This window comes from Oncorhynchus kisutch, linkage group LG11 (genome assembly GCF_002021735.2).
Source record: "Oncorhynchus kisutch isolate 150728-3 linkage group LG11, Okis_V2, whole genome shotgun sequence".
Classification (NCBI taxonomy): domain Eukaryota; kingdom Metazoa; phylum Chordata; class Actinopteri; order Salmoniformes; family Salmonidae; genus Oncorhynchus; species Oncorhynchus kisutch.
In genome coordinates this window covers 35,814,419-36,094,335 of record NC_034184.2, presented here as the reverse complement: position 1 = coordinate 36,094,335, position 279,917 = coordinate 35,814,419, and the positions used below count along the sequence as shown (strand labels likewise).

General features: G+C 41.2%; 2 protein-coding genes across 4 annotated transcripts; one reads left to right on the top strand and one right to left on the bottom strand.

Annotated features, from left to right (window-relative positions):
- The first annotated feature begins 62,803 nt into the window (after window positions 1-62,803).
- Window positions 62,804-127,708, top strand: LOC109899727 (VPS10 domain-containing receptor SorCS3). Of its 3 annotated transcripts, none has more exons than XM_020495196.2 (27): window positions 62,804-63,668; window positions 83,901-83,968; window positions 95,741-95,834; window positions 96,735-96,893; window positions 97,117-97,190; window positions 100,056-100,120; window positions 100,682-100,800; window positions 104,841-104,930; window positions 105,829-106,008; window positions 106,269-106,415; window positions 110,425-110,527; window positions 110,817-110,893; window positions 111,016-111,110; window positions 118,321-118,422; window positions 118,756-118,873; window positions 119,185-119,318; window positions 119,854-119,967; window positions 120,165-120,336; window positions 120,742-120,925; window positions 121,187-121,320; window positions 121,531-121,654; window positions 121,946-122,058; window positions 122,253-122,378; window positions 122,595-122,694; window positions 123,610-123,715; window positions 123,893-124,053; window positions 126,772-127,708. In XM_020495196.2, the coding sequence occupies exons 1-27, from the start codon at window positions 62,964-62,966 to the stop codon at window positions 126,834-126,836; spliced, it is 3,729 nt and encodes a 1,242-aa protein (XP_020350785.1). In that variant the 5' UTR covers window positions 62,804-62,963; the 3' UTR covers window positions 126,837-127,708. The 3 variants fall into 3 exon arrangements, with proteins under 3 accessions (XP_020350785.1, XP_020350786.1, XP_020350784.1); XM_020495197.2 differs by having other exon boundaries at window positions 122,253-122,384; window positions 123,893-123,996; XM_020495195.2 differs by having other exon boundaries at window positions 122,253-122,384.
- A 10,501-nt stretch (window positions 127,709-138,209) lies between these two features.
- LOC109898856 (VPS10 domain-containing receptor SorCS1-like) lies at window positions 138,210-254,625 on the bottom strand. Its single transcript, XM_031835001.1, has 28 exons — window positions 254,398-254,625; window positions 226,275-226,904; window positions 207,779-207,846; window positions 202,260-202,359; window positions 200,723-200,881; window positions 198,760-198,833; window positions 192,650-192,714; window positions 190,245-190,363; window positions 189,937-190,026; window positions 189,117-189,296; window positions 185,098-185,244; window positions 184,898-185,000; window positions 182,927-183,003; window positions 182,480-182,571; window positions 182,207-182,314; window positions 181,775-181,892; window positions 180,869-181,002; window positions 168,011-168,124; window positions 167,650-167,821; window positions 165,771-165,957; window positions 165,471-165,604; window positions 165,130-165,253; window positions 164,781-164,893; window positions 163,471-163,605; window positions 141,449-141,548; window positions 140,780-140,888; window positions 140,391-140,542; window positions 138,210-138,289 (listed from the first exon to the last, which is right to left on the bottom strand). The coding sequence occupies exons 1-28, from the start codon at window positions 254,623-254,625 to the stop codon at window positions 138,210-138,212; spliced, it is 3,912 nt and encodes a 1,303-aa protein (XP_031690861.1).
- Between the last annotated feature and the right edge of the window lie 25,292 nt (window positions 254,626-279,917).

The following is a 279,917-nucleotide window of genomic DNA, read 5'->3' as shown; positions in this document are numbered from 1 at the left end:
CTTTCAATAACCACAGCATGAAAGGGAGAAAAAAAGTCATAAATTAAGCCTGACTGACTACTTCTTATCCCCTGGGCAAATAGTATACAGCTGTCTGCCCGGAGCTCACTGGTGTGGGAAACTCCGGAGGGCCCAGAATATTATACAATGTTGCAAGATTGCTGGCATGATCGGGTTGGACCAAGTTAATAGTGCTTAGCCAATGTGATTTATAGGATATTTATTATCAGTATATGTTCTACCTGCAGGCTGCAGTCTTTTTATTTGTTGGTTTATGTAGGCTATCTTTTCATATTGGCAATGGCAATATAAGTTACTTTTAGATTTGTATCACTTTCATTTAGATATTTTGATGAACCACATGGCATTGATTTTGAGATATGTAGACTCTATTATAAATTAAACTGTTCCACTAAAATGTACTAATGAAAATCATAACTGGCACGCAGATCAGTAGAAATGGTATGATACCTTGGCACTTTAAATGGAAAAGGTTGCCGATCGCTGGTGTAGACTATTACCGGCAACTTCAGGAGCATAGTAGCAGAATCTGCGAAGACCAGCGGGCAGTTGGAGGTTCGGGAACTTTTTTATTTTTCTTGTTAGGCTATACTGATCTCTGGCTCCCTCTAATAATTAGTGTGGGTTAATTTTTAATCCCAGTGCTGAAAGCATCAAACAAACTCAATAGCCTACATATAGTTTATTTTATTCAATCATAGTATGTATGTATGTGTGTATGTATGTATGTATGTGTGTGTGTGTGTGTGTGTATAGATAGATAGAAAAAGGCCTTCCGAACAAGCTCTGATTCGGGTTGCACTTTCACTGTGTCAGGTATATACCAGGCTAAGCTATATGTAGCCTAGTAGAAATGATCCAGACTGAACAAATGTTGTTACTAAAAATGGTGCACAACTTTGGGATTTATTATGCTCGTGAGCCCATTTTTAACACTGCATTTTGACAGGTTTGACTGTATAGCAACTACGATGCCCATAGACCGCTAGCTGCGGGCTGGAGCTGAAGAAAATGATTGTGTTTTGTTGTGAACACCAGTAATAAAGTCAGGTAGGCTGCACACGCATGCTTTTGTAGACTTGAATCATTAAATGTAGGAGTGATGAGCACTGGTTACCATTTTTCCCAAAGAAAATGGGATTGATTTGTTGGTTATTTGACAAAGAAAGTCAGCCACTTATTACAGTGTAGGTCTGCTCTGCAGTGTCTGGGTCCAACCATGCCAAGTTGACATCATCACAGCCCCGGCTCTCAATGGGCACATCTCTGACTTTTCTTTGTCACCTCAGCCATTACATAATGCATGTAACAAGCCAGCCTTCAGATACTGTACATAGCTTGGCTAGCACCAGCGGTGGTATTAATGCACTGGTTGAAGACCTACTGGTTAATTAGACATGTGTTTGACTGACAGGCGAGTTTGTCAGAAACAGCATATCTTTAGCCATTTCTGCCGACCCAGTTGTTGTCAACTGTTGTTGTCAGTAGTCATCCAAAGCACAATGACAGAATGGAAATCAAGAGAAATGTATCCAGTCTTTACTTGACAATATGTTTGCTTGAGCTCTGATGGATTGTGCAGTTTATTTATTAGAACATAAAAAAAAAACACTCTTGGTTCAGGAATTGAAATAAAAAGAGAATCACAGTGCACTTGGAGGATGTTTTCATGTGGGATGGAGACCCCTGTGGCGATGACATTTATTGTTAACACAGTGTGATAGCTGACAGGCCACCTGATCACTTGACTTTGAAAATATGATTGGGCATTTTCTGATCATAGGATGAGCATTGTAAACATGTAGGACAACATGGCCTGGAGTGGAATAAATGTATCTGCACTGCATGCAGTTTAGGCACGCTTTCGAAATGCACTGAATCAGTCAACAAAACGTATGGATTTCAAAAACAACCTCGAAGATAATTGAATAGATACCCTTAAAACTAGCCTGGAATAATACTTATGACATTACCAGTGGGGTGTAGTGGTGCCTGAAGAAGTGGGTATACTCTTGTGCCGTACATGTCCAATTTTATGACAAACAGCAGTGTGTAGGAAGGAGATTCCTGTATGTGAGAAGTGTGCAGGAGGACATGAGACAAAGGAATGTGTAGTATCGCTGGAAAAAGATTTGTTAATTCATGGTGCGGGAGATCAGAAATGTCCAGTGAGGAAAAAGGCAGGTTGAGGTTGGCCAGGATAACTTGCGTTATTTGCATTCATAGCCATAGAAATCAACTGTACCGCAGAAATGGAATGTAAAATCACAGAAAATAGATGTTATAGTGGCAGCTGCAAAGAAATACTTGGCTGTATGAAATTTTACTGCAGAAGAGTTACAATGTGTGTTGAGCGATAGTGTCCTGTCCTCCCAGGCTGCCGGGCTGACCTAGGATCAGATGGGGCCAAAGTAGTTGAACAGTGGTGAGCTTTTAATGGGTGTAGGGTTAGTTGTTAGGGCATTCATCTCTTTTCACAGTCCTTTTTCCCCTCCCCTTTTTGTTACAAAGTGTAATAAATTCACACTCCAGAACCGTAGGCTGACACACAGTAGGTGGTGGCATGCACCTCTAACGTATGTTTGGGCACTGCCATAATACCATAGCAGAAGAAGCATTTCATCTACCAGAAGAGGGTTTGGCATATCATTAGCATCCCTATATTTTTTTCTGTTCCTTAATTGTTTGAAACCTGGACTTCATATTATGAGGCTTGTTTTTACCTTGCTTCAAAGTAGCCAATAACCAAAATCCCACCATAGAAACGTGGAGGCAGTTATTTTATAATGACTTTTTCATATGCGCTTTCCTGTTCTATTTGTTTTCAAGTAAACATTCATTTTCTAGCAGCCAAATGCATTATCCTAGTCATACTAGCAACCCATGATAGTTATTGCTTCTATAGAAATCCCCTATTTCTAAATTTCTAATGGATATTTCCATCTCTGTCCATGTGCAGTGTGCATTTTATGTGTTTTCCTGCAAATTAGATTTGAAATCACTGGCCACTTTAATAAATGGAACTCTAATCACTTTAATTTTTACATATCTTGCATTACTCATCTCATACAGTGGTTCTTCCTTTAAAATGTGTCCTACTGCCCACCATGTGGGCTGCTGCAAAAATGTATGGCACGTTATTTGTCAGCCATTGTTGCCATTAATGCTAGTTAGTGCTAGTTTGACCACCAAAGGGCAGTTCGAGAATCATTTGACAGTCTTCAATATTGGCTATACTAGAGAATTCTTTTTTTGTGAGAACATAGTATGAGTATTGATTTTAAAATGTAGCTTAATTAATTTGATTAATATTATGGTGTTTCAATTCCATGAAAAAGGAAACCCTTAGCATTTCCATTAGGAAAATATGGCGTTGTACAATGTGACCATTTCCACACCCTAATTGTAGGCTAACCAATACTCAAACAGCGATTCAGTGGAAGAAAAATCGAATTGATTTATCAGGACCAGTTCCCATGCTTGTCTCAGAGCAGAGCGAAACGGTGATGAAATAGTTGACACCAGGTAGGCTATTGCTTCAAATCTTATTATAACAATTGGATGATGGCCGGCCAGAACATAATAAGTATATAATATTAGCACAATGAATTGGCCTACACTACAAATGTAACATGTTTAACACACATGATTAGTACCTAATAAATTCAGTGACAATAAGATAATTTTGATCTGATTACGCACATAAAATCACTGTCTCTATTCAATTGTTATTTTAGTCTATTTCTCTGTGCGTTGATTGGTGAGAAAAACAGGTCTTCGTAGCCTGCTGTAGGCTACACTACTTTTTAACGTCAACATTTGTTCAGAACAATTCGCTTGATAAAATGTCGCTCTCATTAAATATCAAGAATAAAGGTGGATAATGAAAATCTAAGTTTCAGGGAATGTTCATCTCCATCTTTTCCCAATGCCAAGCCAGTGTCTTATTTGCAATGAAAATATCGCTGTTTGAATTATTTGCAATCTGACTAATTCTGAATCTAAGCATAGAACTTCTGTGGCCTTCCCGTCCCATATAGAGGCCCTACAAAGAAACATTGAATCGTCAACTGCAAGCTGCACTTTTTTTTTTTTTTTTTTTTTGCATACATATTCTGTAACTTGAAAGGATTAAATCTGCAGGTACAAGGAAGAGGGAAACAGTTGTGGACATGGTGGAGAAATTTGAAGCCTTTACTAGGAGCTTAAGCTGTTTGATTTGGACTTGTTATCTGGAAGGCTACTGCACTTCAGCACACTGAAGAAACGACAGTCAGAGGGACCAGGCCGGAGCATTGTCAGAGAGGTGATGGAAGATTTCATTATGCAGCTGAGGGACAATTTATCCACCAGATTTGAAGACTACAGCATGCCCAAGGATATCATTGCGTTTTGTACGTGATCCTCTCACAGTCCGCCCTGGTGGAGAATTCTCCTCCCTTGCTAACACAACAATACCCTCGCTGGATGAGGTTTTTCAAATGTAAATATAACCTTTTATTTAACCATGCAAGTCAGTTCAAAAGAAATACAGCCTACCCCAGCTAAACCTAGTTGACGCTGGGACAATTGTTTGCCGCCCTATGGGACTCCCAATAATGGTCGGATATGATACAGCCTGGATTCGAACCGGGGACTGTAGTGATGCCTCTTGCACTGAGATGTGCAAGAGGCATCACTGTAGGCTACACAATGAGAAAATATGGAAATATGTGTAATTATATAAAGCAGCCCGTGAAGGCCCGAGCCCAGTCATCATCAAGAGGTGTGCTGGACCCTATGTCAGAGGGGTTTTTGTGACCACATGTCTATTGTCCTGCTAATAGCCCTTGTGAAAACATGTTTTCAAATGGCCTCCAGGGCCGACAGAGAAGTTCCTTACTTTCCACCACCTTCCACTTGCCTCTTCCATTTATTCCCATAGTAATTCGTTATGGTTTGCATTGTAAATGAGGGCGTAAACTGGGTGAAAATGTCAGCTGAGTAAGTAAACTGTTATGTAGTAAAATAAAGGTTATATAAAAATACATGTATATACTGTATTCTTTACTATGCTACTGTATCTTAGTCTATGCTGCTCTGACATACGTCTATATATTATTAAATCCATTCCTTTACATAGATTTGTGTCTATTGGGTATGTGTTGTGAAGTTGTTAGATATTACTGCTGTAACGGAGATGCAGTGAGTCGAGAAGCGGGTGACAAATTTAATAAAACAACGAGACAACATAACAGTGGCATTTACGCATGAACACAGGAACAGTACTGACTGAGGAGGAGACCCAAGGGAGTGACCGATATATAGGGGAGATCATCAGGACGGTAATGGAGTCCAGGGGAGTATCATGATGACCTGCAGGTGCACGTAATGATGGATGCCAGGACCGGTGGTTAGTATGTCGTCAAACGGGAGTAAACATGACAAATGCACTGTCGGAGCTAGAAACACAAGCAATTCGCCACACCCGCAATAACATCTGCTAAACACATGTATGTGCCAAATAAAATGTGATTTGATTTGGACCATTTGCGTGTAGGCCTATCGTCGTGTGTACATTGCTGTGCCTAAAATGTGAAGAAATAAAAATGTATCAACATTTGAAGCTAAATGTTCTGTTTTGTCACACCCTGATCTGTTTCACCTGTCATTGTGCTTGTCTCCACCCCCCTCCAGGTGTCACCCATCTTCCTCATTATCCCCAGTGTATTTATACCTGTGTTCTGTCTGTTGCCAGTTTATCTTGTCAGTGTGTTTTTCTGTCTCCCTGCTTTCTCAAGTTCTCTTTCCTAGTTTTCCTGGTTCTGACCATTCTGCCTGTTCTGTACCTTATTGACTCTGCCCAGGATTACAGACCTCTGCCTGCCTTTGACCTGTCTTTTGCCTGCCCCCTGTTTGGGTCAATAAACATATGTGACTCTAGCTGTCTGGGTCTTATCAGACACTTAGTTGTGATTGTTCTTCCCATCAAGGAAAAACCTGAGTGCCAATATTCATCAGCCACGTTCCAGTAAAATGAGGTCCAAATATGCCCCTAGATGTTTGGGTTCATGTCTTTTTTTTCTCAGGGTTAGGACTGTAAATACAGCACTGACTAACACTTCCCTCTCCTGTAAATTATTTGTTGGCAGCAGCTGCGAAGTAGGGTGTGCTGGCATGGGGCCTCCCTTGGACTTCTTGACAGTGTTGTCTGAGAAAGCCGTGCGCCTGTTTTGCAGGGACCAGGATGAACAAACACACCATTCAGCCAAGGGTTTGAAACCCTGGCTCTGTGGCGATGTGTGAAAAAATACAAAGCAACACGAGCATCATATGATCCTCAACAGGGAGACAGTGAATTTTCACCCCAGCCCTCCAGCCAAATTATGAGGTGAAATAGAGGGCATAAAATGTGTTGACAGTCACAAATAAAAAGCCAAATGCTCACAAGTTTGCAAGAACCGTTTGTTTGTGGTATTATGCTGAGGCACATTCAAGTTGAAATAGGGCTGTGTCAGTGCTTTCCAAAGATTATATTTTGCTCAACATTAGCTTAATTGTGATGTGACTAACTGCCCTTTTCACAAGTCGTGTTGATCTTTGTTTCGTTGTGTCAATTCCACTGAACATCTGAACTTGCTTACATTAAATTCTCACTCACTGAGCGCTCATCCATCTAGTTTTTTCACCTTAGTTCAGTTGTAATGTTTTTAATATTTTGGCACTATGGACTGTCTATAACCCAAGACTAATCACTTTAGGCTTCATCTAGTCTGGCCTCTGATTGCTTGCAGTGAGCCAGGTAATGTAGGAAAAATGAATCATCAATGGAATGGGGATGTGGGTAACTGAGGGACTGTGGCGTGACTCATGCACTAGGGGAGGCCCATCTCTTTCCACCCTATCAAATATAAAAGAGAGGAGGCAGGCAAGATTGACACTAGATATTTCCTAAATTTATCCTAGGTGTCTTGTATTGTTTGAAAGCCAAACTAGAAATGCAGGGCTGGAAAAGGAACTAAGGTTAGGTTACATTCAAGAACATTGAACAGTTTAATTTGCAACCAGTGTGATTGGTGGGAAGGTGCTGTATTGCTTTAATGTGCCTAATCACTAACATCACTGCCTAGAATCTCTCCTGTAGCCACTGTAAGCAGCCATGAGACTTATTACAGTTGACATATGACAAAGGTCAGTAAATGTGGCTTACAAACGCTCCCTTCTGGGCCAGGATTGAGGCATTCCTTGTAAGGTAACTGGAACCCAGGGCCAGACAGTTGATCTATGTTGCAAAGTCAAAATATTTAGACAGAAGACAAGCAACCGAGTATTTGATAGGGGCACTGTAACAGAGTAACGCTGAGACTCAGATTTTTCACTTTAAAATGTATGTCAAACAAAAATGTTAAACAAGCCATACAACTCTAAGAACAAAGACCACTTTGAACAATTCCCACAGAAAATTTTACAAAACACATTTACTTGAACGGTGCAGATTCAGATTTTGGTACCAGCATGACTGCACAAACAGCACAAACCTTCATTCTGTTACCAAACTGGCACGGGCAACCTTTTCCTAATACAGTTTACCATTTTGCCATTTAGCAATTACTTGTTGTCAGGTCATTGTCAGTATTGTACCGTAAGGACACGGCTTTTCATTTTTGCCAATGTTTTTCAATGCTATTACTCGTAAGAGCATGTTGGGACGCCATATCAAAATATCCCATCCCTGGAGCCGGAATGGGACACTTATTAGACACACAATCCATGGTGACTTAATTTCTCACTAGGCCTTTTGCAGACTGCCCTCCTGTTCTATCATGTCTTTGTTGTTGACGTCCAGCACGGCTCTCATTATAAGCTATGAGGTGCTATACAGTACACACCACACAAGCAGCATATGGTTTAGGTTTCGCTGTGGCTCTGTTTTTCAGAGCAATAATGTGACTTTCAGGAGAGGTTCTTAAGTGAGGAATTTGGTGCTCATTTGTTATGGCAGCTATGTTCAGCTACATGAAATGTTTTCAGAAATTTGTTGTCAGCACCTGAAGGGCTATGTACTTGGAATGATTTAGGTACACTAACTTATTATTAGGCCGACATCATATGTCATCTCGTCACAAGCTTCTGTTGCCTAGATGGATGAATCGCCCCCCCCCCCAAAAAAAATATTCAGAAATTCTTGATATGGTTTTAAAATGCATGGTGTTTCGGGAACTAATTTGTTTTAGAATCTGCCCAAATCCACTCTTCAAGGACCACATTGTCTCCAATAGTTTTCTTTCTTGACCAGCATGACTGGAACTAGAACTAGAGTCTAGATTTCGCATCTTTGAGATAGCATAGTGTCAAAGTGATAACTAGGAAGTTAACTATATAGTTAACTATATGCCCTGTACAATGCAGTGCTGACCCTGTGGCAACTATCTTATTTGTATTCAGTTCATTAATGTCAGAGCAATTTTGGAATGGCTGCATATTCTTCCCCAAAAGTGATTTGCTTGCACTTAAATAGCTGTCTGTGTACCATATGTCTTTAACCCAACAGATTGTCCCCTGAAAAACAGTCCTTGAACTTTTGTCCATGATTTAAATAGGTGTCACAAGGTGTAATTTATTTCACATCATATTCATTTGAATGCGGATAATTTTTGACATTCTTAGGTTTTGAACCAGTTCTGAATGACAAAAAGTAAGACAAACTATTGACTTACTCCTGGTCCAAATTATGATTTAAAAAAAAAACTTAAGAACAAAATACATTATGTTCAGCACTCCTTTGGTCTCTTCTGTTTTGAGAATGTGTTCAAGTGTGAGGCTGTCAGAAAGTGAACTCCTGAGAGATACGATGGTTCAGTGCAATTTAGCTAGTATGCCATCCACTCTGCAGATGTTTCCATTCACTCAAAGTAGGACAACAAGCCAGATGGTAACAGCACAACCTCCGCTTCCCCCATACAGTAAATAGCTAGATCCACTCAGCCAAAGGAGAAGTGAATGAGAGAGAATAGGAAATAAAGCCCACCATGGACAGTCTCCTGCCAACAAAAAGCACATTCCAGTTTACCCAAAACTTGATGGTAATCTCCCAATCCTGGTGCTGAAGGATCACTGTGTAAAATAGTTTTCATATTAGCTGGCCTATAGCCTATATAGGCCATTTATCCTGTTTAAAAAGGACTCAAGACAGAAACGGATCATTTGGTTCCATTTCAAAATTATTTATTAGTGAAACCAAAGTGCTGTAACATGTATACATTAAATCAATTTGCCTAGTTCACACACCAAAACTTTTAAAATCAAAAGGTTATTGCACAGAAAAACGTGGGCAGTTGGGTGCATCCAAATTTAGAACCGTTGGACAGCAACATAATAACCAAAGCACTGATCATTGGGAACAATATCAGAATGACTGCTAAGGCTTGAGTCATAAAGGAAATAATTCAATAGGTAGCCTAGCTTACAAAACTAAAACAATCCATATGCTAAAAATGTGTCACGCCCTGGTCTTAGTATTTTGTGTTTTCTTTATTATTTTGGTCAGACCAGGGTGTGACATGGGTTATTTATGTGGTGTGTTTTGTCTAGGTTTTTTTTTGTAGGTTATGGGATTGTGGTTATTGGGGTTGTCTAGAAAAGTCTATGGTTGCCTGGAGTGGTTCTCAATCAGAGGCAGGTGTTTATCGTTGTCTCTGATTGGGAACCATATTTAGGCAGCCATATTCTTTGAGTGTTTCGTGGGTGATTGTTCCTGTCTTTGTTTGCACCAGATAGGGCTGTTTTGGTTTTTCACGTTATGTTTTTGTATTGTTCGGTATTAGCTTTATTAAAGATGTATCAAGATAACCACCCTGCAGTTTGGTCCTCCTCTCTTTCAACAGAAGAAAGCCATAACAAAATGTACATACTATAAAACATATTTTGGCATTCTGAGAATGCGTCATTGGCGTTGTTTCCCGCTATTTGTTGATTTCGAAACAAATGTCTCCAAGCTCGTCTCCACAGCTAAAGTATAAGGGTAAGGAATTAGGTGGAGCATAAGGCTCTCGTTTCAAGTTCATAATGAAATATGACGTTTACAATCAATAAATACGTAAACCAGGCTAGATAGAACCACGTTATTGCAGAATTAAAGTACTATAGGTAATCTCATATTGTAAATGTAATAGCTATATGGGGTTGTATGCACACATGACTATAAGTCACAACCAGAACTGTTTCTTTCTAATAGGCTGCTTTAGACAGGCAGCCCAATTCTGATCGTTTCTTCAGTAATTGGCTTTTTGGTCAATCGAATAGCTCTGAAAAAATATCTGACGGGGAAAAAATCTAATTGGTCAAAAGAACAATTAGTGGAAGAAATATAATAATTGAGCTGCCTGTATAAAAGCAGCCTTAGTATCTCAGGCAAGTCGATGGAGGCTTGAGGTAATCAATTTACTAATGAATCCTACTCCGACTGTACATGTTAACTGCTTGATTGAAGTGGACACATTAGTTATTACATAGTAATTAACTCAATGTAATAAAGACTAATTACTGTCACTGACTGCCTGGGAGCCATTGCGGAACAGGAAGAGTTCCAGAACATGTTCATTGAGGCTACACAGCTTGGTTTACGGGTCACCAGGAAGTGTCAACAGTGCTGGCAGTGTCGACTAGAGGTCAACCGATCGTGATTTTTCAACGCCGAAACCGATTATTGGAGGACTAAAAAAAGCTGATGCCGATTTTTATTTATTTGTAATAATGACAATCACAACAATACTGAATGAACACGTATTTTAACTTAATATAATACATCAATAAAAATCTATTTAGCCTCAAATAAATAATGAAGCATGTTCAATTTGGTATAAATAATGCAAAAACAAAGTGTTGGAGAAGTAAAAGTGCAATATGTGCCATGTAAAAAAGCAAACGTTTGAGTTCCTTGCTCAGAACATGAGAACATATGAAAGTTAGTGGTTCCTTTTAACATGAGACTTCAATATTCCAAGGTAAGAGGTTTTAGGTTGTAGTTAATATAGTATTTATAGAATGTTTTTTTCTTTATAAAATGTGTATTTCGTATACCTTTGACTATTGGATGTTCTTATAGGCACTTTAGTATTGTCAGTGTAACAGTATAGCTTCCGTCCCTCTCCTCACCCCTACCTGGGCTCGAACCAGGAACACATCGACAACAGCCACACTCGAAGCAGCGTTACCCATCGCTCCACAAAAGCCGCGGCCCTTGCAGAGCAAGGGGAACAACTACTCCAAGTCTCAGAGCGAGTGACGTTTGAAACACTATTAGCACACACCCCGCTAACTAGCTAGTCATTTCACATTGGTTACACCAGCCATTAGTCTGATAGGCTTGAAGTCATAAACAGAGCTGCTGGCAAAACGCATGAATGAATGCTTACGAGCCTGCTGCTGCCTACCATCGCTCAGTCAGACTGCTCTATCAAATCATAGACTTAATTATAACACGCAGAAATACGAGCCTTTGGTCATTAATATGGTCGAATCCGGAAACTATCATTTCGAAAACAAAAAGTTTATTTCAGTGAAATACGGAACCGTTCGGTATTTCATCTAACGGGTGGCATTCCATAGTCTAAATATTCTTGTTACATTGCACAACCTTCAATGTTATGTCATAATTACGTAAAATTCTGGTAAATTAGTTCGCAATGAGCCAGGCTGCCCAAACTGTTGCATATACCATGACTCTGCGTGCAATGAACACGAGAAGTGACACAATTTCACCTGGTTAATATTGCCAGCTAACCTGGATATCTTTTAGCTAAAATTGCAGGTTTAAAAATGATATATTTCTGTTTATTGATTTTAAGAAAGGCATTGGTGTTTATGGTTAGGTACAGTCGTCCAACGATTTCTTTTTTCGCAAATGCGCTTTTGTTAAATCATCCCCCAGCATTGCATCGATTATATGCAGTGCAAAACACGCTAGATAAACTAGTAATATCATCAACCATGTGTAATTATAACTAGTGATTGTTTTTTTATAAGAAGTTTAATGCTAGCTAGCAACTTACCTTGGCTTGTACTGCATTCGCGTTCCTTGTGGAGTGCAACGAGAGGCAGGTGGATATAGCGTTGGACTAGTTAACTGTAAGAGCTGACAAGGTGAAAATCTGTCGTTCTGCCCCTGAACAAGGCAGTTAACCCACCGTCATTGAAAATAAGAATGTTTTCTTTAACTGACTTGCCTAGTTAAATAAAGGTGTATATAAAAAAAAAAATCTGCGCCCAAAAATACCAATTTCCGATTGTTATGAAAACGGCCATTCCGATTAATCGGTCGATCTCTAGTGTCAACAGCTGCTCTTCAGGTAATATAGTAATGGTTATGTAATATCACCATGTGCCAAGACCAAAGTCACTACAATGTCATATTTTGGCACTCTCACACAAAGTATACTGAGGAGTAGACCTTTAAAGTCAGGAGAGTGGGGTGTGTGTCTTTGTTTAAAATATCCCACATATTAAGAAAAACAAAAAGGAATACCATATTTTTATTCTAGTGATCATTTTCAATTGTAGGCTACTGTTCCAGTGATTAAGTGGTACAGTAGCCTGTTTGACAGGTCATTCATTTAAATCCTAACAAAAAATATAATCTTTGTTATGATAACAATTAAAAATCAAGACTTAGTGTCTACTTTTACTGCCAGCGTGGATGTATGCTAGTGCTCGGGTGACATCTACAGAGAACACAATTACAACATTGCAATCTTTCCACTCCATCATAAATCGGAGAGGGAAAGATGGAGAGACTTATGAAGGACATGCAGGCTTATTTATTACAACTGTAGGCTGTGTTGAACTTAATTACGTCCAGCGTGTGTGTAAAATATTGCTCTCAGATTTTAAATGTGTATTAATATGGGTTTTGTTGCAAAATGTATACTATGCACCTCTGTGTTTGTAACAAGGCTAGTATAATAAGGAGGATGTGATCCAACCAAATCATTTGGGTTCCTGGGTTCTTTCATAGCATTATAATGCTTTGTTGAGACAATGACTTATCAATGACCCAAGCACAGCTCATTTAATCCATACCATTGTGTCGCTGAGTTGTCATAATGCTTCAGCAAATGTACATTATCCCAGGGGCGTTGGAAGACACAATGTAAGTAACCTAATTTATGTCACTCTTACTGCCCTGAATGCCTCTGCTGATACCACAGCTATTGTATACAGTAATCATGTGCCTATGAACCAGTGATACTGTTAGCACTGAGACGTAGCGCCCTGATAGGAAGTCCACTGTGTGTAGCTCACCTTGCACTAACATAGGCATGCTTATGTTTTTTTTCTCTTGTGGTATCCCGGGAGGTCTACCCCGGAGGTTGGTGATAGAGGTGAGGTACGTGCCGTGACGTTGGCTCCCTCTTCTGGGAGTACACTTGCTGGGCACCCTGACACTGATGGCTCCAAGTCGAAGTATTTAGGGGAGAGTGCCAACCAGCTGTGCAGCCACATAAAGCGAGCACCATGGCACACTGTCAGAGGGAACAGTGAGACAGACACGGATCAGAACCTGAGAAGAAGGACCTAGCCAAATCTACAGTACATTATTTTATGTTTATTTTGTTGCCTAGTAAAGTTGTGTTTTCTGACTAGAACCTCCCTGTCTCGGGGTTAATCTTTGCACGCTCAAACCAACACCCCACAGTTTACGACATATGGTGGAGAATGCGGGCATCTCAGTAGCTTTGGGTGCCGTGGGGTTGAACGTGCAGAGATTACCATGGATGATCTGGTGGCTTAGTTTATCATCAGCCAGCAGAAGCAACAGGCTCTCCAGGAGCAAGCACTTGTGGAGCAGCGCCAACAAAACCTTAGACTGGTAGCGCAGGTAGCCCAGTTGGAGGCTGGGATGGCTCAGGAGTCTAGCCCAAATCAGTTCCTGGTTAAGTTAATAGAGGAAGATGACGTGGAGACCTAGTTGTGCACCTTCGAGAGGAAAACGCAGAGTGAAGGATGGGATGGCCCAAGCCCAAGGGTGCCAAAAGGCTGGCCCACTATCTTTCTGGGAAGGCCCAGAAGGCCTACTTCGACTTGAACGTTTCCACCAGAACACCCAAGACCTGCTGAAAAGGGCCCAGGTGGAGAGAATGGATGTTGGGAGGGGGAAGAAAAGTACAGAGAGGCGAGGGGCTAAAAGGTGGCCCGGACGGAACCAGCTGAGGCGATGAAGTGGGAGGGCAACCCGAACCGACAACATCCGCTGTTGGACCTAGATCAGAGGCGCTGCTATGAGTGCGGCAAGCTGGGACACCTTTTCAATGGTACAGTATTTTTCTCTGACTACGTCCATATTCATGACAGATTGTCTTCAACACATCTGTATCTACTCACACTGACATCATCCTCACAGCAGAGCTAGGGCCCCTTCAGGCAGCCCTTCTACAGGGGATTTTGAATAAATCAATCAACAGGCAACTGTTTGAAAAGCCTGACAGAAGCCAGGAAGCTGTCCTAAAGCGCTCATACGAGGAAGGTTAAGAGAGAAAATGGAAAACACATAGCTGATTTCTCGTTTGCTTTTTGAGTGAGAGCAAATTACACTCATTTTCATCCTCATACCTTCCGTTATTATCATTAAATGTAGGCTACTAATATCGGAGAGAGGCACTCACCAAGGAGACAGACGGTTGAGGAGTCCGTTGATGTGTCATGCATGGTTGTCAAGGAAACACGGCAGAATGGGGCCTGGAGGCCTTGGATAGAGTGTTTACTATGCACCTCAGACCATATACCATCTGTTGCATTCAATACTCAGAGTGAGGGAAACTGAAAAAGTTTTAATTCAAATGATTTTGTGTCGAGTATTTTGCTTTTGCCTGCAGATTGAAATGTCACTCATTTCAATGGTGCATGGAGCGTTGTATAGTATATTTGTAGCTGCAGCAAATCATTAAGAGTTTCTAAAATAAAGTATTTAGTTTCGAATGTATGGATATTGGTTTCTATTGGTCGGCCTCTTGAATGGGGTGTTTGATGAGCTCGGTGTGTGACCTCCGGACGAGGAGCTGTCCTTAAGCACCATAACCACCAACCACAACAGAACCCAATAGTGGCTCATAGCTGATTCTTGTTGGATCATAGCTAAAAACATATATATAGGTTTGTGTAACGGTTTGCATTTTTGCTTAGGTCTCAAACCTGTCACAAAGTTCTAAATCTTTCCCAGTGGCTGGATTTGTGTCGCTCAATTGGATTTGAATTCTAATCAATTCAGGACATGAATAGCATTTCAAGCCAAGAGTTGTCCAATTATCTTAAATTAAGGATTATTTTCTTCAGTTTTTCATAAAAGAGAATTGCATGCCGTTCTAGAAACGTAATCCTACCTTTTCAAAGAAACTAAACAGTGGATGCTAATGCTCCTCCTGCACCTGGCAATATTTTCATTGTGTCCCCTATCAACACAGTCATCTAATGGCAATTAGTTTGTCTTTTAAAAAATTGTGGCAGCAGATGAACTTGCTGCCAAGCGAACCCTCATTCCACCCTATTGAAGTATGGATCTCATCCCTCTGTTCTCTTATTTTTGTTGTTTCACCATCCATCACGTCTGTCAGCTTTGCAGTGTAAGACCATGGAGAGGGCTTACTCTGACATGATGAAGTAATATCCAACCTTGTCTTAGCTGTTGTGCTGTCACCATTCAAATTCCAGGAATTTACAAAGGGCAGGTCTGCTTCTGCCAAATGTTTACGGCGTAATACACTACAGAAACATAGGCATCAGGTAATTTACTATTACAGCAATAACACAAACCAATTTGCTATTGAGTTATTAATCTATAACATGTCTTACCAAATATCATACCCAATGTCGTACCAATAACTTCATGTGAAACCCCGAGATATTCATAACGCATTTACATGCAGGATATTAGTGTTATAAACAGCTCAAGTTAGCCATGCCTGTTATTTTGCTCATTGCTGCTTGTGATAGTGGGGAGATAAAATGCCGATCTCTCGACAAGGCACAGCTTGTTGCCAATGGTATATCTCCACCTAGTGTTTCATAAACACACCACAGCCTTCTATTCTTTACCCCCCCCCCCCCCCCCACACTTGTTGGAGTTGCAGTTCACGTATTCTACCATGCATCTGGGAAGCATGCTAGTATTCAGTAAGTGAACACATCATGCAACATCCATTTGCCCATCAGTGCTGCTGATACATATATATATATATATTTAAACCATAGGGAGTCATGTTGGAACATTGAATAAACCATCGCACAAAATTAGTTACAGGTGTCTGTTTAGGCATATATATGGCAGTTCCTGAATTTCTAAGAAAAATGACTGACAACATCCCCTAGTATTTTATTCCAACAGTTCATCAATAAAGAATTCACAGTAATACCACCAGGGGACACTGTAAAGCCACACTGTTGCAGGCATTAGGTATTGTTGCTCTATGTAATTTTAACATCTGTCATTTTCACAACAATCTTTGTATCTCATATACATCTTGTTATTTTTCAGAAACAAAAATAATCCAAACAAAGTGAATGATAAACAGGTCTGGTAGATATGTTGGTATCTTGTTATTTTCAGAAATCAAAAGGTTATCTTGTCTAGAATATGCAAATATGTCATGCACTGGCAAGTCCCTGGGTGTGGAACACAATAATAGTTGGGAAGGTTAATGCAAATGAAGCCAAATCAAAGCAAGCATTCCCTTGACTGGTTCCATTGCACAAGACAGGAATTTGTGACTGATATGGTACCTGTTATTATAATGTGTGGTAAAGCTACTACACTACTACTGTAAATAATCAGAGATCACCTGTGCTAGTATTAAATGGGGAATTCATGTTCTTCTGCTTCCTGTTTTTGCCAGGGTGTTCCAGACAAACAGTTACTGTAGCTTGTCGGCAAAATGAGAAGTTTCATTTCCCATTGGGTGGATTGACAGATTTGTTGGAGGGAAAGATGGATAATATCCGTTGTGGCCGAAGGCTGCTGGGAAGTAGTCTGACACAGACACTGATTAAGCCTCTTGAGATCTAAAGGGATTGTGGGTCTTAGGGTAGAGGAAAAAGAACAAAGGATTGAACAGGCAGCACGAATGGGGCTGGGCTACACATTGGATTGCATGAGATGCCTGTGTGCCATGGGTGTACGGTACTGTTATCGAGGTTCCAAACCACTGATCTAGAGTCAGTTTTGCTTTCCTAACTTGTCTGTAGAATGGTCATTTATTCTAAATGTGGAGTGTCCATGAGTTACAGTATAGCTTTGTTTTAAAGTCTGAAATGGAGGTCTAAATTGGGCCTCTTGAACTTGGGTTTGTGTTTGTCACATGCCCTGATGCTAATGTGAACACGTCTGACATATAAAATCACTCCTGCCATCCATCACCTATTCCATGCCAATTTGGAGCGCAAAGGTGAGGCCTCGGGTTCAATATTAATAGTTTGACAGCAAATTAAGTGAAAAGAGCATAGATCAATGTTTTTTTCACACACAAATATGCAGTTTTATAGGTTAAATGTCACCAGCTAATCAAGGCCCCCGCCATACATTCTCTTATATTGGAAACAGCGATGAAAATAGCATCAACATTTTCCTAATATCAGTTGTTCTTGATTCAATATTGTTGGTATGTAAAAGTAGGGTCCAGAGAGTGTGACAGATGTGCGCAGAGGGCAGCTTTGCTGTTGATCAATTTGTTTCACATTAAGTGCAATTACTGGAAATTAGAATGGAATATATTTCCATCATTGCCACTAAAAGCATTTTCAATCAAGAGATATTCACGTAGACATTATGTTTCTACAATATCCATGTCTCTCTCTGTCTGTATTATGTCAACAAGGTTCAAGCTTTAATAATTAAGAAAATCACTCAAACTAATTTCAGCATTTAACCCAAGCAGAAACCACATTAGAACAATAGAGACACACAAAGCAGAGTCTGTAATCTGAATGGATATAAGGACAGATTGACTTCCTACTGCAATACTGCCTAATGTGAAAGCAGGGGCGCTAATACTGCCTAATGTGAAACTAAGGGCCTTCCAAATTAGAAAGTCTGATTGAATTGTTAATGAATTAAAAGTGTATTTTTATGCATGCATAGAATAACATGTCTAAGGGCTGCATGTGTCCTGATTCAATAGTATGCAAATACTGTAGCAAGCTTATTGTTCGGCTATTAATAACATAATACTTATTGCCTGACTTGCCTGACTCCTAGTTACTCTGCCAAGGTTACATTATGGGTTCATGTATATTGAGGTAGCATACTGTATAAATCTACGAAACTGTTGATGTAAGGTCTATGACGTAAGCATACTGTCCTTTTTTAGAAGATATAAAATTAGGAGAAAAACAATTTCCTGGTGCAATCAAATGGGTAAAAACTGTAAGGCCATGGAGACTTGGTATAAGGTGCAATTTTTCTGAAAGAGTGCCCTAATAGGAAAAGTAAGCCCCTCCGGTTAATTTTTGAACATTTTTCGGTTAGTAAGTAGTGGTGGCCATTATCCCCTTTGTTTTTCTGTCAGGTTATTACATATATTGTTAGAAATCATGTTTTGAATGTCACTACATTTCTCAGACCAGAGATCATAGATCTCAGATCATCAATGACTTAAAGTTATACGAGATCGGGAAATACTGAGTACAGCTCAATAATGCCCTGGCCTGGTTGAATGCACGCCCTTATAAAACCATCAGAGGGCAATCAATGTGCTTTCATCCCAAGGTTGGAAATTGCATTCAAACTGCTCAAAGTCCGTCCTAGTAGGTCCCCTTTTCCTAGAAAGCCAAATCATTAACATCACATTCGCAGAAAGAAATCTAAATGCCAGTCTGCCGTGGACAGAGTAGTATTGGGGCCTTGCACTATTTCATTTTGCATTGAAATTAAACCATGAATCTAAACAGAATCATTGTATGTTTTGAGTTATGACATTTGAAGTATATTTAAATGGAATTTGGATCATTCTTGAAAGGAGGAGAGATTTGCATGCCTCTGCATTGGAACCATTAAACAACACTTTAAAATAACAGTTACACATCACACATTTTTGTTTGTTGTTATAAAATATAACGCAAGTCCGTCATACAGCAAAACTTTACTTTAATGCATTGTATAAAGTACTAAGGGCAAGCAAATTGGCTTGTCCCAGTAGTGCTGAGTAGAGTTGTAGTGACATGCTTTGGGGATTTAGAGATATCTATCTATTATTTCAACCTAGTCTCAGAGCATTTCGTGTTATATTGTATGTAAATCCAAGACACTCCATTTAGTATAATATGTTACGTTACGTTTCATATGGTATCTATTAATTTGTGGATGTCCATCACACATTTTAGTATGATATGTTACAAATTACAATTTGTATTACATTACAATTACAATTTGTTTTGCCTTCAGTAACCATCTCTTATGTAACCATACCAAACAGAAATATATCATACTAATTTGAATGTCCAGGATTTACTATGTTGTCTAGTCTGAGACCAAGCTGACTATTTTGAATGCTACATTTTTTTTTAAACCAAAAGTATTACATACAGTGCCTTCAGAAAGTATTGATACCCCTTGACTTATTCCACATTTTGTTACAAAATTAATGAATTGAAAATGGATTAAATAGATTTTCCCCCATACCATCTACACACAATACCCCATAATGACAGTGAAAACCTGTTTTTAGACATTTTTACAAATGTATTGATAATGACAGAAATATCTATTTTACGTATGTATTCACACCCCTGAGTCAATACTTTACAGAAGCACCTTTGGCAGCGATTACAGCTTTGAGTCATCTTGGGTATGTCTGTCAGCTTTGCACATCTGGATTTGGGGATTTTCTCCCATTCTTCCTTGCAGATTTTCTCAAGCTCTGTTAGATGGGGAGTGGTGGTGAACAACAATCTTCAAGTCTTTCCACAGATTTTCAATTGGATTCAAGTCTGGGGTTTGGCTGGGCCAATCGAGGATTTTCACACTCTTGTTCTGAAGCCATTCCATTGTTGCTTTAGCTGTATGCTTGGGGTCATTGTCCTGGTGGAACGTAAATCTTCTCCCCAGTCTAAGGTCGTTTGCACTCTGAAGGTTCTCAAGGATTTGCCTGTATTTTGCTTCCTCTATCATTACCAGTCTCCCAGTTCTCGATGCTGAAGAGCATCCAAATAGCATGCTACCACCATGCTTCACGATAGAGAAGGTGTTGGTTTTCTCCAGACATAGTGCTTTGCATTCAGGCAAATGGTGAATTTTTGGCCTCATCAGACCACAGAATATTTAGCCTTATGCTCTCTGATTCTTTCATGTGCCTTTTTTTTGCAAACTCCAGGCGTGCTTTCATGTGCCTTTCTCAGGAGTGGCTTCCATCTGGCCACTGTCCCATAAAGCCCAGATTTGTAAAGTGCTATAGAGACTGTTCTCCCTCTGGCAAGTTATCCTATCTCAGCCAAGGAACTCTGTGTTTCTGTCAGTGGTCATTTGGATTATTGGTCACCTCCCTGACCAAGGCCCTTGCCCGGTTGTTCAGTTTGATCGTACGGCGTACTCTAGGCAAAGTCTGGGGAATATCATATTTTTTCAATTTCCCAAAGGATGGAGAACACACACTCTAGAAATTGTTTTATACCCTTCCCCAGATATATCCCTCATCACAATTCTCTCTCTGAGATCCGTGGACTGTTCCTTGACTTCATGTTATAGTTTCTGCACTGACTGCACAGTCAACTGTGGGACCTTTTTATAGACAGGTGTGTTTATTTCTAAATCATGTCTGAACAATTTCATTGACCACAGGTAGACTCCAATCAAGTTGTAGTGACATCTCAATGATGATCAAAGAAAATTAGATGCACCTGAGCTCAATTTGAAGCGTCATAGCAAATCGGTGTGAATACTTATGTAAATTTAGATATTTCTGTTTTCATTGTCAGTACGTTTGCAAAAAAAATTAAAAACACATTTAAAAAAGATTATACATTTGGAATTCAGGCTGTAACACAACAAAATGTGGAATAAGTCAAGGGGTATGAATACTTTCTGAAGGCACTGCATATTGTATTGATCCACAAAAACAAATAACACTATTAAAATACCTTACAAATATAATATGTTTCCTTTGGTTTTATGTAATTGGTGTTAATTAACACCTTGAAATTCACTCATTACAAAGCTATACACAGACCTTGAACATTTCCTCCAGTGGCAAACTGTAATCGGGGAGGTGTCTAATAAATGCAATTATTAGCTAGTCACACCCTTTGGTGTTATTTGGTTTCTAAATTAAAACTGTCAATGTTACTCAATTACATTATGTGCAAAATTATGAACCATATCACCTAAGTAAATGATCTTTAAAGGGTTAATAACCTTACATTTGAGTATCTGTGGTCTCCATTAACGCTCACACCAGTAGAAATCATCTTTCAGCTCAAAAAAGTGGGTGGCAAAAGCTGCACAACGATTTAAGTCAGTAAGTCATCGTTTTAGTCAAAGTATGATATCTATCTATCAATATTGAACAAAAATATTAATGTAACTTGTAAAGTGTTTGTCCCATGTTTCATGAGCTGAAACATGGTACACAAATTTGTTTCCATATTTCTCCTTTGTAAAGATAATCCATCCACCTGACAGGTGTGGCATACCAAGAAGCTGATTAAACAGCATGACCAGTACATAGGTGCACCTTGTTCTGGGGATAATAAAAGGCCACTTTAAAATTTGCAGTTTTGTCACACAACGCCATGCCACAGATTCCTCAAGTTTTGAGGAGAATTTAATGTTCATTTTGCTACCGTAAGCCGCCTCCAACTTCATTTTAGAGAATTTTGCCTATGGCTGCGCCCCTGGCCACCATATGAAATCCATAGATTTGGGCCTAATGAATTTATTTCAATTGACTGATTTCCTTCTATGAACTGTAACTCAGTAAAATCGTTAAATGTTGCATTTATATTATTGTTAAGTATATCTGTCTGAATTAGTTTGTCTAATTAGTGTTTATCTGTTTCACTTCTGGATCTGTCTGCTTGTAGCTTTATACTTTTGTATGATCATTTGTGCATAGGGTTGCCGGTTGCGCATAGGGTTGCCGGTTGCAACATCAAAGACCAGGGTTTTCATGAGTTGCCCTCCCAATGTCTCCATCCACATATTTACCTCCAGTGGATTACTTTCATCAGCTTGGAAGTCAGAAAAAACTGCGCATGGCTCAGTCTGCAAGCACATTTCACCCGGGAGTCCTTTTCAAATTACTTGCGGTGGAGAATGACTCAATGAAGACACCATTCCCTACCATCAACCCGGACTGCAAGACTGTAAGTAAAGAGAGCTTGTCAGCTAACTAGCTAGCTGATCAAATGTCAATTCTGAACTTGCTTCTTCTAGTTAGCTTCATCGTTACATGAAATGCTTATGCAAGTAGCTAACCAAATAGTTTGGTGGCTGACTAGCTAGTTGACTGAGATGACTATCTAGTTGTGATAAATGTATCAAAACATCCAAATGAAGTGAGTTCAGTTCAGTTCAAGTTAGCTAGCTTCTATTTAGTTGAGGGCAAAACTTATCCAGAACTCTCTAGGTTACAATGCAGGCTTGTAATTTATCTGAGCATGGGTGAGTTTCTGATGCTCAAGTAAGAACTACAGTGGTGCTTGTTAAAACACATCAACCAGAATAATTAGCTCGTTGGCTTGGCTATTCCCTTTGCCTCTCCCCACCTACTCAGATATAATGGTGTTACAGTTGCTACCCACTGGGCACAGACGACAATTCAACGTACAGTGTGTTCAGAAAGTCTTGAGACCCCTTCACCTTTTCCACATTTTGTTACATACAGCCTTATTCTAAAATTGATTACATTTTTTTTCTCATCAATCGACACAATACCCAATAATGAAAAGCTTAAACAGGCTATTACATTTTTTTTGCAAATGTATAAAAAAGAATTAAAAACTCACATTTACATAAGTACAGTTCCTTGCAAAAGTATTCACCCCTCTTGGTGTTTTTTCATATTTTGTTTCATTACAACCTGTAATTTTAAATAGATTTTTATTTTTATTTAATGTGATGGACACAATAGTCACACTTTTTTTTAAAGTGAAATGGAAAAAAGGGTACATGCATATGTATTCACCTCTTTGCTATGAAGCCCCTAAATAAGATCTGGCTCAACCAAATACCTTCAGAAGTCACATAGAGGGCCACCCACCAAAACTCACGGACAAGGCAAGGATGGCATTAATCAGAGGGGCAACAAAGAGACCAAAGATAACCCTGAAGGCACTGCAAAGCTCCACAGTGGAGATTGGAGTATCTGTCCATAGGACCACTTTAAGCCGTACACTCCACAGGGCTGTGCGTTACGGAAGAGTGCCCAGAAAAAAAGCCATTGCTTAAAGAAAAAAATAAGCAAATACATTTGGTGTTTGCCAAAAGGCATGTGGACTCTCCAAACATATGGAAGAAGGTATTCTGGTCAAATGAGACACAAATTGAGCTTTTCAGCCATCAAGGAAAACGCTATGTCTGGCGCAAACCCACCATTTCTCATCACCCCGAGAACCTCATCCCCACAGTGAAGCATGGTGTCAGCATCATGCTGTGGGTATGTTTCTCATCGGCAAGGACTGGGAAACTGGTAAGAATTGAAGGAATGATGGATGGCACTAAATACACGGAAATTCTTGAGGAAAACCTGTTTGTCTTCCAGAGATTTGAGACTGGGATTAGGGTTCACCTTCCAGCTGGACAATGACACTAAGCATACTGCTAAAGCAACACTCATTTAAATGTCTTGGTCTAGTCAAAGCCCAGACCTCAATCCAATTGACTCTGTGCTATGACTTAAAGATTGCTGTACACAAGTGGAACCCATCCATCTTGAAGGAGCTGGAGTAGTTTTGCCTTGAAGAATGGGCAAAGATCCCAGTGGGTAGATGTGCCAAGCTAATAGAGACATATCCCAAGAGGCTTTAATTGCTGCAAAGGTTGGGTCTACAAAGTATTGACTTTGGGGGGGGGAGGGTGAATAGTTATGCACGCTTATTTGTTTCACAAATAAAAATGTTTTGCATCTTCTAAGTAGTAGGCATGTTGTGTAAATCAAATGATACAAACCCCCCCAAAATCTATTTTAATTCCAGGTTGTAAGGCAACAAAATAGGACAAATGCCAAGGGGGATGAATACTTTCGCAAGCCACTGTATTCAGACCCTTTACTCAGTACTTTGTTGAAGTACCTTTGGCCGCAGTTACAGCCTTGAGTCTTATTGGGTATTATGCTACAAGCTTGACACACCTGTATTTGGGGAGTTTCTCCCATTCTTCTCTGCAGATCCTCTCAAGCCCTGTCTGGTTGGATGGGCAGTCGCTGCACAGCTATTTTCAGGTCTCTCCAGAGATTCTTGATTGGGTTCAAGTCCTGGCTCGGGCTGAGCCACTCAAGGACATTCAGAAACTTGTCCCGAAGCCACTCTTGCTTTGTCTTGGCTGTGTGCTTAGGGTCGTTGTCCTGTTGGAAGGTGAACCTTTGCACCAGTCTGGGGTCCTGAGCGCTCTGGAGCAGGTTTCCATCAAGGATCTCTCTCTACTTTGCTCCGTTCATCTTTCCCTCTATCCTGACTAGAGGTCAACAGATTATGATTTTTCAACGCCGATACCGATTTATTGGAGGACCCCAAAAAAAGCTGATGCCGATTAATCGTCCACATTTTTTTTTTTTTACATTTTATTTATTTGTAATAATGACAATTACAACAATACTGAATGAACACTTATTTTAACTTAATATAATATATCAAAATCCATTTAGCCTCAAATAAATAATGAAACATGTTAAATTTGGTTTAAATAATGCAAAAACAAAGTGTTGGAGAAGAAAGTAAAAATGCAATATGTGCTTTGTAAGAAAGCTAACGTTTCAGTTCCTTGCTCAGAACATGAGAACATACGAAAGCTGGTGGTTCCTTTTAACATGAGTCTTCAATATTCCCAGGTAAGAAGTTTTAGGTTGTAGTAATAGGAATTATAAGACAATTTCCCTCTATCATTTGTAATTCATTAACCTTTGACTATTGGATGTTCTTATAGGCACTTTAGTATTTCCAGTGTAACAGTATAGCTTCCGTCCCTCTCCTCGCTCCTCCCTGGGCTCAAACCAGCAACATAACGACAACAGCCACCATCGAAGCAGCGGTACCCATGCAGAGCAAGGGGAACAAACACTAGAAGTCTCAGAGCGAGTGACGTTTGAAACTCTAACACGCGCTAACTAGCTAGACATTTCACTTCGGTTACACCAGCCTCATCTCGGGAGTTGATAGGCTTGAAGTCATAAACAGCGCAATGCTTGATGCACAACGAAGAGCTGCTGGCAAAACGCAAGAAAGGGCTGTTTGAATGAATGTTTACGCGCCTGCTTCTGCCTACCACCGCTCAGTCAGATACTTAGATACGTGTATGCTTGTATATTCAGTCCGATTATATGCAACGCAGGACACGCTAGATAATATCTAGTAATATCATCAACCATGTGTAGTTAACTAGTGATTTATAATTGATTGTTTTTTATAAGATAAGTTTAATGCTAGCTAGCAACTTACCTTGGCTTACTGCATTCGCGTAAGCATGTGCGTTTTACTGAGGCGGGGCTTCCGTCTGGCCACTCTACCATAAAGGCTTGATTGGTGGATTGCTGCAGAGATGGTTGTTCTTCTGGAAGGTTCTCCCATCTCCAGAGAGGAACTCCGGAGCTCTGTCAGAGTGATCATCAGGTTTTTGGTCACTTCCCTGACCGAGGCCCTTCTCTCCCGATTGCTCAGTTTGGCCAGGTGGCCAGGACAAGAACGAGTCTTGGTGGTTCCAAACATCTTCCATTTAAGATTGATGGAGGACACTGTGTTTTTGTGCCCCTTCAATGCTGCAGAAAAGGTTTTGATACCCTACCCCAGATCTGTGCTTCGACACAATCCTGTCTCTGAGCTCTACGGCCAATTCCTTCAAACTAATAGCTTGGTTTTTGCTCTGACATGCACTGTCAACTGTGGGACCTTATATATACAGATATGTGCCTTTCCAAATAATGTCCAATCAATTGAATTTACCACAGGTGGACTCCAAGTTGCAGAAACATCTTCAAGATGATCAATCGAAACAGGATGGGGTCTGAATACTTATGTAAATAAGTTATTTCTGTTTTATATTTTTCATGAATTTGCAAAAATGTCTAAACCTGTTCTCTTTGTCGTGATGGGGTATTGTGAGTAGATTGAGGGAACATTATAATTTAATCCATTTTAGAAAGAGGCTGTAATGTAACAAAATGTGGAAAAAGTCAAGGAGTCTGAATACTTTCCGAATGCACTGTATATTCCACATTGGTTCAACGTAATTTCATTGAAAGGAAGTGGATCCATCGTTGATTCAACTAGTGTGTGTCCAGTCGGTTACGACATACTTGACATTCAGATCACCTCAAATACAGGAATACGGTTTAAATTCACAGCTCAATTGTCTAGGCAACAATGTTTTTCAATCTCAACACAAATATCTATCTGAGGTAGGGTTCAGTGAAGCTGCGGCTGACTTAGGAGGGTATGAGAGGGACAGGCTGCACTCGGGTATAGAAGGTATTTTATGGCAGACAGCTTGACTGGGATTGCCAATGGGAATGAGATCATTAACTCTATCACTTCTGTAGCCTGCAGTTCTCCAGATTATCAAACCTGTAATTTCGCCTGTTTATCATCCCAAAGAGTTGCATGTGGATCGCAAGCCGTGGATGGAGTTTCACTGAGACAATAAAACATCTGTCTTTCTGCATAATTTACAGCCAGCCTGTTCCAGCCAAAACGCCAGTGTGTTTTGCAATAGAGCAACACTGGTATGCATATCTGAAACATCTCCTTTCATTCCAGTAAAAAGCCAAGAGTTGACTATTCCAGCGACGACTCCAGTTTCACCATGATGATGACACAGACACCATCTGCAATGGTGAACTGTAAAATGACACTAGTGAGCTTGTAATGATAATTTGAGGAAATGTGTTGTTCTGACCATTTTTGATTAGTGAACTGTATTGCTGTACCAACATACTACATGTCGACTAATGTAGACCATGAAAAAACTTTCATAACTATTAAAGAATACCTAACACACCGGTTCACCTAACACACCGGTTCACAGGGCAAGGAAGTACGTTGTATACGAAGACACATTTTCCACTCTTGTCCTCTTTGCACCAGAATATGCAACATCACAAAGCGGTTCAAAGGCACCTTGATCTCCATTGTCGAGATATGCCCTCACTGCGACCATACTAAGACGTGGAAGAGTCAGCCGTACGCGTCTGACAATCCTGCAGGCAACTTCCAACTGACTCCAGCTTTTGCTTTCGCCAGGCAAAGTACAAACAAAGTAAAGCAAAATATGTTGGAGTGTAAAATCTTCTAAGTGCTTAATTTCTGCTTCAGCTCCTGAATGCACTAAAAGTACAGGCCATTTATGGATCGACTTTCTATAGCCATAAAAAAATGGTCCTGCTTCCAACCATATACTGGCAGTGGAAGTCAGAGCAGAGAGTTGTCCTCCAACAGTCTTTCAGGGACAATGTGGATCTTGGAGGGGATGTGAGAGCAGACTCATCTGGCCACTCTGCAAAATTTGGTTTGTAAAATGTATCTGAGCGTCCACTTTTGAATTCCATGTGGAGAAAGGCACACATGCCTGCATGTCCAAAGCATATTTGACCATACGCACACATATACAAATGTCCACAATTATCTTGATTTGGACTGACATTGATCTCAAACTCTGACATCGAACAGGGTCCTACAACATGGTCAACTTCAACATGAACAGAGTGCTTGACATACATCTTGTACAGGTGAGCTTTTCATCCATGGAGTACCTTTCTCTGTTTATATAGATTATGCTGTGTCATGTTGGTAATTGCAAACTTGAATCCTGATTTGGGAGCCTCCTTACCCAGCCATACAAAGATTGAGGGAAAAATTGCCAATGTTAATCTTCCACAGAGCAACAAGGTTGGCAATAGTTTGAGAATGCAAAAGGAGGGACTGCTGAGGATCATCGCTGCCCTAGAGGAGGCAGCTGTCAGCATTGACTCCATTGTCACAGATCGACACCCTTCGATCCAGAAGTACCTGAGGGAGGAGAGGCCTGACATCAAGTAAACTTAAGATGGGTGGCATGTGGCTAAATGTGTGTGTGTGTGTGTGTGTGTGGGGGGGGGGGGGGGGGTGGCATTCCATGTGAAGCTGGTTGAGAAAATGCCAAGATCATCAAGGCAAAGGGTGGCTACATTGAAGAATCTAAAATTAAGAATATATTTTGAGTTGTTTAAACGTGAACGTGCTGCAAAGAGGCATGAGGACTGCAGATGTGGTCAGGGCAATAAATTGCAATGTCCATACTGTGAGACGCCTAAGACGGCGCTACAGGGAGACAGAATGGACAGCTGATTGTACTCAGTGGCAGACCACGTGTAACAACACCTGCAAAGGATCGGTACATCCGAACATCAAACCTGTGGGACAGGTACAGGATGGCAACAACAACTGCCAGAGTTACACCAGGAATGCACAATCCCTCCATCAGTGCTGACTGTCCACAATAGGGCAATAGGCTGAGAGAGACTGGACTGAGGGTTTGTAGGCCTGTTTTAAGACGGGTCCTCACCAGACATCACCAGCAACAACGTTGCCTATGGGCACAAACCCACCGTAGCTGGACCAGACAGGACTGGCAAAAAGTGCTCTTCACTGTCGAGTCACGGTTTTGTCTCAGATTTGCGTTTATCGTCGAAGGAATGAGCGTTACACCGAGGCCTGTACTCTGGAGTGGGATCGATTTGGAGGTGGAGGGTCCATGGACTGGAGCGGTGTGTCACAGCATCATCGGACTGAGCTTGTCATTGCAGGCAATCTCAACGCTGTGCGTTATAGGGAAGATATCCTCCTCCCTCGTGGTACCCTTCCTGCAGGCTCATTCTGACATGACCCTCCAGCATGACAATGCCACCAGCCATACTGCTCGTTCTGTGTGTGATTTCCTGCAAGAGACGAATGTCAGTGTTCTGCCATGGCCAGCGAAGAGCCCGGATCTCAATTCCATTGAGCACATCTGGAACCTGTTGGATCGGAGGATGAGGGCTAGGGGCATTACCCCCAGAAATGTCCGGGAACTTGCAGGTGCCTTGGTGGAAGACTGGGGTAACATTTCACAGCAAGAACTGGCAAACCTGGTGGAGTCCATACTTAATGCAGTTGGTGGCCACACCAGATACTGACTGTTACTTTTGATTTTGACCCCCCCCCCCCTTTGTTCAGGGGCAAATTATTAAATGTGTTCGTCACATGTCTGTGGAAGTTGTTCAGTTTGTCTCAGTTGTTGAATCTTATGTTCATACAAATATTTACACATGTTAAGTTTGCTGAAAATAAACGCAGCTGACAGTGAGAGGACGTTTCTTTTTATGCTGAGTTTATGTATATATGCAAATAAGAAGACAGTTTTGAACTCACTGCACTGCAAATTGAAATCTAATGGCAAAATTCTCTGTTTGAACAGCAACCAGGCTTGCTTGATGAAGACTGTATTGAGGGAAGTGCTGTACCCACTACTACTGATAGCCGTCAATGCTCTGGATCTATCATCTGATAATGCAGCGTTTCCTTAACTTGGTCCTCGGGACCTCAAGGGGTACATGTTTTGGTTTTTGCTCTAACACTGCACAGCTGATTTATATGATCAAAGCTTGATGATTAGTGTGTTTATTGACTGGTGGCAGAATACCTATCATTCAACTGGAGAGAAGTGCAGGAGAGCCCTGGCATGAATCAAGCTCAGGTCTATTCACTTACAGCCATTTTGCATTCCATCCACTATGCTGCTATACATGGAGCTAGTTCTAGGTACCCAAGCAGTGGTGTAAAGTACTTAAGTAAAAATACTTTAAAGTACTACTTAAGTCGTTTTTTTTGTGGTATCTGAGCCCGTACGGGAGTTGTAGCAATGAGACGATAGTAATTACTAACAATTGGGTACCACGAAATTGAGGAGAAAAAGGGGGTAAAAAAGAAGAAAAAATAATGACCATTACACAACTCAATAGCCCAGATGTTTCAAGTATTGAGGGAGTGTGCAATAGGCATGCTGACTGCAGGAATGTCCACTAGAGCTGTTGCCAGAGGATGTAATGTTGGAGAATATTACAGTACGTCGAACTGGCCTCACAACCGCAGACCATGTGTAACAACGCCAGCCCAGGACCTTCACATCCGTTTGAGACAAGCTACCTGGACTACTGATGAAACTGTGGATTTGCACAACCAAATAATTTCTGCTCAAACTGTCAGAAACCGTCTCAGGGAAGCTCATCTGCGTGCTCGTCGTCCTCACCAGGGTCTTTAACTGACTACATTTCGGCATTGTAACCGACCTTCGATGGCCACTGCCACACTGGAGAAGTGTGCCCTTCATGGATCTCTATTTCCTGAATGTTTTGATCACTTCTACCATGGGCAAACATACATGGAAGATTTCATATGAATCAAAAGGGGTGCACTCAAAAAATGATTAAAATCATATGGGACGACTCTTGACTCATGTACAGGGATGAGGGCCTCTTCCCCCAGTCAGATAACTCAGAAATCAAATCAATCAAAGAAAATGTTGTTCGTGACATGCTTTGTAAACAACAGGGTGTGGACTAACAGTAAAATGCTTACTTACAGGCCCTTTCCAACAATGCGAGAAAAAAGAAAACACCAGAAATAAATAAGATAACAACGTAAATAAATATAAAATGAGTAGCGATAACTTTGCTATATACACGGGGTACCAATACCGAGTCGATGTGCAGGGGTACGAGGTCATTAAGATACAGTGGCGAAAGTATTCACCCCCTTGGCATTTTTCCTATTTTGTTGCCTTTACAACCTGGAATTAAAATTGATTTTTGGGGGGTTTGTATCATTGCAGCAATTACAGCTGAAAGTCTATTGAGATATGTCTTCCCACTGGGGTTTTTGCCCATTCTTCAAGGCAAAACCGCTTCCGCTCCTTCACGTTGGATGGGTTACGCTGGTGTACAGCAATCTTTAAATCATACCACAGATTCTCAATTGGATTGAGGTCTGGGCTTTGACTAGGCCAGTCCAATACATTTAAATGTTTCCCCTTTAACCATTCGAGTGTTATTTTTAGCTGTATGCTTAGGGTCATTGTCCAGCTGGAACCTCCAAGTCTCAAATCTCTGGAAGACTGAAACAGGTTTCCCCTCAAGGATTTCCCTGTATTTATCACCATCCATCATTCCTTCAATTCTGACCAGTTTCCCAGGACCTGCCGATGAGAAACATCCCCACAGCATGATGGTGTTCTCAGGGTGATGAGGTGTTGGGTTTGCGCCAGATATAGCATTTTCCTTGATGGCCAAAAATATGAATTTTAGTCTCATCTGACCAGAGTACCTTCTTCCATATGTTTGGGGAGTCTCCCACATGCCTTTTGGCAAACAGCAAATGTGTTTGCTTATTTTTTTTCTTAAAGCAGTGTTTTTTTGGCTACTCTTCCGTAAGGCCCAGCTCTGTGGAGTGTACGGCTTAAAGTGGTCCTATGGACAGATACTCAAATCTCTGGTGTGGAGCTTTGACACTCCTTCAGGATCTCTTTGTTGACTCTCTGATTAATGCCCTCCTTGCCTGGTCTGTGAGTTTTGGTGGGTGGCCCTCTCTTGGCAGGTTTGTTGTGGTGCCATATTGTTTCCCTTTTTTAATAATGGATTTTATGGTGCTCTGTGGGATGTTCAAAGTTTCTAATATTTTTTTATAACCCAACCCTGTTCTGTACTTATCCACAACTTTGCCACTGACTTGTTTGGAGAGCTCCTTGGTCTTCATGGTGTCGCTTGCTTGGTGGTGCCCCTTGCTTAGTGGTGTTGCAGACTCTGGGGCCTTTCAAAACAGGTGTGTATATATACTGATATCATGTGACACTTAGATTGCACACAGGTGGACTTTATTTAACTAATTATGTGACTTCTGAAGGTAATTGGTTGCACCAGATCTTTTTTAGGGGATTCATAGCAATGGGGTGAATACATAGGCACACACCACTTTTCCGTTTAGTTAAAAAAAATAAAAATAAAATTGAAACAAGACATTTTTTCCATTTCACTTCACCAATTTAAACTCTTTTGTATGTCCATTACATTAAATAAAAATACAAATCCAGTTTAATTACAGGCAACAAAATAGGGAGAACGCCAGGGGGGAAGAATACTTTTTGCAAGGCATTGTACATGCATAATGTCATCATCCAGCCACGTTTCAGTAAAACATATAATATTGCAGATTTTCAAGTCTCTCTGATTGGAGACACTCGAACAAAGCTCTTCGATCTTATTCTCAAGTTACTGAGACATTTACCTATAGAACAGAGCATTGTTCAGTTTTCTCTTCACCTCAATTTCCCCAGGACTCCACCTCATCTCCCATGTCTACGTGGAGTTGAAGTCGTATTTGAAGTCAAAATTGAGGTCAGGAACTGTCAATCTGATGTCCAGAAGTGCTTGGCTGTCATATTTGTTAAAAAAATTAAAGATAAGCACGATAAACGTTAGGAGGTCCAGGATCCAGTTGGAGGGAGGTGTTCAGTCCCAGCGTCCTGAGCTTAGTGGTGAGCTTGGAGGGCACTATGGTGTTCAGCTCATCGTGGGCAAGTGATGGACAGATATTGGGCCGATACCACATTCATTAAATCCAGGTACTGTTATGTTCTGCTGGCAGCCTGGTAGAGATTATGTGCACTGTACTGATAACATAGGAGGGGGGACTCACCTTTGGCCTGTTGCACTCCTATCTTGTGGATGGTGATAGTGATGCTATTATGGAACATCGGATAGCTTTCCATTCTCATTTATCTCCCGGCTAATGATTAAATACCCCAACACTATTTATTTCAGAATGTGCCACTGCTAGATCTACTGTTCACACAGTGGATAATTTGCTTTCCACACAGAAGGATGTAGTTTACATGACATTACTGTAAAAAAAAAACTCTGTGGGACCTGTCTCATTAACAATTCTTCTATCCTTTGACAACAGGGTGAGGTTTCAAGCCTGATTAAATTCCCAATGCAACGACTTCATAATCTGTGATCTTTATTGAAGGGTTGAGCACCAATGATGTGAAATATTTGATCATGTGTAGCCGAAGATTAGAATTCATTTGTTTACATGTGTAGTCCCAAATTGTCAATCACGAGGTTTGAAATGAATAGTGAAGCTAGCCGCAGCCCAGAATCTTAAACACACAACAAAGTGTTTCTAATGCTGTGATAGATGGTGAATAAAGGCCCTTATGTGGTCTGGTACACATCATCTGAATAGAACTCGCCAAAAGGAACATAATCTCCTCTCCCGATGACAGCCAATATATGGCAATGTCTTGGTTTGTTTGTGTTGTGTTTGGGGGGACTGCTTTGAAAGGGAAATAATAGTGATATTTTCCTGTCAGGCGTGATGACTTCCCATTAAACCATCTCCAAAGTATATAATAGAGAGCCACTGTGCATGTAGATTAACATCCAAGCCGGACAGAAACATACCCATTACTTATACACTGATTCTTGTAATGACACCTGGCCAGATCTACGTCAATATTTTTGTTTAAACGTGTATGGGTCAAATCAAAATCAAATCTAATCAAATTTATTTATATAGCCCTTCGTACATCAGCTGATATCTCAAAGTGCTGTACAGAAACTCAGCCTAAAACCCCAAACAGCAAGCAATGCAGGTGTAGAAGCACGGTGGCTAGGAAAAACTCCCTAGAACGGCCAAAACCTAGGAAGAAACCAAGAGAGGAACCAGGCTATGTGATATTGAAATCAGTGTATATACTGTAAAAATATTAAGACACACAATGTTGACACTTCTGATTTCAATGAAAAACAAAAAACAGAACCTAAACTCAACCATAGATTTAAATAACCACTTGTTACAGATAGCTTTGGAAGAAGTTAAAGTTGAACTAAAAACACACTTTTTTAAGTCGAGGGATGTCAATCATGACACAGCCTTTTGCAATTTCCTATATCAAATGTGTAAACTTTTTTTTAACCTTTTATTTAACTAGACAAGTCAGTTAAGAACAAATTCTTATTTTCAATGACGGCCTGTTCAGGGGCAGAACGACAGATTTGTACCTTGTCAGCTCAGGGATTTGAACTTGCAAACTTTCAGTTACTAGTCCAACGCTCTAACCACTAGGCTACCCTGCCATAAGATCATAAGATCCAGAACACTGATAACTTTCACTACTTGCATTCCCTTTCACATTGTATGCTTACAAGCCAACATTTGATCTTGCACAATGTTGAGACAACGAATGAAGTCTTTGATCTCACCATTACCCTTCATTACTGTGAGTCGGACATCAGTGAAAAACCACTAAGAACCTCACCTCTTTGGATTCATGAAAAGGATCAGTTCCCCCTTGTTTGTGTAACCATATTGTACTGTAGATGTCATTGAGATGACAGTGTAGTGACCTTGGGTTAAAGCAAATAATTAATTGGGAAAAGGAATTATAGAAATGGATGTGGTACAAATGACACATTTTAGTGTCAAGTCTTCTCTCTTTTTCTAAATCACCAGTACTGGCAGCCACAGAGGGTTTATGGAATTGTTCAGAAAATGTTTAGCTCTTCAGCTTTAGATGCAAGCACACACACTCACACTATAAAGAGTCATTGAGTAGTCTGACAGAGCTGGCCTTGTGTGGGGGCTCAGTGGCAAATTGATTAAACTTTAAGGCAGAGAAACTATTATTTCACGAATGTGACTCTTTGTGCTTCTGTTTCATCATTGCTACTGAATTTGAATACTTTGTGCCGTGACAGGATAGAAGGAATATAGGAAAGGAATGATAATGAAATATGGACACATGAGAACTTGCCAAGTGATATTTGTCATTAGATCGAGAAGTAGTGTATTGGGTGTAACCAATTTCCCTGTTCTTTGTCTGTGGGGTTAACACTCATCCCAGAGTTGTACTTCGATGACTTTTACCCTGTGTCTTACAAGAGCCTCTAATGCAGTGGAAAACCAAGGCTTGCGTTGTCTGGTAAGTCTCTCTCTGTGGCATATAGCTACAGTGATTACTCCATATGTAAAAGTCCCATAGACGGTGTGGATGCCATATTGGTCAGACACAGCAGTATAGTGGGTCACTGATTCCTGTTGTTTTTTAAAGTAATATTGCATCATTGTATTCACACCACATTTGGTAAATAAAGTCTGCTGCTTACTTACATTCAAAGATGTGTCGTCTCTAACTGATTCAATTATATGACAGGCTATTTTAGCAAATCGATTACCTAATGTTCGACTGATTATGTGATTGAAGGTTAAAACCTCTTAGAGCTACCCCCTACTTTTTTCAATTTCCGCCTGAAGACATACCCAAATCTAACTGCCTGTAGCTCAGGCACAGAACCAAGGATATGCATATTCTTGGTACCATTTGAAGAAAAAAAAACTGAACTTTGTGTTAATGTGAATTGAATGAAGGAGAATATAACACAATAGATCTGGTTTAGATAATACAATGAAAAAAACATTCGTTTATTTTTTATTGTTATACCATCTTTAAAATGAACAAGATAAAACAAACATTCAGATAGGATGATGGGGACAATTTCAGTGAAAAACATGAGGGCAACAGCACCTGTGCAAAGTTTCAGAATGATAACTTCCAAAATGAGTGTGCTACATGACATTTATCATGATGTCACCCAGGTGTCCCACACAAGTAGCCCAAATGTACCCAAGTGGCCAAATTAGTGAAGTTATACATTTTGAATGGAATAACTACACTGCTCAAAAAAATAAAGGGAACACTTAAATGTAACTCCAAGTCAATCACACTTCTGTGAAATCAAACTGTCCACTTAGGAAGCAACACTGATTGACAGTAAATTGCACATGCTGTTGTGCAAATGGAATAGACAACAGGTGGAAATTATAGGCAATTAGCAAGACTCTCCCAATAAAGGAGTGGTTCTGCAGGTGGTGACAACAGACCACTTCTCAGTTCCTATGCTTCCTGGCTGATGTTTTGGTCACTTTTGAATGCTGGCAGTGCTTTCACTCTAGTAGTAGCATGAGACGGAGTCTACAACCCACACAAGTGGCTCAGGTAGTGCAGCTCATCCAGGATGGCACATCAATGCGAGCTGTGGCAAGAAGGTTTGCTGTGTCTGTCAGCGTAGTGTCCAGAGCATGGAGGCGCTACCAGGAGACAGGCCAGTACATCAGGAGATGTGGAGGAGGCCGTAGGAGGGCAACAACCCAGCAGCAGGACCGCTACCTCTGCCTTTGTGCAAGGAGGAGCACTGCCAGAGCCCTGCAAAATGACCTCCAGCAGGCCACAAGTGTGCATGTGTCTGCTCAAACAGTCAGAAACAGACTCCATGAGGGTGGTATGAGGGCCCGACGTCCACAGGTGAGGGTTGTGCTTACAGCCCAACACCGTGCAGGACGTTTGGCATTTGCCAGAGAACACCAAGATTGGAAAATTCGCCACTGGCGCCCTGTGCTCTTCACAGATGAAAGCAGGTTCACATTGAGCACATGTGACAGACGTGACAGAGTCTGGAGACGTCGTGGAGAACATTCTGCTTCCTGCAACATCGTCCAGCATGACCGGTTTGGCGGTGGGTCAGTCATGGTGTGGGGGGGCCGCACAGCCAGAGGTAGCCTGACTGCCATTAGGTACCGAGATGAGATCCTCAGACCCCTTGTGAGACCATATGCTGGTGCGGTTGGCCCTGGGTTCCTCCTAATGCAAGACCATGCTAGACCTCATGTGGCTGGAGTGTGTCAGCAGTTCCTGCAAGAGGAAGGCATTGATGCTATGGACTGGCCCGCCTGTTCCCCAGAACTGAATCCAATTGAGCACATCTGGGACATCATGTCTCGCTCCATCCACCAATGCCACATTGCACCACAGACTGTCCAGGAGTTGGCGGATGCTTTAGTCCAGGTCTGGGAGGAGATCCCTCAGGAGACCATCCGCCACCTCATCAGGAGCATGCACAGGCGTTGTAGGGAGGTCATACAGGCACGTGGAGGCCACACACACTACTGAGCCTCATTTTGACTTGTTTTAAGGACATTACATCAAAGTTGGATCAGCCTGTAGTGTGGTTTTCCACTTTAATTTTGAGTGTGACTCCAAATCCAGACCTCCATGGGTTGATAAATTTGATTTCCATTGATAATTTTTGTGTGATTTTGTTGTCAGCACATTCAACTATGTAAATAAAAAAGTATTTAATACGAATATTTCATTCATTCAGATCTAGGATGTGTTATTTTAGTGTTCCCCTTTATTTTTTTGAGCAGTGTATATACAAAATACCAAAATGGTATTCTTACACCGCCCCCCAAAACAAATGGAGAAAAAACATGAAAAAAAAATATATACATTTACAAAATAACACGTTCAATATTTGGAAGACCCTCAGTCCTCTACACAATATTGTGCTGCTGATGCCAGGTGCCATAGTAGTCTCTTTCTGCTGTAGAGGGTCACCAAGCATGTGGTGCAGGTGATGGGGGACAAAGAACACAGCGATGCCTCCATGCTGTGCCCTTTTGGCCCTGAGGCACATCCATGCCTGCAGAAATAAATTTGGGCAGATGAACACCACTTGTGGCAGGAGCTGGATGAACCAGCTTCAGTAGGGGATGGACACCTTGGCACTGGGGGCTCCCATTCGGAGTCAGTGTCACTGTGAAAGAAAATGTTCAGTTAGAATAGTTTCACATATGAGCCCTGTATAACAGGGTATAACAGGTATAATAAACAGATATATATAGAGTACAGGGAACATAAGGTTGAATATATTATGACAGACCAGCTAGATCTACTGTATTTTATATTATGACATTTCAGCTAGATCTACTGTCTCTATTATATTATGACAGACCAGATAGATCTACTGTCTTTATTATATTACAACAGACCAGCTGTATCTACTGTCTCCATTTTACTTTGGCCATTGCCTGCCCTCCCCTCAACAGCCTCAAATAGGATATTTCATTTCACAAATAATATTTTATATCATTAATTTCAAGCAACGGCATTAGCATGAGAAGAACTTACCAGTCCAAAACGATGTCCTCTCCGTTCAAAAATATTCCTTCATTTGAGCTAAATGAGTCGTCCTCGATCAATTTCTTCTAAAATTGTGTGGACATCTGTATATCTAGACTTAGATTTAGCTTTTCCTGACTTGGTCGCCATACCGATTGATATATAAACAGCTGAATATGCTCTTACCAAAACAATGCTGTGCGCAACATGCATGGCTCCTTTCAGTATGAATCGTCAATGGCGAATGAACCTCTTTACGGCGGAGTTTACTACATGGGTTGGTCTTCCAACACATAAACATTACATATTGCCATTTACCTCAGCTCATTGGCTATCTACCCAGTTAGATTTCAAGACGATCAGTGGTCATTGGGCTAAAATACCGTCAATCAACGAAACAGCGGTCATATCATTGGTGCAGAAGGATGTCATTACTTGTCTTCAAATCGGTTTCTTTCAGTCAATACGTCCCGTGAAATGACCCATCAGGTTTGGTTGTGTTACAAACAAACCAGTTGATTGCAATGAATCCAAACATGACTGGAAAAATCACGTTTTGTGTGTGTATTTACCTGAAATGTGTTGTCGAAAATGGAATGAGACGGAATTCACGACACAAGCGGTTCACAAAATGTTTTGTGTTAGGCTATAAAAATTGATTTTATCAAACAAAAGAACATTCATTGTGTAACAATGAGCATTGGGATTGCAAACAGAGGACGTTAGTCAAAGGTAAACGATTTATTTTATTGCAGTTTGTGATTTTGTTAAGCCTGTGCTGGTTGAAATAGTTGTATTTTATGGGGCTCTATCCTCAGATAATCGCATCTTATTATTTTGCAGTAAATCCTTTTTTAAAATCTGACAACGCAGTTGGATTAGCAAGATTCTAGGCTTTCGAAACATGTGAGACACTTGTATTTTCATGAATGTTTAATATGACTATTTATTTAGCGATCACCGTATGTTGTTGAATTTCATCCCGCTACCGGGTTCGGTGTGCAGAGAGGTTAAACCATGCAACAATTAACTCGTTAATAAACCGGGGCACCACAGAAGTGTTTATACAGCTGCTGTCTTACGAATAAACTCTTGAAGATCTGAATATCTTTTATATCAATAGCAGTCAATTATTAATCGTCACCTTATTCAGTCTCATCTGAATGTCTTAAAATTCTGGGTTATCTTCATGAACCCTGGCTAACAAGTTGAATCAGTAATACAGCATTTGGCATATTTATTTATTTATTAAATACCTAAATAATCACACAGAATTACATATACATATACTAATCATGTCGTAAAATAAAAAGTCCCTAACGGACGAAACCGATATGGGCGGTTATTAGAATGCATAAGATTCGAAGATGGAAGACTGATTTGCCCAACAGAGATCGCCATTGTCCATTGCAGAATCTTTCTGGTTGTAGTGTTGTAGAGCAGATATGTTGAAGTACCCCGTCGTTCTCAGGAGATTGTCTGTCTTTTCCTAGGTCACGTACAGTACGATTACAGCTGCAGCTGATAACTAGACTTCTAGGATGTATCACTTCTTCTTTAGTGAATAAGAGTTCAAAGATCATACCATTTTGCCATAATCAGCTCGCGCTGAATTCTGGCTGGTCTAGTCAAAATTCATCCTTCCAGCTTGGTGATCGCCACCTCCACGTTGAAATTAGCACTTTAAAATGTATGGACACCAGTCCTCACGTTGTTGGGAACTAAGGTTGACTTCCGTCAGCAGGCTTTTGTTTTGGGGGAGAGAAGGGCGTGTTTCATAGTTCTCAACCAATGTCTGTTCACTTGGGCGTGGCCACTGAGCATTGTTTACTTATGAAAACAATTCTCTCATTTAGAAGCTAAAAATAACTTTAATATTTTCCCAAATTGTTTCATATTTAAACATTTAAATAGCACAACAATTCCATGTGAATCTGATAACTAGAATGTGAAAACCAAGATTCAATTTGTCGTCCTATCATCAGATATAATGTCCTAGACACCAACTGATCTGACATCATATTCTTTAAATCAACTGGTTGGATTACAGAAATATTGTACCTTTCCCCAATCTTTTGATGTTACCATAATCTCTCTATGTTAACAAAGGGCTTTCCAAGAGTCCATTATGTAGGGTGGAGAGAAAAGAGGTCATATACCTCATACATCAGGGCAACATCAATGCAGGTATTGATGTCAATAATGCATAGAGACTATATTTGAGATCTACATGAACAATTGTGAAATTGCAATCTAGCATGCTGATATATTCATAGCTTTATTTACACATAGGTTACAGAGATATACTTTTCACCATTACTGTTTAGTTATATGCAATTTTCTCCTCAGGGCTTGAATATCCCTTCTATCATGTCATCTTAAGGCCCTTCAGCATTATGAACCTTGAGCCAAGTCAACTGCATTGTTGGTTAAGGGCTTGTAAGTAAGCATTTCACGGTAAAGTCTACATCTGTTGTATTCGATGCGTGTGACAAATACGATTTGATTTGAAATTAGAAGGATCTAATGTCACTTACACTCATCTTAATTCTACTGAGTTCTGAACAACATAGGAACAAACCTCCATTAAGCAGATGACATGGGCTTACCAGGGTTTATCATAATCTTTGAGAGTATTACTTACATTTCCACAAAACCAAGACAGAAATTCAAGCAGCATATGTCATTTCCACATTTACTATAAATAAAAGATTTGGTGGATCATCAATCAGTCAACCAATCAAGATGTGATTACTTTGCTTTACATTAGACATACCGTAGATACAGTATGTTGTTGCTATTAGATAGAAAGTTAGATGCATTATACATGAAAGAATGGTGCTTGTCCCACTGGCAATCAGGTTTAAACTTAATATATAGGCCACAAACAATCTGACTGCTAGCGTTCAGGCTAGTTCAGGCTTCTTCACTGCTTGCAAGATGTAATCATATGTATACCCCAGGCATGGCTAGACCAGGTTTACTTGGTGTTTACGAAAACACCTAAGTGATTCAATTAACATTAACTAAACAGAGAAGGTTGAGAAACAGAGTAGTTTGAAAATTGGAACAGCAGAAAATGCATGATTTATTGTCTCATCATTTTACGGTGAATAAATATTTCCTTTTATTCACGTGTACTTATCCTGTTGTAGTATAAGGTGATGACGGTGTGTAGGCTTTGTATGATGATTACCACCCTGAATGCACTGTGGGTTTCTGACATCATTAAATCCATAATTAATTCGTTAGAAAACATTTAATATAAAAGTAAACAGTTTGCCCCTTTGTAACCTTGGGTGTAATTATTCATATAAGAATAAAACTGCAGTGCATGACAATTCTGCATGCACAGTTGGTTTAATTTAGTGTTGCAAAGGGAGGTCCTCCTGAGCATGCCTCTGTTTGATGAAGGTGCTATCACCCTCAATGAGAGGAATAATTATCATAACAGCACATTCATAAGCTTTCTATTAGATTAAGGCCCATTTTTATAGACTCCCAGCAAGTGGGGGAATGGTAGCTTAATGTAATTGGTTACAGGGTGACATGCAGGGAGGCGTCAAGAAAAAAACTAACATTTATTGAGCTTTGTTTTGCTTGCTTTATTTTTCCATGCAGCAAGAAGCTTTATTTCAACATGTTAATCTCTCTGTGATCCTGCAGTGTTTCATATAAATGGTTTGTGCCTTCCGTTTATTTTTCCCATCCATAATACATGGGACTATCTAAATCCTGCTGGTGCGTGCAGGGGAGAGAGAGCCTGGTTTGCTAGTGCTGTGAGGCATGGAGGCACAGAACAAAGTGGTGGAAATATATAAGCGAGAAAATAAAAAAGAGAGGAAGCCACTCAGGGCCGACTGTTATTTTGATGGTTGACTGTTTCGTTTTTTTGTTTCTCACTCATCTGCAATCATATATATGCAACAGCATATGAATATTCTACTGAGTTACCCAGAGCTAGACAGTGTCAGTGCAAGATGAAAGTATTTTGTTTCAAAGAGATAAAAAAGAATGCATTTCATCTTCAATATGTATTTTTTATTTCACCTTTATTTAACCAGGTAGGCCAGTTGAGAACGAGTTCTCATTTACATCTGTGAAGATGAGGGATGGCAATGCGACACAAACAACAACAGACTTACACAAGGAATACACAAACGTACAGTCAATAACACAATAGAAAAGTCTATATACAGTGTGTGCAAATGGCGTAAGGATGCAAGGCAATTAATATTCAATAGTAGCGAAGTAATTACAATTTAGCAAATTAACACTGGAGTGATAGGTGTGCAGATGATGATGTACTTGTCGAAATACTGGTGTGCAAAAGAGCAAAAAAAGTAAATAAAAACAATATGGGGATGAGGTAGATAGTTGGAGGGGCTATTTACAGATGGGCTGTGTACAGCTGCAGTGATTGGTAAGCTGCTCAGATAGCTGATGCTTAAAGTTAGTGAGGGAGATGTAAGTCTCCAACTTCAGTGATTTTTGCAAATCGTTCCAGTCATTGGCAGCAGAGAACTGGAAGGAAAGGCGGCCAAAGAAGTGTTGGCTTTGGGGATGACCAGTGAGATATACCTGATGGAGCACATGCTATGGGTGGGTGTTGTTATAGTGAGAAGGCGGAGCTTTACCTAGCAAAGACTTATAGACCTGGAGCCAGTGGGACTGGCGACGAAAAAGTGGGCCAGCGACCAGAGCATACAGGTCACAGTGGTGGGTGGTATATTTGGTGACAAAATGGATGTCACTGTGATATACTGCTTCCAGTTTGCTGAGTAGAGTGTTGGAGGCTATTTGGTAAATGACATCGCCGAAGTCGAGGATCGGTAGGATAGTCAGTTTTACGAGGGTATGTTTGGCAGCGTGAGTGAAGGAGGCTTTGTTTTGAAATAGGAAGCCGATTCTAGATTTAATTTTGGATTGGAGATGTTTAGTATGAGTATGGAAGGAGAGTTTACAGTCTAACCAGACACCTAGGTATTTGTATTTGTCCACATACTCTAAGTCAGAGCCGTCCAGAGTAGTGATGCTGGGCGGGTGCGGGCAGCGATCGGTTGCGTTTAAGAGCAGTTGGGGGACACGGAAGGAGTGTTGTATGGCATTGAAGCACAGTGTCCAAAGACCAAAGGGTCTTTGGCCAAAGGGCCAGATGTATACAGAATGGTGTCGTCTGCGTAGAGGTGGATCAAGGAATCACCAGCAGCAAGAACGACATCGTTGATATATACAGAGAAAAGAGTCGGCCCGAGAATTGAACCCGGTGGTAGCCCCGTAGAGACTGCCAGAGGTCCAGACAATAGGCCTTCCGATTTGACACACTGAACTCTAGCTGAGAAGTAGTTGGTGAACCAGGCAAGGTAGTCATTTGAGAAACCAAAGCTGTTGAGTCTGCCGATAAGAATACGATGATTGACAGAGTCAAAAGCCTTGGCCAGGTCGATGAAGACGGCTGCACAGTACTGTCTTTTATCGATGGCGGTTATGATATCATTTAGTACCTTGAGCATGGCTGAGGTGCACCCGTGACCAGCTCGGAAACCGTATTGCACAGCGGAGAAGGTACGGTGAGATTCGAAATGGTCAGTGATCTGTTTGTTACCTTGGCTTTCGAAGACTTTAGAAAGGCGGGGCAGGATGGATATAGGTCTGTAACAGTTTGGGTCTAGAGTGTCTCCCCCTTTGAAGAGGGGGATGACAGCGGCAGCTTTCCAATCTTTAGGAATCTCGGACGATACGAACGAGAGGTTGAACAGACTGGTAATAGGGGTTTCAAAAATGGCTGCGGATTATTTTAGAAAGAGAGGGTCCATATTGTCTAGCCCAGCTGATTTGTACGCGTCCAGTTCTTCAGCTCTTATTCTCCATGGACTTTACAGTATCCCAAAACTTTTTGGAATTAGAGCAACAGGATGCAAATTTCTGTTTGAAAAAGCTAGGCTTTGCTTTACTAACTGACTGCGTGTATTGGTTTCTGACTTCCCTGAAAAGTAGCATATCGCAGGGACTATTCAATGCTAGTGCAGTCTGCCACAGGATGTTTTTGTGCTGGTCAAGGGCAGTCAGGTCTGGAGTGAACCAAGGGCTATATCTGTTCTTAATTCTACCTTTTTTGAAAGGGGCATGCTTGTTTAAGATGGCGAGGAAATTACTTTTAAAGAACGACCAGGCATCCTCTACTGACAGGATGAGGTCAATATCCTTCCAGGATACCCAGGCCAGGTCAATTAGAAACGCCTGCTCGCTGAAGTGTTTTTGGGAGCATTTGACAGTGATGGGGGTTGGTCTTTTGACCGGGGACCCGTAGCGGATGCAGGCAATGAGGGGTTGATCGCTGAGATTCTGATTGAAAACAGCAGAGGTGTATTTGGAGGGCAAGTTGGTCAGGATAATATCTATGAGAGTGTCCATGTTTATGGATTTAGGGTTGTACCTGGTGAGTTCCCTGATAATTTGTTTGAGATTGAGGGCATCTAGCTTAGATTGTAGGACTGCCGGGGTGTTAAGCATATCCCAGTTTAGGTCACCTAACAGTACGAACTCTGAAGATAGATGGGGGGCATCAATTCACATATGGTGTCCAGGGGGGTCTATAACACTTCCGGCGCCGACAGAGATGGCCACCTCGCTTCATGTTCCTAGGAAACTATGCCGTTTTTTTTTAACGTGTTATTTCTTACATTGGTACCCTAGGTCATCTTAGGTTTCATTACATATAGTCGAGAAGAACTACTGAATATAAGAGCAGCGTCAACTCACCATCAGTACGACCAATAATATGACTTTCCCGGAGCGGATCCTGTGTTCTGCCTTCCACCCAGGACAACGGAATGGATCCCAGCCTGCGACCCAAAACAACGATGTTGTAAAAGAGGCAAACGAAGCCGTCTTCTGGTCAGGCTCCAGAGATGGGCACATCGCGCGCCACTCCCTAGCATACTACTCGCCAATGTCCAGTCTCTTGACAACAAGGTTGATGAAATCCGAGCATGGGTAGCGTCCAGAGGGACATCAGGGACTGTAACGTTCTTTGCTTCACGGAAACATGGCTCACTTGAGAGACGCTATCGGAGTCGGTGCAGCCAGCTGGTTTCTCCACGCATCGCGCTGACAGAAACAAACATCTTTCTGGTAAGAAGAGGGGCGGGGGCGTATGCTTTATGGTTAACGAGACGTGGTGTGGTCACAACAACATACAGGAACTCAAGTCCTTCTGTTCACCTGATTTAGAATTCCTCACAAACAAATGTCGACCGCATTATCTACCAAGGGAATTCTCTTCGATTATAATCACAGCCGTATATATTGCCCCCCCAAGCAGACACATTGATGGCTTTGAATGAACTTTATTTGATTCTTTGCAAACTGGAATCCACACATACTGAGGCTGCATTCATTGTAGCTGGGGATTTTAACAAGGCTAATCTGAAAACAAGACTCCCTAAATTGTATCAGCATATTGATTGCGAAACCAGGGCTGGTAAAACCTTGGATCATTGCTATTCTAACTTCCGCAATGCATATAAGGCCCTCCCCCGCCATCCTTTCGGAAAAGCTGACCACGACTCCATTTTGTTGCTCCCTGCCTACAGACAGAAGCTAAAACAAGAAGCTCCCACGCTGAGGTCTGTTCAACGCTGGTCCGACCAATCTGATTCCACGATCCAAGACTGCTTCCATCACGTGGACCGGGATATGTTTCATATTGCGTCAAACAACAACATTGACGAATACGCTGATTCGGTGAGCGAGTTCATTAGAACGTGCGTTGAAGATGTCGTTCCAATAGCAACGATTAAAACATTCCCAAACCAGAAACCGTGGATTGATGGCAGCATTCGCGAGAAACTGAAAGCGCGAACCACTGCTTTTAATCAGGGCAAGGTGACCGGAAACAGGACCGAATACAAACAGTGTAACTATTCCCTCCGCAAGGCAATCAAACAAGCTAAGCGTCAGTATAGAGACAAAGTAGAATCGCAATTCAACGGCTCAGACACAAGAGGTATGTGGCACGGTCTACAGTCAATCACGGATTACAAAAAGAAAACCAGCCCAGTCACGGACCAGGATGCCTTGCTCCCAGGCAGACTAAATAACTGTTTTGCCCGCTTTGAGGACAATATAGTGCCACTGACACGGCCCGCAACCAAAACATGCGGACTCTCCTTCACTGCAGCCGAGGTGAGTAAAATATTTAAACGTGTTAAACCTCGCAAGGCTGCAGGCCCAGACAGCATCCGCAGCCGCGCCCTCAGAGCATGCGCAGACCAGCTGGCTGGTGTGTTTACGGACATATTCAATCAATCCCTATCCCAGTCTGCTGTTCCCACATGCTTCAAGAGGGCCACCATTGTTCCTGTTCCCAAGAAAGCTAAGGTAACTGAGCTAAACGACTACCGCCCCGTAGCACTCACTTCCGTCATCACGAAGTGCTTTGAGAGACTAGTCAAGGACCATATCACCTCCACCCTACCTGACACCCTAGACCCACTCCAATTTGCTTACCGCACAAATAGGTCCACAGACGATGCAATCTCAACCACACTGCACATTGCCCTAACCCATCTGGACAAGAGGAATACCTATGTGAGAATGCTGTTCATCGACTACAGCTCAGCATTTAACACCATAGTACCCTCCAAACTCGTCATCAAGCTCGAGACCCTGGATCTCGACCCCGCCCTGTGCAACTGGGTACTGGACTTCCTGACGGGCCGCCCCCAGGTGGTGAGGGTAGGTAACAACATCTCCACCCCGCTGATCCTCAACACTGGGGCCCCACAAGGGTGCGTTCTGAGCCCTCTCCTGTACTCCCTGTTCACCCGCGACTGCGTGGCCACGCACGCCTCCAACTCAATCATCAAGTTTGCGGACGACACAACAGTGGTAGGCTTGATTACCAACAACGAGGAGACGGCCTACAGGGAGGAGGTGAGGGCCCTCGGAGTGTGGGGTCAGGAAAATAACCTCACACTCAACGTCAACAAAACTAAGGAGATGATTGTGGACTTCAGGAAACAGCACAGGGAACACCCCCCTATCCACATCGATGGAACAGTAGTGGAGAGGGTAGTAAGTTTTAAGTTCCTCGGCGTACACATCACAGACAAACTGAATTGGTCCACCCACACAGACAGCATCGTGAAGAAGGCGCGGCAGCGCCTCTTCAACCTCAGGAGGCCGAAGAAATTCGGCTTGTCACCAAAAGCACTCACAAACTTCTACAGATGCACAATCGAGAGCATCCTGTCGGGCTGTATCACCGCCTGGTACGGCAACTACTCCACCCACAACCGTAAGGCTCTCCAGAGGGTAGTGAGGTCTGCACAACGCATCACCGGGGGCAAACTACCTGCCCTCCAGGACACCTACACCACCCGATGTCACAGGAAGGCCATAAAGATCATCAAGGACAACAACCACTGCCTGTTCACCCCGCTATCATCCAGAAGGCGAGGTCAGTACAGGTGCATCAAAGCTGGGACCGAGAGACTGAAAAACAGCCACCACTAACATTGAGTGGCTGCTGCCAACACACTGACTCAACTCCAGCCACTTTAATAATGGGAATTGATGGGAATTGATGTAAAATATATCACTAGCCACTTTAAACAATGCTACTTAATATAATGTTTACATACCCTACATTATTTATCTCATATGTATACGTATATACTGTACTCTTTATCATCTACTGCATCTTTATGTGATACATGTATCACTAGCCACTTTAAACTATGCCACTTTGTTTACATACTCATCTCATATGTATATACTGTACTCGATACCATCTACTGCATCTTGCCTATGCCGCTCTGTACCATCACTCATTCATATATCTTTATGTACATATTCTTTATCCCTTTACACTTGTGTGTATAAGGCAGTAGTTTTGGAATTGTTTGCAAGATTACTCGTTGGTTATTACTGCATTGTCGGAACTAGAAGCACAAGCATTTCGCTACACTCGCATTAACATCTGCTAACCATGTGTATGTGACAAATACAATTTGATTCGATTTGATTTTAACAGGCGGCAACTGTGAGTTATTTCTGGAGAGATTCATTTTTAAAATTAGAAGTTCGAACTGTTTGGACATAGCCTGCAAAGTTCGGTCATACTTTCCAGGTCTATCTCTGCAGTACATTGCAACTACTCCCCCTTTGGCAGTTCTATCTTGATGGAAAATGTTGTAGTTGGGGATGGAAATCTCAGAATCTTTGGTGGCCAGGATTCAGATACGGCAAGGACGTCAGGGTTTGTGCTAAAGCAGTGACTTAAACAAACTTAGGGATGAGGCTTCTGATGTTAACATGCATGAAACCAAGGATTTTACGGTTACAGAAGTCAACAAATGAGAGCGCCTGGGGACACACAGGCCCTGGATTAACGGAGGAGGAGTAGGAGGAGTAGGATGAGGGTACGGTTAATGGCTATCAAAACTGGTCATCTAGTGCGTTGGCTACAGTGAATTAAAGGAGCAGATTTCTGTGCGTGGAAGGACAGATTCAGGGCATAATAGACAGGGGTACAGACAGGGGTATGGTACGGTGCGGGTGCAGTGGAGGTAAACCTAGGCACTGATTGACGATAAGAGAGGTTGCATCTCTGGACGCACTAGTTGTACTGGGTGAGGTCACCGCATGTGTGGGAGGTGGGACTAAAGAGGTATCTGAGGCATGATGAGTAGGTCTAGGGGCTCCGCAGTAAACTAAAACAATGATAACTATCCTAAACAACTGTATACAAGACATATCGACATTAGAGAGAGACATAAAGTGAGGCATAAAGCAATCACAGGTGTTGATTGGGAGAGCTAGCTAAGACAACAGTGGGTAAGACAACAACAGCTAATCAGCTAAGACAACAACAGGTACAATGGCGATGAATGGGCAGAGAGGGTCAGTTAACTACACACAGGGCCTGAGTTCGAGGCTGGGGCCGACAGATAAACAAAATGGAGTACCGTGATTAATGAACAGTCCAGCAAGCATCAGCTATGTAGCCAAGTGATCATAGGGTCCAGTGAACAGCAATAGATGAAACAGGGAAGCCGCTAGGTAGTTGTTACTACGCTTGCAAGCGGGAGACACAGCGTTCAAAAACGTTAGCAGGCCGGGGCTAGTAGAAGCGTCTTCACCGACGTCCAGCAAAGGTTGGTTGAGGGCACAACGGATGGAATTACGTCGGCAGACCAGTCGTGATGGATTGGCGGGGCCCCGTGTCAACAAAGGGTCCAGGCCAGTTGGCAAGAGAGGTATTGTAGCTGGAGTAATTTTGTTTGCTAGCCAGAAGATGCGCCTGGCTCGAGGCTAACTGGTGCTGGCTTCGGGACAAGGGCGTTGGCCACTATAGCCCCTCTGTCGCAGCTAGCTGCGATGATCCGATGCAAAGGTCCAGAGCAAGAATTTGGTGATGTAGTGGATTCTAGTTGTGTTAGTGAAGAGTCCGGGAGGCATCAGCTGTGTAGCCGAGTGATCATAGGGTCCACTGAGCAGGCCGGGAGATGGGCCTTGCTCAAGGCTAGCTTCGGGGTTGGGCCACTCGGTAGCAGCTAGCTATTTGCGATGATTCGGAATAATGGTTCATGCCTTACGGAAGGAATCCAGTGTTGTAGAAAACAGTCCGGTATGCTCAGGGTTGATTTCACGCTGTGCCGACTGGCAGATTGGCAAGTATTATCCAGGCTAAAAGCTGTGTCTGTGCTAAAGGTAAAGGCCGCTAGCAGTGACTAACAAAGACTAAATAGCTAGTAGCTAATTAGCTAGCTTTTGATGGAGGTTCTGGCTATAAAAATAGCTAAAAATAGCAAATCCATATAACATTGGGTGAGGCAGGTTGCCGGAAGGTATATTTAATTTAAAAATGGAGAAAGAGATTGAAATATACACAACAAAAAAAGACGGGAAAAAAATGTCTAACAGGAAACAGGAGGGGATTCTTTGCAATTGTTTTCAAGTTTTATCATTTCTAGCAGAATTATGCTGTTGATTGTAGTTTGTTTCTGAATATAGTCCACTGTGGGGTTAGAAAACATATCCATTTAATGAATGAGTCAACCATGATATTTTGATTTGAAGTTTCCCTGATTCTTCTAAAGTTCAGGTAGTAATAAAGCTATTCTTCCCCTCTGCTTTTGAAATGAACTAAACTACTCTGACTAAAGAAAGCAGGAAAACACAAGGCAATAACACTGTCTGCAACAGTCCTACATATAGTACATTTTGCTTACATTTCTTTCTCTTTCTTGATCCCAGCTGTGTCCAAAGGCACTGCCTTGAATGCTGCCAAAGTTACATGAAAAGACAGTTAAAGATTATGAAAGACCAAGAGCATTTCTCACACATCTACATGAAGCTAGTGAGAACATTCAGGGGCAATGTTTTATGATACTAGTTCTTGAAAATGATCACGTTTAGCTATGTTACAAAAAACATCATTCATCCTTCACAGCATCACCAATGTGATCTAGACAACCACATTAAAAATAGAAGAAGTAGAATAAAAAGGAAATAGAAGTAGAACGTTGTAGAATAATTCCTCTTCCTCTTTGTGGAAAGCTTTCAGGACAGTCCTCAGCATCTACTCTGGGAACAGCTAGTAGTCGCTGTAAAATGTGTCACACCTCCTTCACTCTGTTCAGGGCACAGTCAGGAGTCTGTGCAAGTGTGTCACACTGCTGTGGCATTGTGGTAAGCCACCCTGCAGGGAGAAAGAGGAGCCGAGTGAAGCCGGGTGCAGAGAAGAGCAGCCTTTAATTTAGTCTCCCTGGAAAGGCCTCCATCTTACAAGTGAATAATAACACCGTTAACCAGAAACCATGTCTCTACCAGTCGCTTGAAAACCATCCACTCAAATCACATCTGTCTATCCTATGATGGGACTGACTGTTGGTGGGTGAAAATAAGTCTTCTTTGCTGTTGATATTGTTAGCTATCTGCATTGTGCCTCTGGTTTGTTTCTCTCCCTATCTGACATCGGAGTATCTTCACTGCATGAGAGCAACAGTCAGTGGTTTAGGGATTCAGAGAGTATAAATCATTTCATTCCGGATAAGACTCAGCCTCGCATTCTACAGGAGGCAGTCTATGTTTTGGTAACTATAAATTCCAAGACCCTTCAGACCATGTTCATCCCCACATCTTAAAAGCCCTTTGCTATAAATTATTCTATGCTCTGATATCTACTACAGTTATGATTGTACTTTATGGGGACTGATTGTGGTAAACAAGTGTTTCTTACACGTGTATTTATAGAATTTGCAGACAATTTTTTGAGAGAAGCTATTAATAATAGACATACTACGTGTTGATGGTATAGACGTGCCTTTTTAATCAAATCAAATGTTATTTGTCACATACACATGGTTAGCAGATGTTAATGCGAGTGTAGCGAAATGCTTGTGCTTCTAGTTCCGACAATGCAGTAATAACCAATGAGTAATCTAACCTAACAATTCCACAACTACTACCTTATACACACAAGTGTAAAGGGATAAAGAATATGTACATAAAGATATATGAATGAGTGATGGTACAGAAGGGCATAGGCAAGATGCAGTAGATGGTATCGAGTACAGTATATACATATAATGTAGGGTATGTAGACAAAGTGGCATAGTTTAAAGTGGCTAGTGATACATGTATTACATAAAGATGCAGTAGATGATATAGAGTACAGTATATACATATACATATACCAGGTGCCTTTTTAGTCAGTATTGTTACTATCACTAACTTTAGCACACTTGGTGCTAATGAGAAATTACTTATGGGCTGAGCTGTTGAAAACTCCGACACAGTGATCCTTTATTTTTATCTTAATCATGAATTACATTCAGCATTAAGATAAATATAGTATTCTTTCTAACAAGGATATCTACATACAATACCGGTCAAAAGTTTTAGAACACCTACTCATTCAAGGGTTTTGCATTGTTTTTACCATTATCTACATTGTAGAATAATAGTGAAGACATCAAACTATGAAATAACACATATGGAATCATGTAGTAAGCAAAAAAGTGTTCAACAAATAAAAATATATTTGAGATTCTTCAAAGTAGCCACCCTTTGCCTTGATGACAGCTTTGCACATTTTTGGCATGCTCTCAACCAGCTTCATGAGGTAGACACCTGAAATGCATTTCAATTAAAAGGTGTGCCTTGTTCAAAGTTAATTTGTGGAATTTCTTCCCTTCAGTTGTGTTGTGACAAGGTAGGGGTGGTATACAGAAGATAGGCCAATTTGGTAAAAGACCAAGTCCATATTATGGCAAGAACAGCTCAAATAAGCAAAGAGAAACGACAGTCCATCATTACTTTAAGACATGAGTGTCAGTCAATACTGAACATTTCAAGAACTTTGAAAGTGTCTTTAAGTGCAGTCGCAAAAACCATCAAGCGCTATGATGAAACTGTCTCTCATGAGGACCGCCACAGGAAAGGAAGACCCAGAGTTACCTCTTCCTCAGAGGATAAGTTCATTAGAGTTACCTGCCTCAGAATTTGCAGCCCAAATAAATGCTTCACAGCGTTCAAGTAACAGACACATCTCAACATCAACTGTTCAGAGGAGACTGCGTGAATCAGGCCTTCATGGTCAAATTTCTGCAAAGAAACCACTACTAAAGGACACCAATAAGAAGTAGAGACTTGCTTGGGCCAAGAAACACGAGCATTGGACATTAGACCAGTGGAAATTTGTCCTTTGGTCTGGAGTCCAAATGGGAGATTTTTGGTCCCAACTGCCATGTCTTTGTGAGATGAGGTGTGGATGAACGGATGATCTCTGCATGTGTATTTCCCACCGTATAGCATGGAGGAGGAGGTGTTATGGTGTGGGTGTGCTTTGCTAATGACACTGTCTGCGATGTATTTTGAATTCAAGGTATTCAAGGAATTCATGGCTACCTCAGCATTCTGTAGTGATACGCCATCCCATCTGGTTTGGGCTTAGTGGGACTATCATTTGTTTTTCAACAGGACAATGACCCAACACACCTCCAGGCTGTGCAAGGGCTATTTTACCACAAATGAGAGTGAAGGAGTGCTGCATCAGATGACCTGGCCTCCACAATCCCCCGACTTCAACCAAATTTATATGGTTTGGGATGAGTCGGACCACAGAGTGAAGGAAAGGCAGCGAACATGTGCTCAGCATATGTGGGAACTCCTTCAAGACTGTTGGAAAAACATTCCAGGTGAAGCTGGTTGAGAGTGCCAATAGTGTGCAAAGCTCTCATCAAGGCAAAGGGTGGCTACTTGAAGAATCTCAAATATAAAATATATTTTGATTTGTTTAACACTGTTTTTTTTACTACATGATTCCATTTGTGCTAATGAATAGTTTTGATGTCTTCACTATTATTCTACAATGTAGAAAATAGTACAAATAAAGAAAAACCCTTGAATGAGTAGGTGTTATAAAACCTTTGACCGGTAGTGTATATTTCAGGATGTTGTCTATTCCTGGAGATAATCAGAATTCACGTAAACAATAAATAAATAACATAGCTTGTCCAAGTGGTGCAATTTACCCCAGGTATAGGGTAAGCTGAGTCACGGGACAGGGCAATTTCAGCTGCCTACACATTTCTATACTGAATGAAATATTACCACAATTCAACACAATCACAATAACTTTTTTGTCTTTTACAAATACTTACAAATACTTTGTGCTGTTTTTTAACACTTTCTTCATAGGAAAGGCCCTGTTGTTTCCTCAGATCCCAGCTAAAATACCTTGCATTTAGACTGGGAAGAAAATACTTACATTTGACATTGGCTCAACCATTGGCTCAACTTACCCCATGGCCGTTGGCTCAACTTTCCCCAAGACCAACAATTTGACTATATTAGCCCACACAGCTACAAGGATGCATTTTAATGCTTGGTTTAGGACCTCATATTGAAGTTTATAGAGTATGCAAATGATGTATAGAACAATCTTACAATTATTTACTTTGTTTTAGATACAAGCATCATGAAACCTCTAACACAATACTTTCATTTGACTTGCTTACCACTTTTCCAATGTGGTTTCTTCCTAAACAGACTCCATGAAATGAGTACCTCTTCCTAAATATTTGGTCAAATTATACTTTTTGTGTACGGTTTCCTAGAAACAAGTGTAGCTCAACTTTCCCTTTAGCTCAATTTACCCACTCTCCCTTACAGTATTTACATTTCTTATCGAAGTATGGAAACCCAACTGAAAAGGTCATGGTGAAACTCTGGATGTTTTTGCACATCTCTTTCCCACTCACCATCTCTAATTTATTCATCCAGTCTCTCACACCCTCCTTCTCTTTCTCTTGCACTACCCTGTCCTGTGTTGACCTCAGTTACAGAACTAGCTGCCTGGAGCAAGGTCCATTGTTGGGAAATGCTGTGTTCATTTCGGGAGAGCTGCATTCCAGTCTTCAGGGTACCACTAGGCACTATATGATGTTTAAACCACATGGAAGAAACAGGTTGTGATGAGAGCCATGTCCAGCCCATATTTCTGAGACCGTAACAATGAATTGCCCTCTCTTACCTTGAATAAAGTGTGAACAAGACTGAAAAATATTTTTCTCAAAGAAATTGATTTGTTACTACAAATAAATTAGCCAGCCTGAAGATATGGGCCTTCGGGCATTGATAATAGGTTTCTCTGATTCCCTGATCAAATTGTTCTGATTCCATGCCCAACAATTGATTAGTATAAACAGACCATGTTTTTCTAAATGCATTTATCAGTTCTGCACAATGCTACTTTTTACATAACATAATATCCATTTCTATTGTGGGTTTGGTTTTAGGTCATCTAATGCAAAGCTAATGTGTCCATGAAATGGAGTTACATTATTGTTTGTTATGCAATCTGTATGTCCTTTGGTGTTTGCCCCTACTGAATATATTCATAGAGAAATGTGGACAGTATATCTTCATATAGAAGTGTGCATATATAACATAGTAGTGACAGATTAATGCAAAGTCATTTTTTACAACATGTCATGCTACGTTGCTTTAGCACAAGATATTTGATTAACAGCTAGAATTAAATTCTATGCCATTTTACACTCTGTGCATCCATGGTTGATAAAAAGATTGATTCTGTTTTTAAGTTATGTTTGGCTGCAGAGAGAGAAGGGAGAGAGAAAGAAAAGACACAGCATTTGCCAATTGCTTGCATTCTATTAGACCCGAGAACCAAGAGAGCAGAGAGAACACATCATCTTTTGCCCCAGAACTAAAGTACTTGTTTAAAAAATCCCCAAAACGTTGCCGGGGGTTTTAATGGTATTGATTTTTCCTTTCAGTTTGTGTTGCAAGGAAAGGCACATGGAAATGCACTGTGGAACTGAGCTACTGGACAGTCAAATGGGTAGGTATACTCAAACATTACAGGGAATTTCTTGAATTTATTTATTTGTCAATCCAATATCTAGTGTGTGGTTGCTTTGCTTTCCACAGTATACATACATGTAGTGTCTGTGTGTTTAATCTCATCTTGGAAACTCCCAGCCACAACATTTTTGGGGGTTGTTTTTTATTTTTTTATTTTATTTTACCCCTTTTTTGTGGTATCCAATTGTTTAGTAGCTACTATCTTGTCTCATCGCTACAACTCCCATACGGGCTCGGGAGAGACTGGTTGAAAGTCATGCGTCCTCAGATACACAAAAATGTACAGCGTCCTTAACCACTGAGCCACCCGGGAGGCGGGTTCTGTTTTTTAATCAATAGGTACAGACATACTGTATCTAATACATTAAAGAAGGATAAAGCTGAAGTTCTGTATTGAAGTGTATTTTTCTAAGTGGGTCAAAGAGATGTCCTTTGATAACAGATGGTGTTTGCTTTCCAGTGGTAATGAACAAATGTGTTCAGTAGAGACACATGCTCCTGACTTACAATAGTGTTATTATGCATGGGTGGTCCCCTGCTAATCATGATAATCCTCTCTGATTATAAATGATCCAACTAATAGAGAAATGTTTTGACTTTATTTTACGGGAAATATATACTAATAGATTCAAATTAAGGAGGAATCTTCTTATTTTATCTATATCAAGTACAGGTATGTTGATCAATCACATTAAGGTTTTTGTTGAATGCTGTAACAAATGGTCCTTGTCTGTCTAACATTTTATGATGAATGATGGAGTGAAAAATAACACACAATTTTCTAAGAACAAGAAGAAATGACTTGAGTACACATGGAGAGAGGAGTTACATTATAGTGCCTACCCATATAAACTGTGAGGGTGACAATAATGATATAGACCAGGGGTAGGCAAACCTGGTCCTGCAGTGCCACAGGCACTTCATGTTTTTGATTTAACCAACCTGGAAAACCAGGTGTGTTCAATTTAGTCAATCACTGAACTGATCAATTTGCTCAGTGTGTCTGGTGTGGTGCCTAGTTGGAAAAAATCCTGCAGTAGCTGTGGCACTCTGGGAACAGGGTTGCCTACCCCTTTTATAGACAGTTGGACTTCAATGACCTTACAAAGGAACTTTTTGTCAATACAGCCGAGTAGAAGGTACACAAACAAAGACTGAAACCATGTTTTTGATTGCTTTTTTTGTTTGCCAATCGAAGTAGAAGCGCATGTTTTGTCTTTAATGGGATGGGGAGAGTGTACCTTGCTGTTCATCTCCAGTGCCGGGAGTGTGAGCTGTCTGTGTGATGGCCATTACAGTTCCTTTTACGTCGAGTGCGTCCACTCCATCGGGATCACTGAAGTGTTGGATCTAACAAGCTTGGGATGCAGACAGTGGATGCACAAATGGGTTTTGGTCCTGAGAGCTTCTGGACTGCTCCTCCTCGTCTAGGCTAGGCTGGCTGGAGGCTGGGGACGAACTGCTGTTCTGAGGGCTCGACTGCAAGCCTACTTAAAGTTCTGCCCCTCATTCGTATGGGAGGATTAGAACTGATAATGTAATTAATCATCTACTCGGGAGGGGAGTGCAAAGCGTAGATACACACAAACATCGTTGGAGTCTGGGAGACTGTCTTTTTCTACATCTCTCTATTTGTCACGCACACAAATAGAGAGAGAGAGACGCATGCACATGTGCACACACACACACACACACACACACACACACGTGGGTCTGCCTTCTGCTCTCCATTTTTTGTTTATTTTATTTTTATTTCACCTTTATTTAACTAGGTAGGCCAATTGAGAACAAGTTGTCATTTACAACTACGACCTGGCCAAGATAAAGCAGAGCAGTGCAACAAAAACAACACAGAGTTACACATAAACAGACGTACAGTCAATAACACAAAAGAAAGGAAAAATAGAAAGATCTATGAATGATCTATGTATGTACGTTCTTTGGCTCAAGGTTTGAATAGATTAAAAGAAAGGTCATTGATGAACGTGATTTCTCTTCCTGGTCTGCCACTTCATTTAAGGTGCAAAATAGGTAAACAGAGTATCATCAGTCCAATTAGCCTTCCATGGCAGAGGGGTGTGGTAACAGGATTGGCCCACAGAGAGAAAGAGAGAGAGTGTGTGTGTGTGTGTGTGTGTGTGAGTGCGTACGTGTGAGTGTTTGTGTGGCGTCCGCGGCGTCTGCATGGGGCTGAGTTTGATAGCCACAACAATAACACCTGCTGCCCCGAGCCTCCAGTTGCATGAATCTCAATTTGTTTGTACAGCCGTGCAGAAAGCAGTGGCCAAATGCGAAATTCTTGAGATATGGTGTCACTGGATTAGTTTTTTTGTACATTGCACTCTATTGGGATCTACTGCAGCACTGTGGTAGGTTGTATCAACCATGAATTGATTTAATGTCACTCTTATCCATCATGTCAACAACCCATGTGTGTCATGATTTTATCATTGAGTAAGTGTTACATGTGATTTAAAACATGCCTTGGGTTGCTTGAACAGACAATATTTCACAACAAGTTGGTCATAAAGAGTAACTACATAACGATTGTGATATACATATGTGGCAAGAATGTGTTCTTACATGAGTTTCATAACTAGTATATTACAGTTTATATGTATATGGCAGGGTTTGCTACACTATTGTCATTCAAAAGCTAGAATAGGAAAGAAACTTATTTGTAGAAAAAAGTAATGTGATGACTTGAATATGCAGGAATAGACTTTAAAAGAGTATGAGGATATACACATTTTATAAATGAGGGAGTATTTGCATAGCCTAATTATTCTAAACTAAGTAAACAAAGAAACGTCCTCTCACTGTCAACTGCGTTCATTTTCAGCAAACTTAACAGGTGTAAATATTTGTATGAACATAACAAGATTCAACAACTGAGACATAAACTGAACAACTTCCACAGACATGTGACTGACAGAAATGGAATAATGTGTCCCTGATCAAAGGGATGGGACAAAATCAAAAGTAACAGTCAGTATCTGGTGTGGCCACCAGCTGCATTAACTTCTTGGTGACAGGGGGGCAGTATTGAGTAGCTTGGATGAATCAGGTGCCCAGAGTAAACTGCCTGCTACTCTGTCCCAGATGCTAATATATGCATATTATTAGTAGTATTGGATAGAAAACACTCTGAAGTTTCTAAAACTGTTTGAATGATGTCTGTGAGTATAACAGAGTTCATATGGCAGGCGAAAACCTGAGACAAATCCAACCAGGAAGTGGGAAATCTGAGGTTTGTAGTTTCATTTAAGTGATTGCCTATCCAATATGCTGTGTCTATAGGGCCAGATTGCACTTCCCAAGGCTTCCAGCAGATGTCAACAGTCTTTAGAAAGTTGTTTGAGGCTTCTATTGTGGAAGGGGGTTGAATAAGAGCTGTTTCAACAAGTGGACTAGGCTGTAGCCAATCAGTTGTTTACTGCGCGGTCACGCGGGCGCGCCGTGCCTTCTTTTTCCTCTGTAATGAATACGCTATTGTCCGGTTGGAATATTATTGAAGATTTATTATAAAAAGTCCCTAAGGATTTATTGTAAACATCATTTGACATGTTTCTACACACTGTAATGGAACTCTTTTGACTCTTCGTCTGGATTTTGCGCTCGCGCATTGTGCCTTTGGAATAGTGAACTGAACTTGCGAACAAAATGTAGGTATTTGGACATAAATATGGACGTAATCGAACAAAACAAACATTTCTTGTGGGAGTCCTGGGAGTGCATTCCGACAAAGATCAGCAAAGGTAAGTGAAGATTTATAATGCTATTTATGGCTTTTGTTGCTGAACGCTGTTCTCAGATTATTGAATATTGTGCTTTTGCCGTAAAGCTTTTTTGAAATCTGACACAGCGGTTGCATTAAGAACAAGTTTATCTTTAATTCTATCTAAAACATGTATCTTTCATCAAAGTTTATGATGAGTATTTCTGTTATTTGATGTGGCTCTCTACAATTTCTCCGGATGTTTTGGAGGCATTTCTGAACATGGAGCCAATGTAAGGTTTTTGGATATAAATATGAACTTGATCGAACAAAACATACATGTATTGTGTAACATTGATTCCTGGGAGTGTCATCTGATGAAGATCATCAAAGGTGAGTGATTAATTTGATCTATATTTCTGCTTTGTGTGACACCTCTCTTTGGTTGGAAAATGGCTGAATGCTTTCTGTGACTAGTTGCTGACCTAACATAATGATATGTTCTGCTTTCACTGAAAAGCCTTTTTGAAATCGGACACTGTGGATGGATTAACGAGAAGAGTATCTTTAAAATGGTGTAAACTACTTGTATGGTTGAGGAATTTTAATTATGAGATTTCTGTTGTTTTGAATTTGGCGCCCTGCAATTTCACTGGCTGTTGGCGAGGTGGGACGCTGGCGTCCCGAACGATCCCAGAGGTTAAGTACTGCAGTGCATCTCCTCCTCATGGACTGTACCAGGTTTGCCATTTCTTGCTGTGAGATGTTATCCCACTCTTCCTCCAAGGCGAGTTCTCTGACATTTCTGGGGGGAATAGCCCTAGGCCTCACCCTCCAATCCAACAGGCCCCAGACGTGCTCAATGGGATTGAGATCCGGGCTCTTCGCTGGCCATGGCAGAACACTGACATTCCTGTCTTGCAGGAAATCACGCACAGAAGAGCAGTATGGCTGGTGGCATTGTCATGCTGGAGGGTTATGTCAGGATGAGCCTGCAGGAAGGGTACCACATAAGGGAGGAGGATGTCTTCCCTGTAACACACAGCGTTGAGATTGCCTGCAATGACAACAGGCTCAGTCCGATGATGCTGTGACACACCACCCCAGACCATAACAGACCCTCCACCTCCAAATCGATCCCACTCCAGAGTACAGGCCTCGGTGTAACGTTCATTCCTTTGACGATAAACTTGAATCTGACCGTCACCCCTGGTGAGACAAAACCTTGACTCGTCAGTGAAGAGCACTTTTTGCCAGTCCTGTCTGGTCCAGCGACGGTGGGTTTGTGCCCATAGGCGACGTTATTGCCAGTGATGTCTGGTGAGGACCTGCCTTACAACAGGCCTACAAGCTCCTAGTCCAGCCTCTCTCTCTCTCACGCCCTGACCTTAGAGAGCACTGATGGAGGGATTGTGCTTTCCTGGTGTAACTCGGGAGGTTGTTGTACCTGTCCCGCAGGTGTGATATTCAGATGTACCGATCCTGTGCAGGTGTTGTTACACGTGGTCTGCCACTGCGAGGATGATCAGCTGTCCGTCCTGTCTCCCTGTAGCTCTGTTTTAGGTGTCTCACAGTACGGACATTGCAATTTATTGCCCTGGCCACATCTGCAGTCCTCATGCCTCCTTGCAGCATGCCTAAGGCACGTTCTCGCAGATGAGCAGGGACCCTGGGCATCTTTCTTTTGGTGTTTTTCAAAGTCAGTTGAAAGGCCTCTTTAGTGTCCTACGTTTTCAGAACTGTGACCTTAATTACCTACCGTCTGTAAGCTGTTAGTGTCTTAAAGACCATTCCACAGGTGCATGTTCATTAATTGTTATGGTTCATTGAACAAGCATGGGAAACAGTGTTTAAACCCTTTACACTGAAGATATGTGAAGTTATATAGACTTTTACGAATTATCTTTGAATGACAGTGTCCTGAAAAAGGGACGTTTCTTTTTTTGCTGAGTTTATGTTGCGATTACCCTCTCTTATGATGCAGCAAAATGCTTTATGTCTCCTTCCTTTGATGCAAAGATAGTTTGACCTTGAAGGAAATGGAAAATCTGTTTTATTTTTTGACAGGTGATGTAAATATAACATACATTTAGTTTTTTTACCTCCTGCATAATGATATGTTCTTTATAGACCTCCTCCACACTTTGTTCTCCTGTTTCCTGCCATTTCCTCAAAGATTGAGATACAATTATAGGGAGCTCTGACTGAGAATCTGACAAATAAATAAAATAATTGTTACCTCTATATGGATGGAATTAGAAACGGAACATGTAGAGCATCAGAATAGGATATACAGTTGAAATCGGAAGTTTACATACACTTAGGTTGGAGTCATTAAAACTCGTTTTTCAACCACCACAAATCTCTTGTTAACAAACTATAGTTTTGGCAAGTCGGTTAGGACATCTACTTTGTGCATGACACAAGTAATTGTCCCAACAATTGTAAACAGACAGATTATATCACTTATAACTCACTGCATCACAATTCCAGTGAGTTTTCTCTGGTTCTGACTAGGTGGAATACAGCTATGATCCGGAGGTGACTTTTTCGTAGCAGCTAAGAGAACTTTCACAGCAGGTTTGGATCATTAACATAGCAGGTTAGGGGAATTATATTAATGTTAGGAAAAGGGTTAGGGTAAGCTAAAATGCTCTCCTAAGCCAAAATGCTCTCATAACCTGTTATGACTGTATCCCATCTAGTCACAACCATTTTCTGTGACTCCACTCCTCCTCTGCAAAAGAGACTGCCATGTTCTGGGCTGGTTTGAGCTGATTACAACTTTGATATTCTTGAGTCGTTCCTATTGTTTTCATGGGATAGCTTACCCAAAATACAAATTTACAAGATTTTCTACTTACCTTGGCAGTTGTCAATTTATGTTGCAGAGGTTTGGAATGATACTTTTGAAGGTACTTCCATGCTAGGATATATGCCCTGATGTGTGCAATTTATTAGAGGTCTGAGGAAGCTAACACCATGCAGCCAGAGGCTGCTGAAATGAAAGAAAAGAGGTTGGTAGAAAATATGTACATTTTTATTTTGGGTGAACTCTTCCAAATGTATGGCTTAATACACATACAGTATGTGAGAACAGTGGCTGCATAAACTAGCTGTAAATGTTTCTTCCTCCAAATGTCCAAAACATATCCACATAGCACTCACCTGTTCTGCAGAAGAAGGAATTGCAGTTGCGAGTAATTACGTATAGGCAACTGAGATGAATTATTTCTCGGATGAACCAATAACGCACTGGAGGTAACCATTTCATATGGATTTGTCAAATAATGATACTGATACTATTTCAAACAGACAGATGTCGTTGCAAAATACATCAACATGTTTAGATATTGCATGCGTTTTTAACGTTATTCCTATTCTACACACCCCTCCACAAATCCCACAATCACTTTTTGTCGGGCGCATTTGTCTGGTGCTCAGCGCCCGCCCAACTTGTTGTTCACTTTGACAAATTCCTGGACTTGAGCAGATCAGATAAAGCCACTCTGATCTTTGATTGTCGGACTAACGGTTACACAGTGAGTATTTCAAAAGTTGATAGAATATATTAACGACGTCGAAACGTATTTTATTTTTCAAATATTTGGCAACAGTGAGGTGAAAACCATGGTCATCTCAGGTTCAGTTTGGTGTTGGGCTATTTTGACTTGCGTTTTAAGCTATTTTTACAATATGTTGACAGCATACGCTGAAATAAATTGGCCAGCGAGTTCCACGACGACGAACGTTTGGCTTAACCGTGTTGATACATTGCCTTTGGAGCTGCGCACAAACCTAAAATCCGTATGGGTCAAAATCCCAAAGGATATCGTCAAGGAATCTGCCTTTTCCAGAGCTTTTCAAATGGAACCAATTGATGGAAAACCGGCGGTTCCAAAAGGTGGAGGGAGATTACCAAAGGACTTGAAAAGAGTTATGGGGAAAGTGACACCTGATGCTATATCTTCTGGCAGATATAAAACTGCGCCAAACCGTTCCAAGTATTTTACTGATGACAGAAAAAAGTCGGACCGTTTTTTTGACGTAAATGACGGCACACTTGCTTTAAGTAACCGTACAAAGCGAAGTACAGCCTACGGCGAATATTCGGACAGGAGTCAAATTGGAGGTCCTGGTGACGCATTTTCAGCCGAGAAGCTTTTGGAGCCTTTTGGTGTTTATAGTCCGAGGACAGAATACCGACGAACTGGGGAGGACGCAAGAACTGGTCCGAGGCAAAGTGAGTCGCTTCTGGTCACCTCTACTTTCCCTCTATCCGGAGACTCTGCGCACAACCAGGCGATGGGGCACTGGGTTGGAGACAACAGCAGCGTGAGTTCAAATTGACGTTTATAATATACAAAAACACGATTTTTCAAATGGTGTGCATTCTAAAGTAAATTTTAACACATCCTGCATGCATTTTACTCGATGTTTCACCCGCGGTATATTTCCAAAGTCTATCATTCAGTTGCGCATCATTACGCTCAGCTTTCTCACGGCGCGCAACAAAATGCATGCGTTTCTTGTCACTTCAACTCTGAGGGAGCGTGTCTCTGAATGATTTACAGACAAGAGATTATTCATGTAAAACATGTCTGTCACAGAATTGAGGTTACTTTGCTTTATGGCTATTTAATTATTAGTCCATAATTATAGGAGAGGGATTAGAATCAACAAATGTTAGCGCTCCTATTCGATTGGACTGCATGGTTAGGCTATTTGTAAGCGTTGTCTGTGAAATATTGGTATTTTCATTAAAATGCAATTAAGAAAATGTGTTGCAAGCATACAGTGAAATATTTCTCCATCCATATTGTACTACTTCCACAACTACAGCTCCGAATGTGCACTGTGCCTCATCCATACAATAGACACGAACTCTTTTTTTTGTCACAGACATTACCATTTTATCTGCACTCATACCATGATGGCCCATGAAAAACATATTTTCATAATGGATGAAATTATCACATTCTTAATCACAACAATCTGCACAGACAAAAAAAAAAAAGAAGCTCACCCAGGCTTGAGGCTGCTAAGGGTATACTCCGAAGAGGAGTTTTTTCACCTTTTTACAATGAAGTCTTCCTTTGTCAATGGCATTTGTCCCACTGTTTTAGGTCCAACTGCCAACATCAGTAAGGTATGGTAATAGTAGCAGTAGAAGGTGTGTCTAATATGTAATAGGTTACTGCAGTATAATTGTAGTAGTCATTGATACTGTGGTCCAAACTGATCAGGGGTCTGTTAAAAACAATTTGTTGCTGAATGTTTTGCTTTCTGTAAGTTCATGCTCCTACGAGATCCACTGATGCTGATAGAGAGTATGTGTAGCACAGGTAGTTCAGTGAAATACACCTTGCCTGAGTAACTTTTCCAGAGAGCTGAAGACTCATGTTAGCTCTCAAGGATATTGCCTAGGCTTTAGCTCAGTGGGCTGATGTGATCTTGAGGCGCAAAGACAACCCGGGTTGGATACCTGATAGATTACATTGTACATCACTGTGGAAGGCTATAATGAAGATCATGTTACTGTGTGAATGTACCCCCAAAATGGAAATAGTCTTATATGTGGTAATTGAATACATATACCTATTACTGTGTAATTATTCCTGTAAGTATAGTGCAACAAATATTGTATTTACTCATTGATAAACGGCACTTGCTCTATACTTAGGGTTAGAGGTTGGGTAAAGGTAAGGGTTAGGACTAGGGTTAGGGTTACTGTTGTAAGTACAATGTAAGTACAGTGTAACAACTAGTAATTACAATAGTTGTTATGCTGTACTTATAGGAATATGTGTACTCACACAGTATTAAGGGAACTGTAAAGTGTTAGCCTACCATTCCTATAACAATATTTTACTCCTCCAAACTACACTCGTATCTGCCTTTATTGTGAATGATTTGTGTGAAGGGACCTCAATGCAACACATCACCATGGGTTCTCAGCACTTACTCAGCCCTCTGAGATTCATTTGGCTTCACAAAGTGCATTTTATGTGACTGTCCAGTGAAAATCTCATTTTTAGATGTTCATAATGTTCTCTTAACTCATGCCTAAATAATGTTGTTTATTCATCCTATAATTGTATTTGTGGCCATAGCATAAATTGGAGAAAACCCCCCACCTCAAACAGGCCGTTCATCCATGTTTCTCAAATGTCAAATTTCGAAGTTGTTCCAAAATTCACATTTCGAACTGTTTAAGGTGAAGTTCAGGCATTGACGCAAGATTCTTAAGGTTAGGCATTAACTCTGAATTGTAAGGGTGAAGGTTTGGGATAGGCTTTAAACAAAAGTATTTAAAAAAATACTTTCCATTGCTTGATTTCAACTTGTAACCTTTTAAATCAGAGGCAAATGCTTATGCCCATCTGCAATCCTGTCCACAACACCTTAGCAAAACCGAAACCTACTTGAAGGTAACAGCACTCACTGTTGGCCCTAGTGGCCAGTTTCCACGTCACCCCAAATGTCCTCAGACATGGATGGACGTCGAATACTGACTTGTATCACGGGTGACCTGGCTGATTTCCTCATAGAGATAGCTAGCTAACCACGGTTTGTGGTCATCAGCTATCCTTTAGCTCAAGAAGCTATCGCCAGTTTTGTACAACGCGACTCAGACCAGAACATACCAGACCTATTTTTCTCTGCATATCCCCGGATTTCAACCGCAAGCTCTGGACATTTACACCTGGATCTCGCAGCTAGCTAGCTGCTATCCGTGTGACTATTGGCTTACGTCGATCCCGGAGCAAACATCAATTATTCCGTAGCTGGCCAGCTGAAGAGTTCCATCAGCCACTCCTGGGCTACAATCACCTATCCGGACCCATTTTAGTGCCGATGCGGAGCCCCACCGGGCCTTCGCGACTGGACTACCGACTTTATCTGCCCGAGGGAGTTATCCAACTGGCCCCTCCGACACGACGTTACCTGAACGCCCATCTGCGACCCGCTAATCGTTAGCTGTCTTATCGGCTGCTATCTGAATAGGTCTATCAGACATTTTTTCTTGGGTCACTATAACTATATCTATTTTGCCAATTGTATTGATCCCCTCTACCACACGGAACCCCACTAATCTACCGACAGAAACGCACGAGGTGGCTAAAACAGACCTACATCCTCTGCTAGCTTGCTACCGATGGCCCGGCTAGCTGTCTGAATCGCCGTGGCCCCAACCAACCTCACTACTCACTGGACCCTTATGATCACTCGACTAAGCATGCCTTTCCTTAATGTCAATATGCCTTGTCCATTGCTGTTCTGGTTAGTGTTTATTGGCTTATTTCACTGTTGAGCCTCTAGCCCTGCTCATTCTACCTTATCCAACCTTTCAGTTCCACCACCCACACATGCAATGACATCACCTGGTCTCATTGATGTTTCTAGAGACAATATCTCTCTCATCATCACTCAATACCTAGGTTTACCTCCACTGTATTCACATCCTACCATACCTTTGTCTGTACATTATACCTTGAAGCTATTTTATCGCCCCCAGAAACCTCCCTTTACTCTCTGTTCCAGACCTTCTAGACTACCAATTCTCATAGTTTTTAGCCATACCCTTATCCTACTCCTCCTCTGTTCCTCTGGTGATGTAGAGGTGAATCCAGGCCCTGCAGTGCCTAGCTCCACTCCTATTCCCCAGGCGCTCTCTTTTGATGACTTCTGTAACCGTAATAGCCTTGGTTTCATGCATGTTAACATTAGAAGCCTCATCCCTAAGTTTGTTTTATTCACTGCTTTAGCACACTCTGCCAACCCGGATGTTCTAGCCGTGTCTGAATCCTGGCTTAGGAAGACCACCAAAAATTCTGAAATCTTCATCCCTAACTACAACATTTTCAGACAAGATAGAACAGCCAAAGGGGGCAGTGTTGCAATCTACTGCAAAGATAGCCTGCAGAGTTCTGTCCTACTATCCAGGTCTGTACCCAAACAATTTGAACTTCTACTTTTAAAAATCCACCTCTAAAGACAAGTCTCTCACCGTTGCCGCCTGCTATAGACCACGCTCTGCCCCCAGCTGTGCTCTGGACCTCCACTCATCACTGTCAAACGCTCCCTGAAACACTTCAGCGAGCAGGCCTTTCTAATCGACCTGGCCAGGGTATCCTGGAAGGATATTGATCTCATCCCGTCAGTAGAGGATGCCTGTTTTTTTTTTTTTAAATGCTTTCCTCACCATCTTAAATAAGCATGCCCCATTCAAGACATTTAGAACCAGGAACAGATATAGCCCTTGGTTCTCTCCAGACCTGACTGCCCTTAACCAACACAAAAACATCCTATGGCGTTCTGCATTAGCATCGAACAGCCCCCATGATATGCAACTTTTCAGGGAAGCTAGAAACCAATATACACAGGCAGTTAGAAAAGCCAATGCTAGCTTTTTCAAGCAGAAATTTGCTTCCTGTATCACTAACTCAAAAACGTTCTGGGACACTGTAAAGTCCATGGAGAATAAGAACACCTCCTCCCAGCTGCCCACTGCAGATAGGAAACACAGTCACCACCGATAAATCAACTATAATTGAAAATTTCAATAAGCATTTTTCTACGTCTGGCCATACTTTCCACCTGGCTACCCCTACCCCGGTCAACAGCACTGCACCCCCCACAGCAACTCGCCCAAGCCTTCCCCATTTCTCCTTCTCCCAAATCCAGTCAGCTGATGTTCTGAAAGAGCTGCAAAATCTGGACCTGTACAAATCAGCCAGGCTAGACAATCTGGACCCTTTATTTCTAAAATGATCTGCCTAAATTGTTGCCTCCCCTATTACTAGACTGTTCAACCTCTCTTTCCTGTCGTCTGAGATTCCCAAAGATTGGAAAGCAGCTGCGGTCATCCCCCTCTTCAAAGGGGGGGGTCACTCTTGACCCAAACTGCTACAGACCTATATCTATCCTACCCTGCCTTTCTAAGGTCTTCGAAAACCAAGTCAACAAACAGACTACCGACCATTTTGAATCCCACCATACCTTCCCCGCTATGCAATCTCGTTTCAGAGCTGGTGATGGGTGCACCTCAGCCATGCTCAAGGTCCTAAACGATATCTAAACCACCATCGATAAGAAACAATACTGTGCGGCCGTATTCATTGACCTGGCCAAGGCGTTCGACTCTGTCAATCACCACATCCTCATCGGCAGACTCGATAGCCTTGGTTTCTCAAATGATTGCCTCGCCTGGTTCACCAACTGCTTCTCTGATAGAGTTCAGTGTGTCAAATCTGAGGGCCTGTTGTCCGGGCCTCTGGCAGTCTCTATGGGGGTGCCACAGGGTTCAATTCTTGGACCGACTCTCTTCTCTGTATACATCAATGATGTCGCTCTTGCTGCTGGTGAGTCTCTGATCCACCTCTACGCAGACGACACCATTCTGTATACTTCTGGCACTTCTTTGGACACTGTGTTAACAACCCTCCAGGTGAGCTTCAATGCCATACAACTCTCCTTCCGTGGCCTCCAATTGCTCTTAAATACAAATAAAACTAAATGCATGCTCTTCATCCGATCGCTGCCTGCACCTGCCCGCCTGTCCAGCATCACTACTCTGGACGGTTCTGACTTAGAATATGTGGACAACTACAAATACCTAGGTGTCTGGTTAGACTGTAAACTCTCATTCCAGACTCACATCAAACATCTCCAATCCAAAGTTAAATCTAGAATTGGCTTCCTATTTCGCAACAAAGCATCCTTCACTCATGCTGCCAAACATACCCTTGTAAAACTGACCATACTACCGATCCTCGACTTCGGCGATGTCATACTCGTCGCCAACCCCACTGGCTCCAGGTCATCTACAACACCCTGCTAGGTAAAGTCCCAACTTATCTCAGCTCGCTGGTCACCAAAGCAGCACCAACCTGTAGCACGCGCTCCAGAAGGTATATCTCTCTGGTCACCCCCAAAACCAATTCTTCCTTTTGCCGCCTCTCCTTCCAGTTCTCTGCTGCCAATGACTGGAACGAACTACAAAAATCTCTGAAACTGGAAACACTTATCTCCCTCACTAGCTTTAAGCACCAGCTGTCAGAGCAGCTCACAGATTACTGCACCTGTACATAGCCCATCTATAATTTAGCCCAAACAACTACCTCTCCCCCTACTGTATTTATTTATTTTGCTCCTTTGCACCCCATTATTTATATCTCTACCTTGCATATTCTTCTACTGCAAATCTACCATTCCAGTGTTTTACTTGCTATATTATATTTACTTCGCCACCATGGCCTTTTTTTTGTTGCCTTTACCTCCCTTATCTCACCCCATTTGCTCACATTGTACATGGACTTATTTTTTCTACTGTATTATTGACTGTATGTTTGTTTTTACTCCATGTGTAACTCTGTGTTGGTGTATGTGTCAAATTGCTTTGCTTTATCTTGGCCAAGTCGCAATTGTAAATGAAAACTTGTTCTCAACTTGCCTACCTGGTTAAATAAATGTGAAATAAAATAAATAAAAAATTGAGTATGATGTCATATTCCTGAGGAGAATGAACTGACTAATCAGCGGTCTAGAGGAGAATGAGCTGGCCAATCAGCGGTCTATTTACGTTAATGTTTTTAATGAGCAGTATACGCCCACACCATTCTGTTATTGGGGTACATCCACACCCTTCCAACACAGAAAATATGATTTTTAACAAACCTAATTACAAAATGTTGGTTTAAAAATGATTTATTTCATATTGTATGTAATTATAGGCCATAATTGATATAAATCTGGGGCAAATGCTGCACTTGTTTTGTTGCCTTGATAATAAATTCAACCGCTACTTACACATGCACACATATGCATGCATAAACAGACACACACACAAACACACACTATGCTGTGGAATTAATCAGAGAGCAGAAGCAGGCGGGAATCATATTTGACAAGCTTGCATGTGATGAATTACTCTAATAACTGTCACAGCATAGTAATGTTGAGGAGTATAGCCTTATTGTATTGTTATTATATATCTATTTATTTTCATTTGGTAGGAGAGATTATATTATGTTGCACTTCATATTTTTCACTAAAATCTCTACAGTTACTTTCATGTTTAATCTGAGCGAGGTCGTGAAGCACTACTCAGCACATGCAGTGGTGGGACATTCATACATCCATTATTTCTCAGGTGCTTGGAATGCAGAGGACTTATCACTGAGTAAGGAATCCCCATACGCTATGGTGTTTTAGACATAGCAAGGCTAGCTGTAAGGATTTGTGATAATGGAGTGCTGGCTTACAGCAAGCATTTAAAGTCTAATGCTGTTGCCAATCTTAATTGATGCCTGTTTAAAGATCATTAGAGTTGATTTTTGTGCCAAGAAGGTTGGAATCGATTGTTGAAACCTCTCAAACTGGACATTCAAGGTTTATTTGCTCAATGTGGCTTTCACCAGATTTCCGTTTGGAGGAAATGGGGACTTCACAGAATAGCTTTTCCTCACTCACAAAGACATAAACAATCAATTCAATCCATATGTGGTTAGGAAAGACCAAGGTCTTTCTATAGCTGAGCCATTTATTTTTGGTTTGTCGTTAGCTACTTGTTGTTTTACAATCAATTAGCTAACAAAATGTATGCAGTCAATATGTCACTGCAGGTGTTTGATTAAAATGATTTATTATGAATACATTAATACATTCATCCTTAATCACAATAATAAAACATGTGTCACATATTGTTCTGTAATAAGTTTTTATCTTAGTGATTGCATAACTTGCTTTCACAGTCTGTCATTAATGTGAATCTGATTATTAGGGTATCATAACATTCAAATCTCTGAAAAGTTAGAGGGGTACCTCAAAACAGCAACAGTAATCAGAGTGAGCATCACCAAATGTGTTCGGCTAATGAAAATACTGCATTTTCTGAATTAATTATTTTCTACTTCTTTTATTTTGCTATTCCAATCCGAAAAGGCAATTTACCAGTTTAACATCAAATCAAATTGAGATATTGGCACCGAATTGCCTGTGCTTGCCAGTGCAATGATATGGGTTGGAGTCTAGAGAGGACAACAGTGGCACAGTCACAGTCTTTCTTCTCCTGCTACCTGCCAGCTCTGTGTTGTTTGACAATCACTGCATCTCTTGCAGTTGTTGTCCATTATGAGATGTGGCTACAGTACAGGAATGATGGAGAACACATCTTTCTCAGTGGTACTGCAGATCCAACCAGTGTGTTGTGTGTCAGGGCCCAATTCAATTAATGTGTTTACGTCAATGTCTAGACCCTATGAGACATATTTTGTTTAATCATTCAATGTATTCAGGCTCCCCACCCTATCTCGCCTTATAAGGAATCAGGTCATGACTGGCTTTTCTCACAATCAATTATTTTTTGGTTAGTGGAGATGTTGATGGCTATAGGGTATAGTGGATGATTGGAGTTTAATACCTCGCCATAAGATGGTTTATGTTAATGATGTATTTAATTGTTGAGTGTTTTCCCCGATATCAAATCACATTTATTAGTCGCGTACAAATAGTTTACATATATTATTGCATTCCACACTAAGATCCTCATACCAACGGTCAAGCATGGTGGTGGCCGTGTGATAGTGTTGGGATTATTTTCTGCTTCAGGACCTGGATGACTTGCCTTAGTAGAAGGAGCCATGAATTTTGCTCTGTATCAAATAATTCTACAGGAGAATGTCAGTCCATCCGTCTGTGAGCTGAAGCTGAAGCGCAGCTGGGTCATGCAGCAAGACAATGATCCAAAACACACAATCAAGTCTACATGAAAATGGTTAAAAAGCAACACATTTGAAGTTTTGGAATGGCCTAGTCAAAGTCCAGACCTAATCTCAATTTGATATTAAGTTCTGGACTGGAAACAATTAGTTCATGCTTGAAAACCCACAAATGTCACTGAGTTAAAGCAGTTCTGCATGTAAGAGTGGAACCAAAAGTTCTCCACAGCGATGTGAGACTGATCAACAACTACAGGAAGTATTTGGTTGCCGTCATTGCAGCTAAAGGTGGCATAATCAGTTATTGAGTGCAAGGGGGCAATTACTTTCTCATACAGGGGAATTTGGTGTTGAATAACTTTGCTAATGAAATATTTGTAAACTCAGGATCCCTTTATCTAATATTAGGTTTTGGTTGAAGATCTGATAACATTCAGTTTCAACAATATACAAAAATAGAGAAAATTAGAAAGGGGGCAAATCCTTTTTAATGGCACTGTACATAGGAGGTGGGTAAAACAGTATGTAAACATTATTAAAGGGATCAGTGTTCAATGACTATCTAGATAGGGCAGCAGTCTCAAATGTGCAAGGTTTCAGTCTCTCGGTTTTTTTATGTTGCGATTACCCTCTCTTATGATGCAGCAAAATGCTTTATGTCTCCTTCCTTTGATGCAAAGACAGTTTGACCTTGAAGGAAATGGAAAATCTGTTTTATTTTTTGACAGGTGATGTAAATATAACATACATTTTGTTTTTTTACCTCCTGCATAATGATATGTTCTTTATAGACCTCCTCCACACTTGGTTCTCCTGTTTCTCGAATCAACTCTGCCATTTCCTCAAAGATTGAGATACAATTATAGGGAGCTCTGGCTGAGAATATGACAAATAAATAAAATAATTGTTACCTCTATATGGATGGACTTAGAAACTGAACATTTAGAGCATCAGAATAGGATATACAGTTGAAATCGGAAGTTTCCATACACTTAGGTTGGAGTCATTAAAACTCGTTTTTCAACCACTCCACAAATCCCTTGTTAACAAACTATAGTTTTGGCAAGTCGGTTAGGACATCTACTTTGTGTATGACACAAGTAATTTTCCCAACAATTGTTAACAGACAGATTATTTCACTTATAACTCACTGTATCACAATTCTAGTGGGTCAGAAGTTTACATACACTAAGTCGACTGTGCCTTTAAACAGCTTGGAAAATTCCAGAAAATTATGTCATGGCTTTAGAAGCTTCTGATAGGCCAATTGACAACAATTTGAGTCAAATGGAGATGTACTTATGTATATATTTCTTATGGATGTATTTCTTATGGATGTATTTGTTATGGATGTATTTCAAGGCCTACCTTCAAACTCAGTGCCTCTTTGCTTGACATCATGGGAAAATCAAAAGAAATCAGCCAAGACCTCAGAAAATAAATTGTAGACAAGTCTGGTTCATCCTTGGGAGCAATTTTCAAACGCCTGAAACAATAGTACGCACGTATATACACTATGGGACCACGCAGCCGTCATTCCACCCAGGAAGGAGACGCTTTCTGTCTCCTAGAGATGAACGTACTTTGTTGCGAAAAGTGTAAATCAATCCAAGAACAACAGCAAAGGAATTTTTGAAGATGCTGGAGGAAACAGGTACAAAAGTATCTATAGCCACAGTAAAACGAGTCCTATATCGACATAACCCGAAAGGCCGCTCAGCAAGTTAGAGGCCACTGCTCCAAAACTGCCATAAAGAAAGAGACTACGGAAAGAAAAGCTGAAATAAATCATTCTCTCTACTATTATTCTGACATTTCACATTCTTAAAATAATTGGTGATCCTGACTGACCGACAGGGAATTTTACTTGGATTAAATGTCAGGAATCGTGAAAAATGTATTTTAAATGTATTTGGCTAAGTTGTATGGACACTTCCGACTTTAACTGTAAATATACAGTACCAGTCAAAAGTTTGGACACACTTACTGATTCAAGGGTTTTTCTGTGTTTTACCAGTTTCTACATTGTAGAAAAGTAGTGAAGACATCAAAACTATGAAATAACCCATATGGAATCATGCAGTAACCAAATAAGTGTGAAACAAATCAAAGTATATTTTATATTTGATATTCTTCAAAGTAGCCACCCTTTGCCTTGATGACAGCTTTGCACACTTTTGGCATTCTTTCAACCAGCTTTATGAGATAGTCATGAGGTACTGTAGTCACCTGCATTTCAATGAACAGGTTTGCCTGATTAAAAGTTATTTTGTGGAATTTCTTTCCTTCTAAATGCATTTGACCCAATCCGCTCTGTTGTGACAAGGTAGGGGCAGTATACAGAAGATATCCCTATTTGGTAAAAAACCAAGTCCATAATTTTGGAAGAACAGCTCAAATAAGCAAAGAGAAACAACAGTCCATCATTACTTTAAGACATGAAGGTAAGTCAATCCAGAAAATTAGAAGAACTTGTGCAGTCGCAAAGATTATTACGTGCTATGATGAAACTGTCTCTCATGAGGACCGCCACAGGAAAGGAAGACCCAGAGTTGCCTCTGCTGCAGTTGATAAATTCATTAGAGATACCAGCCTCAGAAATTGCAACCCAAACAAATACTTCACAAAGTAACAGACACATTTCAACATCAACTGTTCAGAGGAGACTGTGTGAATCAGGCCTTCGTGGTCGAATTGCTGCAAAGAAACCACTACTAAAGGGCACTTAGTGGGACTATCATTTGTTTTTCATCTGGACAATGACCCAACACACCTCCAGACTGCTGCAGAGATGGTTGTCCCTTCTGGAAGGTTCTTCCATCTCTACAGAGGAACTCTGGAGCTCTGTCAGAGTGACCATCGGGTTCTTGGTCACCTACCTGACCAAAGCCCTTCTCCACCGATTGCTCAGTTTGGCTGGGTGGCCAACTCTAGGAAGCGTCTTGGTGGATCCAAATTTCTTCCATTTAAGAATGATGGAGGCCACTGTGTTTTGGGGGACCTTCAATGCTGCAGATATTTTTTGGTACCCTTCCCCAGATCGGTGGTTTGACATTATTTTGTCTCGAAGCTCTACGGACAATTCCTTTGATCTCATGGCTTGGGTTTTGCTCTGACATACACTGTCAATTTTGGGACCTTATATAGACAGGTGTGGGCCTTTTCAATCATTTGAATTTACCACAGTTCAAATCCAATCAATTTGTAGAAACATCTCAAGGATGATCAATAGAAACAGGATATACCTGAGCTCAATTCCAAGTCTCATAGCAAAGGGTCTGAATACCTATGTAAATAAGGTATTTCTGTTTTTAATTATTAATACATTTGCTACCATTTCTAAAAACCTGTTTTCACTTATTCATTAATTGATGAGGCAAACATTTTATTTAATACATTTTAGAATAAGGCTGTAACATTACCATGTGTGGAAAAAGCAAGGTTTCTGAATATTTTCAGAAAGCACTGTATTTCAAATGACTGATATTCTTATATGAACTGTAACTCTTTGAAATTGTTGCATGTTTGCATTTATATTTTTATTCAGTGTAAATAGGCTACCAGATAAATGCTTGATATACGTAGCTATAGAGAGGCTAGTAGACCATGTAGGATAGACTGCATTGTCTGCATAATGAAAGAATAACCTAGTCAGCTATTCTTTTGACGGTGGACTGATTGTTTTATTTGGCATTAATAGACTGGTTTGATACAGCACAAACGTTCTATCCTAGCTGCGAGAACGCAATTGCGGCTAATGTAGGCTATGGGCATATGCCTACAGGACGGTTGTGTGTATACTGTATATAAAAAAAACATTTATTAGTTACTGATTAGTTTGCTGTTGCATCAAAAATGTATTTTTACAATCTGCAATGTTTGAATTTCCTACTTTAATTACTAAACAAGTGAATAGGTGTTGCTGCCAGCCAGCATTCTAAATAGCAGCATTGTGACACCATCGGCCTAAATCTTCGTGAAACATAAATGTTAGGCTTAACATGAGAAAATAACTACCAAATAAAAATAAATATCGATCCATTTAAGCAAAGGTACAGGCTACTACAAGCGCTAGCACCACATAATCCAATAGCCTATTGATAGGAAACTGCGTAGATGTCGCTATTTCAGAACCATGGTCAGAGATCAGTAGTCTATACTTCGTAAGTGACTGTCACGTTTAACAAACACATTTTTTTTTTTTTTGGGGGGGGCATACTCCGACTTTGTGGGGCCCCAGAGAAACTGCTCTACGTCAGTGTGGGTGTCCCTTGAAATTGTATTTAAATCCTGTGTTGGGCCCCTTAGGTTACTCTGAAAAGCACCAGTCCAACATAAAAGTGTCTGCAGTCTTCTATCCAGAGAAGGCTTGTATTTCAGTGTTCCACACTTCTCATACAAACTGGAGGTGACTGTCAAGATGACTGATCATATCGAACAACTATCTCCACCATTAGAATAAAGTGATATTTGAGGGATGTAGTCTTCTTACAGTATGGTCCAGTGGAAGATTGGAGGGATGTAGTTAGAAAGCATGACAAGTCCTATTCAAACTTAATGTTTCTAGTTTGAATTAAATAGCATTGGCCAAGTTGTCCTTCCTACCTCTGTTAAATTAAATAACCACTGGTGCAATCCATGTTTGACTGCTGCTTGGCCAACTCTGGCTACATGAGTTATTCTTGACTAAACCTCGTCCCCAACCAACGAGAACACTTTGAATTTCAGAGTTTTCCGACCTCGGCTGGAAACCTAGTGAACTGGTAGCATGGTGAAGTGATTTTGTCAGAAGTGCGAGAGAGAGAGAGATGTCCAGCTCGTATCACAATGTATATCAAAAGGAAATTATGTCTTGAATACCTCTGTTGCCTTGGCGTCTGTCCATTCAAGCATCTCCAAAGATTCAACATTTCTGCATTGGCGAACAACGCTTGTAATATAACTTTAATGTTTCTATCTGCTCGTTGTGCCGTGGTGTTTCGCAAAAGATACAGGATTGGAATTCAATCAGGAACAAAATCAGGCACTCAGAGTCAATTCTAACAACAACAAAAAACAATAATAAAATGTTAAGATAAGGGATGACTGATCTCCACAGAGAGTGGGAGCCATTCTGAAAATGATTGGTTGACTTTCCTTGGGCAAGGCTCTCCCCACATCAATAAAACAGGAATAAATGCACTGCTTTTGGCCTTCCAGGGTCCTTACTTAATTTCATGTACGCAAGTGAGTGATCATATGTATTAAATTGTACTTACCGAGAAGGCTCAAAATAAGTTTTGCTACCATTCTTGTTTGTTATGGGTATTTACGTAAGTGCAATACTGCATCATACAAATTATTGAATTTGCAATGTGCCTTCTGCAACATCAATAGCCAAGCATTACATATACAGTATGTTAGAGGTTCATTGCTGCTTGGTCCCCGGTCGCTGCATTATTTGCATGTATAGTAGTTGTTCTCTATTGACATGAGCTGCAGTTGATCTGGCTAACAATAATGAGAGGGATGTACGAACATTTTGTTTCCAATTATGTACCCGTGATGAATCCACTTAGGACAATTTTTCCTCTTAGTCATCTGCCTGGGCAGCCTGCTGGCCCTGCGGTGGATTGCCGTTGACCCAATTCTATGGGTCATTGTTAGTTAACAGTCATACAGCTAATGAGGAGAAACAAAAGATGTGGGTGATGCTCTCACAATTTAGACAACATTGTCTCCGTTGTCTATGCTTAGCCTAAACCCAAATCTTAGCCTGACCCTTGTGTTAGGGTCAATTACAGTCAAATCAACAGATCATCTATGGAATTGTATGATTTGTTCCCTACAAGTCTAATGAAGGGTGAAATTAATGAAAATTATGGTACAATGCCTCTGGCATCACTTACGTTGTGAAAATGAAGGACAACCAATGCCTTTCGGTGTGATATGATATGGCTTCATTATAAAGCATTCCCTACAGGAAAGAGGATTTATTACAGACAGATGTTATTTACCATACTAAGTATCAGGCTCCTTTGCCTCTGACCCATCATAACCAGCAACACATGAAGAAACTAATACTAGCCTACACTGTTTGGTGGGACTTTTTTCCTCCTCTCATTTTTTCAGATGCAATTAGTTAGAACATTGGAGCCATTTAACTAAATCTGTATTCCAAATTACTTCTGACTCTGTTGTTGGTCCTTGCAGACATGGCACATTTAGTTATGTAAATGGTTATCTTTCTCTTTGATGGATTGGTTAATTAACCTGGAATGGAGATAATCTAAGCCGAGAAGAGTTGTTTGATGGGTATATTGGGTTTTGGCATTGTTCTCTAATTCTTGTGTGGCTTTTTTGGTTTAATGACTCGTTCTATGGGTCCCACAGGGTTAATGTGTTTAAACTCACTGTAATTTAGCTTTCTTTCAGTCTCCATTTTTAATTTATGATGTAACGGCACATTGTTGCTCCTCTCTTGATATTTATCTTCTGCTCTCTCTCCGTCTCTCTCTCCCTCCCTCTCTTTCTACCCCCCTCTCTCTTGTTCTCTTTCACTTTCATGGGCATTCATATGGAGGTGGACCCCCCCCCCCCATTGCTGCTACAACAGCTTCCACTCTTCCAGGAAGGCTTTCCACTAGATGTTAAAACATTGCTGCAGGGACTTGCTTCCATTCAGCCACAAGAGCATCAGTGAGGCCTTGCACTGATGTTGGGCAATTAGGCCTGGCTCGCAGTCGGCGTTCCAATTCATCCCAAAGGTGTTCGAATACTTTGAGGTCAGGGCTCTGTGCAGGCTAGTCAAGTTCTTCCACACCAATCACGACAAACCATTTCTGTATGGACCTCGCTTTTGGCACGGGGGCATTGTCATGCTGAAACAGGAAAGGGCCTTCCCCAAACTGTTGCCACAATAAGCACAGAATCATTTAGAACGGTTATTCCCAAACTGGGGTGTGCAATGCCGTCAGGGGTATGCTAAATAAAAATGTGATTCACATTTTCAAACAGTCCATTTAGATTTTCCAAAGGGGCTATACATTAGGGTGAGTTTTTTTTCTTTCTTGAGTAGCCTCGTTTCACTCCCAAAAATAAAATTATACCATCTAGTGTTCAGCTAAATAAAAACACAATGTCAAATAATTAACATCACATTAACCGTTGCTCTCTCGTAGGAATTCCACTAACGGTCCATATGTAGCCAAACGTAGCTGCTGCTCATTGTGTTTGCTCTAAAATAGATGAATGGTTAAAAAACGTAAGGCCTGTGGCCATAGACACATACCAGCTCTACTGGTAGTACTGCTACTACCAGCAGTGCTACACCTGCACCTGTCGAAGACACAAGTTGTACTGCTTCCACGAGCACATCCAGTGCCAGCGTCAGTAATTCTACATTTGTTGCTAGCCTAGCTAGCATGGACACTAACAGTTGTGAATCTGATGCAGCCGAAGAGCTACTGCCCCCTTACGAAAGCACCGAACAACAGACAGGGACATTGGACCATCATAGAGGTGCAAATATGATGAGAACTACATTGATTTGGGGTTCAATTATATGGTGAGTAGTGCCCTTCCTCAGCCTCAGTGTGTTATATGTGCAAAAGCTCTCACAACTCGATGAAACCTTCACTCTTGCGCAGACATTTAGAAATGAAACAGGCCAATTAGAAAAATAAGCCACAGGAGTTTTTTTAGCAAGAATTGAGACGACTTTGGAGAAGTAAGACATGTTTAAAAGCAACAGATACCATTAATAAGGTGCTAGAAGCATCTTATATGGTGCACTACCGAGTGGCTAGGACAGGCAAGCCCCATACTATCGTGGAGGACTTCATTCTTCCTGCTGCTGCGGATATGGCTGGGACAATGCTGGGGGAAAAGGCCCAAAAGAATATACAGACAATGACTTCATCAAACAGCACTGTTTCATGATGCATCAGTGATATGGCAGGAGATGTTTTGAAAAAATTACTGCTTTGCATACAAGCCAGTGAGTCAACAGATGTGGCGGACCTGCTCCTGGTACATGTCCGTTACGTTCATGGGGGGTCAATTAAGGAAGACATCCTCTTCTGCAAACCACTGAATACCAGGACAACAGGAGAGGATATTTTTTAAGTACTGGACAGGTTTGTGATATCAAATGGACATTGGTGGTCAAGATGTGTTGGTATCTGTACTAATGGCGCAAAAGCCATGACAGGGAGACATAGTGGAGTGGTACACTCGCGTACAAGCAGTACAGATAGGGCAATCTTTGTATTGAATTCATTAGTTGAGTATGTGGGAGCAAAGGACAGTCCTTTAGACAAGACCTTTACACAATCATCATCAAGGGGTTCTCCAGAAATGTTGATCACAGCCTTGTTCTGGTCCTGCTCATGTGGTTGAATAGTCTTGATTTCTTTCTCCCCCTCCGTGTTGGATTCTTCCGCGTCCACTCCCTCTCTTGTTGAGGAACCTGTGTGACTCCTCTTCCTGGTCTAAAAAATCTTGGGAGGAGCTAGCCTCTGAGTGTCTGGGGTGATCCTCATCGTCACTGCTCGTAAAGTTGAAAGAAACAGATCAAGGCTTCCTCTCTGATTTTCCTTTTTACTTCTTCAATTTCTGTTTTGACTACTTGTCCGTCCTTTTTAGATTATTCTATTAGAAGTAGCATTAGGTCAAAAGAACACTTGATGAGAATAGCCTCCCATTTATCTCTCAATTCAGTTTTACCTTGTGCTCCATTAGCTGGAAACGTCATAATACGGAGTCCTCTAGGGATTAGGCCTTTCCTCCAATAGTCAGACAAGGTGATAGAATTGAGGTCAAGTTTGGTGTCTTTCTCCATAAGGTGTTGCAAGTCTCTGTAAGCCTTGTTTAAGTCCATTCCAGTATTCTCTGTGGCTGTCATCTCATCTAGCAATGAGGTAGTGGTAATAATCCTTTGACCCTCTTCATGGGAATAGGAAAATCTTGTAGCCTCTTAGGTAAAATCCATAGTATGAGTTGTAAAATGTCCCCAAAACACAGGAAAAAAAGACTGTGGAGCTGCTTCTTCTAAGCACTACCCAAGTGCTATGATTAACTTGTAGGGAAAAAGAGAGGAGGAAGTGAAGCGCTGGTAAGGTATATTAGATTTGGTAGACAGAAGGTGCTCTTTGGTAAAAGGGGTAAATTGGTTATAAAAAAGAAAGGAGGACCAAGGCACTCTTCATATAATTAATTCAAATGCCTTTATTGGTATGTTCAAGTGATAGGCATGTTATGTAAATCAAATGGTACAACCCCCCCCCCCCAGGTTGTAAGGGTGAATATTTCACAAGCCACTGTACATATAACTAGGAATAAAGTGACAGATAATAAACAGGAACAGTACCGTATGTGATGAGTACAAAAGGTAGTTCAAGAAGGGTCAATCCAGGTATCTATTTGGGTAATTATTTAAATAACTATTTAGCAGCATTATGGCTTGGGGGTAGAAGCTGTTCAGGGTCCTGTTGGAGCCAGACTTGGTGCATCAGGACCGCTTGCCATGTGGTGGCAGAGAGAAAAGTATTTTACTTGGGTGGCTAGAGTGTTTTTAGGGCCTTCCTCTGACAACACCTGGTATCGAGTTCCTGGATGGCAGGGAGCTTGACCCCAGTCATTTACTCTCTGTAGCGCTTTGCGGTCGGGTGCCAAGCATTTGCCTTACTAAGCAGTAATGCAATCAGTCAAGATGCTCTTAATGTTACAGATGTATAACATTTTGAGGATCTGAGGGCCCATGCCATATCTTTTCAGCCTCCTGAGGGGGAAGAGGCATTGTCGTGCCCTCTTCATGACTGTGTTGATGTGTGTGGACCGTCATAGATCATTAGTGATGTGACACGGAGAATCTTGAAGCTCTCGACCCAATCCACTACAGGCCTGTCGATATTAATGGGGGCATGCTCGGCCCTCTGTTTCCTGTTGTCCACGATCAGCTTCTTTGTCTTGCTGACATTGAGGGAAAGGTTGTTGTCCTGGCACCACACTGCCAGCCCTCAGACCTCCCTATAGGCTGTCTCATCGTTGTTGGTGATCAGGCCTACCACAGTTGTGTCGTCGGCAAACTTTATAATGGTGTTGGAGCTGTGAGAAGCCACGCAGTCATGGGTGAATAGGGAGTACAAGAGGGGACTAAGCACACACCCCTGAGGGGCCACCGTGTTGAGGATCAGCATGTCAGATATGTTGTTGCCTTATGTGAAGCGAGTAGTACACAGCGTTGTACCAGATCTTCTGTTTCTTGGCAATTTCTAGGTCTTCTGAGATCTCTTTTGTTTGAGGCATGGTTCACATCAGGCAATGCTTCTTGTGAAGAACAAACTCAAATTGTATGTTTTTTAATAGGCAAGGCAGCTCTAACCAACATCTCCAATCTCGTCTCATTGATTCGACTCCAGGTTAGCTGAATCCCGACTCCAATTAGCTTTTGGAGGAGTCATTAGCCTTGGGGTTCACATACTTTTTCCAACCTACTCTGTGAATGTTTAAATGATGTATTCAATATAGACAAGAAAAATACAATAATTTGTGTGTTATTAGTTTAAGCACCCTGTGTTTGTCTATTGTTTTGACTTAGATGAAGATCAGATCAAATTTGATGTCAAATTTATGCAGAAATCCAGGAAATTCCAAAGGGTTCACATACTTTTTCTTGCCACTGTATACTGTAGCTGAGTAGGCTGCGGCCCTTCGAGAAGCCAGATTTGGACATTGCATATAATTGAACAGTTCCATTTAACGTCATGCTTTTCATATAAATAATTGTATATAATTTAACTGTTTCTCGCAGTTATTTATCCCAGGAAAATAAATCTTGGTATCCCTAGCTTATCATGAGGTATTCTGGTTCGGGTGAGCTGAACCTCGAGACTTCCTTAATGTTATAGATTGTGCACCAGCTGTTGTTTATAAAGAGACACACACCTCCCCCTTTGAGCTTACCCGACGCTGCCGTTCAGTCTTGCCGGTGCATAGTAAAACCAGATAGATGTATATTGTCCTTGTTCAGCCACGACACCAAGAAACATAGGATATTACAGTTCTTCAGGTCCTGTTGATAAGATAGTCTCAAACGGAGCTCGTCCAGTTTGTTCTCCAGTGATTGTACGTTCGCCAATAGAACGGAAGGCAGAGGCGGTTTATGTTTTCGGCCACCCTGATGTAGTTTCATCAGGGTGCCCGCACTCTCTTACACCGCCATTTTCTTTTCCGAGTCTCGGGGATTAGGGCCTGGTCCGGGTGAGGAGTATGTCCTGCGCATCTGTCTTGTTGAAGTAGAAATCTTCATCCAAATTGAGGTTAGTGATCACTGTTCTGATGTCCAGAAGCTCTTTTCAGTCATAGGAAACGATGGCAGAAACATTATGTATAAAAAAAAGTTCAGATCAGTGCACAAAAACACACAAAATAGCAGAATCCGTCAGGAGCCCATAAAATGGCTGTTATCCATTGCAGAGCCATTCTTGACAAGAGAGAGGAGGGAGTGAGAGATTGAGAAAGAAAGGTAGGAATACTGGCCATACTTAATTTTGTTGTTCACTGAACGATTTTCGGAGTCCACCGTCATGTAGGTATCATTCCACATGAGATACTGATAAGACACTTGACAGCTTGCATGCCTGTTCAGATCATTGCAACCAACAGACTAGCTGATCTAGACAACCTGAGGAACATTCATCATTGTGCTGTCATACAAAGATTATATTTTATGGTAATGTAGCAATAATAGTGTATATCCCATGCTGTTAGACACAGCAAATGCATGGTGTAAGTGCACTTGATTGTAGATATAGATGTACTTGCAATTGCATACAATTAAAATGCTTTTTGTTTTTATTTTTAGGTGATCCTGACCTTGACGAAGCAGTATGACTTTAACTTGGGTGCTTTCACTGAGAGTTCTCTCTGGAGGTAAGACTTCATGAACGTTTGATGTATTCAGAAGTGCTGAACTAGTAGGGCTCTGTTTCTTGTGTTTTTTTACCAAGTTTTTATTTGTTGTTTTTTGTTGTTGGAGGGGTTATAGGTACATTTAAATGGTTGATGTATACATTTATAAAAGATGTACCTGTAGGCTGCCACTCAAAAGAAAAACAACATCAAGAAATACATATAGAGTTGAAGTAACAATAAATTCAGTATAAATGGGAAAAGCAAACAAAAAACAAGTGGGCCTCCAACCTCCCATCCCATTCCCCCAGCCAAAATGTATTTATATAGCCCTTCGTACATCAGCTGATATCTCAAAGTGCTGTATGGAGTCTCCTATTGCCTTGGAAGAGGTGTTCTTCACTGATATATCCCTTAAACAATGTAAACTATGCTTTGGTCCTATTATTACTCACACAATGTATATTTGGCTGAAAATGGAAAAACAATGTAACTAGGAATGAAAAGCCCCCATATTGGAGTATGGTCATACCATTTTCATTCCTAGTTACATTGTTTTTCCATTTTCAGCCAAATATACATTGTGTGAGTAATAATAGGACCAAAGCATACAGCACTTTGAGATATCAGCTGATGTACGAAGGGCTATATAAATACATTTGATTTGATTTGATATTTATCTCTACACTCAACCAGGGGGCAGAAGATCATGTCTAAACCAATTTAGGATGGGGCGAAATGCTAGTGCCTGGAAATACAATTAAAGGTTTGGTACGGAAAGCCCTTCTACGTCTTTCCCTCTTTGAAGTTTGTACATTGTATCTGGGATTGTTTACCTTGCCATATATATTTTGAAACCCCACTATGAATTTTATCCCAATAGCCAGAAGGTGGTGCCATGGGAGGCATTGAACTACAGAAATTCAGCCATGGCAATATATTAATTCTGACAACAGATATTCTGCAGTTAAACAACTGGGATGTTATTACATCTACTGAGGTTGGATTTAATTGATTTGAGCATTCTCTGAAAGATTTTGGTATTGGTTTTATCTAAGGAAGGAAATATATCTACTCCTAAATATTTTAAATGGGAAATGATTGGGATTCCATAAGTAGAGATGGAGTCATTCATCGGGGTCTTGAGAGGCAGTAGGGCTGATTTGGTTAGATTAATTGTATAACTTGAGACCAAGCTGAATTCATCTATGATCTTCAATATGTTTTGGAGTGATTGAGATACATTGGTCTTGATATAGTAAAATATCGTCTGCGTATGAAGTGATCACTAGATTTGAGGGAAATGTGTGTTATTTCCTTCGATTAACAATTTGCTAGGGCCAGGAGTTTTATGGATAATAAAATAGCAAGGGATAAATTAGATTGCCCTGTTTGCTGCTTCTAATGATTCTGAATGGAGCAGATACAATATTGCCTGCAATAACTATGGCTGAAGGATTGCCATATAGCATTTTAGTCATATTAATGAAATTGGAGTCAATTCCCATAAGTTCCAAGACAGACCAGAGATATGACCATTCTAGTCTATCAAAAGCTTCTAGAGATAATACAGCCCAAGAAGCTGTTGTTTCTAATGAAGAAGTTAAGATACTGCATTTAAGATACTGCATTTAAGATACTGCATTTAAGATACTGCATTTAAGATACTGCATTTAAGATACTGCATTTAAGATACTGCATTTAAGATACTGCATAATAGTTGTCTGAGGTTATCTGAGGATATATTTTTTTTTAACAAACCCTCTGTCTTGTCGAACGCAGAAAACAGTTTAATATCTGTGTTTTTGTAAGATAGTGGGCGATAGTGAGAACACTGGTTGGCATACAATACAACTTTGTCCATTAGTTACAGCTAAAAACAAAAATGTGGCTTATGTTCTGTTCTCAACCCCCCCCCCCCAAAAACAACTGCAGAACTCACACATACAGTTGGGATGAGCACAGGTTTAAGCTGCAGGGCAGCGCCCCTGGTTGGAGAGCCTGTTGTGGGGTTAAGGGCCTTCCTCAAGGGTCCAACTGTAGGGGGATGTTTAGAGGATGTGAACCCAGCAGCCCTCCAATTATCAGATCAATTCTGCCAATTTCTAACCAGCCATCTATCTTTCGGCTACAGGTCCAACTCCTTCCACAAGTCCAACTCCTTCACCGCTGGGCTACCTACTGCCAGTACTGTAAAGGATGTTGTATGACTGGTTCCAGGGAAGAAGAAAAAATGAGTTAACATGAGTTAATATTTAGAAATAAGCATGACAAAATGAAGACAAAATGCTATGCAGACATATAATTATTATGATGTAGAAGAACAACTTACTGTCACCAGCAGCCAAAAGAGATCCTCTGCCTCTGATTGTTCTGGTTTACTACCAGACTGAGCAAAACATAGAGATAGTGTGTTAAAAGTCATGTAATGATTAACTGGGCTATTAAATCACAAAGACTTACTATACATAATATATGATAAAAATGAATACATACCTTCTCTCAGTCAGCAACAGTCTTCTAACAATTAGCTAATTACCAAGCTAGCATATGGAATTGTTTTAAGATGGTCATACCAAGGATTATTTGGCTGTATGATTTGGAATGTTAGTACCATATTGAATTTGGCTTTACTGCTATTAACCCATAGCAACACATTGAATAATATGAACCATTATAAAGTGTCTGTCCTATATAAAGTGTCTGTCCTATATCTAAGAAATATCAGGAAATTCATCTTTTTTTTAAATGACCCATATTTAACATAAGAAAATTGGCCACTAGACTACTTCCATTCATTTTTTAAACTGGTCCCGGGCTACCCTCCGACAAGTCTTGTTATGCTTGCGGGCATCCTAGAGCCAACGGAACAACATGTACATGTTCATGAGAGTCTCATCTTCGATGGTGGGGTCATGTTAGTGTGTATGTAGCCCAAACTGTTCGGATGCTACAGACAGAAGTTGGCAGATTGGCGGTACTGACTCCAGGGGTCGTAGAGCAATACGGAAAACACCACCATGTTTGTCAGTCTCATCTTGACATAGAGTGGTCATACCATTGGCAAAACCGTTCAGATGCCACAGACGTTTTCGTGAGAAGACCGATTTTAGGGATGTCTCATGGTCTGACAAAAACCGCTGTAGTTTAGCCTCCTTCCACCGCAGATGTGGAAGGTCGCCATACACAAAAAAAACATATCTCTAGTTTAATCAGATTTATTTTGTTGGGGATTTGTTGTATTGTGCTGATTAGATTTCCGCGGGTGTGGACATTGGGATCAGGGGGTTAAACAAATCAAAATATATTTTATATTTGAGATTCTTCAAATTAGCCACCCTTTGCCTTGATGACAGCTTTGCACACACGTGTCATTTCTCTCAACCAGCTTCTTCTTATTATCCAGTCAAGGCAAATAACCTTTAGGGTTCTGACCCTACCCTAGAGTGTAAAAACAGCTCACAACAAACTCTGAAATCACAGCTAGCATTCTCCTTTAACTTGTTTCAGCTGTTTTGCATTGACATTTATATCCATATTAAACTCGTCCAAAGAACCAAACGTTTCTATATAGAACCCTTTTTTCTAAGAGTGAAGCTGCTAGAGTGAAAAAGACCTGCTAGTTGTTTCTTGTAATACAGTGAATGTCTCACATCTTAAAATAGTGTTATATGTTGACAATTATTTGAAAATAAGTAGGGCTCTGTTTCTAACACAATTGACACCCTTGTGATAAAGTTTTTTTGGATCAATTCACAGAATGACATATAGTGTTTATCTACCTTGCTATTGGGTCCATGTTGATTTCACTCAACCAGGAAACTCCCTGCTATTGGTTTTGATAGCAGTATACAGCAGAATACCGTACATGCAGAGGCATTTGACACAGTACTTTTATTATTATTATTATTTTTGGGCCAAGCTAAAGCAAAGCAGTGAGACACAAACAACAACACAGAGTTACACATGGAATAAACAAATATAGTCTATATACAGTATGTGCAAATGAGGTAAGATTATGGAGGTAAGACAATAAATAGGCCATAGTGGCGAAGTAATTACAATTTAGCAATTAAACACTGGAGTTATAGATGTGCAGGAGATGAATGTGCAAGTAGAGATACTGGGGTGCAAAGGGTGGGTGCTGCTATGGTGACCAGTGAGCTGAGATTAGGCGGGGCTTTACCTAGCAAAGACTTATAGATGACCTGGAGCAGGTGGGTTTGGCGACGAATATGAAGCGAGGGCCAGCCAACAAGAGCATACAGGTCGCAGTGGTGGGTAGTATATGGGTCTTTGGTGACAAAATAGATGGCACTGTGATAGACTGCATCCAATTTTCCGAGTAGAGTGTTGGAGGCTATTTTGTAAATGACACCGCCGAAGTCAAGGATCGGTAGGATAGTAATTTTTATGAGGGTATGTTTGGCAGCTTGAGTGAAGGATGCTTTGTTGTGAAATAGGAAGCCAATTCTAGATTTAATTTTGGATTGGAGATGCTTAATGTGAGTCTGGAAGGAGAGTTTGCAGTCTAACCAGACACCTAGGTATTTGTAGTTGTCCACGTATTCTAAATCAGAACCATCCAGAGTAGTGAAGCTAGACAGGCGGGCAGGTGCGGGCAGCGATCGGTTGAAGATCATGCATTTAGTTTTACTAGCATTGAAGAGCTGTTGGAGGCCACGGAAGGAGAGTTGTATGGTATTGAAGATCGTCTGGAGGTTAGTTAACACAGTGTCCAAAGAAGTGCCAGAAGTATACAGAATTGTGTCATCTGTGTAGAGGTGGATCAGAGAATCACCAGCAGCAAGAGCGACATCGTTGATGTATACAGAGAAATTGAATCCTGTGGCACCCCATAGAGACTCCCAGAGGTCCAGACAACAGGCCCTCCGATTTAACACTCTTAACTCTGTCTGAGAAGTAGTTGGTGAACCTGGCAAGGCAGTCATTTGAGAAACCAAGGCTGTTGAGTCTGTCGATAAGAATGCAGTGATTGACAGAATCGAATGCCTTGGCCAGGTCGATGAATACGGCTGCGCAGTTTTTTATTTTATCGATGGCGGTTATGATATCGTTTAGGACCTTGAGCGTAGCTGAGGTGCACCCATGACCAGCTTGGAAACCAGATTGCATAGTGAAGAAGGTACGGTAAGATTTGAAATGGTCGGTGATCTGTTTGTTAACTTGGCTTTCGAAGACCTTAGAAAGGCAGGGTAGGATAGATATAGGTCTGTAACAGTTTGGGTCTAGAGTGTCTCCCCCTTTGAAGAGGGTGATCACCGCGGCAGCTTTCCAATCTTTGGGGATCTCAGACGATTCGAAAGAGGTTGAACAGGCTAGTTTTAATGGTAGCAACAATTGCGGCGGATAATTTTAGAAAGAGAGGGTCCAGATTGTCTAGCCCAGCTGATTTTTAGGGGTCCAGATTTTGCAGCTCTTTCATAACATCAGCTATTTGGGTGAAGGAGAAATGGGGAGGCTTGGGCAAGTTGCTATGGGGGGTGCAGAGCTGTTGACCGGGGTAGGCGTAGCCAGGTGAAAGCATGGCCAGACGTAGAAAAATGCTCAATAATCGTGGATTTATCGGTGGTAACAGTGTTTCCTAGCCTCAGTGCAGTGTGCAGCAGGGAGGAGGTGCCTTATTCTCCACGGACTTAAGTGTTCCAGTACTTTTTGGTGTTTGTGCTACAGGATGCATATTTCTGTTTGAAAAAGCTAGCTTTTGCTTTCCTAACTGCCTGTGTATATTGGTTCCTAACTTCCATGAAAAGTTGCATATCGCGGGGGCTATTCAGTGCTAATGCAGAATGCCACAGGATGTTTTTGTGCTGGTCAAGGGCAGTCAGGTCTGGAGTGAACCAAGGGCTAAATCTGTTTCTGGTTCAACATTTTTTGAATGTAGCATGCTTTTTAAGATGGTGAGGAAGGCACTTTTAAGAATAACCAGGCATCCTCTACTGACGGAATGAGGTCAATATCCTTCCAGGATACCCGGGCCAGGTCGATTAGAAATGTCTGCTCGCTGAAGTGTTTTAGGGAGCTTTTGACAGTGAAGAGGGGTGGTTGATTGACTGCAGAACCATTACGGACGGAGGCAATGAGACAGTGATCGCTGAGATCCTGGTTGAAGACAGAAGAGGTGTATTTAAAGGGCAGGTTTGTCAGGATGATACCTATGAGGGTGCCGTGTTTATGGATTTGGGGTAGTACCTTGTAGGTTCATTGATAATTTGTGTGAGATTGAGGGCGTCTAGCTTAGATTGTAGGACGGCCGGGGTGTTAAGCATGTCCCAGTTTAGGCCACCTAACAGTATGAGTTCTGAAGATAGATGGGGGAAATAAATTCACATATGGTGTCCAGGGCATAGCTGGGTGCTGAGGGTGATCTATAACAAGTGGCAACGGTGAGAGACTTGTTTCTGGAAAGGTGGATTTTTAAAAGTAGAAGATCGAATTGTTTGGGCATAGACCAGGATAGTATGACAGAGCTCTGCAGGCTATCTCTGCAGTAGATTGCAACTCCACCCCATTTGGCAGTTCTATCTTGTCGGAAAATGTTATAGTTAGGGATGGAAATTTCAGGATATTTGGTGGCCTCCCTAAGCCAGGATTCAGACACGGCTAGGACATCCAACTTGATGGAGTGTGCTAAAGCAGTAAATAGAACTAACTTAGGGAGGAGGCTTCTAATGTTAACATCCATGAAGCCAAGGTTTTTACTGTTACAGAAGTCAACAAATGAGAGCGCCTGGGAAATGGGAGTCGAGCTAGGCGCTGCAGGGCCTGGATTAACCTCTACATCACCAGAGGAGGAGTAGGATAAGGATACAGCTAAAGGCTATAAGAGCTGGTCGTCTAGTGCATTCGAAACAGAGAGTAAAAGGAGCAGGTTTCTGGGTGCGGAAGAATAGATTCAAGGTATAATGTACAAACAAGGGTATGGTAGGATGTGAATACAGTGGAGGTAAAACTAGCCATTGAGTGACGATGAGAGAGGTTTTGTCTCTAGAGACACCATTTAAACCAGGTGATGTCACCGCATGTGTGGGAGTTGGAACAAAAGGGCTACCTGAGGCATATTAAGCAGGGCTCAATGAAATAAGACAATAATCACTAATCTAAACAGCAATGGACAAGGCATTTTGACATTAGGGAGAGTCATGCATAGCCGAGTGATCATATGGTCCAGTGAGTAGCTAGGCGAGCTGGAGACTCAGACAGCTAGCGGGCCAGGCTAGCAGAAGGGCCTTAGGGGACGTTGTGACTGAAGAGTCTGTGGAAGCCCTCCAGACGGTTCGTCGGCAGACTAGTCATGATGGATCGGCAGGGCTCCGTGTGGGCTGTAAAAGGGTCCAGGCCAATTGGCAAAATAGGTATTGTAGCCCAAGAAATTGGCTGATGGACCTCTTCAGCTAACCAGGAGGTGGCCCTAGCTCAGGACTAGCTACAGGCTAACTGGTGCTTGCTTCGGGACAGGTATGTTAGCCAGGAGTAGCCACTTGGATAGCAGCTAGCTAGCTGCGATGATCCAGTGTAAAGGTTCAGAGCTTGTGGTAGGGATGTGGAGAAGTGGTAGAGAGAAATCAAACAGTCCGATATGCTCTAGACAGCTAACAGGCCACTGCTAGCAGGCTAGCAGATGGGCCTTCAGGGGACATCGCGATGGAGGATCCTGTTGAAACCCCCTCGGGCAGATTACGTCGGTAGATCAGTCATGATGGAACGGCAGGGCTCTGTGTCGGCAGTAAAAGGGGTCCAGGCCAATTTGCAAAATAGGTATTGCAGCCCAAGAAGTGGCTGATGGACCTCTTCAGCTAGCCCGAAGATGGTCCTTGCACGAGGCTAGCTCCAGGCTATCTGATGCTTGCTTCGGGACAGATACGCCAGGAGTAGCCACTCGGATAGCAGCTAGCTAGCTGTGATGATCCAGGTTTAAAGGTTCAGAGCTTGCTGTAGGAATCCGGAGATGTAGAGAAAAAGCAGTCCAATATGCTCTGGGTTGAATCGCGTTGTGCGGACTTTCAGGAGTTGTCCGGGCTGAGGTTAGCTGATGACCGCTAGCAGTGGCTAACTGACTACTAGCTAGTTAGCTGGCTAGCTTCTGTTGGGGGTTCCGGTTCTAAAGTATAGAAAATTGCAGATCCATACCACATTGGGTGAGGTGGGTTGAAGGAGAGTATGTTGAAATTGAGGTTAAATATATAAAAGATATATATGAAAATATATACGAGGGAAAAAAGATATACACGGGACACGCCATCTTGGTTTATATTTTTTACATGCCACAACTGTAGGACTAACAATCCCATTCATTTTATATCGTATGGTGAGTTACTGTACAGTATGCTGTCACATAATAAATAAGAATATAATTAATTTAGGATTATACAGAGACTGATAATGTCTCTTGTGCTTTTTCGCTCACCTTTTTCCAAGCCCACAAGAAACTCATTGAATTTTGAATTACACCTGACATAAAGACCATCAGTTCACCGAGCAGAGAGACTCAAATTAATTTCTGTTTCACTAAAGGCGCCGGTAAGATTTACACCTGACTTGACACATTTTGAAATCCCATACTGTGTACAGACGGTCTTCCATCATCAAGGTGTCTGGTTAACAATAGCAACAGCAGTAAATTAGAGTGTACCTCAGGTGGTGTGGCAAAGCACTTAGTATGATATTAAAAAAAGAAAGCAGTTGTATTTTATGAAAATAAACGGAGTAAAGGATCTCTGCAATAATAATATACATTATTTATTTATATAACCCTGGGGCACTTTTGTTGGCAAAATGCAATAAGAAGATCAATTGGTGCATCACGAAAAACATCTCCTGTGTGTTTCAAAGTAATGACTGCTTCCCTTAGGGAAGGAACGTGTCACTGTAATAACTTCATTTGTGATGTCTTCCCAGCTACATTTGAGGGGATTTGTCAACCGAAATGAGAAGCTAAAAAATGTTGAGGAGGAAACCTTTGCAAACAATGTCAACAGCAAATGAAATGATGCAGCTTAATGCACAAGTAGTGATAGCCAACTCTGGGTATCTATCCAATTATGCAATGGAGTTTTATTTGGAGGCGCCCAGGTAGAACTTAGAGACGAGTGGGTTGTGTGTTTGAGTAGTAATAGACCCATGAAGAATAGTAGTGGTGCAAAAAGTACCCAACTGTCATACTTAAATATACTTAAGTATTAAACGTAAGTGTAATTGCAAAAATTAACTTACTCTAAGTATCAAAAGTAAAGCAGATGGCCACATTTTCTAGTTTTTTATTTATTTACGGATAGCCAGGGGCATGTCCAACTGAGACATAATTTACAAACAAAGCATGTGTTTAGTGAGTCCCCTAAATCAGAAGCAGTAGGAATGTCCAGGGATATTCTCTTGATAAGTGTATGTATTAGAACATTTTCCTGTCCCGCTAAGCATTCGAAATGTAACGAGTAGTTTTGTGTCAGGGAAAAGTTATAGAGTAAAAAGTACATATTCTTTAGGAATGCAAGTATAAAATATAAATAGTAAAGTACAGATACCCAAAAAAGCTACTTAAGTAGTACTTTTTACTTAAGTACTTTACACCACTGAAGAATAGAAAGGGAGGAAGATATTGTATACAGTGCTTTGCAAAAGTATTCATCCCCCTTGGCGTTTTTCCTACTTTTTTGTATTACAACCTGTATTTTAAATGGATTTTTATTTGGATTTAATGTAATGGACATACACAAAATAGTTTAAATTGATGTAGTGAAATGAAAAAATTAACTTGTTTAAAAAAATTCTAAAAAAAATTTAAACAGAAAAGTGGTGCGTGCATATGAATTCACCCCCTTTGCTATGAAGCCCCTAAATAAGTTATTGTGCAACCAATTACCTTCAGAAGTCACATAATTATTCCACCTGTGTGCAATATGTGTCACATGATCTGTCACATGATCTCAGTATACATACACCTGTTCTGAAAGGCCCCAGAGTCTGAAACACCACTACGCAAGGGGCACCACCAAGCAAGCGGCACCATGAAGACCAAGGAGCTCTCCAAACAGGTCAGGTACAAAGTTGTGGAGAAGTACAGAACAGGGTTGGATTATTTTAAAACATATCTGAAACTTTGAACATCCCACGGAGCACCATTAAATCCATTATTAAAAAATGGAAAGAATATGGCACCACAACAAACCTGCCAAGAGAAGGCCGCCTACCAAAACTCACAGACCAGGCAAGGAGGGCATTAATCGGAGAAGCAAGAAAGACCAAAGATAACCCTGAAGGAGCTGCAAAGCTCCACAGCGGAGATTGGAGTATCTGTCAATAGGACCACTTTAAACCGTACACTCCACAGAGCTGGGCTTTACAGAAAAGTGACCAGAAAAAAGCCATTGCTTAAAGGAAAAATAAGCAGCATGTTTGGTGTTCGCCAAAAGGCACATGGGAGGTTCCCTAAACATATGGAAGAAGGTACTCTGGTCAGATGAGACTACAATTGAGCTTTTTGGCCAACAAGCAAAATGCTAATTCTATCGCAAACCCAACACCTCTCATTACCCGAGAACACCATCCCCACAGTGAAGCATGGTGGAGGCAGCATCATGCGGTGGGGATGTTTTTCATCGGCAGGGACTGGGAAACTGGTCAGAATTGAAGGAATGATGGATGGTGCTAAATACAGGGAAATTCTTGAGGGGAAACCTGTTGCAGTCTTCCAGAGATTTGAGACTGGGACGGGGGTTCACCTTCCAGCAGGACAATGACCCTAAGCATACTGCTAAAGCAACACTTGAATGGTTTAAGGGGAAACAGTTAAATGTCTTGGAATGGCCTAGTCAAAAGCCCAGACCTCAATCCAATTAAGAATCTGTGGTATGATTTAAAGATTGCTGTACACCAGCAGAACCCATCCAACTTGAAGGAGCTGGAGCAGTTTGGCCTTGAAGAATGGGCAAAAATCCCAGTGGCTATATGTGCCAAGCTTATAGAGACATACGCCAATAGACTTGCAGCTGTAATTGCTGCAAAAGGTGGCTCTACAAAGTATTGACTTCGGAGGGGTGAATAGTTATGCATGCTCAAGTTTTCAGTTTTTTGTCTTATTTCTTGTTTATTTCACAATAAAAAATATTTTGTATCTTCAAAGTGGTAGGCATGTTGTGTAAATCAAATGATACTATCCCCCGAGAAAATCCATTTTAATTCCAGGTTGTAAGGCAACAAAATAGGAAAAATGCCAAGGGGGTGGATGCTTTTGCAAGCCACTGTATTTACCCTTGTCATCTAACAACACAGGAAGTCTTAGCTAAGGGACAGAGAACATTCAGAGAAGCAAATGTGTTTTGTCTCTCATTTGTTTGTTTCTGGAGGGAAATTCAGGATAGCCTACTGTGTGGACATAGAAGCTTAAATAAAGGTCAAATTTACACTCAACCAGTTTAATAAAGGACCAAACATAACACAATTATTTCACCAAGTTGAAGTAAAACAGACTTGAACTAAATTCTGAAAGGTATGTCATTATATGAATGTAATGTAATGAGACTCTCGTTACATATTGTTTTGAACTTTATCGAGACAGTAATGGATCAGGTAAGTTAGAGAGACAGTCAGAAGGAAGAATGAAGGGATTTAACCCAGGTCTCTGATGGGTGGAGAATGTGGTTAGAGCAGCCGGGTGCGTTACCACTAAACCACAGGCTATGCACGTAGATATCTGAGTATTAGACCTACTCCGGCCACATCAATACAGAAAAACATATAAGGTTGTCCTTACATGGTCTTCTCTACTGTTCACAGATCAGTGGACTATGGGAGCACTTATATTAAACTGAATAATAAGGTTGGGTCAACCTTGGCTTGCCTCTACGTCTGCCCAACCAACAAGAGAAAGGTTTGTTTAACATCTCCATGATAAAGGACTCCAGTGACAAGCAGAGTATTACGTGTTTATCCAGGATGTGTATTGTTTAGTGTGTGTAGTGTATTGTTGAGTTAAGACTCGTTTCTGGAATGATGTTAACTCCAGTTAGAGGGAGCAGGACTCCAAAGAATGTTGCAATGTTTATTATCAGCACCCAACCGTTCCATCTTGGTTCTGAACATTGTCAATCTTGGTATATTCGCATTGATGAATTCAGAATACCCAACAAAAAGGTAGTATCTAGAACCTAAAAGAGTTCTTCGGCTGTCCCCATAGGAGAACACTTTGAAGAACCATTTTTGTTTCCAGGTAGAACCTTTTGGGTTCCATGTACTGTAGAACCCTTTCCACAAAGGGTGCTACATGGAACCAAAAAGGTTTCTTCAAAGTGTTCTCCTATGGGGACAGTTGAACTCTTTTGGGTTTTAGATAACCCTTTTTTATTAGAGTTTAGTGTCATTCGACAATCCTACCAAGACACCAGTTCATAAAGATTTCTGCAAAATGTCTGCTAACTAACTACCCTACACTCACTAACTACTCCACTATACCCCACACTCACTTACTACAGTACCCCACTCACTTACTACAGTACCCCACTCACTTCAAGCCCACAATAACTAATTACCTCACTACCGTACTAAAAACCACTAAGATAATTTACCCAAACCTGTTCTGTTGGTCAGTTTATTACTGACTAATGATTTTGGTACATCATGTCGCTTTTGCTTTCATCAACAATGCATTTATACTGTTGTTTATTCATAATGTTGTACAATGACATGCAATCATATCCTCCATTGAGCACAATGAACTATACTCTCTCTCTCTCCCTCTCCCCCCTCATATCTCTCCCCTTCTGTACTTTAGATAATGATGCTTAGCGACCCAGAGCTGGAACACAGTGTACTCATCAGCTCAGATGAAGGTGCCAGCTTCGAGAAGCATCCCATTAACTTCTACATGGACGGTCTGCTGTTTCATCCAACACAGGAAAACTGGCTGCTGGCTAGCAGTCCTGACAACAAGGTAAGCAGCAGGACTTTTATTTCAATATTGAATGGAAAATAGGTATTTGAAGTTGAAATAAGTCCAAAATTGAAAGATCCTTCTAAGGTATTGAACAATTCTGTTTTTGTATTTTGTTCTGTCATAAACTGTTTTGCATTACAATCATAAAGGTTGAATGTACAAACTTGATGTGAAATGTTTCATATTCCATTCATGTTTGATCCTATTCATGTATTACCAGGTGTACAGCACAATGGACTTTGGAAGAAAATGGCAGTTGGTTAGTGAGAATGTGACTCCTGGACGGTTCTTCTGGTACAGTATGATTTCATTCCAGCCCGTGTTTGTCATTATTAATTTAGAAACACTCCGCTCTATAATCTCTTTATCGTAAATCTAGGGAATATGAGAGAGAATATTAGCATTTGTGTCTTATATAGAATCTCATATGCAAATTGGAAATGCTATCTTGCAGCTATCTTGAAACTTATGATGTATGTAAAGCCCATTGTCTTATAGACCCGGAATGGTGAAGAAACAACCACATACCAAATGACCAAGTCCAGTGTGCGGTCAAATGTATTTATTTTGTTATTCAGATGGAGGTTATGTATGGATCCCTACTCAACTCTGTCAGATGGATTTACTAGAGTACAGTGCCTTGCGAAAGTATTCGGCCCCCTTGAACTTTGCGACCTTTTGCCACATTTCAGGCTTCAAACTGTATTTTTTTTGTGAAGAATCAACAACAAGTGGGACACAATCATGAAGTGGAATGACATTTATTGGATATTTCAAACTTTTTTAACAAATAAAAAACTGAAAAATTGGGCGTGCAAAATTATTCAGCCCCTTTACTTTCAGTGCAGCAAACTCTCTCCAGAAGTTCAGTGAGGATCTCTGAATGATCCAATGTTGACCTAAATGACTATTGATGATAAATACAATCCACCTGTGTGTAATCAAGTCTCCGTATAAATGGACCTGCACTGTGATAGTCTCAGAGGTCCGTTAAAAGCGCAGAGAGCATCATGAAGAACAAGGAACACACCAGGCAGGTCCGAGATACTGTTGTGAAGAAGTTTAAAGCCGGATTTGGATACAAAAAGATTTCCCAAGCTTTAAACATCCCAAGGAGCACTGTGCAAGCGATAATATTGAAATGGAAGGAGTATCAGACCACTGCAAATCTACCAAGACCTGGCCGTCCCTCTAAACTTTCAGCTCATACAAGGAGATGACTGATCAGAGATGCAGCCAAGAGGCCCATGATCACTCTGGATGAACTGCAGAGATCTACAGCTGAGGTGGGAGACTCTGTCCATAGGACAACAATCAGTCGTATAGTGCACAAATCTGGCCTTTATGGAAGAGTGGCAAGAAGAAAGCCATTTCTTAAAGATATCCATAAAAAGTGTCGTTTAAAGTTTGCCACAAGCCACCTGGGAGACACACCAAACATGTGGAAGAAGGTGCTCTGGTCAGATGAAACCAAAATGGAACTTTTTGCCAACAATGCAAAATGTTATGTTTGGCGTAAAAGCAACACAGCTCATCACCCTGAACACACCATCCCCACTGTCAAACATGGTGGTGGCAGCATCATGGTTTGGGCCTGCTTTTCTTCAGCAGGGACAGGGAAGATGGTTAAAATTGATGGGAAGATGGATGGAGCCAAATACAGGACCATTCTGGAATAAAACCTGATGGAGTCTGCAAAAGACCTGAGACTGGGACGGAGTCTTCCAACAAGACAATGATCCAAAACATAAAGCAAAATCTACAATGGAATGGTTCAAAAATAAACATATCCAGGTGTTAGAATGGCCAAGTCAAAGTCCAGACCTGAATCCAATCGAGAATCTGTGGAAAGAACTGAAAACTGCTGTTCACAAATGCTCTCCATCCAACCTCACTGAGCTCGAGCTGTTTTGCAAGGAGGAATGGGAAAAAATGTCAGTCTCTCAATGTTCAAAACTGATAGAGACATACCCTAAGCGACTTACAGCTGTAATCGCAGCAAAAGGTGGCGCTACAAAGTATTAACTTAAGGGGGCTGAATAATTTTGCACGCCCAATTTTTCCGTTTTTGATTTGTTAAAAAAGGTTGAAATATCCAATAAATGTCGTTCCACTTCATGATTGTGTCCCACTTGTTGTTGATTCTTCACAAAAAAATACAGTTTTATATCTTTATGTTTGAAGCCTGAAATGTGGCAAAAGGTCGCAAAGTTCAAGGGGGCCGAATACTTTCGCAAGGCACTGTAATGTCAAAACAGGTCTTGAAAGATTTTGACAACCAACCATAACTTTTTGGCCTTAATGTACTTCAACCCATATCACGTAGCCAGGAATATTGGGCTACTCTTTCTAAAGCCCAAGTCTGACATGTTGTTTTTGCTCGTTGTCATTCTGTAGTCTCAAGTGCACGGACACAAGGCAGTGAATATTGATGTGATGCAGTTTATCCCGGTCTGTCATGTTGTGTGTCAAACCTAAGTGCCTCTCAAGCTGAGAAAGAAAGGACATTGTTTGGAGCACACCCTACAGGAACAGCAAAACAATTGATGAATAAGGACAGCATGTGGGGAGTAATGGCAACCCACGCAAGACTATAACATGCTTGGACAATTTATGATTTTACATATGAAATGTTTAACTGCTTGTATTTACTGCCTGCATTAAATGCTTTTGCATCTCTATAATGTTTATAGAATTGTACCATATAACAGATTTTACCTTGCCTTAATGTCATATTACAAATGATTGATGAGAGAAAGAAAGAAGACCACAAACCTAAATAATTGTGTAGTGTGGAGACTTACCCGTCTCTGTCTCCCTTTCTTTACGTTATCACAAATTACGATTAATTGCTGAGGCTGGCACAAATTGTTGCCGTAGGACTACAGGAAATGGAAATGTGTTGTCTGTGCTGTAAAGGGAAGCACACAGTAAGGCTGTCCATCACGGGCTGCCACTGTTCTCTTATGGCAATCCCCCTGCGTCTAAATTACTCCTCTTCCTTCGCATCTTCCCCACTATGCACATCCTCCTCCTCTTCCTCCTCTTCTCCATATTCCTCGTTCCCCTCTTCTTCCTCTGAATTGTTGTTCTCCTCTTCCCCTTTCTCATTCTCCTCCTCGTTCTCTTTTTCCTCCACTTCTCTCTCCTATGTTGCAGGGCACAAACGGGACTGGACAGAGAGGCAGATATGGTCCACATGGAGACCCACATCTCCAAAGGACGTGAGTGCTGCTCTGTAGCTTGCCACGCTCCCCCGCAGTAGCAGGACCCCATGAATCTCTTGCCTCTCATTTAGAGCGAGGTCACTGAAAAGATAAGGCTCATTCCTGTCTGCAGGATAGGTAACAGAGGCACTGTAAAGCAGAATATGAGTATCTTGACAAATATAGAGCGTTATATAATAGATTGATAGATGTATGTCCCCTTTAATCAGTCCCTTGTGCCCCATATCAGAACCTCAATTCTATAAAAAATATTAACAATATAGACTTTATTCAATGAAACCAATTACCAGGATTCCTTGGTGGGACAAAATACTATTACTTGTGTGATATGAGAGAGAATGATTGAATTGTCATCATGTTTTTTGTTTTTGTTTCATTGATTCTCTCAGTGCAAGAGGAATGCTATTTTTATCTTGTCCCTGCAAAATTGAGAATAGGTGTAGAAAGTTTTAGTGCCCACTAAAGACAGTCAGACGTCCATTAACTTGTGATTTTTCTTCATTGGTTGGTTGTTCTAAGATTGTTACTGACAACTAATCTAGATCTCTTCTGTGTTAGGTGCTCAGTATGTTACGTGCCGAGCTCAACGATGCACAGAATCAAACAGACAGTACCTGTTCCCGGGACACATAGACCAAAATTCTCTGGTTGTTCAGGACAACTATGTGTTCGTTCAGGTGTGTAGCGTATCTAAATATTTACTCCAGTGCATTTTAAGTGTTCACAAAAGGCTTCCGTGTTTCTGTGAACTGTTCTTCCACCGCATCCAATCTGTGATGTAACACTGAAGTCTACAAAATGGCATTCCTTCCAAACACCTGCTGCATTTACGTCTTGATTTTCTGTTGTCCAAGCTGCCTATGATGTTGAAGGATTTTCTGTCGACTGGGAATCTGTATGGAGTTTGCTGTCATTATTGCCAACAAGGATGACATGAAGTTGGCTGGCGTTAGGCATTGTGTATCATTATTACTGATTTAATTATCACTCTCTCCTGTTGCCATCGATTTCCATTTAAAGCTGTCTGTCTTTCTTTGTCAGCGTTGCTGTTCATCAATTTAAACAGTTTTGCAGTGCTAATTAGGGTTCAGGTTCAATTATGGTGTAACATTATTTAATAATATGATGTTGAAATTGTTTGCTGAGACTTAAAAGACATACAATAAGTTTTCAGCAAATGTTCTCTTTTAGTTTGTAATGAGACAGATATGTGATGGGGTGTTTATGATGAATGCTGCATCTTGCCTGTAAAAATCATCTTTGTGCGTATGAAGATAAATGGTAGGGTTGTACGGTGGTGAGTCAATTTGTTTCAACTCTTTCAATTCATGGATTTAATTGAAAATATTATTTAATGAACAAAGTATTCTAAATAATTAGTAACTGTCTGGGTCATAAATAATTTTCCAATACAATGCCTGAATCGAATTGGAGCTGAGATGGAACGAACCCCAGCCTCATAGATTTTGTTGAAAATAGCCCAGTTGGACACAGCTGACTCGTTGCAGGTAACTGTGGCAGAACAGATTACTTTCTAGTGACTTTCATTGCTTGGGGCAGTTGGATTTAACTTGACAAAGAGTAATGAGGTTATCGATTGGGCTACAACAAAATAAGCAGTCTTCAACACCCCCCGAATGTCTCTTGGGAGAGATGGAACAGCCAAGTACAACATCCTCAGAAATCTGCCCTGGGAGAATGCGGTTCATTGATAGATTAGATTATTCCATTAGAGCCATTTTGTCCGGCTAGCCATTTGGTTACCTGTTCAGGAGTCTTATGGCTTTGGTGTAGCAGCTGTTCATCTCTACAGGATGGGTGTCCCTATGACGGGGGGTCAATGCAAATAGTCCAGTTAGCTGTTCGGGAATCTTATGGCTTGGGTGTAGAAGCTGTTAATAACCTCTACAGGATTGGTGTCCCTACGACGGTTGAGCTAATGTGTGCTAATGGGATTAGCATGACAGCTGTAAGTAACAGAAAACTTTCCAGGGCATAGACATGTCTTATATGGGCAGTAAGCTTACATTCTTGTTAATCTAACTGCACTGTCCAATTTACAGTAGCTTCTACAGTGAATAAATACCATGCTATTGTTTGAGGAGAGTGCATAACAACAACAAACTTATCACGGCAACTGGTTTGATACATTCACCTCTCAAGGTAAATAATGTATTTACATTCAGTAATCTTGCTCTGATTTGTCATCATGAGGGTCCTAGAGATAAAATGTAGCATAGTCTTGTTTTGATAAAATTAATTTCTATATTAAAATGTAGGAACTGGGTTCTACAGTTTGAACCCCTGCTGTCAATGGCTCGACACCCACCCCTCCCGGCCATCTAGATGTGTTAAAGTTAGTGTATAAGCTAATGATCCATCATGTATGACATTCCTGGGAGTGTATAAACTTACATTTTGTATTACCATATCATTTTTGTTTGTTCTCTATAGTTATGTACAAGATAGTAACTACTAACAATTGGATACCATGAAATTGGGGGGAAAAGGGGGTAAAATGTAAATATATATATATATATATATATATATATATATAATTAAACGTTTTTCTGTTTGTATTATCTTTTACCAGATCTAATGTGTTATATTCACCAATATTAATTTCACATTTCCACAAACTTCAATGTGTTTTCTTTCAAATGGTATCAAGAAAATGCATATCCTTGCTTCAGGTCCTGAGCTACAGGCAGTTAGATTTGGGTATGTCATTTTAGGCGAAAATTTAAGAAAGGCTACGATCCTTAAGAGGTTTTTAAGAAGCCTTTTGGACCTAGATTTGGCTCTTCGGTACCGCTTGCCGTGCGGTAGCAGAGAGAACATTCTATGACTATGACTATTCTTCAAGCCTTCCTCTGACACCGCCTGGTATAGAGGTCCTGGATGGCAGGAAGCTTGGACCCAGTGATGTACTGGGCCTTATGCACGACCCTCTGTAGTCCGAGTTGGTACAGCTGTAGAATTCTTTTGAGGATCTGAGGACCCATGCCAAATAATTTCAGTCTCCTGAGGGGAAATAGCCAATGTCATGCCCTCTTCACAACTGTCTTGGTGTGTTTGGACCATGTGGACACCAAGGAACTTGAAGTTCTTAACCTGCTCCACTACAGCCCCGTTGATGAAAATGGGGGGCGTGCTCGGCCCTTCTTTTCCTGTAGTCCATGATCCTCTCCTTTGTCTTGATCACGTTGAGGGAGAGGTCTCATCGTTGTCAGTGATCAGGCCTACCACTGTTGTATCATTGACAAACTTAATAATTGTGTTGGAGTCGTGCTTGGCCATGCAGTTATGAATGAACAGGGAGTACAGGAGGGGACTGAGCACGCACCCCCGAGAGGCCCCCATTAGGATCAGCATGGCAGATGTGCTGTTACCTACCCTTACCACCTGGGGACCAGTTGCAGAGGGAGGTGTTTAGTCCCAGGGCCCTTAGCTTAGTGATGAGCTTTGAGGGCACTATGGTGTTGAAAACTGAAATGCAGTCAATGAACAGCATTCTCACATAGGTGTTCCTTTTTTCCATGTGTGAAAGGGCAGTGTGGAGTGCAATAGAATTGCCTCATCTGTTGATCTGTTGGGGCGGTATGCAAATTGGAGTGTGTCTGGGGTTTCTGGGATAATGGTGTTGATGTGAGCCATGACCAGCCTTTCAAAGCACTTCATGGCTACAGATGTGAGTGCTACGGGTCAGTAGTCATTTAGGCAGGTTTACCTTGGTATTCTTGGTCACAGTGACTATGGTGGTCTTCTTGAAACAACATGTTGGTATTACAGACTTGGTCAGGGAGAGGTTGAAAATGTTATTGAAGACACTTGCCCAGCACTTGCTCGGAGCACACGCCCTGGTAATCCGTCTGGCCCTGCGGCCTAATGAATGTTGACCTATTTAAAGGTCTTACTCACATTGGCTACGGAGAGCGTGATCACACAGTCATCCAGACGTTTGGGGCGGCAGCGTAGCCTAGTGGTTAGAGCGTAACCGGAAGTTTGCAAGTTCAAACCCCCAAGCTGACAAGGTACAAATCTGTCGTTCTGCCCCTGAACAGGCAGTTAACCCACTGTTCCTAGGCCGTCATTGAAAATAAGAATTTGTTCTTAACTGACTTGCTTAGTTAAATAAAGGTCAAATAAAATAAATAAATAAAAGTTATAATGTAGTGTGTTTGGTGCTAGCAGGACATCTAAGACACATTTAGAGGGCACACCTATTTGTAAGGTAATTGTAAATACAGTGGTATGTCATTTGGATGTTGGTCTATAAACTTGTATTGCCTTCTATGTGTTGAAGCATCAAGTCCCTAATTATGATTTTTTATTTTTATTTTTATTGATTTCCACATTATAATTGTTTTAATTATTGTAATGAAGTGTCTAAACTCGACCTACCTGAACTGGATTTAAGTTTTACCTAGTTTTCGACTTCCAGAAGGTAGTTTCATTCCAATGATGTAGGTCTGAAAAAGACTAGAGTTCTTCTGTGGGGTGAGTCAGTGTTTCCACGATCTTAAGTCGAGGTGGAGTAAAATGAAATGGGTGTGTTAAATCAGTGACATTTCAAATGGATTAATTCTAATGAACGCCAGCATGCCTGAAACATCGATGATTTTAATATACTCAATCAAATATTAACTTTACAAGCGAGAATTGTGCTTACTCGCCCACAAGAGCTACTGAAGCAAGACCTTTTTTTCTTCTACAGGTTACCAAGTCAGGGCAGGCGAGTTACTTTGTGTCCTATATGAGGGAATCATTCAAACAAATTCAACTCCCCAAATACTGTCTTCCCAAGGTAAGCATCGCACTACCCAAATACTGTCTTCCCAAGGTAAGCATCGCACTACCCAAATACACCTTGCAATAAATACAGCAGCAGGTTGAGGACATTTTCATTTCTGAAGCCTCCCTTTACTCACTCTGAGGTACACTGTTGTCTGTGGAGACAGAAAGCTGCTCATCTTGAAGCACACAGATGACGGATACTCTCTCACTTGTTATTTATCTCTTTTGCTCTACATTATATTTAGCTCCATTCATCTGTATGACTGTCTAGTTGAAGAGTTTATTTTCAATACACTATATCCGCTAATTTTTCATATTTGTGGGTTATTTTTTATTGGAAATTATAGCTTATGGGTATGTTCGTGTGTGTGTATAAAATACTTGTCTAAGATTTTATGTATTTTTGCAAAATGCTATATATCCATTGTTTAGCTGGAATTGAATGTTCGTATTCTGTAAATTTCACTGTGATATGTGGTTGTCTCACCTAGCTATTTTAAGATGAATGGAGTTACTGTAAGTCACTCTGGATAAGAGCATCTGCTAAATAACTCAAATGTAAATGTTTTACATACAGATCTCATATTACTATACTATATTATTAGTGAGGCGGATATATAGAATTTAGCAAAGAAACATGATTATTTGTCTCTCTGAAATGAAACCAATCAAGTGTTAGATTTTTTTTACAAATGCATGTTTGTCATTGGACAACCCCATGCCATGATGAGATAGTGAAAAGACACACCCATATCACACCAATTCATATTTTCTTTCAACAATAAAAGCTAATTTAACAACATTTCTGAAAATGTATACATAGTGTTTTGGAATGAAACTCTTAATTTGCCTCTATCTACCCGCCTGTCTATTCACCCTTCCACGCTCTCTCCCTCTCATCTAAACAGGACATGCACATCATCAGTACAGATAAGAAGCAGGTGTTTGCGGCTGTACAGGAGTGGAACCAGAATGACACCTACAGCCTGTATATCTCAGACTCTCCAGGGGTCTACTTCACTCTGTCTCTAGAGAACCTCCGGACCAGAAGAGAGCCAGGTGGAAATGTACTGGTTGACATGTATAAGGTACAGCTACTGTATGTGTATGTAAGACACTCTCCCTGTGGAAGGACCTCCGTGAGGCGCTCTTAGTTAAACCATATTACTATGTTAAGTACTGTTTGTTTGGTACCTCTTAAGGCACACTTCCTATGTACGATTTAATCTCCGCTGTAGTTTTGCATAGTGCAATGACTTTTCATAACCAAGTTGTTTAAAATAATTACATACACTCTCTCAATGTGATATCGCTTTTGTTTCATCTGTTTGGCTTATTGTCATTCTAGGTAGAAGGAATAAACGGCATATTTTTTACCAACAAATTGGTGGACCATGAAGTGAAGACTTTCATTACCTATAACAAGGGTCAGACCTGGGCCCTTCTGCAAGCCCCTAACACTGATGTGGCTGGAAACAGTCTGCACTGCATCCTGGTGAGCTGAAGTCATTGGGGTGGATGATACTGCTTCTTAAAGTATTCATTCATCAAATGTTTTAACCCACCGAAGCTTGCTGATTTAATAGTAAGAGTTGTTCATGGCAGATGCCTGGTCTCTAATCAGTTTTACCTTTTACTTTTCTACATTGTTAGGCAGAGGGTTGGTAGAGGAATCTCATCCTAGACGTGTAGTTCAATACATTCCAGTCCATCAAGTGGTTCAAAATCTACATTAACCTCAAATATTTCAATTTGACAACTTAATCAATGTAAATAGATCACCCTAATGAAAGTTAGACAGTGCCCCATGGTGATCTGTGTTAGAAATGTTTGATATTCATTTAAATAATTTATTCTTTTTTTTATATAAAAAGTGAGTTAACATAATATGCACATATTATGCATTTCTAAAATAATGTATAATATGGCTCAGACACGAGACATATGTGGCAGGGTCTACAGGCAATTACAGACTACAAAAAGAAAACCAGCCATGTCACAGACACCGACGTCTTGCTTCCAGACAAACTAAACACCTTATTTGCCCGCTTTGAGGATAATACAGTGTCACCGACGCGGCCCGCTACCAAGGACTGCGGAACCCCCTCTCCTTCTCTGTGGCCGACGTGAGTAAGACATTTAAACGTGTTAACCCTCACAAGGCTGTTGGCCCAGACCGCATCCCTAGCCGCGTCCTCAGAGCATGCGCAGACCAGCTGGCTGATGTGTTTACGGACATATTCAATCGCTCCCTATCCCAGTCTGCTGTCAACACATGCATCAAGATGGCCACCATTGTTCCTGTACTCAAGAAGGCAAATATTACTGAAGTAAATGACTATCGCCCCGTAGCACTCACTTCAGTCATCATGAAGTGCTTTGAGAGACAAGTCAAGGATCATATCACCTCCACCTTACCTGCTACCTGCACAGGCATTTCGCTACACTCGCATTAACGTTGCTAACCATGTGTATGTGACCAATAAAATTTGATTGGATTTGAGAGGAAAAATGCATATAATTGTCACTCCCTGATCAGTGTCATCTGTCCTCGTTATTGTCTCCACCCCCTCCAGGTGTCGCCTGTCTCTCTGTGCCAGTTCGTCTTGTATGTTTACAAGTCAACCAGCATTTTCCCCATTCTCCTGCTTTTTGCATTCTCCTATTTCTAGTCCTCCCGCTTTTGACCCTCTCCTGTTTCTGGACTTTGTACCCGCCTGCCTGACCACGAGCCTGTCTGCCACTGTACCTCCTGGACTCTGATCTGGTTTTGACCTTTTTGCCTGTCCACGACCATTCTCTTGCCTACCCCTATGGATTAATAAACATTGTAAGACTCCAACCATCTGCCCCCTGTGTCTGCAATTGGGTCTCGCATTGTGCCTTGATAATAATACTGTTTTCGTCTGTCATACAAATTGCCTCCCCTCTGGGTGAATTACATCAGAGACATTAGTAATTTAGGTGTATCAGTAAATGAAGCAATTTTGTCAGATTAGTCTTTGCACCTTGGATAATGTTTTTATTACATGGCTTGTTTGCTTCAGAATGGAACAGCCAGCTCCAATGTCCTTTGTTGCCAGTTTAAATCTGTTGGTGAAAGATATTCAAATGTTTCATAAATGGTCTTTGTAAACTTCCATTTCAAAGAGATTAGTATGAACACAGAGTCATATATAAATGAGTCAGATATACACTGAGTATACAAAACATTTTAAGGATACATGCTCTTTCTATGAAATAGACTGACCAGGTGAATCCAGGTAATAGCTATGATCCTTTATTGATGTCACTTGTTAAATCAACTTCAATAAGTGTAGATGAAGGGGAGGAGACAAGTTAAAGATGGATTTTTAAGTATTGAGACAATTGTGTATTTGTGCCATTCAGAGGGTGAATGGGAAAGACAAAATATTGAAGTGCCTTTGAACTAGGCATGTTAGTAGGTGTCAGGCGCACCGGTTTGTGTCAAGAACTGCAACACAGCTTGGGTTTTCACGCTCGACAGTCTCCCCGTGTGTATCAAGAATGGTCCACCACTCAAAGGACATCAATCCAACGTGACACTACTGTGGGAAGTATTGGAGTCAACATGGGCCAGCATCCCTGTGAAATGCTCTGGGGAGGGGGGGGGGGGTGTTCCTAATGTTTGGTATACCTAGTATAGATCCTTATAAGATGCATTTTATTGTATGTATTGGTTTAGGTCCAGTGGTGATTTTAGCATGTAAATCTTGGTGGGACAAAGAAAGATTTACATTATATGTTTTGATGCATGCCAGCAAAGCCACTACACAACTCAACACTAAACAATACATTAATTGCGCTATAATGGTGACAAACGGTACCCACAAACTGTTAGGGCCTACATAAAGCTTTCACAACAGCAGTCCCAACACCTTACCACTGCCACACCTGGCTATCAGCAGAGCCTGCAGCGAAACAGTTCATTAAGCCTCATTTACTACATTTAAAAAAAAACTGATAAGGCTGACTTGCTTAAACATATTTGGTTTCTACTGACAATTGAGATGTAAAATCTATAGCATAAGGAGACGAAAAGCAGAAATCCGAAATTTCTAATAAAACGTTAATGAGCGAGCTAGGACTTTTGAAATGTACAGTGACAGAATTCAGAACATGGGCAATTTTTTACAGTATTCTCCCTGTACACCAAGTCAGAATGGTAGGACAAATAAATGGGGCATGTAAGCAGACAATGAAAGCTCTTACAATATATACAATACTGCCCTACCAAGCAAAAAGGCAGTAACTGCTCATAGCGTGGAACTGAAAAAAATTGTAGGTCACTGTGACCTAGTACAGTTACTGCTAATATGACCCGCATTTTCACCAAAACACAATACAATGGAGGTAGGATACGTGTACACATGATTAAGCATGTATTTAATGTTGCAAAAATGACAATTTTTGACCAAATGAGCAGTTACTGCCTTTTTGCTTGGTAGGGCAGAAAACATTTCTGGACTCACTTGAACAGGAACAGGCGCGGCAGTACTTTGTGTGCATATTTTGTCATCAAAGTCTGGCATTCTCTGAATTGATGGTGCTTTCAAGACAACTGCCAACTCTGGAAAAAAACAAGGTTGAATCATGATGACGTCAGTGATCTTCACGTCGGAGCTCGAGAAAGAGGCCTGAGTTCACGACTTTCAATTCTGAGTTGGATGACTGTTCCAAACGTATTTTCCCAGTCGGAGCAAGTTTTTTCAGAGTTCCCAGTTGTCTTGAACTCATTGAAGTCTGAGATTTCCAGTTGTTTTGAGTGTGGCAGAAGTCATGCTGGATTGACAGCATGGCCAATATTGAATGTTTATCCTTTTAAGCTTGGAAAATAAACCCTTAAACCCAAACTTGGACCACACACCCACTCCAATGAATAGCAGGCTAGTGATTGCTTGCAGTTAGCCACTGATTCCATCTAAACCACTCATTGTTGAATTTGCGATTTCCAACTTGTTGTGTAATGTTTATGTCCAATGGCCAACGAACACCGATTTGTTTTATCTTTGATTTTCATTATTTATCTTCATATGACAAGGGTTGAAAAGGATTTGCCAGTAGATTGTCTGCTAGCTTGCTAGCTAAGATTTTGGAAGTATTATCAAAGCTACTATAGAACGTCATTTGACGTCCTTTTATCTGTGGCCAATTATCTTGAGCATTCTTCGATGGGCACTTCTAATGTAACTCAATGGCAGCACCCATGGGGCTTGAATTTTTTTAGCTCTACCCGTAGATTTTGTGGTGATGTAGTGTCCCCATGAGTGACAAAACACTGAGCCAATCATGGCGCAACTAGAGAATATTACCAACCCCTACGCTCCGTATTTTCCGCCGGCCGCCCCACCACCACAGAAAGCACTGAGAAAGGCTGAAACACCTGCATTTTGGAGCTGCCTTACTCAAGAAAGGCCATGAAAAATGGGTTGTCACTGTTTAGTCTTATGTCTAAATGGGATCCATTGTGTTTGTTTTGGCAGCCATTTTGTTCTCTGCATCTGCACCTGGATATGCCTGTGAACCCTTACCTGCCTGGACGCATCTTCAGTAAGGACTCAGCACCAGGGATCATCGTAGCCACAGGTAGGACAGAAGCCGAAAAGGTTTATACTGCATGATATTTGTGTTCTAGCAACAAAATTGTCAAGACAGGCACAGCTGTTAACGTTGTGCAAGCTTTTATCTGTGGTACTGTAGAAATCTTCAAATAAAATACAGATCAATAAAAGTGTTCATAATGGGATCAAATCCTCTAAAATAGAAGGTGCTGCATAGCTATGATAACGTTATGATCGTTTATTTTCTTTGCAAATATGTATCTTTACTATGCAAATATACCGGTATATGAATTCATATTTTCTTTTTTTCCCAGGCAACATTGGTACAGAGCTGTCCTCCACGAGCCTTGGAATGTTTATAACATCTGATGCTGGCAATAGCTGGAGACAGGTGAGACCCATCTTTGCCTCAAAATGGGCTCCGACTTCAGTCCGTTTTTCCTAAATATGCATTATGAATATGAAAAACTATTGATGTAAATCATATGTTTATTGTCTTCTACTTTTTATTAGATATTTGAAGAAGAACTTGGTGTTTGGTTTCTTGACAATGGAGGTGCTTTAGTTGCAGTGTCTTTAGTTGCAACAGTACCCATCCGGCACATATGGTAAGTTCATTGTAATTATACTGTAGAGTACAGTGCCTTCAGAAAGTATTCACACCCTTTTTTTTCCATGTTTTGTTGTGTTACAAAGTGGGATAAAAAATGAATTTAATACTCCCAAATGTAGAATAACAATTCTAACATTTAGTAAACATTTATGAAAAATAAAACCGTAATACACTGCTCACACATCCTAGATCTGAATGAATGAAATATTCTTATTAAATACTTTTTTCTTTACATAGTTGAATGTGCTGACAACAAAATCACACAAAAATGATCAATGGAAATCAAATGTATCAACCCATGGAGGTCTGGATTTGGAGTCACACTCAAAATTAAAGTGGAAAACCACACTACATGCTGATCCAACTTTGATGTAATGTCCTTAAAACAAGTCAAAATGAGGCTCAGTAGTGTGTGTGGCCTCCACGTGCCTGTATGACCTCCCTACAACGCCTGTGCATGCTCCTGATGAGGTGGCGGATGGTCTCCTGAGGGATCTCCTCCCAGACCTGGACTAAAGCATCCGCCAACTCCTGGACAGTCTGTGGTGCAATGTGGCGTTGGTGGATGGAGCGAGACATGATGTCCCAGATGTGCTCAATTGGATTCAGGTCTGGGGAACAGGCGGGCCAGTCCATAGCATCAATGCCTTCCTCTTGCAGGAACTGCTGACACACTCCAGCCACATGAGGTCTAGCATTGTCTTGCATTAGGAGGAACCCAGGGCCAACCGCACCAGCATATGGTCTCACAAGGGGTCTGAGGATCTCATCTCGGTACCTAATGGCAGTCAGGCTACCTCTTGCGAGCACATGGAGGGCTGTGCGGCCCCCCAAAGAAATGCCACCCCACACCATGACTGACCCACTGCCAAACCGGTCATGCTGGAGGATGTTGCAGGCAGCAGAACGTTCTCCACCGCATCTCCAGACTCTGTCACCTCTGTCACATGTGCTCAGTGTGAACCTGCTTTCATCTGTGAAGAGCACAGGGCGCCAGTGGCGAATTTGCCAATCTTGGTGTTCTCTGGCAAATGCCAAACGTCCTGCACAGTGTTGGGCTGTAAGCACAACCCCCACCTGTGGACGTCGGGCCCTCGTATCTCCTGGTAGCTGTCTCCTGGTAGCGCCTCCATGCTCTGGACACTACGCTGACAGACACAGCAAACCTTCTTGCCACAGCTCGCATTGTTGTGCCATCCTGGATGAGCTGCACTACCTGAGCCACTTGTGTGGGTTGTAGACTCCGTCTCATGCTACCACTAGAATGAAAGCACCGCCAGCATTCAAAAGTGACCAAAACATCAGCCAGGAAGCATAGGAACTGAGAAGTGGTCTGTGGTCACCACCTGCAGAACCACTCCTTTATTGGGGGTGTCTTGCTAATTGCCTATAATTTCCACCAGTTGTCTATTCCATTTGCACAACAGCATGTGAAATGTATTGTCAATCAGTGTTGCTTCCTAAGTGGACAGTTTGATTTCACAGAAGTGTGATTTACTTGGAGTTACATTGTGTTGTTTAAGTGTTCCCTTTATTTTTTTGAGCAGTGTATATCTTGATCAGATAACTGTTAACCCCCTTTATACAATGAATGTTAGAAACACCTTTGGCAGGAAATTACAGCTTTGAGCCTTTTTGGGTAAGTCTGGGAGCTTTGCACACTTGGATTGTACAATATTTGCTCATTACTCTTCAAAATAATTCAAGCTCCATCAAGTTGGTTGTTGATCATTGCTAGAAACCATTTGCATGTCTTGCCATAGATTTTCAAGCCACTTTATGTCAAAACTGTTACTAGGCCTCTCAGGAACATTCAATGGTGTCTTGGTAAGCAACTCCAGTATAGATTTGGCTTTGTGATTTAGGTTATTGTCCTGCTTAAAGGTGAATTAATCTCCCATGTTGAAAAGAAGACTGAACCAGGTTTCATGGTTTGCTTTATTCTGTTTAATTTTGTCTCAGAAAACTCCCTAATCCTTGCCGATGACAAGCAGACCCAGTCCTTACCGATGACAAGCAGACCCACCAACATCCTTGAAAATATGAAGAGTGGTACTCAGTGATGTGTTGTGTTGGATTTGTCACAAACATAATGTTTTGTATTCAGGACAAAAATAACATTTCTTTGCCACATCTTTTGCAATTATTACTTGAGTTCCTTGTTGCAAGCATCATACTTCCAGCGCCGACAGAGATGGCCTCCTCGCTTCGCGTTCCTAGGAAACTATGCGGTCTTGTTTTTTATGTGTTATTTCTTACATTGTTACCCCAGGAAATCTTACGTTTTATTACATACAGCATGAGAGAACTATTGGATATAAGAGCAACGTCAACTCAACAACATTACGACCAGGAATACGACTTTCCTGAAGTGGATCCTCTGTTTGGTCCACCACCCTGGACAATGAATCGGATCCCAGCCCGCGACCCAAAACAATGGTGCCGCAGAAGGGGCAGACGGAGCGGTCTTCTGGTTAGGCTCCGTAGACAGGCACATCGCGCACCGCTCCCGAGCATACTATTCGCAAATGTCCAGTCTCTTGACAACAAGGTAAACGAAATCCGAGCAAGGGCTGCCTTCCAGAGATTGAAACGTTCTTTATTTCATGGGAAAATGGCTCATTCGGGGAACGTCATCAGAGTCGGTAGAGCCACCTGGTTTCTTCACGCATTGCGCCGACAGGGCGGAGGCCTTATGATTAACGAGACGTGGTGTGATCATAACAACATACAGGAACTCAAGTCCTTTTGTTCACCTGACCTAGAATTCCTTACAATCAAATGCCGACCAGATTATCTACCAAGAGAATTCTCTTCGATCATAATCACAGTCCTGTATATCCTCCCCAAGCAGACATATCGACGGCCTTGAAATAACTGCATTGGGCTCTATGTAAACTGGAAACCACATATCCTGAGGCTGCATTTATTGTAACTGGAGATTTTAACAAGGCTAATCTGAAAACAAGACTCCCTAAATTTTATCAGCATATTGAATGCGTGACCCGGGCTGGCAAAACCCTGGATCATTGTTATTCTAACTTCCACGACACATAAAAAGCCCTCCCCGCCCTCCGTTCGGAAAATCTAACCACGACTCCATTTTGTTGCTCTCAGCCTATAGACAGAAGCTGAAACAGGAAACACCCGTGCTCAGGCCTGTTCAACGCTGGTCTGACCAATCGGATTCCACGCTTCAAGATTGCTTCGATCACGTGGACTGGGATATGTTCCGCATAGCGTCGGACAATGACATTGATGAATACACTGATTCGCTGAGCTAATTAGCAAGTGCATCGGTGATGTCGTATTCACAGCGTCTATTAAAACCTTCCCCATCCAGAAACCGTGGATTGATGGCAGCATTCGCTCAAAACTGAAAGTGCGAACCACTGCTTTTAATCAGGGCAAGGCGACCGGAAACTTGACCGAATTCAAACAGTGTAGCTATTCCCCCCGCAAGGCAATCAAACAAGCTAAGCGTCAGTATAGAGAAAAAGTAGAGTCGCAATTCAACGGCTCAGACATGAGAGGTATTTGGCAGGGTCTACAGTCAATCACGGACTACAAAAGGAAAACCAGCCCCGTCGCGGTCCACAATGTCTTGCTTCCAGACAAACTAAACTTCTTTGCTCGCTTTGAGGACAATACAGTGCCACCAACACCACCCGCTACCAAAACCTGCAGGCTCTCCTTCACTGCTGCCAACATGAGTAAAACATTGAAACGTTTTAACCCTCGCAAAGCTGCCGGCCCAGACAGCATCCCTAACCGCGTCCTCAGAGCATACGCAGACCAGCTGGCTAGTGTGTTTACGGACATATTCAATCAATCCAATCCCAGTCTGCTGTTCCCACATGCTTCAAGAGGGACACCATTGTTCCTGTTCCCAAGAAAGCTAAGGTATCTGAGCTAAATGACCATCGCCCCATAGCACTCACTTCCCTCATGAAGTGCTTTGAGAGACAAGTCAAGGACCATATTACCTCCACCCTACCTGACACCCTAGATCCACTCCAATTTGCTTACTGCCCCAATAGGTCCACAGACGACACAATCACACTGCACACTGCCCTAACCCATCTGGACAAGAGGAATACCTATGTAAGAATGCTGTTCATTGGCTACAGCTCAGCATTTAACATCATAGTACCCTGCAAACTCGTCATTAAGCTCGAGACCCTGGGTCTCGACCCCGCCCTGTGCAACTGGGTCCTGGACTTCCTGACGGGCCGCCCCCAGGTGGTTAGGGTAGGAAACAACATCTCCACCCCGCTGATCCTCAACACTGGGGCCCCACAAGGGTGCGTTCTCAGCCCACTCCTGTACTCCCTGTTCACCCATGACTGCGTGGCCATGCACACCTCCAACTCAATCATGAAGTTTGCAGACGACAATACAGTGGTAGGCTTGATTACCAACAATGACGAGACAGCCTACAGGGAGGAGGTGAGGGCCCTCGGTGTGTGGTGTCAGGAATATAACCTCACACTCAATGTCAACAAAACAAAGGAGATGATTGTGGACTTCAGGAAACAGCAGAGGGAGCAGCCTCCTATCCACATCAATGGGACAGTAGTGGAGAAGGTGAAAAGTTTTAAGTTCCTCGGCGTATACATCACGGACAAACTGAAATGGTACGCCCACACAGACAGCGTGGTGAAGAAGGTGCAGCAGCGCCTCTTCAACCTCAGGCGGCTGAAGAAATTCGGCTTGTTACCAAAAACACTCACAAACTTTTACAGATGCACAATCGAGAGCATCCTTTCGGGCTGTATCACCGCCTGCTACGGCAACTGCTCCGCCCAAAACCGTAAGGCTATCCAGAGGGTAGTGAGGTCTGCACAATGCATCACTGGGGGCAAACTACCTGCCCTCCAGGACACCTACACCACCCGATGTTACAGGAAGGCCATAAAGATCATCAAGGACATCAACCACCCGAGCCACTGCCTGTTCACCCCGCTATCATCCAGAAGGCGAGGTCAGTACAGGTGCATCAAAGCTGGGACCGAGAGACTGAAAAACAGCTTCTATCTCAAGGCCATCAGACTGTTAAACAGCCACCACTAACATTGAGTGGCTGCTGCCAACACACTGACACTGACTCAACTCCAGCCACTTTAATAATGGGAATTGATGGGAAATGATGTAAATATATCACTAGCCACTTTTAACAATGCTACCTTATATAATGTTACTTACCCTACATTATTCATGTCATATGCATACGTATATACTGTACTCTATATCATCGACTGCATCCTTATGTAATACATGTATCACTAGCCACTTTAACTATGCCACTTTGTTTACATACTCATCTCATATGTATATACTGTACTCGATACCATCTACTGTATCTTGCCTATGCTGCTCTGTACCATCACTCATTCATATATCCTTATGTACATACTCTTTATCCCCTTACACTGTGTATTGGAATTGTTAGTTAGATTACTTGTTGGTTATTACTGCATTGTCGGAACTAGAAGCACAAGCATTTCGCTACACTCGCATTAACATCTGCTAACCATGTGTATGTGACAAATAAAATTTGATTTGATTTAGAAGTACATTTATTTGTATCCCTGACGAAGGCCATGCAGCCTAAATGCGTCGGATTTTTAAAACTTTATTTCTATTGAACATACCATACAAATAAAGGCATTTTAATTAATTATATGAAGAGTGCCTTGGTCTTCCTTTCTTTTTGATAACTACAATGTTGTTGATCAATCCTCAGTTTTCTTATATTACAACCATTCAACTCTGTAACTGTTTTAAAATCACCATTGGCCTCGTGTTGAAATCCCTGAGCAGTTTGCTTCCTGTCCAGCAACTAAGTTAGGAAGGACGCCTGTATCGTTGTAGTGACTGGGTGTATTGATACACCATCCAAAGCCTAATTAATAACTTCACCGTGCTCAAAGGGATATTCAGCATCTGCTTTTTTATCTTGACAAATCTTTGCAAGGCATTGGAAAACCTCCCTGTTATTTGTGGTTGAATCTGTGCTTAAAATTCACTACTCGATTGAGGGACCTTACAGATAATTGTATGTGTGGGGTACAGAGATGGGGAGTTTTTAATTTTTTTTAACCACTATTGAACACATTTTTTAACCACATTTTTACTCCTGAACTTATTTAGGTTTGCCATAACAAAGGGGTTGAATACTTATTGACTCAAGACATTTCAGCTTTTCATTTTTTATCAATTTGGAAAATGTTCTACCAAAAAGTTCTAACTTTGTTTATTGTGTGTAGATCAGTGACAAAAAAATCTGAATTTCAGCTGTAACACAACAAAATGCAGAAAAGTAAAGGGGTGTGAATACTTTCTGAAGGTACTGTATATGGTAGTATAATAATGATATACATTGTATGTAAAGATGCATTATACTGTGCCTTATCAGTTGATTTCAGAAACAGGTGTGCAATGCTTGAAGACTAATGTTGATGTTCCCATTTAAGGACACAGTTAATTCTGATTTCAGTTTTGGTTGTGTTGTTGCATACGATTACATTTAGCCTTTGAAATGCTGATTAGCAAGGTATATTTGCATGGGTTGTCTGTCTCCAGCAACTGCAACTGTTTCTCTCACCACATCAAAACTGTCAGAATCCTTTCAACAAAGAATGTCTGTTACCGCATTGCACTGTTCATGGGTATTTTCGCAAATTACTTTTATGCAAATATTGCCAAGTCCAGGTTTGAAGTTTTGGGGGACTTTGTGGGCCAGGATCCTTGTGTTGTTGGAACCCTGTCACACCAGATACTTTGATATCCCCCGTACTGAAACAGTGTCACAATCAATTAACATCTGTGAAGGGTGATTTAAGTCCCTCAATTGTTAGAGCCTGAGTCATATCTCTTTTTTATCTCTTTTTTATGTTTTGTCACCCTCAACATTCACCTAGACCTGTGAAACATTAGTTCTATTATTGAGTGCATAGTTAGGATACTTTTCCACATAGAGAACAGGCTGATGTGGGTACTTCATTTTTCATCCATGCATCTTAAGAACGGTATCACTAGGAATTTGGACTCTGTAGAAATGGCTAGAAATATTTTCTGTCAAACTCTTTTCATTGTCACACCTTACAAAGATTACAAAGATGACAGAGAGTTTGAAATTGTGGTGTACATGTAATTACGCCATTACTAGCATAGTAAATTAACTGCATTATGTATTTAAATAGGATAAGTCTGGACGAGGGTAAGAAATGGGATCGTCACAGTTTCTCTCTGGTTCCTTTGTTTCTGGATGGAGCTCTTATGCAACCAGAGAATCACATCATCACGTAAGTGGAGTTAGGCTTGGGTCAACATTAAGTAAACAAAGAACTCATGTTCTTGGTTACAGGTCATCTGTTTATGAAAGTAAAATAGTGTTGTTATTATGCATGAATCGGTAAATAGCACCTAAACTTAATTTCTCAATTTACAATGTTTTGTTTGCCAGAGGTACTATACACATAGCTGTGTTTAAAAAGTTATTTGTTTTTGTTAATGTGTTTAAATTGAATGTCTGGGCCACAGCAGCAATACACTAGTCTGGGCAACATCTTCGTTTTACAAGAGACAAAGACAATAAGGCTAATAACTTACCTAATGTTTTGTTTCGTTGATTTAAGTTTCACTGGACACTTAAGTCGTATTTCAGAATGGCAGCTGATAAAGATTGACTACAAAGCCATCTTTGGCAGGAGATGCATGGACGGAGATTATCAGACTTGGAACCTACATAACAAGGTTATGTACATAATGAATGTTATTGATTTAATGCCAACATCAAGATAGGCATGTTTGTTTATTGTCACTGTAAACACAGCACATGGATGCATGTACACAAACACACACTCACACGCACGCACGCACACACACACACACACACACACACACACACACACACACACACACACACACACACACACACACACACACACACACACAGCTGAATCACATTGTACATTCATATAATTTCATGCTATTGATCTGTAAAAAAACATTGAATCAATGTAATGAAATTCACTCCAGGGAATGAAATGTAATGCGTTTGATAGGGAGAGCCATGTGTGATGGGAGAAAAGCAGACCTTTATGAAACGGAGGCCAGGGAACCGCTGTATGCTGACCCAGGACTACTCCCGAGTCATATCCTCAGAACCATGCATCTGCAGGGCCTATGATTTTGAATGGTATGTAAAGTTATGGTAGACTTCCTCAGTTGTTACATCAGTGAATAGGCAAGGGGACTGTACATGTAACCCAACCCCCAACACTCTGCTGGACATTAAATGGAATTGTTTCTTAATTACTGGAGCCTCACAGGACTTAACAGCCCCTCTAATCACATATCTAATCACCAAAACGATTAGTTTGCTCAACTTTATACCTCTTCAATTTCCCTAATGTTCTCCAGTTTATTACATGTAGCCACTGTGCATGCATCCACACAATCCAATTATGGTTTGCAAATTGTGAATGTGACTAAGCTTGTCTAATTTACATAATGACAAATTATTTATTTTCATCCAATTAATAAGTAAGGAATTGCTAAATTAATTTTAAATGTATTGTATCTTTATCTCTGAAAATCTCTTCTGACAACAATCATGTCACTAGTCTTGTAGTCATACAAAAAATAACTGACGTTTGCTCAACTACAAAAGCTTGTTAGTGTCAGCGAGGGGAAAGTAGATAGTGTTTTATGAACAGTCTCATGTTTTACAGTGATTATGGGTATGAACGTCAAGCTGATGGAAACTGTTCACCTGCTTTTTGGTTCGACCCAAATACGGTACCAAGAAGCTGTAGCACTAGCCAGAATTACCTCAATAGCACAGGGTAAGTAACTTGTGCTATCCCTCATTCCTTTCTGTGCAGTGATTTGATATTCCGTGTTTTCCCACTCAGTAAATATTGTTTTTGATTGAATAGGGCCCTTTGTTCAGCAATTTACTCTCTCTGCATTGACTACAGTAAATCCAGTCTCACTCTCAATTATAAAATGACATCTATGCTGTGAATTTTGTCACTGGTAGGTACAGGAAGGTTTTGTCTAATAACTGCAAAGAGGGAGGAAAGGATGTGTACTCCCCCAGGAAACAGCATTGTTCCCCCAGGCCTCCCAGAGGCCTCAGACTGACCACCAGTCATGGAGACCTCACCGCCAACCTGGGCAGTAACATCACCTTCCTGGTGCATCTGGACGATGTGAGTCTCCTCTCCCACCACTAACCAACACTGTGTCATTAGTAGGCATATTATTATTATTTCATCATGGAGCGGTGGAAGTTTGTCCTGGATTATCTTGTGCTTTTGATGTGTTGGATGACGTGAATACCCCAGAGTCTGAACTGCTTTTGTCTGGTTTTGGAATGAAAGAGCACTATGACTCACTACATTGTCTCTGTTTCTTTTTCTTTCTATCTTTATCTCTCACTTGCTCCTCCTGAGTTCTCTCTTGTTCGTTCTCGTCTCCCGAGTGCTTCTCCTATGTCTAATCTCAAATCTCATCCCAAGTATTTCCCTAGACAACTCTTCCCTGTGAAAGATAATGCAGTGTCATAACATTAGTCTGTTCTGACTAATGATGTCTGTCTTACTTCCTGTCTCCAGGGAAACTCGTTGTGGACACATATCCAGCTAGACTTTGGGGATGGCATCACGGTCATGTACAACCTGAGCCGGAGAGGCGATGGGATCAAACACAGCTATAGAGCACCTGGGATCTTCAGAGTGACAGCACATGCTGAGAACAGCCAGGGATATGACAGCAGCTCCATGTTCTTACATATCACCAGTATGTCAACAAGAAACACTGGCTCCCTTATGTCTCATGTGGTTTCATGATTTTTCCTGCCTAAGCATGTTACCGCAGTAAGCCACTGACACCAGCATAGATTACAGATGATCATACGTCAAGAACTATAGATTGACAATGCATTTTAAGTGCTTATGAAGCTATTGGATTATGTTGGATTTGTAAATTAACCAATTTACTGTTACCAAAATGACTGCATTTGGTTTGTATTGGCCAATGTGGTTCTCTTGTGTGTCTCAGGCCCAGTGGAGCGTGTGTATCTCTCAGCTCCTATTGTGGCCATCAGGAAGAAGGAAGCCAACCTAACTGCTGTGGTCTGGCCCGTCCACCAAAGAACACTAACCTTTTTCTGGTGGTTTGAAAACAGCTCTGAGGTGAGAGTCCTTCTCCCAATTACACTGACCATTCCTGCTGTATCTGTGTGGGTGCTACACCTTGCCTAGTTCAGGTACCTTGTTGTATTGTAGATTGGAATTGTTTATTCGCAGCAAGTTGTTTTGGTCCTTTGTGTATTCCATGTGTACTGCAAAAGGCACAAGGTTGTGAGGTTTTCTATGCCATTCGCTTTGTCTTGCAAAACCCAGTCCTTAATAACCTTGGGTGGAAGCATCGCGTACACGTTTCAGAAGGAGGGCATGAACAGGGTCATTGTCCAGGTGTCTTCTGGGTGCAACATACTGCAGGATACCAAGGTCATCATTGTTAAAGGTGAGTGGAAAGGACTCCTTCGAAGGTTTTAATATGAATGCAACATAGGTACGCAACTTGTTTTAATCACACATCTTCTGTATCCATGTTAACACTGCCTTGTTAGTGAGAATGTGGACATCACCTCTACTCCTTTCTACTCACCTTTATGTCATGAGAAACAAGAGTAAATTGTAAATGAATGTTAGGTTATAAGCAATTCCAGCAAACTGAAGGATTCTTAATGGTATGTTGCCACACGGCAAAGCTTTGTAGTAGAGGGTTCATGGAATCATCCTCCATGTTTCGCAGAGTTCTTCAAATCCCTGCTGTTATCATTCTCTCCGACTTTGGACGAGCACAACCCTGACATCCCTGAGTGGAGAGAGGATGTGGGCCGTGTGGTGAGGACAGCTGTGTCACAGGTATAGGACTAAGTTCCCTCTGGGACAACAGTCGTCATGAGGTTGTCACGCAATGGCTTTTATGGTCATGATGAGGATAACCCTCTTTAATTCAATGTGACATTTTAAGGAAGTAAAGTAAACATAGATGTGGAGTATGATGTGTTTTCCCACGATAGCAGTGTGCGTGTTTGACTGGAAGACTGCTGTTACAGGTGTCTGGGTTTCCAGAAGAGCAGCTGTTGGTATCGTTGTTTCCAGGTGTTCCAACAACAGCAGAACTATTTATCCTGCCTGAGACTCAGTTGTCCGAACATGGGAAAGGGAATGAAGAGGGCTTAGTGAGTGTAAGCATATTTTTTGTTTGTACTTTAGGAAATCTTCTAGAACGTCTTATCTTGTAATTAATCTACAAAACAATTCACATTTGTATCACCAATGGGGTTTAACTGATTTAATTGGTAATGTTATCATCAGCTTTTCTTCAAATTTGAAAGAATAATCTTTGCAAATGCACATTTTAGGGTGCTATGTCATTTTTCAATTCTGTGATACAGATATCAGACATTCTTATAAATGCTCTGAACCAAGGATTGATCCAGTTTGAGTTGAAACCTGACACTCAAATAATTGTTTACATCACACAGCTAACTTCGGGTAAGTTGCAGTTTTTCTTTGAGTCTTTCACAGTATAAAATGCTAAATAACAATGCATAAACAATTATAAATACTATAATAAGCACTGTACCGACACTCAATTCACCACCTGATATCAACATCAGACATGGATAGATATTTTACCTTGAATCTCTTTTGTAACTAGCTTATTACAGTAGATTGTCTTATAGTCATGCGATCAATGAGACTTTTAACAACAGATACCTTTAGTATACACCTTGGAAGTCAACAGGGTCATTTGGATATTATCATATCACTACAACTTGTCAATCATGACTTTACCCTTTTCATTCAGTCACTGATGTGTCTTAAATTGTGTCTGCATGGAAAGGTCTGAGGTGCCTTTAAAATGCTGTAGAAAGGTCAACGACTTCACTGGTCTCCTCTTGGAAGAGAGAAAGATTGGTTGGGGGTGGGTTAATACATACTCTGAATAATATGCCTCAGCACTTAAAGCCATGACTAAGCGCAAACCTTTCAGAGGCGTAGGGAGAAAGAGCGGGACCTCATGGATGGAGGCCCTTCTTAAAATGAAACATGACAGATGCTCACTCAGACCTAATGGACACCTGCTAAGTGAATAAAAACGAATGATTGCTGGTTTCTTCCCTTGTTTTCTCCCATTGAAATTGTTTCTGCTTTTACCTACTCTTTTTTTTGCGCGTTTCGCATGGTTGGTTTACTTTAGTTTATTAGGATCCCCATTAGCTGTAGCTCATGCAGCAGCTACACTTCTTGGTCAGCACAAAACATAAAGTACATGAGAAAGTACAGAACAGTTATAGACAAGAGTAACAAAGACATAACTACATTCAATTAATGATATCAACAAAAGAATTGGCTAAAGCAGATATCTGTAGGCTAAAGTCTTGTTCTGTCTCTGTATTTCCCCAGCACCTCTGGTTGATTCCAACCCAATTCACAGTAGCTCAGCCATGCTGATGTCGCTATCTGTGGCGTTTGTTGGTTTAGTTGCATTCTTCATCTTCAAGTTCAAAAGGTATGTTCTCGTAATAATATTGATTGGTTGGTAATAGTCAACCAATTTTTTCTTATTTTGTCTTAGTGGCATTCAAAAGCTACATTATACTCTTAACTATCAACTAAGAAGTGAAGTTGTTACCGAACTGCAGCTTAAGTTCACATGACGTCAGTAGAGTGGTGTCTGGCTTGTTAGGAAAATCCCTTGGATCCATGTCCAGGCTGAGGAGAACCAGGAAAAGGAGCCGGAGAGGATCGGCACGGTTAGGCAGAACAACACCATGTCCAAGATGAAACACAGTGAGTTCCCCTCAGAGAAGGAACTTACAGAGAAAGAACTGGAGGCCAGGACCAGAGGTAAGTTAGACCTTACCGTATAGAAAAGTGGCGGACTTGCCTAATGGACCTAGAGCCAAGCCAAGCTCCCATGAGCCATAGCCAAGCTCCAATGAAAATCATCACATGCCGTAGCCTATGTAAATCATCTGTCCACACACAGCAGAAGACAAATCTCTGTTGTGCACTGTAACATATGAGCAATAGTTATATTGTAAATTGTCATAATAGACATCAAGTTAATTTGCAATTTCAATAATTAATCACGCTAAATACATTGGTTAAAAGGTATAATTGAAACATTGTAATACGTTTTCATCATTGCTAGGACTACAAGTTTAAAAGCCACAAACTGCTAGCTAGTCAGTTAACTCACATATTTTCAAAGAGATAGCTAATGCGTCAAGCGAGCTGCAATAAAAAAAACACAGCACCTTATCGTCTATCAGAATACGTTTGTGTCAGATATTGAGTTCTGACAGAATTATGGATTGCAATGGAAAGCATTGTATCAATATTCAGTGTCATGAGGGCATTATGATTAGCCATTTTAAGATACAGAATGTTTCATGGTGTAGGCCTACTGTATTGTACTTGACAAACCCTTAAGTGCCATTGATTTGTCTTATTTTGTACCATAAGCTCCTGTAAGTATTTGTATTTAATATGGATCCCCAGCTAAATTAAGCCAGTTTATACCATTTTTTTAACATTACAATAGATTCACAGATTTCACAACACACTGTGTTCCCCCTCAGGCCCCTACTACTCCATTGCCACATATGTACAGTACAAAATCCATGTGTACGTGTGTGCATAAAGGTCAACATAGGGAAACCATTGGGTTGTTAAATCAGGGGGACTGCTGACTGTTTTTGACAATAGTGCTACTGCAGTGGTCCTGATAGACATGTGGGCGGAAGGCTTTTTGAGAGGTCAGCAATTTGGCCAATCTTCATCTCACAGCAGGTCTCTCCTCCAGCAGACCTTAGTGATCGGAGACAGATAGATTTCTCTTCTGTTGCATCCCAACTATTTATTCTCAATGGGCAGAGCAATATGGGAGCTTTAACTTGTACCATTGGATTCAATAATATGGCTGTTGTGTGTCTGTTAAAACCTCTTTGGGCTGAGATCCCCGCTAACGGGATCGTTATGACAACAGCCAGTGAAAGTGCAGGGAGCCAAATTCAAAACAACAGAAATCCCATAATTACAAATTCCTCAAACATACAAGTATTTTACACCATTTTAAAGATACACTTCTTGTTAATCCCACCACAGTGTCCGATTTCAAAAAGGCTTTACGACGAAAGCAAACCTAACGATTATGTTAGGTCAGAGCCAAGTCAAAGAAAAACAGCCATTTTTCCAGCCAAAGAGAGGAGTCACAAAAAGCAGAAATATAGATAAAATGAATCATTAACCTTTGATGATCTTCATCAGATGACACTCATAGGACTTCATGTTACACAATACATGTATGTTTTGTTCAATAAAGTTCATATTTAAAAAATCTCAGTATACATAGGCGCGTTATGTTCAGTAGTTCCAAAACATCCAGGGATTTTGCAGAGGGCCACATCAATTTACAGAAATACTCATAATAAACATTGATAAAAGATACAACTATTATGCATGGAATTATAGATAAACTTCTCCTTAATGCAACCACTGTTGCAACCACTCAGATTTCAAAAAAGCTTTACTGAAAACGCACACCATGCTATAATCTGAGTACGGCGCCAAAACAGCCAAAGAGATATCCGCCATGTTGTGGAGTCAACATTAGTCAGAAATAGCATTATAAATATTCACTTAACTTTGATGATCTTCATCAGAATGCACTCCCAGGAATCCCAGTTCCACAATAAATGTTTGATTTGTTCGATAAAGTTCATAATTTATGTTCAAATACCTCCTTTTGTTAGGGCGTTTGGTAAACAAGTCCAGCCGAAAGGTCAGACGAAAAGTCCAAAAAGTTATATTACAGGTCGTAGAAACATGTCAAGCGAAGTATAGAATCAATCCTTAGGATGTTTTTATCATAAATCTTCAATGATGTTTCAACCAGAGAAAAGCAATGGAACGCAAGCTAACTTTCACATGACCACGCGTCACGAGATCGTGGCAATCTGCCAGACACCTGGCTCAATCCCCTCTCATTCGCCCCCCCCTTCACAGTAAAAGCATCAAACAAGGTTCTAAAGACTGTTGACATCTAGTGGAAGCCTTAGGTAGTGCAAAATGACCCCACAGACACTTTATATTGGAATGGCAATGAGTTGAAAAACTACAAACCTCAGATTTCCCACTTCCTGGTTGGATCTTTCTCAGATTTTTGCCTGCCATATGAGTTCTGTTATACTCAAAGACATAATTCAAACAGTTTTAGAAACTTCAGAGTGTTTTCTATCCAAATCTACTAATGATATGCATATCTTAGCTTTTGGGCCTGAGTAGCAGGCAGTTTACTCTGGGCACCTTACTCATCCAAGCTACTCAATACTGCCCCAGCCATAAGAAGTTAAGATTCCATGATTACTCTGATGCCTGCAGTGGTTCCTATGCTAGTTTAGTTGGTAGGTCGACACAAAGGTCCTCAAATTGCTGCCAACATCAAAACATTCAAATGATACCAACTGGGGTAATTTGCTTTATTGGGGTGTTGGAGACAATAGTGTCTTTGGGGGCGCTATTCATAATAATTATACCTGTGTTTATATATTCTATCACCAGGAGAAGATGGAAGAAATGGGGAGAGAGTGATCACAAGAGAGTTTCCTACTTGTACTAATGTCTAAGAAATGAGATTATGAGTACTGTAAGTACAGGTTGTGGTGTTTCAATGTACCAATTTCAAAAGCTTAGTTTTCACCCTATACTTTGGTCGCCGAGAATTGCTACTTAATATGTATTTCACAATACTTTAGAATTCTGTATAGCAGGAGAATACATTTGGTGTATATACCTTACTTGAGTATTGAGGAAGCGTAATATGACATCTGTGAATGTCAGAAATAGGCATAAGAACATGCCATTGTTGAAAGAGTAATTGTTTTCTTCAGTGCCAGATAGCATTGCTAATCAAAACTTTAACGCAACATGATTATCTTACAGATGTACATTTGATAATGACAACTGTATCGACTGTACTATTACACAAGGGAGGTGGAATGTAAATAATACCACAGAAAGGCATACTACAAATTAGTGTGGCTGCTTGGGAAACAATCTCTAGATATAATTGAGGCTGTTAAAAGGTGTACAGGTGGATAAAAAGCATGTATGCCAACATTTTTTATTAGATTGTCCATTCTAGAATCTTGGCACACTGAACAGAGTTGGTTTTCTATTAGTCTACTGCTAATATAATAATATTTCTCACTTTTTCTAGCATGTCATAATTCACTTTGTAACTGTAACATCTAAGATAATATGATGAGGTAAGCAAGTGTTGGTCATGGTGATTTTAATATTAGTAAATGTTTTAAACCATTTATGGGATGGTCTTGTTGAAGATTTAGCAAAAGTTGCTTAACATTGTAGTGCATGAGCTATACTGTATTGTTAATTTTGTTAGATAAGCTAATATTTAAGTTTTTACCCCATAGTTCTCACTGTAAACAAAATGAAATGTTGTAATTGTTCAAAATAAATGTATTTTTCTAGGAAAGTAGGCCTATGTTGTTTTTTACATGTACACATTGTATTGATGGAGATGTAAACAAGTATTTCAAGGTAACTAGCCTTGATCACGGATTCTGATAATTGATGACCATACTGTAAAAACAGAAAGTCTTAAAACACCATGATTGTGTAATGAAACCATGAAAGGTAATGCACCTACTGTAAGCTGAGATCTGGTGTCTGGAGGATGTAAATGTTTTAATACACAGAATGTGTTTTAAAACAGAAATGTAGTACTCTGAGTAACCCAAAGTGGTTATTCAACCTGAATATTGTTGCTAATAGGGATTTCAGTGCATGTAAAAGTCTGCATCAAGACACACAACAACAAAAAACTGTTTTTCATACAATCAATGAATTAGAAATGCAAGTGGTTTATAACCTACAAATTTCATTGGTGATACTTTAAGGGCTTATGGAGAATATTTTTTGTGGAAGTCCACCTTTATTTTGTATGATGCTTTATTTTGATGTAAAAAATGTCCCCTCTCCGGCACTCGACATTGCAGGTCCTGGCAACCCATCATCATGCACACTTGGCAACCCTCATTACGCACACCTGGACTCCATTACTACCCTGATTACCTTTAATTAACTAGGCAAGTCAGTGACATAAGAACAAATTATTATTTACAATGATGGCCTACACCGGCCAATTGTGTGCCGCCCTATGGGACTCCCAATCACGGCCAGTTGTGAGACAGCCTGGATTCAAACCAGGGTGTCTGTAGTGACACCTCTAGCACTGAAATGCAGTGCCTTAGACTGCTGTGCTACTCGAGAACCAATGGCAGAGGCAAGTGCAGAATCCTCAGTTCTTGCAATTCAACCACCAGTAGGTGGTTTGAACACTGTGCTTGACAATGCCTGCCAAATGATAAAATACATAGAACAATGTTAAGCATTAAGACACTTCAGAAAAGGGGATCTAATTCTGTACTAGACAGGATTCAAAACATTATAATAGGGTTTTCAACCTTTTTTGTTAATAATCCCAGTCTCTGGCAAGGTTTTGCAAAATACTTAATGAAGTGGTGTTACAACGCACGGTGTAATGTTTCAAAACATCTCAAGATAATGTGTTTCAATAATCTACCACAGTTACAGTTTTGTCTCCTTCAGTTGTTGGCAGCTCAGTTGCCACTAGTTTTGGTCTTACACAGCACCTCATTTTAACAGTGTAATGCTTCACGTTATTCACCATGGTTCAATGATAGTCTACATTGTAATAATTGTTTGCAACAGAAGTGATAGACAAACAAACCTATTTCTATATGTTTGTCCTCTCTGTCAGAGGAGTTGTCTGTACTGTCATCGGGACAGCCTCTAACACAAACACCCCCCAGCTTCCTGAATCTCTGTTTTACTATTATGCCCAAAGGTTTTGCACAGTGAGTCCTGGCTGGAACACATATCCCTTATATCTGCCAGCTAAGGCTAGACATGCACACTGACACACACACTTCCTGATTATCCAGCATCGGCCCCGATGTAATCTCTTTTTGCCAGAAGTCTAAGTTTGTGTGAGATTTTGTACCCCTGACATTAAAGTACAATTTGAACAGGTGCATTTTTTTCATTCTCTCCTCACCCCCTAATCTCTCTCTCTCTCTTTCTATTTTGTGTGTAACTATTTCAACACCACAATGTCAGACACCAATCTACATCATTGTTAAGCAGTTTCCATGTCCCTGGGAGTCTCACTCTACCTACGTTTCTCATTCCAAATTTACACCAACTACATTTCTATAGCAGGGCCTTTATGCTGTACTCAATTAAAGGAAACTATTTCACACTGCTGCTAACACAATATTGCCGCAAGCTATTGTTGTGGGGTATTTTTCCTTCAAGGTGCTAGTCCACTTATAGAAACCCGCTGGAGTGTGTTTGAGTAATGACAATGTGCTATCATTACTCCAAACTTTTGAGGAAACCCTTTGCACTCAATGCTGTATTTTCTTCGTCATTATGGGATATTGTGTGTAGATTGATGAGGGGAAAAAACAATCAATTTTAGATTAAGGTTGTAACCTAACAATATGTGGAAAACGTCAAGGGGTCTGAATCATTTCCGAAGGCACTGTACATGCAAAAACACAGGTATTAAAAACAATTAGATTTTACATGCGGTAGAGTATGCTGGGTAAAAAGTTAATTTGTTATCATACCTTCAAAAAAACTGAGTTGATGTAACTTCTCATTTAGTTTTGAGTCAGTACCATATAAACATTTTAAGCAATAATGACTTTTCATTGACTTTGAGTTCAACTTTCTAGAAGTATTTTGAGTTAAAAAAGCCTTTGGTTTACAGTGTGGAGAGGGAAAATTTATTTGTTGCACAGGGGGGAAAATGTGGATCTAGCCCATTAGATACACTCCAGGCTTCTTGCTTCTTTTCATTGTCCTCCTAGTCAGCCCCCAAGTATATGCAAATGACCACCTTAGAACATAGAGGATGCTAAATAACTATTACAGGTAAAAACAGAACATTGTCCTCCTAGTCAGCCCCCAAGTATATGCAAATGACCACCTTAGAACATAGAGGATGCTAAATAACTATTACAGGTAAAAACAGAACAACTGTGGATGGTTATCTTAAAGATCCTCATCATGAGTCAATCCCAGTCCGTTTCCTCCCGAGATCGCCTCTCCTCCTACTCATCGTAATAGTCTCAGATCTACTGTAACTAACTCAGGGTAATCAGCATCTAAATCTAATTATGTCATACAACTAACTGTTAGGGGCAGTTGGAATAATTCCTTTCATAAGAACTATGCAAATAGAATAAACATATAGTTGCAGATCATCTTGAGCAAAACATATTATGTTCATTGCGTTTCACCCTCTGTCTTCACCACATTGTCAGTATTTCTATATTTATTATTTCAACTCACATTGGCTGGTACATTGTGATACCACCCAAAAAGACATTCATGCACAGTAAAGGAGTCACAATACTTGCCCTACTCTAGTTGCACAGTTTGCAAGTGGAAAATTTGTTTACATTTCCCCAAATAAAGTCTAGGAGTGGGATAGTAGAACTTCTGTGCCTCTCCCAAAGAGACAGCCAACCTACTGAAAACAGTCAGTCATCTCTGGCTAGGAAACTCCTGTCGACAAGAGAGAAACTCCTGTCAACAAGAAGGGATATTCTTCAGAGATTGGAGGTGAATCTTTTACCCAGTAGTCCTTTGCCCAAGGAAAGATGTTTCAATGGCAATGTCTGCAACAATACCGTAAGTTGAGTGGTAGCATCCAAGTGTTGACATCATGGCATATATCCAGTGTGCGAAAAAAACAAATAGAGCATGCAGAAATTCTCTGTCCCTGTCTCATCCACAAAAAAACTCTTCAGAAACTCGACGATTTGACAGAGATAAAGCCTGCATGGTACATCCTGAACTATGCCCTTCTCATGGAGGTCCTGGGGTCTACCAGTCTCCAATTTGAGTGTGCCCTCAACTTCTGATTCAAAGCTTAAAGGGCAAAATCCAGCAGAGCCAAAAAAAAGGTATTGTCTGGTATTGGTATGTGCTATGTGGAAACTTCCATCCTCCTACAACCACCACATCTAACATAGATACTGTCATAATAATTACATAACACAGTCATAGACCTTACGTATACATTATGGTCTGCATCCAAACATGAGAAAAAAGTGGAGAGTTTTTTGCATGAATCTCAAGTTAGCATCTGAATACCACAAGCTTTAAATATTGTATTAATGCCCAACAACAACATTGACTGATTGTATAAACCACACGTTAAGACATTTCTCTTATTGTTTTGTTTAAATATAATTTCCATGTAGTTAGTCACTAAGGGCCCGATTCCGACGCAGGGAATTGCATCTTTCTTATACATGCCTTTCCTATGCACTTCTCAGTAGTTGGTGTTCAGACTTACCTTACGAAAATGCATAACAGGCTTTGCAAGCTTGGTTCCTTTGTCCGTACTGAATAAATGTAATTCAGCTGCTGAAAACCCTCCCACTTCCTAGCCAACAGATGATCTCGTGGAGTTTTCATTCAATAGGGTTTTCAGTACATGTAACTTAAGCCAACACTTTAAATACAATGTACCTTTAATTACAATTTTGTTGACAGACTACAATGCATCGTTAGAATGGGTTCCGAAAATAGGGATCAATGAATGAATGCCATCTATGCATCTTCGTCTCTGTTTCAGCTCCAACTGGTAGATTTAAAAAATACTCTTGATCTTTTAGATTATTTAGGCAAATATAAGTATGTATCAATCATTAAAAAAAAATGTTTTGGAGAGCCTTTACGAACAAAATATATTGATTAGCAGGTTTAACCTGCTACGTGTGGTCTGAGTTCCATAATGATTAATGTCCCAAATTATTGCACAACGTTAGCCTAATATGATCCACTAATGCTAGCGACCTTCAGGAACAACTTCACGTGAGAGAGGAAAGAAAGGTCAACGGAATGGAATGATGCAAAATGTAACTTACAACTTGAAGAAAACTAACACTAAAGTGATAGTTGTAAATGTATGTGGGTATTACTGACGGTGGCTCCCCATAGTGGCTAATATGATACAAATTATAAAATAAATAGAGAAAAGCACTGGCATAGGCATCAAATTTTCATAGCCGACCATTCAGAGTATCTCTACCACTCCTGCTGTCTCTAGAGAGTTGAAAACAGCAGTTCTGGGACATCAACTCAGTAGGTTCAGCCCTACAGAACCCTATACCTTTGGTGTCCAAATTTCATCCACGCAAATTATGAGGGTACACACTTAAAATTCTGAATAACGGGACAGCTATTTATAGCCTATTTCACTGTGGATAACGGGCCGCAATACATGTCATATTGATATGATTTTCTGCTTGCTTCAATATGGCTGGTTTCACATTCGTATCCAGGGATCATAAGGAAAATAATCCAAATTAAACAATTGCTATGTGTATTTACAATTCCCATCTCCAAATGGATTACTCATTTACCTCGCATTTATCAATAGCTCTTATCCATTTTATAAATTGCTGTGAATGGAGAATGCTGTTATTTATATGGGAAAAAACGAAAAGTGGTGGAATTATAAAGTCAAGGTCAAGGCTTATCTGTAGACCAAACTCCACCAAACTCCACCACACTCCTCCCAACAAAAAGCGGGTGAATATCATGCTATTCTCATGATTAACCCTTATGTTGTCTTAAGGGTCAAAAATGTCCCGCCACTATGTTTAACAGCAGAGACTAAATTATATTTTTTCAACATGAAATGTTATCACTTTTCCTAGAGTGACACCAACATTAGAAAAAGTGAAACATCGTCTTCGTTCATAGTTCCATGAAAGCTGTACACCACCAAGGTACAAAGATTGTCTTAGGTTCATTGTTGACACGACAATTATAAAATCATTTACACACCAGAAAAACCACCAAGACATACACACACACACAATGAGAAATTGAGATTATAAGTGCTACTGATTGAACTCAGACAAAACTAAAACGTTATTGTGCTTCTCCCCTCCACGACCCCACACATGACTCACAGTTCACAGACAAAATAAAAACAATTTCAGACAAAATAAACAATATTTCAGACAAAATAAACATTTCTTGAAAGCATTGTTTACTAATGGGGAATGCAGTCAGTGGCTATAAATGCGCTGCAGATGACAGTCCCCTCAAGTTCTCTCTTTGCTGAAGCCACGACTGCACGTTTCAGTGCCCAACAGGTCGTAGATCTGACATTTTTCAGATGTCCAGGAGGAACAAGGGAACAATGATTTAGAGGAGGAGGAGGTATCTGAAGAAGAAGATGGGGAAGAATACAACCCAGAGCACGATGTATCATCTAAGATATCCCTCAAGCTGAAAGAGAGACATTTTTGTCAAAGAACAGCAAATTAGTATGGTCCTTGTCACCATATGACAACCAGGGCAGCACAAATGTCATAAGGATTACCCCGGGGCCAACAAGACATGCAGTTGCCCATGCTCAGGACATCGCCTCAATATTCTACGCGTTCATCACACCAGCCATCAAAAATATCATCCTGGAGATGACAAATTTGAAGGGTTTCCTAAATATGGAGACAACTGGAAAAGGATGGATGAGATTCACCTGTGTGCCTACATAGGGCTGCTAATCTTAGCGGGTGTGTATAGGTCCCGAGGTGAGGCTACATGTAGACTCTGGGATGCAGAGAGTAGAAATGCAATTTTCCATGCCACGATGCCACTGAAAGTCTTTAACACTTTCTCAAGAATGCTACGATTTAATAACCGTGAGACAAGACCTGCAAGACGTGTGAGAGACAAACTGGATGCCATAACGGAGGTCTGGGAGAAGTGGGTGGAGCGTCTGCCATACCTCTACAACCCAGGGCCTGAAGTAACAGTGGATGAGCAACTGATTCCATTCAGAGGTACATTTTTATTTTCATATATGTTATGTACAGTTGAAGTCGGAAGTTAACATACAACTTAGCCAAATACATTTAAACTCAGTTTTTCACCATTTCTGACATTTAATCCAAATAAAAATTCCCTGTCTTAGGTCAGTTAGGATCACCACTATATTTGAAGAATGTGAAATGTCAGAATAATAGCAGAGAGAATGATTTATTTCAGCTTTGATTTCTTTCATCACATTCCCAGTGGGTCAGAAGTTTACATACACTCAATTAGTATTTGGTAGCATTGCCTTTAAATTGTTTAACTTGGGTCAAACGTTTCGGGTAGCCTTCCACAAGCTTCCCACAATAGTTGGGTGAATTTTGGCCCATTCCTCCTGACAGAGCTGGTGTAACTGAGTCAGGTTTGTAGGCCTCCTTGCTCGCACACGTTTTTTCAGTTCTGCCCACAAACTTTCTGCAGAATTGAGATCAGGGATTTGTGATGGCCACTCCAATACCTTGACTTTGTTGTCCTTAAGCCATTTTGCCACCACTTTGGAAGATTGCTTGGGGTCATTGTCCATTTGGAAGACCCATTTGCGACCAAGCCTTAACTTCCTGACTGATGTCTTGAGATGTTGCTTCAATATATCTACATAATTATCCTCCCTCGTGATGCCATCTATTTTGTGAAGTGCACCAGTCTCTCCTGCAGAAAAGCACCCCCACAACATGATGCTACCACTCCCGTGCTTCACGGTTGGGATGGTGTTCTTCAGCTTGCAAGCCTTCCCCTTTGTCCTCCAAACGTAACGATGGTCATTATGGCCAAACAGTTCTATTTTTGTTTCATCAGACCAGAGGACATTTCTCCAAAAAGTACGATGTCCCCATGTGAAGTTGCAAACCGTAGTTTGGCTTTTTTATGGTGGTTTTGGAGCAGTGGCTGCTTCCTTGCTCAGCGGCCTTTCAGGTTATCTCAAAAAAGGACTCGTTTTACTGTGGATATAGATACTTTTGTACCTGCTTCCTCCAGCATCTTCACAAGGTCCTTCAGGGATTGATTTGTACTTTTTGCACCAAAGTAAGTTCATCTCTAGGAGATAGAACGCATCTCCTTCCTGAGCGGTATGATGGCTGCGTGGTCCCGTGGTGTTTATACTTGTGTACTACTGTTTGTACAGATGAACGTGGTACCCTCAGGCATTTGTAAATTGCTCCCAAGGATGAACCAGACTTGCGGAGGACTACAATTATTTTTCTGAGGTCTTGGCTGATTTCTTTTGATCAAGCAAAGAGGCACTGAGTTTGAAGGTAGGCCTTGAAATACATCCACAAGTCCACCCCCAACTGACTCAAATGATGTCAATTAGCCTATCAGAAGCTTCTAAAGCCATGATATCATTTTCTGGAATTTTCCAAATTGTTTAAAGGCACAGTCAACTTAGTGTATGTAAACTTCTGACCCACTGGAATTGTGATACAGTGAATTATCAGTGAAATAATCTGTCTGTAAACAATTGTTAGAACTATAGTTTGCTAACAAGACATGTGTGGAGTAGTTGAAAAACAAGTTTTAATAACTAAGTGTATGAAAACTTCCGACTTCAACTGTAATTGATTTTCAATGTTAATCGTATTATGTATTGCTGTAATATCATTGATTATTGTGATAATTTTCTGTGACACTGATACTAGTTATTGACAGTAATCTTTTTTGTCAAAAGGTCGCTGTCCTTTCCAGCAGTATATGCCCAGAAAGTCAGCAAAGTATGGCATGAAGACATGGGTGGCTTGTAATGCACAATCCAGTAACGCTTGGAAGATGCAAGTATACATAGGGAAGCTAACAGGTGGAGGCCCGGAGAAGAACCAGGGGATGCGTGTTGTGCTTGATGTGACAGATGGACTGAGGGGGCACAATGTCACGTGTGAAAATGTCTTCACCTCTTATGAACTCTGGCAGCAGCTCCCAAAGAGGAAGATCACCATGGTTGGCACAGTTAGAAAGAACAAGCCTGAGCTCCCCCTGCACTCCTTGCAACAAGGGGGAGAGAGGCCTTCTCATCAAAGTTGCCTTCACCCTCACCCTAGTTTCTTACCTCCCAGAGAGGAACAAGAATGTGGTCCTCCTGAGCACACAGCACAAAACAGTTGAGATCTACAAGGGCAAAAGGCGAGACCCAGATGCAGACACGGGAGGCAGATGGTTTGAGTCTCTGATATGAATTATAATCCAAGTGGTAGGCAAGAGAATGGTCATGGACAGGCAAAACCAGGTCGGAGTCCAGAAGGTACAGAGGGGCAGGCAGGCTCGAGGTCAGGGCAGGCAGAATGGTCAACAGCCAGTGAAAGTGCAGGGCGACAAATTCAAAACAACAAACATTTCATAATTAAAATTCCTCAAGCAAACAAGTATTTTACACCATTTTAAAGATCAACTATTGTTTATCCAGCCACAGTGGCTGATTTTTAAAAGGATTTATAGCGAAAGCACCACAAAGGATTATGTTAGGTCACCACCAAGCGACAGAAAAACACAGCCATTTTTCCAGCCAAAGAGAGGAGTCACAAAAAGCAAAAATAGAGATAAGATTAATCACTAACCTTTGATGATCTTCATCAGATGACATTCATAGGACTTCATGTTACACAATACATGTATAAAGTTCATATTTATATAAAAAAATCTGGGTTTACATTGGCGCGTTACGTTCAGTAGTTCTAAAACATGCGGTGATTGTGCAGAGAACAACATCAAATGACAGAAATACTCATAATAAACATTGATACAACTATTATACATGGAACTTTAGATACACTTCTCCTTAATGCAACCGCTGTGTCAGATTTCAAAAAAACTTTAAAAGCCCACCATGCAATAATCTGAGTACAGCCTTTAGACAACAAAGCAGCCACAAAGATACCCGCCAACCGCCATATTGGGTAGTCAACATTACTCTGAAATAGCATTTTAAATATTCACTTACCTTTGATGATCTTCATCAGAATGCACTCCCATGAATCCCAGTTCCACCATAAATGTTTGATTTGCTCTATAATGTCCATCAGTTATGTCCAAATATCTTCTTTTGTTAGGGCGTTTGGTAAACAAATCCAAAAGCGCGTTCAGGTCGCTCCGAACGTCGGACGAAAAGTTCAAAAATGTCCGTTACAGCCCGTAGAAACATGCCAAACTAAGTATGGAATCAATCTTTAGGATGTTCTTAACATAAAACTTAATTAATGTTCCAACCGGACAATTCCTTTGTCTGTACAAATTAAGTGGAATGTAGCTACCTTTCACGTGAGCGTGCCAGACAGAGGCTGTGGCACTCTGCCAGACCACTCACTCAATGAGCTCTTATGAGCCCCTCCTTTAGAGTAGAATCCTAAAAATAGTTTGTAAATACTGTTGACATCTAGTGGAAGCCTTGGGAAGTGAAACATAACTAATATCCCACTGTATCTTCCCACTGTATCTTCAATGGTGGGCTGAGTTGAAAACTACAAACCTCAGATTTCCCACTTTCTGGTTAGATTTTTTTCTCAGATATATGAGTTCTGTTATACTCACAGACATCATTCAAACAGTTTTAGAAACTTCAGAGTGATTTCTATCCAGATTTACTATATGCATTTATTTATTATTTATTTATTTATTATATGCATATTCTAGTTTTACGGCTGAGTAGCAGGCAGCTTAATTTGGGCACGTTTTTCATCCAAGCTACTGAATACTGCCCCCTACCCCAAAGAAGTTAAACAGATCAGTGATCAAGATCAGTGATTGTAAGGACAGGAATCCAGCCATCATCTTGGACTACAACCACAAGAAAGGAGGAGTGGACAATCTGGACAAGGTGTTTGGAACTTACATCTGCAGGAGGATGACTGCCTGCTGGCCACTGGCCATCTTCCATAACATCATTGATGTGTCCTCATACAATGCCTTTGTGATATGGAACAAGATCAACCCAACCTGGATGCCTGATAAGCAGAGGTTGTTCCTGGAGCAGCTGGGAAAGGCACTTTAACCCCACACATTCAAAGAAGGGAGCGCCTCCCCCGCACAGCAGCCTCTGCAGCACTTGTGAAAGCAGTTTAAGGGTGCTGAATCTTGTCCTGATCCACCTGGGGCTGCAGCTGGGGCAGGAAAGAGGATGAGATTCCAATTCTGCCTCCTAAAGAAGGACTGTAAAGCAAACACTATGTGCTGCACATGTGAGAAATACATCCATTCACACATACTTGCACACTGTCCTACATGTGCTAATTAGAGTTGATTGATTTATGTTCTTAACATTTTTGTTTTGTATCTATTATCTTATTTGATTATTATTTATTGTTGTTGTTTATACACCTTGTGGGTGGGTGCAACGGTTTAAAAAAATGGGAGAAGACTTGTATTTTGTAGTTGAAATCCTCATTGTACAGTATATAATAATACATCACCACGTTGCCAAAAGTTAGTTTCCTTTCAATAAAATGCATTCAAAACTACTTTCTGCACATTTCTGCTACTTTCTTAGGCTATACAAGTGCTATCTCTTGCTAAATGTTTTATGTTTACACCTATGCAGTACCTTTAGCAATAATAATAATAATAATAATAAACCTCTACTTTAGTAAAGAAAACAATTACGACAGGTGTGTTGTAATATAAAAATGAGTAGTGCCCACTGATTAAATGCAGTCTTTCTGCATTGTGAAGAGGGAAAACCCAGATATTCACAAAGTTTGTGATGAATGACTGATTGTTTCTTCATGCAAAATAGATTTGGCGTTTAAAATGAAGCTGCTTTATTTTGGCGTTTTAGTGAAAAGGGGAGTATACAGAATGTTAAGACTACACAATGGTTACGTTCAAGGTCATAATAGAGAGAAAGAGAGAAAAGTGCATAAAAAGGGAATAACGTTCCATTTACATGTGCTTAACTCGGGTCGGAATCGGGACCTAAGTACACTTAACTTACACATCCTCCACACACCTACCACCAAAGACGTACTAGGAATGGAACACTCAAGAGAAATAGATTACTGTACATTACTGTTGCTTGTCTTGAAGTCATACACACGACTGTAACCAGCTGAGTCAAATTATCTTTAGTTCAGCAGTTCTGTAATTACCCTATTTTCACAAACGTGCAATGTTCTTGCAAAAATACAAGTATTGCGATTAAAAATGACCCTTTTCAAGACGCCAGTAAAATCTGTAGTCTCCTCCTATAGTCCAGGCAGCACAGTGTAAAATGGTCTGTCCATGCATGGGTAGAAAACACTGGAGACCTTCCATTTGTTCTGTGGTTTCAGAGAATGCTGGAAGCAACTGCCAAAAAGATGTATTGCTTACAAGTTGGCTGTAGACTCAGCATTAAAACATATGGGGAGTTTCATCTGAGAGTTTGACATCTGTGTGAGATGGTAGGTATCCTAGCCAGAGACAGGTGACACAAGAGACAGATAATAAATTATGTATCAGCATTAGCACACTAGCATATCTATTTTTCCATGCAAGCATATCCATCTTCCATGCTAACAAATCTTGCTTGACATTTGGAAGGATTACATCAACTACAGCTCTACAGAGTCATTTATCACAATTCTAATATAGCATTCTCACTGCACTGCTACATTCTTAGGACAATAATTAATTCATATATTCTAAAATAACTTCAGCATGCAATTGAATTCATTTAGGTTTATTGGCATGATAGGACACTATCTCACATTACCAAAGCAAACATATAGGAACGTATCAACTTAACAAGGAGAGTAAGGACATTGCAATTTCAATGTATTGTTTTGATCTACCTGTGAACACGTTTCAAAATAATAAGTAATTCAGTAAAACAATTGTGCAAAAGGTTGGCAATTATGGCCATGTTTCTACTTAACCAGAGTCAGATGAACTCATGGATACCATTTTTATGTCTCTGCGTGCAGTTTGAAGGAAGTTGAAGGTAGTTTCTGGGAAGAAAAGTCATTTCTGGTAGCATGCTAGCTGTTCCTGTAGACTTCCAGTCATTGTGCTAACGTTAGTTAGGAAAGGGTCCAGAAACGACCTTCAACTGACTTCAAACAGCAAGTGAAGTCACAAATTGTATCCATGAGTTCATCTGACTCTGGGTAAGTATTGCCACAATGTAGAACTATCCCTTTAATAGAGCAGTACACCACTATATAAAGGTAAAATATGTGCATTTATAGCTGTCTCATCAATAGGTCCATGAGTTATTCTTGACTACTTATCAGTAACTGTCCTCTTTATGAAGGATACCTTACCTATGCCACGTGCATCTGGCCCTGTGTCCAAGTGCTCCAAAGTGCTCACCATGTCCCCCTCAGGGTTTGGGACAGCTATAGACACCACCGAAGGGATCACTTCCTGTTGTTTCTCTCGCTCATTTGTGTGGATGTTAATGCCAGGGATATTCCTATAGGAAATATACGTTGTACAAAATAGGAAAGAGAAGAGTGTCTTTGATGATGTCCAATTGTTAGGATGTCTCTAAAGATAGTTCATGATATTTTGACTAGTTTAAGCTTTTGGATTCAAGAAACAAGATGTACATATTAATTTGCTTAAGGATTGGCATGTGAGAATGGCCTAAATTGACACTATCACTCTCATTAGAATCGGCTTAGTTCAAATGAAGTCGGGGATACTTTACCTTTTGAACTTGTAGATAACGAAAACTGCCAAACCCACAAATACGACTGACACTAGTATAATTACTGTAGCACCATTGTGACCACTCTCACTGATGTCCATGATAGGAGCTTGGGAAAAAAGAGGGGGGGAAAAGTATTTAGACATAAGACAAAGAGAGAAATAGAGGGCTGTCTTTTCTTCTGGAATCAAACTCCCAAGTGCTGTGAGGATTTTCAACACCAAAGTGTAACTGAATTTGACCTCAATGATCAAAACAACATGCGTTATGTCTTTCTTATACCGTTCTCATAAAGCTGTTGTGGTACTAGACTTCTCAACAGCAGTTAGCCTAAAGGGTAGAGTAGCACAATGCTATGCAACCTGGAAGGTTGCTGGTTCAAATCTCTGGAGCAATCTCCTGCTGTTTTGGCCATAAGCAAGTGACCTAATGAAACATGTTGCTCCCAGTGCATTGCTCTGTGGCTGACCCTGTGCTAACAACCTCTCAAGTGTGCGTGGGTGTAGAGACTGTTATTTTTCCATTTCATAATAACATCATTGCAAAATGGCCAACATGCAAAACCCTATGAATTGATTGTAATTGCATAGTAGTAGGCAGGACCTTATATCTTTAACTATCCTATAGCCAGACATCAGACTATACTGTGAACACAGCAGACTGGCTGACCTGGAGACAGTTGTGTGGCATAGACGTTAATCTGAACCCCAGGCTGCAGAGTAAACTGGATGAGGTCTTGATTCAGGGCACTTAGCAGGACTAGAGAGAGCTGTGGAGGAATAAACACAGCTCTGGTTTCACACTCATCAATATTTCAAGCTCAATCATGATCAGTAAATATAGATTTTTTTAAAGAGTGGCAAGTGTTGATGTGACATGTAAAGGCCTACTGTAACAACATTTCTGTCGAAAGGCTAACATACCAATCATAGCAATATAAATCCTATCAGGAAAAATTGCCTTGGTTATGAAAGACAAGTGTTACTGACATTTGAAAAATGTATATGTCGCTTTTCCAATACTTTTTCCTTCACTGGTGATTTTATTGTTTTGGATGTTTTTTGCTTATTAAAATAATAATGAAGTAGTTCAAAAAAATTATAAAAACAAAACATTTACATTCTACAAATCTGACTTTTCCCCACATTTTTCTCCCAATGCTCTATGATTTCCCCTGTTTTACCCTTACATTTTTGAATCTGTAGCAAACCTTCATTGCCGTTATGCCTAAAACAAATGCAATATATATATATATATATATTAAAAATAATGAAATACCCGTATAAATAGCTATTCATGTTTATTTTCCCCATTAAAAACAGTCTGACATATCTGTCTAGGTGAGACTGCAGCTGTTCAAATTCTGATTTTAAATAAACTGACTGATCACATCACACAGATGTATAACATAACCACAAGAGGCTGCTGAGGGGAGGGAGATTCATAATAATGGCTGGAACAGAGCGACTGGAATGGCACCAAACACCTGGAAACCATGTGTTTGATGTATTTGATACCATTCCGCTAATTCTGCTCCAGCCATTACCATGAGCCTGTCCTCCCCAATTAAGGTGCCACCAACCTCCTGTGAACAAAGCACACACACACACACACACACACACACACACACACACACACACACACACACACACACACACACACACACACACACACACACACACACACACACAGGCTCAGTTTTTGATATTGCATCCCTAAGTAACAGTACAGATAAAACAAATCAAAATGGCTTGCTTCTGAAGCTAAGCTGGGTTGGTCCTGGTCAGTCCCTGGATGGGAGACCAGATGCTGCTGGAAGTGGTGTTGGAGGGCCAGTAGGAGGCTCTCTTTCCTCTGATCTAAAACATATTGCAATGCCCCAGGGCAGTGATTGGGAACACTGCCCTGTATAGGGTGCTGTATTTCAGATGGGATGTTAAGCAGGTGTCCTGACTATCTGAGGTCATTAAATATCCCATGGCACTTATTGTAAGAGTAGGGGTGTTAACCCTGGTGTCCTGTCTAAATTCCCAAGCTGTCCCTCATACCATCATGGTCACCTAATCATCTCCAGCTTACAATTGGCTCATTCATCCCCCTCCTATAACTATTCCCCAGGTTGTTGCTGTAAATGAGATTGTGTTCTCAGTCAACTTCCTAGTAAAAAAAAAAAAATACTGTAGAAAGTATAGGTTGGAACTGTTGCTGATAAAATACAATATATAATGTGTATTCTGAACTGGAATAAACCGATTGATCACATCACACAGATGTAGATGAGCACCCACACACACAGTCCTAATGAGAAGTGTGTGGCTGGTTGAAGTTTTCAACAACCAGGTCTATTCTGGGCTTAGGTTTTGACAGTGCAACCCTGAGGTCATGCATGGAGTCTGTTTCTGTACTTGTTTTTTAAGTATGCCAGAATTGATAATCTGACTCGCATAGCTATGTGGTGCCAAACTAGATCAGAACATCTACTGCTTCCACAGCCAGGCAGGAGACCGCTTCCTGCTGTAGATGAGCAACCCATAACTGTGTGGGTGTGTTTGCCTCGAAAAGCATCTTGCTTCCATTGCTTGCTTGTAGCGTCACTAAGGCCTCCATCTCTGGCAGACTAGTCCTAGGTCTGATGAGGACACTGCTTGAAAAGGATACCTCACCCATTGACGTTTTTTGAGATTTCTGTGGGTTAGGAAAGTACCGGTCAAAGTTCTGCTGCAGGCTGGCCATGTGCTCAGCCATGTCCTTCTTCCCAGCTTTACATAGGGGGGAATCTATCAGCTGCATGTGAGCTGACAGAACAGGGAACATGCCATATGCTCCAGCCTTCAGCTGTGACTGCCACTATCCAAGGTGTGCAGTGAATCCTCTGATGCCATCTTCAGGCTCCAAAATGGTTGATTCCTTGCCCTGGAGGCTTGTGTTCAGCTCATTGAGTTTTCTGAAAATGTCAACCAGGTAAGCCAGCCTAGCCAACCACAGTTTGTCATGGAATAGGACTGCAAGGTCGCTGTCCTCTTTCTTCAGATAGGCCAGAACCTCCTCTCTCAGTTCCCACAGCCTCTCCAGGACCCTCCCCTAACCTCACGAAGAAAGAGCAGGTGCTTACGGTCTGCTCCCATCTCCTTGCAAAGCTCTCTGAACAGTCTTGTTTGAAGAGGTCTCTTCTTGGTCAGATTCACCATCTTTACGACTGAGTCAAAAACAGCCCCTAGGTTAGTTTGTAATGCTTTGCTGGCCAAAGACTGTCTGTGCAGAATACAATGTGCCAGTTTCACGTTGGGCACCACTCTGCGGACATGAGCTATGAATCTGGAGATGCACCCAGTCATGCATCTTGCACAATCAGTGCAAATCCCAACACAATTTTCCCAGTCAATTTGTCTTTCAAATGAGTGTCTACCACCCTAAAAATGTCCTCTCCCCTTGTTGTTGTTTGTAGATGGTCACAGAAAATAAATTCCTCCTGTATATCATCATCAAATACGTATCATGCATATACCGTCTATTGCGGAATTCCAGCCACATCTGCTGACTCATCTAATTGAATAGAGCATTTCTTGTGCTGTTTCATCTTTACTATCACGGATGCTTGTATGTCAACTGACATAAATCTTATTCTTTTGCCTACTGTGTCATTGAAAAGTGGGACTGAGTCCACTTTTTTTTACTGCCTCCTCACCCAAAAGAGACACACAGACATCTCTCGGGCAGGGTTTGATGAGCTCCTCTCCTATAGTGTGGGGCTTCTTTGGCTTGGCTATATTTAGGCTCACCTAGTATGAAGCTTTGAGGATAGCTCTGTTCCCTTTGAAGGTCTGTTAGAGAAGCAGAGAAAGCCTTTTGTCAAAAACCAATAACAATGAACTATCATGTACAAATATTTTCATCTAAATATGACCTTCTCTTGATTTACAGTTGAAGTCGGAAGTTTACATACACTTAGGTTGGAGTCATTAAAACTAGTTTTTCAACCACTCCACAAAAATCTTGTTAACAAACTATAGTTTTGGCAAGACGCCTACTTTGTGCATGGCACAAGACATTTTTCCAACAATTGTTTACAGACAGATTATTTCACTTATAACTCACTGTATCACACATCCAGTGGATCAGAAGTTTACATACACTAAGTTGACTGCCTTTAAACAGCTTGGAAAATTCCCGAAAATTATGTCATGGCTTTAGAAGCTTCTGATAGGCTAACTGACATCAGTTAAATCAGATAAATCTCAGCAGCTTCCGTTTTTTCTTCATACTCAAAAGCACTCTTCAGTGCCAAGTCGCCCCAAGGGACCTGAAGTAGGAAGTAAGAGCTGGCCAGCTTTGCAGGAGACGATCGACAGCTGGATGAAGAGACGAGCCATCGTGTGCAAACATGTCGCAGAATTTCACTCCATTCGATGTCAACAAAGGCAAAACAAATGCAAGCGGTTCCTCTCTTCGGGAAACAGATACTGAGACGTGGCTGTAGATCTTTAAAACAACTGTCTCAATATCCACTGACAGCTGATCGCAATCCTTTTTGCAGGCATTAGGAGCTATGTGTGCTGGGCAATTAGCTTTCAGAAAGCGATTGTTGGCACTGCTCAATAACTGGTAAACGGAGAGGTGTTTTCCAAAGTTGACATTGGCATTATCTGCTGCATAGGGCTGTGATGTGTCTAATATCCAGTTCATGCTTTTCCAGACAGTTCATCAGAGCTTGATGGATGCCAATTGCAGTTTCATCATTGTCTTCGTAAAAGTCAGGTAACTTGCACTGCACTCCATCAGACACAGAGAAATATCTCACGCACACTGGAAGCATGTTTCTATTTCCCTTGTTTGAGGCATCACTGGCAACTGAGAAATACACGGGGAAAGATCATCTAAAATATCCGGCACAGTATTTGGTCCTAAAAACATTCATTGTAATAATCTAACCTTTGTTCTTCCCAAGTGCATCTTCTTCATATCATTTGAGTCATGAAACAAAGCACCTTTGAGCTTAACAAGACAGTCGGTGCTGTTGTAGCCGGAGTCCGTGTTTAACCGTATGGTACACATACGAGGCTTCGCTTTCCGTGATATTGTTATTTTCCGCAGTAGACGTCATGAAGAATGCACCGATATTGCTAGCACCTTTAAGCTAGCTTGGTCTTCTTGTGCATTTCTGTGGATGCATGTTGAGTTAGGTCATTCTCCCCTCCATGGCCTATTGAGAATTCCCGACGGCATAAAGTACAGAAAGCTTTCGTCGAGTCACCACTGATGGGCTTAACCCACGTCTTTTTTCAGGACATGTCATTTTAATTTGTTAGTTTTGAGAGACTCATTACTAAGCACTTCCCCGCACAAAACACATTGCGGTCGATCCTCGTTACTTCTCAAAGTTTCTACAAATCAAAGAGAGAGAAACTCCTCGCTGTATATGCATTTCATGATGATTGAGCTCAGTCAGAACTTGTGGCTAGCTTGAGTCCATTTGATGACAGCGGTAAGTGATGGCGAGTGGGAATGACAAGTCAGTGGCTGACAGCACATCATCTGCTGCCGAACGACAGCGCTTCAGCGTGTAGGTAGCGGCGTGATCTAGAAAACTGGAATTGGTACGTTTACGCTATACTGTGATTGGATGAATATACGGGACAAGGGAGTGTCCCGTACGGGACAAACCAATTTAGCCCTATATAAGGGACATCCCGGGTAATACGGGAGAGTTGGCAACCCTAGTATCTAGCTAGCTTGCTTTGGCTAACGTTAGCTATTAGCTGAGTACGAGGGGATTGTTAGAAAGAGAAACTCACGAAGACCTCTACGAGAGATGGTGCTCGCTTATTTCTACTTATCATCACCTGTTATAAAATTACAACAATGCCTTGCTAGCTGACTTACTCTTCCACTGTCAAAGCACTGTTTCCTGAAGCATCCTGCCCCGTTCTGAAAGAACTCCCTTGGGTTACTGTCATGCTGTGGATGTTTGTTCAGGACATGTCATTTTAATTTGTTAGTTTTGAGAGACTCATTACTAAGCACTTCCCCGCACAAAACACATTGCGGTCGATCCTCGTTACTTCTCAAAGTTTCTACAAATCAAAGAGAGAGAAACTCCTCGCTGTATATGCATTTCATGATGATTGAGCTCAGTCAGAACTTGTGGCTAGCTTGAGTCCATTTGATGACAGCGGTAAGTGATGGCGAGTGGGAATGACAAGTCAGTGGCTGACAGCACATCATCTGCTGCCGAACGACAGCGCTTCAGCGTGTAGGTAGCGGCGTGATCTAGAAAACTGCAGAAAAAGGATCTGGAACACGACGAAGCACACGGGCATATTCCTCCCAATCATGCGGCTGCCAAACTGAGCTGAGATACCGCTGCTAAACAGTGAGCACAGTTGCACTTGGCCAAATCAATTCCAGTAATTAACTAAATAACTATACATTTACTCAGACATGTCACGACCCACTTTGGGTCTCACTATCTTCTATCTTGTTAATTAAGTGTGTTCGACTAATTGACCACACCTGATCTTAAGGAGTGCTTGTTTTGTTTGAGGTGGAGTCTGTTTGAATAGACAAAAATGAACAGCTTTGCATAAGTACAAAATAATCAACATGCCATGCTAATGTAGCTCCATTCTGGTTCCACAGTGGACTATTTCCATGGAAATAGAACAGAATATCATAGGTACGAATCTCACTGACCCGTGCTCTGTCGTTCTGCCCCTGAAGAAGACAGTTAACCCACTGTTCCCCGGCACAGAAGACGTGGATGTCGATTAAGGCAGCCCTCCGCTCCTCTCTGACTCCGAGGGGTTGGGTTAAATGTGGAAGACACATTTCAGTTGAATGCATTCAGTTGTACAAGGTTTCCCCCTTTCCCTTCCCCTTCCCTTCCACAATACAAAATAAATGTGTTTGCATGATTAATGTCTAAGCAAATACATTTCCATGCATCCTATCCTTAACACCTAAGCTAGCAGTGTTATTAAAAGCCTTAACGTTCTCAGAACGTTATTTAATTACCTTCAAATGACCTAAAATGTCTATTCTCAATACATTAATAAAACCTCCCAGGAAAGCTTTCAGGGAACCATAGTTAAATGTAATGCATAACTAAATTGAGATAATAGCTTCCTTCCACGATGGGGGAGTAAGGCCTTCCTCCTTCAAGGTCTAATTGAAGGATGATACAGTATAAGCAAAGGGGTAAATTCCTCTTCGAAGGTTTTGTACCACTCTGATGGGAAGACGTCGCTCCCTGGAGGATTGTTGTTCTCAAGTCGAGCAACTGCACTCCCTAACTCCCTTACTCTTCCTAGAATAGACTGAGTGAAGTACAGAGTAACGGGTATAATCCCTTTCCAATGTGTGGAGGTCCTTCCAGATATCTATCAGTCCCAGTTCTATCAATGAGGTATCAATCAACTTTGTGAGGTGCATTGTATTTCTCTTAGTACTGGTCGTGTCGAGATGATTTAACACCAGGTTCAAATTGCCCGTACAAATTAAAATAAATGTGTAAAAAATTACTTTTCCCTCTCTGGAGGGACATAAACATGAATGTTAGTTACCTCTTTATGTTATATTTTCCCCATTACCACCGTTAATCTCTCCTTTTTGTCATTAATTGACTTAATACTTTCAAAATGAACAGAGTTAATAATAATGATCGCCAGACCCCTGCTGTGTTTCTATTTAAAAGTATTGTACAATGTGTTTTTCAGCTTTTCATGTTCCAATTGTGATAAATGGCTTGTGCGTTCTCCTTTTTTATTTTTGCAAAAACCTTACTTCTCTTAATAGGATTGTCCAAACCATTCACGGGCCGAACTCCCAGTGGATGAATTAGTCATATGTTGCATTATTTTTATACATCAAGATGGTATTGCAACCCCGGTAAACAAAACATATTCAAACCCTGAACATCTGGATACAAAATCTCAATAAGATAACAAAAAGTAGACCTGCCAAAAAATGGGTTGCCCAATGCAGTCCTCCCCACACACCCCCTGTGTGGTCCGAGGAGAAAAATCCATGCTATGTGGAGGCCCCTCTCTAGCAGTGCAGAGATAGTCTAAAATTCTCCCTCTACACATTCTAGCTATGACCAGTTTATGACACACACCCGTCGGTCTTGGTTCCTATTCAAAAGAGATATATCCTGATTCTAAGATGGCGTAGCAGTAGTTCGTCCTGTCCTGTCGTGTCCCTGTATATATCGTTTATTTTTCGTTTTTTACATATTTTCTCCACATATCTCTTTGAAAACATTTTGCTAAACCCTAAGCTTCCAAATACTCTCCTGCAACCCGACTCACCCAATGTAGCTATTTTTCCTAAAGTATTTATATTTACTTCGGGACCCCTCAACTGAAGCTAGCCAGCTAACCAGCGGGTATGCTAGCGGTCTCCAGCTAACCGGTCATCAGCTAACCTGTAGTTCGGAAAGCTTTCGCCTGTTCGTACAACGCGACTTTAACCAGAGCACAACGGACCTATTTATTTTTCATCCCCGGATTCCCACCGCAAACGGAACATCTTTCAGCTGGATTTTTCAGCAACTAGCTATCTAGCTAAACCGCAACCTCGGATTACTCCTGGCTAGCGTTTCCACCCACTTAGCTTGAAGCTAGCCCGGCCGTAGCACCTGCGCTACCACCGTAGCATACTCCTGAGCTACAATACCCGGGCCCACGACCGGTCTACCGATGTCATCGCATGAAGAGGAATAAACAGACTCACCCCATCGCGACGTCCCCCAAAGGCTAACTCTCTAGCCCTCGCTATCTCCCTGCTTGCTAATTCGGCCTGCTAACTGCTAGCTTGTCCAGCTCCGGCCCGCTAACTGCTACCTTGTCTAGCCCGGGCCTACAAACTGTTAGCTTGTTAGCAGAGGCCTGCTAACCGCCTGAATCGCCGCGTCTCAAACGCTCACCGGACCCATATTTACTTTCTATCTCTTTTGACTTTTAATTTGTTTATACCTTCCAGAAACCTGCCTCACCCAATGTGATACAGAATCGCTATTATTTTTTAAATTTATTTTTAGAACACACTCAAGAACCTCCAGAAGCTAACCAGCTAACTAGCTACAAGCTATTTAGTCATTGTTAGTTTTTTTTTACCTGGATAACACTCGCCAGGCCAGCTTCCCTGCCCCATCCACCGCTGCCCCCTGGACACTGATCTCTTGGCTACATAGCTGATGCACGCTGGACTGTCCATTAATCACGGTACTCCATTCTGCTTGTTTGTTCTATCTGTTGGCCCCGTTGCCTAGTCTACGCCATTTTACCTGCTGTTGTTGTGCTAGCTGATTAGCTGTTGTCTCACCTACTGTTTTAGCTAGCTTTCCCAATTCAACACCTGTGATTACTGTATGCCTCGCTGTATGTCTCTCTCAAATGTCAATATGCCTTGTATACTGTTGTTCAGGTTAGTTATCATTGTTTTAGTTCACAATGGAGCCCCTAGTTCCACTCTTCACGCCCCTGATAACTCCTTTGTCCCACCTCCCACACATGCGGTGACCTCACCCATTACTACCAGCATGTCCAGAGATACAACCTCCCTCATCATCACCCAGTGCCTGGGCTTACCTCCGCTGTACCCGCACCCCACCATACCCCTGTCTGCGCATTATGCCCTGAATATATTCTACCATGCCCAGAAACCTGCTCCTCTTATTCTCTGTCCCCAACGCTCTAGGCGACCAGTTTTGATAGCCTTTAGCCGCACCCTCATACTACTCCTTCTCTGTTCCGCGGGTGATGTGGAGGTAAACCCAGGCCCTGCATGTCCCCAGGCACCCTCATTTGTTGACTTCTGTGATCGAAAAAGCCTTGGTTTCATGCATGTCAACATCAGAAGCCTCCTCCCTAAGTTTGTTTTACTCACTGCTTTAGCACACTCTGCTAACCCTGATGTCCTTGCTGTGTCTGAATCCTGGCTCAGGAAGGCCACCAAAAATTCAGAGATTTCCATACCCAACTATAACATCTTCCGTCAAGATAGAACTGCCAAAGGGGGCGGAGTTGCAGTTTACTGCAGAGATAGCCTGCAAAGTAATGTCATACTTTCCAGGTCCATACCCAAACAGTTCGAACTACTAATTTTGAAAATTACTCTCTCCAGAAAAAGTCTCTCACGGTTGCCGCCTGCTACCGACCCCCATCAGCTCCCAGCTGTGCCCTGGACACCATTTGTGAATTGATCGCCCCCCATCTAGCTTCAGAGTTTGTTCTGTTAGGTGACCTAAACTGGGATATGCTTAACACCTCGCCAGTCCTACAATCTAAGCTAGATGCCCTCAATCTCACACAAATCATCAAGGAACCCACCAGGTACAACCCTAACTCTGTAAACAAGGGCACCCTCATAGACGTCATCCTGACCAACTGGCCCTCCAAATACACCTCCGCTGTCTTCAACCAGGATCTCAGCGATCACTGCCTCATTGCCTGTATCCGCTACGGAGCCGCAGTCAAACGACCACCCCTCATCACTGTCAAACGCTCCCTAAAACACTTCTGTGAGCAGGCCTTTCTAATCGACCTGGCCCGGGTATCCTGGAAGGACATTGACCTCATCCCGTCAGTTGAGGATGCCTGGTCATTCTTTAAAAGTAACTTCCTCACCATTTTAGATAAGCATGCTCCGTTCAAAAAATGCAGAACTAAGAACAGATACAGCCCTTGGTTCACCCCAGACCTGACTGCCCTCGACCAGCACAAAAACATCCTGTGGCGGACTGCAATAGCATCGAATAGTCCCCGTGATATGCAACTGTTCACGGAAGTCCGGAACCAATACACGCAGTCAGGAAAGCTAAGGCCAGCTTCTTCAGGCAGAAGTTTGCATCCTGTAGCTCCAACTCCAAAAAGTTCTGGGACACTGTGAAGTCCATGGAAAACAAGAGCACCTCCTCCCAGCTGCCCACTGCACTGAGGCTAGGTAACACGGTCACCACTGATAAATCCATGATTATCGAAAACTTCAATAAGCATTTCTCAACGGCTGGCCATGCCTTCCGCCTGGCTACTTCAACCTCGGCCAACAGCTCCGCCCCCCCCGCAGCTCCTCGCCCAAGCCTCTCCAGGTTCTCCTTTAACCAAATCCAGATAGCAGATGTTCTGAAAGAGCTGCAAAACCTGGACCCGTACAAATCAGCTGGGCTTGACAATCTGGACCCTCTATTTCTGAAACTATCTGCCACCATTGTCGCAACCCCTATTACCAGCCTGTTCAACCTCTCTTTCATATCGTCTGAGATCCCCAAGGATTGGAAAGCTGCCGCAGTCATCCCCCTCTTCAAAGGGGGAGACACCCTGGACCCAAACTGTTACAGACCTATATCCATCCTGCCCTGCCTATCCAAGGTCTTTGAAAGCCAAGTTAACAAACAGGTCACTGACCATCTCGAATCCCACCGCACCTTCTCCGCTGTGCAATCTGGTTTCCGAGCCGGTCATGGGTGCACCTCAGCCACACTCAAGGTACTCAACGATATCATAACCGCCATCGATAAAAGACAGTACTGTGCAGCCGTCTTCATCGACCTTGCCAAGGCTTTCGACTCTGTCAATCACCATATTCTTATCGGCAGACTCAGGAGCCTCGGTTTTTCGGATGACTGCCTTGCCTGGTTCACCAATTACTTTGCAGACAGAGTTCAGTGCGTCAAATCGGAGGGCATGCTGTCTGGTCCTCTGGCAGTCTCTATGGGGGTGCCACAGGGTTCAATTCTCGGGCCGACTCTTTTCTCTGTGTATATCAATGATGTTGCTCTTGCTGCGGGCGATTCCCTGATCCACCTCTACGCAGACGACACCATTCTATATACCTTCGGCCCGTCTTTGGACACTGTGCTATCTAACCTCCAAACAAGCTTCAATGCCATACAACACTCCTTCCGTGGCCTCCAACTGCTCTTAAACGCTAGTAAAACCAAATGCATGCTTTTCAACCGGTCGCTGCCTGCACCCGCATGCCCGACTAGCATCACCACCCTGGATGGTTCCGACCTAGAATATGTGGACGTCTATAAGTACCTAGGTGTCTGGCTAGACTGCAAACTCTCCTTCCAGACTCATATCAAACATCTCCAATCGAAAATCAAATCAAGAGTCGGCTTTCTATTCCGCAACAAAGCCTCCTTCACTCACGCCGCCAAGCTTACCCTAGTAAAACTGACTATCCTACCGATCCTCGACTTCGGCGATGTCATCTACAAAATGGCTTCCAACACTCTACTCAGCAAACTGGATGCAGTCTATCACAGTGCCATCCGTTTCGTCACTAAAGCACCTTATACCACCCACCACTGCGACTTGTATGCTCTAGTCGGCTGGCCCTCGCTACATATTCGTCGCCAGACCCACTGGCTCCAGGTCATCTACAAGTCCATGCTAGGTAAAGCTCCGCCTTATCTCAGCTCACTGGTCACGATGGCAACACCCATCCGTAGCACGCGCTCCAGCAGGTGTATCTCACTGATCATCCCTAAAGCCAACACCTCATTTGGCCGCCTTTCGTTCCAGTACTCTGCTGCCTGTGACTGGAACGAATTGCAAAAATCGCTGAAGTTGGAGACTTTTATCTCCCTCACCAACTTCAAACATCAGCTATCTGAGCAGCTAACCGATCGCTGCAGCTGTACATAGTCTATTGGTAAATAGCCCACCCTTTTTCACCTACCTCATCCCCATACTGTTTTTATTTATTTACTTTTCTGCTCTTTTGCACACCAATATCTCTACCTGTACATGACCATCTGATCATTCATCACTCCAGTGTTAATCTGCAAAATTGTAATTATTTGCCTACCTCCTCATGCCTTTTGCACACATTGTATATAGACTCCCCCTTTGGTTTCTACTGTGTTATTGACTTATTAATTGTTTACTCCATGTGTAACTCTTTGTTGTCTGCTCACACTGCTATGCTTTATCTTGGCCAGGTCGCAGTTGCAAATGAGAACTTGTTCTCAACTAGCCTACCTGGTTAAATAAAGGTGAAATAAAAAAATTTAAAAAAGTCAGTGTTCCGTTTGAAAGATTCACTTCGTTTGAGAGTTTCCAAATAAAATGTTGTTGCAGCTAAAGTAAACAGTCGGAAATAACGTTACGTTAGTATGTTAACCGATTGGCCTTAATCCTCAAGTGACCCTATCCAAGGCTGGGTTATAGCCTATAAACAATGACAGTTTTAGTCCCAAAACAAATTAGCAGAGCTGAGGTTGCAGGCTATTTGGCTAGCTATAAATTGCTTAGTCAACCCAGCCCAGCAATATGCTACCTAACCAGACAGCCATAGTTGCTATCCATCCACCCTAACTAGCTAAACCGCCATCTATAGGTGTTATCCACCTACATCATATTTCAGCCCTAGCAAATTCCCCATACCCGTTATTACAAATCACATATATATCCATAGAATTAGGTCTTCATTTGAATTCCTGCAATCTGTCCCTTGCTCATTGTACCGTCTCTTATCCTTCGGCTCTGGCTGAATTCCGCTCCCCTCCCACATGCCTCCACGTCAACACTTGTTGAAGTTGTCTCTCACTGGTACTGCTGTTGAGCCCGTCCTCTACCTTTACCTCTTTACTGAATCCCATCTTCCTCATGTCCTGCCTCAGCCACACTGCTGTAGACCGTTGTCCATGGGGGATTTTCATCTCTGAATCCCATCTTCCTCATGTCCTGCCTCAGCCACACTGCTGTAGACCGTTGTCCATGGGGGATTTTCATCTCTGAATCCCATCTTTCTCATGTCCTGCCTCAGCGACACTGCTGTAGACCGTTGTCCATGGGGGATTTTCATCTCTGAATCCCATCTTCCTCATGTCCTGTATGTACTGCCTCAGCCACACTGCTGTAGACCGTTGTCCATGGGGGATTTTCATCTCTGAGTCCCATCTTCCTCATGTCCTGCCTCAGCCACACTGCTGTAGACTGTTGTCCATGGGGGATTTTCATCTCTGAATCCCATCTTCCTCATGTCCTGCCTCAGCCACACTGCTGTAGACCGTTGTCCATGGGGTATTTTCATCTCTGAATCCCATCTTCCTCATGTCCTGCCTCAGCCACACTGCTGTAGACCGTTGTCCATGGGGGATTTTCATCTCTGAATCCCATCTTCCTCATGTCCTGTACTGCCTCAGCCACACTGCTGTAGACCGTTGTCCATGGGGGATTTTCATCTCTGAATCCCCTCATGAGCGTAATCGTGGTCGAATGACAGTATGCGTGTTCCATGTTTTAATCTTCTTCTGCCAGGCTTTCCTCAAAATCATTTCCTTGGTATTGTATTGGTTTTTGAGCAAGTGCCCCGTATGCATTCTGGATCTGAAGATCTGTGTCTGTCGGCAGAGAACGTTCATGTTTGAGTAGACCTTCGATGAATTGGGGCATATCTCTTCCCTCTGCATCCACAGCAATATAAATATGGATATTGTTGTGCCTGGACCTTCCCTCTCAAGGTAACTCAGTTTCTCCTGTATTCACTGTTGTTGTTTCAATGGAAGAAGTAGAGCTTTGCCAATTTCCGTGTTTTGTCCTTCCAGCTATTCGATCCGTGTCTCTGCCCCTTTAAAAACGGCGTGAAGTTCCCATTACATTTCCTGGAGCCTCGCTGTAACTTCATGTTTGAATTCCTCTAACTCCTTCTTTATTTCCTTCTTAACTTCGTCCTTGAATGTGGTCAGGTTCCCTCTCACTTCGGTTCTAAGTTTGCAGATTTCTCTGCTAATACTTATCAGCATTTCCTTCGCAGGGTTCCTCTCCATCTCACTTTCGACATTGCCGCCTTGCCTTGCTTGTTGAGGGCTGTGTATACCTTCATCCATTTCTGCTTTATCTGACTCTATAACTTGTGTTTTACACTTATTGTGACCTCGTTCAACTTCCATGATCTCGTTCAACTTCCCCCACTCATTTATACTGAAGCTTAATATATAAACATTTTGAAAAGATGAATTTGGGGGTGAATTATTTAGAACCGACCGGGAGCTTGTTTTCTACATTGCCAATCCATCGCTCACCAACTACATAGTCGGCATAACTAAATGGTATGTCGCTTTTCTTCCACCCAAGGATTATAGATCTGAATCAGTAAGAAGAAACAACCCTTAATAACCCCTAGAGTCGATTTTCTGCTGCCCCGCAAAAATCTCTGAATCCCATCTTTCTCATGTCCTGCCTCAGCGACACTGCTGTAGACCGTTGTCCATGGGGGATTTTCATCTCTGAATCCCATCTTCCTCATGTCCTGTATGTACTGCCTCAGCCACACTGCTGTAGACCGTTGTCCATGGGGGATTTTCATCTCTGAGTCCCATCTTCCTCATGTCCTGCCTCAGCCACACTGCTGTAGACTGTTGTCCATGGGGGATTTTCATCTCTGAATCCCATCTTCCTCATGTCCTGCCTCAGCCACACTGCTGTAGACCGTTGTCCATGGGGTATTTTCATCTCTGAATCCCATCTTCCTCATGTCCTGCCTCAGCCACACTGCTGTAGACCGTTGTCCATGGGGGATTTTCATCTCTGAATCCCATCTTCCTCATGTCCTGTACTGCCTCAGCCACACTGCTGTAGACCGTTGTCCATGGGGGATTTTCATCTCTGAATCCCCTCATGAGCGTAATCGTGGTCGAATGACAGTATGCGTGTTCCATGTTTTAATCTTCTTCTGCCAGGCTTTCCTCAAAATCATTTCCTTGGTATTGTATTGGTTTTTGAGCAAGTGCCCCGTATGCATTCTGGATCTGAAGATCTGTGTCTGTCGGCAGAGAACGTTCATGTTTGAGTAGACCTTCGATGAATTGGGGCATATCTCTTCCCTCTGCATCCACAGCAATATAAATATGGATATTGTTGTGCCTGGACCTTCCCTCTCAAGGTAACTCAGTTTCTCCTGTATTCACTGTTGTTGTTTCAATGGAAGAAGTAGAGCTTTGCCAATTTCCGTGTTTTGTCCTTCCAGCTATTCGATCCGTGTCTCTGCCCCTTTAAAAACGGCGTGAAGTTCCCATTACATTTCCTGGAGCCTCGCTGTAACTTCATGTTTGAATTCCTCTAACTCCTTCTTTATTTCCTTCTTAACTTCGTCCTTGAATGTGGTCAGGTTCCCTCTCACTTCGGTTCTAAGTTTGCAGATTTCTCTGCTAATACTTATCAGCATTTCCTTCGCAGGGTTCCTCTCCATCTCACTTTCGACATTGCCGCCTTGCCTTGCTTGTTGAGGGCTGTGTATACCTTCATCCATTTCTGCTTTATCTGACTCTATAACTTGTGTTTTACACTTATTGTGACCTCGTTCAACTTCCATGATCTCGTTCAACTTCCCCCACTCATTTATACTGAAGCTTAATATATAAACATTTTGAAAAGATGAATTTGGGGGTGAATTATTTAGAACCGACCGGGAGCTTGTTTTCTACATTGCCAATCCATCGCTCACCAACTACATAGTCGGCATAACTAAATGGTATGTCGCTTTTCTTCCACCCAAGGATTATAGATCTGAATCAGTAAGAAGAAACAACCCTTAATAACCCCTAGAGTCGATTTTCTGCTGCCCCGCAAAAATCTAATTAGCATAATACAAAAATCCCCATAAAAACCTGTCAGTGTAAGATATCTGTCCACCGCATCCGCTGATGTCGCACTTCCGCATCTGCCCCCACAAGCGTCTTGGGACTCATCTGAAGTCGGCACAGACAATCTGCCAACGTCCGTCTGTAGCGTCCGAACAGTTTAAGGCAGCCTTTCCTATGGGTCGCGACCCACTGACCTGTTAATGGTGGGTTGCTACGTGTCAGAGTAAATGTTCTATTATTTAATGAATTACTGGAATTGATTTGGCCAAGTGCATCTGTGCTATCTGTTCAGTGCACTCTCTGCTTAGCAGCGGTCGCTGCTCAGTTTGGCACCTGCACAAGTGGGAGAGGGAGATGCCAGATCATTTTCTGCAGTTTTCTTGAAGATCACTCCGCGACACACAAGGCAGCGCTGTCGTTCAGCAGCAGATGATGCCCTGACAGCCAATGACTTGTCATTCCCACTCGCCATCACTCACCGCTGTCATCAAATGGACTTATGCTAGCCACAAGTTCTGACTGAGCTCAACGGTCATGAAACGCAAATACAGGGATGAGTTAAGGAGAAACACAATGTGTTTTGCTCGAAGAAGTGCTTAACCTTAGTAAACAAACAAATTATTAAAATGACACATCCTGACCAAAACTCCAAAGCATTATGGTAAACCCAGGGAGTTCTTTCAGAACAGGGAGGACTGCTTCAGGAAACAGTGCTTTGACATTGGAAAAGTAAGTCAGCTAGCAAGGCAGTGTTGTAATTTTAGAATAGGCGATGATAAGCAGAAATAAGGCAGTAGTAACTCTCATAGTAGTAGATGTGAGTTTCTCTTTCAAACAATCCTCCTACATCTGTAATGATTGTTGATTGTCGGAAATGATTGTTGGAAACTAGTCTAGGTTGGAACTGTTTCTGTTAAAATACAAGTAATAATTAGTATTCTGAACTGGAATAAATTGACTGAAGCAAGATGCTTTTTGAGGCAAACACTCACACAGTTCTGGGTTCTACAGCAGGAAACAGTCTACTGCCTGACTGAGAAAGCAGTAGATGTTAAATGGGGGAAAATAAACATGAATATATATTTACTGTATATGAATATTTAATTTCATTGTTATTTGTTTTGTCTATATTGCATTTGTTTTAGGCATAAGGGCAATGAAATGTACCGATATTTTGGTATAGTATCGTATTTTCCTAAGCTTGGGTCCCAGGAAAACACAACATTTCGAATTTGGGTCCCAGGCTGAAAAATAAACCCTGTTTTAGGGCTATACACTAATATGACCCTCTGTGGAAAGGTGAGACTCTCACAGACACATACATGTCTGTAGTTTTGCTCTAGGAAGCCCACAGGCCTCACAAGACTTGTCTGAAGCTCCCCTGGTACCAGCTGAAAAGATGTAATGAAGTAAACTGTATATAGAGACTGTTTAGTGCCAAAAATAAGGGGGATAATACGTGTCCATTTTTTAACAAATAATTTCTGATCTTTCTCATACAGTTGAAGTCGGAAGTTTACATACACTTAGGTTGGAGTAATTAAAACAAACTTATCAACCAATGCACAAATGTCTTGCTAACAAACTATAGTTTTGGCAAGTCGGTTAGGACATCTACTTTGTGCATGACACAAGTAATTTTTCAAACAATTGTTTACAGACAGATTATTTCACTTATTATTCACTATATCACAATTCCAGTGGGTCAGAAGTTTACATACACTAAGTTAACTGTGCCTTTAAACAGCTTGGAAAATTCCAGAAAATGATGTCATGTCTTTAGAAGCTTCTGATAGGCTAATTGACATCATGGGGAGGAATTTCCAAATGCCTGAAGGTACCACTTTCATCTGTACAAACAATAGTACGCAAGTATTAACACCATGGGACCACGCAGCCATCATACCGCTCAGGAAGGAGACGCGTTCTGTCTCCTAGAGATGAACATACTTTGGTGCGAAAAGTGCAAATCAATCCCAGAACAACAGCAAAGAACCTTGTGAAGCTGCTGGAGGAAACAGGTACAAAAATATCTATAGCCACAGTAAAATGAGTCCTATATCGACATAACCTGAAAGGCCGCTCAGGAAGGAAGCAGCTACTGTTCCAAAACTGCCATGAAAAAGCCAGACTATGGTTTGCAACTGCACATGGGGGACAAAGATCATACTTTTTGGAGAAATGTCCTCCGGTCTGATTAAATAAAAAATGGAACTGGTTGGCCATAATGACCATCATTATGTTTGGACGAGAAAGGGGGAGGCTTGCAAGCCTAAGAACACCATCCCAACCGTGAAGCACGGGGGTGGCAGCATCATGTTGTGGGGGTGCTTTGCTGCAGGAGGGACTGGTGCATTTCACAAAATAGATGGCATCATGAGGGAAGAAAATGATGTGGATATATTGAAGCAACATCTCAAGACATCAGTAAGGAAGATAAAGCTTGGTCGCAAATGGGTCTTCCAAATGGACAATGACCCCAAGCATACTTCCAAAGTTGTGGCAAAATGGCATAAGAACAACAAAGTCAAGGTATTGGAGTGGCCATCACAAAGCCCTGACCTCAATCCTATAGAACATTTGTGGGCAGAACTGAAAAAGCATGTGCGAGCAAGTAGGCCTACAAACCTGACTTAGTTACATCAGCTCTGTCAGGAGGAATGGGCCAAAATTCACCCAACGTATTGTGGGAAGCTTGTGGAAGGCTACCCAAAACATTTGACCCAAGTTAAACCATTTAAAGGCAATGCAACCAAATACTAATTGATTGTATGTAAACTTCTGACCCACTGGGAACGTGACGAAAGAAATAAAATATTAAATAAATCATTATCTCTACTATTATTCTGACATGTCACATTCTTCAAATATAGTGATTATCCTAACTGACCTAAGACAGGGATTTTTTACTAGGATTAATTGTCAGGAATTGTGAAAACTGAGTTTAAATGTAGTTGGCTAAGGTGTACGTAAACTTCCGACTTCAACTGTATCTCTTAGATATAGAACAGACACTTCAGAACAAACATCCTTAAGATTTTTTGGGGGGGACTATCTGTTGTTCCATGTAGTGAATCTGTTTTTCAATGCCTTTTTATGGGCTAATAGCCGTAAGGCCAAATACAATTTTTCATCTAATAATATTGCTTTTTTTCACTCAAAAAGGCAACAGTTCTGAACTGGGTTTAATAAAAAAAATTTTTTAAATAATTTTAATTTGGTTCTTTTTCTTTTAAACATCCATTGGTTGAAAGCTAATTGCTCAGTTATCAAGGTCAACATCCCTGTCGTGTTCACATTTCTCTCAAGTAAATGTTGTAGGTAGAGTGCCTTTTTGTCTCACCCATCTACACATAATATCCCATAATGACGAAGTGAAATCATGTTTTTCAGAATTGTTGCTTATTTATTGAAAATGAAATACAGAAATATCTCATTCACCTAAGCATTCACACCCCTCGGTCAATACATCTTAGAATCATCTTTGGCAGCGATTACAGTATTGCACACCTGGATTGTACAATATTTGCCCATTGTTATTATTTAAAAATGTATCCAAGTCAAATTGGTTGTTGATCATTGCTAGACAACCATTTTCAAATGTTGTCATAGATCTTCAAGTAGATTTAAGTCAAAACTGTATTTTGTCCACTCAGGAACATTCACTATCTTCTTGGGAAGCAACTCCGGGGTAGATTTGGCCTTGTGTTTTAGGTTATTGTCCTGCTGAAAGGTGAATTCATATCCCAATGTCTGGTGTATAAGCAGACTTATCCAGGTTATCCTCTAGGATTTTGCCTGTGCTTAGCTCCATTCCGTTTCTTTTTTTATCCTGACAAACTCATCACTCCTGAAAGATTACAAGCATACCCATAACATGATGCAGCCACCACTATGTTTGAAAATAAACTCATACTGCAAAAAATGTGGCAAAGCAATTATGCTTGGGGAAAATCCAATACAACACATTACTGAGTACCACTCTCCATAATGCCTTGTTGCAAACAGGATGCATGTTTTGGAAATGTTTATTCTGTACAGGCTTCCTTCTTTTCACTCTGTATTGTGGAGTAACTCCAATGTTGTTGACCCATCATCAATTTCCCCCTATCACAGCCATTAAACTCTGTAACTGTTTTAAAGTCACCATTGGTGAAATTCCTGAGCGTTTTATTTCCTCTCCAGCAACTGAGTTAGGAAGGACGCCTGTATCTTTCTAGTGACTGGGTGTATTGAGACACCATCCAAAGTGTACTTAATAACCATATTCAACGGGATATTCAATGTCTGCTTCCCCTATCTACCAATAGGTGCCCTTCTTTGCAAGTCATTGGAAAACCTCCCTGGTCTCTGTGTTTGAAATTCACTCCTCGACTGAGGGACCTTGCAGATAATTCTATGTGTGGAGGACAGAGATGAGGTAGTGAATAAAAACATTTGAACACTATTATTGCACACAGAGTGAGACCATGCAACATTTTATATTTGACTTGTTAAGCAAATCTGTACTCCTGAACTTACTTAGCCTTCCAATAACAAAGGGGTTGAATGCTTATTAACTCAAGACATTTCGGCTTTTAATTTTTTTTGTAAAAATTTCTAAAAAAATTATTCCACTTTGACGTTATGGGGTATTGTGTGTAGACCAGTGACAAAATAAAATTATTTGCATATGAAAATATGAGCAATTTTAGGAAAATTGGCCAAAGATTTGCCACAACTGTTTGCCAGAAGCCTGTTTTTTTCATTAAGGGTTCACAGCTAGAAAAAGCAGTAATTTAACAATTTACCAGAAACCATTTAAGAAGAGACCAGAAAGCCTTCCCAAAACCCATTCGACTCCTTAGCCATGGCTCACTAATTCCATCTCGCTCTTTCTAAAATCTTTCCACTGGTTAAAATTAGACTGCTCTACACTGTATGAATAATTACTTTTTATTCTAGTGGCATATCAGGGTCAGTAAATCTATAACACATTTTAATAAGCTGTGCCAGACATCACCACCCCCCCCCCCCCCACCACACAGACACACACAAACCCAACGTGCACACACACGCCATACCACACACACGACACAATAAGATGTGCAATAGTGAACTAAGATATATCAACCTATTGTCTGTGATGTCTTGCCAGGTATTCAGACAGGCTATAGATAAACACATCCGCCTAATTCCCAACTCAGGCTGCCCCGCCACTAGTCTCCTCTGATGTGTCCAATTACATGATGCATCATTGTAATTAAATACCTATTAACTCAGTTCAAGACTAACTGCGAGCGACTGGAATTACGTTTACATGTTACATGTTGCAACATATGCAAATATATGCAAATAATTGTATCATATATCGCATATATATATATGCAATAAGTGTAACAGATCATGCAGAATAAAAATGTCTGATGGTGGACTGAAATGGATATCAAGTTTACTATACGATTGAGCTGCTGAAAGGTAGATGAAAACGTGGTGTGTTTTATCAACTCTATTAGAATGTCAATAATTATAGAGCTGTAAAAACCATTAGAGCCCAGGTCCAGCATCTTAGATATTATATTCGAAGCAAACCCTTTATGATGGAGTGAATGGTAAGTATAGTATGTCTTAGAGCTATTAACTTATAATGGTTAGACATGAGTAATGTGAAATAAATTGTGATCCTACAGTTTAGGTTGCAATGATGTACTGAGATGAATGCAGCTTTTCAAGAGCGAACTTCTGTTATTTTGATGGGAAGACATTGCCCTCTAGTGGTGGCAGTGTGTGAATAAATGCCATTTTGTTGCGCTTGAATATCTAATAAAGGATCAGTAGATTCCATATGCATGTCTGATTAAAGCAGCGAAAAGAGAAAAACTAATTATGAGCAAATGATGAACCCACCATGATATGAAGAATATAATCAAGGGGAAATGTGTTTTCACATTGTGCTGCTATTTAGTGATGCTGTTATTACTTGCTTAATTTCACATTGAGGTACTGTAGGCCTAACTACAGCATGATTCATGTAATGGATCTATATAAATGGAAGTAAATATGTAGAACTATAATAATAATACAAAATGGTTTAAGACTTTATAGTCTGGTGATACATTACCTGCTCTAAATGTGTCACTTTTCCATCCATTCTCCCCTCGGTTGACCTTTTTTCAGGGACAATGCAAAACTCTGCTGCCGTTGGCAACCCTGGGAGCACTGACACTAGAAGCTGCTCTCCACTGATCCCTGTGACCTTCAATTAAAAAGTAATGAAAAATAAAAAATACATCTGGCATCTCAGTTTCCAGCTTTTTTAGTTTTTTTAAAGATAAGTACCAGTCACTGGCAAGAGATAATGCACAAATCAGCCCAAACATGCAAGTTCCTTTTGACAGTCTTTAGTAAAGAGCAGGCCTTTTTAAGTGCATTTGTGCTGTAACAACCCTGTCAGTTTCCTGGTATAAAACATGGTCATAGCTGACAAGACAGAAAGCCAGTGTATGGTGTCTATATAGCTCAGCAGCCAGGCCTTTTATGTAACTCAATGTGCTTCTTAACATCCTGAAAGAGACAATGGAGGAGACTGGAAACTCTTTACCTTAAATGGTACACTCTACCTGCTATTTACATTAAGCCAAATACTTATAGGGACATAACCTGATTTGTGGCACAAATCACAATCAATTCCTGCATATATGTACAAAATGCATTTCAGCAAATTTCGTGCATTTTTGTGCGTTTTTCTGGCTTAATTCCTGCGAAAAGACACAAATTGACACGAATTTATGTGCTTCTTAACACAAATTTAACCAGTAGGCTACACACAAGCCTTTTCAACAACCATATAGACACGATAGTTTATATTTAATTTTTGTTCTTAAACTCGATGTAGGATCAGGCAATATCCCTTGAGTTGCGCACCTTATGCAGGTTTGGTCCTCGGTTGGTTGCCATGTGTTCATATCGAGTGGTGTGGTCATGATGTCTAGGTCCGAAGGGAGGGGGTGCACTCCACACATATGCGCTTAGGCCGGAGGGGTCTGGGCACAGCCGGCCAAAGTTGTGGGCCCCATGGTTGCCCACTTGTAGATTGACCCATTGGTTGGGTTAAAGAGTCGTCTGTCCATAGGGTGGGGGTTAGGGTTAGGTCCAGTTGGAGTTAGGGTTAGGTATAGTTAGTAGAATGGTTAAGGTTAGGGTTAAGGTTAGGGTAAGGTATAGTCGCGTATATGGTTGTTGCAAAGGCTTGTGTGCCTACTGGTTAAATTCGTGTCTTTTCGCACGAATTAAGTAGCACATAAATTAGTGTATTTTCAAACGAATTGAACCACACAAAAATGCACAAAAACGCACGAAATCTGCTGAAATACATTTTGTACATATATGCGCAAATTGGATGTGAGGCTGGGCTGGTACAGGAGAACTCACTTGGACCATGGAGTCCTTGACCACTCTACTGATGTCCTGCCTCCATTCAGGCACACCAGGATTGAAGGCCTCCAGATTAGAGGAGAAGGCTAAAACGTGTGACTTGAAATGTTCTACAGGAAAATACAAGACACATATTTAATGGCGATAGATGCTAGATAATAAGAGAGAAACTGTTAATAGATCAGAAGAGGTTATAAATGATTAAATGTTAAACATCTAAATGATCAAATCACCTTCTATTGGTCGCATCACAGTCAGTATTTTATATCACAGAACATTTACCACCTGAATGTTAGAAACATATAACACCTCTGTAATTTAGAGATGAGTCATTTCAAATACCTACCATAGACAGCAACAGTTATTTTGTCTTGAAGGACGGTGTTACCAACTGACACTTGCACGGTGACAGTATGGGTTCCCTCCTTTGAGAAGGTGAAGGACATTCCTCCCACTAAAGTCATAACAGGCTAACACACATAAAAAAGACAGAGTGATAGAGTTTGACAGAGAGAGAGAGAGAGAGAGAGAGAGAGAGAGAGAGAGAGAGAGAGAGAGAGAGAATGTCACAAACTAAAGGTGGGTTTCTCCGTACAATTCACAATATTGCAATTAATATAGTAAATGAGGTAAGTAAAGTTCTGTAAATCTGTAAAGTTTTAAGATATAGTGGAATACTTCACTGACCTCAGTGTGGTTGTTGAACCACCAGTAGTAGGTGACTGATCCAACGTAACGTGGCTTCAGGACTGTTGATAGATTCACTGCTTCATTCCTAACAACCACCGAGGGAGCTGAAAGCTGCACTTGTTCAAGTAGACCTACAATAAAATAAAATAGATGTGTTTCCTTTCACGGAAGTGTATTCCTTTCCTACTGCAGATACATCATTAACAGAGTTTTTCTACGGGTAGAAATGTTGCAAAGAGTACCTGTAATTCTAAAGTAAATGAATTATATCAGTCATTCATGTGCTGTTTCACTTACAGGTAACATGTAGATATAGTAAGACTCTCTCAGAGCCAAGGCTGTTGAGTGCCGTGGCAACCACTCGGTAAATGCCCACTTTACTGTATATATGTTTGATTCCATCCTCTATGGAGCTGATGTTAGCGTAGGATATGGCCGTCCCGTCTCCAAAGTCCAATGTTATACTTGTTGTGGAGCCATCACTCTACCAATGGAAACATGTTTATGATTAAATTTAAAAAAATGGCCACAGTGTGCATGTTTAACACAATTTAAATACATATATTCATATATTTATTTATATATCCTACACATATTGTGCATGTAGAAATACATTGTTATATGTGACAACTGTTATATGACAATGGCTACAAGTGTTTGACAACAACAATCTAGGCTCTACGAATCAACAAAATGTACAACATGATGCACTGCAGCTCATCTCAATCCATTGGTTGACGATTGAGAGTAAACCAATGTATATGTAAATGTATACTATAGGGCGACAAATACATAACATGCCCATTCATACCACAAAATGAGTGCCTTTTGGATCCCTTTGACATTTCAAGTACAAATATTGAATTTTAACAGCCTGTTATATTAAATGAAGTGCCTTTTAATATAGACCACATGGAAAATGTAATCAATCTGATTTATTCAGCATTTTGACATGTGCATCCTCTGTGACTGTCACTTTGGTTAGGTCAGGGTGTGACCGGGGTGGGCAATCTATGTGTTCTATTTCTTTGTTGGCCAGGTATGGTTCCCAATCAGAGGCAGCTGTCTATCGTTGTCTCTGATTGGGGATCATACTTAGGCAGCCTGTTTTCCACCTTAGTTTGTGGGATCTTGATTTTTGTTAGTTGCTGTATAGCCTGCATAACTTTACGTTCGTGTTGTATTTTAGTATTTTTTTTTTGGTGTTCATTTTAAATAAAAGTAAGATGTTCGCCTACCACGCTGCGCCTTGGTCTAATTCATCTTTCGACGAGTGTAACAGTGACTTCTTGTAAGATTTAACCCACTTACCCCAACATTTCTCAAAGTTGTCTCCATAATTGTAAACCCCTAGTTCATTTAATGTGATTGGTGATTACTTTTAACGTTAAAAAAAAACTACCTGTTCATAATTTTAAGGTCGACCCTGTTACGTGAACTGAACTCTCGTTTTAATATGGAATTATTTAAATGATTCCTTTTTTAAAATAGAAAACAAAAAACAAAGACGGAACATTTTAAAGTCCAAGCAGGTGAGCTGGTCCTACTCTTTTTTGCCATTTTCTCATGTTTTGTGGTGGAAAACTGAGTGGGTCGAGCATAACACATCAACCCTGTTACCCATTTGTATTTATTAAGGATGTCCAGCAACACTAAGGCAGTTATATAAAATAAAAATATTACATGGCATTACATGTCTCATAACCTTTCACAACACATTAAGTTTGCTTCCTCAGGCGACAACTCTACTATCACATACTGTATCTACAATACAAAATCCATGTGTACATGCGTGTCTTGTCATGTGTATGTTTGTCTGTGCACATAGATTGACAGACTAGAAATGTTTAGCAATTTTTTGGGGTGAAGCTTGCATTCAATTTCCCTCCCTGTTGCACACAACAAGCTTCTGTACCCCTGTCAAAAGAGGATTTATGGCTGATAAGACCAAATCGTCAACCCTGTTACTTTACTTGGCACTTGCTATTGTCTTTTTTTAGTAGCCTCTTGAAATGGCAAAACATGTTTGTTATCTAAGTTGAATATGTGCTCTTTATGACAGATTATTATTTAAAAAATGTATCACCAAGTTACGCTACTCAAAAGGCACCCAATTGGTGGAACGACCCAGCACATGCTTTCAATAAGATGTCTAAAGAAATATTCCAGACATTACCTCTTCCAGAAACACCAGGAAGGTGACGTTGTCCCCCATGGTGGCCGTAAGTGTCCCCTCACTAGTGACCAGCTGCAGACCTCTCGGGGCCTGGCGGGGACACCTCTGGCTCCTAGGGCTATACTTCCCCAGGGTTTCCGCAGTGCAGTTATTGGATAGAGCCTTACGGTATCTGCAACATACACACATACAGACATAAATATCTAGACAGCCCATACTCTATCTTAAATACATATGAAGAAATAAAACAAGAAAATATACTGTCAACTTTGCTGAAGGGATCTCTGATACTGTACGTTATTCTGAGTGCATTTCTGACTAGTTAAGCAGTACATAATGTTTAAATGAAGATTTGCCATACCCAGTAGTGTTGAGGAAGCTGTCCCCAGTGGTGCAGTCTGTGGACACGGAGGATGGAACAAACCAAAAGACTGGGGTGCATCCTCCATCACTCTGCCTCTCAAAGCCATAATCACTATTTGGGGTGGGAGAGAGAAATCAATAGGCTACAAGTCTTGAGATCAGTAATAAGCATTAAGTATAGAAAGTGGATGTCTGTTTTTAAGGTTTATTAGTAACATTTTAAGACTGTAAAATAAAAATAGACAGATTTGAATGTACTTGATTTTTAATACCAATCATTACATGGTTTGATAGTATTATGTTTGGTGTGTTCGACATCAAAATAACAATAAGAAGACAAAAAACATCTAAATATGTTTAATATTGTTTACTGGCTTTGTAGCTCTGTAAGAACATTTGATGTAAACAGATATCATATAAACTTGATTAATTGATTGATTGACGGATGTCAGTGAACCTTTCAAAGTATTTAAAAAAAAGTTGTATTATTTTTGTATTATTATTTATTACAAAAAAAACACAAGTAAGGGGTAACATTAAAGTATTAGAGCATGAAGGACAAACAATACAGCACCAAGACACTATCAAACATGTATCAGTCTTTCCGCAACAGAGCAATCCTTATGTGTGAGGGTGCGTGTGCATGATAGTGATATAAAATATATGTCATAGTTCCCTTTTTCATGATCACAATCTTGTGAAACCCGAACCCTCCACAGTTCCCCAATAGCTGTCCCTCAACCATTTGAGACCCCTCCCACAGTCTCCCCCCCCCCCCTCCCCGGAAGAAAAAAAAGAAAAAATACAATTAATTCCATTCCCCACTACCAAGAAACCAACATCCAAGAGAATGAACTAAAGAGAAAAAAGGAAAAGACAGAAGAAAACAATGCAAAATAAAAATAAATAATAACAATACATTTAAAACAAAGAACATCAAAGAGACTGAAATCATAACAGCAGTGCCAACTTTATATGTTTGTGTGCATGTCTGGCACGATTACATGTATGTGTGTGTGTTCTTGTATGTGTTTATTTGAATGAGAGTGTGTGTATATGCATGTGTACAAACACCTGCATGGCATCAGCCTCAGGCAAACCAGCATTAATTGTAAAAACATTGCCACTTAGTGTCATTCAAATGTACTTTTATTGTTTCATGTTGACTTTTTTTAGCATCATTCTCTCTCTCACACAGCAACTCCACTCCCACTTGTCTCCAATTCCACATACCAACCATCAGCTTCCCTCAGCCCATCCCATCTATCTCTGCTGGCCACCCACTTTGTGTTTCTATGCAACACGCATCTTTCAACTATGCTATGATGTTTAAAGTACAATTTCAATCTATCTAATGGAATAGAATCTACAGATTGCGAGTTGAAGATAAATACTTTTACTAAGAGTATTAGTATATTAGTAATTGACTGACCCGGTCTCTCCAGATCGCCTAACAGTACTATTTCTAGGGTCAATTTTAGATCAATACTATGCATTTTCAGCCATTCCTGAACCTGAGACCAGAAACAGGCTACCCGAGGGCATTACCAAAATAAATGGTCTATTGATTCTGTATCCTCACAACAAAATCTGCAGAGCTTCGATGATTTTATGCTCCAAATATTCAACATGTTGTTGGTGGCAAGAATTCTATATAATAATTTTAGCTGAAAAGCACGAAATCTTGAATCTTGCGTTGTTTTATATACCAACTCATACACCCTGTACCATGGAATCAGTACATCAAAATTCTCTTCCCAACTATTTTGCAATCAGTATGGCACAGTTGTCAACATCCTGGTCCTCAAATGAAACTGGTATACTTTCCTATTTATGCTATTTTTATTCCTCCGACAGTTTTGATCCTTTATATTGGGCAGACAGACCAGTTCCCTACCTCCTCCCACTGCCACCCGCCTCCTCCATTTTTGGGTTAATGCTGTCAATTGGTTGTGCTCTTGGATTGAGCAAACCTTCCCGTACAATTCTGATTACTCCATGAAGGACATAACTCTACCATTACAATTTACAATGTAATTTAAGAACAAAATACCCTTTTCAAATATCTTTCCCATAAATACAGGTATTTTATCAACCAGCACATTTGAGTTCAGCCATAATATTTGTTGTAATATTTGTTCTATCTTTTCAGGGGGATGTAATTGAAATTGTAGCCAGCTCTGCAAGGCTTGTTTGAAAAATATAGATACTTTGAAAAAAGTATCATTTTCAATAAATCGAAAATGAGACATGGCAATCTGCACAAAGGCAAAAAGGCCATTTTTATGTTAGCTGGAATCAAAAGTTTGGTTCCAGTAAACAAATTACAGCATCGGTGACACACACACACACACACACACACACACAAACCAAATACATATTCAAATACTCACATTCAAGCAAACGTAGGGTTGCAAAACGTATTCCGCCTATGTTCCGTCTATGGCAATCTATGGTAACTTTGGTCATTTATACTTGAATAACTTAAAAATATATATATTATTCATATATAGTATAAATGTTTTATGTGTTTTAGTGGATAGACCATATGGTTCAAGAGAAAATAGGCTTAATTATGAAGGCATCTAATCAACAATGGCATTAACAATGACAATGACATTATTTTCCATTGACTTTTTTCACAACTGCCACCAGTTTGGCCCCAACACATTTATAACAAAGACATAGTAAAATAAATAAGTGTGTAAAATATAAATATATATATTTCATGCTGAAACCCTAATATTAAACACCAATTGAATTCACTAAGTTGATGGTTTAATATTAAGGACAATGTTTTACAGGTTTAAAAAATCTTATTTTATTTATTTTATTTTGTTTATTTTACATGTGATAAAGCCAAAAAGAGATAATCTGAAGTACCCAAAAAGGACATTAGGTGTCATGTGATAAAATTGAACAACAAAATAATAAAGTCACCAAAATTCTGGTAGTTTACTAGTAAATATACCAGTAATATAAAATGTATCCAATCAAATCAAATGTTATTTGTCACATGCTTCATAAACAGTGTAGACTACCAGTGGAATGTTTACTTACAATGCAGAGATAATAGAAAAATAGTAACACGAGTAATAAATACACAATGCATAACGATAACTTCTCTATATAAACAGATTACCAGTCGATATGCAGTGGTACGAGGTAATTGAGGGAAATATGTACATACAGACCACTTCGCTTTGTTCACATTTTGTTACATTACATCTTCATCAATCTACACACAATACCCAATAATGACAAAGCAAAAAAAAAAAAAAATGTTTGAACATGTACAAAAAAATATATACTAAATACCTTATTTACATAAGTATTCAGACCCTTTGCTATGAGACTCGAAATTTAACTCAGGTGCATCCTGGTTGCATTGATCATCCTTGAGATGTTTTTTACAACTTGATTGGAGTCCACCTGTGGTAAATTCAATTGATTGAACATGACTTGGAAAGACACACCTGTCTATGTAAGATCCCACAGTCAGAGCAAAACCAAGCCATGAGGTCAAAGGAATTGTCTGTTGAGCTCTGAGACAGGATTGTGTTGAGGCACAGATCTGGGGAAGGGTACCAAAACATTTCTGCAGCATTGAAGGTCCCCAAGAACACAGTGGACTCCAAAGCAAACAGCCAAGACAATGCAGGAGTGGCTTCGGGACAAGTCTCTGAATGTCTTTGAGTTGCCCAGCCAGAGCCTGGACTGAACCTGATCGAACATCTCTGTAGAGACCTGAAAATAGATGTGCAGCTACGCTACACATCCAACCTGACAGAGCATGAGAGGCTCTGCAGAGAAGAATGGGAGAAACTCCCCAAATACAGGTCTGCCAAGCTTGTAGTGTCATATCCAAGAAGACTCGAGGCTGTAATCGCTGCCAAAGGTGCTTCAACAAAGTATTGAGTAAAGAGTCTGAATACTTATGTAAATGTGATATTTCAGTTTAAAAAATGTTATACATTTGCAAAATTGTCTAAAAATCTGTTTTTGCTTTGTCATCATAGGGTTTTATGTGTAGAGTGATGGAGGAAAGAAAACAATTGAATCAATTTTAGAATAAGGCTGTAACGTAACAAAATGTGGATGAAGTCAAGCTTATGAAACTACGGGTTTGCACAACCGAAGAAATTCTGCACAAACTGTCAGAAACCCCTTCAGGAAGCTCATCTGCATACTCGTCGTCCTCAACAGGGTCTTGGCCTGACTGCAGTTCGTCATCGTAACCGAGTAAAGTGGGCAAATGCTCAACTTTGATGGTCACTGGCACGCTGGAGAAATGTGCTCTTAACAGATGTATCCCGGTTTCAACTATACCGGTTAGATGGCAGACAGCGGTGTATGGCGTTTTGTGGGTGTGCGGTTTGCTAATTTCAACATTGTGGACAGAGTGCCCCATGGTGGCGATTGAGTTATGGTATGGGCAGGCGTTAAGCTACAGACAAAGAGTACAATTGCATTTTATCGATGGCAATTTGAATGCACAGAGATACCGTGATGAGATCCTGAGGCCCACTGTCATTCCATTCATCCGCCGCCATCAACTCATGTTAATGCATGGTCCTATGTCGCAAGGATCTGTACACAGTTCCTGGAAGCTGATAATGTCCCAGTTCTTCCTAGGTCTGCATACATGTTTGGGATGCTCTGGATCGAGTGTTACAGTTCCCGCCAATATCCAGCAATTTCACACAGCCATTGAAGAGGAGTAGGACAACATTCCACAGGCCACAATCAACAGCCAGATCAACTCTATGTGAAGGAGATGTGTCGCGCTGCATGAGGCAAGTGGTGGTCACACCAGATACTGACTGGTTTTCTGATCCACGCCCCTACTAGTTTTAAAGGTATCTGTAACCGATGCTTGCCTGTATTCCCAGTCATGTGAACTCCATAGACTTGGGCCAAATTAATTCATATAAATTAACTGATATCCTGAACTGTAACTCAGTCAAATCTTTGACACTTCTGCATGTTGCGTTTATATTTTTCTTCAGTCCATATGTTTGAACTAGTTTTCATTTGGAAGGCAGATAAAGCGTTGTTATCAAAAGCAATCACGTTTGCATGTGAAAACACATTCCCACTCATTACAACACGTGCTAATTACATTACTTTTGATTTGAGCCGACTCCGTCATCGGCTTTGAACGGGGCATCTGGCTCACGCTTGGAAGGCAGCCCAGTTCCAAACCAAATGCAAGCAAAACATGCCTAACAGGGTGCCAGGGACAGATGAATCAAACCCCCTCAATGAAGGGAAGCGAAGTGGGAGGAGGGGCGATTTGCATGTGGAATTGGCAAAAGGGGGCATGATTTGTCTACATAATTGTAATCCCATTCCCAACCTTCCTTTACTCGTTGTGATGCACTGAGGTTCCAATCTCTTTTTTAGACCAGACTGAGTTTATGACCAAAATGATCCTATTTAAAACTTTGTAGTAAATTTTGACACTCAAATAAGTATTTTTGACTTATATCATAGGCCATTTTCAAAAGGATTAGCTGCTTTTTAAGGGCAGTCACTCTTTAAGGCACATGAACGTTCATGTTCAAGAAAGCCTTTCTAATAAAAAATAAAAAATACATTTTCGAACAGCCCTACTGTGAAGTAGGAATTAGTGTCAAACGCCTGATCCTGTAACCACTCACATTTATGTTAACCAACTCGTCCAATGTGAGATAGGCACCATTCTGAACCCACTGTCGAGTTTGGAGACACAGAAGCCTCCAGTGCCTTCGCACTGTCTATCTACACACTGGTAAACATGCTTAGAACCCTTGAGGGGCAGAACGGCTACAGGCTCAGATGTACTGTGGTTCCTCCTTTAAAAGTTGAGCGTACACCGCGGGAATTAGAGATACCTAGCGTCATGGCGTCATTACTCCAGGTCACCACAAGGGGTAGTTAGAGCTCTCATAATGCATTTGGGTCCCAAGGTTTTTATATAACCAATCATATCGAGTGGTTCCAATGACGACTTTAATGCGTGCCACCCGTCCCTGGAGCTTTCTTCAACAAAGATGACTGACAAAACATTACGGGGAAGCAGATGTAAGTAGTTATAACGTCATAACGAGTCAAGCTAAAAATGTACAATTGAGAGCAATATGTTAATGTGGATTGTGCAAATTTTTTGTCATAACGTTAATTTACGAAAATCGCAATTTAGCAAGTTAACTGACTAGCTAACATTAGCCAGCTAGCTAGCTGGTGTTATGATATGAGTACAGTATGACATTGTAATTCGTGTTGTTTAATGTTTTAGGGACTCCTGAGAAAACCAGGCTGTCGTCTTGGGAAACCGTAGATGTAAAGAATCTAGCTAGATTAAGCATTTACTGCAAATTGAATGTACAATTGTGTATGCTTGCCTTGCCATGCAATGCAGCTGAAGTAACATAGCTTGCTAACTATTTACTTGCTTATTGTGTAGTGAATGATAAAAATAACTGTATGCCTATGTATGTGTAGCTAGCTACAGTATGTAGCCGATCTGTGTATGGACCCTAAAATGTTAGGTTCTGAACCAATATTCATACCAATCTATGAACCTCAGCTATCATAGCTGTTGTATCAACTTCAAGTCTGAATGGCATTAATGAAGCCTATGTATTGAGTAGACTATAATAACTTTATTGTGCCAAGGATGCAAGTCTTACATGTACTGTAGTTATTACCAGGTATGAGATCCCGCCCACATTGTAGCCTGTACATTGAATATATTCACTGATCATGTACTCTTCCTTGGCAAATAAAGGTGTGGTTCAGATATGACTCTATAAGACATTCTTTTTCAGTCATATCCAATACCAGGTGTATCAATCTCCATTCTTTGAATGATGCTGTGTCTGCATGTACAGTATGTATTACAATTATACACTTCAACAGTGTTTACTACTCCTGCTCCTGGGAAATCAATGATTACACATTGTAACTATGCAACAGACTAGAAACATGATTTAAGTAAAGGCTGATTTGTAATTCATATATACAGAAAATAAACAATACATATCTAACTCCCATCATCTGCATTCATCTGAAGACGCAGGATAGCATTTCAATGAGATACTTCATTTCAACCAGTGGAGAATGTGAAACGCTTTATTGAAAGAAGTTCATTATCCAGGTGTTATAATTATGATCATTGTAATGTTATATTATAAATACAAGTTCAATCTGTACTTCAATGCACATATGTTGCGCATTATAAAATGAGGAGAAAGATGAGGTGGGGAGAGGTGTAGAAGACAGAAAGGGAAAGAGGTAAGAACAGAGGCAGACAGCATATGATTAACGAATTACATTGCTACCCTAATATTCTCTCAGTTCATCACAATTACAGTGTCTTTAGCGGTGTCTCCTAACCAGCCTTGGGTCCCCAGTTGACCTGAAGGTTATCTTAAGAGCAGGTGAGGTGGCGATGACAGGACTAGCTTCCTCTCTCACATCAAAACATACCTGCAGACGAGAGACAGATTGATAGAGAGAGAACTTGATTAAGCCTTTTTTTTATTCTAACACAGTCCGTCATCATAATCATCAGGAGGTGAAATGCAAAACTGACCTTGGATCAATAACTCTGGGACTACTACATCTCTATCTCTGTATTTCAATGTAATAATAATACTTCCTGTTGACCTGACCTCTCAACTATGATCATTCTGTGCCCTCTGTGTCAGCCAGTTCAGATGCGGGAGGGGTTCACCACCACAGCTAATATAACCTGGAGGATTTAGGGAGAAGGGGGAGAGGGAGGAAGTGAAGGAGAGAGACTGTTATCGTGTGTGTGTGGTCTCATCTGGTGTCCACACTAAGTGGCCAAAGAGTACTTTATGCTGAAAAATAGAAGATAATGTCATTATTAGACATAAATACCACTTGAAGCTTGATGATGACTTGATCATTTGAATCAGCTGTGTAATGATAAGGCAAAAACAAAAATGGGCATTCTGATATGCCACAGCTGGTGAGGTGTCAGGTTCAGCTCTGTACTTGAAGGGTGATTATTCCAGATCTCTGTGAAATGCTGCAGATCTGCCCACAGATGAGGTAGGGACACATATCCCACACAGAAGAGGTGGATAGAATTCGACAGTGTATCCTTCTTCCTCCAAACTGTGCATGTGAAACAGGTTCCATGTACAACACGACAGGCAGCGAGGAAGAGAGAAAAAGAACAAAGAACAGTTTAAATACCTCTGGTTATGGACACTTTTGCCAGCAATAAAGCTTCCACAGCCTGTTCCTCGGACAGTGAACATCTGGCAATATCTACATTTTTGACCTGTTGATCAGCTCACACTCTAAAAGTAAAGAAAATAGCTTATTCTATGTAGATATGAAAACAATAACTGAGATATGACCGTTCAATCTAAAGCAGCAGATGTCATATTCAGGATATGTCAACACAGCACAGAAAGCTTAACACTAGACTGGTATTGTGGTTGTTCATTAGGTGATGGGAAATATGCAATATGTATACAAAATAATATACTTACCTGTTACATCTTGAAAAAAGCATTGGAATTAAAAGTGAAATGTTTACCCTATTAACCTGCTTCATTATTTATGAATTACCAGTCGATGAAGAACAACTCCAATTTCATACATCATTGAAAATTTGTCAAGGAATAAGTAAGAATAAAAAAGTTAAAATAACTTCTTAGATTTGATGGAGACATTATACATCTTAGTACCTTACTACCCAATTTTTGATTTGTATCAATGTGGACGAGAGACAGGTGTGCAGGAACAGAGTATTTTTGCCGAGCAATGCAACAAAGCTGGATCATTCTGGCAATGATACCTGCACCACCTACATGCTGCAAAGACCCTTCACCATTGTACATGATGGCCCATTGCTCTGAGACTTCCTTTGACCATTCTAAAGACCACATGGGGCATCCTTGCCTTATTGACCCTGACTTTCTGGTCTAACTCTTCAACTGACATATCAGAATAGCATTCCCTGACAGACATAGTGTTCTTTCATCCTTCTGTAAAAAAGCTATCCGTTACACTGTCATTAAATATGATTATTATCGACTATAAAACAAATAGGACATGGCCTGCTTTTGAGTTGCCATGAAAGAAAGTTAGATTAATTAAACTGAAAATGGCTAGAACAGGCGTTCATAGCTAAATGCTTTTTGTTAGGTTGAGAAAAATAATAGCATGATTTATCATTCTACGGTATGTTTCTATGTAATATAGTAGAATGTTATGAACCGACACTGAATCATAAGAGCTAACTACTAGCTATGTAAAAGCTGGACAGAAGAACGCCCAGTGCTGCTTACCTGAGATGCCATCATTACACAGTCCTTCTTCGTAGGTGTCTGCTATATAAGGCTGAACAGTATTGGTTGTAGCCAAACTGACTCTAAAAAAATTGCCAAAATGTAGGGTGGTTGATAACGAAATTAAATTTTGTTTTACAATACATATTTTGTTCTCTAAATATTTTGGGGGAATAAAATGCATAAAGTTCTGAGCTCTATTACAAAATATTTGATTGCACAACACTTTTTTTCCTTTCAAGCCTTGTTTTTGCTTTCATAACAATTATTTTTGATTGAAAATAAAAAAATTGCTTTCAGAAAAAAACGATCTGATTTGACAATAACCAAGCGGGAGTTTGAGCACTGATAATGCTTTTGGGTCCCAATGCACTACTGTCTCTAACTGACAATGAATGGGCAATATAAACCAAATAATAAACTGATAATTGTGCACGAGTTCAAATGAAACAAGCAGGGAGTGTTTTTGGCTGAGTATGTTTGCCAATCAGAGGCAGCTGTCATTTTTTAAAATGTGTTATTTTTGTTTGAGTGTATCTTGAAAATAAATATCATGAACACTTTCCACGCTGTGCTTTGGTCCACTCTTCCTTCCACCGACAACGAGCGTTACAACGCTACTGACAGTGCACCAAAAGCATGCTCAAGCCGCAGAGTCAATTGAGTAGCAAGCTACCGCGAGGACGCACTCTATGTAATAAAGTAATGACATTTCAAATGAGTTACCTTACACGTTATGTTGGCTGACAATTTGGTATCTATGCTGTCCTTACGAACCACATAGCATATCATTACTGCAGTATGTACCGGTATGTTAGCTATCTACCTAACGTTAGTAGTTATACATCAAACTTAACAGTATATTAACTATAGGCTATCTAACTACCCAATGTTTATTGACTTGATTATTCCTGTCATTCTCCCGTCCGCACGACACAGGGATTCTTTAGCTAAATAGCTCAGTACTGTACTGCCAACCAATAGATTATACAGCCCCATATTTTCCATTCCATCCTAACAGAAACCCAGAGGGTTTTGCATTTTTCATGGAATAGAAACACGATAATATTAATCAAATTAATTAAGAAAGTACCATTCAAAAGTTTGGACATACCTACTCATTCCAGGATTCTTCTATATTTTTACTATTTTCTACATTGTAGAATAATAGTAAAGACATCACAACTATGAAATAACACATATGGAATCAGTTAAGAACAAACACAGCCTACTCCTTCCTCCCCATCGGGGGATTGAACCCCGGTCTTTTGTCCACACGACACAGGGATTCTTTGGTTAAATAGCCCAGTATTGTACTGCCAACCGTCACATTGTAGAGCGCCATATTTTCCGTTCCATTCTAACAGAAACCCAGAGGGTTTTTCATTTTTCATGGAATAGAAACACCATAATATTAATTAAATGAATTAAGCAAGTACCAGTCAAAGGTTTGGACACACCTACTCATTCCAGGATGTAATTAAAAAAACTATTTTCTACATTGTAGAATCATAGTGAAGACATCACAACTATGAAATAACACCATCTCCCACGTGCCCTGCATTCTGTAGTACAGACATGGCCTGCTCTCCCTTATGTAAGGAATTAGGCACTTTTCCATGTTTACTACAGTATGTATTGTAGACTGCACAGTAGCCTAATAAACAAATAAACACATTTTGTTAATAAAATAATTATAAAAAAATACTCTTTCAAAATGCAGATGTTGATTTAGTTATGGGATACATAATGAATTACTATGGGAATAAATATCACTTATTTACAGAAATATTGGAACAAAGTTGTCTAATGTGGCGGATGAATCAGAATTAGTTGGGTAACATAGATAAATAATATGTTTTATTTACATAATATGCTTATGTGAGATACTTGTCATTAGAATGTATCCTTTTGGACTATAGTGTTGGCAGTTGCACTTTTTTCGAAGCTGGGGCTCAGACATTTGGGGCCCAGAGAGGGGAGAGGACAGGCTTGTCTTTTACATGTCTCTGGTGCTATGCAGAATATCAGAAAGGGAAGAGGACAGGATGGAACATTGTCTTCATATGTGAATGTATCTGTTAAACCATGTGAAGGATGGATTGATTAAGGGTGAACCAATTACTTGTCTGTGCGCAATTACAATGTCTGTGGGCAAGTCACTCCCCTCAGTGAGCTTATCCATGAGTGGGGTCAAGAGGGGGTTTACTTGACTTGGGAGTATATAGAGTTGACAATTGAGTTATGCCTTGGATGAGGTAATGTTTTGGTACTATGAAGTACCAGGAACGAGATTAGAACCTCGTTTTAGAGACCAAACTGAGCGATAATTTATAGCGAATGCAATCTGGCTAAGTGATACTCCTTTCTCAAGTAAAAGGCCCTTTGTGAAGAGTTCCTAAGATCTGTGGTTCGTCATGTAAGTTGAGATGGGTGTATCTTTGCTACAAAGGATTTGGTTTTTCATTTTTCTCTGAATAGAAGCACCATAATATTAATCAAATGAATTAAACCAAATTTCTTAAAATCAATCCCATATACTATGTTATTACAAAAAAGGTTTTAAATGCTCTGGTAATGCCAATATGAAATACTATCAAATGCTTTTCAAAGATGCCCTCTGGTGATCAAACTAGCAGTAACTTGCAGTAACAGAAAAAATGGCTGAGAATGAAATGACGCGCCACAGAATGCTGCGGCAGCACGCAAGGTGTGCTGCAGTATGACGCAACTTTTAATTAAAGGAGGAACCACTGTAGATTCCAATGCCGACTGGCTCTTGAGCAAGATGGCACAGGACTACTGCGATAAATTTGTGGAGTACTGTTTTGACCTTACCTGACTTGACAGCCTAGCTTGTCACATACACATGGTTAGCAGATGTTAATGCGAGGGTAGCGTAATGCTTGTAGTGTAGCGAAATGCTTATCAAGCAGATATGTGGCCTTCTAGCAATGTCACATATGTGCCTCCACTAGACTAAAGGAGAGGTCCACTTCAATCCTCAACACCAGTGAATATGTAAGCTCCTAGGAGCCTGCTCAATCTAAGGCCCCTTCCAAACCCTAGCCATACTTTCATCACTGTGATGACAAATAACACTATCTTAACTTGTCCAGAGTTAAAGAAGTTGAACACTAGACAGATCATTGAGTGGATAAAGGATGAACAACGGTGTTGGAATCAAAATGTAGACAAAATCAGGGTGCATGTTAGAACCAGGTATAAACATGGTTAAAGATGTACCTGGACAGACCCAACCGATCACAGAAATGTATGCTGAAGGTTGTGAAACTTCTACTTCACAATGGAGATAGAGATGTCTACCTGCCTTCTTGATCTTATCCCCAAAACTACTTTTAACTGTGTCTAGGGTAGTTAGTGTCAATAATTATATGAATACAATTATAAACAGCATGTCATCGTGTTATTGTGCTCCAATGATGCCTTCTTAAATTGCCACTGAAAGGATTAATATAGACTGTATGGAATTGAATTGAATGTTATATATTATCGACAGTTGCAGCCAGTAGTCTCCTCACCAATCAAAGTCAGCCTCGGTGCATGGACAGGAGTCTGACATCTGGGAGATGTACTGATCTCTGGTTTTGACACATCTGGTGTCGGGCTTCAGATTATGAAAGATTCTCTTCACTCCCATAATGCAGACTTTACCCTGTGAGAAATAATGTATTATTTGAAATAATTAACTACAACATTTCAGAATTTACTTTATTTTTGGATGTGTCACACCCTGATCTGTTTCACCTGTCTTTGTGCATGTCTCCATCCCCTACAGGTGTTCCCATTATCCCCTGTGTATTTATACCTTTGTTCTCTGTTTGTCTGATGCCAGTTTGTCTTGTCTGTCAGGTCTTACCAGCGTGCTTTCCCGTCTTCCTTTTTCTCAAGTTTAGTTTTCTAGGTTTTCCGGTTCTGACTATTCTGCCTGCCCTGACCCCGAGCCTGCCTGCCGTCCTGCACCTGCCTGACTCTGACCTAATTACGAACCGTTGCCTGCCCTGACCCCGAGCCTGCCTGCCGTCCTGTACCTGCCTGACTCTGGCCTGATTATGAACCCCTGCCTGTACTTGACCTGCTCTTTGCCTGCCCCGTGTTTACAATAAATATCTGAGAACTGTACTATCCGCCTCCTGTGTCTGCATCTGGGTCCTATCCCGAGGCGTAATACGATGTAACAGTTTCAAAGAAAAGCCTCTGAGTGATGAAGTTCTTTTAATATATAGTTTTTTAAAGTACATTAAAATGTGTATAATTGCTAATTTGTTCTGAAAGTGAATACATAGAAAGTACTTAGAAAGTATCCATAATTTTGAGACAAATTTTAGATAGAAAATGGGTGTGGTAGGACATCTCTCTTCATACTGTATTCCATTGAAATAAAGTGCCCAAATCCATTACAAATGTATCAAAGTGGTTGCTCTTACATCATTGTGTAACTGCCAGGTCTGATAGTCGTCTGTGTTACACCTTCTGTTAAAGATGGCCTTGAAGTCTATTTTGACAAGCTGCCACTCAGAACGATGGCTGAAATGGCCAAATATTCTGCAAATACAAAAAGTAAAGGATGGTGAAAAATGTCTGAAAAAAAGGGTCGCTAGCTAAAATGTATTAAGTAAAATACCTTTTAATCATACAAGTGGGAGATGAAAGGCTGCCTGAGCTAACCACAAGGGATTTGTACAATGACTCAGAAGAGTAAAAAGGGAAAATAAATAAAAAGTGTCTAACTTCTGACAGCGAGTACATGTTTTTCACTGTGTTCGAAACAAACTCTTTCTTTTCAAAATGTCCATTAAACTTTCAACGCATTGCAAAATGCATACTATTAACCATAGAGTGTTTGTTTTGATTCTTACGTCATGATGAGGGTGTCTTCCCCTGGCTCTCCTAAGACCCCGTCTACATAGAGAGGAGAGGGGCTGAAGCTGTATTTGTTCCAGCGTTTTCCCTCATCAAAACTCAGCCTGGATGGAGAAACAACATGTTGGCTCTCATGAACCCTCACCATGCATGCATAGAATAGATTGTACTGTAACGCTAACATTGGGTGGACGTTCAGTAACATAATACAGTCCATAAAACATTATAGACAAATATAAATCAAAGTTGAATGTTAAAGGAAAAAATACCAGATATGTCTGATGGCGAGAGGTGTGTGTCGAATGGCCACTAGGGCACCACCCTGGTTAAGAAAGAGGACACTATACTCCTCCTCAAATACCTACAAACAGGACAGGATTTCATCACATTTTCAAAGGTCAGAGATGTGCATACCGTTCACGTATACTTTTGATGAGTGATGGATTTGTATCACTGTAGGCTACTGCTATTCTTCTATATCATGTAACACAGCCACATATTACATTTTATTTTTAAGTGAGAAAACATCAAATATTATCAGCTCCTAAGAAGTTCTATGGAAGAAAAAAAAAAGAATCGGTAATGCAAACAATATCATGCATTATGCATCCAGAGTTTGCTCCCTCCAAATTATAAGCAGATTGATATTTTCTTCTACGTGTTGTTTTGAATTTGTGTCACATTTCAGTGGCACCTGTCTCTTTCAGTCACAGTACCTCTCTCCAAGTGTTGCCAGCATCTGAGGTGATGAAAATGCTGACATTATAGGCGGTAAGCTCGGGCCCAATGGTTCCTAGATGTAAAAAGCAGAGCATCATTATAGTGTAAACACTTTCATTATATGCCTTCTTAACCCACATTAAAATATATTTCATGCACAATGAAATAAAAATACAGATATTCTGCCACAGGCTACAGCTCTCCTATAAAGGGAGTATTTACTCAGTCAAAAACAGAGATTCAGAAATTCAAACTCTTTCTTCTGTATCTGCTTTTGCCAAACATCTGGCAGATTTACAGATCAAATTTACAGATCAAACGGAGCTGACTAAAATGTTTTAAGCCAAAATCCCACCATTTACTTGGGGAACAGAGTTAAAGATGAAAGGGGGTTTAAGGGTGGAAAAAGAGCAGTGTAAGAGTTGAGCAACCACTGCAAATTGTGAACCTTAAAACCTTTTATGGCTGCAATCCCGCTACCGGGATCGATATGACAACTACCAGTGAAAATAGAGGCCGGCAAATTCAAACCACAGAAATATCATAATTACAATTCCTCAAACATACATGTGTCTTATGTCATTTTAAAGTTAATCATGTTGCTAATCCCACCAAAGTGTCCGATTTCAAATAGGCTTTTCAGCGAAAGCACAACAAATGATTATGTTAGGTCTCCACCAAACCACAATAAGCACAGCCATTTTCCAGCGAAATATTGCTGTCACAAAAAACAGAAATGGAGATAAAATTAATCACTCACCTTTAATTATCTTCATCAGATGACACTCATAGGACTTCATGTTACACAATGCATGCATGTTTTGTTTGATAAAGTTCATATTTATATTTAAAAAATCTGAGTTTACATTGACGCATTACATTCACTAGTTCCAAAAACAACAAGTGGTTTTGCATAGCCACATCGTTTCAACAGAAATACTCATCATAAATGTAGATGATAATACAAGTTATACACATGGAATTATAGATATACCTCTCCTTAATGCAACCGCTGTGTCAGATTTAAAAAAAACATTACAGAAAAAGCAACCCATGCAATAATCTGAGACGGAGCTGAGAACAATAGCCAAATTAGCCGCCATGTTGGAGTCAACAGAAACCAGAAAATACATGATAAATGTTTCCTTACCTTTGATGAACTTCATCAGAATGCAGTCCTAGGAATCCCAGGTCCACAATAAATGCTTGATTTGTTCAAAAATGTCTATTATTTATGTCCAATTAGCTACTTTGGTTAGCGCATTTGGTAAACAATTCCAAAGTCACAAAGCGCGTCCACTATAACGTGACGAAATGTCCAAAAGTTCCATAACAGTCAGTAGAAACATGTCAAACGATGTACTGAATCAATCTTTAGAATGTTGTTTACATATATCTTGAATAACATTCCCCAACCGGAGAATTAGAATGACTTCATATTTGCGGTGGAACGCAGGTCCTTCCCGTGTGAACGCACATGCTGAAAGCATGGTCAACTCGTGGCAGTGGTGACTATTTCCTGTCTCATTCGACCCCCCTTCACATTAGAGTCATCAGACAAAGTTCTATTGACTGTTGACATCTATTGGAAGGCGTAGGAAGTGAAAACTCATCCATATTTTGCTGTAATTTCAATGAGAGCTTGGTTGAAAATCTGCCACCCCCAGAAAGAATCCAAACAGGAAGTGGAATTTCTCAGGTTTTTGCCTGCTATATGAGTTCTGTTATACTCACAGACATAATTCAAACAGTTTTAGAAACTTCAGAGTGTTTTCTATCCAATAATAATAGGCAAATATTAGCAACCATGACTGAGGAGCAGGCCGTTTACTTTGGGCACCTTTCATCCAAGCTACTCAAAACTTCCCCTGCAGCCATAATTAAGGAGAGCGGAGGTCCCTGTGGTAATTGCTAATGAGGGTAAAAATAAACAAAAGACACAGCTAAACATTTCAAATAGTGCCTACCTGATGCTACTATAATTCCTGGAGCTGATTCCTTACTGACTATGTTTCCAGACGTGTACGGGTTGTCAGACACATGGAGATGCAGGTGTAATGAACAGTAGGGCTGAAAATCAACAAAAGAAAAAAAAAACATAATGTGGTTTATAGACAAAAACAGTTATAGGTTTTCAGATATTGGCCACTTTCAAAAGCAGACTCACCTGTACACAGGAGAGTCTGGTTCCCTTCAGATCAGTGGTTGGAGCCTGAAGAAGATGCCAGTCTCGCCCCTTATTGTAAGTGATAAACGTTTTCACTTGGCCCTCAACAACTTTATTTGACAAGAACACCCCTTTTATCCCTGCTACCTAGGAACATTGAGAAACAGACATGAAAAAAAATTAGGGGCAAAAGCTACAACTGTAAATTATTCAAACATAAGTAAAGCTGAAGCCCTAGTTTTGAGGTGAAAGTGAAGTATTCTGTACATAATAGCATTTATGACAGGGAACACTATTTTGGAGAACGTTGCAGACTAGTAGTGGTCTGGGGGTAGAAGCTTTTGGCCAGTTTTTGCCATGATGCCCCTATACTGTCTGCATTTGAGTGATGGAAACGGGGAGAACAAGCCATGGCTTGGGGGCTGGGGTCCCTGATGATCTTTTTGGACTTCCTGTGACACCTGGTGCTGTAAGTGTCCTGGAGGGTAAGCAATGTGCACCTAATCATGGGTTCGGCTGAGAGTATCACCCTCTGTAGCATCTTGCGGTCTGCGACGGTGGAGTTGCCGTATCAGGCTGGGATGCAGCCCAAACGTACACTACCGGTCAAAAGTTTTAGAGTACCAACTCATTCAAGGGTTTTTCTTTATTTTTACTATTTTCGACAATGTAGAATAATAGTGAAGACATCAAAACTATGTAATAACACATATGGAATCATGTAGTAACTAAAAACGTGTTTAACAAATCAGAGATTTGAGATTCTTCAAATAGCCACCCTTTGCCTTGATGACAGCTTTGCACACTCTTGGAATTCTCTCAACCAGCTTCACCTGGAATGTTCCCACATATGCTGAGCACTTGTTGGCTACTTTCCTTCACCCTACAGTCCGACTCATCCCAAGGCATCTCTATTTGATTTAGGTCAGGGGATTGTGGAGGCCAGATGATCTGATGCAGCACTCTATCACTCTCCTTCTTGGTAAAATAGCCCTTACACAGCCTGGAGGTGTGTTGGGTCATTGTCCTGTTGAAAAACAAATGATAGTCCCACTAAGCCCAATCCAGATCGGATCGTATATCATTGCAGAGGTAGCCATGCTGGTTAAGTGTGCCTTGAATTCTAAATAAATCACAGACTGTGTCACCAGCAAAGCACCCTCACACCATCACACCTCTTCCTCTATGCTTCACATCCATTCACCTACTCTGCATCTCACAAAGACACAGCAGTTGGAACCAATCATCTCCAATTTGGACTCATCAGCCCAAAGGACAAATGTCCACCGGTCTAATGTCCATTGCTGGTGTTTCTTGGCAAGCAAGTTTCTTCTTCTTATTTGTGTCCTTTAGTAGTGGTTTCTTTGCTGCAATTCGACCATGAAGGCCTGATTCACATGTGTCTGAACTATGTGAAGCATTTATTTGAGATGCAACTTCTGAGGCTGGTAACTCTAATGAATATATCTTCTGCAGCTGAGGTAACTCTGGGTCTTCCATTAATGTGGCTGTCCTCATGAGAGCTAGTTTCATCATAGCGCTTGATGGTTTTTGCGATAGCACTTGAAGAAACTTTCAAAGTTCTTGAAACGTTCCATATTGATTGACCTTCATGTCTTAAAGTAATGACGGACTGTTGTTTCTCTTTCCTTATTCGAGCTATTCTTGCCCTAATATGGACTTGGTCTTTAACCAAATAGGGCTATCTTCCGTATACCCCCCCCCCCCCCCTCTGTCACAGCACAGCTGATTGGCTCTTACGCATTAAGAAGGAAAGACATTTCACACATTATCTTTTAAGAAGGCACATCTGTTAATTGAGATGCATTCCCGGTGACTACCTGAGTGTGCAAAGCTGTCTTCAAGGCAACGGGTGGCTATTTGAAGAATCTCAAATATAAAATGTTTTGATTTGTTTAACTCTTTTTTTTTGGTTACTACATGATTCCATATGTGCTATTTCATAGTTTTGATGTCTTCACTACTATTTTACAATGTAGAAAATAGTAAAAAACGATTAAAAACCCTTGAATGAGTAGGTGTTCTAAAACTTTTGACCAGTAGTGTATAATCTCAATGATGCTCCTGTGGAACACTGTGAGGGCCCTCAGGGACAGGCCGGATTTCTTCAGCATCCTAAAGGTAAAGAGTTGCTGTCGTGCCTTCTTCACCACGGTGTCTGTGTGGTTTGACCATTTCAGCTCCTCAGAAACGTGAATGAAGAGGAACTTGAAGCTTTTGACCATTGATGCCTGTTTCCTCAAGTCCACAATCAGCTTCTTTGTTTTGCTGGCATTGAGGCAGAGGTTGTTTACCTCTCACCACGTCATCAGAATTCATATCTTCTCCCTGTAGGGCATATCCTTGTTGTTGGTAATCAGCCCGGTGATTGCGGTGGTAAATAGACAGCAATTAAATATATAGATGAAAACTCTCTTGGTAAATAGTATTATTTATTAACCTAAAGTTTATCATGAGGCATTTTCACACAGGCGAGCAGAACCGCGAGACTTAATATTAGAGATCTCACACCAGATGATGTTAACAAAGAAACACCCAGCTCCCCAATTGAACTTACCCGGGGCTGCCGTTCGATCCTGCCAATGTATGGAAAAACCAGCTAGATGTATATTATCCATGCTCTTGTCCAGCCACGACTCAGGGGAACATAGGATATTACAGTTCTTCAGGTCCCGTTAACAGGCTAGTCTTGAACGGAGCTCATCCAATTTTTTCTCCAGTGATTGTACGTTCGCCAATAGAACAGAGGGTAGAGGCAAATTATTTATTCGCCGTCGTAGTTTCATCAGGGTGCCCGCACGTCAGCCACTCTTACATCGTCTCTTCCTTTTCTGAGTCTCTGGGATTAGGACCTGGTCTGGGGTGAGCAGTAGGTCCCGTGCCGGCGACTCGTTGAAGTAGAAATCTTCCTCCAAATTGAGGTTAGTGATTGCTGTTCTGATGTCCAGAACCTCTTTTCGGTCATGGTGGAAACATCATGTAAAATGTGTTTCAGTGCAAAAAATAGCAGAAATGTTCCGGGGCCCGTAAAACAGCAGATATTCATCGCAACGCTATTCTGTATCTAAATAGTACTTTAAATAGTAAAGAAATACCATTTGTTTGTGAAAAAAATGTGAATGGGAAACAAATGGGTTGATATTCGAACTTGTGCTGAGTAGGCTACCGATACTTTTTCAATCCAAAATATTCAATAAACACAATCGCTGACAGGGCAGGTTTCATTTCTCTGTCTCTGTGTATAGGAAACCCCCCTAGTCCTTTTTTAAATATAATTAATTTGAACAAGTACAAGGTTTCTGCAGTTTGACAGGCTTTCATCCTCCCCAAGGCCAGGAGTTTTTCCATTTTTTTTTTTAAACCATGTGACTTGACTAGAAAAACTCTGGTCCCATCATAGCTCATATTATAACTTTTAACAACAGATTAATCACGTCATAAAGTATAAAGTCTGGAATTTCAATTGGTTTGGTTATCAGATAAGGACAAACTATGGGCCCTATAATATTTTGTCCTCACAACATTATGGGACCTGTGGAGCCACCTCTGGTGCATGTTCTACACTCATTAAGATTGATATAATAGAAGTGAATAATGAATTAATGTGTGTAGACCTGCCAACTTTGCTAATTTACGAATGCTACATACAGTAACTTATAAAGTTACATCATCATTATTACACATGGACGTGCTAGTTAATGGCTAACAAACCTCTATACTTCATAAATACAGATCATAAGGATCTGATACTGTATGAGTGAATAGATGCTAATCCAGGTTTCTGACGAATGTACTGTATGTGTTTGCTTAAGTTCATAACGTAGGAACGTAGGAAATGAGGGGGAACAGCCAGGATCAGGGCTTCAACAATACCTCCAGCTCTTACAGGGTAAGTACACTCCAATACCATCTGTGCCATAAAGGTTGAGACCTCTTGGCAGAAGTGGTAGTGTGCATACAAACAGGGATGGCAGTCTAACTAAGCCATTGCTACATACCTCATAGAGGTCTATCATGATGTTGCCCTCTGGTCCCCCACTGCTCACTATGTTCTCCAGGGCCAGAGTGAAGAAGAGTCCTCGGGCCTCTGACATGTACAGGTTGTAGGAGTCATTCTGGTGCCAGTCCTGCACTGCTGCTACCACCTGGTTATCATCTGTGCTGATTATCTGCAAGTCCTGGTGAAGGAATTATATGTTAGGATACTATGTCATACAATATAATCCAATACAAAACTTTATTTAGTTTCAGGGCTGCAGTGGTACCACTGGGCACAAACTGGTTGAATCAACGTTTCCATGTCCTAAAAAATAAATCAACGTGACGCTGTTGAATCAATTTGGAAAACTGACTGAATACATTTGGGGAATGTTCGTCTTTATTTATTTTTTACCTAACTTTTAACCTCAATCTAATGACATGGTTCACATTTCTTTTGATTACACATTGAATTCATGTTAACTGACAACTCAATAAAATGTTAGTCACAACTAGACGTTGAACTGATGTCTGTATCCAGTGGGGTAATTCTGTACGAAGCTGTACAACTATTCTACTGTTAGTATGGTGTTTGTACATCTGTTCTGTGTTGGGATCCCTCTGTGAAAGCTTTAAAACATTATTGAAATATTTATTTAAATATACTGTCTATATATACTTTCTATTCAATATTTGTATGTTAATTTGATTAAAGTTGGCCTTGGAAAAGCAGAAAAAGCAAGGACATATATTTTTTAGAAGTGTTATAATATCAAAACAGTTTTTCACTGGATTCATAACAGGATAGTAGTAATACTCAACGTAATATTTCCAACCCACCTTTGGTAATATGTACTTAGGTAGCTTCATTGGGAAGAAAGCATTTCTTTTGTAAGACACATAATGGACAGGCCGGCCACCCATTGGTACCTAGAGAAACCAAGCAATTTCTATTTCATTTAGAGCAAAATTATTACAACGAATCACTGTAAATTGGGCTAACAGAGTAATTATGCAATAGTCTTAGTTGTATGTTTTTATACCATTCTCTCTTGGTTTATGGTCATTAATACCTACAAGTTTACTGTACATTAAGATGAACAGTTTTAGAGAATTTTTATTATAACAGAAACATTCAAAATTCCCACCTGAATGAAAACATACTGGTCCTGAACGACCAGGGAATCAGGGCTTATAAATCCAGGGAAAGGCCTGCCTTTGTTGGCCTCTGAGCAGTTCTGCAGCTTACACGTTATATACTGGGACTCTATAACAGATGGTAAATAATTGACACAATGTAACAGGAGAAAATAAGTGCTTCGGGACTATTTCATTGAGTCTAGCATTAATTGCATTGATAGTAAAGGCAGAAAAGCAGGGAAGCCAATTTCTATTTCCACTATTAACAGAGATGGAATGAGTGTCCCTGCGTGTTAGCTACAGCCAAATGAGCCATTCTCCTCAGGGACAAGACAGTAACACTGGAGCCCTTAAGGAACAGACGTTCTCAACACTCCGTCCAACTTAAGAGTCCAGTCCGACCCCTTACATCAGGAGTTCACAAACCTTTTCACTCACCCCCCCCCCCTTCCAGCATTTAATTTTAATTGTATTTTTTTCACCTTTATTTAACCAGGTAGGCTAGTTGAGAACAAGTTCTAATTTGCAACTGCGACCTGGCCAAGATAAAGCGTAGCAATTTGACACATACAACGACACAGAGTTACACATGGAATAAACCAAACATACAGTCAATAATAGAGTAGAACAAAAGAAAACAAATACAGTGAGTGCAAATGAGGTAAGTTACAGAAATAAATAGGCCATGGTGGCGAAGTAATTGCAATATAGCAATTAAACACTGGAATGGTAGATCGGCAGAAGATGAATGTGCAGGTAGAGATACTGGGGTGCAGAGGAGCAAAATAAATAAATAAATAAATACCAGTATGGGGATGAGGTAGGTAGATAGATGGGCTGTTTACAGATGGGCTATGTACAGGTGCAGTGATCTGTAAGCTGCTCTGACAGCTGGTGCTTAAAGCTAGTGAGGGAGATGTGAGTCTCCAGCTTCAGAGATTTTTGCAATTCGTTCCAGTCATGGGCAGCAGAGAACTGGAAGGAAAGACGACCAAAGGAGGAATTGGCTTTGGGGGAGACCAGTGAGATATACCTGCTGAAACGTGTGCTACGAGTGGGTGCTGCTATGGTGACCAGTGAGCTGAGATAAGGCGGGGCTTTACCTAGCATAGACTTGTAGATAACCTGTAGCCAGTGGGTTTGGCGACGAGTATGAAGCGAGGGCCAACCAACGAGAGCGTACAGGTCGCAATGGTGGGTAGTGTATGGGGCTTTGGTGACAAAACGGATGGCACTGTGATAGACTTCATCCAGTTTGTTGAGTAGAGTGTTGGAGGCTATTTTATAGATGACATTACCGAAGTCGAGGATCGGTAGGATGGTCAGTTTTAGGAGGGTATGCTTGGCAGCATGAGTGGGGGACATCCCCCCCCCCCCCCCCCCCCCCCATGCGTGCGCACGGGCCATGTCTATCTCTATGGGCACAACCCCTGTTCATGACACAAACTGTTCACACCCCTCTTTGTTGGTGGGGAGAATTTTGCAGTTTAAAGCTTATTTCCTGCAATTCTACACATTTTGTTATGGGGTGCAAAGAACATTGTCATTTAAAAGCAAATCTTCTTGCAATTCTATACATTTTACTATGTTTAATGTTTATTCATGTGATATTTGAGTAAGAAAAAAGTTACAACAATATCTATGGGCAAAAAAAAACGACATAAAAAAGCATTAGCTGACATGGGATAGCTCTCTATGGTATGCAATGACTAACATAACGAGAGGAACTGATGATGCACTACCCAATTTTGAAATTGCACCTTCTGCGTTCTAATGTACCGTACTAGAATAACACCTGCTCTTACTATGACATAAACTGACCAGGTGAATCCAAGCGAAAGCTATTATCCCTTATTGATGTCACTTGTTCAATCCACTTCAATCAGTGTAGATGAAGGGGAGGAGACAGGTTAAGTCTTGAGACAGTTGAGACATGGATTGTTTATGTGTGCCATTCAGAGGGTGAATAGGCAAGACAAAAGTGCCTTTGAACGGGTATGGCAGTATGTACCAGGCGCACCGGTTTGAGTGTGTCAAGAACTGCAACACTGCTGAGTTTTCCATGCTCAACAGTTTCCCGTGTTAATCAAGAATGGTACACCACCCAAAGGACATCTAGCCAACTTGTCACAACTGTGGGAAGCATTGGAGTAAACATAGGCCAGCACCCTGTAAAGCAGGGATCATCAACTAGACTAAAGCCTCAGGCAGTTCTTTTTCTTGAGCGGATAGTCGGGGGCTGGAATAAAATAACAAATCATTTGTAGACTGCAAGTCTGCCCTGTTGGCTGGCAGTTGGGGAACCCTGCTGTAAAGGCTGTTTAGCAGATAGAAAATGTCACTTGTGTGTGAGCCCAAGAATCCCTATAATAAAGTCCTCAAATGAGATGTCCTAGATGTGATGATGACTCACGTCTATCAGAAACACTGGTCTCCAAGTGAATCATTCCTGGCTCTTGGTCCAAACCCAGTTTTGACCTGTGGGGACAGGAGAGGCAACTGAGGAACATAGCAAAACATCTATCCAATTATGATATGTGCATCATATGGTAAGTATTTGTGGATTTGTAGTAGTATCAGTTAATTCATGATTTGAACATTTTCGTCGATGATGTGTGAATTTATCTCATGATTCAGATATGATATCTTAATTGAAGAGTATGCTGTAGGTGTGCCTTGTGATTAAATAAATCATCTGTTTAACAAGATGAAGAAAGGCACGCTGAGGTCAAACTGTATGGGAAACATGAATAATCCTTCTGTTTGTTCTCATCTATTCCAAAAGGATCCTGTGACAGTGCTTCACAAAGTCATAAAACAAGTGAGTGACCAGAGATACTCATTTACAAATGTCAACCCCTTTGTTCAATTGCGCTATTAAAACATTAGCTTTCTAGAGGGGACAAAGTCATGTTGGAAAACATTTGAAGGAAAACAATGTTTGTGATTTCCATTTTGATTCAATTCAATTATAATAGAGAACCTAGCTGCATGAAACGTTGATCCCTTTCTCTTTGAAAATATAACAATGACAACAAACATTTCCCACAAACATGACCCCATCAATCACTGGGCCTGTGTGGTAATTCAAGGGGAAGGTACTTCGGAGCCATTTCATGCTCTTTCAAAAGAGCCACGACTGGGAAGCAGCGGTTCAGTGTGGAGTGACAAGTGTGACCACTTGTTGCATTAATAGCAGCTAAGTGTGGAAGAAGATGGGTTTCTCCTCACATTCCATAGTGTGTCAGTGTCTGAGACATAATTTAAAAAAAGGGCCCATCTTGCTTCCCTCAGCACTCCGTAATTGTCTTTCTGCTCCATCTTTTTCTAATGGTCTTTCTGTCAAATACTTCATCATCTTCTATTGGAGAACAGCAGCCACATGTTCTTAGATAGGCTGCTTCTATGTTCTTCTATCACTCCGGAATGTATGGACTACATGCCTGCATTGTGTGAGCTATACTGCTCGTTATCAGGTTGATGGTGTAACTCTGCCAAGTTGAGGCTATTGTAACATAAACTGCAGTATGTGAAGCAGCAACATATTTGAAGTGTATATTAACTGAAAATATTACCTGTATTTTGTCCTTGACGAAATATGCATGCACTACCTGAATGTAATATTCCCGTCTATAGAAGCCATGCTTTGTTATGATTCTGAACGGTCAGAAAGCTAGCAACAATATTAAAAGATGCCATGTGGGGAATCGTATGTGGCTCGTTTCAGCTAGTTTTATCATGTTCTTGATACAATGTCTTGTTTTGAGTGAATTGCTTTCAATGCTAACATGGATCAAATGTGCTAGCTAGCTAACCAACAACTGCAACAATGTACTTGAGAGACAACAAGTGCTCATTCTGCAAATGTATTTACGTTTTCAACAAACATTTGGAGACTAAATATAGTTAAAACATGTCAACAATCTAAGCCAACACTGTTTTGCCCCCTAGTTGAGCACGTGTACAGTATGTATTGTTGCTAAACAACCAACCCGTCTATACGCACAACCTGTAAATATACTGTACCTCCATACACAACACACACATACTGTAAATATGTTACCAATGTTACCACAGGTTGATAAGTAATTGTAAACTAGAATGAATTCATCATATGACTAATTAAGAAACTAATCTATTACTCAATATTTTATCCATCTCTACTGTTGTATCATCTCCACCAGGAAATCTTAGGGCAAATATATCAACTGTTTAGAACAAGAGGCCAATAATGGCTTTAACTTGATGGTACATTGCTTCCACTGCATCTTTCTTTTGCTCCAGTTTTGGGCTAAAAATAAATTCATCATCATTTGTTCGCAAGTGAAGAGTTTGTGAAATACGTTTGTCTAATTTTAGTCCCAATATTAGTAAATGTGAAATATGAACGAATTAGGGTATTCTAATTGAGTTATCCACTTTAAGAGATGATGATGTCCAAATTGTGTTATTTATCAAAACATTAAAAGCTACCTGATCACCCAAAAAGTATTAATCTCCCTTGCTTCATGGTAAAATAAAAAATATTATGTTTAGCAAAAACACATTAATATTATAATGATCTGGCAACAGGCACTACTGCATTAAGTTACTATATGTCGTGCAAATAATGTAGATTAGAGACCATTACTAAATACATTATTTCTTAAGAACAACAGTTGGAACTTGAAAAAATAGTGTACAATTTATTTATTAAACTATTAATGTGTTCATCAGGACCATACTTGTATCTACTACAGTGCCTTGCAAAAGTATTCATACGCGATGGAATTTTTCCTATTTTATTGCATTATAACCTGTCATTTAAATATAATTTTATTTGGATTTCATGTAATGGACATACACAAAACGGTCCAAATTGTTTAAAAAAATTCTAAAGAATAAAAAAATGTCATAAAATTGGTGCGTACATATGTATTCACCCCCATTGCTATGAAGACAATAAATAAGATCTGGTGCAACCAATTACCTTAAGATGTCACATAATTAGTTAAATAAAGTCCACCTGTGTGCAATCCAAGTGTCACATGATTTCAGCATATATAGAGTTGAAGTCGGAAGTTTGCATACAATTAGGTTGGAGTCATTAAAATGTGTTTTTCAACCAATCCACAATCTTCTTTTTCACAAACTACAGTTCTGGCAAGTCGGTTAGGACTTTGTGCATGGCACAAGTCATTTGTCCAACAATTGTTTACAGACAGATTATTTCACTTATAATTCACTGTATCACAATTCCAGTGGGTCAGAAGTTCACATGACTGTGCCTTTAAAAAGCTTGGAAAATTCCAGAAAATGAAGTCATGGCTTTAGAAGCTTCTGATAGGTTAATTGACATAATTTGAGATAATTGGAGGTGTTCCTGTGGATGTATTTCAAGGCCTACCTTCAAACTCAGTGCCTCTTTGCTTGACATCATGGGAAAATCAAAAGAAATCAGCCAAGACCCCAGAAAAAAAATTGTAGACCTCCACAAGTCTGGTTCATCCAGTAATTTTCAAACACCGTATCGAAGGTATCACGAAGGTATCACGTTCATCTGTACAAACAACAGTACGCAAGTATGAACACCCTTGGATCATGCAGCCGTCATACCACTCAGGAAGGAGACACGTTCTGTATCCTAGAGAAGAATGTACTTTGGTGTGAAAAGTGCAAATTAATCCCAGAACAACAGCAAAGGACCTTGTGAAGATGCTGGAGGAAACAGGTAGAAAAGTATCTATATCCACAGTAAAACGAGTCCTTTAGCGACATAACCTGAAAGGCCGCTCAGCAAGGAAGAAGCCACTGCTCCAAAACCACCACAAAAAAGCCAGACTATGGTTTGCAACTGCACATGGGGACAAAGATAATACTTTTTGGAGAAATGTCCACTGGTCTGATGAAACAAAAATAGAACTGTTTGGCCATAATGACTATCCTCATTTTGAGGAAAAAGGGGGAGGCTTGCAAGCTGAAGAACACCATCCCAACCGTGAAGCACGGGGGTGGCAGCATCATGTTGTGGGGGTGCTTTGCTGCAGGAGGGACTGGTGCACTTCACAAAATAGATGGCATCGTGAGGAAAGAAAATGATGTGGATATATTGAAGCAACATCTCATGACATCAGTCAGGAAGTTAAAGCTTGGTCGCAAATGGGTCTTCCAAATGGACAATGACCCCAAGCATACTTCCAAAGTTGTGGCAAAATGGCGTAAGGACATCAAAGTCAAGGTATTGGAGAGGCCATCGCAAGGCCTGACCTCAATCCTATAGAACATTTGTGGGCAGAACTGAAAAAGTGTGTGCAAGCAAGGAGGCCTACAAACCTGACTCAGTTACACCAGCTCTGTAAGGAGGAATGGGTCGAAATTCACCCAACTTATTGTGGGAAGCTTGTAGAAGGCTACCCGAAACGTTTGACCCAAGTTAAACAATTTAAAGGCAATGCTACCAAATACTAATTGAGTGTATGTAAACTTCTGACCCACTGGGACGGCAGGGTAGCCTAGTGGTTAGAGCATTGGACTAGTAAATGAAAGGTTGAAAGTTCAAATCCCGGAGCTGACAAGGTACAAAATCTGTTGTTCTGCCCCTGAACAGGCAGTTAACCCACTGTTCCTAGGCTGTCATTGAAAATAAGAGTTTGTTCTTAATATCCTTCCTGTTTGGCCCTGTCCGGGGGTGTCCTCGGATGGGGCCACAGTGTCTCCTGACCCCTCCTGTCTCAGCCTCCAGTATTTATGCTGCAGTAGTTTATGTGTCGGGGGGCTGGGGTCAGTTTGTTATATCTGGAGTACTTCTCCTGTCCTATTCGGTGTCCTGTGTGAATCTAAGTGTGCGTTCTCTAATTCTCTCCTTCTCTCTTTCTTTCTCTCTCTCGGAGGACCTGAGCCCTAGGACCATGCCCCAGGACTACCTGACATGATGACTCCTTGCTGTCCCCAGTCCACCTGGCCATGCTGCTGTTCCAGTTTCAACTGACCTGAGCCCTAGGACCATGCCCCAGGACTACCTGACATGATGACTCCTTGCTGTCCCCAGTCTACCTGGCCATGCTGCTGCTCCAGTTTCAACTTCCACCTGACTGTGCTGCTGCTCTAGTTTCAACTGTTCTGCCTTATTATTATTCGACCATGCTGGTCATTTATGAACATTGAACATCTTGACCATGTTCTGTTATAATCTCCACCCGGCACAGCCAGAAGAGGACTGGCCACCCCACATAGCCTGGTTCCTCTCTAGGTTTCTTCCTAGGTATTGGCCTTTCTAGGGAGTTTTTCCTAGCCACCGTGCTTCTCCACCTGCATTGCTTGCTGTTTGGGGTTTTAGGCTGGGTTTCTGTACAGCACTTTGAGATATCAGCTGATGTACGAAGGGCTATATAAATACATTTGATTTGATTTGATTTGATTTATGGCACCACAACAAACCTGCCAAGAGAGGGCCGCCCAACAGAACTCACAGACCAGGCAAGGAGGGCATTAACCAGAGAGGCAACAAAGAAACCAAAGATAACCCTGAAGGCGCTGCAAAGCTCCACAGCGGAGATTGGAGTATCTGTCCATAAGACCACTTTAAGCCGTACACTCCACAGAGCTGGGCTTTATGGAAGAGTGGCCAGATATTTTTGGCCAACAAGGAAAACGCTATGGTGGTGGCAGCATCATGCTGTGTGGATGTTTTCCATCGGCAGGGACTGGGAAACTGGTCAGAATTGAAGGAATGATGGATTGCACTAAATACAGGAAAATTCTTGAGGGAAACCTGTTTCAGTCTTCCAGAGGTTTGAGACTGGCACGGAGGTTCACCTTCCAGCACGACAATGACCCTAAGCATACTGCTAAAGCAACACTCGAATGGTTTAAGGGGAAACATTTGAATCTACTGGATTGGCCTGGTCAAAGACCAGACCTCAATCCAATTGAGAATCTGTGGTATGACTTAAATATCGCTGTACACCAGCGGAACTCATCCAACGTGAAGGAGCTGGAGCAGTTTTGCCTTGAAGACTGGCCAAAAATCCCTGTGGCTAGATGTGCCAAGCTTATAGAGCCATGCCCCAAGAGACTTGCAGCTGTAATTGCTGCAAAAGGTGACTCTACAAAGTATTGACTTTGGGGGGGGGGGGGTGAATGAATAGTTATGCACGCTCATGTTAAACATTTTGTGTCTTATTTCTTGTTTGTTTCATAATTAAACATATTTTGCATCTTCAAAGTGGTAGGCATGTTGTGTAAATCAAATGATACAACCCCCCCCCAAATCATTTTTAATGCCAGGTTGTAAGGCAACAAAATAGGAAAAATGCCAAGGGGGGTGAATATTTTCACAAGCCACTGTATATGCCATCTATTGAGTTCAACTCCGGTACTAGCAGGTACTTCTTGAGATTAAATTAATTGTGTCAATTCTGATGGGCTATCAGTTCAAAATGCTGTCAGTAGAGGAAAGAGTGGTACTTTGTTTTCTATGAATATTGTATTACAGAGACTTGAAGTATGTGTCCAATGATGATAGAAAGAGATTTTTACTCTCACCAGTAAAATCTGTTGGGGACTACCCTGTCATGCACGAGCTGCCATCTTCTTCCAAATTCAACAGAGACGTACAGCTGCAAGAAAAGAACATCCTATAGTTTAAAAAATCAGAAGAGAAAGAATAACATTTTATTCCAGAGTTAAAACTAAGAGTTAAAATGAAGGAAACATTAGACCTGGAGAATTCTCTCCTTCCATTTTAGGGACTGTCATCTATGTCTCATGGAGGGTCATTCAACATTTCAATTATATTGCTTAGTTTTTTCACTTTTTGCACTGCACTTCAGAGCACTTTGATTGTTTTTGTTATGAGTGCTGTACAGCTGAATCTTTAAAGCAGGCTTGAAAATAGTAGTTCATGATGTAATGCCTTGTGACTATTTGAGAGAGAGAGATAGCGAGAGACAGATTTTTAAATGCCATGCTCGTTTTGGCTCCCAGTGGTACCTGTCTATGGCCATAGGATTTGTCCCTAATTGACATTATAAAACGACACACTTAACCATCAGTATAGGGGCAGCATTTTCACTTTGGATGAATTGCGTGCCCATAGTGAACTGCCTCCTACTCTGTCCCAGATGCTAATATATGCATATTATTATTATTATTGGATAGAAAACACTCTGAAGTTTCTAAAACTGTTTGAATTCTGTCTGTGAGTATAACAGAACTCATAAGGCAGGCAAATTTCCAAACAGGAAGTGGAAATTCTGGGGCAGGTTGATTTTCAACTCATCGCCTTTTCACATGCAAATAAGATATGGATCTGCCAGGTCTTGGTAGATTTGCAGTGGTCTGATACTCCTTCCATTTCAATATTATCGCTTGCACAGTGCTCCTTGGGATGTTTAAAGCTTGGGAAATATTTTTGTATCCAAATCCGGCTTTAAACTTCTTCACAACAGTATCTCGGACCTGCCTGGTGTGTTCCTTGTTCTTCATGATGCTCTCTGCGCTTTTAACGGACCTCTGAGACTGTCACAGTGCAGGTGCATTTATACGGAGACTTGATTACACACAGGTGTATTTATCATCATTAGTCATTTGGGTCAACATTGGATCATTCAGAGATCCTCACTGAAGTTCTGGAGAGCGTTTGCTGCACTGAAAGTAAAGGGGCTGAATCATTTTGCACGCCCAATTTTTCAGTTTTTGATTTGTTAAAAAAGTTTGAAATATCCAATAAATGTCGTTCTACTTCATGATTGTGTCCCACTTGTTGTTGATTCTTCACTAAAAAATACAGTTTTATATCATTATGTTTGAAGCCTGAAATGTGGCAAACGGTCGCAAAGTTCAAGGGGGCCGAATACTTTCGCAAGGCACTGTATACTGTAATATGTGTGTGTGTTCACTAACAAGTCTAAAACAAGACACCTGCTTAGCCTTTCAGCTGAAATTGCAATCAGCAGTGTTTGAAAGGCACAAGGCTGAAATCTATTCCGTTTTGAATGTGTGGTTCACAGTTTTGACAGCAGTGTGTTAGCATTTGAACAAAGTGCTGTAAATCCACAGTGTTGTGCAGGTTGTGGTTAAAGTCATGGGATAAGTGTGTAGAGTTTTGAAAACTGTGTTCAAGCAATGAAAAACGAACTAGAGTTTGGTCCACATGAACTGCTGCTGTGCAGACTGTAGTTAGAGTTTTGCACATGTGACTCCAGTTGTGTCCACTGTCGTTTAGCAATCGAAAAAAACTGTAACTAAGTCCACTACTCTGAAGAGAGCACATTGATGTGTCGGCTACTAAGAGGTGGGAGGTGCTTTCCCCACTGAAAGACAATGATGCTAATAAAAGAACAGGCAGAAGTGTGGAGCACACAGCTATGGTTGAAGTAAACATCTTGTTAAAGCCAATAAGGTCAATAGACTCACTGGAATTAACAAGACCCTTACCTCAATCAAGTTGTGTGTGTTTTCTCCCCCCTCCTCACTCCTCAGTTATAATTGACCGGATTCTCTTTACCTTCTGGTCATGACCGTAAGCCAGGATCCAGTCCTCCTGCTCTGGGTGGAAGAGGAGGCTGAGGATGTCGAAGGCTAAGTGGTACCTCTGATAGGATGCGCCCTCATCAAGACTAATGAGCAGGCTGCTCTCCACCTCTGGGTCGGTCAGTAACATGATCTGATATGAGAGAGGACGGGTCAGGAGACGAAAGGAGAGATTTATAAATCACAACATTTAGCAATAATTATCATTATCCATTCAAGTCCGTAATGATTAAACTTGCTATTTATACTATAGTTATGAGTTTTCCCTTTAAAAAGAAACACATGAAAAAAATCACGTGAATAGAATACATGCAAAAGAACACGTATGGTTTTCGGACATATGTGAACAAATCACTTGAAAAAATGTAATGCTACGTGAAATTTTGACTGGTAAGACACGTATGGTTTTTGGACGTGTGTGACATTTCACATACATTTTACACGTGAAGAAATCACGTGAAAAATGTAATGTGGGAAAAACAGACACGTGGTTTTCAGACACTTGAAGTTTCACATGACTCAGATACATGTGGTTAACCAATATTTCACCTGATATTTATTATACATTTGGATTTTTCAATTTCACATGTGAAAGTTAGATTTTCACGTGTGTAGTTTTCCTACATGTGAAACTGCAAATTTGGTATTCACATGTGATCGATTTTCACATGTACTTGCAATTCAACTTGTGAAACCACAAATTTAAAATGTGCAACTGCAATTCACGTGAGGTGAAAACATGTTTTTTTTTCTCACGTGAAAAAGTTGTGTTAACATGTGAACTCTAAATTTAATACAGGTAGTGTCACATGTGAAATGTATACCTGGACTCAGAGGTAGATGTAACATAGTAAATGTAAATCCGGGACACTCAAAATAGCATGATATGTTACGTTTCGTGTGCTATGTATTCATTTGTGGATGTCCATCATCCATTTTGTATCATATGTTACGAATTACAATTCATATGATATGTTACAAAATTGCAAAACATATGATATGTTATGAATTCCAATGCTGTTAGCTAGGTGGCTAACATTAGCTAGGCTAGGGTTTAGGGTTAGGGATTAAGGTTAGGGTTAGGTTAAAGGGTTAAGGTTAGGGGAAAGGTTAGCTAACATGCTAAGTATTTGAAAAGTAGCTAAAAAGTAGTAAGTTATTTCAAAGTTGCTAATTAGCTAAAATGCTAAAGCTGTCCGTGATGAGATTGGAACAGATTGTGTTGTTAGACATTCGCGTTATACGCCTACCCATCCACCCTGACCAACCACCATACTTTAATTTTTTGCCTGAAGTAACCTTCTATCTTATGTAACCTTACCATACAGTATGTAACATATGAATCTGATTTGAGTGTCCCGGATTTACATTTAGTATGCTATTTGAAAATATGCTTTCATATACGAAACAGCAGAATTTGACATGTGTTTTTCTGTAAGGGTTAAGGACAGCAAACAGATATGGTAATGGTATGGTACATGGTAAGAGCAGATACATGTACGAGGACATACCTTTCGTTTGTTATTCGGACTCACGTACAAGTAGCTTAGTAATGTTTTTGGTCCCACCTTTTCATTAAGTTTCTCATATGTGGTTCCATAGTCTATTGACCTAGAATTCAATTATGGGATGAACAAAAATGTGTTATTCTGCTGTTAATGGTGAGAATGAGAGCACGGAGCAATATCAATGATAATACCTATGGCTATGCGGGCAAGCAGAAAATTAAAACAGGAAATAATACAACACAATTTGCCAGTTGAATAGAGAACTGTTTCATTATCAGAATAAACATGGATATATGCGAGATAATTATATGATTTGTCGTCAAAGTAAAACATTCAGTATTCAAGTCTCCTAAAATGTTGACACCATAATGACCATTATAAATAGCAACCCTGTATCTCAGTACTATCATAAAAAACCAGTTTGATGACAACTGTGGTGGAGTTGGATACAGTTATATAATCATATTAGAAAAATGAGATGTATGGAGTCATAAACCATTTACAGAAGCATCTACAGTGAGGGAAAAAAGTATTTGATCCCCTGCTGATTTTGTACGTTTGCCCACTGATAAAGAAATGATCAGTCTATCATTTTAATGGTAGATTGATTTGAACAGTGATAGACAGAATAACAACAACAAAAAATCCAGAAAACGCATGTCAAAAATGCTATAAATTGATTTGCATTTTAATGAGGGAAATAAGTATTTGACCTCCTCTCAATCAGAAAGATTTCTGGCTCCCATGTGTCTTTTATACAGGTAACGAGCTGAAATTAGGAGCGCACTCTTAAAGGGAGTGCTCCTAATCTCAGTTTGTTAACTGTATAAAAGACACCTGTCCACCGAAGCAATCAATCAATCAGATTCCAAACTCTCCACCATGGCCAAGACCAAAGAGCTCTCCAAGGATGTCAGGGACAAGATTGTAGACCTACACAAGGCTGGAATGGGCTACAAGACCATCGCCAAGCAGCTTGGTGAGAAGTTGGTGTGATTATTTGGAAATGGAAGAAACACAAAAGAACTGTCAATCTCCCTCGGCCTGGGGCTCCATGCAAGATCTCACCTCGTGGAGTTGCAATGATCATGAGAACGGTGAGGAATCAGCCCAGAACTACACGGGAGGATCTTGTCAATGATCTCAAGGCAGCTGGGACCATAGTCACCAAGAAAACAATTTGAAACACACTACGCCGTGAAGGACTGAAATCCTGCAGCGCCCGCAAGGTCCCCCTGCTTAAGAAAGCACATATACATGCCCATCTGAATTTTGCCAATGAACATCTGAATGATTCAGAGGACAACTGGGTGAAAGTGTTGTGGTCAGATGAGACCAAAATGGAGCTCTTTGGCATCAACTCAACTCGCCGTGTTTGGAGGAGGAGGAATGCTGCCTATGACCCCAAGAACACCATCCCCACAATCACACATGGAGGTGGAAACATCATGCTTTGGGGGTGATTTTCTGCTCAGAGGAAAGGACAACTTCACCGCATTAAAGGGACGATGGAAGGGGCCATGTACCGTCAAATCTTGGGTGATAACCTCCTTCCCTCAGCCAGGGCATTAAAAATGGGTCGTGGATTGGTATTCCAGCATGACAATGACCCAAAACACATGGCCAGGGCAACAAAGGAGTGGCTCAAGAAGAAGCACATTAAGGTCCTGGAGTGGCCTAGCCAGTCTCCATACCTTAATCCCATAGAAAATCTGTGGAGGGAGCTGAAGGTTCGAGTTGCCAAACGTCAGCCTCGAAACCTTAATGACTTGGAGAAGATCTGCAAAGAGGAGTGGGACAAAATCCCTCCTGAGATGTGTGCAAACCTGGTGGCCAACTACAAGAAACGTCTGACCTCTGTGATTGCCAAGGGTTTTGCCAACAAGTACTAAGTCATGTTTTGCAGAGGGGTCAAATACTTATTTCCCTCATTAAAATGCAAATCAATTTATAACATTTTTTTCTGGATTTTTTAAGTTGTTATTCTGTCTCTCACTGTTCAAATAAACCTACCATTAAAACTATAGACTGATCATTTATTTATCAATGGGCAAACGTACAAAATCAGCAGGGGATCAAATACTTTTTCCCTATATGTATATTTCACATTTCTAATGTGCATTTTCTGGTTGTCAGAAATACTTCAAGTGTAATATGCTACATTCAGTAACATACAATACGGTACTAGTTTGCAATATTTGAACAAAACATTCCAGCTGTACAGTCTCTGTTTCTTAGCTCTCTGCTTCCTAGTCTCTTATAAAAATCGAGTTTATTGGTTGCGTACATCCATTTGCAGATGTTATCGCAGTGAAATGCTTTTGTTTTCTATCAGGGCAGTAATATCTAGCAATACAAAACAATACACAAATAATCCAAAAAGTAAAACAATATACAGTTATTTTGTATAAATAGTGTACATATAAAGTGGGTAAAACTGTATGTACACATTTCTGAAGTGACCAGTGTTAAATTACTCTATAGAGCAGCAGTCTCTAAGGAACAGGGTAGAGTAGCGGATGGTAGCCAGCTAGTGACAGTGTCTAAGGTTCAGGGCAGAGTACCAGTGACTGTTTAGCAGCCTGACGGTCTGGAGATAGAAGCTGTTTCACAATCTCTCGGTCCCAGCTTTGGTGCACCTGTACTGTCTTCATCTTTTAGATGTTAGCGGGGTGAATAGGCCGTGGCTCAGGTGGCTGAGGTCCTTTATGATCTTCTTGGCCTTCCTGTGACACCAGGTGCTGTAAATGTACTGAAGGGCAGGCAGTGTGCCCCCGGTGATGCGTTTGGCTGACTGCATCACCCTATGGAGAGCCCTTTGGTTGCAAACGTTGCATTTGCCAGCCCGACAGAATGCTCTCTATGGTGCATTCGTAAAAGTTAGTGAGGGTCTTAAGGGCCAAGTCAAATTTCTTCAGCCCAATGAGGTTGAAGAGGTGCTGTTGCGCTTTCACCTCGCTGTCAGCATGGAGGGACTATTTCAGGTCTTTAGTGATGTGCACGATGAGGAACTTGAAGCTTTTGACCCACGCCATTGCGGCCCCATATCTGTGGATGGGGGCGTGCTTTCTCTGCTGTCTCCTGTGTTCAGTGATCAGCTCCTTCATTTTGTTGACGTTGAGGGAGAGGTTATTTTCCAGGTACTACTCTGCCAGGGCTCTCGCCTCCTCCCTGTAGGCTCTCTCATTGTTGTTGGTAATCAGGCCTACCACTGTTGTGTCGCCAAGCAAACTTGATGATTGAGTTGGAGACAAACGCGGCCATGCAGTCATGGGTGAAGAAGGAGCACAGGAGGGGGCTGAGAACGCACACCTGTGGGTCCCAGTGTTGATGATCAGATTTGTGGAGGTGTTGTTGCCTACCTTCCGGAAATCAACCTCAGGAAGTGTAGGGCCAGTTTCACAGGGTGGAGTTCAGACCCAGGGCCCTGAGCTTAGTGATGAGTTTGGAGGGCACTATAGCAATGAAGGCTGAGCTGTAGTCAATGAACAGCATTCATAGGTATTTCTCTTGTCCAGGTGGGATAAGGCATTGTGTAGTGCAATGGCGATTGTGTTGTCAGTGGATCTGTTGGGCCGGTAGGCAAAGTGTAGTGGGTCTAGGGTGTTGGCTAAGGTGGTGATATGATCCTTAACTAGCCTCTCAAAGCACTTCATGATGACAGAAATTGGCTATTGGGCAAAACTCATTTACTTCAGTTACCTTTGCTTTCTTGGGTACAGAAACAATGGTGGCCATCTTGAAGCAAGTGGGGACAATATACTGGGATAGGGAGAGATTGAATATGTCTGTAAACACTCTAGCCAGCTGGTCTGCACATGCTCTGTGGCTGCAGCTTGGGATACCTCCTGGACTGGCAGCCTTGCGAGGGTTAACACGTCAGACAAGGAGAATGAGAGCTAACAGTCCTCGTGAGCTGCTGTGGCCCACAGTGGCAGCTTGGTGCTGTTTTCTTTGAAGCGGGCAGTGAGGTGTCAATGTCTGCGACTTTACTGGCTTTCCCTTTATAATCATTGATTGCCTGGAGTCCCTGCCACATACGTATTGTGTCTAAGCCATTGAATTGCGACTCCACTTTGTCCTTGTACTGTCGTTTTGCCTCTTTGATTGCCTCACAGAGGTCATAGCTGGTCAGCTTATGTACGTCCATGTTCCCAGTCACCTTGATGTGGTTAGATGCAGTGGTTTGCACTTTCAGTTTCGCGCAAATGCTGCCATATATCCTTGGTTTTTGGTATGGATAAGTTATCACAGTGGGAACAACATCCTCTATGTATTTCCTGATGAACCCAGTCTCTGAGTCAGTGTATACGTAGATACTATTCTCAGAGGCGAACCAGAACATTTCCCAGTCCGCATTGTCAAAACAAGCGTAGATTATGATAGTTCAGACCAACAATTGACAGTCCTTACCATGGGTGATTCCTGCTTAGGTTTCTGCCTATAGATGGGGAGGATCAGAATGGAGGTGTGATCTTATTTGCCGGAGAGAGGGCAGGGGAGGGCCTTGTAGCCACCCCAGAAGGGAGAGTGGCAATGATCCAGAGTGTTGGATGCACGAGTATCACAGAAGATGTGTTGATAGAATTTTCCTCAGATTTCCTTTATTAAAGTCCCTAGCTACAATAAATGTAGCTTCAGAATATGTGGTTTCCAGTTTGCACAAAGTCCAGTGTAGTTCCCTGAAAGCCATTGCCGTGTCGGCTTGGGGGAGAACATACACGGCAGTGATGATGAAGAAAGTTATCTTGGGAGTTTATGCAGTAATTTGATGGTGAGGTATTCCAGATCGGGATACCAAAAGGACTTTAGTTCCTGTATGTTTACACAAGTTGTAAATCATAAAACATACTCCTCCACCATTATTTTTCCCTGAAAGTTCTTTCTTCCTGTCTGCATGATGGACGGAGAACCCAACTGACTGAATGGATGGGGACTATATAATCGGAGAGAGCTATGATTCCATAAAACAGAGTATGTTACAGATCCTCGCCCTGAGATCGTCTACTTTAATGTCCAGGGACTGAACGTTAGCGAGTAATATACTTGGAACTGGTGGATGGTAATGCATGAGTCTGAGTCTGACGAGGGCCCCACTTCTTCTTCCTCTTACTCGTCAGCGTTTTGGTGCAGACCCCGGGATGAATGGAGCTGCCTTGGGCAGTTCAAACAAACAGCATCCATTTCAGGGAAGTCAGATTTCTGGTCGAAATACTGGTGGGTGACCGCCGTTTTAATATCCAAAAGTTATTTTCAGCTGTAGGTAATAATACAAGAGACGTTCTGAGCAAATAATGTAAGAAATAACAAAAAATAAAGTTGGCTTGGAGCTAGTAACAGAGAGACTGTGTCTGTTACCTATATAACCAACATTCAATATGAGAAGTGCCATTAGTTTTCCTAACAATGTGATAGGCAATCACTCAGGCCCATGGTCACATGCTCAAGAAAGACTTGTGGCCCTAAACATGAACACCAAAGCCAGAGAGAAATCAACTGAGATGAATTTAACCGCTCCTTACCTCCATAGAGAGCTCTCTGTGACACTGCCAAGGCTGAAGTCAAAGTACTTAGTCAGCATTAGAATCACCTACAAAAGAAAACACAGTTCCCATCTCAGCACACATATTTAGAAAATACGAGTAATATACAACCCTTTGATAATGTAACACTTCCATGCATCATATCATCTGACACTTTGGTGGGACTTGAAGTAATGAGTTGCATATTATGCAGTATTTCACAATTGTGGTAAATAAGCCTAAAGTTCAAAATAAAGGATTTAAAAAACACTTTTGACTACCTAATTTTCAAACTTGCACCTGTTGCTATTTTATCATTGGAAGTGGTTTGAGCAGGATGGCCTTAGGAGGAGTGCATCGTCAATTTTACAACAGCAGCCTTAATATGGATACTCAGCTTAATATGGATGCTTGTCAAACCTCCACACACATATACTAATCCCAAACCAATTTATGAGGCCTTGTCAAGGCTTCATTCTGCATGAGAATGTTGCATCTTCTGTGTAAAGGTAAAGGTTGTGTCACGGATTCCCCCAGTACTTCTGCTCATTCCATTCACCAGCTCCAGAGGTCTACGTCACAGGCCTTCTAGGTGTCACTGAACTGGATCATCACCACCAACCCCGGACTGTCTTACGCACACCTGATTAGGATGTGTATATATGTGCCCTCTGTTCCCCATTGTCCTTGTCAATCATTGTTCCCATGTCGTTTGGTCTTGTGAGTACCTGTGCTTTGTTGTTTTGGCTTTCATGCTACGTGCACTTGTTATTTCGGGTCACATCCCATGTAATTATTAAAGGTTAACCCGCACTCTTTTGTTTGGGTTACATCCCTGTGTACCTTATATACGTGTTTTGTTTTGGGCTTCGTCCCTGTTCCTTTTTCATGACATGTTGTATTTTTGGGTGGAGTAATAAAAACCCCTATTACTTATTCCTGCGCCTGTCTCCGATCATTATACAATGTGACAGGTTGTGTTTTTTTTTTTTAGGGCTCAGCGGGTTTCTTCCATTACAAGCATCCCGGGTACAGCAAGGCTCTCCTCGTAAATATCATGGACATCTTTTTTGAGGAGATTGTAAAGAACACCATTGTTATATGGCGGTTATACAAGCTCATACTTAATAGGTATGTAGACAAATAAATTGCGAGGTGTCATGTAAATTATTCTACATGTTAATGAAAGGCTCTATGGACAGCTCTTTTTTCTGTTTTAATTTGAAAGGAGAAACTTCTTTCCTACTCAGCGTTTGTTGGAACCTAAATTGAAGTCTTTGTATCACTACATTAATATTACATACAGTCAATGTTTACAGATTGATTTTTCCCATTCCCTCAGCTCTAAATACTTGAAGACAATGTGGGAAAATGACCATTTAAGTACACAACTCTCTCAATGGTTTACTGCATAATAAACCAGTGTGGAGGTCTTCTACACCTTGGAGACAACACCTATCTCCTGGGGCCATTGGTCTTTCCAGTTGTACCCATTTATTTTGATTAAAATTTGGCCTTTTAGTTGTCTCTTCATTGTAACATATATATATTGTGGTTGGCCAAAGTGTGATGAGGAATAATCTGAGTATTTTAACACAGCAGTAATCTAGAAACCCACACATTGGGAAATACAGTGCCTTGCAAATGTATTCATCCCCCTTGGCGTATTTCCTGTTCTGTTGCATTACAACCTGTAACATAAATATATTTTTATTTGGACTCCATGTAATGGACATACAAAAAAAAGTTGAAATTGGTGAGGTGAAATTAAATAAAGAACTTGTTTCTAAAAAAATATAAAACGGAAAAGTGGTGAGTGCATCTGTATTCACTCCAATTGCAATGAAGCCCCTAAATAAGATCTGGTGCAACCAATAACCTTCAGTCACATAGTTAGTTAAATAAAGTCCACCTACACTTGAAGTTGGAAGTTTACATACAACTTAGACAAATACATTTAAACTCAGTTTTTCACAATTCCTGAAATTTTCCAAAAATTCCCTGTCTTTAGGCCAGTTAGAATCACCACTTTATTTTAAGAATGTGTAATGTCAGAATAATGGAGAATTATTTCAGATATAATTTATTTCATCACATTCCCAGTGTCAGAAGTTCACATACACTCAATTAGTATTTGCTAGCATTGGCTTTAAATTGTTTAACTTGGGTCAAACGTTTCAGGTAGCCTTCCACAAGCTTCCCACAATAAGTTGGGTGAATGCTGGCCAATTCCTCTTGACAGAGCTCGTGTAACTGAGCCATGTTTGTAGGCCTCTATGCTCGCACACACTTTTTCAGTTCTGCCCCAAATTGTCTATAGGATTGAGGTCAGGGCTTGTCATGGCCTCTCCAATACCTTGATTTTGTTGTCCTTAAGCCATTTTGCCACAACTTTGAAAGTATGCTTGGGGTCATTGTCCATTTGGAAGACCCAGTTGTGACAGCTTTAACTTTTGTCTTGAGATGTTGCTTCAACATATCCACATAATTTCCCTCCCTCATGATGCCATCTGTTGGTGAAATGCACCAGTCCCTCCTGCAGCAAAGCACCACCACAACATGATGCTGCCACCCCAAGCTTCACAGTTGGTATGGTGTTCTTTGGCTTGCAAGCCTCCCCCTTTTTCCTCAAAATGAGGATAGTCATTATGGCCAAACAGTTCTATTTTTGTTTCATTAGACCAGAGGACATTTCTCCAAAAAGTACAATCTTTGTCCCCATGTGCAGTTGCAAACCATAGTCTGGCTTTCTTATGGCGGTTTTGGAGCAGTGGCTTCTTCCTTGCTGAGCGGCCTTTCGGGCTATGTCGATATAGGACTCGCTTAACTGTGGATATAGATACTTTTCTACCCGTTTCCTCCAGCATCTTCACAAGGTCATTTGCTGTTGTTCTGGGATTGATTTCACTTTTTGCACCGAAGTACATTCATCTCTAGGAGACCGAACGAGTCTCCTTCCTGAGTGGTATGATGGTTGCATGGTCCCATGGTGTTTATGCTTGCGTACTGTTGTTTGTACAGATGAACGTGGTACCTTCAGGCGTTTGGAAATTGCTCCCAAGGATGAACCAGACTTGTGGAGGTCTACAATTATTTTTCTGAGGTCTTGGCTGATTTATTTAGATTATCCCATGATGTCAAGCAAAGAGGCACTGAGTTTGAAGGTAGGCATTGAAATATATCCACAAGTACACCTTCAATTGACTAAAATTATGTCAATTAGCCTATCAGAAGCTTCTAAAGCCAAGACATCATTTTCAGGAATTTTCCAAGCTGTTTAAAGGCACAGTCAACTTAGTGTATGTAAACTTCTGACCCACTGGAATTGTGATACAGTGAAATAATCTGTCAGTAAACAATTGTTGGAAATATTACTTGTGTCATGCACAAAGTAGATGTCATAAACAACTTGCCAAAACTATAATTTGTTAACAAGACATTTGTGGAGTGGTTGAAAATGAGTTTTAATGACTCCAAACTAAGTGTATTTTCTATCTTCCGACTTCAACTGTATGTGCAATCTAACATCATCTGCCTCGTGATCTCAGTGTATATTTACACCTGTTCTGAAAGGCCCCAGAGTCCGCAACACCACTAAGCAATGGGCACCACCAAGCAAGCGGCACCATGAAGGCGAAGGAGCTCTCCAAACAGGTCAGGGATAAAGTTGTGGAGAAGTACAGATCAGGGTTGGTTTATAAAAAATATCTGAAACTTTAAACATCCCACAGAGCACCATTAAGTCCATTATTAAAAAATGGGAAGAATATGGCACCACAACAAACCTGCCAATAGAGGGCCTCCCACCAAAACTTACAGACCAGGCAAGGGGGGCATTAATCAGAGAGGCAACAAAGAGACCAAAGATAACCCTGAAGGAGCTGCAAAGCTCCAGAGTGGAGATGGGAGTATATGTCCATTGGACCATTTTAAACCGTACACTCCACAGAGCCTGGCTTTACGGAGGAGTGGCCAGAAAAAAGCCATTGCTTAAAGAAAAAAATAAGCATGTTTGGTGTTCGCCAAAAGGCATGTGGGAGACTCCCCAAACATATGGAAGAAGGTACTCTGGTCAGATGAGACTAAAATTGATATTTTTGGCCATCAAGGAAAACACTATGTCTGGCGCAAACCCAACACCTCTCATCACCCCGAGAACACCATCCCCACAGTGAAGCATGGTGGTGGCGCTAAATACAGGGAAATTCTTGAGGGAAACCTGTTTCAGTCTTCCAGAGATTAGAGACTGGGATGGAGGTTCACCTTCCAGCAGGACAATGACCCTAAGCATACTGCTAAAGCAACACTCGAGTGATTTAAGAGGAAACATTTCAATCTATTGCAATGGCCTAATCAAAGCCCAGACCTCAATCCAATTGAGAATATGTGGTATGACTTAAAGGTTGCTGTACACCAGCGGAATGCATCCACCTTGAAGGAGCTGGAGCAGTTTTGCCTTGAAGAATGGGCAAATATCCCAGTGGCTAGATGTGCCAAGCTTTTGAGACCCCAAGATACTTGCAGCTGTAATTTCTGCAAAAGGTGGCTCTACAAAGTATTGCCTTTGGGGGGGATAGTTATGCATGCTCAAGTTTTCATTTTTTTTGTCTTTGTCTCATTTGTTTCAAAATAAAAATGATTTTGCTTCTGCAAAGTGGTAGGTATGTTGTGTAAATCAAATTATACAAACCCCCCAAAAATCTATTTGAATTCCAGGTTGAAAGGCAACAAACTAGGAAAAATGCCCAGGGGGGTGAATACTTTCGCAAGCCATTGTAGAGATGAATGGTCTACCAATTACATGAACTTTATAGCTTCCAAAAGTCCCAATCTGCTGGACATTGTCATACACAATAAAATGAACCAGAGCAGTTTGGAAAGTAGAGCCAATTCCTTCCTGTCTTCTGGATGGCCATTACCTTATCTATTTACTTGGAGAAGGTCCAGTGGAAGACTCAAATCATTTGCATCCTCAAGTGCCAGCTGGAAAAGTGTTAGGCGAGTGTTGAAAGTGCAAGGTGAAGCTCTCTTAATGTTGTAAATATTTAATGTGCCAGGCATCAATATACAGTGATTCTTAAATTTGTAGATTTTTCTGTGTTAAACAGGGGGTTGGGGCTGGGTACTTACTTGGTATCTAACTGTAGCTATGAAGATCCTGTGTGAATCTCAACCCTGTGTGAATACATTGGTATGAATCTTATCATTCTTGAGGCATGAAAGAGGTGTTATAGTGATTTTAAAGGGCTTAGTTTGAGAAGATTACTACAGTAGAATGAAGGCGCTGTATTAAGAGGGATGGAGGAATGTGGGATAGAGGGTGGAGGGGGGCACCCTATTAGTGAAGGATGAGGAGCCTCTGAAAGAGACATTTAAAGGCTAGACAGACTACAAATTAAGATTCATTCCCAGACTCAGCGACTCCCTGATCCGGCCTTATCAGCTTCAGGAATTAAGTTACCTCATCAATAAAACTGTCAACATATTTACCCGCTGCAATTAAATAGATAGATGATTCCATAAAATCAATTGTTACCAAGTTACTGCTCTGAATATCAATAATATATGGTGGTTTTCTATCTTTACCCTATAAATGGAAAAGCACTAACACATTACCATTTTTGTTTTTTAAGAGTTTCTCAATCTATTTCCACTACTACAACACTAATGACGCTGATGAAAAATAACAAGCCAGCTCCCTAACGGTAACCCTTATTGTACAGATGTGAATTGTTATACTTTTTAAGTTCTTATTAGCAATGGAATAGAGACACCCCATTCTTAGAAACTTTAAGTACATTATGGCAAATTAATATGAGATTCAAATTAGAATTTGCAGTCTAACACAATGAGTCTTAAGAATTGTGACATATTCACTGCGAGCGGAACCAGTGTTTACTTTCAAAGAGATGTTTCTGTTGATTCATAATGATATTATCATCAAAAGTTACTCATTTTGAAAGTAGAGGCTTTCATATTATCAACTTATCATCCATCTATATGTTAAAATCGGACTAATTACCCATCTTTTACTGGATGGACGTCCTTTTAAAAGAATACACACTGAATAAAATGCATAAACTATCATCCTTTACACAACCTTTACCTTTCTGTTTCAGGCTTTATCTGTTGGTACAAACACAAGCTCAGAGCTCTCAACCATACAACCTCAACCTGTATTATTGGCTTTCTTTTGTCTACCACATCAATTTGTATCTCTTTATTCAAACAGACAGTGTTTTTTGAAGTCAGAGCTATTTGGTCTCATATGAATAACATGTCAACTGGATCATGAATTATTAAGTGACTTCACGGTAGATTATTGCAAAGATAAATGAGTAATGTCCTCACACAACTCTCCTAACCGTCAAGATTCCGAAGCATCCCACACCATCAGAGCTTAAGGTAGGATTGCTTGACAACAACATAATACTCCAGATCACTGAAATGTATGTTAGTATCTCCTGACTTTCACTACTAACAACTGAGAGTTTTATCTTGAACAAAAGGATGTCTGAATATCTGTAAATATAGTGGGTGCAATTGAAGTGATATGTGGTAGTGGTAGTAGTTCCGCAACAATCAAATGTATATCGGGAACATATCAGAGTGATAGCAGTTCTTAAAAAAATGTAATGGGTGAATATTTAATCATGCCTATTTGTAATCACAGACAGTGTGGAAGCCTTTGTTTAGGCCTCTAGAAATGCAAGTGATATAAAACACCTATTATTCATCAATAAACAAATTTCTACAGCCAGCCTGCTTGCTGTAATCACTTGTAATTACAGTACAATACTGTAGAATTGTTTTTCTTACAGTTCAATAGTACATGTTACTGTATTGCACTGTGTTTCATTGCTCTGGCATCAAGATACCGTGAATATCTCAGTATTGTATTGGCACTATACAGAGATAGTCAGAGATACAGTGCATTTGGAAAGTATTCCAAGTCTTTACATTTTTCCACATTTTGTTACATTACAGCCTTATTCTAAAATTGATTTTTTTAAAGTATTTCTTCAATCTACACACAATACCCCATAATGACAATGCAAAAACAGGTTTTTAGATTTTTATTGCAAATATATAAAAAATGTAAAACTTCAAAACGACATTTACATAAGCATTCAGACCATTTTGAGTCGCATAGCAAAGGGTCTGAATACTTATGTAAATAAGGTATTTATTTTCATTTATTTTTAAATTGGCAAAACTGTCTAAAAACCTGTTTTCCCTTTGTCATGATGGGGTATTGTGTGTAGATTGATGAAGAAAATATTTAATTTGAAATATTTTACAATAAGGCTGTAATGTAACAACATTTGGAACAAGTCAAGAGGTCTGAATACTTTCCGAAGGCACTGTATATCATAAGATATCTTGTTGTAATTGCTATTATTTTGAAGACCAATGTATCCTTACCTACAACATTTTCAGTAACACTTGCTTTGACTGTGATGTTTTTTTAAATCAACCTTGTTTGAACCTTGTTTGACTGTAAACTGCTAAGGATAAGAGTGCCCGCTAAATGGCCAAAATGTAAATATAAAAATGGCAAAGAACACAAAAAATGTGTGCTGTAAATTGGATTACCGTAAAATAAATCACTGTACTGTAATTCTACAGGAAATGTTTTACAGTGCACTATGACTCTCTAGATCTCTGTCATTAACATATTTATTCAGCACAAACTCCTTCAAACAAGCCTTAAGTTCAAAAATAAAACATCCATCCTAAAGCATTTATTACATGTAACAAAATGTTGCACAACCAAAATCCACAAAAGCCTATATCTTGGCATGTCATCACATTTGCAACCCCTAATTGAATATCCATTTTGATCTCTGTTTCCCTGAACCTCTGTGAACCATATCATTTTAACTGGTTAACCAGAGTATGTACAGTAGCTATCCGACATGCAGAAAGGACTCTGGCTAGGGATATCCTGATGCTATCATACATACTATTAGGTAAATATGAAATGTAAGATGCATTACAGACACCCCTGTGGCGGACATTTCTCTGTTTTCAATTGTTGAAGTGAGAAATCATCAGAAGCCCCTTCTTCTTTGCATGTATGCTTTTTCTCTAACGACTGTCTCCAGCCAGACAATGGCAGCTTGCTGAGCCTCGAAGCTTCATCGTGCATGAGGGGGGTCTGATCAATGCTGGCAAGATAAGAAATCGAGTGGGTTTGTTTCCTACCCAGCCCAAAAGTAGCACCTGCTGAGCTGAGGATGCTTTCAAAAAACACTTTCAACTCATTGATATGCCTTCTGAAATGTGGGTGCTCAGAGATAAAGGTGCAGGGTTGTGTGTTCTGTTGACAAACTCAAAGCTAATGTACCTTACCTGCAATGAGATTTGTCTAACTCTGATACAATGGATGATAAATTAATGCACATATTGTAAGAACTGGAACCAAAGCAAGTGTTAAAACTAGGGGGCAGTATTTTCATTTTTGGAAAAATAACGTACCCAAAGTAAACAGGATTTTTGTCAGGACAAGATGCTAGAATATGCATATAATTGACAGCTTAGGATAGAAAACACTCTAAAGTTTCCAAAACTGTAGAAATATTGTCTGTGAGTATAACAGAACTGATATTGCAGGCGAAAGCCTGAGAAAAATCCAATCCGGAAGTGCCTCATGTTTTGAAAGCTCTGCGTTCCAATGCGTCCCTATTGAGCAGTGAATGGGCTATCAACCAAATTACTTTTTCTACGTATTCCCCAAGGTGACTACAGCATTGTGACGTAGTTTTACCCATTTATGTTGAAGAATACCCGTAAGTGGCTACATTGTGTAAGTGGTCACCTAACGGCTCTCAGAGAGATTCTCGCGTAAAATACAGAGGTAGCCATTTTTCCAATCGGTCCTACTGAAAAATCAATTGTCCCGGTGGATATATTATCGAATAGATATTTGAAAAACACCTTGAGGATTGATTATAAACAACGTTTGCCATGTTTCTGTCGATATTATGGAGCTAATTTGTAATCTTTTTTTCATAGTTAAGGCTGTGGTGGTCATGACATTTTGTCAGCCGGTTATAAACATGCAAAAGATTGCCGGTCTCATGGTAATTCACTGTTGATTAAAATAAACACATTTAGATTCTCCAGACCTGCACGCATACAAGCTGCTGATGCGTGCTTTTGGAACATCTACATTTTAAAAAGTAGAATGCATCAATTTAATATACACCATCACAATCCATCCATTATTTATTTTAGGTTGGTCTAAAGAAACATTATGATATGAAGAAAATGTATTTCAGAAGAACAGAATATGAGTTGGCCTACTGTATGTTATCTGACAATGTGCAATGCCATAGGCTGTAGACTTGTTCATTTAGCAGACACGATATGATTCTGTGTCACGTTCTGACCTTAGTTATCTCTGTTTTCTATATTATTTTGGTTAGGTTAGGGTGTGACTCGGGTGGGTATGCTTGTTAAGAATTGTCTAGGGGTTTTGTAAGTCTAGGGGTTTAGTAGGTCTAGGTATTTGTATGTCTATTGTGGCCTGATTATGGTTCCCAATCAGAGGCAGCTGTTTATCGTTGTTGTCTGATTGGGGACCGTATTTAGGTAGCCATTTCCCCTTGGGTATTTATGGGTTCTTGTCTATGTGTAGTTGCCTGTTAGCACTCATGTGTATAGCTTCACGCTTCGTTCGGTTGTTTGTTAGTTTGTTAGTTTGTTTCAGTGTTAATTCGTTTAATAAATTAAGAATGTATGCTTACCACGCTGCGCCTTGGTCTCCTCCTTACGACGGACTTGACAATAAGTCCCGTGACATTTTTTTTATATTCTATGATTTTATAGTAAGATGAATATAATTGAACTTGATTGAAATAAATAGAAAGGATATTTTCCCATTCTGGAGCGAGTGTGTATATGAAGTGGCTATGTTGATCGTAAAAGAGATAATTTGAAACAGGTCCTATATACGCTAGATTTAGAGTTATTTGGCAACTTTAGTAGTGAATGATACAAACCTTATAATGTCTTAGAAATCAAAACTTACTGTATATGGGCTGCATGATGCCAATATAGGCTATTGATTATTTGAAAAATATATCAAAAAAGGTTTCACTCTGTTCCTTGCATAGGCTGTTCTCTCAACATCAAGTGATCATATTTTCACTCATCAGACTATTCTCAATTTAATCATGTGTTTAACAATAACTTTTCTTAAATTTAGAATGGCCCATTGTCAAATTGGCAGGAAGAGGGGTAGGGGAGAAATACATGACATCTGTATGCACTGGAATAGCGAAAGGATGCTACTTCCCTGCTTTTTCGTTTTTCACTCATGCAGGGTAGGCTACTCCGGTTATTTCACTCCACACATCAACCACTGTTTGAGGAGCATGCAGCCTCTAGCTGCTTGACAGGTGATATTCTGCCCAAACTCTGTATGCCATGGGCTCTCCATCCAATTTGGGAAACCAAGTGAAATCTTTTCGGGAACATCGAGACCAAAGATACATATTTCACTAAACTCTGCACACTCAAGAAAGGAATGAAGGAGAGAGGGGAGGAGATGGAAACGCATGGTGGGGAGATATTGTGTAGCTAAAGGAAATATGTTTGCCTAATAATTATGAAAATAGAAAAAAATTCCCTATTACTAGGTTATTAAATATCAAATACAAATTCACTGTAAACCTCCCTGCACAATCAATAAACAATCAATGAACCAACAAGCATCGCCTAGGCCTATACGTTTTCTCCCAGACTCGTGGATAGAAAGTTTGGAGCAGTTGCATAAAGTAGGTAAACAGTCCATCCAGTATGCATAACAATACAGTCCACACTCAAAGGCGATTACTTAAAGACATCTTAAATCAGTTTTTCTTTATGTTTCCTGCTGCGCATAATATGCAGTAGGCTATGCATTGTACAATGGCGCAAACTTTATTTTAATTCAGTTATTTTGGGGGGGGGGGGGGGCTTAGGCTCATATATAAGCCAATGCATAAGCTCTAATATGCATATGGGGTTTATAATTAATCATCACCTTAGAAAGCGCAGTCCATTTTGTTGTGTTAGTCTTTGAAACAACATCCACAATGACCATGTTTTTCACTCAGTTTCAACCTCTTTCATCAAATTGATCAATCACAGCGAGGTGAGTTTTAAAAGCACCTACTTTTTTGATGTAATTTCTGATTGAATTTGCATGGATGTCGGAGTGGTTAGAGGGACAATAGAGCCATGAGTACCAGGCCACTATGTCATGGTTGTAAATGTAAATTACCAACTCTGGTGCTGCTACTGTAAAGATGTGAATGGTAGATTGATGCTGCAAGAGTTAAGGCAAGAATGAGTGCTGATGCAAGTTGACGGAGCTAACCATAAAAGAGTAATAATGGTTATGATTTATTATAGCTAATGTTAAGTATGAGGGGCTGATTTATGTAATGCAAAGGCAAAATCAAAATCATTGTGCTGATGTTGCTCTCGCTACTGTCAATATAATGTACAGTTATGAAAATACAGTGCCTTTGGAAAGTATTCAGACCCCTTGACTTTTTCCACATTTTGTTAACTCACAGCATTATTCTAAAATTGATTAAATAAACAAACATCTCATCCTGTTTCCATTGATCATCCTTGAGATGTTTCTACAACTTGATCCGAGTCCACCTGTGGTAAATTCAATTGACTGGACATGATTTGGAAAGGTACACACCTGTCTATATAAAGGTCCCACAGTTGACAGCCCATGTCAGAGCAAAAACCAAGCCATGAGGTCGAAGGAATTGTCTAGGCACAGATCTGGGGAAGGGTACCAAAACATTTCTGCACCATTGAAGGTCCCCAAGAACACAGTGGGCTCCATCATTTTTAAATGGAAAGAAGTTTGGAACCACCAAGACTCTTCCTAGAGACGGCCGCCCGACCAAACTGAGTAATCGGGGGAGTTGGGCCTTAGTCAGGTAGGTGACCAAGAACCTGATGGTCACTCTGACAGAGCTCCAGAGTTCCTCTGTGGAGATGGGAGAACCTTCTAGAAGGACAACCTTCTCTGCAGCACTCCATCAACCAGGCCTTTATGGTAGAGTGGCATGATGGAAGCCACTCCTCAGTAAAAGACAGCCTGCTTGGAGTTTGCCAAAAGGCACCTAAAGACTCTCAGACCATGAGAAACAAGTTTCTCTGGTCTGATGAATCCAAGATTGAACTCGTTGGCCTGAATACCAAGCGTCACGTCTGGAGGAAACCTGGCTCCATCCCTACGGTGAAGCATGGTGGTGGCAGCATCATGATGTGGGGATGTTTTTCAGCCGCAGGGACTGTGATTGGTGCGACGACAAATGTAGTAGTCAGAATGGATCACTTATAAGGGCACAAGTTGAGACCCAGATGCAGACACTGAAGGCAGATGGTTTGAGTCTTTATTATTTATTAATAATCCAAAAGGGGTACGCAAGAGAATGGTCGTGGACAGACAAAAGGTCATAACCGGTTCAGAGTCCAGGAGGTACAGTGTGGTAGGAAGGCTCGAGGTCAGGGCAGGCAGAATGGCCAGGCAGATGGGTACAGAGTCCAGAAAATGGTCAAAACCGGGAGGACTAGCAAAAGAGAATAGAAAAGGCAGGCGCATGGGAAAAACACACTGGTTTACTTGGAACATACAAGGCAAACTGGCACAGACAGACAGAAAACACAGGGTTAAATACCCAGGGGATAATGGGGAAGATGGGTGACACCTGGAGGGGGTGAAGGCAAGCACATGTGAAACCAATCAGGGTGTGACATCACAATTTAATTAAATATCTCGATTTGTAGCGAACTTCAAAATAATTCACCATGGGGATCAAACTTGATCAAAATAAACTCATTTAAATAATGTGTTTGGCCATTCTGACAATCGTTATTTACACTCACGTGAGCCTAGAACAACAGATTCCAACAGGCGGATGATCTCTGGGAACTAATACACCAAAGAATCCGTTCCCAGCGGAGTGCCCAGATCCCTCATTGAGAAGAACAAAGATCTACGTTAGCCGTGCCGAACCGATCCCATATCTGGGTTAACACCGAAGGGTGCAGTCTAGGATCTCCCCTGGAAATATCTGCCAAGATACTTTAACCTGAGTGACAGGAATTGCACACTGCTCCATATGAGCAGATAACGGGCCAGTTTAAGGGGAGGGTTTGGCCGGGGGGGCTTTACTTAACTCATCGCGCTCTAGTGACTCCCTGTGGTGGGCCGGGCCCCTGCAAGCTGACCTTGGTCATTAGTGTTTCCTCTGACACATTGGCGCAGCTGGCTTCCGGGTTAAGGCGGGACCACACAAATAGCCAGCTTTTGAAGCAGACAGGCATTAGGACCTCGGGGACCATTGACATAATGACACCACAACAATCAGTATGGCGCCAACAAAGATGGTCGACTCGCTTCGAGTTCTTAGGAAACTATGCCGTTTTTAGTTTTTTGATGTGTTATTTCCCACATCGTTACCTCAGGAAATCTTAAGTCTTATTACATACGGCCGGGAAGAACTATTGGATATAAGAGCAACTTCAACTTACCAACATTACGATCAGGAATATGACTTTCCCGAAGCGGATCCTCTGTTTGGACCACCACCCAGGATAATGGAGCTAATTCCAGTAGGCAATCCAAAACAATGACGGCGTAGAAGACTTACACATTGTACACCACTCCCGAGTATACTACTAGCCAAAGTTCAGTCGCTTGACATCAAGGTAGATTAAATTTGAGCAAGGGTTCACTTCCAGAGAGACATCAGAGATTGTAACATTCTCTGTTTCTCAGAAACATGGCTCTCTCGGAATATGTTGTCGGAAACGGTTTAGCCACCGCGCTTCTCCATGCATCACGCTGACAGAGATAAACACTTCTCTGGGAAAAGGAAGGGCGGGGGTGTATGCGTTATGATTAACGAATCATGGTGTAATCATAACAACATACAGGAACTCACGTCCTTCTGCTCACCGGATCTAGAATTCATTACAATCAAGTGCCAGCCATTTTAACTACCTGGAGAATTCTCGTCAGTTATAGTCACAGCTGTGAACATCCCCCCTCAAGCAGACACCAAGACGGCCATCAAGGAACTTCACTCGAAACTATATGCAAACTGGAAACCATACATCCTGAGGTTGAATTTATTGAAGCTGGGGATTTTAACAAAGCAATTTTGAGAACAAGTCTACCTAAATTCCTACAGCATATTGATTGCGCTACACCCACGTGCAACACACTCGACCACTGCTACTCTAACTTCCGTGATGCATACAAAGCCCTCACCCGCTATCGCATCGGCAAATCCGGCCATGACGCCATCCTGCTCCTTCCGACTTATAGGCAAAAACTCAAACAGGATGTACTAGTGACGAGAAACAGTCAACGCTGGTCCGACCAATCAGAAGCCACGCTTCAAGATTGTTTTGATCACGCGGACAGCCTCAGAGAACAACATCGACCTATACGCTGACTCGTGAGTGCATTTATAAAGAGGTGCATTGGAGACGTTGTACCCACTGTGACTATTAAAACCTACCCTAACCAGAAACCGTGGCTGGACAGTGGCATTCGCGCAAAACTGAAAGCGCAATCCACCGCGTTTAACCATGGAAAGATGTCTGGGAAAATGTCTGAATATAAACAGAGTAGCTTTTCCATCTGCAAGGCAATCAAACAAGTGAAATGCCAGTACAGGGAGAAGGTGGAGTCGCAATTAAACGTCTACAGGACATCACGGACTACAAAAAGAAATCCAGCCATGTCAATGGACACTGATCTCACGGTTCCAGACAAACTAAACACCTTCTTTGACAACTTTGAGGATAATACAGTGCCACCGTCGCGGCCCTCTAACAAGGACTGTGCCCCCCCCCCCGCCCCTCCCTCATTCTCCGTGGCTGACATGAGTGAAACATTTAAACGTGTTAACCCTCGCAAGGCTGCTGGTCCAGACGGCATCCCGAGCCGCGACCTCATGCGCAGACCAGGTGGCTGGTGTGTTTACGGACATATTCAATCGCTCCCTGTCCCAGTCTGCTGTCCCCACATGCTTCAAGATGACTACCATTGTTCCTGTACCCAAGAAGGCAAAGATAACTGAAATAAATGACTACCCCGTAGCACTCACTTCTGTTTGAAATGCTTTTACAGATTAGTCAAGGATCATATCACCTCCACCTTACTGGCCATCCTTCCCGAACCCACTTCAGCTTGCATACCGCCCCAACAGGTCCACAGACGACGCAATAGCCATCACACTGCACACTGCCCTATCCCATCTGGACAAAAGGAATACCTATGTAGGAATGGTGTTCATTGACTATAGCTCAACATTCAACACCATAGTACCCTCCAAGCTCATCATAAAGCTGGAGGCCCTGGGTATCAACCCTGCCCTGTGCAATTGGGTCCTGGACTTTCTGACGGGCCGCCCCCAGGTTTTGAAGGTAGGAAACATCTCCACTTCGCTGATCCTCAACACTGGGGCCCCACAAGGGTGCGTGCTCAGCCCCCTGCCTTACTCCCTATTCATCCACGACTGTGTGGCCATGCACGCCTCCAACTCAATTATCAAGTTTGCAGACGACACAACAGTAGTGGGCTTGATTACCAACAGCGACGAGACAGCCTACAGGTAGGAGGTGACGGCACCGGAGTATAAATACTTATGTCCGAGCCAAAACCTCCTGAGTGTGTTTCTACCCCAGGCAAACATGACAGTATCTTTAATTTTCATTGTGAAATCACATGCCGTTGGGCACATTCAGATGTTCAAACTCGGTTGCTTAGCCTTTTTGAACTTACTCTTACAACTGACTATCTTACTCAAGCAAGGCAACATTAGCTTCACAAGCGGAGCAGAAAGTAGTTAGCTTTTAGCAAACACAAAAAAATTTTTAGTCTTACCTCCACTGTACCCGCACCCCACCCACACATTATTCCCTGAATCTTTTCTACCATGCCCAGAAATCTGTTCCTTTTATTCTCTGTCCCCAACGAACTAGACGACCAGTTTTACTAGCCTTTAGCCTTACCCTCATCCTACTCCACCTCTGTTCCCCGGGTGATGTGGAGGTTAACCCTGGCCATGCGTGTCCCCAGACACTCTCATTTGTTGACTTCTCTAATAAAAAAAAAACGTGGTTTCACGCATGTTAACATAACCCCCCTCATCTCCCAGCTGTGCCCTGGACACCATATGTGAATTGATTGCCCCCCATCTATCTTCAGAGTTCGTTCTGTTAGGTGATCTAAACTGGGATATGCTTAACACCCCAGCAGTCCTACAATTTAAGCTAGATTCCCTCAATCTCACACAAATGATCAAGAAAACCACCAGGTACAACCCTAAATCCGTAAACATGGGCACCTTCATAGATATTATCCTGACCAACTTGCCCTCTAAATACACCTCTGCAGTCTTCAATCAGGATCTCAGCGATCACTGCCTCATTGCTTGCATCCGCTATGGGTCCGGGGTCAAACGACCACCCATCATCACTGTCAAACGCTCACTAAAACACTTCTGTGAGCAGGCCTTTCTAATCGACCTGGCCCGGGTATCCTGGATGGATATTGACCTCATCCCGTCAGTCGAGGATGCCTGGTCGTTCTTTAAAAGTAATTTCCTCACCATCTTAAATAAGCATGCCCCTTTCAAAGAAATGTAGAACTAAGAACAGATAAAGCCCTTGGTTCACTTCAGACCTGACTGCCCTTGACCAGTACAAAAACATCCTGTGGTGGACTGCAATAGCATCGAATAGTCCCCGCGATATGCAACTGTTCAAGGAATTCAGGAACCAATACACGCAGTCAGCCAGGAAAGCAAAGGCTAGCTTTTTCAAACAGGAATTTGCAACCTGTAGCTCTAACTCCCAAAAGTTTTGGGACACTGTAAAGTCCATGGTGAACAAGAGCAGCACCTCCCAGCTGCCCACTGCACTGGGACTTAGTAACACAGTCACCATCGATAAATCCATGATAATCAAACATTTCAATAAGCATTTCTCTACGGCTAGCCATGCTTTCCTGCTGGCTACCTCAACCCCGGCCAACAGCTCCGCACCTCCCGCAGCTACTCGCCCGAGCCTCACCAGCTTCTCCTTCACCCAAATCCAGATAGCAGATGTTCTGAAAGAGCTGCAAAACCTGGAACCGTACAAATCAGATGGGCTAGACAATCTGGACCCTCTCTTTCTAAAACTATCCGCCGTCTTTGTTGCAACGCCTATTACCAGTCTGTTCAACCTCTCTTTCGTATCGTCCGAGATCCCTAAAGATTGGAAAGCTGCAGCGGTCATCCCCCTCTTCAAAGGGGGAAAAACTCTAGATCCAAACTGTTATAGACCTATATCCATCCTGCCCTGCCTTTCTAAAGTCTTCGAAAGCCAATTTAATAAACAGATCACTGACCATTTCGAATCCCACAGTACCTTCTCCCTAATGCAATCCGGTTTCCGATCTGGATTTCCACGCTCAAGGTACTAAACGATATCATAACCACCATCGATAAAAGACAATACTGTGCAGCCGTCTTCATTGACCTGGCCAAGGCTGTCGACTCTGTCAATCAACGTATTCTTATGGGCAGACTCAATAGCCTTGGTTTCTCAAATGACTGCCTCGCCTGGTTCACCAACTACTTCGCAGACAGAGTTCAGTGTGTCAAATCGGAGGGCCTGTTGTCCGGACCTCTGGCAGTCTCTATGGGCCAGACAAGCTTCAATGCCATACAACACTCCTTCGTTGGCCTCCAACTGCTCTTAAATACTAGTAAAACCAAATGCATGCTTTTCAACCATTCGCTGCCCCCACCCGCCTAGGATCACTACTCTGGACAGTTCTGATCTAGAATTATGTGGAAAACTACAAATACCTAGGTGTCTGGTGAAACTGTAAACTCTCCTTCCGGACTCACATCAAACATCTCCAATCCGAAAGCAAATCTAGAATCGGCTTCTTATTTCACAACAAAGCCTCCTTCACTCACTCTGCAGTTACTGCACTTTTACTGCAGTTACAAAACTGCAAATTCTTTTTGTAAACAAAGAAAATATTGGCCACAAAATCAACATGTTTTTAGGCAATTTGAGTCTGTGGACTTGAAACCCATTGAAAGCATGTGGTTTTAATTGAACAGGGCAGACCTGTGTTTTTGTGTGTTTCCAATTTCCACAATCCAGCTCTTCAGCATCCTCTCATTAAACGGCCTGCTGCACTGGTCTGCACTGCCAGGGCATTATCAGTGCCCATGGTCTTCCAATGCCTCACAATTTAAACCAAGCGCCAGGATGTTAACTAGATGCGTACACAATACAACTTAACTACATATTATAGACCCTTCAGAAGACCAAGTCCACCACCTAAATTGTAATTTTAAAATACAGAACATATATGCTAATTGTTATACATTCAAAACGATTATGCAATGTGCTATAGGCTAATGCAAGGGTGCAATCATCATTGCCAAGTTTGACTTACACTGCTATTTTGTCCGGACGAATGCACCATGGCTTGGTTATGAGCTGAATCCCCGGTGAGTGCGAACGTAGAACTAATGAGTTTCAACTCATCATGTTGCCCCGGGGTTGAGGCATCTTCACTGTTCCATCGGAAACCGGACCAAGTTGCTCTGCTCTCCGCCGTCTGCAAGCTACGCTTTCGTCTCCTTCCACGGCTCCTAAAACTTGCTCCAACCTTGTTTTTTGATAATTCACGTCGTTTAAGTCTATTTTCTCTTCCAAAACAATTAATCGTATTATGTCTAGTGTTATTGACGGATACTTTATTGAGGGTGGCAGATGGAATATATATGCCCGAGCCACTTTGATGCTGATAAAGCTCCTCAGAACTGGAAAGTTTCTCCCTGCTCTGACGTTTTTCAAATCCACGGCTGTATGATTTATTTGCAAAGTGCTGCTCGGAGTTACGCACCGAAATGACCTCCCCATCACCGGAGACGCGCGCTAAATATTCCGCAACTTTGACTTCTTTACATCTGCCATTAAAGGGGTGACAACGTGGTGACTTCTCTGCTAACCCCACAATTTCACCCTCTGGTACTTTTCCAAATGGGTCAAATACCACTTCAGAGAGTTCACGGGGAGCCGGCTTGATAACGGGGAGTTGGCATAATGGAATGCACCTTATCTCCGTTTTGATCAAGTCCAGGGTGGAAGTTAGGGTAAAGAGCCACATCCACATAGCAATGTAACAATAAGAGCAGCAGCCGGGTATGGTTGCCTCCATCCTTGGTTAAAGTTAGTCCGCTTTGAATTGTGTCTTGTAGATAATAGAATACTTTTTAGGGTTTGATTATTATCTGTTGAATCGTTCGTTTCGGGAACGTAGGTTGATACGGTGCGCGAAGAAGTGCTCAAACAAGTAGTGATGCAAACGATGCACTGAGGAGGAGCTGGCGGTTAGATTCAGTCATGATAGGAAAGAAAAGAGAGGGGCTATATTTCCCATGTGCTTTCTTCCACATGATCTCAACCACGATAGAAAAAGAATGATTGGAACATATTTACCATGATTACATTTCCATTTGAGGTGACTTACTGTTTAGGGGAATTTAGTCTCTGGATAACATAGAAAATTAGAAATGATTTTAGTCATATTTTAATAAGGAACAGCCCTTAAAACATACTGATGCATTGTTAATGATGCACTCCATTGGACCAATTGATGCATATAGGCTGCTTAATTTTTGTCAAGAAATTTTGGCTACACTTTCAAATCAACTTAGCCCATGTATTTATTTTTGCTTAGAGCAGTCATTGGGGACCTTAACTATGTCCACACTTTGTATTGTCATTAATATGTCATTAATAGACCAATATAAGACATGTGTTCATAATTTGCAATTCCTTATTAGTATATTACATTTTCAAACGCAAGTAACATGGGTAAGAGTTATGATAGATCACTTATAAGGCATTTCTTAATGAATAGTAAATCAATAAATCATAATTATATTCATATAACATTTTAATACCCCTGTTCAAAATAATCTATCTTGTCAATGTCATTCTTACAAGCGCATTTATAAATCATTAGTAAAAAATAACCCTCCCTTGATATCTTTTCATTTTCTATCAGAATGGACGGTTAACTGAGCAAAGAGCATCAGATATTCAGCAGTAACATTCCTTCAGACAGCAATATGTAGATAGTGACTCAAGGATATTATCCTGCCCATCACCGTGTCATTTGCTCCGGACTTTCAACTTAGTTAATGCCATGGAATTACAAGTGTTGAAATAATAATGTGAAATACAGTGCACTCTTGTAAAAAAAAGAGTGTTATCTAGAACCTAAAGGGGTTCTTCAGCTGTCCCATTTAAATAACTGTTTTTGGTTCCAGGTAACACAATATTGGGTTCAATGTAGAACCCTTTCCACATGGAACCCAAAAGGGTTCTACCTGGAACCAAAAACGTTTCTACCTGCAACCAAAAATGGTTTTCCTAGGGAGACAGCCCAATAAAAACTGTTTGGGATAGGGTGCAGCATTTTCCCGTTTGGATGAAACGCGTGCCCAGAGTAATCCTCCTGCTACTCTGGCCCAGAAGCTAATATATGCATATTATTAATAGTATTGGATAGAAAACACTGACGTTTCTAAAACTGTTTGAATGATGTCTGTGAGTATAACATAACCCCAGACCTGACTGCCCTCGACCAGCACAAAAACATCCTGTGGCGGACTGCAATAGCATCGAATAGTCCCCGTGATATGCAACTGTTCAGGGAAGTCCGGAACCAATACACGCAGTCAGTCAGGAAAGCTAAGGCCAGCTTCTTCAGGCAGAAGTTTGCATCCTGTAGCTCCAACTCCAAAAAGTTCTGGGACACTGTGAAGTCCATGGAGAACAAGAGCACCTCCTCCCAGCTGCCCACTGCACTGAGGCTAGGTAACACGGTCACCACTGATAAATCCATGATTATCGAAAACTTCAATAAGCATTTCTCAACGGCTGGCCATGCCTTCCGCCTGGCTACTTCAACCTCGGCCAACAGCTCCGCCCCCCCCGCAGCTCCTCGCCCAAGCCTCTCCAGGTTCTCCTTTACCCAAATCCAGATAGCAGATGTTCTGAAAGAGCTGCAAAACCTGGACCCGTACAAATCAGCTGGGCTTGACAATCTGGACCCTCTATTTCTGAAACTATCTGCCACCATTGTCGCAACCCCTATTACCAGCCTGTTCAACCTCTCTTTCATCTCGTCTGAGATCCCCAAGGATTGGAAAGCTGCCGCAGTCATCCCCCTCTTCAAAGGGGGAGACACCCTGGACCCAAACTGTTACAGACCTATATCCATCCTGCCCTGCCTATCTAAGGTCTTCGAAAGCCAAGTCAACAAACAGGTCACTGACCATCTCGAATCCCACCGTACCTTCTCCGCTGTGCAATCTGGTTTCCGAGCCGGTCATGGGTGCACCTCAGCCACACTCAAGGTACTAAACGACATCATAACCGCCATCGATAAAAGACAGTACTGTGCAGCCGTCTTCATCGACCTCGCCAAGGCTTTCGACTCTGTCAATCACCATATTCTTATCGGCAGACTCAGTAGCCTCGGTTTTTCGGATGACTGCCTTGCCTGGTTCACCAATTACTTTGCAGACAGAGTTCAGTGTGTCAAATCGGAGGGCATGCTGTCCGGTCCTCTGGCAGTCTCTATGGGGGTGCCACAGGGTTCAATTCTCGGGCCGACTCTTTTCTCTGTGTATATCAATGATGTTGCTCTTGCTGCGGGCGATTCCCTGATCCACCTCTACGCAGACGACACCATTCTATATACTTTCGGCCCGTCTTTGGACACTGTGCTATCTAACCTCCAAACAAGCTTCAATGCCATACAACACTCCTTCCGTGGCCTCCAACTGCTCTTAAACGCTAGTAAAACCAAATGCATGCTTTTCAACCGGTCGCTGCCTGCACCTGCATGCCCGACTAGCATCACCACCCTGGATGGTTCCGACCTAGAATATGTGGACGTCTATAAGTACCTAGGTGTCTGGCTAGACTGCAAACTCTCCTTCCAGACTCATATCAAACATCTCCAATCGGAAATCAAATCAAGAGTCGGCTTTCTATTCCGCAACAAAGCCTCCTTCACTCAAGCCGCCAAGCTTACCCTAGTAAAACTGACTATCCTACCGATCCTCGACTTCGGCGATGTCATCTACAAAATGGCTTCCAACACTCTACTCAGCAAACTGGATGCAGTCTATCACAGTGCCATCCGTTTTGTCACTAAAGCACCTTATACTACCCACCACTGCGACTTGTATGCTCTAGTCGGCTGGCCCTCGCTACATATTCGTCGCCAGACCCACTGGCTCCAGGTCATCTACAAGTCTATGCTAGGTAAAGCTCCGCCTTATCTCAGCTCACTGGTCACGATGGCAACACCCATCCGTAGCACGCGCTCCAGCAGGTGTATCTCACTGATCATCCCTAAAGCCAACACCTCATTTGGCCGCCTTTCGTTCCAGTACTCTGCTGCCTGTGACTGGAACGAATTGCAAAAATCGCTGAAGTTGGAGACTTTCATCTCCCTCACCAACTTCAAACATCAGCTATCTGAGCAGCTAACCGATCGCTGCAGCTGTACATAGTCTATTGGTAAATAGCCCACCCTTTTCACCTACCTCATCCCCGTACTGTTTTTATTTATTTACTTTTCTGCTCTTCTGCACACCAATATCTCTACCTGTACATGACCATCTGATCTTTTATCACTCCAGTGTTAATCTGCAAAATTGTAATTATTTGCCTACCTCCTCATGCCTTTTGCACACATTGTATATAGACCCCCCCTTCGTTTTCTACTGTGTTATTGACTTGTTAATTGTTTACTCCATGTGTAACTCTTTGTTGTATGCTCACACTGCTATGCTTTATCTTGGCCAGGTCGCAGTTGCAAATGAGAACTTGTTCTCAACTAGCCTACCTGGTTAAATAAAGGTGAAATAAAAATAAATAAAAAATAAAAAACTCATATGGCAGGCAAAAACCTGAGGTTTGTAGTTTTTCAACTCATCGCCTATCGAATATACAGTGTCTATGAGGTCATATTGCACTTCCTACGGCTTCCACTGGATGTAAACAGTCTTTAGAACGTTGTTTGAGGCTTCTACTGTGAAGGAGGGGAAGATGAGAGCTGATTGAGTCAGGGGTTTGCCAGAGTGGCATGAGCTGATCACGCGTGCACATGTGAGAGTGACCTGCGTTCCATTGCAATTCTAAAGACAATGGAATTCTCCGGTCGGAACATTATTGAAGATTTATGTTAAAAACATCCTAAAGATTGATTCTATACATCGTTTGACATGTTTCTATGAACTGTAATATGACTTTTTGAACTTTACGTCTGAACTTTCGCCTGGACTTGCCCGCGCCTCGTGAGTTTGGATGTGTGTGTTTTTGTGACTTGGCTCTGACCTTACATAATCATATTGTGTGCTTTCGCTGTAAAGTATTTTCGAAATCAGACACGATGGGTAGATTAACAAGAAGTTAAGCTTTAATTTGGTGTTTTGCGCTTGTGAACGTACGAAAGTTACATATTTCAAAAAAATATTTTTGAATTTCGCGCTCTGCCTTTTCAGCTGAATGTTGTCGAGGGGTTCCCCTAGCCATAAGAAGTTTGAACACCCGCCCAGTCGCACAAATGTGCCGGAGGAAACATTGTTCAACTGACGACCGAGGTCAGCCTGCAGGCGCCCGGACCGCCACAAGAAGTCACTAGAGCACGATGAGCCAAGTAAAGCCCCCCTGGCCAAACCATCCCCTAACCCGGTGAATTGCCTTAGACCGCTGCGCCACTTGGGATGCCAATACAATACTTCTTTATGCAACAGGGATCTTATGTTTGTTTTCGGTAACACTTGACACCCAGCGTCATTACACATTATGACACCTACATAAGAGTGTCAAAACCCATATTTATTCAATTGTGTTTTTGCATTGGCACTACACATCTGATTCAAATTATCAACTAATCACCAAGCTTTGCTAATTTGAATTAGCTGTGTAGTGTTAGGGATGAAAGCAAAATGTGAGGACCAAGTTTGGGAAATGTTGGTCTACACACATAGGCCTATAATCATGATTGAAATTCCCAATCACCCATCCATCTGCATTAGGCTGATGTCTGATGCAGCATAACCAAAACAGATTGAGACATCTTGTGCACACTGCATTGCTAATGGCTGCAAATGAAAGACGTCTCTGTGCTGCTGACCCCTCCATGTAACAGGAACATGTCCCAGCTCAAGCAAAGAGATGGGGAGGACAGCTCAATATAGAGACGCTCTAAAGCATCAGTCAAGTCCAACCTCATCCTATTGATTAACTGTTACTCAGGACTAGAATGAAAGAGTTGGCATGGTGAGGATGGCTTCCACATCTAATAGAGCCCCAATGTTGGATTCAATCCAAGTAGTCATTGCACAGTATGAAGGATTTCATATATTATATTCTCTGGCCAATGTATTGCCATAATTCTGCATATTTTCAGCAACTTCATGCACAACTATTATGCTAATAAAGTGAATGATTGTTGTATTACTTTTACAGAATAGTATCTTAGAGTTTGACCTACTCATTATCTTAGCTGTGCTGGACACTCAGTCAGATTGGCAAATGGTAATTTCCAAAGATGACAACAGGTCATGGGCCAATTTTGAAAATGAACACAATAAGCATGCTTTTGTGTTAGCTCCTCAAACTTTTAGGAAATAGGGTTTCAAAGGGGTTAACTTCTTATGGCTGCAGGGGCAGTATTGAGTAGCTTGGATGAAAAGTGTCCATATCAAACACCCTGCTCCTCAGTCATAGTTGCTAATCTTAGCATATTATTATTATTATTATTGGATATAAAACACTCTGATGTTTCTAAAACTGTTTGAATTATGTCTGTGAGTATAACATAACTCATATAGCAGGCAAAAACCTGAGAAATTCCACTTCCTATTTGTTTTTTTCTGGAGGTGGCAGATTTTCAACCAAGGTCTCATTGAAATTACAGCGAGATGTGGATGAGTTTTCACTTCCTATGCCTTCCACTAGATGTCAGCAGTCAATAGAACCTTGTCTGATGACTCTAATGTGAAGGGGGGTCGATTGACACAGGAATTGTTTACCAAACGCGCTAACCAAAGTAGCTAATTGGACATAAATAACGGACATTTTCAAACAAATCAAGCATTTATTGTGGACCTGGGATTTCTAGGTCTGCATTCTGATGAAGTTCATTAAAGGTAAGGAAACATTTATCATGTATTTTCTGGTTTCTGTTGACTCCAACATGGAGGCTAATTTGGCTACTGTTTTGAGCGCCGTCTCAGATTATTGCATGGGTTTATTTTTCCGTAAACTCTTTTTTAAATCTGATACAGCGGTTGCATTATAAATCCATGTGTATAACTTGTATTATCATCTACATTTATGATGAGTATTTCTGTTGAAACGATGTGGCTATGCAAAATCACTTGATGTTTTTGGAACTAGTGAATCCTAACGCGTCAATGTAAACTCAGAGTTTTTAATATAAATATGAACTTTATCAAATAAAACATGCATGTATTGTGTAACATGAAGTCCTAGTGTCATCTGATGAAGATAATTCATGGTTAGTGATTAATTTGTATCTTTATTTATGCTTTTTGTGAATGCTATATTTTGCTGGAAAATGGCTGTCCTTATTGTGGTTTGGCGGAGACCTAACATAATCGTTTGTAGTGCTTTCACTGAAAAGCCTATTTGAAATTGGACACTTTGGTGGGATTAACAACGAGAATTGCTTTAAAATGATATAAGACACATGTATGTTTTAGGAATTGGAATTGTGAGATTTCTGTGGTTTGAATTTGGCAGCCTCTATTTTCACTGGTAGTTGTCATATCGATCCCAGTATTGGGATTGCAGCCATAACAAGTTAAACCTTCTTAAGGATCTCTACAGATCGGTGTCCCACCCACGGGATGGTTGAGCTAATGTGCGCTAATGTGATTAGCATGAGGTTGTAAGTAACAAGAACATTTCCCAGGACATAGACATATCTGACATTGGCAGAAACCTTACAATCTTGTTAATTTAACTGCAATGTCCAATTTACAGTAGCTATTACAGTGAAAGAATACCATTGTATTGTTTGAGGAGAGTGCACAGTTATGAACTTGAAAAGTGATTAATTGTCCAATTAGGCACATTTGGGCAGTCTTGAAACAAAAATGTTAACAGAAATGATATGCTTCACTGCATCAGTTTACAACTTTGCACAAACACTGTTGCCATCTAGTGGCCAAAATCTAAATTACGCCTGGGCTGGAATAATACAGTATGGCCTTTCTCTTGCATTTCAAAGATGATAGTGCAAAAAAATAAAGTTCGTTTTTCTTTGTATTATCTTTTACCAGATCTAATGTGGAATATTCCCCTACATAAATTGCACATTCCCACAAACTTCAAAGTGTTTCCTTTCTACCCTGCCTTTTCTAAAGTCTTCGAAAGCCAAGTTAACAAACAGAACACCGACCATTTCGAATCCCACCGTCCCTTCTCCGCTATGCAATCTGGTTTCCGAGCTGGCCATGGGTGCACCTCAGCCCCGCTTAAGGTCCTAAACGATTTCATAACCACCATTGATAAAAGACAATACTGTGCAGCCGTCGTCAACGACCTGGCCAAAGCTTTCGACTCTGTCAATCACCACATTCTTATCGGCAGACCCAGCAGCCTTGGTTTCTCAAATGACTGCCTCGCCTGGTTCACCAACTACTTCTCAGATAGAGTTCAGTGTGTCAAATCGGAGGGCATGTTGTCCCGACGTCTGGTAGTCTCTATGGGGTTGCCACAGGGTTCAAATCTAGGGTCGACTCTTTTCTCTGTATACATCAATGATGTCGCTCTTACTGCTGGTGATTCTCTGATCCACCTCTACGCAGACAACACCATTCTGTATACTTCTGGCCCATCTTTGGACATGGTGTTAACAAACCTCCAGACGAGCTTCAATGCCATACAACACTCCTTCCGTGGCCTCCAACTGCTCTTAAACGCAAGCAAAACCAAATGCATGCTCTTCAACCCATCGCTGCCCCCACCCGCCCTCCCGTCTAGCATCATTACTCTGTATGGTTCTGACTTAGAATTCGTGGACAACTACAAATACCTAGGTGTCTGGTTAGACTGTAAACTCTCCTTCCAGACTCACATTAAGCATCTCCAATCCAAAATTAAATTTTAAATTGGCTTCCTATTTCACAACAAAGCATCCTTCACTCATGCTGCCAAACATACCCTCATAAAACTGAGTATCCTGCCGATCCTTGACTTCGGCGATGTCATTTACAAAATAGCCTCCAACACTCTACTCAGCAAATTGGATGTAGTCTATCACAGTGCCATCCGTTTTGTCACCAAAGCCCCATATACTACCCACCACTGCGACCTGAATGCTCTCGTTGGCGGCAGAGTAGCCTAGTGGTTAGAGTGTTGGACTAGTAACCGGAAGGTTGCAAGTTCAAACCCCCGAGCTGACAAGGTACAAATCTGTTGTTCTGCCCCTGAACAGGCAGTTAACCCACTGTTCCTAGGCCATCATTGAAAATAAGAATTTGTTCTTAACTGACTTGCCCAGTTAAATAACGGTAAAAAAAATATATATATATTTTAAATACGTCACCAAACCCACTGGCTCCAGGTCATCTATAAGTCTTGCTAGGTAAAGCCCTGCCTTATCTCAGCTCACTGGTCACCATAGCAGCACCCACCCGTAGCACGCTTTCCAGCAGGTATATTTCACTGGTCACCCCCAAAGTCAACTCCTCCTTTGTTTGCCTTTCCTTCCAGTTCTCTGCTGCCAATGACTGAAATGAATTGCAAAAATCACTGCAGCTGGAGGCTTATATCTCCCTCACTAACTTTAAGCATCAGCTGTCAGAGCAGCTTACCGATCATTGCACCTGTACATAGCCCATCTGTAAATAGCCCACCCAACTACCTCATCCCCATGTTGTTATTTTTTTTCTCCTTTGCACCCCAGTATCTCTACTTGTACGTTCATCTTCTGCACATCTATCACTCCATTGTTTAATTGCTGAATTGTAATTATTTCGCCACTATGGCCTATTTATTGCCTTACCTCCCTAATCTTATTACATTTGCACACACTGTATATAGACTTTTCTATTGTGTTACTGACTGTTCGTTTGTTTATCCCATGTGTAGCTTTGTGTTGTTTGTGTCGCACTGCTTTGCTCTATCTTGGCCAGGTCGCAGTTGTATATGTGAACTTGTTCTCAACTGGCTTAGCTGGTTAAATAAAAGGTTAAATAAAAAAAATAAAAAATGGTATCAAGAATATGAATATCCTTTCTTCGCATCCTGAGCTACAGGCAGTTAAATTTGGGTATGTCATTTTAGGCGAAAGTTGAAAAAAGGGGCGGATCCTTAAGAGGTTTTAATAAAGGTGTATGTCAATGTATGCTCAACACAAAAGTATAATCAACTCATCGAGGCTCTGTCACAAAAATGGAAGATGTAATTACTTAGAAGAGAAAGGAATGAATTCGTCTGCTGCCAATCAAAAACCATGCACGGCTTAAAATGAGTAGTATTAATTGTAAAATGTATCAGTTCCACTTAAGTTTGAGAGGTTTGACAACTATTGACAACATAATATTCAAGTTAGTTGGGAACAGATTTTTGATTTCCCAATACCGTCGGGTTTATGTACTGATATAAAAAATAAAAAACATTTGATGCATCAATCCATTATTTTCAAATTAAACTATTATATAGAATGTTCTGCACAAAAAGAATGCTCAATATATGGGGCATTGAACAATCAGCCCTGTGCAGACTCGAAGCAACAGAATCAATAGATCATCTCTTTTGGTACTGTCATTTCACTTTTGGAGTCAGGTCCAGGAGTGGTTGTTGAGTCATAATGTTTGTGTTCAGATGGACCTACAACCAGTACTGTTAGAACTGAAAAACCATGATCGATGTAGTATTTATTTTTAGGGAAATCTCAGTAGCAATGGTACAAATAGAGAGGTTAAAGACACTTGTGAGACATCACAGTCAAATAGAAAGATCCTTTGTAAAAGGAAATAGTAAAATGGTAATATATTGGGAAAGACGGGCTAGTTTGTGGACATCTGAGCGATGGAATTAAGATTAGAGGTATTGGTTGATTTGATGATGACTTGGATTTCAGTATATGTATACAGGAGTATATCATCAAGGCAAAGGGTGGCTACTTTGAAGAATCTCAAAAAATATATATATTTTGACCTGTTTCAAACTTTTTTGGTTACTACATGATTCCATATGTGTTATTTCATTGTTTATATGTCTTCACTATTATTCTACAATGTAGAAAATAGTCAAATAAAGAAAAACCCTTGAATGAGTAGGTGTCCAAACTTTGACTGGTACTGTACGCATATTGAATTGTAATGTTTTTCATTTGGTCCTCCAACCAGGGGATGGGGTGTTAGAAAAAAAAGAAGGGGATTAGAAATTATTTTATTTTAATCTGTCTGGTAATATCATATCTGATCTATAATATATATAATTACAAAAAATATTGGTCTGTTTTTTTTCTTATTAGTAATCTACATTATTCATTTCACTCCAACATTTGAGTCTAAACAAAAACCATGCTTACTGGGACCATAAATATAAGAGACTGCATCACTACCTGTGGACTGCAGCCAACACAGGGAGTTACATCGGACATCGTTTATTTAATCATTCAGTTAGAGGGGAAGTGCAGGTAAAAACATGATTTTCTTATTTTTTTGTATAATATTTCCACACTATGAGGTTGAAATAACACTGAAAATGTGAAAATTATGATGGCCTTTGTGTCAGAGCTGTCCCTGGAATTTCAGCCTGTTCAGGTGGGATAGAGTTTTTGGCCCAGATCATGACATCACAGTCTGATCTGATTATTCTGACCAATGACCAGTCATCTTTTATTTGTGTATCCTCCAATTTTGAAGGGGTAAACATGGTAGGCTTTAGAGTACGATCCTATCCACCAGTCAGGGCTGTTTATATAAATATATTTACATTTGTGTCAACACCCACACGCTCAGACTGAGCATTTCAATGGCAAAAGGAGGCTCATGGTCATAAATTATGAATATATTTGTTATATAAACACACAGAGTTATTTATTAAACTTACATTGATGATTTTAAAATATGTACTGTATTAAAAAGAATGCACTGGGGCTTTAAGCATGAATTTACTAATAATGAGAGTTTCTGGTTTTGTGAAATTAAAACACAGTTAATCCACGGACAATTACAGTGTCATCATGCCTTCTGACAAAAGCTCTGACATCAATTATTATAATTATTGTATCTTTTTTTCATTGAATTCATGATATGTCTATTGTACTTCATCAAAACTGTCAAAAGCAACATAGTCATGTGACTTTTTAAAACACAGAGGGAACAAAGTTCTCACAACCAGTATTGACCATTTGAATGCATGTTTTGTCATGTCTTGTTGCCTTGTTTCTAGAAATGGCTGTAATGAGTCAAGCGGTGGTTAACTTTTAATTGAGGGTAAATATTTTTGACGTGCCTTGTTGTTTTCAACCCGGTGGAGCAGCGTAGACATTAATGCTGGCTGTTAAACCTAAAGGTTGATAATGATGTAATTTATGCTCAAGAGGCAGTTTGGAATGCTAATCCGCTCATGCTTTCAATCATAGCCTGCTCGCAATATCATAAAATATTTACTTTCTCAGGAACCCTATTCTGTGTGCTGGTGCAAAATCCTCAGCCTCTTGGAGAGGTACAAAGATAGACTCATACACTCTACAGTGCTCCTCTGCCATATTGGGAACCTGTCAGGGAAATTTAAAATGCTCTGTGATTTTATCAGATTTCAAATGTCTAACCTTTCCATCTTAGATTTGTGTTGCACTTCACAGTACTAAATATAAGAGTTGCCCCCCGGTGTCTTACAAGCATGCTGTTTTGATCTCTAAGGTTGTGATATATGCTTTGGTTAAAAATTGATGTCAAGTATGATGTTTCTCTCAATCCTCCTTCATAAGGCTCAAAAAGGACATTCCAGAAAATGAGAGGGATCTCCTGAAAGATGAAATATTTTACTTAGTGAATGACTGATGCACTGTGTGGGAGTTGTCTCTAACGGTAATTCAGCAAACCTCAGTGGTTTATTGGGCTGTCATGGCCTTTAGACTGCTCAGGATAGACTGGGATGACCTCATTAAAGGTCTAACATATGGAGCTAGCAACCGGTGCACTGGACTTTCTGCAAGAGTTTTTGCAGGAGAAAAAACTAAAGTGACACCCTCCTTGTTTATAATATGTCTCGCATGACTAATTAGGCAGGCGAAAAAGTCTGAAAAGCTCAATTTAGCCACAAGGAACCTTCTTACACTGGAGCTACACAAATCTCTGAGACTACAGTAAGCCTACTCAGGGCCAGGCTGGAATTACTTCTGCTCCACAAGAAGCCCCCACTATAGTGGAGAGGATAGGGAAAAAACAAAGCAACATAAGACCCGAGGCTGTTGACTTAAAGAATGGAACACAGAGAGAGCAGCAGGGCTGGTGTATATCATACTCAGTTACAAAACGGCAACTGTAATCCGTTACGTTACCAGCAAAAAATATTGTAATCAAGTTACAGATACTTTTGAGTGTCACAGCATCATCGGACTGAGCTTGTTGTCATTGCAGGCAATCTCAACGCTGTGTGTTATAGGGAAGACATCCTCCTCCCTCATGTGGTACCCTTCCTGCAGGCTCATCCTGACATGACCCTCCAGCATGACAACGTCACCAGCCATACTGCTCCTTCTGTGCGTCACTTCCGGCAAGACAGGAATGTCAGTGTTCTGCCATGGCCAGCGAAGAGCCAGGATCTCAATCCCATTGAGCGCGACTGGGACCTGTTGGATCGGAGGGTGAGGGCTAGGGCCATTCCCCTCAGAAATGTCCGGAAACTTGCAGGTGCCTTGGTGGAAGAGTGGGGTAACATCTCACAGCAAGAACTGGCACATCTGGTGCAGTCCATGAAGAGAAGATGCACTGCAGTACTTCCTGCAGCTGGTGACCACACCAGATACTGACTGTTACTTTTGATTTTGATCCCACCCTTTGTTCAGCGACACATGATTATATTTCAGTTAGTCACATGTCTGTGGAACCTGTTCAGTTTATGTCTCAGTTGTTGAATCTTGTTATGTTCATAAAAATATTCACACATGCTAAGTGTACTGAAAATAAATGCAGTTGACAGTGAGATTTTTTGCTGGGTTTATATACAGTATATACACTACTGTTCAAAATATTGATGTCACTTAGAATTGTCCTTGTTTTTGAATGAAAAGCACATTTTCTGTCCATTAAAATAACATCAAATTGATCAGAAATACAGTGTAGACATTGTTAATGTTGTACATTAATATTGTTGCTGGAAACGGCAGATTTTTTATGGAATATCTACATAGGCGTACAGAGGACCATTATCAGAAATAATCACACCTGTGTTCCAATGGCACATTGTGTTAGCTAATATAATCTTAAAAGGCTAATTGATCATTAGAAAACTATTTTGCAATTATGTTTGCACAGCTGAAAACTGTGTTCTGTTTAAAGAAGCAATACAACTGGCCTTCTTTAGACTAGTTGAGTATCTGGACATCAGCATTTGTGGATTCGATTACAGGCTCAAAATGGCCAAAAACAAAGAACTTTCTTTTGAAACTTGTCAGTCTATTCTTGTTCTGAAAAATGAAGGCTATTCCATGTGAGAAATTGAAAAGAAACTGAAGATCTCGTACCAAGCTGTGTACTACTCCCTTCAGAGAACTGCGCAAACTGTCTGTAACAAGAATAGAAAGAGGAGTGGGAGGCCCCGTTGCAAAACTGAGCATGAAGACAAGTAAATTAGAGTGTCTAGTTTGAGAAACAGACACCTCACAAGTCCTCAACTGGCAGCTTCATTAAATAGTACCCTCAAAACACCAGTCTCAATGACACAAGTGAAGACGCAACTCCGGGATGCTGGCCTTCTAGGCAGAGTTCCTCGGTCCAGTGTCTGTTCTTTAGCCCATCTTAACATTTTATTTTTATTGGCCAATCTGAGATAAGTCTTTTTCTTTGCAACCCTGCCTAGAAGGCCAGCATAATTTTAATATCAAGGATGGTCACCCCTTGCATCCATAGCTCTGTCTAATAATCTGACAGTGGTTACATTTCTCCAGGCCCATCCTTCAGTTTTTTACTAAAACAGAGGCGGGGCAACAATTTTGTTATTGTTTTATCTGTGGGTTTGCTCTTTACACAGCTGCATATTATCAAGATATCAAAGTGTTACCAACAATATTGTAAACAATAGGCCAAAATCAAACGCAGCATATGGCATTCGTTTTTCACATGTAAATGGTACTTTTCAGTAGTGCTCAAAGCATGCCATTCCATGAGTGCAGCATTTAATTTTCAACTCAAATCAATGAGCCCAATCAGTCCTCCATGACAACAAAATCCTAAACACCACAGTAGGGCTGGCTAATAAATCCTTAGTTTTGGGGTTATGCTCAGATAAATCAACTTGGCTAATCGATGCTTCCATATTTACAGGTCCTATTCTTGAAGATCAAGGGTTATAATATTTATCGGAATGATTCTGCTAGACTTTGGTTTTTAATGTTAAGATATAATTTAATCATGTTATTATATGTAGTCGGAAGCAATGGGTTAGAAGAAGCCTACATAACCCATAAAGTAAAATGTAATATCCATATATGGCAAGCTAGGTACATTTTAACATTGATTTATCCTGCAATAGATGTCGTTCAATTGGGAACATTCATTTTTGTCTTCTTCTCATGCCTCTTGAGCGGAAAGTAATCTAAACGTAACAGAATGTTAATCAAGTTACTGAGTTTGGGTAATCCAAAAGTGAAGTTAATGATTACAATTTTGGACAGGTAACTAGTTACAGTAATGGATAATGTTCAGAAAGTAACCTACCCAACCCTGATCACACTACATCATAGTGAACTCCAACAGTTGTTTCTAATGGGACACTTAAGAGGGAGGGGAGTGACTGACTGTGTTCAACCCAGCGAGAAGTGGATAGAGGGAGGACAAAGAGATGAGAGGACACTGTCTAACCTGGTTAAAGGCAACAGATCAAACATGATGGCACTGTACTCGTGTCCACCACTTGTGCCAAAGGCCTCAGAGAATGTTGGTGTGATGCAAAAAAAAACTATCTATCTCTAAATAAGCTTCTCAGAAGTTCATATCATATCAAACATGAAAATGGCGCCGGAAGAAATGGCAGCGGTTTTACGGGCGCCCAACCAATTGTGCTATTATGTGTTTTTTGTTCGCAATATTTGTAACTTATGTTGTACATAATGTTTCTGCAACCGTATCTTACGGCAAAAAAAAGCTTCTGGACATCAGGACAGCGATCACTCACCTCGGATTAGACAAAGATTGTTTCTTCAACAAACAAGACGCACAAGACATTCTCCAATCACCCTGCAGGGCCGACATCCATGTTATTTGCAAGAGGAAGCGACGCAGGTACAGAGGACAAAGAGCCGGATGCCTGGTCAGGATCCGAAAAAGGTGAGTGGGAAAGATGCCTTTACCGTCAATACTACTCGCCAACACTACGCGCCAACACTACTTGCCAACGAGCAATCATTGGACAATAAACTAGACGAGGTACGATCACGAATATCCTACCAACGGGACATCAAAAACTGTAATATCCTATGTTTCACGGAATCATGGCTGAATGACGACATGGAAATTCAGCTAGCAGGATACACGCTGCACCGGCAAGATATAACAGCACACTCCGGTAAGACAAGGGGGGGGGGGGGGGGGGGTCTGTGCATATTTGTAAACAACAGCTGGTGCACGAAATCGAAGGAAGTCTCCAGATTTAGAGTATATTGTGATAAATTGCAGGCCACACTACTTGCCTAGAAAGTGTTCCGCTATACTTTTCGTGGCTGTTTATTTACCATCACAGAAAGATGCTGGCACTAAGACCGCACTCAGTCAGCTGTATGAGGAAATAAATAAACAGGAAACCACTCATCCAGAGGCGGCGCTCCTAGTGGCCGGAGACTTTAATGTAGGGAAACTTAAATCAGTTCTACCAAATTTCCATCAACATGTTAAATGTGCAACCAGAGGGGAAAAAATTCTAAATCACCTGTACTCCACAGACAGAGATGCGTACAAAGCTCCACAACCACAACTCTGTCCTCCTGATTCCTGCTTACAAGCAAAAATTAAAGCAGGAAGCACCAGTGACTCGGTCAGTAAAAAAGTTGTCAGATGAAGCAGATGCTAAACTACAGATCAAATCAAATGTATTTATTTCGCCCTTCGTACATCAGCTGATATCTCAAAGTGCTGTACAGAAACCCAGCCTAAAACCCCAAACAGCAAGCAATGCAGGTGTAGAGGACTGTTTTGCTATCACAGACTGGAACATGTTCCGGGATTCTTCCGATGGCATTGAGGAAAACACCACATCAGTCACTGGCTTTATTAATAAGTGCATTGAGGACATCGTCCACTCAGTGACTGTACATACATACCCCATCCAGAAGCCATGGATTACAGGCAACATTCGCACTGAGCTAAAGGGTAGAGCTGCCGCTTTCAAGGTGCGGGACTCTAACCCAGAAGCTTACAAGAAATCCTGCTATGCCCTGCGACAAACCATCAAACAGGCAAAGCATCAATACAGGGCTAAGATTGAATCATACTACACCGGCTCCGACACCGGCTCTGACGCTCGTCTTATGTGGCAGGGCTTGCAAACTATTAAAGACTACAAAGGGAAGCACAGCCGCGAGCTGCCCAGTGACACGAGCCTACCAGACGAGCTAAATCACTTCTATGCTCGCTTCAAGGCAAGCAACACTGAGGCATGCATGAGAGCATCAGCTGTTCCAGGCGACTGTGTGATCACGCTCTCCGTAGCTGACGTGAGTAAGACCTTTAAACAGGTCAACATACACAAGGCTGCGGGGCCAGACGGATTACCAGGATGTGTGCTCCGGGCATGTGCTGACCAACTGGCAGGTGTCTTCACTGACATTTCAACATGTCCCTGATTAAGTCTGTAATACCAACATGTTTCAAGCAGACCACCATAGTCCCTGTGCCCAATAACACAAAGGTAACCTGCTTAAATGACTACAGACCCGTAGCACTCACGTCTGTAGCCATGAAGTGCTTTGAAAGGTTGGTAATGGCTCACATCAACACCATTATACCAGAAACCCTAGACCCACTCCAATTTGCATACCACCCAAACAGATCCACAGATGATGGAATCTCTATTGCACTCCACACTGCCCTTTCCCACCTGGACAAAAGGAACAAAAGGAGAATGCTGTTCATTGACTACAGCTCAGCGTTCAACACCATAGTACCCTCAAAGCTCATCACTAAGCTAAGGATCCTGGGACTAAACACCTCCCTCTGCAACTAGATCCTGAACTTCCTGATGGGCCACCCCCAGGTAGTGAGGGTAGGTAGCAACACATCTGCCACGCTGATCCTCAACACTTGAGCTCCCCAGGGGTGCATACTCAGTCCTCTCCTTTACTCCCTGTTCACCCACGACTGCATGGTCAGGCACGACTCCAACACCATCATTAAGTTTGCAGACGACACAACAGTGGTATGTCTGATCACAGACAACGATGAGACAGCCTATAAGGAGGAAGTCAGAGACCTGGCCGGGTGGTGCCAGAATAACAACCTATCCCTGAACGTCACCAAGACCAAGGAGATTATTGTGGACTACAGGAAAAGGAGGACCGAGCATGCCCCCATTATCATCGATGGGGCTGTAGTGGAGCACGTTGAGAGCTTCAAGTTCCTTGGTGTCCACATCACCAACAAACTAGAATGGTCCAAACACACCAAGACAGTCATGAAGAGGGAACGACAAAGCCTATTCCCCCTCAGGAAACTAAAAGGATTTGGCATGGGTCCTGAGATCCTCAAAAGGTTCTACAGCTGCAACATCGAGAGCATAGTTGCATCTGGTTGCATCACTGCCTGGTATGGCAACTGCTCCGCCTCTGACCGCAAGGCACTACAGAGGGTAGTGCGTACGGCCCAGTACATCACTGGGGCTAAGCTGCCTGCCATCCAGGACCTCTACACCAGGTGGTGTCAGAGGAAGGCCCTAAAAATGGTGAAAGACCCCAGCCACCCCAGTCATAGACTGTTCTCTCTCCTACTGCATGGCAAGCGGTACCGGAGTGCCAAGTCTAGGACAAAAAGTCTTCTCAACAGTTTTTACCCCCAAGCCATAAGACTCCTGGACAGGTAACCAAATGACTACCCACACTATTTGCATTGTGTGCCACCCCCAACCACTCTTTTACGCTGCTGCTACTCTGTGTTTATCATATATGCATAGTCACTTTAACTATACATGAATGTACATACTACCTCAATTGGGCCGACCAACCAGTGCTCAAGCACATTGGCTAACCGGGCTATCTGCATTGTGTACCACCCACCAACCCCTCTTTTACGCTACTGATACTCTCTGTTCATCCTATATGCATAGTCACTTTAACCATATCTACATGCACATACTACCTCAATCAGCCTGACTAACCGGTGTCTGTATGCAGCCTCGCTACTTTTATAGCCTCACTACTGTATATAGCCTGTCTTTTTAATGTTGTTTTATTTCTTTACTTACCTATTGTTCACCTAATACCTTTTTTGCACTATTGGTTAGAGCCTGGAAGTAAGAATTTCACTGTAAGGTCTGTTGTTATCAGCGCATGTGACAAATAAACTTTGATTCGATTTGATGTCATTCTCTTTTAAATGTCATGTGTTGGGAAATGCATCCACCACTCCATCGTCTATTGATCCTAAACAAGTTTGAGACTGATATGTCTGTACAAATCTCTTTATTACATTTACAATTCATATGTCTTTGAAAATAGAATATAATTTATCTGGTTTGTAATACCAAAACCTTAGCTGCCACAGAACCTGAAAGGCTCGCATTACTTATCCTTTTTCTTCAGTGAAATAGACCAGAGGAGTTTTGACATCACTACATATGGCCTACAGTACTCCACAAGAGTCAAAACACTTAACCCGCTGCCTGTATTGCCTTGCACCTTATCTCTCAGTAATGTATTTGAAGTCATTATTTGAAAAGGCGATCATCTCTTCAGCTGCCCCAGATGTGTTGCGGGTACTAATTGAAGTGGAAGTCTCAAGCGTCATTCACTAAAAACAGCTCAAAAACTCATTCAACGCAACATTGATACTAGGACAGTGCCATGACTGGTTGAATGTCTTTCGTATTCAGTCTTCTGACCGAAAAGACAGGATTAAATATGTAATACTCTGTGGTTAAATCACAGGATTGTCTTCCTATGGGAGGCATAGCTGTGAGTTTGGAGGTGATGCTGAGTCTGATCCATAGCCAGAGATCCTGCTGCAGTAAAGGTAGATGTTTGTTGGAGCAGAGGGGAGGAGGGGTGGACACTGTGCATGACTAATGCCCTGGCATTTCTTCCTTCATTGCCTTTTGTTTTGTCTTCTTCTGTTTAGACAAAACAACATTTTCAACAATACTTTTTCAATCTTGTCTCATTACTGCTACTCCCCAACGGGCTCGGGAGGCGAAGGTCGAGCCATTCCTCCGAAACATGATCTGCCAAACTACGCTTCTTAATTAACAATGCTTGTGTGACAAAATTGTACCATCCTTATTTACAGTCACTCATAAACAAGATAAGTTCCTAATACATTTTTTTCCAAGAAAATTGGTCTTTCCTCTGTCAGTACATTGGAGTTTAACTCTATTATTTGCTATAATATTTGGAATTGTAACCAACTGTATGAATACCGTTGTCAATCCACCAGAAATGGTTAGTTTCAATGTGCATAACAGCAAAAAGCCCCCATTTGAACATTGGATGTGTGTCTTAGCAGCCTGCTGGTAAAACCATTTGGATTTAAATATAATAGATTTGGTCAAATGGATGCTTTAATTGAGAGATTTAATGTCTTCATTTTTTATTGGTATAACCCTACAAACCAATTATATAAACTTTCCCCTTTAACTGTGTCTGTCTGGTTTGCCATTCCAGATGAAATGTTAAAAATAATTGAAAAAAAGATTCTCCTGGAGTTGGTAGAGCCATGAATAGATACTTAAACTGCGATATCACTAGAGAATGAATCACTGTAATTTTCCCGTAGATGGACAGGTTTTTCCCTCACCATGGTTTTAAGATCTTTTCTATTTACTACACTTTCTATCAAAGTTAATAGATCGTTAGACTTTTCCGGGATATGTACACCAAGCACATCAACTTCACCATCCGCCGATTTAATTGGGAGACCACATAGCAATTTAAAGTTTGTACATTTTAGAGACCTAATCCTTAACATAATAAACTTATCATAGTTGGGTTTTAGTCCAGAGAAACTGGAGAAATTATCCAGGTCCTCAATAAGACCCTTCAGCATCGATGATTGAGGTCTCTTGAATCATCGGCATACATAGATAATTTTGTCACTATACCAAAGGCGAAATTGTGGTGTAGATATTAAGGGAGATGAACAGTAGACAGAGGTCTACGGGGTCCTCCACCAGATTAAAAGAAATCTAATTTCCTGCGATTCTACACAGTTTGACATGACTGATTATGCCTCTCTTGAGGGGTATATGGACGGATAAGTAAGTATAAGTGGGAGGTGGAATCACACCCAATTTCTGTTTGAAAATTGAGAAAGTGGAGGAGATTAAGTGTTTTTCATGCCCAAACTCAACCGTTAAAGGTAATTTCCAGAGGGCTTTATTTTAAATAAATGATTGGGGGAGTGGGGCTTTCTCAAAATCTGCTATAAACATTATACCTGGTTTCCTTGTATTCTCATAGTTTCCAATTATTTCTAGTAGTTGTCTAATGTTGTCTCCAGTATATCTTCCCTTTAAGCATCCTGTCTGATCGTGATGAATAATATCCGGTAGGAGCTTTTTAATTATATGAGCAATACATTTTGCCAATATTTTTGTGTCGTAACATTGAAGGGTGAGGGGCTTCAAATTATTTTAAGACACTGGGTCTTTGTACTGCCCTCCTGGCTCCTGCTTCAGTAGAAGAGAGATCACTCCCTCTTTTTTGTGTCACAGATAGTTTAAATCATTTGTGGGTGAAACAGATATCACAAAACTCATCGTCAAGTGATGTTGGAAGAAAAAAGGATTTCTCCATCATTTGTAACTATTTTATGTAGTTGTAATGTTTTGGGAGGATGCTCTCCATCCAATTTGCTCAGCTTTTTAAAAATAAATAAAACCCAATCTTTCATGACTAAGTTCCTCAAACTCTTTTGTTTTGCATCTAGAGTATTCAGTGCTTCAGTAGTACATTTGTGACGCATTTCAGGAAACTAGGCCTGTGTCGCGTGTCACTACTTCACAGGAGCGCCATTTGAATTTAAACTTTTTTTAAAGTCAAAATGCCTTCCGGAACATGTGAACAAACTTGTATGCCATCTGTAAATATGAAGAAAATTGTTACATTAAGAGCCTAGTTGGTTTAGCCATGGAAAAAGTCCGCAATCTTTCTGCTAGCCATTTTTGGCTGAGATAATGAGTGGGCTGGACATGTAGAGAGATGAGTTTGGATTGATCTGCCATGTAGCACGTTTCTGTCCATAACATGAGCTGGTCAGTATGTGTAGGTAATACTTTCTAACTGAGCTTTTTTGAAAGATATCACGTAGAGGAACTGCATAAGGGTTGCTATCCACTTTCTGAAGGACCAGGTTTTAAATCAGTGGAATTGGAGTATGATAGCAAAGGAGATGGAGAAAATGATGCCCTTTTATTGCAAATATGCAGACAGAGTCGAAAAGAGCACACACAGAAAGCTGTTGGATAAAACACCTGTCTCTGGATTTACAAATGCTCAACACCCATTTGTATTTATTTTATTTAACCTTTATTTAACCAGGAAGGCTAGTTGAGAACAGGTTCTCATTTGCAACTGCGACCTGGCCAAGATAAAGCAAAGTGTGACACAGACAACAAACAGAGTTACACATGGAGTAAACAATAAACAAGCCACTAACACAATAAACAAGTCAATGACACAGTAGAAAAAAAGAAAGTCTATATACAGTGTGTGCAAAAGGCATGAGGAGGTAGGCAATAAATAGGCCATAGGAGTGAATAATTACAATTTAGCAGATTAACACTGGAGTGATAAATGAGCAGATGACGATGTGCAAGTAGAGATACTGGTGTGCAAATAAAATAAAAACAGTATGGGGATGAGTTAGGTGGAATATGGCCGGTGTCAGTAAACGTTGGCAAAACAGTATAGTCAATCACCAACGCTATGGACAACATAAAAACAGCCTAACCAGCTCTTCTTGGGTGAATAAAATGATCCGAGTGAGCTGTTCTCTCCTTTGTGTCTGGAAGTAGCTAGCAAGCTAGCCAAAATTAGTCAGTTAGCTTGGGTGGTACATAGCCTCACATGTGAATCATTAAAGAGATAGGTGGGGCTAAAGCGTAAGAGGGTGTAAACGATGCAGAATGGGTGTGAACAAAGAAGAGCTCACCAGTAGGTACTAAAATATTCAAGGACCATTTTCAACATGATCAACTTTCAAAGCAAAATTACTTTCCCGTTGTTCCTCAACTGTAGTGTAAGATACACCATTTTCTAACTATGAGTCTCTACTTTTATCCAATGTAAAAAACACAATTTCAAATGTTGATACATAAGACCGAATCGAGCCGGTATGTCACATTTATCAACATCATTGATATGTAATGTTAGATTTTCTATTTCTGTTGCTGTTTTTTGTTTTTAGGATGAAAACTGAATAGGAGTGGCCTCTAATGGCAGATTTAAAAGATTTCAATATGACTGAAACTGTATTGTGCAGATAAAATCTGTTGTGAAATACTTTGTTTTTGTTAAGAAAGTACTGTCTGTCAATAAACCCTAGTCCAATATCCCTGTCCTCCTGTCAAGTCTGTCATAATTATCTGGAGGGATACAAGTTGATGGTCTGTTGATGGTCAATTTTCTTTCTCACTTTTGGCCAAAGGGTGATAGTTGGTCGTATGATTGGCTTTACTGTCTATTTATGTATTTGGCACATTCGTAAAGTATTCAGACCCCTGTTTATTTCCACATTTCTAAAATTGATTAAAAAATAAATACATTCCCATCATCAATCTACACACAATACTCCATAATGAAAAGCAAAAACAAGTTGGTAGAAAGTTTTGCAAATTTGTTCAAAAAAAATATTCAGACCCTTTACTCAGTTCTTTGTTGAAGCACCTTTGGCAGCGATTACAGCCTCGGGTCTTCTTGGGTAGGATGCTACAAGCTTGGCACACCTGGATTTGGGGAGTTTTCCCCCATTCTTATTTGCAGATCCTCTCAAGCTCTGTCAGGTTGGATGGGGAGCGACGCTGCACAGACAGTCTGAGGTCCAGAGCACTCTGGAGCAGGTTTTTATCAAAGATCTCTCTGTACTTTTCTCCATTCATCTTTCCCTCGATCCTGACTGGTCTCTCAGTCCCTGCCACTGAAAAACATCCCCACAGCATGATGCTGCCACCACCATGCTTCACCGTCAGGATTGTGCAGATGTTATGCTTGGCATTCAGCCCAAAGAGTTTCATTAGACCTGAGTCCTTGTTTCTCATGGCCTGAGTCCTTTAGGTGCCTTTTGGCAAATTCCAAGCGGGCTGTCATGTGCCTTTTACTGAGGAGTGGCTTCCGTCTGGCCACTCTTCCATAAAGGCCTTATTGGTGGAGTGCTGCAGAGAAGGTTGTCCTTCTGGAAGGTTCTCCCATCTCCACAGAGGAACTCTGGAGCTCTGTCAGAGTGACCCTCGGGTTCTTGGTCATCTTCCTGACCAAGGCCCTTCTCCCCCAATTGCTCAGTTTGGCCCAGGCGGCCAGCTCTAGGAAACGTTTTGGTTGTTCCAAACTTCTTCCATTTAAGAATACTCGAGGCCAATGTTTTCTTCAATGCTGCAGAAGGTACCCTTCCCCGGATCTGTGCCTCGACACAATCCTGTCTCTGAGCTCTACGGACAATTCCTTCGACTTCATGGCTTGGTTTTTGCTCTGACGTGCACTGTCATTTGTGGGACCTTATATACTGTAGACAGGTGTGTGCCTTCCAAATCATATCCAATTAAATGCATTTACCCCAGGTGGACTCCAATCAAGTTGTAGAAACATCTCAAGGATGATTAATGGAAACAGGATGCACCTGAGATCAATTTCGAGTATCATAGCAAAGAGTCTGAATACTAATTGTAAATAAGGTATTCTGTTTTTTATTTGCTAAAACTGTTTTGCTTTGCCCATTATGGGGGATTGTGATTGATGAGGAAAAAAAATATTTGATCAATTTTAGAATTAGGCTGTAACGTAACAAAATGTGAAAAAAGTCAAGGGATCTAAATACTTTTAGAGCGCATTGTAAACGGTGTTGTAGTCCCCTACCATTATAATTGATAGTAATTATTATTCCATCCAGATATGTTTATGAGCCACATGTGTTTAAAATAAAGTAATATATTCAATGCAATCCATCTTCCTTGATGATCTATTTTAACAGATTGCAATACAAGATCTATGTTGTTTTTCAGCAGGATCATAATACACATATGTAAGAGTCAGCATGGGTTTGAATCCTACTGCTCTTTGAGGCAGCAGGTAGCCTAGTGGTTAGAGAGTTGGACGAGTAACCGAAAGTTTGCTTTTTCGATTACCTTAGCCGACAAGGTGAAAAATATGTGTATGTGCTCTTGAGCAAGGCACTTAATCCAAATTTGCTCCAGGGGCGCTGTACTATTATGGCTGACCATGCAAAAAAACACACTGCATCTATCCGGTGTATGTGACAATAAAACATCTTTATTTATTTTATGGATCCTAGAGCACATAAGTTGAGATGTGTCCCTTAGAAAGAGTACATAGTGCCACTTACAGCACAAAACCAGGTTAGTAGCAGTAAGTTAGTAGCAGTAAGTTAGTAGCAGTAAGCATTTCTAACCCTTTTGTAATGTAGGGTATGTGTCACGACTTCTACCGAAGGTAACTCCTCTCCCTGTTCGGGCGGCGCTCGGCGCTCGGCGTCGCGGGTCTACTAGCCGCTACCGATCCCTTTTTCTTTTTCTGGTTGTTTTGTCTGTGTTCCTTTTCACACCTGGTTTTCATTGCTTTGATTTCTGTGGGTATATAGGGCACCTGTTACCTGCCGTAATTCGTGCAGGATTAGACTTGTGTGCATTGCGCTCGAGTGTATTTGATGTTTGTTGTTTTTTCGCTATTACGCACGTGTATGTAAAGTGTCGGAACTGTGTTTGTTCCTCCGTGCGTTTGCACGAGTTTCTGATTATTCGAGAGCGTAGTTTTGGGGTTTTGGTCTGTGCCGTTTTTGTATTGCTGGACTATATTATTAAACACGCTTCTCAGACATCCCTGCTCTCTCCTGCGCTTGACTCCTACACCTCTCACCAAGACGCATGTTATCACAGTATGTAAACAAAGTGGCATAGTTTAAAGTGGCTAGTGATACATGTATTATATAAAGATGCAGTAGATGATATAGAGTACAGTATATACATATACATATGAGATGAGTAATGTAGGGTATGTGAACATTATATTAAGTAGCATTGTTTAAAGTGGCTAGTGATATATTTTTACATAAATTTCCAACAATTTCCATTATTAAAGTGGCTGGAGTTGAGTCAGTGTGTTGGCAGCAGCCACTCAATGTTAGTGGTGGCTGTTTAACAGTCTGATGGCCTTGAGATAGAAGCTGTTTTTCAGTCTCTCGGTCCCTGCTTTGATGCACCTGTACTGACCTCGCCTTATGGATGATAGCGGGGTGAACAGGCAGTGGCTCGGGTGGTTGTCATCCTTGATGATCTTTATGGCCTTCCTGTGACATCGGGTGGTGAAGGTGTCCTGGAGGGCAGGTAGTTTCCCCCAGTGAAGCATTGTGCAGACCTCACTACCCTCTGGAGAGCCTTACGGTTGTGGGTGGAGCAGTTGCCATACCAGGCGGTGATACAGCCCGACAGGATGCTCTCGATTGTGTATTTGTAGAAGGTTATGAGTGCTTTTGGTGACAAGCCAAATTTCTTCAGCCTCCTGAGGTTGAAGAGGCGCTGCTGCGCCTTCTTCACGACGCTGTCTGTGTGGGTGGACCAATTCAGGTTGTCCGTGATGTGTACACCGAGGAACTTAAAACTTACTACCCTCTCCACTACTGTCCCGTCGATGTGGATAGGGGGGTGCTCCCTCTGCTGTTTCCTGAAGTCCACAATCATCTCCTTTGTGTTGTTGACATTGAGAGTGAGGTTATTTTCCTGACACCACACTCCGAGGGCCATCGCCTCCTCCCTGTAGGCCGTCTCGTCGTTGTTGGTAATCAAGCCTACCACTGTAGTGTCGTCCGAAAACTTGATGATTGAGTTGGAGGCTTGCATGGCCACGCAGTCGTGGGTGAACAGGGAGTACAGGAGAGGGCTCAGAACGCACCCTTGTGGGGCCCCAGTGTTGAGGATCAGCGGGGTGGAAATGTTGTTACCTACCCTCACCACCTGTCAGGAAGTCCAGTACCCAGTTGCACAGGGCTGGGTCGAGACCCAGGGTCTCGAGCTTGATAACGAGTTTGGAGGGGACAAAGGTCGTCCGTAAGGGGTGTGATGCTGCTGGGGGTGGTAGGGAGTTGGTGGAAGCTCGCTTGTCCTCCAGGGCGGACGCAAGTTTTTTAAGGACTTGGTTGTGACGCCAAGTGTAGAGTCCTTGGGTGAGGCTTGTTTTACACCCTGTGAGAATGTGCCTGAGGTTGGCTGGCATGGAACAGAGGGCACAGTCCGGATCTTCACCATCCCATTGGTGAAGATTAACTGGTGTTGGAAGGACGTTATATGTTGCTCTGATGTAAAAGCTCAACCGCCTGGCTTCCATGGCCCACAGATCTTTCCAGCTGATCTTCCTCTTCTCCACACTGTCCCATCGAGTCCACTGTCCCTGTTTGGCAAGAGAGACTGCCTTGGCCCACCTTGCAGCCTCCTCCTGATGGCGTACTTCCTGCACTACCATCTTCCGCCGCTCTGGTGCAGTGGCCTTACTCCAAGCAGCACGGCTAGTTAGCCCAAGACCTCCTCTCCCTTGCTGAACATGACCCACAATGTCAGCATGTCTGAGGGCTGCTGTTGCACCCAGTTGCCAAGGTCGGCGTGTTGTTGCTCACCACTGTGTCTCGAGATTCATTCAGTGTCATCTGGAGCCTGGTTTTTGCACACTTGAATTCCTCTGTTAGACTGGTGAGTGGCAGCTTGAGGACACCATCTCCATAGAGGCCTATGGTGGTAAGGCATCGTGGAACTCCGAGCCACTTCTTTAAGTAGCCTGTGACTCCTCTTTCCATCTTCTCCACCATTGCCATTATGAATGCCAACGGAGAAATTGTACATCCCGCCATTATACCTACATTCAGGCACTGCCATGAGGTGGTGAACTCTGAGGTGGTGAAGCAGAACAGCAGATCCTGGAAGTACGACTTCACCAGGGTTGTGATGGTGTCCGGTATGTGGAAAAATCTAAAGGCAGACCACAGGAGTTCATGGGGCACAGAGCCAAATGCATTGGCGAGGTAGGGGAAGACTACATGGAGGTCCCTTTTCTCCACCTTGGCCATTTGGATCTGGTGCCAGATCATGCTGGAATGTTCCAAGTAGCCAGAGAACCCTGATATTCCTGCCTTCTGTACAGATGTATCGACGTACACATTCCTTTGCAGGTACTCGGCCATCCTCTGGGCAATAACCCTAAAGAAGATTTTTACCCTCGACATTCAGTAAGGAGATTGGGTGGAATTGGCTGATGTTCACTGCATCCTTCTCCTTAGGGATCAGGACCCCGCCTGCCCTACGCCACACTTTGGGTATTATATTCTTTTGCCAAGCTGTTCTCATAAGCCTCCAGAGGAACCTCAGGACGTCTGTTGCGTTCTTATACACTTTGTACGGGACTCCATTTGGCCCCGGGGCTGATGCTGTTCTTGCCTGTCGAACTGTGTTTTCCACCTATTTCCATGTTGGGGGGCAGGTCTCAATATGATGTTCCGGGGGTTCAATGGGTGGGATATCTGATGGGATGGCCAGATGTTCATGTTGCTTTGAGTCAAAGTTTGTTGTTCTCAGGTGCTCCTCTAGGTCTTTCTTTGTTGTTTTTAGAGCTCCACTTTTTTCCTTCGTGAAGAGACTTTTAAGGAACTTGAAGGGATCTTTATAGAATCAAGTTCTAGTTTGTTCTTTCATCCTTCTGCGGTTCCGTAGGTTCTCTGCTCTAAGGAGGGATGCCAACCGGGTTGATGTCAGCCTGAAGTGCCTCTATGCCCTCCTTTTCCACTTCCGAGGCTTTCTTCCACTGTTTCTTAAGCTGTCTCCTTTCTTGAACGAGGCGCTTGATTTCTTGGTGCCTCCTGGAAACTGGTGGGGTTGGAACCTTTCTCCCGCCTTTTGCCTCTTGCACTCCAAAGCTTTCTGCCCCGTACTCATAGATGATGTCCCCCATCCTCTCCAACTTCTTCTCCACTGTGCCTCGAAGTTTCTCGAGGGTCAAGGTAAGGTCAGTATTCACTGTTTCGCACAACTTCTTGTCACTGGCGCCAGGCCACTTCACATACGGTCTGTGCCCTGGTAGTCTCCTCTCGACTGCAGGTCTGGAAGGCTGGGTGAGTTCCACTCCTGTTGTTGGTTCCACCTCAGTTGTTACTTCAGTGCTTGAGTTTACGTCCTCCATGACAGTGGTACTGATGCACTGCAAACTATGGTTTGCGTCCAGTTGCTGTGCTTCATTCGACTGATTTGATCGCTTTCACAGAATGCGAGGCCTCTGTCTCTCGTTACCCAAACACCCCTTCTTCCCCTGGTGGATCCTCAACCCATGGTGTGATGTAACTTTCCTCCACAGACACATACCTGCATCTGTTTGTGGCCCGCTGTTGCAGCGGAACTTGTGACAGTTGCTGTGGTGTTCTCTTGTGCTGTGCTCTCATTACTCATAGTCGTTTCCGGTCTAGTCGTTACCATGTTGTCAGCGGATGAGTCATCTTCCACCCCCGCTCTCGCAGACTGTAGGGGTGTTCTCGTATGTTGACTTTCTGTAGCTAAAGCGGGTGTTTCCAACATACTGCGAAGCATGGGAAACTACAGAAATGGGAAGCTACCCCATGACTGTCCCAGTGGGGTCTATTCCCTCCTGTCGGCCGTCTCTCCGTGCCGCCACAAGGACTTTCCCCTGTTGTCAGCTGATCTTTCTCAGCAGTCACTGGACATCACTGGACAAGTCCAGATATTCAGATTCCAAGAACACAGGATGAGATGTTACTATCCTTTGTGCAAGCACTTCCAAGAGTTCATGAACAGTGAGCCTGGTGAAATTTGGGGAGCGCATCGTCAGTAGTGTACCATATTAGTATACTTGCTAAGTGAATGCCCATAAAGTTATTGCCATTCGGAAGGAACACCAAAATGTTCCGGGATGGTTAGGTTTTGATTGCCCAATGTCTATTCCTGCCTGATGGAGCTTGCAACCCCCCCTCAACACACACACGCTGGTCTCCAGAGGAAACTGCTCTTCTGTATGCTGTACCCACAGGACAACAGTATTAGACCCCCCTCTCTGAATGTCCGCAGGTGACCCATATTTAAGCCTTTTGTTTTTGGCACATTTACCCTCCATTCACTTTTCAAAAGTTTTACCACCCAGTACAATGTTACCTTCAGAGTTCAGATGACTCTCATTAAGCTTTTGAGGGCCCTAGTGCAAAACAGCCATCATCTGCATGTTTGTGAGTCTCAGCATTCAATAGTTTCTAGCTCAAACAGTTCGGACTGGTTAGACAATTTTCTGAAAAGTAACTTGTCGGCATCCTCTCCTGTCTGACTAACACTGCATATGAGAACAGTGATACAGGGGTATTCAGTGGAATGCAACGCAGCCAGTGGCAATTTTAGCATGTAAATTATTGGTGGGGAAAAAATAATAATTGGGATGCATGCCAGGAAAGCAATTACACTACACAACACATGAATTGCACACTAACGGTGACAAACGGTGCCCAAAACTGTTAGGGCCTACATAAAGCTGACCCAACAGCTGAGTCCCAACACCTTACCACTGCTAAACCTGGCTTTCAGCGGAGCCTTGTCTGGCAGCGAAACAATTCATTCAGCCTCATTTACTGCTTAAAAAAAACATAGCTTATATGGCAGACTTGCTTTAAAAAATGTGGTTTCTACTGACAATTGAGATGTACAAATTATGGCGTAAGGGGATGACAAGCGGATAAGAGGCAATCCATAATTTCGATTAAGACATTAATGAGCAAGCGACGACCGACTTAGTCAATATAACTATTTGTTCAGCACTTTTTAAATGTACAGCGACAAAATTCAAAACATGGGCCGTTCTTACAGTGTACTCCCTGTACCAGTCAGAACCGTATGATAAATAAATGGGGCATATAAACAGACAATGACAGCTCTTACAATATTATATGATTTTTAGAGAAATGTAATGGTTATAGGCTACTTGTGCACCACCAAGTTTGAACAGTAGGCAAAATTAAGAGGTGAATAACACAATTCGATTATAGAATGTTGTGTGTGCTGAATTTGCACGTGAAAGCCAAGCCAAGTTGGTGAAAATAGGCCAAATTATTAGGACGAGGCACTAACAGCTTACTACACAACATACACTGAGTATTATGTTCTTAGCTACAGTATACATTTCTCCCTTTTATATTCCAGAATTTATGCCGTAAGCATACAAGATATTTTTGGATTCACCTTGTGAAGGTGACGCTGTGGTCCTTTGTGGCAAAATGTTGTCATCAAAGTCTGGCATTCTCTGGACACAGCCACTCCATTGAATAGCAGGCTAACGTTAGTGGTTTCTTTGCAACTCTTGCAGTTAGCCACTGATTCCTTACAAATGACTCATTGTTGAATTGGTGATTTCCAACTTGTTGTGCAATCTTTATGTTCAATGGCCGAAAGCACTGATACGTTTTATCTATAATTTCTCTTCGTTATTTCTCTTCATATGACAAGAATTAAAAAGGATTTGCCAGTAGATTGTCGACTTGATGACAACTGATGATGACTGCTAGCTAAGACTTTGAATGTAAGAAGTTGACATGATCAGTCCAATCAAAACGGGGCGGCAGGAAGCCTAGTGGTTAGAGCGTTGGGCCAGTAACCGAAAGGTGGCAATATCGAATCCCGGAGCTGACAAGGTAAAAGTCTGTCATTCTGTCCCTGAAGAAGGCAGTTAACCCACTGTTCCTAGGCCATCATTGTAATTAAGAAAAACATTTTAATTGACTTGCCTAGTTAAATAAAAAATGTAAAAAAATATATTTAAAAAAGCTACTGTAGATATAACATGATTTGATGTCATTCTATCTGTGGCCAATGACCTTGAGCCTTCTTGAATTGGCACTTCTAATATAACCCAAAAGGCTAACATTTTCAAGCTCTAACCTTAGAATTGGGGAGGATGTACTCTCCCATGTGTGATAGAAAACTGAGAAAATCTCTGTAATGCTCTGTATTTTCTGCTGGCTAGTCCCACCACCACAGAAAGCACTGAGCTAGGCTGAAACACCTGCATTGTGGAGCTGCCTTACTCAAGAAAGCAAAAAAGAAACCATGTTTGTATGCGGCTTTATTAACTCAATTACGTTTTTTTTCACATTGTTTGCAAACTGATATGTGACACTTATTAATGCCAAAATAACAAGCAAAACAGGCAAGCCCCATATATATATATATTTTTTTTACTTAAAAGTGTGATACTCAAAACAGGTTGGGGCTCTGCCCCACCTGCCCTAAATGACGAATCGCCACTACGCAGCCATGCAAAAAACAGGAAGTCTCTTGTTGTCACACCCTGACCATAGTTTGCTTTGTATGTTCTATGTTTTGTTTGGTCAGGGTATGATCTGAGTGGGCATTCCATGTTGGATGTCTTGTTTGTCTGTTTCTGTGTTTGGGCCTGATATGGTTCTCAATCAGAGGCAGGTGGTAGTCTTTGTCTCTGATTGGGAGCCATATTTAGGTAGCCTGTTTGGTGTTGGGTTTTGTGGGTGATTGTTCCTGTCTTTGTGTTTGTTACACCAGATAGGGCTGTTTTTGGTTTTTCACATTTCTTGTTTTGTATATTGTTCATTTATCATCTTCATTAAAGATGTATCACAATAACCACGCTGCGTTTTGGTCCGCCTCTCCTTCAACAGAAGAAAGCCGTGACACTAGTGTAAACATACACAGTTTTATTGAATAAAACGTGATGACTTCAACATCTGCGCCGGCACGGACACCGATCACTGAGGGTTTTAAAAGGGGCTATTATAACTCCTTTGTTTCAGTATCCTATGTTTATGCGTTTAGTGGATTTTAACTGGTGGTGGGGTAACGGGGTTGACCAAAACAATTAACCAATGGAAACAATTACATCATTATGTTGGTCCTTGAAATGTCTCATCATAATATGAAAATGAGTAGCCTATTGTTCAAAAGAAGGCATAGATCAAACGGGCTCCTTTTGTCTGGCTTCTGCTTCACAACGCCTGCTCTACATACATCCAAGGAGCCTGTCATTTCCACCCTGTCACACAAACACTTTTGAAGGCGCCCAAGATACTCTATTCTGTTTAGCATTTTATGTCATTTTCTTTGGTCTCATGCAAGTAGGAGGATAAAAAGCCTTGGCCCCAGGATATGATGGTCCTGATTGAAACTATAGTCAGAGTGGCTAATCTCCATGTGTGCATTACATAGGAGCTCATTAGTCAGAGAGTCCTGCGTGCATTATTCCAAGTCTGCAAAGTCAGTGAAGGAGTCACTCATCACTCCACTTAATCCAGACACCTGCACATCTGGTCTGGCAGCTTCAGCGTGACCTGCGCATACATACACACACAGGCACTCACACACTGGCATGCACAGACACACACACACACACTAAAGCAGGTGCGCATACACACATACAGTGCATCGCCCCTAATACATGCAAAGAAATGCATACAAGCCCAGACCTACTCACACAGGCACATAATGTAGCCTACACAAAGCTATGTTCACACAAAGTCAGCACCTCCCCACATACACAGAGAAAACAATGCACACACATACATATATGTGATTTACAGCCAACACACATACACACATACACACACACAAAACAAGCACACACACACACACAAGCGAACACACACTTCAGTTATGAAGGTTTTAAACGGTTTAGGGATTGAAGGTTTGTTATACACACACACAACAGAGATACATTTAGACTATGGTCACCCTCAGTTAGTATGAATGTTATACTGAATGTGCACTGCAGTATGATATCTAATATGTTGCCTATGTGCTTGTATCTATCAGAATACTATGTTGCCTTTATCAGAGTACAGCAGCATCAAGTAAGAAGGTTTTTGTCTCATTCTTGAACCTGAAGTAAAACAGAGTAAAGAAGATGGGACAGTTCAATCCCATACTGAGAGAGAGATGACGTGATAGTATTGAGAACATGTCACTATATATTCATCTGACGGACATTCAGGCATTGTTCCAATGGCATCACACTGACAAAATAAGGAAAAAAACAGAGCAGTGGCAGAGGCTATCAAATTGACTGAGAGTTTCCGCTTAGATGAATAGCTTGAGCAGCCATTTCCAAAGCCGTAATGAATCAATGGAGTCCATTGGAGCAGCCTCAACATAATTGCGCTCACAGAGGGCAGTCATTTCAGATTAAAGCCACAATTAGAAATCAATACTTCTGAGTCTCTTTTTCTTCCAATGCCACTGGCAAGATATGGTTCTAGCCTTAGCATAATACCGTGAGGTACAATGAATTACTTTTCAAATTGGGTTCCTGAGGTTTGCGGATAAGCTAAAAGTAAATTATTCCTTCACAGTGGGAATATTCATTTATGGTAATCAATAAACTGATGTTGAATGTCTGAAACTAAAGGGGATTCGTACTGTACATAAAGGTTTTTTGATGTACTTGGTAGGCTGATTCATTCTCTCAGCTGAGTGCACATGTTTGTACCCCAAAATCCTGAAGACAGCTGCAGCTTTGGAGAGTACCACTTTCCCTTCACCTCTCCATTCGTCAAGCTCTCTGCCAAGCTGGAGAGGTATTTCGCCCAGCCTGTGATGGCCATGTGTGTTTCATGACTGCAACACAGCTCTGGTACCATGGCAACCATTTCAGCTGAGTTTTCATTGTGCTGTGGACAGATACTCTCACTAGTTGAGGCTATCTTTGACCCGCCAAAACATCACCATCACTTCTGGTTACTTCACAAAGTTAAGTGGATTATATTTTGGATCACTAATAATTTAGGCAAGCAGTGAGTTCAGACTTTCTTTTTTTTTTTACTGTAAATTGTTTTCTGTCACAACAGCCCTCCTGAAAGCTACTAATTGGAAGGTATTTGCTCATTTTGAGAAAAGGAGAGAGAGTGAAAGAGAGAGAGAGATAGAGGGGGAGTGAGAGTGAGAGACTAAGATGTCTAAGCTTTGACTGCCACAGAGTTGCATGTCGCTGCTTCTCCTTAGAGCATTGCTGCTGTGAAAAGTGTACAAAGGAGCTCTATGGCAGATTCCTCTGTTAGCTTTTTTAGGCTCTGGAAAAAATACAGCTGTCAACGCAATCAGAATATAGTAGTCTAAAATCTTGCATAGGATTCAAATTCGCTCTGATATGTGTCATCCACAGACGTGAATATAATAATAACTAGATGGTTACTATACATGAAGTAAAGTTGTGTGGCTTGCTTTAGTTCTTTAAAGGTATTTTTGTGGTAGTGGAAGAAGTTAAAAAAGTTTAAAGTTAAATGTAGGAAAATAATTAGTCTGATTACTTTTTTATATACTACTATATCAACCTTATTACTTTGGATTGTGGGGCAGTTAGATCACTCTTTTCATTAGAAATAACTACACTTGGACTACTACACTTTTATATAGTCTCCTACTAGAATACCACAGTATAGAATGCCAAAGTATAGAATACTACAGTGTACGCAAACTGCAATCATTTAAATAAATAAAAATTCAAATTGTATTTGGATGACAGTGGGATGCAGTGGTGTAAAGTACTTAAGTAAAAATTCATAACAATCGGTAATCTAACTTTTTGGACGCCGATTATGGCCGATTACATTGCAATCCATGAAGAAACTGCATGGCAGGCTGATCACCTGTTAATGAGTGCAGCATCAAAAGGGCCTTGTGGCTGCGAGGAGCAAACTGGTGTTAAATTTATCTTATAAAAAACAATCAATCTTCACATAATCACTAGTTAACTACACATGGTTGATGATATTACTAGGTTAACTAGCTTGTCCTGCGTTGCATATAATCAAAGCGGTGGCTGTTAATTGATCATCGAATCACAGCCTACTTCAACTTCGCCAAACGGGTGATGATTTAACAAAAGCGCATTTGCGAAAAAAATCACAATCTTTGCACAAATGTACCTAAGCATAAAAATCAATGCTTCAAAAATCAAACATCAGTGCAAGCAGAGTCAGGGTATTGTCACGTTCGTTGAATGGAGGAGACCAAGGCGAAACGTGATATGAATACATGTTACTTTAATGACGACGAAGAAACACATAAACAAACTACAAAACGAACATGAAGCTAAATATAGTGCTGACACAGGTAACTAACACATATACCCAAAATACCCAAAGAAGATGGCTGCCTAAATATGGTTCCCAATCAGAGACAACGATAAACAGCTGCCTCTAATTGAGAACCAATCTAGGCAACCATCGACATACATAAACACCTAGATAGTATACACCCCCATAAACATACAAAACCCCTAGACAGTACAAAAACACATACATTACCCATGTCACAGCCTGACCTAACCAAAATAATGAAGAAAACAAAGAATACTAAGGTCAGGGCGTGACAGCTAAACTGAAAAGTTTGGGCCGGCAGGCTCGTTGCAAATTGTGTGACTGTAATATTTAGACTTAGGGTTGCCACGCGTTTGATAAAATATGTAACGGTTCTGTATTTCACTGAAAGAATAACGTTTTGTTTTTTCGAATAGATAGTTTCCGGATTTGACCATACTAATGAACTAAGGCTCGTATTTCTGTGTGTTTATTATATTATAATTAAGTCTATGATTTTATATTTTATAGAGCAGTCTGACTGAGCGGTGGTAGGCAGCAGTAGGCTCATAAGCATTAATTTAAACAGCACATTACTGCATTTGCCAGCAGCTCTTAGCAATGCTTGAAGCACAGCACTGTTTATGACTTCCAGCCTATCAACTCCCGAGATTAGGCTGGCAATACTAAAGTGCCTATAAGAACATCCAATAGTCATATGTACGTATATGAAATAGAAATAGTTGACAAATCATAATTCCTATAATAATTACAACCTAAAACTTCTTAACAGGGAATATTGAAGAACTGGGAATATTGAGCCACCAGCTTTCATATGTTCTCATGTTCTGAGCAAGGAGCTTAAATGTTAGCTTTTTTACATGGCACATATTGCACTTTTACTTTCTTCTCCAACACTGTGTTTTTGCGTTATTTAAATCAAGTTGAACATGTTTCATTATTTATTTGAGACTAAATATATGTTATTTATGTATTATATTAAGTTAAAATAAATGTAAATTGTTTATTCAGTATTGTTGTAATTGTCATTATTACAAATATACAGTTGAAGTCGGAAGTTTACATACACTTAGGTTGGCGTCATTAAAACTAGTTTTTCAACCAATCCACAAATTTCTTGCTAACCAACTATAGTTTTGGCAAGTCGGTTAGGACATCTACTTTGTGCATGACACAAGTAATTTTTCCAACAGTTGTTTACAGACAGATTATTTCAAGTATAATTCACTGTATCACAAATCCAGTGGGTCAAACACTAAGTTGACTGTGCCTTTAAACAGCTTGGAAAATTCCAGAAAATGATGTCATGGCTTTCGAAGCGTCTGATAGGTTAATTGACATCATTTGAGTAAATTGGAGGTGTACCGGTGGATGTATTTCAAGGCCTACCATCAAACTCAGTGCCTCTTTGCTTGACATCATGGGAAAAACAGAAAATAAATCAGCCAAGACCTCAGAAAAAATGGTAGAACTCCATAAGTCTTGTTCATTCTTTCGGAGCAATTTCAAAACGTCTGAAGGTACCACGCTCATCTGAACAAAAAATAGTAGGCAAGGATAAACACCATGGGACCACACAGCCGTCATACTGCTCAGGAAGGAGATGGGTTCTGTCTCCTAGAGATGAACGTACTTTGGTGCGAAAAGTGCAAATCAATCCCAGTACAACAGCCAAGGACCCTGTGAAGATGCTGGAGGAAACAGGTACAAAAGTATCTATATCCACAGTAAAACGAGTCATATATCGACATAACCTGAAAGGCCGCTCAGCAAGGATGAAGCCAATGCTCCAAAACCGCCATAAAAAAGCCAGACTACGGTTTGCAAATGCACATGGAAACAAAAATCATACTTTTTGGAGAAATGTCCTCTTGTCTGATGAAACAAAAATATAACTGTTTGGCCATAATGACCATCATTATGTTTGGAGGAAAAAGGGGGAGGCTTGCAAGCCTAAGAACACCATCCCAACCGTGAAGCACGGGGGTGGCAGCATCATGTTGTGGGGGTGCTTTGCTACAGGACTGGTGCACTTCACAGAATAGATGGCATCAAGAGGACTGAAAATTATGTGGATATATTGAAGCAACATTTCAAGACATCAGTCAGAAAGTTAAAGCTTGGTTGCAAATTGGTCTTCCAAATGGACAATGACCCAAAATATTCTTCCAAGGTTGTGGCAAAATGGCTTAAGGACAACAAAGTCAAGGTATTGGAGTGGCCATCACAAAGCCCTGACCTCAATCCTATAGAACATTTGTGGGCAGAACTAAAAAAGTGTGTGCGAGCAAGGAGGCCTACAAACCTGACTCAGTTACAACAAAGGAATGGTGCAAAATTTACCCAACCTATTGTGGGAAGCTTGTGGAAGGCTACCCGAAACGTTTGACCCAAGTTAAACAATTTAAAGGCAATGCTACCAAATACTAATTGAGTGTATGTAAACTTCTGACCCACTGGGAATGTGATAAAAGAAATCAAATCTGAAAGAATCTCTACTATTATTCTGACATTTCACATTCTTAAAATAAAGTGGTGATCCTAACTGACCCAATACAGGGAATTTTTACTAGGGTTAAATGTCAGGAATTGTGAACCACTGAGTTTAAATGTGTATATATATACTGTATGTGTTTTTGTCCTGTCTAAGGTATTTGTATGTTTTGGGGGTTTTCAAGACGATGTGTTTTTATGTCTATGGTTGCCTAAATTGGTTCTCAATCAGAGGCAGCTGTTTATCATTGTCTCTGATTGGGGACCATATTTAGGTAGCCATATGCCTTGGATAGTTTGTGTGTTATTTTCTATGGTTAGTTGCATGTCAACACTCATTATATATAACGTCACGTTCATTTTGTTGTTTTGGATAGTTTGTTTAAGTGTTCTTCGTTTTCATTAAAGATCAATGTATTCATATCACGCTGCACCTTGGTCTCCTCTTTACGACAACCATGACATATTGTCAGCTAAATGAACAAGCTTACAGACTATGGCATGGAGCATAGCCAGACAACTAACATACAGTAGGCCAAGTCCTATTCTGTTCTTAAATTAAATACATTTTCTTCATATAATACATTTTCTTTAGACCTGACTAAAATAAATAATGGTTTTATTGCAATGGTGTAAATTCAATTGATTTATTAGACTTTTTTAAATGTAGATGTTCCAAAGGTGCGAATCAGCGACTTACACATGGGGGCCTGGAAATGCTAAACATGTTTATAACATGTTTATAACAACCTTGAACAAGTCCACAGCCTATTACTGACATTTATGGGAGCAACGTAGGCAGACGTGGACGGAGACGTACTGCATTGCAACTGACATCAACGGCGGGCACTGGAATTTCAAGATTTGTCGTGGTAAGTGGGTGGAAGTCTATGGTCATTTCTGAGGATTTACTAAACAGTTTCCGGACATACAGTTGAAGTCGGAAGTTTACATACACCTAAGCCAAATACATTTTACTCCGTTTTTTTCACAATTCCTGACATTTAATCCAAGTAGAAATTCGATGTCTTAGGTCACTTAGGATCACCACTTTTTTTGTAAGAATGTGAAATGTGTCACGCCCTGACCGTAGATTGCTTTGTATGTTTCTATTTTCTGTTTGGTCAGGGTGTGATGTGGGTGGGCATTCTCTCCTTGTATGTCTAGGTTTTGTATTTCTATGTTTAGGCCGGGAATGGTTCTCAATCAGGGACAGCTGTCTTTCGTTGTCTCTGATTGAGAACCTTACTTAGGTAGACTGTTTTCCCACTGTTAGTTGTGGGTGGTTATTTTCTGTTTAGTGTTTTCACCTTGCAGGACTGTTTTCGGTTATTCCTATTGGTATTTTGTATTTAGTGTTCAGTTCAGTATATTGAAGATATATTGAAGATATACCCCGCTGCATTTTGGTCTGACGATTCCTTTTCTTCTTCTGATGAATGCCGTGACAGAACCACGCACCACAAATGGACCAAGCAGCGTGGTAACAGGTTGATGGACTCATGGACATGGGTGGAGATATTGTACGGCAAGGGACCCTCGAGAAAGGCTGGGGAATATCGCCGCCCCAAATAAGAACTGGAGGCAGCTAAAGCTGAGCGGCAAATGTTTTTGGTGGGGAGGGGGCACACGGGGAGATTGGCGGAGTCAGGCGAGAGACCTGAGCCAACTCCCCATGCTTACCGAAAGCAGCGTGGTATTGGTCAGACACCATGTTATGCGATGAAGCGCACAGTGTCGCCAGTGCCGCTCATAGCCGGGAGGGCTATATGCCAGCCCCCTGCAAGTGCCATGCGAGAGTGGGCATCCTGCCAGGGCGGATTGTGCCAGCTCAGCGCGTTTGGTCTGGGGTGCGCCGTTTCGGTCCAGGGTATCCTGCGCCGGCTCTGCGTACTGTGTCTCCGGGGCGTTGGGAGGGTGCAGTTCGCCCTATGCCGGGCGAATGTGGGCATTGAGCCTAAGGGAGAGGTGCGAGTGGTATGCACCAGATCTCCAGTGCTCCCCCACAGCCCGGTTCGACCTGTGCCTGCACTCTGGAGGGTCCGGGCTAAAGTGGTCATCCAGCCTGGAGGAGTGGTGCCAAGGCTGCGCACCAGAGCTCCAGTGCTCCGCCACAGCCCGGTCCATCCGGTGCCTCCTCCACGCACCAGGCCACCTGTAGGTCTCCCCAGCCTGGTGGACCCTGTGGCAGCCCCACGCACCAGGCTGTCTCTCCGTCTCCTCCCTCCAGGTTCTCCCTCCTGTCCGGAGCTGCCAGAGCCGCCTGTCAGTCCAGAGGCGCCAGAGCCACCCATCAGTCCAGAGGCGCCAGAGCCGCCCGTCAGTCCAGAGGCGCCAGAGCCACCCGTCAGTCCAGAGGCGCCAGAGCCGCCAGTCCAGAGGCCCCACGCACCAGGCTGTCTCTCCGTCTCCTCCCTCCAGGTTCTCCCTCCTGTCCGGAGCTGCCAGAGCCGCCCGTCAGTCCAGAGGCGCCAGAGCCGCCCGTCATACCAGAGGCGCCAGAGCCGCCCATCAGTCCAGAGGCGCCAGAGCCGCCAGTCCAGAGGCCCCACGCACCAGGCTGTCTCTCCGTCTCCTCCCTCCAGGTTCTCCCTCCTGTCCGGAGCTGCCAGAGCCGCCCGTCAGTCCAGAGGCGCCAGAGCCGCCCATCAGTCCAGAGGTGCCAGAGCCGCCCGTCAGTCCAAAGGCGCGGGGTCCACGTCCATCACCAGAACTGCCACCGCGGAGTAATGCCCACCCAGACCCTTCCCTATAGGTTCAGGTTCCGGCCACACCTTTGGGTGGAGGGGTACTGTCATGCCCTGACCGTAGATTGCTTTGTATGTTTCTATTTTTTGTTTGGTCAGGGTGTGATGTGGGTGGGAATTTTATGTTTGTATGTCTAGGTTTTGTATTTTGGCCTGGTATGGTTCTCAATCAGGGACAGCTGTCTTACTTAGGTAGCCTGTTTTCCCACTGTTAGTTGTGGGTGGTTATTTTCTGTTTAGTGTTTTCACCTTGCAGGACTGTTTTCGGTTATTCCTATTGTTATTTTGTATTTAGTGTTCAGTTCAGTATATTAATGATGAACACGTACCCCGCTACATTTTGGTCTGACCATTCATTCCTCTTCTTCTTCCGATGAATGCCGTGACAAAGAGAGAGAATGTAGAGAGAATTATTTATTTCAGATTTGATCAGTTTCATCACATTCCCAGTTGGCCAGAAGTTTACATACACTCAATTAGTATTTGGTAGCATTGCCTTTAAATTATTTAACGTTCGTCAAACGTTTCGGGTAGCCTTCCACAAGCTTCCCACAATAAATTTGGTGCACACGCTTTTCCAGTTCTGCCCACAAGGATTGGATTGAGGTCAGGGCTTTGTGATGGCCACTCCAATACCTTGACTTTGTTGTCCTTAAGCCATTTTGCCACAACTTTGGAAGTATGCTTGGGGTCATTGTTCATTTGGAAGACCCAATTGTGACCAGGCTTTAACTTCCTGACTAATGTCTTGAGATGTTGCTACAATTTAATTTTTTAATTTTACCTTTATTTAACTAGGCAAGTCAGTTAAGAACAAATTCTTATTTTCAATGACGTCCTAGGAACAGTGGGTTAATTGCCTGTTCAGGGGCAGAACGACAGATTTGTACCTTGTCAGCTCAGGGGTTTGAACTTGCAACCTTCCGGTTACTAGTCCAACGCTCTAACCACTAGGCTACCCTGCCACCCCTATATCCACATAGGTTTCATTCTTAATGAAGCCATCTATTTTATGAAGTGCACCAGTCCCCCCTGCAGCAAAGCACCCCCACAACATGATGCTGCCACCCCATGTGAAAATCCACATGTGAAATCATGTTGTTTTTCTGTAAGTAATCAACGTAGTGTAGTCATTTGAGAGACAAGTGATGCAACCTCAGTATCTTTGCTACTTATCCCATACCACTGGGCACAGACTATCACATTTCAAGGTAAGACCCAGATGCAGACAATGTTGAATTAACAACCGTTTAATAATCCAACAGGGCAAAAGACAGATCAAGGACAAGCAAGGGTACATAGGCTGGAAACAGGAGACAAAGGGATGTGAGACATGAGTTTAACTCTGGCACATAAAAGGTTGGGTGTATACAAAGGGTACGGGGCAGAGGAAGACAAACGGCAGAGGGGCTAATCATTTTCGAGATGGGAAAATGGGCCGGTAAACTGGGGGGAGAGTTTGCGGGATTCCACACGGAGGGGCAGATCCGGTGTGGATAGCCATACCTTCTGTTCGAGATGATACTGGAGAGCCGGGGTCCGATGGTGATCCGCTTGTCGTCGATACCTGGAGGTGGTCTTGAGGAGGGCCGACGGACTCTCATCTAGGTACGACAACAGCGGCGGACAAACATCTGGGCAGAAAGTATTGCCGACCTCTTCTTCCTGCTCGGAAATTAGTGGGGGCTGATACACCAGGGAACACTCAAATGGTGATGGGCCCGTGGCAGAGTAGGGAAGGGTGTTGCGGGCGTATTCCACCCACACAAGCTGCTGGCTCCAGGTGGTGGGGTTGGTGGAGACCAGGCAGCGCAGAGTAGTCTTGACGTCCTGGTTGACTCTCTCCGACTGGCCATTTGACTGGGGGTGGAACCCAGAGGACAGGCTGGCCGACGATCCAATGAGGGTGCAGAACGCCTTCCAGAACTGGGACAAGAACTGAGGCCCCCGGTCGGAGACCATGTCCACGGTCAGTCCATGGATCCGGAAGACATGCTGCACCATGAGCTGGGCCGTCTCCTTGGCTGAGGGTAGTTTGGGGAGAGGAATGAAGTGGGTGGCTTTGAAAAACCGGTCAATCACAGTCAGGATGTCAGTGTTGTCCTCAGATGGAGGGAGACCCGTGACAAAATCCAAGGATATGTGGGACCAGGGACGGTGAGGGACAGTCAGTGGTTGAAGAAGACCAGCCGAAGCTGGTCTCGCGAAGGCCAGGGTTCGCGGGAGCCTGGGTGGCAGGTAAACCTGGAGGAATGGGCCCCCTCCAGGATCACGGAGTGGACAGTGTCAGCCACAAACATCTGGTTATCTGGGCCTCCCCCCAGGGTTTGGTTGAGACAGCTGCGCCTCCCGGACCTGTTTCCCTTTACCCCAGCTGAGAGAAGCTCTCAATTCCGCACATCATAATTCCTATCCGTGGCGTTGAGGCGGTGGGAGAAGAAGGCACAGGTATGCGGCATCCAAAGCATCGGCCTCCACCACGAACTGGCGGGAAGGTTCAGGATGAACCAAGATAGGAGCAGAGGTGAAGCAATGTTTGAGGTCCCGGAATGCCCGGTCAGTGGCAAAGGGCCACATGAATGGAACCTTGGTAGAGGTGAGTGCAGACAGGTGGGAAGCCAGTGTGCTGTAACACCGGATAAAGCGACGATAAAAGTTGGCAAACCCCAGGAAACGTTGCAGCTGCACCCTGGATGTAGGCTGGGGCCAATCCACTACTGCTCTCCCCTTCCAAAATCCTTCTGGACACTCCCAGCAGAGAAGATGTAACCCAGAAAGGGGATGGTGGAGCGATGGAATTCGCACTACTCTGCCTTCACAAACAGCTGATTCTCCAGAAGACAACCTCTCTGCGCACAGAACCCATTAGCGGGATAAAATTCGACAACATACGGTGATCGCTACATAAATAGTCATATTAAACATTCATGAAAATATAAGTGTCTCACATGTTTCAAAAGCCTAGAATCTTGATAATCCAACTGCGTTGTCAGATTTAAGTAAGGAATTACTGCGAAAGAATACGATGCGATTATCTGAGGATAGAGCCCCATAAAAAACAACTATTTCAACCAGCACAGGCGTAACAAAATCACAAACTGCAATAAAATTATTTGTTTACCTTTGACGATCTTCCTCTGTTTGCAATCCCAATGCTCATTGTTACACAATGAATTTGTCTTTTGTTTGATAAAATCCATTTTTATAGCCTAACACGAAACATTTTGTGATACACTTGTCTCGTGAATTCCGTCTCATTCCATTTTCGACGACACATTCAAGGTAAATATACAAATAAAACCAGTCATGTTTGGTTTCATTGCAATCAACTGGTTTGTTTGTAACACAACCATGTTGTGGTTTGTTTAGTGGTTTGTTTGTAACACAACCAAACCTGATGGGTCATTTCGCGGGACGTATTGACTGAAAGAAACCGATTTGAAGACAACAAGTAATGACGTCATTGTGCACCAATGATTTGCCCCCTGTTTCGTTGATTGACTGTATTTTAACCCAATGACCACTGATCGTCTTGAAATCTAGCTGGGTAGATAACCAATGAGCTGAGGTAAACGGCAATATGTAACGTTTATGTGTTGGAAGACCAACCCATGTAGTAAACTCCAGCGTAAAGAGGGTCATTCGCCATTGACGTTTCATACCGGAAGGAACAACGCATGTTGCGCACAGCATTGTTTTGGTAAAACCCATATTCAGCTGTTTATATATCAATCAGTATGGCGACTAAGTCAGGGAAAGCTAAATCTAAGTCTAGATATACAGATGTACACACAATTTTTGAAGAAATTGATCGAGGACAATTAATTTAGCGATTCCCAAATGGAAGAATATTTTTTGAATGGAGAGGACATCGTTTTAGACTGGTAAGTTCTTCTCATGCTAATGCCGTTGTTTGAAATTAATAATATAAAATATTTTTTGTGAAATGAAATAGCCTATGTGAGGCTGTTGAGGGGAGGGCAAGCCCACAACAATGGCCAAAGTGAAATGGTGACAGTAGATACAGCTGGTCTGTTGTAATATAATAAAGACAGTAGATATAGCTGGTCTGTGATAATATAATAGAGACAGTAGATCTAGCTGAAATGTCATAATATAAATGAGACAGTAGATCTAGCAGGTCTATAATAATATATTCAACCTTATGTTCCCTGTACTCTATAAATATCTGTTTATTATACCTGTTGATACAGGGCTCATATGTGAAACTATCCTAACTGAACATTTTCTTTCACAGTAACACTGACTCCGAATGGGAGCCCCCAGTGCCAAGGTGTCCATCCCCCACTGAAGCTGGTTCATCCAGCTCCTGCCACAAGTGGTGTTCATCTGCCCAAATTTTTGTCTGCGGGCATGGATGTGCTAAGGCACCTGGCATGAGCAGCACAATATTGTGTAGAGGACTGAGGGTCTTCCAAATATTGAAAGTGTTATTTTGTAAATGTATATATACATTTTTTTCATGTTTTTTCTCCATTTTTTGGGGGGGTGTGTTAGAATACCATTTTGGTATTTTGTACATAGTTATTCCATTAAAAATTGGCCACTTGGGTACATTTGGGCTACTTGTGTGGGACACCTGGGTGACTTCATGATAAATGTCATGTAGCACACTCATTTTTGGAAGTTATCATTCTTAAACTGTACTGTTGCCCTCTTATGTTTTTCACTGAAATTGTCCCCATCATCCTATCTGAATGTTTGTTTTAATGTACTTGAAATGTACAGTCAAGTACAGTTGCAAAAACCATCAAATGCTATGATGAAACTGGCTCTCATGAGGACCGCCACAGGAATGGAAGACCCAGAGTTACCTCTGCCGTAGAGGATAAGTTCATTAGAGTTAACCTGCCTCAGAATTGGCAGCCCAAATAAATGCTTCATAGAGTTCAAGTAACAGACACATCTCAACATCAACTGTTCAGAGGAGACTGTGTTAATCAGGCCATCATGGTCAAATTGCTGCAAAGAAATCACTACTAAAGGACACCAATAAGAAGAAGAAACTTGCTTGGGCCAAGAAACACTAGAAATAAACATTAAACCATGGAAATTTGTCCAAGTTGGAGATTTTTGGTTTCAAAAACCGTATTATCTCTGAATGTGTATTTCCCACAGTAAAGCATGGAGGAGGAGGTGTTGTAGTGTGGGGGTTCTTTGCTGGTGACACTGTCTGTGATTTATTTAGAATTCAAGGCACACTTAACCAGCATTGCTACCACAGCATTCTGCAGCGATACGCCATCCTATCTAGTTTGGGCTTAGTGGGACTATCATTTGTTTTTCAGCAGGACAATGACCCAACACACCTCCAGGATGTGTAAGGGCTATTTTGCCAAGAAGGAGAGTGATGGAGTGCTGCATCAGATGACCTGGCCTCTACAATCCCTTGACCTTAACCAAATTGAGATGGTTTGGTTTGAGTCGGATTGCAGATTGAAGTAAAAGCAGCCAACAAGTGCTCAGCATATGTGGGAATTCATTCAAGACAGTTGAAAAAGCATTGCAGGTGAAGCTGGTTGAGAGAATGCCATGAGTGTGCAAAGCTGTCATCATAGTAAACGGTGGCTATTTGAAGAATCTCAAATATAACATATCATTTGGTTTATTTAACACTGTTTTGGTTACTACATGATTCCATATGTCTTTTGTCATTGTTTTGATGTCTTCGCTATTATTCTACATTGTAGAAAATAGTACAAATAAAGAAAAACCTTTCACTGAGTAGGTTTTCTAAATCTTTTGACTGGTACTGTATATACTTGGTAGGCTGATTCATTCTCTCTGATGAGTACACATATTTTAACCCCCAAATCCTGGAGACAGCTGCAGCTTTGGAGTGTACCACTCTCAATTGACCTATCCATACCTCCATCCGTCAAGTTCTCTGCCAAGCTGGAAAGGTCTTTCGCCCAGCCTGCAATGGCCACATGTGTTTCATGACTGCAACACATCTGTGGTACTATGGCAACCATTTCAGCTGAGTTTCCATTGTGCTGTGGACAGATGTTCTTTCTAGATAAGGCCACGTTTGCCAACATCACCTCATCACTTTTGCTTACTTCATAAAGTTAAGTGGGTTATAATTCGGCTCACTTATGATTTAGGTAACCAGTGAGTTCAGATTTTTCTTTACTATAAATTGTATTCTGTCGCTGTCACAACAGCCCTCCTGAAAGCTGGTAATTGGAAGGTATTTGCTAGTTTTGAGAAGAGAGTGAGAGAGAGAGAGAGAGAGAGAGAGAGAATAAAGGAGTCTAAACTTTGCCACAGAGTTGCATATCGCTCCTTAGAGCATTGCTGGAGTGAAAGTATACAAAGGAGCTCATATTCTTCTGTCAGCTTTTGGGGGCTCTGGAAAAAAGTACAGTTGTCAACGCAATCAGAAAATAGTAAATAAAAATCTTGCATCGGATTCCATTTAGGTCTATGTTGTGTGTCATCCACAGACATGACTATTACAATGTAATTAATCATTATATCATATTTATATCATATTTGCCCAGGATTGAATACGGTATCAACAGAACAGATATGAAGGCAGATGAAAGCATTGATATATACTTAAAACATTGTATTTCTGAGATATTGATTATGAGTCACTGTCAAAATTGTAATTATAATACCTATTTGCCTGAGAATATGAAAAATGGTTAAACAATTGCTCAAATTAGCCTAAGCTATTTCTTGTGATAGCATACTAAAACTGAGATAGAGTATGGAGAGTTTTGATCTACTGTATGTTGTACATTTTAGATGTGACTGCATTGGACTGATTGCTAACATGAAAGGGGACAATTTGGAGGATTTTATTTTTATGTTCAAAACTTAAAACTGTCACTGATATCAGTCATTTCAGTCTCCAGGATGTGACAACATGGAAACTTTGATTGGTGAGTAAAATACAATATGCAAAATATGCTGAATATAAAAAACATTAATAACACCTGCACTTTCCATGACAGACTGACCAGGTGAATCCAGGTGAAGGCTATGATCCCTTATTGGGTGCTGGCTCATTGTCACGCCCTGGTCTAAGTATTTTGTGTTTTTCTTCATGTATTGGGTCAGGCCAGGGTGTGGCATGGAGTTTTTGTATTGTGGTGTGTTTTGTCTTGGGGTTTTGGTGTGTATGTATTTGGGATTGTAGCTAGTGGGGTTATCTAGCAAAGTCTATGGCTGTCTGGAGTGGTTCTCAATCAGAGGCAGGTGCTTATCGTTGTCTCTGATTGGGAACCATATTTAGGCAGCCATATTCTTTGAGTTTGTCGTGGGTGATTGTCCTTAGTGTCCTTGTTCCTGTCTCTGTTAGTTTACACTAGTATAGGCTGTTTCGGTTTTCATTACGTTAAGTTTGTTGTTTTGTAGTGCATTTGTATTGATTCGAGTTTTACGTTTTCATTAAACATGGATCGCAATCTACACGCTGCGTTTTGGTCCGACTCTCCTTCACCACACTTAGAAAACCGTTACACTCATCTCAGGCTCATGTTAAAACTCAATATTCGGAGCAATTACAGCTGCAAGTCTCTTGGGGTATGTTTCTATAAGCTTGGCACATCTAGGCACTGGCATTTTTGTCCATTCTTCAAAGCAAAACTGCTCCAGCTCATTCAAATTGGATGGGTTCCACTGGTGTACAGCAATATTTAAGATATTCCAGAAATTCTCAATTGGATTGAGGTCTGGGCTTTGACAAGGCCATTCCAAGACATTTAAGCAGGGGGACACGTCTGGCACTGCAGGATTTGAGTCCCTGTCGGCGTAGTGTGTTACTGATGGTAGGCTTTGTTACTTTGGTCGCAGCTCTCTGCAGGTCATTCACTAGGACCCCCATGTGGTTCTGGGATTTTTGCTCACCGTTCTTGTGATCATTTTGACCCCACGGGGTGAGATCTTGGGTGGAGCCCCAGATCGAGGGAGATTATCAGTGGTCTTGTATGTCTTCCATTTACTGATAATTGCTCCCACAGTTGATTTCTTCAAAACAAGCTGCTTACCTATTGCAGATTCAGTCTTCCCAGCCTGGTGCAGGTCTACAATTGTGTTTCTGGTGTCCTTTGACAGCTCTTTGGTCTTGGCCATAGTGGAGTTTGAAGTGTGACTGTTTGAGGTCGTGGACAGGTGTCTTTTATACTGATAACAAGTTCAAACAGGTGCCATTAATATAGGTAACGAGTGGAGGACAGAGGAGCCTCTTAAAGAAGAAGTTACAGGTCTGTGAGAGCCAGAAATCTTGTTTGTTTGTAGGTGACCAAATACTTATTTTCCACCATAATATGCAAATAAGTTCATTAAAAATCCTACAATGTGATAAGTGGGAGAACGTGCACAATTGGTGGCTGACTAAATACTTTTTTGCCCCACTGTATGTATATACTGTATTATATACCATCTATTGAATATTGCCTATGCCGCTTTGTCACTGCTCATCCATGTATTTATATGTATACAGTGCCTTGCGAAAGTATTCGTCCCCCTTGAACTTTGCGTCCTTTTGCCACATTTCAGGCTTCAAACATAAAGATATAAAACTGTATTTTTTTGTGAAGAATCAACAACAAGTGGGACACAATCATGAAGTGGAACGACATTTATTGGATATTACAAACTTTTTTAACAAATCAAAAACTGAAAAATTGGGCGTGCAAAATTATTCAGCCCCTTTACTTTCAGTGCAGCAAACTCTCTCCAGAAGTTCAGTGAGGATCTCTGAATGATCCAATGTTGACCTGAATGACTAATGATGATAAATACAATCCACCTGTGTGTAATCAAGTCTCCGTATAAATGCACCTGCACTGTGATAGTCTCAGAGGTCCGTTAAAAGCGCAGAGAGCATCATGAAGAACAAGGAACACACCAGGCAGGTCCGAGATACTGTTGTGAAGAAGTTTAAAGACGGATTTGGATACAAAAAGATTTCCCAAGCTTTAAACATCCCAAGGAGCACTGTGCAAGCGATAATATTGAAATGGAAGGAGTATCAGACCACTGCAAATCTACCAAGACCTGGCCGTCCCTCTAAACTTTCAGCTCATACAAGGAGAAGACTGATCAGAGATGCAGACAAGAGGCCCATGATCACTCTGGATGAACTGCAGAGATCTACAGCTGAGGTTGGGGACTCTGTCCATAGGACAACAATCAGTCGTATATTGCACAAATCTGGCCTTTATGGAAGAGTGGCAAGAAGAAAGCCATTTCTTAAAGATATCCATAAAAAGTGTTGTTTAAAGTTTGCCACAAGCCACATGGGAGACACACCAAACATGTGGAAGAAGGTGCTCTGGTCAGATGAAACCAAAATTGAACTTTTTGGCAACAATGCAAAACGTTATGTTTGGCGTAAAAGCAACACAGCTCATCACCCTGAACACACCATCCCCACTGTCAAACATGGTGGTGGCAGCATCATGGTTTGGGCCTGCTTTTCTTCAGCAGGGACAGGGAAGATGGTTAAAATTGATGGGAAGATGGATGGAGCCAAATACAGGACCATTCTGGAAGAAAACCTGATGGAGTCTGCAAAAGACCTGAGACTGGGATGGAGATTTGTCTTCCAACAAGACAATGATCCAAAACATAAAGCAAAATCTACAATGGAATGGTTCAAAAATAAACATATCCAGGTGTTAGAATGGCCAAGTCAAAGTCCAGACCTGAATCCAATCGAGAATCTGTGGAAAGAACTGAAAACTGCTGTTCACAAATGCTCTCCATCCAACCTCACTGAGCTCGAGCTGTTTTGCAAGGAGGAATGGGAAAAAATGTCAGTCTCTCGATGTGCAAAACTGATAGAGACATACCCCAAGCAACTTACAGCTGTAATCGCAGCAAAAGGTGACGCTACAAAGTATTAACTTAAGGGGGCTGAATAATTTTGCACACCCAATTTTTCAGTTTTTGATTTGTTAAAAAAGTTTGAAATAGCCAATAAATGTCGTTCCACTTCATGATTGTGTCCCACTTGTTGATTCTTCACAAAAAAATACAGTTTTATATCTTTATGTTTGAAGCCTGAAATGTGGCAAAAGGTCGCAAAGTTCAAGGGCGCCGAATACTTTCGCAAGGCACTGTATATATATATATTTTTTTTGGGGGGGGGGGGGGGGGATACTTCAAGGGGTTTTAAAATTCTAAATCAAATAGCAAAATGACCCTTGGTATGACCTTCTTAAAACAATTCCATATAGCTTAATAGAGGAAATAAAATATTATATTAGTTTTTTCACTCCCCCTTCCCGGAGTCCTCCTTGCTAGCTAGCGGGAGTTACGACAGTAAAGTGTCTTATGGTCCCGCCTGCCAAAAACCTGCCCTCACAGTTGTTAACAGAACTACGGGAAAATGGTGCCACTGTCTACTTTTCATCTCCCACCTTCTGTGTGCCAGAGAAAACTGTGCCTGACAGGCGGTGGTGAAGAACACTGTCTATCGGTCGCCCCAGCCTCCCTCTAGCACAGCAGGCAGGAAGCTGGAGCAACACCGTGTGTTAGCTTACGGGCTAGCTTGCTAGTTAACTAGCTAGTACACGGTGTCGCTCCCACAGGCTGTGTACTGGACTAGCAAAGCTAGCACACAGTGTCCTTCGCTCCCATTTGCCGAACACATGCCCTCGCGTTGTTAAGAGAATTGGGGGAAAACAGTGACCGACAGGCAGGGACGAAGGACACTGTCTACCGGTGTAAGGCCAGCTAACTACAGTTGTTGACCCCACCCCTTATTCTGTGGGGTTTATCGGCGGCTGGCATCCAACGTTATTGTGCATTAACGCCACCTACTGTCTTCCACCTGTCCTAGCTTAAAAATGTACCAGATGCAGGAACGTCAGTGGGGAAAAGTAAAGTACTTTAGTAAAAATAGTTGTTTTTTGGGGTATCTGTACTTTACTTTAGTATTTATATTTTTGACAACTTTTACTTCACTACATTCCTAAAGAAAAGAATGTACTTTCTACTCCATGCATTTTCCCTGACACCCAAAAGTACATTTTGACTGGAAAATGTTCCAATTCATATCTAGAGAACATCCCTGGTCATCCCTACTGCATCGGATCTGGCAGACTCACTAAACACAACTGCTTTGTTTGTAAATGTCTTAGTGTCCGTAAAGAAAAAAAGAAGAAAATGGTGCCGTATGTTTTGCTTAATATAAGAAATTAGAAATTATTTATACTTTTACTTTTGATACTTAAGTACATTTTAGAAATTCCATTTTACTTTTGATAATGAAGTATATTTAAAACCAAAGACTTTAAGACTTTTACTCAAGTAGTAATTTATTGGGTGACTTTCACTTTTACTGAGTCATTTTCAATTAAGGTTTCTTTACTTTTAAAGTAAAGAATATGCTGCCTCAACAAATCTTTTCCAGGGGCCCTGGACATTGAATTGAAAAAGCTATAACAACATTATTAAATGCGTTATCATCTGCCTCATCCTTAATGAAACACAATATAAACTGACCACCAATATATTTGGGGATTTTGAAATAATTTTGCACCACAAGTAGATTTTTTTTAAAGCACAGTGGGATCAAATTTGTCTCAAACTGAAGGAGCAAAATTCGTTGAGGAGTTAATGTCCAGCCTGTGAAATGCAGCTCCCAGGTTATGTCTGTATGCAGATTCCTATAGAGACATGGAGGAAGTCTCCTGGCTGTACCTTGGGTGCAGTAAAAGCTTTTGCAGAGAGAGAGGGGGGCGAGAGGAGGGAGCAAGAGAGAGAGAAAGAGAGAAGGAAGGAGGGAGGGAGAGAGGGAGGAGAGGAGAGTTTTCAGCTCTAAAAATATGTATTTCAGTAGCTGTATTTACCTTAGCTGAAAAGTGCATCGTGGGTCTATAGCCCTTTCACAATTATTTTTCACTAGATGGCAGTGTAAGCAAGCATTGAAGTTACAGATTTTTCCAACTGAAGTAATAGGCCTAAACTAAATCCAAAATCTTATGAGTCCAAGTGTTGTATTACTTAGTGTTTAGGATCCTCTAATGAGCAAGTGTTGCTTACATTATCATT

Excerpts from the sequence above, each read along its gene's own strand:
- LOC109898856 (XM_031835001.1), bottom strand. The coding sequence starts at position 254,625 with ATGATCTGGCACCAGATCCAAATGGCCAAGGTGGAGAAAAGGGACCTC. Across the intron at positions 202,360-207,778 it reads ACAGAGAGCTCTCTATGGAG|GTCAATAGACTATGGAACCA; the intron begins GTAAGGAGCGGT and ends ATTGAATTCTAG. Across the intron at positions 163,606-164,780 it reads TCAAGGACTCCATGGTCCAA|GTCACAGGGATCAGTGGAGA; the intron begins GTGAGTTCTCCT and ends TTTTAATTGAAG.
- LOC109899727 (XM_020495195.2), top strand. The coding sequence starts at position 62,964 with ATGGTCATCTCAGGTTCAGTTTGGTGTTGGGCTATTTTGACTTGCGTT. Across the intron at positions 106,009-106,268 it reads TACTGGTTGACATGTATAAG|GTAGAAGGAATAAACGGCAT; the intron begins GTACAGCTACTG and ends TTGTCATTCTAG. Across the intron at positions 124,054-126,771 it reads ACTGGAGGCCAGGACCAGAG|GAGAAGATGGAAGAAATGGG; the intron begins GTAAGTTAGACC and ends TTCTATCACCAG.